The 282,615-nt window shown below is 46.5% G+C and overlaps 10 protein-coding genes, 2 non-coding genes and 2 pseudogenes across 27 annotated transcripts; 6 read left to right on the plus strand and 8 right to left on the minus strand.

Annotated features, from left to right (window-relative positions):
- Positions 1–15,818: 15,818 nt before the first annotated feature.
- On the minus strand, positions 15,819–16,089 carry LOC124965637 (non-histone chromosomal protein HMG-17-like; annotated as a pseudogene).
- A 23,759-nt stretch (positions 16,090–39,848) lies between these two features.
- LOC124968366 (U6 spliceosomal RNA) lies at positions 39,849–39,955 on the minus strand. Its single transcript, XR_007105690.1, has one exon. It is a non-coding gene; the product is annotated as a U6 spliceosomal RNA (small nuclear RNA).
- Positions 39,956–41,998: 2,043 nt separating this feature from the next.
- Srsf10 (serine and arginine rich splicing factor 10) lies at positions 41,999–53,679 on the plus strand. Of its 6 annotated transcripts, XM_047545372.1 has the most exons (7): positions 42,001–42,225; positions 43,633–43,737; positions 47,294–47,397; positions 48,579–48,741; positions 49,070–49,123; positions 49,255–49,356; positions 52,673–53,679. In XM_047545372.1, exons 1-7 carry the CDS (start codon positions 42,161–42,163, stop codon positions 52,731–52,733), a joined length of 654 nt encoding a protein of 217 aa, XP_047401328.1. In that variant the 5' UTR covers positions 42,001–42,160; the 3' UTR covers positions 52,734–53,679. The 6 variants fall into 6 exon arrangements, with proteins under 6 accessions (XP_047401292.1, XP_047401328.1, XP_047401320.1 ...); XM_047545336.1 differs by lacking the exon at positions 52,673–53,679 and having other exon boundaries at positions 41,999–42,225; positions 49,073–49,123; positions 49,255–49,712; XM_047545364.1 differs by lacking the exon at positions 49,255–49,356 and having other exon boundaries at positions 49,073–49,123.
- Positions 53,680–56,466: 2,787 nt separating this feature from the next.
- Pnrc2 (proline rich nuclear receptor coactivator 2) lies at positions 56,467–60,129 on the minus strand. Of its 2 annotated transcripts, none has more exons than XM_047545395.1 (3): positions 59,941–60,129; positions 58,903–59,104; positions 56,467–58,640 (listed from the first exon to the last, which is right to left on the minus strand). In XM_047545395.1, exon 3 carries the CDS (start codon positions 58,620–58,622, stop codon positions 58,203–58,205), a length of 420 nt encoding a protein of 139 aa, XP_047401351.1. In that variant the 5' UTR covers positions 58,623–58,640; positions 58,903–59,104; positions 59,941–60,129; the 3' UTR covers positions 56,467–58,202. The 2 variants fall into 2 exon arrangements, with proteins under 2 accessions (XP_047401351.1, XP_047401342.1); XM_047545386.1 differs by having other exon boundaries at positions 58,903–59,108.
- A 1,992-nt stretch (positions 60,130–62,121) lies between these two features.
- LOC124966080 (myosin regulatory light polypeptide 9-like) lies at positions 62,122–80,876 on the minus strand (annotated as a pseudogene).
- Cnr2 (cannabinoid receptor 2) lies at positions 78,239–100,418 on the plus strand. Of its 3 annotated transcripts, XR_007103831.1 has the most exons (3): positions 78,239–78,390; positions 98,011–99,669; positions 100,181–100,418. XR_007103831.1 is itself a non-coding variant. In XM_047515764.1 (2 exons), the coding sequence occupies exon 2, from the start codon at positions 98,038–98,040 to the stop codon at positions 99,115–99,117; it is 1,080 nt and encodes a 359-aa protein (XP_047371720.1). In that variant the 5' UTR covers positions 78,239–78,390; positions 98,011–98,037; the 3' UTR covers positions 99,118–100,418. The 3 variants fall into 3 exon arrangements, 2 of the variants coding, with proteins under 2 accessions (XP_047371720.1, XP_047371727.1); XM_047515764.1 differs by having other exon boundaries at positions 98,011–100,418; XM_047515771.1 differs by lacking the exon at positions 78,239–78,390 and adding an exon at positions 97,488–97,547 and having other exon boundaries at positions 98,011–100,418.
- A 2,701-nt stretch (positions 100,419–103,119) lies between these two features.
- Positions 103,120–103,192, plus strand: Trnaa-cgc (transfer RNA alanine (anticodon CGC)). Its single transcript has one exon. It is a non-coding gene; the product is annotated as a tRNA-Ala (tRNA).
- A 2,672-nt stretch (positions 103,193–105,864) lies between these two features.
- On the plus strand, positions 105,865–121,482 carry Fuca1 (alpha-L-fucosidase 1). The gene is made up of 8 exons (XM_047527998.1): positions 105,865–106,300; positions 108,090–108,224; positions 111,221–111,358; positions 113,595–113,700; positions 117,236–117,436; positions 118,943–119,130; positions 120,717–120,816; positions 121,239–121,482. Exons 1-8 carry the CDS (start codon positions 105,912–105,914, stop codon positions 121,377–121,379), a joined length of 1,398 nt encoding a protein of 465 aa, XP_047383954.1. The 5' UTR covers positions 105,865–105,911; the 3' UTR covers positions 121,380–121,482.
- Positions 121,483–139,891: 18,409 nt separating this feature from the next.
- Hmgcl (3-hydroxy-3-methylglutaryl-CoA lyase) lies at positions 139,892–156,514 on the plus strand. 3 transcript variants are annotated; one of them, XM_047519637.1, is made up of 9 exons: positions 139,892–140,032; positions 143,691–143,774; positions 144,553–144,660; positions 145,370–145,465; positions 147,199–147,347; positions 149,947–150,010; positions 151,305–151,493; positions 154,558–154,683; positions 155,927–156,514. In XM_047519637.1, exons 1-9 carry the CDS (start codon positions 139,973–139,975, stop codon positions 156,026–156,028), a joined length of 978 nt encoding a protein of 325 aa, XP_047375593.1. In that variant the 5' UTR covers positions 139,892–139,972; the 3' UTR covers positions 156,029–156,514. The 3 variants fall into 3 exon arrangements, with proteins under 3 accessions (XP_047375593.1, XP_047375606.1, XP_047375599.1); XM_047519650.1 differs by lacking the exon at positions 139,892–140,032 and adding an exon at positions 140,040–140,342; XM_047519643.1 differs by lacking the exon at positions 139,892–140,032 and adding an exon at positions 140,368–140,386.
- Positions 156,515–157,342: 828 nt separating this feature from the next.
- Positions 157,343–161,750, plus strand: Gale (UDP-galactose-4-epimerase). 3 transcript variants are annotated; one of them, XM_047553900.1, is made up of 11 exons: positions 157,343–157,446; positions 159,102–159,227; positions 159,326–159,441; positions 159,524–159,637; positions 159,881–160,057; positions 160,321–160,434; positions 160,523–160,589; positions 160,645–160,760; positions 160,867–160,944; positions 161,116–161,230; positions 161,341–161,750. In XM_047553900.1, the coding sequence occupies exons 2-11, from the start codon at positions 159,107–159,109 to the stop codon at positions 161,397–161,399; spliced, it is 1,077 nt and encodes a 358-aa protein (XP_047409856.1). In that variant the 5' UTR covers positions 157,343–157,446; positions 159,102–159,106; the 3' UTR covers positions 161,400–161,750. The 3 variants fall into 3 exon arrangements, with proteins under 3 accessions (XP_047409856.1, XP_047409862.1, XP_047409870.1); XM_047553906.1 differs by lacking the exon at positions 157,343–157,446 and adding an exon at positions 157,908–159,022; XM_047553914.1 differs by lacking the exon at positions 157,343–157,446 and having other exon boundaries at positions 157,933–159,227; positions 160,675–160,760.
- Positions 161,751–161,810: 60 nt separating this feature from the next.
- Lypla2 (lysophospholipase 2) lies at positions 161,811–166,115 on the minus strand. 2 transcript variants are annotated; one of them, XM_047553929.1, is made up of 10 exons: positions 166,008–166,115; positions 164,501–164,606; positions 164,213–164,244; positions 164,051–164,116; positions 163,508–163,555; positions 163,355–163,425; positions 163,157–163,230; positions 162,983–163,084; positions 162,711–162,884; positions 161,811–162,634 (listed from the first exon to the last, which is right to left on the minus strand). In XM_047553929.1, exons 2-10 carry the CDS (start codon positions 164,576–164,578, stop codon positions 162,584–162,586), a joined length of 696 nt encoding a protein of 231 aa, XP_047409885.1. In that variant the 5' UTR covers positions 164,579–164,606; positions 166,008–166,115; the 3' UTR covers positions 161,811–162,583. The 2 variants fall into 2 exon arrangements, with proteins under 2 accessions (XP_047409885.1, XP_047409890.1); XM_047553934.1 differs by lacking the exon at positions 166,008–166,115 and adding an exon at positions 165,678–165,855.
- Positions 166,116–168,247: 2,132 nt separating this feature from the next.
- On the minus strand, positions 168,248–177,781 carry Pithd1 (PITH domain containing 1). Its single transcript, XM_047553942.1, has 6 exons — positions 177,474–177,781; positions 176,743–176,786; positions 176,281–176,358; positions 170,472–170,576; positions 169,699–169,807; positions 168,248–169,167 (listed from the first exon to the last, which is right to left on the minus strand). Exons 1-6 carry the CDS (start codon positions 177,669–177,671, stop codon positions 169,066–169,068), a joined length of 636 nt encoding a protein of 211 aa, XP_047409898.1. The 5' UTR covers positions 177,672–177,781; the 3' UTR covers positions 168,248–169,065.
- An 11,460-nt stretch (positions 177,782–189,241) lies between these two features.
- Positions 189,242–215,889, minus strand: Eloa (elongin A). 3 transcript variants are annotated; one of them, XM_047542194.1, is made up of 14 exons: positions 215,692–215,839; positions 213,269–213,469; positions 211,592–211,693; positions 207,311–208,068; positions 201,520–201,576; positions 200,258–200,364; positions 197,615–198,809; positions 197,159–197,273; positions 195,805–195,960; positions 195,608–195,705; positions 193,955–194,135; positions 193,662–193,773; positions 193,029–193,201; positions 189,242–191,542 (listed from the first exon to the last, which is right to left on the minus strand). In XM_047542194.1, the coding sequence occupies exons 4-14, from the start codon at positions 207,383–207,385 to the stop codon at positions 191,481–191,483; spliced, it is 2,331 nt and encodes a 776-aa protein (XP_047398150.1). In that variant the 5' UTR covers positions 207,386–208,068; positions 211,592–211,693; positions 213,269–213,469; positions 215,692–215,839; the 3' UTR covers positions 189,242–191,480. The 3 variants fall into 3 exon arrangements, with proteins under 3 accessions (XP_047398150.1, XP_047398144.1, XP_047398157.1); XM_047542188.1 differs by lacking the exon at positions 213,269–213,469 and having other exon boundaries at positions 215,692–215,889; XM_047542201.1 differs by lacking the exons at positions 207,311–208,068; positions 211,592–211,693; positions 213,269–213,469; positions 215,692–215,839 and adding an exon at positions 201,871–201,937.
- Positions 215,890–243,466: 27,577 nt separating this feature from the next.
- Positions 243,467–246,888, minus strand: Rpl11 (ribosomal protein L11). The gene is made up of 5 exons (XM_047542215.1): positions 246,719–246,888; positions 245,657–245,763; positions 244,982–245,113; positions 243,963–244,073; positions 243,467–243,545 (listed from the first exon to the last, which is right to left on the minus strand). The coding sequence occupies exons 1-5, from the start codon at positions 246,840–246,842 to the stop codon at positions 243,516–243,518; spliced, it is 504 nt and encodes a 167-aa protein (XP_047398171.1). The 5' UTR covers positions 246,843–246,888; the 3' UTR covers positions 243,467–243,515.
- Between the last annotated feature and the right edge of the window lie 35,727 nt (positions 246,889–282,615).

Genomic DNA, 282,615 nt, shown 5'->3' on the forward strand with positions numbered 1-282,615 from the left:
CTCTTAATCTCTGAACCACATCCCCAGACCTTTCTTATATTATATTTAGAGACAGGGTCTCACTGAGTTCCTTAGGACCTCGCTAAGTTTCTGAGGTTGGCCTTGAACTCATGAACCTCCTGCCTCAGTCTCCAGAACTGCTGGAATTATACACTTCAGAGGAATGGCCTTCAGGTCCCGGAAGACACACTGTAGGAGATACACATCTCAGAGGGACAAAGGACAGATTCTCAGTTGGAAGCCCTCTTCGCACATGTTCTAAAGGAAGTCAGGGCCTCCTTTAGGTCCTGACTGGGACAAGCATTCAATTCTTTTGACAACCTTGAGCTTTTCCAGACAGGAACTCAAAAGGAGGCTGGCTCTTCCTAGGGATGCCCCCTTGGTTACAGGGAGCCATGCTAAGACCAAATGGTTAGTGCCAAGAGTTCTTGCAGTTCTTAGTACCATTCCCCAGGCCCCCGCCCTTGGGCTATTGAACTTGCCCTTGCTACCTGCCTGACCATGCCAACTCCTATTCTTGCCGTGAGCATCTCCAGCCCTGCCACTTCTGCATCTGACTGCTCATCCCTTCCGCTGCTGGCGGGCACGGGCTCGGCTTTCTTCATAGCTTGGGTTCTGGTGCTACAGCTCCACCAGCTTTCACCCCCAGTATCCCCCCCCCCCCCCAGTGCAACCGGGAGCCACCACCAGGGGGTCTGGGTTAACAGCACACCCTCTGCCCAGAGCCACAGCTCACATCCCACCCAAGACCCCAGTCAGAGTCCAGCTGGGCAAGTTCCTTCTTCCCCATTGTCCTCTCTCCCCCTGGAATCCAATCCTGCCTGAGCTGAGCTGAGTGGATCCATCTCCTGCCAAACAGGCCCAGCAAATTCGAACCCCAAGGGAGAGCCGCGATCACACCTTCCCTCTGTGAATGAGCGCCTCTGGTTTGCAGGTGTCCTGTATAAGTGTTGTTCCTGAGTCCTTCCGCGCATTGGAGGAGCAGCCGGGCGTCAGAAGCTAACTTCCTCCAGAAGTGACGGCGGATCCATCTGCAACAAAGGGTCCATTCTTAGCTTCCAGTTTCAAATAGACCTTTGACATTTATGGCAGTGGCCAAATTTGAGGGAAAAGGGGGCCGGGATTGAGTTTTAAAATCTAAAGCCTAAAAGATTCAGGACCTACAATTAAAGTCTCAGTGAATTCATCAGAATAAGTGTCGAAGTGAGAGCGGTGTTCGCAGCCTCAGACTTGAGGCAGCAAAGGGCAGGGAACTTGGGTGTAGGTCGCTGAGAAGGAGCCCTGCTCCTAGCCATTCCCTGGCCGTTCCAGAGAATAAGAATGACAAGAGAACCCTTAAAGGCTCACAGAGGGTCCAAGAGCAGAGGGGGCCAGATGTGTTGGAGCCCTGAAGCTCCAGCTGTACGCCCCTCAACGCGTGGGCCTCTTTCAAGGCCCTCGTTCATGGTGTGTGTGTGTGTGTGTGTGTATGTGTGTGTGTGTGTTGCTGAGGACCAAACCCAGGATTGGTGCCACTGAGGTACATCCCCAACTCTTTTTATTTTTTTGTTTTGAGACAGGGTCTCACTAAGTGGCTTAGGGCCTCACTAAATTGCAGAGGCTGACCTCAAATTTGCAATCCTCCTCCCTCAGCCTCCTGAATCCCACAATGCCCAGCAACAGTTTTATATTTTTTAGTCTTTGGAGAAATCCCCTAGAACTACATGTACTTTAGGATCTGTCCTTAAAGAGGCCCAGAACTGCAGAGGAGCCCAGGATGCTGCCCTGCCATGCAGAGAAGCCCAGGCTAGCCTGTGGAAAATAAGACCACATGGGGCAAAAACTCATCCTAGCTGAGGCTCCAGATGAGTAAGTCCCCACTGACTGCAGCTGTGTGTGTGTGTGATCCCAGACAAGATCAGCAGAAGAGCCACTCCACCCACCGTGCATGGCTGATGTACAGAATCCTGAGCAAATAAAGTGGTGGCTGTCGTAAGCCGCCACTGAGAGGGCTTCATTGTACAGAAGTGGGTAACTGATACAAAGAATTTGAACAAGTCACCTTATTCACTCAAAATAAGATTCACTGGGAAAGAGAAATGATGACAGCAGAACATCTCCCCTCCCCCCCCCCAGAAAAAATATTTTGCCATCAGGATTATTTTGAGTTAAAGGCATTTGACAAAAAACCGGCGCGGGCAGGGCGCTCTCTGACCCTTTTTCTTCCTGAAAGCAGATGCAGCACCCGTGTGAAAGTTGCCCCCACACAGCATTCCAGAAGGAAAGAAACATTCTTATCACCAGAAACAGGGAGCTGAGGTGGGAGGCAGCTCTACAGACCTCGTCCGGCCCACCCTCCTCTCGCTCTCCGGTCACACCGCAGCCCAAGCCCTTCTGTCTCCTCAGGGTTTTCGACCATTCCTCCTTGTTCAATTTAAAGAAATTTAAAGAAGACTACTTCTTTGAATCTTCATTTTCATGGACGGAGGATCTGAACCCTTTTCTCCTGTTAAATTGTCTTATGTCGATTTAATTTCCAGGCCTTGTTAGAGACCCTGAGAAGATAAAGTTTTCACTCCCTGACAGAAGCAAATAACAGAATCATTTCCGTAGCAGGAGTCTGATGTTTGCAAAGATGGGTACAGTTACGAATGCTTTGCATATGCAGAGAAAAATCCGGAAGGTCACACAAGAGACTGAAGAGGAAGTGGAAAGGGAGCCCTAAAGAGGGAGACGATGCTTTTTATGTGTTGAATGTTTACAGATGTGCATTACATTCGTAAAACAATTCAATTGGCACTTGGCTATGTACCAGGCACTGTGCTGAAGACTGGGATTGAAACTGAGCCAGGTCTTTTCACCAAGATGGCGCTGAAAGCAAGAAGGAAGCTCCTGGCACTCCCAAGGCCAAAGTGAAGGCCAAGGATTTGGCAGCCAAAAAGGCAGTGTTGGAAGTCCTCCCCAGCCACTGAAAAAGCTGCATGTCACCCCTCTTCTGGTGGCCACCCTTCTACTGTGGCTCTGGAGGCAGCCCAAGTACCCTCAGAAGAACAGCCCCAGGAGAAACAAGCTTGATCACCACGCCACCACCAAGATCCCCCTGGCTGCCGGGTGCGGTGACGCACACCTGTAATCCCAGCATCTTGGGAAGCTGAGGCAGGAGGATTACAAATTCAAAGCCGGCCTCAGCAATTTAGTGAGGCCCTAGGCACCTTAGCGAGACCCAATCTCAAAAAATAAAAAGAGCTAAGAATGTGACTCAGTGGATAAGTGCCCTGGGTTCAATCTGGGTTCAATCCCTGGTACCAAAAAAAAAAAAAAAAGATTCCCCTGACCTCCAAATCAGCCATAAGAAGACAGAAGACGAAACCACGTGTGTTCACTGTGGATGTCAAGGCCAACAAGCAGCAGATCAGACAGCCTGAGAAGCTGTATGACATTGAAGTGACCAAGGTCAACACCCATCGGCCGGATGAAGAGAAGACATATATTCACGTGGCTCCTGACCATGAAACTTTAGATGTCGCCAGCAGAACTGGGATCATCCAAACTGAGCCCAGCTGCCTAACTCTAAATATACTCTTCTTTAACCATTAAAGCAAAAATAATAATAATAATAATAATAGGCATTGTCCCTGTCCTCAGAAAGCTATGTATACAAAACAGGACACATTACAGATGGTTCTGAAAGTCACCTGAGCTGGGGACTAAGAAGGAGCAAACGGAAAAATCCAGAGGTAGGACATATGGGACAAGTTCATATAGGAGACTTAGAAATACATAGACACTAGTAATAAAATGGACCTGGGACCGGGGTGGAAGGGGCGGCACTGTCCCTAAGAGATGAGGGACTTGGCCTAACTTATCTGGGGCCACTTCCAGTTCTGAAGCCTAGGACTGTGGTTCACCTCCTCTCTCCCCGTCCTCGTGAAAATTATAAAACTACCACCATACCCAGAGGGAGCTCACCAGACAGACTAGATAAAACAGCACTCAGCGATGTCAATGCCACCCCCCCAACACACCACACCACAATAGGGAAGAGTAGGGATTGAACCCAAGAGTGCTGTACCACTGAGCTACACCATCAGCCTTTTTTGTCTTATTCTGAGACAGAGTGTTACTAAATTACCCATGCTGGCCTTGGACTTGAGGTCCTACTGTTCAGCCTCCCCGGAATCACAAGCTTGTGCCCCCACATGCAGCTTGGGGATTCTATAATATAAAGCTGCTCCCCCGCCCTTTACCCCACAGCCATTTCACCCCTTCCCATCTTACAACCTAGATCAGCAGTCTGGGAACATCCTAGCCAGTTATTGGTCCACTAGTCCACCTGCGAGCCCCCTTCTCAGCAATGGGTCTGATAGTTGTTAGCCCGCGAAATTCCACTACTTAGGAGAAGCTCCTGGCCATTCTTTCTTTCTCTCTCTTTCTCTCTCTCTCTCTCTCTCTCTCTATCTCTCTCTCCCTCTCCCAGCCCCGAGAGTGGACACTCTGGTCGTCCACCTAATAAAATCTCTGGTGTGCGTTCCCGTGTCCGGAGTGGCTTTCTGGGTGTGGTCGCTGGACCACGATGCAGACTGGGCACCCCAGAGCGCTTGCTCCCCTGGATTCAAGGGTCTGAGCTGCCTTGGGACCTGAACTGAACTGCATTTTTCTTACAGATTCTAATTTCTTTAGCAGACTTCTGCAGGCTCTGAGAGTTGTCAGGTTCAAAATGGAGTCACCTGTGTCAAACCCTAGCCAAATGGAGCTGGCAAAGGCCCTGAAGAGAGGTTCCCTTGCAGATGATTTGCCTGCTAACAGGCGCTATCACAAGACAGCTGGTCGTTGGTGTGGGGCACCTGCCTGTCACTGTCTCGCAATCCCTACCTAACAGTAGGTTTTAAGATTCAGAGTTTTACTTAGTGACTGACCACACTTACGTAGCTTCTCTCTTTCCCAGTAAAATTCCATGACCTTTATTCTCCTGGCGTACATTCCGCAGGCCATCCAGCTTACGCGTTTCCCAAATTGCAATTCTAGTTTCATGTTTTATTCCCAGATAAAAGTTCCTTTATTGAATATATTTTTCTTGGATGTTGACAAGGCACATATTTTCAGGGTCTTACCCCAGCACCCAGGGCCAGTCCCCAGAACCCCAAGAGTGAGATGAGAGAAGACACTGGAGTCCAGAAATGGAGTTCAAATCCAGATCTGGCTGTGTGACTTTGTGCAGATCAATTGTTCTGTGTGTGCGTGCGTGTGTGCGTGCATGTGTGTGCGTGTGCGTGCATGCATGTGTGTGCGTGTGTGTGTGTGTGCACGCGTGTTGCCAACACCCACCCCCAGCCTCCCCTCCGGGTACAGTCGCCCTTTCTCCTGAATAGCAACCTTTTCAGATGATTATCTATACAGAATCCAAAAAATACCTTTCTGTCTCCAATACTGAAGGAAGAACAGGAGCCTCAGCAAGCGCTCCTGAGGATTCAGTGAGCTGAGTGTATCAAATGAAGAGGAGCAGAAGGTGCCACTCGGAATGGCAAGCGCCACCTTCACACAGGATCACTCCCAGCTGCAGGCCACTGAGAGGTGGCAGAGGCAGAGGAGCCCTCTGCCCTCCCCTGTTGGCCTAGAGCAGGACCTAAACTTTCGCTGGCTCCTCCTTCCCCTCCACTTGAGGAGCAGAAGCCAACTGCTGACGTCACTCCAAACCCTCGTGGGCCCAGAGACAGCATCAGAGGAAATGTACACGACAAACTTAATACCCTCACCTTCCTCTGGCTCCCCAGAGGGGTCCCTTCCTACAGAATCCCTTCCTTTGGTTGCTTCTCTACACCGCATTTTTCTCTAAGGCCAGTCCTAACTGCCTCTCTGAGTTGCTCCTCTCCAGAGCTCGCTGGAGGTGCCCAAGGCACATGCTAATGAACTGGTTGGGTTTTCCCTTGTTAATCTGTCTTTTGTTATTCTAATTGCTGTGTTTCCTTCCTTTCTCCTGGACCAGAGTGGATATAGGAAAGTGAAGAATGGGACAGAGGAGCCAGCCGCCCTGGAAACCTGTTGATCATGGGAAACTGTTTTGAAAACTCGGTCCTTTCCCTGATGCCAATCCTATAACAATGACGGGCCTTTGAAACAAAGGGAAAGAAGTTTTATTGTTTTGCTAGCAAAGGAGAAACACAGGGGACTCCTATCCCAGAGGCTGTGATTCTCTCCATTGGGGGGAACACAGGGTTTTTAAAAGCTTATCCCTCCCACCACCTGACCGCCCCCCACCCCTGCCGAGATCAGGGAGGAGGAGAGGGAGAAGAGCAACAAACACTCCCATCCATTTTAGAGCATTAAGGTCTGTGTTCAAAACATGAGGGACCAGTTACAAAACCAGACTCAATGTTGAAATTTTGGGGTCTGTGACCCTGAGTCCCCTCCCTCCATTCCCCCAAAGTCTCCATGCCACACCATTGCCCTGAACATGACTTCCTATGGTCAGGTCCCCACCTGAGTCTCACCTCACCTGTTTCCTTAGTTGCCAGTAGGTGTGATACCACAGATTACCAGTGATGAGTTCTGCTTCCCCAGATGTTGAAGTTAGAACACTAGAGAAGCACGCCAAGGCAAGCAGATTAAGCAGGTTTTTGTTTAAAAGTAGTAATAATACAGACTTCTCCCGGGAGGGAGAAGGGGGCCATGGCTGAGGTTCCAGAATCCCAAGAAGTGAGCGCACCCTACATCCTTTATGGGTTAAGGTCTCCTTTGTTCTGTTCTCTCCCCCGCTTCTCTCTCCTTCCTGCCTACATGACTAGGCCCAGGAGTTGCCAGTGACATAGCAAAAAAGGTGAGCAGCAGATGGCAGGGGGAGGGCCAAAGTGATTCAGGCAGGTCAGGGGCCAGGGGCATTAATTAGCAGCTCCTTGCCTGTACTCCTTGACAAGGACAGGTAAATTTGGTAATCAATGGGCTCCGGAGATCCTTGACATTCCACTCTCCCAGGGGCGGTCTCCAACTTCCGGATGCAGATGGCTTTCATGGCCTCCATTTCCTTGATTTGACCCGATCCCCTATTTCTACACTGCCTGTCCCCAGTTCTGGCTTCAGGTGTTCCAGGTCTTTCCCAAACAGGCAGGCAAATACTCACTGGTAAAGGGTCCCACTCTCCTCTTTGCCTTGAAACTAGTAGTTCCCGTCCCTCAAAAGCCAATTGCAGCCGGGCACCCTGGTGTGCACCTGTAATCACAGCAATCCAGGAGCCTGAGGCAGGAGGATTGCAAATTCAAGACAAGCCTAAGCAATTTAGCCAGGCCCTGTCTCAAAATAAAAAATAAAAAGGGCTGGAGTTGTGGCTCAGTAGTAAAGCATCCCTGGATTCAATCTCTGGCACAAAAAAAAAAAAAAAAAAATTACAAAGTTGACCAAGTTAGGCTAAGTGCATGCGTGTACCACAATGCATTTCAATCATCTATATAAAACACTATAATGCATCAATTATAAATAAATAAATAGAGGACCAAGAGAGTAAAGAAAGGGGATGGAGGAGGGAGGAGAGGAGAGAAAGTGGTAATACTGGGGATTGAAATGGAGAAATGCATATGTTATATGCATTTGTGACTATGTCAAAATGAGCCCCACTATTATATATAACTATAATGCACTATAAAATTTTTTAAAGAAGAAAATAATTGCAACCAATGCCGCCTTTGAATATGCTGTTTGACAGTTTCTGATAAAACTAAGCGTATCATATGACCCAGCCATTCTATTCCTGGTATAACCCAAGAGAAAGGAAAAGCTATGTTTACGCAAGATTTACATACAAATGTACACAGTAGCTTTACTTCTATCCAAGGACAAAATTGCTACAGTTTAGTTTAAGGATCTTAAGGGACTATATTTTCAATTCTATATGCAGGTAACACCTCATTCCAGAAAACAGTGTTTAAGTGTTCCAAAAAGCTGCGCAGAGGATGTTGGTTTTGTAGACAGGCTGAAAAAAAGCAGAGACCAAGAACAAGAATCAGATTGGTCGCTTTAAAGTTGCTTTCTTTGTAAGGCAGGGACAGGGAGACAGAACTATAGAAAAATAACTTTTTAATTAACATCAGGTTACTTCAGGTTGCCTTTTGGTGTAAAGAGGAAGGCAGAGAGAATTTCATTATGGCACCAATTGAAACTGCCCTGTTTGGGAAATTTGGTTATTATCTCTCTAATCCTGATTTCTCAGAAGCTCAGACAAGCAGCTTGGTTTCAGTTTAGTGGAAGCTGGCCACAAGTGACTCCATTTTTATTTTTAGTCCAGTCTGCGGGGGCCTAGTCCCAACAATGACCTCCTGTCATTTTTATTTAACATTTGTAATAACCAAACCTGGAAATAGCCCAAATGCCCATCAATAAAAGAACAAGGAAAAACACTTTGTTTGCTCCACAGTAGATCCAGACACAAAAAGGAATGAACTAAAGCTGGGGATGTGGCTCAGTGGCAGAGCTCTTGCCTGACGTGCATGAGGCCCTGGGTTCAACCCCCAGCACCAAAAAGAAAAAAAAAGAATGAACTACTTATACAAGCAGCCACACAGATGACTCTCAAAAACATGCCAAGCAAAAGAAGCCGCCCAGAAGGGCACACGCTAGATGGTTCCATTTGCACGAACTTCTAGAAAAGCTGAAACTAATCTGTGGTGACAGATGGCAGATCAGGGGTTGCCTGGGAGTGGGGGAGGGGAATTAGCCCTAAACTGACAGGAATAATGGGGGGCGGGGGGGGGAATGGAAGAGTTACATACCTTGACAGTAGTGGTCATTGCCCACATTACACAGTGTCAAAGCTCATCAGACCTTGCACTTGAAGTGGGTATTTTATCATAGATATGTATCAATGAAGTTGAGATTTTTGAAAAAGATTGTTTTAACAGGCTCTCTAAAAAGCTCTGAATAGAACAACCAAAATATAATCATTGAAAGAAGTTCTCCCCCGCATCTAAGCAAAACCATCTCCAGTCTGAGGTGGGGAGGGCGGGCAGAAGCATGCAACCCAGAAATTTTCTCCCCCAGCCTGCAGTCTGTGCTAACGTAGAGACTGAGAGGCCCAGTGGGTTTCCTATCCTCCTTCCCTTCACCATGCCAGAGTCCACCCTCCGGCAGGCTGCGGCAGGCCAGAACTATTTCAGGCCCAAGGGCAACATCCTTGAAAAGTTATCTGGAAAGAGTGGGGAGATCACCATGGCAACCTGTCCCAGGCCCAGGCCTGGCAGCGTTCCAAGGCACACAAATAAAGCCACTGGAATGTGGTGCAGGGCTCAGGGTAAAGTGACTGGAAAAGCTGCCAAGTTTCCATGAAAACCAACAATGCGAGGCCTCAGCCCCTGCAAGGTGTAGTAGGGAAGCTTGGGTCCTCACAGCGCAGGCCCGGGAAATACAGCACATTCTTAGACAAGAAGCCCCTCCGGGGCCTGCACACGTGTGCACATGCGCACACACCCTGGCGGAAATCAGTGGCACCGTTTCTTCAAAACAAAGTTGGGGCTGGGGGTGTAGCTCGTGGTAAGGCAGTTGCTGAGAGAGAGAGAGAGAGAGAGAGAGAGAGAGAGAGAGAGAGGCTTGCTGAAATGACAGCATTTGCTTTAAAGTCGGTAACTCCAGTGCCCACCCGACAGTTCCTGGTGACCCCAGGCAAGTGTCTGAAGGAATTACCCACAAGGCCCACTCCCAGACGGCCACCACGTCTTGCTCCCTAGTTCCTCCTCCATTTGCTTTTTCTCCAGGCACTAAGGGCCACCTCACATGCTCTATATCTTTACTTTTACATCTTGCTTATTGCCTTGTTGCCTGTGGCTCTACCAGGGCTGTGATTTTTGTCTGTTTCACTCACGTTCCACTGTAGCACCTAGAACAGTGCCTGGCACATAGTAGCGGCTCAAGGACCATTGCAGAGTGAATGCATAGACTTCTCTGAACATCAACTTTCCCATCAGTAGAATGGGAATAGTTCCACCCCAAAAGCTCATTGTGAGGATCCAAGAAGATTCTGTGGGTCAAATGCCCAGTGCATAGCTAGGGCCCTAATGTCATTTTGGTTATAGCCTTAAACATGAGCAGACCCCTCATTATCTCCCTTTAGCACCTTGGTCCACATTCCTGAACGGGACTTGCCTGGAATCTTGCCTTCTACCTGGATAGAGGGTCTAACTGAGCCCTGAGCTCAAGTCCTACAAAACCACTGGAGATTAGAGACAATTGAGTTAGATAGTCAGTCCACAGAAAAACTTCCTGTCTCTAAATATTCCTTAGGACACTGAGTAAATGAATTTTTTCATTAATACTGTAAGGAAATCCCACGAAAACACGCCAGACACGGGAAATCACATAAGGGAATTTATTAAGCAAGCAGAGTGTCTCCCTGCAGGGTAAGAGAGAAAATGAGATGAAAAGAGAAAGGAAAAGAAAGGGCGCGCGCTAGAGAGAGTGGAAAGCCAGGAGGATAGAGAAAAGGGAGGAGGACAGACAGAAGAAAAGGAAAAGATGGCGGGGAAGCTATAGTAAACAGTTGAATTCCGCCGGGCTAACAGGGGACCAATATCAGAGGATACTTGCAAGCTGACTGATGAACCAATAGCTAGCCAGGATGTTCACAGATTGACAAGTGGTTGGGAGGCGGGGGGGGGGGGGGGGGGGGGGGGGGGGGGAATGGCTGCACCTGAGGGGCGGGGGAGCAGCTTTATACATTACAAATACAAAAGCAAGATCTTCAAACATATAAAGAAGAGCTGGGGGATGGGGTGGCACACACTTGTAACCCTAGCAACCTGGGAGGCTGAGGCAGGAGCATTGCAAGTTTAAGTCCAGCCTGAGCAACTTAGCAAAATCCTGTCTTGAAATAAAAATCAAAAGGGCCTGGGGTATAGCTCAGTACTGCAAAAAAAAAAAAAAAAAAAAAAAAGTAAAGAAGATTTGAACAGCAGGAAATGTTCAACCCATAAAAATAGAGCACTAGTACTTCTTGCATCCTTAACATGGCCAGGTGGTGTGGTGGGCACCTCATAGGTCCTATGTCATTCCATGCTATATCCACCTTCTAAGGAAGGCTTTTAAGAATGAAGAAAGTGCCGTGTGAGGTGGCACATGCCTGTGATCCCAGGAACTTGGGAAGTTGAGGCTGGAGGATCACAAGTTCAAAGTCAGCCTCAGCAACTTAGCAAAATAAAAAATAAAAAGAAGGGCTAAGGACGTGGCTCAGTGGTTAAGCGTCCCTGGTTTCAATTCCTGGTACAAAAAAAAAAAAAGAGTGAAGATGGGCTGGGGTTGTGGCTCAGTGGTGGAGCGCTTGCCTAGCATGTGTGAGACCCTGGGTTCGATCCTCAGCACCACATGTCAATAAATAAATGAGTAAAATAAAGGTCCATCAACACCTAAAAAAAAGTTCATAAAAAAAGAAAACTATTTAAAAAAAGAAAAAAAAGAGTGAAGAAATAGGCTGAGAGATTCAGAAACTGGCCTGAGGCCTCCCAGCATTGAGAGGGGAGCTTGGGTATATTCTACAGGCAACACTAAAAAATACAGAATCAACTGAAGGTAGGTATGTGGGATCTATGGAGAAAGGAGGAATTACTTCTTCCTGAAGTAAATCAGGAAAGCTACAGAAAGCTGGGCCTGCTGGGTGCTTTGGGGACCCGCTTCTGTTCCATTAACTCGCGCCTGCAGAGGTTATCCCTGGCTTTGGTCCCAACACATGGGAATGAACAGCACTTTCTACTCAGACGATTTTTCTGCACCGTCACATTTTCAACAGGGTGTTCCTATGAGATACTTTCATTTTATTTTTAGCCTTTTGCACGATCGCATCCCCTGAGTTTGGCATGTCCTGGCACCCGTCCTGAGGGGCGGGAGCCTCCGGCATCACCTTTAGGAAGAGATGATGAAAGTCTCCTGAGAATATGAACCCACAACACCCAAGTTTAGGGCTGCGCCGAGCAGCTGGGCGGAGTCAGCCTGAACCGGTGCTTATGTTCAGAGGCTTCCTTTGCACAGGGAGCCAGACCAGCCAAGAGTCAATGACATCACAGAGACCAGCCATGCTGCAGATCCAGGCCTTTCCCTTCCCCCAGATGGCCAGGTGTCCACACTCACTGCAGGCCAAACCTGACCTCTTGAAGTCTCACCTGCTGTGAAAGAACAAGAGGAACCCTGGGGGAGAAGTTAGAAAACGAATTTTGGCCTGGTGCTGCTACAGACTTCCTGAAAACCTTCGACAGGTTATGTCAGCCTCTCTTGGCCTCAGTTTCCTTATCTGGATTCAAAAACCAGGATTTCCAAGTCCTCAGTTATTGCCCTCAAAGAGAACAGCTCGGAGAGTTTTCCAACTATTTTCAATTTAAAAACAAACAAACAAACACATTTGTTTCTCTGATGAGTTCACAAAAGTTAATTTAATAGATTGTGGTCAGTTCCAATGGTACACTAGTGATCCCAGGTAGTCAATGTTTTTTGGTTTTGCTTTTGTTCTTGTTTTGGTGCTGGGAATTGAGATGTTTACCACTGAACTACATCCCACTGAACTACATTCCTGGCCCTTTTTATTTTTTCATTTTGAAACAAATTCTTGCTAAGTTGCTGAGGTTGGCCTTGAATTTGTGATTCTCCTGCCTCAGCCTCCCCAGTTGCTGGGATTTTAGGAGTGCATCATGTGCTTGGCCCCAGATATTCAAGAGATAAGAGGATCACAAGTTTGAGACCAGCCTGGGCAAGTTAGACCCTGTTTCAAAATAAAATTTTTAAAAGCAGCTTGAGAGGCTGAGGCAAGAGGATCACAAGTTCAAGATCATCCCAGCAATTTAGTGAGGTCTTAAGCAACTTAGCAAGTTGCTTGTCTCAAAATAAAATATAAAAAGGGATGTGGCTCAGTGGTAATGCATTTGCTTATCACGTGCAAAGCCCTGGGTTTAATCCCCAATGCTACAAAAAAAAGAAAAGAATAAATAAATAACTTGTGTGTGATAGCTAAAATCTTTCAAAATGTAAAACCAATGTAGAATGCTATAGTTTGGATCTTGAATGTGCCCCAAAGCCTCATGTGTTAAAGACTTGGTCCCCAAGGTGTTTCTACTAGCAGATGGTGGGGCCTAAAGTGTCCTTGGGTCACTGGGGACTTGCCCTTGAAGCACACTGTAGGACCAGTCCTCTTCCTTTTCTTGTTTTGTTTCCTGGCCATGAGGTGAGTGGTTTTGCTCCACCATGAGCTCCCACCATGATGTGCTGTCTGACACAGGCCCAAAGCAACAGCACTATGGATCATGTACTGGACCCTCCAAAACTGTGAGCCAAAATAAACCTTTCTTCTTTATAAGTCGATTATCTTGGGAATTTGTCATAGTGATGGAAAGCTGGCTAACACAGAGGAGAAGACAATAAAAGAAAGCAGTCCTCTATTTCCCTCAATCAATGAATTGAGTACCTGAAATGAGTGAGTCACGACCAGGCACTGACGTCACGTGCTCAGAAGACCCAGCCCTTCTTGTGGGCAGCTCAAAGACTAGTGAAGCAGACAGACGAGCAAGTGCACATCATAGTAAGTAGAATCAGTGCTCTGAGGGGGCAAGAACCAGGCTTCACAAAAGCATTCAGCAGGGACACTTATGTGAGGAGTTGAGGACAGCTTCTTGGGAGAAGGAACATCCAGTGGGAATTAAAGCCAGAGGTCAGTCAGTAGGAACAATGAGGCATTGCCATCACCAAGTAACAGAAAGGTCTGGGACAGGTCAAGGTCATGGGGCATACGAGGCCATGTGTACGGGGTAGGAGACTTCAGAACCCACCTTTAGAGTACTGAGAAGCCCCTGGAAGGTGTGTAAACGGGAGAAACTGGAGCCCAAGAAAGCTCATTCTGACTGCTGATGGAGAAGGAATGGAAAGGAAACAACCCAGGACGCTGGGAGACCATTCTGGAGGCTCCTGCAGGAACACAAGAGCCTGGTGACTAGGGAGAGAGCCAGTGGACTAGAGAGCATGCTACTCTCCTTGGGCTGCCGTAACCACATGCCACAAACCACGCACCTTAAACAACAGAAAGGTATTCTCTCCCTGTTCTGGAGGTCACATCCGAAGTCAAGGTGTCAATAGGGCCATGCTCCCTCAGGACTGTGGGCAGAACCCTTCCTCCCCTCTTGGTGGCTCCTCGTGGGAGCCATTATCCTTGGCGTTCCCTGACTTTCATCCACTTTCACTCCAGTGTTGCCTTCGGTCACATGGCTTTCTCCTGCGTCTTCACGTGGTCTGATAAAGACACCAGTCATACTGGATTTTGGATCCAGCCTACTCCAGTATTGCAGTCAGACCATTTGGGCTACTGTAACAAAATACCATAGAGACTAGATGGCTTATAAACAACAGGAGTTTTTTTTGTCTCAGGCTGCGAAGTTCAGGATCAAGGTATCAACAGATTTGGTGTCTGGGGAGGGTCCAGCTTCTTATAGTACCTCCTCACTGTGTCCTCAAGTGCAGAGGGCCTCTTTTAGAAGGTCACTCACCTATTGCTGAGGCCTTCACTCTCATGACCCAGTGACCTCCCGAAGTCCCTACCTCGTAAGCTCATCACCTTGTGGGGGATTTCCAACATATGAATTTGGGGGGCTATAAACATTCAGACAATACCAATGACCTCAACTAATTATATCAGCAACCCTACTTCCAAATAAAATTATATTGTGAAGTACTGGGGTTTAGGATTTCAACATAACAACCGGGGACCAAAATTCACCTCATAACAGAGAAAGAGTTAAGAGATAGAATTGAGAAGACTTGGAGATGGGTTATGTGGGGGGACGGGGAACAATTAAAGGTAAGAGGTCAACATTCCCAGAAACTCTGAGCTGATGTGTCACTTGGCCACCTCTGACTTCAAAGGAGGCTGAGACACATTATTTTTAGCTTCTTAGAGAAGACATTCCAATTTCTGAGTAGGTGGAGGTCAAACACACTGACCAGGAAACACTGGAAGAGAAGGAGATTTCAGGAGATGCATTTTGGTTTTGGTTTGTTTGTTTGTTTGTTTGTTTGTTTCCAAGCCAAACTGTATCCAGCTTTATTAAAGATATTTTTCATAAACAATCATGGTATTTCAGGCAGGACATGGGCAGACAATCGTTAATAGTATACGACAACTTTCAAACTCCCTTCTTCGATGGACTACCAAAATCAGAAAGCCACGATAAAACCCAATGAAATCTTCATTTGATGCTCCACATAGGGAAAGTTTAGAGTGAGGGTTGACATTTCACATTTAGCATGTTGTTTAACAACTTTTCACAAGTCGACCCTGACTTTCAGGAAATGAAATGAAAATGGCAAAAATTATTAATCTGAAGATCCACAATCTAGAAAAGGAACTGCTGCTCTTCTGAGGGACAATATCTCAATCATGTCACTGGGAAGTCCAGATTGCCAACACACTGGTAAAACCAATTGTTGGGAGACAGGTTCCCAACAGGTCTGAGTTTAGGGGAGTTAAGTCTATGCCGATGGCAGAGAGGGAGAGGAGGACATAAGATGAATTTGAGTTTTTCCATACCACAAGGCGTTTGTGCCAAGGTGGCTATGTGTGCCAACATCAGGGAATCCCTCCTCTTGGGAGCCAAGAGGAAGTCTCTCAAACTAGCAGGGGAAGGTGTTTTCCCCCACAGCAATCCAGCTTTGGAGACATTCTACTAGTGACGTATGCGCCTTCCCCTGAAAACAGTAATGAAGTGTTCTGTGTGCTAACAACATAGCTTAAAAAAAAAAAAAGGAAAACAAAATTCTGCATTTTTGTAAAACTTGATAAAAAAATAGTATTTCAAACTGTACAAAAGTACACAGTTATCAAAAATGCACACACTTTACTTGGCATCTCCAGCACCGTCAGCTTTCTGTGCCTGGCCTGTTTTGGCATCCCCATTCTCTGCAGGGTTATTCCCATCCTTGCCAGCGTCAGCTTTTCCCTTTTCCCTTTGGGTACCTTCTCTCCCTTCTTTGCAGGGGCCTTTTTAGGTTTGGGCTCTGGCTTTGGAGGAGCAGGTTTAGCAGACAGCCTTGCTGGCTTCTCTGTGGTTCGTCCTTCGCCTTGGCTTTATCTCCTTTAGCATCCCCTTCGACCTTTCTCTTGGGCATGGTGGCGACGGCCATGGGACGCAGGCGCTGGATGCGGGGACGCAGCAGCACGTGGCTTTGGTTGGTCCGGGGGTCGTTCTCGCCTCTTCTTCTTCACGCTGCTCCAGGAGATGCATTTTGGCTGTGCAGCAACTCAGGAATTTGTTCAGTTGCAAAAACCAGCGGCTCAAGATTCAAACAGATATGGACTGATTCATGCACCCCCAAAATTCAGGCATTGACGTTCTAACCCTCACTACCTTAGCATGTGACAGCAGGGTGGCAGGTGCCACCTCAAAATATGTCACTTTGGCCTCAGGATTATTTTGAGCGGAACATACTTCTTTTTTTTTTCCCCCTCCCGGGGATTCGAACGTGGGCCCTTGCACATGCTAGGCGAACACTCTCCAAAGTTAGTTATTTCTTCAGCTCTGAACATACTTCTTGAGAAACAGCAGATGCCACAGGGGAGCTCCCAACTCCCTTTTCTTCTTGAGAGCAGGAGATCAGATTCCCACAAATGCTTCTCTTTGTTCAGCTCAGTGCATAAGAACGTAGGTCTGGCCACTCCCCGGGTCTGCATTTCACATCCCCCCCCACCACTCCGTGTGCATGTCAAACCTGTATGCTTGTCTCCGGCTGAACTGTAGCAAGCTCCTCTTGTGGTCCTGCCCTTCGATTTACCTTTGTTCCAATGGCCCTCAAGGTTCAGGATATGCATGGTGAGAGGTGACATGAAGCAGAAGTTGGAATCATTATAATTAACCTAGCATGTGGGCACCGTAGGAGAGGTTGAATGTTATTATACACAACCCACGAGTCAGAGTGAGCGACAGAACACAGCTGAGTTATGTGTTGCAATCAGGCAACAAGGTTTGGGCAGAACCGTCTCCAAAAATTCCAAATAACCAATACCTGGTGGATGGGTAGTAGCTACCATGCCAAAACCCCAGGTTTCCCCCTCCAGGATTTTGACCCAGGGGGCAGGGACAAATTATTCAATTTCTCCTCGGGATATTATTGTTTGGATTATATCCCCTTCAAATGTATATGTTGTGCTCAAACCTCCAGTGACCTGGATATGAAATAAGGTCTTTTTTTTTTTTTTTTTTTTTTTGGTACCAGGGTGCTTAATCACTGAACCACATCCCCAACCCTTTTTTAGATTTTATTTAGAGACAGGGTCTTGCTGAGTGACGTAGGGCCTCACTATGTTGCTCAAGCCAGCTGCCTCAGCCTCCTGGGTCACTGGGACTTCAGGTGTGTGCCACGGCCCTCAGTTGGAAATGAGGGCTTCACAGAAATAATTTGGTTAAAATGAATTTGTTATTGTGGGGCCTCATTCAATATGACTAGTGTCCTTATAATAAGGGAAAGCTCGGACTCAGACACACACTCAGGGAGAATGTCACATGAAGACAATGGCAGAGATCTACAAGTGAGAGAATGCCAGAGATTGCCAGCAGGACACCAGAAGCTTAGAGTGAGTAATGGAACAGATTTTCTTTTACAGTCTTTGGAAGGAACCAACCCTCTGACATCTTAATCTTGGATTTCTAGCCTCTGGAACTGCCAGGCAATCAATTTCTGTTTAAGCCACTCAGTCTGTGTGATTTTGTTAAGCAACCATAGGAAACTAATGCAGATGGCACATGAAGCCATGGGATTGATGAGATTGCCTAGGAAGACCATGTTGATGCAGAGAGAAGGGAGGGAGGGAGGGAGAAGGCTGGTACCTGGGTCATGGATTGAAGGGAAATTGTCTCTTCCACAGTAGAAGAAATGAGGCAGACCTGGGTGTTGATTGTAGAGATTGGGTTTCTCAGAAGCCATCTCTTTGATGCACATTCCTGCACAGTGAGATATTAGAAGGTATCCCAGGAGCTGGGCGTGATGGTGCATGCCTGTAATCCCAGCAATTTGGGAGGCTGAGGCAGGAATATTCTAAGTCCCAGGCCAGCCTCAGCAACTTAGTAAGACCGTGTCTCAAAATAAAAAATAAAAAGGGCGGGGGTTGTGACTCAGTGGTTAAACACTTTTGGTTTCAATCTTCAGTACCAAAAAAAAAAAAAAAAAAAAAAACAGTATCCCAGGAAAAACCTACATTGAAGGGGGATGAAAGACCAGGAAGGGAGAGAGGTCAAGCAAGAACACAAGGACAGCCGAGCCGCCTGGAGGGTAACTGACCTGGGCTCCTCCTACAGGAGAGTCTCCTGCCTCAGTGTTACCCCAGCCCCAGGGAAAGGTTGCCAGGGATTTAAACCATCAGTAAAAGGGTAAGAGCTGCCCTTTGGATGAGAGAGGAGATGTCAATTGGAGCCACTCTGATTCTCTGAGTTAGGTGACCCAGGGACAGTTCACAGGCAGGGCCAGAGTCCTGGTGGGGAGTGAAAGCCCAGGGGAACCACGGGCCCCAAACTATGGAGGAAACCCAGGGGCCGCGGGCAGGGCTCTGATGGCCCCTACTACACAGATGCAGGTGAATGGGGGTTGGCAGGACACTAGGTTAACACATAAGAGGCCGTATGTCCCCTTCTATCCTATACAGGGGACATCTGAGGAGAACAAAGAAGGTTTAAAGTATGAAAGAGAAAGTAAGTCGATTGGAAGAACACAGAAAGATCCCCTGGCAACACTAAAGACCCAACGGAGAGACTGGCCTTGACCTTGTGACCACAAACACCAACAGCATCCAGGCAAAACAGAACGATGGAAGAAAAGATGATCAGCCCAGAAGCTGGGAAGGCCTTCCCTCTTTGCTGGGCAGGAAAGGAAGGCACTCCTGAGAAAGTGCAGAGAGACAGGCAGGAGCAGGCCGCTGGCGGTTCCCCAAGTCTGAAGCACCGGTGGGGAGGGAGCAAGTGGGCGGGGTCGAGATTGAGAAATGAGGGGGCTCGAGATGATGCAAGACCCAGGTGTGGTCATGACGTGGGTGCCTGTGGCAGAGCAGAGGTGAAGGTCAGGGAGTCGAGCAGATGAACGAACTAACTGGCTGCTTGTGAGTTGGGTCATCTGCACAGGTACTAGAGACTCACGGGAGGCTCAGAGCCAGGAGCTGGGCAGGTGCTTTGTCTCATTTAACCCTCCTTCTCTTCCTTCAGCTTACGTGGCACGTCCTCCCTGGACCTCCTCCCCAGTGCTGCCCCCTCTAATCTGGATCCCAGTCCACCTGTCAGTGTGGAATGATTTTCTCCACTTGCTTTTTAGTTGAATGAGTGTCAAATGCCAACAAACCACTTTCTGGGTGATCACTCTGATGATCCCATTTTACATCTAAGAAAATCTTAGCCCAGAGATGACATGATTTGCCCAAGATCATAGCTGGTAAGTGGCATAGCCAGGACTTGAACCCAGGAACACCTGACTCCAAAGCCCACGTCCTTAACGATGCCACCTCCCAAAAACCTTCAGTGACTAGAGGAGGGGTCAGGAAGTGGGGAGAGGGCAGGACAGAGAGGGGCACAGCTGGGGCACTTTAGTGGTGAAGAACCAAGGGGTCTATTTAGAAATGGCTCAGAAGTGTCGCCGAAAAAAACTCCGACCTCAGGCATTTGAGAAGTGGGCAACTAGTAGCATCCTCATGAGAGAGCTGTTGAGAAAACTCAGAGGAGGCCTGGGTGTCTGTCAGCTGGACAAGGAGGTAGAGGGAAGCTTCCACGAAAAGCTCGCATTGGAGGGATGTGCTTGGCCTGGGGTGAGGCTGCAGCAGGTGCAGTGGACGCTTCAGAGGAGCAAAGCAACAGGAAGAAGCAACAGGGAGCGAAATGCAGAGGAGGGTGTGGAAGAAGGTGGGTGGCAGGGGGCCTGCATTTGGGGGATTAAGGGGAGGATCTGAGGGTCACAGGGAAAGACAGATTCAACTGGCCACAAAGCTTCCACAGAATCCAGGAAGTATGCCGATGGGAAGGGGAGAGGTTCAGAACATTCTGGAAGAAGTCAGTCTTGTCCTAAGTTGGAGTGCTTTGGAAGATGCTTTCATCAAGGTAAACGGACCAGTGATCATCCTATCTAGTGACACCTCCGTTTACCAGTGACGAGTTCTGCTCCCTCTAATGTTGAAGTTTGAACACTAGAGAAGCACGCCAAGGTAAGCGTATTGAGCAGGTTTTATTTAAAAGTAGTAATAATACAGACTTCTCCCGGGAGGGAGAAGGGGGCCATGGCTGATGTTCTAGAATCCCAAGAAGTGAGCACACCCTACATCTTTTATAGGTTAAAGTTTCTTTTGTTCTCCAGTTCTCTCCCCCCTTACCTCTCCTTCCTGCCTACTCCACTAGGCCTGGTTTTGCAGGTGAGATGTAAAAAGTGAGAAGTGGATGGGGCACGGGGAGGGTCAAAGTGATTCAGGCAGGTAAGGGCCCAGGGAGAATTAATTAGCAGCTCCTTGCCTGTAGTCCTTGATAAGGGCAGGGAAATTTGCTAATCAATGAGCTTCTGAGATCCTTGACATTCCATTCTCCCAGGGGCAGCCTCCAACTTCCAAAGGCAGATGGCTTTCATGGCCTTCATTTCCTCGATTTGACCCGATTCCCTATTTCTACACTAACTGCCTGTCCCAAATTCTGGCTTCACTAGTCTCCAGGACTCTACTGGCAGTTGAATACAACAGAGGAAGCTGAGAAAAGCAAGTGGGTATGACCCAGCCCCCCAGGAACATGCCAGCCCTGGCCTGCAAGGATTGGTTTCTAGTGGAACCACCCAGCACAACAGGGGCAGGCCAGGAAGTCCCTGGACAGGAGAAATCACATTTATTCAGCTCAGAAACTGAGCTGAACATATCAGGTTCCTACTGCACATACTAGAAGTCACCTCACTAAAATATTTGTTGATGGAATAAATGAATAAGTGATAGACACGCTCTATATCATTTGTGATGGCATTTAGCACAGCCCTGTAGCAATGTGGAGTATTATAGAGTGATCAAATTCAAGATTAAATTTGCCTTAAGTCTGATCCATAGTCTCCCCCACGCCCCCCAAAAGTCCCTGAAATAAACCTATTTCTTACTACAGTGAAAACAGCTAAGAGATCACAAATATATTTACTGTTGGGAAGAAGTGAAGACTTTACATTATTGGAAAATATTCAAGATAAACTGACATTTTCAGTGAAAAACTTCTTTATTTGGTGTGTTAGGTTGGAACTCAGCCTGCAATTACTCCAGACTACATTCCCCAAGGGGCTCAGTGCAATACTAGACCTTCTGTTTAGCAGTGAAGCAAATGCTACAGAAGGTGAAGACATTATCATTAAGGAAAAGTATTAAGCAAAACCAGTAATAGCAGTAGTTTAAAAGTTGCCATCTGAATTATGCAGCTATTGTACATGTTAATTAAATTTAGTGATACGGTAAGATGCTTTGTAAGTAATGCTAAAAGAAAAATAAAGAAAAGTCAGATTTTAGAAATTGTATAAAAGTCTGTTCTAGTACTGGGGAATGCAGTTGATCAAATTATGTTATGTGCATATATGAATAGGGCATAATGAATCCCAAAATTATGTATAATTATAATGCACCAATAAAAATATTTTTAAGTATATTCTTTTTGGGGGGTTACTAGGGATTGAACTCAGGAATGTTTTCCCACTGAACTACATCCCCAGCCCTTTTTACTTTTTTATTATGAAACAGGGTCTCCCTAAGTTGTCGAGGGCCTCACTAAGTTGCTGAGGCTGGTCTCAAACCTGCAATCCTCCTGCCTGCCTCAACTTCCCAAATCATAAAGTGTATTCTTAAATTTTATAAACCATTTGCAATACCTCAATTCCGAAAACTCCAACAGAACACTGTTAAGAGAAATAAAAGAAGACTTAAATAAATGGAGATATACCATACTTATGGATATAAATAATATTGTTGGAGTTTTTTAGTTACCTTAAAACCACAAATACCCTTTCTCAGTAATTTATTGTTTCAAATGGTAGTTTACATTTTATTTTAACATCTGAAAAGTGTAAACATTTTACTGGACATTCTTGAATTTGATTTTAGATAGGCTCACAAAAAAGTCATTTTTGAGCCTGCAAAGAAGATAACAAGAGCCTCAACTATGAGGCTTTTATTGAGGTAATATCCAAGCAGTGAGCAAAACTCTTGGGCTCCCTTTACCTATAACAGTCTCAGCTAAAGCCTCTACCTCAGAGGTCAAATCAACATGTGAAATCACCTCCCAAGATAGCATTAATTGCCAGGCGAGGTGGTGCACACCTGGAACCCCAGCAGTTTGGGAGGCTGAGGCAGGAGGATGGCTTTGAGTTCAAAGTCAGCCTCAGCAATTTAGTGAGACCCTAAGCAGCTCAGCAAAACCTTGTCTCTAATAAAATAAAATGTTTTTCAAAATGGGCTGGGGATGTGGCTCAGTGATTAAGTGCCCCTGGGTTCAATTACCACTACTACTAATAATAATAAAAATAGCATTAATGGGTTGAGCCTGATGGCACATACCTGTAATCCCATCTACTCAGGAGGCTGAGACAGGAGGATCACAAGTTTGAGGTCAGCCTGGAAAACTTAACAAGGTCCTATCTCAAAATAAAAAATAAAAAGGACTGGGAATATAGTTCAGTGGTAAAGCATCCCTAGGTTCAGTCCCCAGTACACCCCTGCCCCCACCACACACACACACACACACACACACACACACACACATGCACACACACACGCGCACACACACACACACACACACACACACACACACAAAGAGCACCAAAGAGGAGCTGGGACTATTGCTCAGTGGCAAAATACTTGCCTAGCATGTGCAAGGCCCTGGGTTTGAGTGCCAGCGCCAAAAAGGAAAAAATGATGGGATTAATGAAATAATCTCTAGGGTAAAAAAATCTTCAATTTTCCCACATGTAAAATGAGATTAATTCCTATGTGCCTGGATAATAGGGCTGTATTACAGATAAGGCTAGAATTTAGATCACTGGCAAGTTAACTAACCTTAACGTGAAAAAATCACTAACAGTATTCATGCCCAGTATTTGGAGTCAGGCTGAAGAGGGGGATCTAGCAAGAGACTGCAAAGGGATGTCTAAGAAGATGGAAGGAAAACCTGGTAGTGTCCTAGAAGCCAAAGGAAGAAAGTCTGGTAGGTTCCAGACTAATCAGGATCAAGAAAAGAAAAAGTGTAGCTATTTCAGACAGAACAGATTAATAATGGAACTGGCAACAAGAGTTTTAGAAGGAAACAAAGAGGGGAGGCAAGATTATAGAAAAATTAGTAACTTCAGGAAATCAACCTGGGACAGAAGAGCAAAAATGTTTCCAAAAGCTCAGAAGCACAGTGTCCCTAGGGCTTCTGTTGGTCGTAGGAGCTCAGTTGTCTAAGCAAGAATCTAGGAACCTACTCTTCCAAGTCGCTGCTCCTGTCCCTGTGGCCCACCCAGATCCACTAGAGCTGATGCTGTACCGCCAAAGAGGACACCAAAACCCAGCTGCAGAAAGGGAGTCGATTCTCTTCTCCCTGCATTTTTTAGTTATGGCACCAATGACTTTGGTGTGAACCTTAACAAAAGTCAGCTAACAAGGCAAGCTAGAAAATATAATGTGTCTCTCTCTGATACACGTAGAGTGTGAAAGAGTAGCCGGGGCTGAGAGCAACTGGCGAATGAGTAGCACAATCCATCCCCTGGTTCCCCAGGCTCCGCTGTCGTCCTCTCTGTACATCCAGCCTTCCCACAACAACTATAGCAACTTCCTGCTTTCCTCCCTGAGGACAGGCAATAAGCCCTCCCACGAAGACCCATTCTCTTCCCCTAAAAAAGTGAGAAACAGAATCCATGCAGTGTTTATCTCTGGATGACTTAAATCCTCCTTAGCCCCATCTCAGTCCCATCCAGATAGTCCTTCACTCAGCATCTAAATTGGAGTCAGATACCAACACCGCCTCCATTTTATAATGTTCTGACTCATACACCTTCCATGTCTCCCCATTTTCTTCAGAGTAAAGATTAATCCCCACAGAGGGACATTTAGGTTTAGTCCCTAGCCTGAGGCACTATGGAAAGGTGGTGGACCCTTTAAGAGGTGGGGTCTAATTGAAAGTTAGGTCACTGGGGGCGTGCCCGTGAAGGGGATGTGGAACCCTAGCCCCTTCCTTCTCTTTTGGCTTCCCAGCCGCCATGAGGTGTCGGGGGTCCTTGCCACGATGTCCTTTGCTGCCACAGACCCAAAGGCAACTGGACCAAGGACATGGGTTGAAACATCTTAAACCATGAGCCCCAATGAACCTATCCTCTTTAAAAATTGACGGTCTCAGGCATTTTGTCACAGAAACAGAAAGCTGACTAACACAGCTCATTGGAGACTTAGGAACCTACTAAGCTAGACTGAATTTCTTTTCATAACTTCTCACTACTGAAATGACGTGGCTCCATATTTTGTTTCTCAAACACACCTCGTATATTTCTTCCTCTAAGCCCTTAGGTTTCGCCACTGTCTTCACCCCCAAGGCATTCCCCATCTCCTCCCTTTAACTTCCTCTGCTCCAAATCTCCATTGTCCAAGGCGTGACTCAGGTTAGATTCCTTCACCCAGCCCTCTCAACAAGACTGCCCTGAATTGGCTTCTTCCTGGTTCCCCACAGCACCCTGGGGCACGTCCTCTCCCACACATCCATCCACTGACCGTGGTCTGGCTGTGGAGGCTAGGGAAAATGAATTGGCAATACACAGTTGGCTATTAATTTGAAGCCCAAGGCACTTAATTCCCAGCCTCGGTTTCCTGTGACCTCCCATAATGCCCACGCAGGCTCTGCTTGATTCCGAATTATAATTTGAAGCAATATGTCAATTCACCATTGTGGACTTCAAAGGACTTCAGCAGGCCTCCAGAGACACTGTTCTCAGATTACTACCAAGCTAACAACCCAGCTAAACCACAGTTTGCCAGCTAATGTCAGGACAGAAGCAAACAAAATGCTTTCAAGGGTGTCGTTCAATAGGAATCATTCACCCTGAGAAAACTCGAGATGCTAAAGAGCAAAGACCCAGAACTAAACAAATTTCTATGTAGGCATCCTGGAATTGTTCCTGACAAAGATTAGAGGAAGCAAAATAGTTGTAAATCTTCCTTTTCTACAGAGGCTTTACGATGTGATTTACAGGGCTGGGGTGTAGCTCAGTAGTAGAGCACTTGCCTGGCATGTGAGAGGCTCTGGGTTTGACCCTGAGCAAAAAAAAAAAAAAAAAAAAGCAATTTGCAGTGCAGTGCTAACTCCTGCCAGCAATGAATATTGACTATTGTTCTTAAACTAAAAAGGAAATTAGCAAAGGGTCTATAAGCATGGGAGTTTTATTCCGTTATGAATGAATCATGTCACTTTCTCTCACTAGATCTTAGTTTCCCTATCTGAAAAATGAGAGGTTTGTACTAGATAGATAATCTCTAAGGGACCTTCTATCATAAAATCCAAAAGCATCTTTAATTTTTTTCTGCTTTCCCTATTAAAAACATCCAACTATTCACTGAAGACCATTTATTGCCTATCACATTAGGGGCCACCACATACGACTATAAGAGTTGTGCACTGAACAAATCCAGAGGGTCCCATTCACATCTCTGGTACCAAAAAAGGAAAAAAAGAAAAGAAAAGAACTACCTTCTACAAGATTTTAAAGCAAACTACAAGCCAGCAAAATGAATTTGCCATGAAAATAACTAGAATAGTTATCCTTACCATAAAAAGAAATCTTCAAAATCCTAAGAAAAACATTAACAGCCCAATGAAAAATGAGCAAAATAAGAAATAGAAATGGTTGATATGTACGAGAAAAGCCTTCATATTCATGAGCAATCATGTAAACAGATTTTTTTTGTTTTATTCTGTTCGTTTGTTTGGTACTGGGAATTGAACACAGGGGTGCTTTACCACTGAGCCACATCCCTAGCCCTTTTTATTTTTTATTTTGAGATGGAGTCTTGCTAAATTGCTTAGGGACTCGCTAAATGACTAAGGCTGGCTTTGAACTTTCGATCCTCCTGCTTCAGCCCCCCAAATTGCTGGGATGACAGGCGTGTGCCCCTGCATACACAGCAAGGTTACTTATAATAATGAAAGTCATAAACAGTCAAGCCTTGAACATTCAGTAACAGATTAACTTTTTTTCTATTTTTATAGCTTTTTTTAAATTGTGGTAAAAATACACACAACACACACTTTACCATTCGAGGCTTCCTAAAGCATGCTGCTAGGCGGCCGCCCTATTCACAGTACCACACAGCCGTCACCGCTGTCTGGCCAGAGCCTTCCTGTCACCCCAAAGGAACACTTGTGCCCAGGGAGCAGTTGCGCCCTGCTTTGCTCTCTCCCCAGCCCCTGGCGACCACTGACCCACTTCCTGTCTCTGTGGATTTTCCTATTCTGGCTGCTTCGTAGGAATGAGATCACACAACACGTGGCCCTGGGTGTCTGATTTTTCTTCCCCTAGGATGGCGTTTTCAAGTTTCGGTCCTGTTGTACACGTGTTGGTTCTTCACGTCCATTATGGATGAATGGTGTTTCGTGGTACGAGGACACCGTGATTTACTTAACCATCCACTAATTGATGGCCCTCTGGCAGGTTTTCACCTTTCGACCATTGTGCTTAGTGTTGTTATAAACATTACGTCCAAGTTTTTATTCAAACCCGTTTTCACCCCTCGGGGTACACACCCAGGCGTGGAAGGCCTCGTCATAGGGGAATTCTGTGCCTTACTTACTGAGGAGCTGCCCAACCGTCTTCAAAACCTGCTTGGCCCCTTCACACTCCCGTCACCCATGCAGGAGGTTCTACAGACTGTTATGACATACCCAGTGTGACGATTTGTGCCTGTAGTCCCTTCGCTTGGGAGGCTGAGGTCGGAGGGTCCTTGAGCCCAGGGGTTAGAGACCAGCCTGGACAACATAGCAAGATAAAAAAAAAAAAATGTTCTCACATACGTTCGCTGGGCCAGAATGTCGCATTATGAATCAACAAAGTCCCTACTGCTGAACTTGCTTTATGGAGAACTTGCATCCCCAGCACCACCAAAGAAGAGAAAGAAACTTACATTCAGCAGAGGGAGTCATGTAATGAACAACAAATAAAGAAGTATTCATCTTTTGATTTGTTTCCACCACTTCAAAGATGCAAAACCCGCTCTTAACATGAAAACCATAGGACAGCAGGCTGCCTTCAGACGGACCTGGCTGTGCTTCCCTGGCTCCTGGTGTAGACTCCCACTGAGCCAAGACTGATCCAGCTGCTACTGACCGATCCAGTACCTACCTTCGGGTACTGAAATCAAGGCTGAGCCCCCTACGATTCCTCATAACCGGTCACAGCTGGCCCTCGTCCGCAGGAAGAGGTGGAGTCATTGTTCTGTAATGGAGGCAGAATGTGTGTGAGCCAGGTGACCCCGATGGTCCCTCTTAGCCAATTGTAGAGCAAATGGATGAAGACTGAAACCCTGGCCTGAGGACAGAAGGCAAGCAGAACTTCTCTCTCAGGGTCTCCAGCAGGTTCTAAAAACCAAATTGACACTTTTTTTTTTTTTTTTTTTTTTTTACATAAACAGGCACCTGCGCAGTACAGATCTCTCCTGCCCTTGACCCCAGCTGGGTGAGAAGAATGCCCCTTTCCTCTGGGTGCAGGAAGCCATCTCTCATACCCGAGATTCCCCTCTGGCTTGAGGGGAGGTCAGAGAGCCCACCTGCACCTGCCCTTTTTCAAGTGCCTTTAGCTCAAAATGAACCTTACCTAAAAGAGACATTGGGGGTGCCATATTCTACCACCTCCAAGGGCATAGTGACCAGGGGCTCCCTCAACTACCAAGTAAGACATTAAGATCCACAGGAGTGACAGGAGGTAGTAAGGGTAATGGAGACAGGGACCAAGGGCAGCTGTGGGGACTGCAGTTCAGCCCACTGACTTCCCGCTTCCAGGGGAGACTCACGGGATCCATGGAGGGGCTGCTCCCAATCATAAAGAGGAGCGGATCTGAGCGGATCTCCAGGGGCATGGCGTGGACTCTGGGCAGCCGGCACTTAGGTCTCCCTTCAACAAGCGCCCGGCCAGGAGTGCCTAGTTAGCTAAGGGCACTGCTGCAGCATCTTCAGGGTCCACTGGCATATGAACTGGGGCTGTGCTCCTCCCAGGCAACCCCAGTCAAGCGGGTACTGGGCCTGGCATTCCTGCCCAGCCCAGGATCCTCACCGGCGAGCTGTGCTGGGGCTCCCTCGGAGCTGGTGAAACCTCCTCAGAGCTGTACCAAAGCATGAGGTACCTGCAGTCTTCCTTCTTCCCCTCCTTTCACTGGTTACATCTGGTCTAAGACCTGCCCTACTTTCTCCTGCTCCCTTTCCCCTTTTTATTTCAGGGGCATTAACCTCAGTAAATCTGCATTTCTTATTCCATCCTGGTAACTGCTTCCCAGAGGACTCACCATGTAACTTGGTAACTCCACTCCTAGATATTTACCCATGAGGAAGGAAGGCAGATATTCACAAAAAGACCGCATGGATGTATGCAGAAGCTTCATTCACAATGGCCCCAAATTGCAGGCAACCCAAATGTCCAGCAGTAGGTGATAAACAAGCCAGAGCAAAGCCATATGTTTTCAGTCAGGGTTCCCCCAGAGAAACACAACCAGCAGGATTTGTTTACCTATCTAGAGATAAACATAAAGAGATTTATTATAAAAACAGGTTCAGTGGGGCACACCTGTATTTGTGGAAACTTGGGAGGCTAAGGCAAGAGGATTATGAGTTAGAGACCAGCCTCAGCAACTTAATGAGACCCTTAGCAACTTAATCAGAAATAAAATATTAGGATTGATGATGTAGTTCAATGGTAAAGTGCTCCTGAGTTCAATCCCCAACACCAGAAGAAAAAAAGAGAAAGGAAGAGATTTATAATAAGAAATTGGCTCATGCACTTATGGAGACTGAGAATTCCCAAGATCTGAAGACAGACCCAGGGGAGTAATGGTGTTGTTCTAGTTTAAGGACAGAAGAAGATGCCCCAGCTCGAACAGTCAAGGCGGGCAGAGACCCCTTATCCAGCTCTTTTGTTCTATTCGGGTCTTGACTGATTGGAAGAGGGTGACTCTCCTCCACTCCGTCTACTGGTTCAAATGTTAATCTCCTCCAGAAACACCCTCAAAGACACAGAGAAGATATGTTTCACCCAATGTCTGGGAACCCAGGGCCAGCCACGTTGATGCATGTAATCATTCATGTCACTCTACAGTGGACAACCACTTGGCCACGGAATGAATTAAATGTATTACAGATATGTGCAAATCCATGGATGAATCTTAAGCACATGCTGAGCAAGACTCAAAGGAACGAAAACACTGTATGATGCCATGCATACGAAATCGGGAAAGATAAAAACACATAATAAATGGAAGCAGACTTGTGGTTCCTTAGGGCCACAGGTAGAAGGGAAATTGGGACAGAACACAAAGGAACTTCTGGGACAATAGAAATATCCCCCATTGCAGTTGGTTTGGTGGTCCTGTTTTGTAATCACAGTTGCTAGGGAGACTGAGGCTGGAGGATCACAAATTGGAGGCCAGTTTGTCCAACTTAGGACCGAAGGTATAACTCAGTGGTAGAGTGCCTGCCTAGCATGCTCGAGGTCCTAGGCTCAATCCCAGCACAGTAAAAATAAAAATAAAAAATCTTACTTTGAGAGATCCAAGATGGCGGACTAGAGGGAGGCTGCGTTCCTTGTCGCTCCGTAACTCCAGTTTCAAGCAAAGGGTATCTGTTTCTCGGTGAGGCAGTTTTTGCTGCTTATCGATCCCCTGGTGTTTACCCCATTTGTCTGCTGTGATCTGCCAGCATATCGACACCTTTTTTGAGAGCAGACTGCTCACTGTCAGGCATCTATCATCCGCCATTTACCTGCCTCTCACCTGTCCATCGCCTGCCTTACACCTATCCATCACCCAACGCACGAGGTTCACCTCCCGATCGTCCAACAACAGTCAGCAACCGCCAACCGCCGTTGATTGCCAACCGCCAGTGGAGCACCAGCTGCCTGCTGTTGCCTAGAAGTTCACTGTTACAGTACCTGCAGGTTTGGTTACACGTGGCTACCGCCATTTTGAGACAACAGCCAGACCCTGTAGGACCCCTGGCCAGACTGACTGAGCCCCGTCTCCAGGATCCCTCAGCCGGACCGATCACTCCCTGCCTCTGGGGCCCTCAAATCGACTGACTGCTCCCTGCCTCCAGGACCCCCAGACCAACTGACTGTTCCCTATCACCGGGACCCCAGACCAACTGATTGCACCCGGCCTCCAGGATCCTACAACTACACCAAACACACCAGACCTCCAGGACCCCTGCCTGACCAACTGCATCATGTTTCCAGGACCTCCAGCTGACCACGTCCACCCCTGAGCTGCAACTCCCCATTTGCCAACACATTTCGAAGCCAGAGCAGCCATCTTGGATAATCCTGGAAGCAGTAGCTCCAATCTTTGGGTGGGACAAATCCCATCCTGCGACGCCTGCTGGAGGCTTCAAGCTCGTTGTCAGGTATCTCTCATGCATCAGGCTACTGAACACTGGGAGGCTTCATTAGTATTTGACTGTTATATAGTAGATTTTATTTTTTCTCCTTTTTAAAAAATTTTAAGTTTTTATTTCTTTACTTTGCTTGCTTCCTTTTCCTTTTGTTTACCTGTTCCCTCAGAGTCTCTTTCTCCCTTTTTTGATCCGGATAGCAGCTGACTTCTCAACCCAGACTCTAAAAGCTAGAAGGGCCTGGACCAACATATTTCAAGCTCTGAAAGAACATGGTTGCCAACCAAGAATCCTATACCCAGCAAAACTAACCTTCAGATTTGAAGATGAAAAAAACCCTTCCATGATAAACAAAAGTTAAAAGAATTTACAAATAGAAAGCCTGCACTACAGAATGTTCTCAACAAAATATTGCATGAGGAGGAAATGAAAAACAACAATGTAGGTCAGCAAAGGGAGGAACTACCTTAGAGAAAAAACACTCAAAGGAGAAACCAAGCCAACTTAAAAACCAAAAATAAGCCAAATGGCTGGGAATACAAATCATATCTCAATAATAACCCTGAATGTTAATGGCCTAAACTCATCAATCAAAAGACATAGACTGGCAGAATGGATTAAAAAGAAAGACCCAACAATACGCTGCCTGCAAGAGACTCATCTCATAGAAAAAGACATCCACAGACTAAAGGTGAAAGGATGGTAAAAAACCTACCACACACATGGACTCAGTAAAAAAGCGGGGGTTCCCATCCTTATATCAGATAAAGTGGACTTCAAGCCAAAGTTAGTCAGAAGGGATAAAGAAGGACATTTCATACTGCTTGAGGGAACCATAAATCAGGAAGACAATGATAGTAAATATTTATGCCCCAAACAATGGTTCATCCCTGTACATCAAACAAATCCTTCTCAATTCCAAGAATCACATAGACCACAACACAATAATTCTGGGTGACTTTAACACACCGCTGTCAACACTAGATAGATCTTCCAAACAAAATCCAACCAAAGAAACCATAGAACTCAATAACACAATTAATAACCTAGACTTAATAGACATATATAGAATATTCCATCCATCAATGAGCGGATACACTTTCTTCTCAGCAGCACATGGAACCTTCTCAAAAATAGATCATGTGTTATGCCACAAAGCAGCCCTTAGGAAATGCAAAAAAATAGAGATACTGCCTTGTGTTCTATCAGATCATAATGGACTGAGAGTAGAAATCAATGACAAAATAAAAAAGGGAAATTACTCCAACACTTGGAGACTAAATAATATGCTATTGAATGAAACATGGATAATAAAAAACATCAGGGAGGAGATTAAAAAATTCTTAGAGGTCCATGAGAATGATGATACAACATATCAAAATCTCTGGGACACTATGAAAGTGGTACTAAGAGGAAAATTCATTGCATGGAGCACATTCCAGAAAAGAATGAAAAGTCAACAACTAAATGACCTAACATTACAGCTCAAAGTCCTAGAAAAAGAAGAACAGAATAACAGCAAAAGTAGTAGAAGACAGGAAATAATTAAAATCAGAGCTGAAATCAATGAAATTCAAACAAAAGAAACTATTCAAAAAATTGACAAAACAAAAAGTTGGTTCTTTGAGAAAGTAAACAAAATAGACAAACCCTTAGCCACACTAACAAAGAGAAAAAGAGAGAAGACTCAAATTACTAAAATACATGATGCAAAAGGAAATATCACGACAGACACCACTGAGATACAGAACATAATGAGAAGCTACTTTGAAAATCTGTATTCCAACAAAATAGAAACTACCGAACACATTGACAAATTTCTAGAGACATATGCTCCTCCCAAACTGAACCAGGAGGACATACACGATTTAAACAGATCAATATCAAGCAATGAAATAGAAGCCATTAAAAATCTACCATCCAAGAAAAGCCCAGGACCAGACGGATTCTCAGCTGAGTTCTACAAGACCTTCAAAGAAGAACTCATTCCAATACTTCTCAAAGTATTCCAGGAAATAGAAAAGGAGGGTCCCCTACCAAACTCATTCTATGAAGCTAATATCACCCTCATATCCAAACCAGGAAGAGACACATCAAGAAAAGAAAATTTTAGACCAATATCCTTGATGAATATAGATGGAAAGATCCTTAACAAAATATTGGCAAACCGTATCCAAAAACATATTAAGAAAATTGTGCACCATGATCAAGTGGGGTTCATCCCTGGAATGCAAGGATGGTTCAACATTCATAAATCAATAAACGTAATCCATCATGTCAATAGACTTAAGGATAAGAATCATGTGGTTATTTCAATTGACGCAGAAAAAGTGTTCGACAAAATACAACATCCCTTCATGCTCAAAACACTAGAAAAAATAGGGATTGTAGGAACACACTTGAACATTGTAAAGGCTACTTATGCTAAGCCCATGGCCAACATCATTCTTAATGGAGAAAAACTGAAACCATTCCCTTTAAAAACCGGAACAAGACAGGGATGTCCTCTTTCATCACTTCTATTCAACATTGTCCTCGAAACTCTAGCCAGAGCAATTAGGCAGACTAAAGAAATTAAAGGGATACGAATAGGAAAAGAGGAACTTTTTTTTTTTTTTTTTTTTTTTTGTGGTGCTGGGGATTGAACCCAGGGCCTTGTGCTTGCAAGGCAAGCACTTTACCAACTGAGCTATCTCCCCAGCCCCAGAAAAGAGGAACTTAAGCTGTCACTATTTGCAGATGACATGATTCTATATTTAGAGGATCCAAAAACCTCCTCCAGAAAACTTCTAGACCTTATCAATGAATTCAGCAAAATAGCAGGCTATAAAATCAACACGCATAAATCTAAAGCATTTTTATACGCAAGTGACGAAACAGCTGAAAGGGAAATGAGGAAAACAACTCCATTTGCAATAGCCTCAAAAAAAATAAAATACTTGGGCATCAATCTAACCAAAGAGGTAAAAGATCTCTACAATGAAAACTACAAAACATTGAAGAAAGAAATTAAGGAAGACCTTAGAAGATGGAAAGATCTCCCATGTTCTTGGATAGGCAGAATTAATATTGTCAAAATGGCCATACTACCAAAAGTGCTATACAGATTCAATGCAATTCCAATTAAAATCCCAATGACATACCTTACAGAAATAGAGCAAGCAGTCATGAAATTCATCTGGAAGAATAAGAAATCGCAATACCAGAACTTCAACTATACTACAAAGCAATAGTAACAAAAACAGCATGGTATTGGCACCAAAATAGACAGGTAGATCAATGGTACAGAATAGAGGACACGGACACAAACCCAAATAAATACAATTTTCTAATACTAGACAAAGGTCCCAAAAACATGCAATGGAGAAAAGATAGCCTCTTCAACAAATGGTGCTGGGAAAACTGGAAATCCATATGCAACAGAATGAAACTAAACCCCTATCTCTCACCCTGCACAAAAATCAACTCACAATGGATCAAGGACCTTGAAATCAGACCAGAGACCCTGCATCTTATAGAAGAAAAAGTAGGTCCAAATCTTCACCTTGTTGGCTTAGGATCAGACTTCCTTAACAGGACTCCCATAGCACAAGAAATAAAAGCAAGAATCAATAACTGGGATAGAGTCAAACTAAAAAGCTTTCTCTCAGCAAAGGAAACTATCAGCAATGCGAAGAGAGAGCCTACAGAGTGGAAGAATATCTTTGCCACTCACACTTCAGATAGAGCACTAATTTCCAGAATATATAAAGAACTCAAAAAACTCTACCCGAAGAATACAAATAACCCAATCAACAAATGGGCTAAGGATATGAACAAACACTTCACAGAAGAAGATCTACAAGCAATCAACAAACATATGAAAAAATGTTCACCATCTTTAGTAATAAGAGAAATGCAAATCAAAACTGCACTAAGATTCCATCTCACCTCAATTAGAATGGCGATTATCAAGAATACAAGCAACAATAGGTGTTGGAGAGGATGTGGGGAAAAAGGTACACTCACACATTGCTGGTGGGGCTGCAAATTAGTGCAGCCACTCTGGAAAGCAGTGTGGAGATTCCTTAGAAAACTTGGAATGGACCTACCATTTGACCCAGCTATCCCACTCCTTGGCCTATACCCAAAGGACTTAAAATCAGCATACTACAGAGATACAGCCACATCAATGTTCATAGCTGCTCAATTCACAATAGCCAGACTATGGAACCATCCTAGATGCCCTATGCCCATTCAACCTAGATGATGAATGGATAAAGAAACTGTGGTATATATATATATATATATATATATATATATATATGCAATGGAATATTACTCAGCTATAAAGAATAATAAAATTATGGCATTTGCAGGCAAATGGATGAAATTGAAGAATATCATGTTAAGTGAGATAAGCCAATCTCAAAAATCCAAAAGGTGAATGATCTCACTGATAAGCGGATGATGACAGGTAATGGGGGGTGGGAGGGGGGCAAGAATGGAGGAGGGAGGGACTGTATAGAGGGAAAAGAGAGGTGGGAGGGGTGGGGGGAAGGAAAAAAAATAATGGAATGAATCAAACATCATTACTCTATGTAAATGTATGAATATGTAAATGGTATGCTGTTACTCCATATACAAACAGAAACAACATGTATCCCATTTGTTTACAATAAAAATAAATTTTAAAAAAATCTCATTTTGATCATGATAGCTCTTACCCAGGTATAGAAATTTCAAAACTTATTGAAAGATATGCTTGAAATGTGTGCATGTTGTCATACGCAAACTATCGTTCGATAAACTTAATGTTAACATATATAATTTTAACTAAACTCATCACAAAATGTTGAAGGGCCTTTACAAATTTTCTTCAAAGAAGTTATAGTCTGCAGTCAATATTAATATGCAGTTCCAACAACTGGTGCCTATTTTCCCAGAACAAATTCTCCCATGCACTGGTGTATAGCTGGGGTGTGTCCCTCCCTTCTCTGGGATCCAATTTCTTTCCCTCTATAGGGGGGACTACTGAACTAGATCTGTGGCCACTTGGACTACAGGGGATCCCAAACGGGTAGGGGGTAGAGCCTCCCAGGCATGGCTTTATATATTCGGTTCCTGATAAGTATTTATATAAACCAGAAGTTTAATAGCTTAGAAAATGACTAAACAGGGTGACCTCCAAAGCTACTTTCTGCCACTTCTTGGGCAGTTTACTTGGTCTTTTATTGGACAATACAAGTTGTTACATGTTAGCCTAGATAAGAAGCCTCAAAAGAATAGTACCCGGCACCACAATGCACACGCCTGTGATCCCAATGGCTCCGGAGACTGAGGCAGGAGGATCCCGAGTTCAAAGCCAGCCTCAGCACAATTGAGGCTGCTAAGCAACTCAGGGAGACCATGTCTCTAAACAAAATACAAAATGGGGCTTGGAATGCAGCTCTGTGGTCCAGTGCCCCTGAGTTCAATCACAGTACCAAAAAAATAAAATTAAATTAAAAAACAGTGTACCTTGGTGATTCTGTAATTCCTTTTAGGACAGAAGTTCTCACACTCTTTACCAGCCCCCACCCATTCTCCAAGCGCTCCTTGGTTACCCATGGCTCTGTGATCCACTTTTTAGGAAGAGCAGGGAGACGTTTCAGGGCAAGTCAGAATCAAGCTTGGAAATCAGATTATCTGGCTCAAGCTGGACTCGAGCGCTTCAGAGCTGGCGTTCTTTCAGGGGGGCTGTGGCTGCATGCTTCTGTGCTCAAGGAAAGGACCCAGAAGAGACGGGGCACTGATGATGCAGGAGAAAGAGCAGCTTAAGGGGCACAGTGCCAGGGGGGCAGCTGGCCCTACATGGGGGCGGGCAGCCCCTCACTGCAAGAAAAGGACAGGCCCAGAAGAGGGGCTCCCGCCCTGGTGGTGCAGTTGGGAGCAGCAACATGAGCTGGGCTTTTCTTTCTGCTTTTTTTTTTTTTTTCCGGTGCTGGGGATTGAACCCAGGGCTTTAGTGCATGCCAGGTAAGCACTCTGCCAACTGGGCTATCTCCCCAGCCCCTTTCTGCTTTCTTGATGAACTTAGCTGAGCATGAAGAGGGTGCAGAGAGTGTTGGAGTCGGAGCACTTGAGTTTGACTTTGTCCTTACCTGCTCGTGCTGCCCGTGAAGGAGGACATCAGTGAAGCCTGAATGTTTGTGTGTTTATCTGTGTTTGTTTCCAACAGTCTCTGACTACCAGCCCAGGGGCACTTTGAAAGGAGCACATGCCTTTAAGTAAACCGACGACAATCCTTTCTACTTGGTGTCCAAATCCGTCCTCTGGGACTGGATTCTAATCACCACGCGCAGTTCAGCTGTTACAAACCTAGCCATATTAAAATTGGCATGAGCTGAGCACAGGGGCCTCCGCCTATAATCCCAGCAACTCAGGAAGCTGAGGCAGGAGGATTGCCGGCTTGAGGCCAGTCTCAGCTACTCACCAAGAACCTCGGCAACTTAGTGAGCGCCCGTCTCAAGATAAATAAAATATCAAAAGCACTGGGATGTACCTCCATGGAAGAGCATACCTGGGTTCAATTTCAAGTACTGGGAAAAATACAGCAAGTGAACATGAACTATATAAAACTAACTTAAAATAATGTGTTTACAAAAACATGCTCTTTGCTGGTTCAAACACACCTTGAAAACACAGGAACTCTCTTATCTTTTACCCCCTGAACCTTACATATTATCAGAAAGCTTTATAGTGTCTTGAAGACTTTTCTTCTTTACAATGGAGTTATCATTTCTACCTCATAGTAGTGAAGATAATGAGATAATGCAGATAAGGTGGTCAACACAGCATTTCATTAGTATTTAGTTATTTAATAGCAATTAGTATTAGTATTAAGTTAGTAATTAGTATTAGTATTTTTTAGTTAATTCTTATTTAATGTTATATTTTATCAACCATCATCACCATTTCTACAAGTCAGTTATATAAGCAAGCAATGAAATGTACCCTTTAAGTCTATCCAAAATATTCCTCCCTTCTTTCTTCCTCCTTATAAGCAGAACTCTGATTTTGTTGAGAGTGACAGTGGTTAACCTTCCTTGAGAATAAACTTGGTCTTGAGACTCAGTTCTGGCCAATTAAGGATAAGCAGGAATTGTTGGTGTTTGTTACATATAAGGGGTGAGTGGTAACTGAGCTACCATGTATCTTCTGCACTCTGTTTCTATTCTTTCTTTTTTCCTGGGATGTAGATGTGATACCTACAGCTCCAGCAGCTATCTTGTGACAATAAGGCCATCTGAATATAAAAGCCAGAACTGAGCACAATGAAGACAAAAGAGAAGTCGGGATGGAGACTGGACATTTATGATATACTAGAGCAACCATACTGATCATGAACTCTACTTCTGATCTTTCATTATTCAAAAATAAATAAATAAATCTCCTAATTTTTATTTATGCCTATTTTCCCATCTACAAAATAAAAATAATACCAATAACCTAGCTTATAAATTTGGTGTGCAGATTAAATGGGTTAATATATGTTACTTAAAAAAAAAAAAAAGAAAGGGGCTGGGGAGATAGCCCAGTTGGTAGAGTGCTTGCCTTGCAAGCACAAGGCCCTGGGTTCGATCCCCAGCACCCCCCAAAAAAGAAAAAAAAAAAGAAAAAACAACCTAGGTCGTGCAGCATCGTGCACACTTGTAATCCCAGCAACTCAGGAGGCTGAGGCAGGAGGATCTCAAGTTTGAGGCCAGCCTCTGCAACTTAGTGAGGTTCTAGGCAACTTAGGGAGAAAAATATATATGTATACATATTATATTTATATATTATATATATATTATGGTTGTTATTAATATAGAGGTCTGAGGATGTAGCTCAGTGGTAAAGCATCCCTGGGTTCAACCCCCAATACCAAATATATAAGTCCATAAGAATGGTCAGGCACAGTGGTATTTGTCTATAGTTTCAGTTACCTGGAAGGCTGAGGCAGTAGGACCACTTGAGTCAAACCCAGGCTGGACAGCATAGCAAGACACTCTCCTTATTTTTTGCGGTGCTGAGAATGGAAGCCAGGGCCTCATGCATGCTAGACAAGAGCCCTAGCAGTGGGCTGCAACCCCAGCCCTTAAGAGTCTCTGTCTCTTAAAATAATAATAGCTGAAAGCTATGAACAGGATGACCTCCAAGCCACAGCCTCCTACTGCACCCCTGAGGTCATCCCACTCTTTGCATAGAAGGGTACCTGGCATTGATGTTACCCACAGGATGGCTTCGGAGTTCTCCACCAGAAGAACCAGATTAAGGCCCAATTGCAGTGGGACACCTGCATTGGGATTTCCTGTTAGAGCAGAGACACAACACGGACCCTGAACGTGTCTAGACGACCCTGGACAAAGAAGGGCGCTGGTTTTTCTTGCTGTGGGAGGACTGCAGGGCTGGGCACGTTTGGGCACGTTTTCCAAGGTGTTTTCTGAGTGGGTCCTGGGCAAGCACCCAACCTGGAGAGAGAGGTGGTGGATCGGAGGTAGATGGTCCCTCCTGGCCCTGCGATAAGCACGTGGGGCGCTGCTAAGGGAACAGATGCTGGGGAGCGGGAGCAAACATGGTACCACCAGGAGTGAGGGGCCCCGGAATGTGCCCTGTTGGTGACTCCGCAGCGCCTCAATGGTGCACCTGGCTCCTGAGGCCCATGGGCCATCTGAGGAGAGTGAGGGGTAGCGAGGGCATTGCTCTTAGTAGCTGGCAGCGACGAGCTAAGGGCCTGGGGTGCACTTGCCCTTGGCGAGGGGCTGTCTCATTGACTGCTCAGTTAGCCAACAGGACAGAGACTATTATTATTCCAGGGCTTTCTGCTAGAAATTGAACTCGATTTATAACTGACACAGCAATGATGAACCCATTATGTCCCCTTGTCCCATTTAAGGAACACCTAAAAACTTAAACTGAGCACCACATATACCACTTATGGTTACTTTGAAGTAAATGTGGTTTTAGAGTTTTGTTGTTTTTGAGAAAAATAATAGGTGAAAATTAGTGAGAATAATATGAACAATATTGACAATCAAAATCATATTAATAATCATAATAATGGTTACTTAATATTTATATCAATGATCATTACATCATTAATATTAGTGATGACTAATTATATAATAAGCTGCAGGTTATGCTTTCCAATGTATTTTAATGCACAATTTAATTGAAATATTCACAGAATTTAAAACTTGGGACTTGAGGATTAAAAATTATATTTGTTAAAACTATTGAATGGCCAGGGGAGATATTTTTCTTCCCATCTTTTTATTGAAAACTATGGAACACTTCCAGAACGTGCACCTCATTCTTAGGTAGAAGCCATGCTAATCTTCTCTGTATCGTTTCAATTTTTGTATGTGTGCTGCTAAAGTGAGCACAGGAAGATACTTTTGATAAACATGGTTGGGGGGAAATGACAAAACTGTACGCGTAGTATGATTTGAATTTTAACATTTATGTAAGCGTACAGAAATACATCAAAGTTTTAATAGTAATTAACTGTGCAAATATGATCAGTGGTGATTTTTTTTTTCTTTAAATTTTTCATTCCCACTGGGCACAGTGGTGCACATCTGTAACGCCAGCAACACACGTGACCGAGACAGGATTACAAATTCAAAGCCAGCCTCAGCAACTTAGCCTAAGCCCTCAGCAATTTATTGAGACCCTGTCTAAAAAAATAAAAAGGGCTGGAGATGTAGTTCTGGGGTAAAGCACCCCTGGATTCAATTCCTAGTACAAAAAAAAAAAAATTTTTTTTAAATCCCCCAAATCTTAACAATAACCATATAATACTTATAACTAGGGAAAATGTTATTTTGAGATTTTTTTCACTAAGTTGCTTAGGGCCTCACTAAGTTGCTGAGGCTGGCTTTGAACTTGTGATCATCCTGCCTCAGCCTCCCGAGGCCCTGGGATAACAGGTGTGCACCACCTCGTCCAGCTCCAAGTCTGTTTTCTTGCCACTAAAAAATAAATAACTGAGAGTACAAGCTCTTCCTGGACAGCCCTGTTTGAGGAGTTAAAAACAAAACAAAGAAACGCTACCACATTACTGTTTCCTTCATATTCCAAATCTGCAACTACTTTAGTTGTTTACCTACTTATTTTCAATTACCCACTCCCTGGAGACACAAGTTGCATGCTGTTTATGACTGAATTTCTGGAGTCTAACATAACATCTGAAAATTAATAGCTAATCAATAAACATTTTAATAAATTATGTGCCCAAAGCTTCTGGGGAAACGTAAATGTAGAAACAATAGCTTTGCTACAGAGCGCTATCCTATCACCACCTGTGTCAGGTCAATTGCCTTGGATGCTGGTTGATGCAAAAATAATTCTTTTATGGCCTTTACCTAAAATAAAAAGACCATTTGGTTAAAACTTGATTCCCTGCTATCTGCTTGGCCATGGAGGACATGCCAGGGGTGTTCTAACAGGAGTAGGGAATGGTTCTCAGGAGTTCTCCAAAGTGAAAAGCAGACTAAATATCATTTGCCTTTTTCATGCTCATACTGTCCACAAATCCAGAATGGAGTTTTCCAGAGACTGCATATGATGTTTGAGGAATGGTAGTGGAATGTGTGCGTTACTATGTCTTAAAACATTCATTTTAAATTCAAAAAGAGTAATTACAGATATAGCACACATTAAAATGGGGTGTGTGTGCTGGGGTAGAGCTAAACAGTAGAACCCTTGCTTTGAGTTCAAGCCCCAGAACAAAAACAATCAACCACCAAAAAACATAAACAAAAAAGAAACCTCTCTGGGGTCTTCCAGGTGTGAAGGGGTAATGAGCCCAACAAGCTTGAGAACCACTACAGCACAGGAACTTGGCACACCCAGGAAGCCATTAGCAACAAATACAGTATACATGGTGAGAGATTAAAATGTCAGGTCTGGTCGGCCTTTCATCTGTAGGAAGCTGCGGGGATAGGTGTGGGCTGCGAGCCATCCGGCCCGGGGAGTATGCCCAAGCCTGCCCACAGCACTAGGGCAACAGGCCCGGCTCCCCGGAACGGCAGACGCCTCCTTAGTTTGCATACTCGGTGCAAGCCGTAAATTTCTCCTCTTGGTTGTCTGGGCTCCAATAAAAGCCTAGGCAACACAGGGCAGTCTCTCCGAATTATAATGCCAAAACCTCGGTCCATTTAGTATTAACTGTAAAATGTGGCCTAGGGGCCAAGACGTTTGCTTCCTGGGGGAGGGGGAGGAGGTGCAAGCCAGCAAAGGCGGGAAAAAGAAGCACTAAAGAAAGAAAGAGGCCTGGGAGGGGAGGGGAAGCGCCAGCGCGAAAAGCCAATGAATGAGACCGAGGCTGCGGCTCGTGCTCCAGCCCTCCACGTGCGCAGGCGCACGCCTGGTAATCTCGCGGGAAAGAACCGTTGCCCGGCCCGGCGTTGCGCCGAGGTAGAAGGGGGGAGTGGAGGCGGGAGTGAAGTCTCGCGAGAAGAGGGTGGTTGCCGTAGCGGAGTCCTCTGGCTGTGTGCGTGTGTGTCTGTGTCTGAGGAGCCGCCGCCGGAGTCGCGGACGGTTTGCCGAGCCCGTTACTGCCCCTGGCCGAGACTCGCGCCGCCGTCATGTCCCGCTACCTGCGCCCCCCCAACACGTCTCTGTTCGTCAGGAACGTGGCCGACGACACCAGGTAGGTTCAGGGCAGGTACTCGGGGCCTGCGCGAGGAGGCCGCGGGCGCACGCAGAGGACCGAGCGGCGGCGGGCCGGGGGAAGGGCGGGGTGAAGATGGCGGGTTCCGCGCCCGCCTTGGCGCCCGCACTAGGCCGCGCCGGAGCGAGGCGGCGCCCTGGCCGCCGGGCCGGGCCGGGTCGGGCCGGGCGGCCGCGGGGTGCGCGGGCCGCGTGGCGGCGCGGCCCCTCCCCCGCCGCGGCGAGCCTTCTGCCCGCGCCCTCGGCGGGGCCTGCCAGCCGCCCGCTGCCATTGAGCTCCTTCCCGGTTCGGCGGGGTGCACGCCCCCTCGCCCCGCAGCGGGGCGGGTGGCTTGGTTGGTTTTTAGTTAAAAAAGAAAAAAGATTGCAGTGCAATAACGGGGTTGAGGGGGAGGAGCGCGGAAGAGCATGTGCTGTCCTTGCCTTCGCAGCGGCTGTGTGCATATTCGTAGTGGTTAATCCGCAGGAGACGTTGGGAGGAAAGCGATGCTGAGATTTCAGAAATAAAAATCTTCCCGTTACATGGAGTAGTTTCCTTTTTCGCGGAGAATCTGGTGACCCTTTGGAAAGGGAGGTTGAGGAGGTCTCCACTTTGATAGCTAATTGAGATTGATTGAGATTGTACTTAAATAGGCTTTGTTTTCAGCAGTCGCCTTATTTGCTGCGAATTGCCTATAAGAATTTTTTGGAAGAGATCTTATCACATGACGATGCTTAAATATTTAACAAATAACCTGCAAACAAGCCTTTTTCGGTTGGCGTTGTGTGATTTACTTCCTTCTGTCTTATTATTGTAAGGAAAAAGCAATAATTCTAAGCATCTAAAAGAATCTCTCCTTTGTTGTTTTGACAATGTTTAAGGAGTTAATTCTATGTGAGGCTTTTTTTTCCCCGCCAGACTTTATTTACCGCTAATTAATTGTCTTAACTCACTACGATTTGGGGGCGATTTTGTTCTGTATTTTCCAGAGTGCTAGAGTTAATTTGATACTGTTAAAAATAACCCAGAGCAGTACTGCTCTACCTTTTATGAAAAATGAAGGCTGTAGATTTAAAAATTGTGATTGTTTCCTTACATGTCTTTTCTGTGTAAAGTAATAAATGGACTCAAACTGCATTTTAATCTTCCAAATTCTTGGATCCTGGCTTTCCTTTATCAAAAAGGTATTGCTACTACATTTTTTGTATTGACAATTGCCTCAATGTCAAAATTTAGAAAGCTTTTCTGTTTCAAGTCAGTTAGGGCAAGGATACAGCTGAGACCCTAGGGTTATAGTGTTACTAATCACCGCCCCTTCTGTTAAGATTATTGGCAAATAATTATTACTTATAAAACTCTTTTAAGGGAATGAACATAAAAATTTGAGTTCTTTTCATGATGTTTTAGGTCTGAAGATTTACGGCGTGAATTTGGTCGTTATGGTCCTATAGTCGATGTGTATGTTCCACTTGATTTCTACACTCGACGCCCAAGAGGATTTGCTTATGTTCAATATCCTTTCTTCAGATGCTGATTAGTGAGGGGTGTTGAAGTTTGAAATTCAAGTTTATGTAAGTGGTAACATCTAAAAAGTAGTTTATTTTTGTCCTCTAATGTCTTATGTCTCCAAATTTTTGAAAATTAATTCTGACTCACATTGCTCTTACTATTTTCTTAAAGTTAATCCAAAAATAGTTAAATATTTAAATTCCCATTCATGATGCTGAAACTCAAATCAGTGATTATAATATGTGATTTAAATTTGAATACACTCTGGTTTCTACCACCTTTAATGTAAGTCAAATTAAAAGTTAATATGTTCTTGTGCTTAGCAATTAAAGTTTAGTATTTTTGTTTGTTAATTTGAATCACTTGATCAAAAACAAATTGTATAAAAATGAGGTAAACTTCTTTAATATTGTCCCCTAATTTGCTGTCCTCTGTTGTTACCTCAGAATGTAAAGCTGTACAGTTATGGCGACCCCAAAGAGAAAGCATGAAAGAACCTTTAGAGTAGAATTCAACACTTAAGGCAAGTAGACAAGCCAAAGACCTCTTAAGGATCAGGCTTGAAGAGAAGGGAGAGTTTGGGAAAAGAAAAAATAAAGAAAAGCTGGAAGAAGGACAAGCCTAATGGGAGACAAAGCCTCGCTTTATCTACAAAGGGGGAAAAGGTTGTTTTTCAAAGTTAAAGATAAAGCCATCTGTCATATTTGGCCAAGCATCTCATGACAAGTCCTTCTGACAAGCACTTAAAGAGTTAAAGGTCAAGATGAAGTTGAATGATGGCCAAGATTAAAGGAGTCATACCTGATGTATCCTACAGAATAACTATTTTCCTTTTTGTTTTTTTTAATGTTTTATAAGCAGTTAATTTTCAAAGTTATTTTGGTTTGGTCTAGTGACAAAACCTGTAACTTGATTTGTGTGGGCCTTTGATGTTGTGATTGTGGTCTTGTATAAATGCACTCTTTTAGCTTATCAAGTTAAAGTATAACCAGATGTAACATTGTTAAGCTTAAATTCGGCATATTTTGGTTTTGGACCAGGTGGTCAGAGGCTCTTTGAAGTAGCATGAAGTTCTGGGCTCAAGCCACAGAGCCCTGCTTAAAAGGGAGACAAGTGCATGCACTGGGGGCTACTTAGAAACAGCTCTGGTGGTCATGTACTGTCAGATCCACTAGAAATACCATATAAATTTTTAAATGACTTCTGGGAACACACACAAATTCCTAACTTCTGGAGCTTAACTCTGAAGCTTTCTGGCCCTGCACTGCTTTAGCACATATGATCAGTTGGCCTTGAATGGGTTGCAGAAGAAGGCCTTCTCCCTAGTATGGATACCTAATCAGGATGTGTGGGAATTCTATCCTTGACCCAGAGTTTCAGGTGACCTTGCTTCTTCCCTTCAGTGAGATCATCTCCCTGCAAAAACAAAGATTTGGGCTGTGGACTTGAGGTCAGGAAGAATTCTTACTACTTAAATGTTCAGTAAGTTCCTCAGAACTTTCTAGTTAGTAGAGTCCAAGTAAGAATTAATAAGGAAAGGCCAAGCTGCTACTGCAGGACCAGCAATCAAAGACAGTTGTGGAACTTAGTTGCAAAACTTTTACAGAGAAGATATATATCTACATATGGCTTGGTAAATAAAGGTAGTGATGCATTCTGACTTATAATGTTGATCTGATTTTACCTAGTTTGGGATGGTGTGGAAGTCAAGAACAGAAATTTTGACTCATGGTGATATTCGAGCCTTTAGAAAAGGGTGGTTGGTTACACAAAGGAATCCAAAAGAGTGATAAAAAATACATGTTCAGTAGGTCTTGATTGTGGTGTTAAAATAGTTAAAAAAAAGAAATACATAACAGTAAGAAATACGTAACAGGCTTACCAGTTCCACTTTTGCAAAGACCCTGAAGTACAAATTTCTCCACAACTGGCATTAGAGTGATACTTGGCTGCCCCTCCTGCTGCTCTCTGGCCTGACTCTTCCCAGTTAGCCTTCTCTTCCTATCTGTAGCTTAACAGGAACGGTGTAGAACCTTACCATCCAGCCCATAATTTTTTTTTTTATAGCCCTTGATGAAAATCCTTTTTTAAGTTATTATATTCTCTGTTGGGGTGACAAAGTAGTATACCCATTAGTGAACTTATCTCCTCTTAATTAGTTTGGAGCCCAACTGCATCAACTTTCAGGGATGTTCATTTATAGTATTCAAGGTCCTGAATCCCTCCATCAGCATTTTCATTTTGAAATGCTGGGTTATTTAAGAATTGAACAAGAGCAAACCTCCTTCCATTTAACCTACACACAGTGGCCTTAGGAAAAGAGTTGGGGACCCACTGCAGTCCTTAATTCCTTTCATAACACAAGGAAGTCTAGTAAGACTGAGGCAGACCATTGCATTTGTAATTAAAGAACACTTACATCAGTCTTGAATGAGTCACTTCAGGGATGTTTTATAAATCAGCTCTCCTAATCTCGTGTTGTTCTGTTTTCAAATCTGAGAACTAAAAATGGCAAACTAGAATAGTGATTTATTTATTTATTTGTGTATTTTTAGTAGGATAGAATGAAAATTCATAGTTGGCTCCCTTTCCAAACCTTTTATATCAGACACTACCTTGAATGTATATTTGACTTCTGTTGGAATGATGATTTTAGAAAAGGAGCTACATTTGGACAGAATAACTAATAAACCCCAAGGTTCTCATAGTATTACTGCTGACTCGAGTGGGAAAGTCATAGCAACTTAGCTTCTCAAATCAAAAATGAATACCAAAAGATACTAGTTAATGCTGGTAAATGTTATCTTGAAATTCTCAAGTTGGAAACCAGTCCCAAAACTACTTTGCAGGAAGCTTTATATTTAGTATCATGGCTGGGGCTTTCCAGTCTCAGGATCCTTATGATGCTCTGTTTTTTTCTTGATAGTATGCTTTTTGTTGCATGGATGTAATATGCATTTGGTATAGTGATACTGTCTTAATACCCACAAGTGGCTAGCAGCCTATCTTTCTAGTGCGGTGCAAGGAAGACAAATATATGAAATAATAGTATTAGATATATCTGGGGAAAAATAGCAAATACATTTGGAGTTAATGCTTTCACCTTTTCTAAGGTAAGGCATATACTGCTTGCTTACACAAGAACTATTGGCCTTTTCCTTTTTTTCCATTTAAAACAAATGTATGAAAACAGTATTTGGGTTTTAAGAAATTTTTGGCACCCAGCATAGAATTGACTGGCTTGTTTTTCTTATCTTTCTTGTTTATAAAGTTAACTTTTTAAAACTTGGGGAAACTTTTTAATAGGATAACTTGATGATTTAGCTATAACAGATCTGATAACGTGTTCACGTGTTTTCTAAAACATTTGCCTTAGAAAATCACACGTACTTTTATGTTGTGAAGCGTTATGTTGGCTGAATCAACCCAAGTAACAAGTAGGATTTGGTTGATTTTTTTAGAATATTAGGACTTTGTGAATTGTTCCAGCCTTACCAACTGAACTTTGATTCATTATCAAAGTTTGCAAAATTTCCCAAGCCCCCTTAACATTTAGCACATTTGAGGATGTTCGTGATGCTGAAGATGCTTTACATAATTTGGACAGAAAATGGATTTGTGGACGTCAAATCGAAATACAGTTTGCACAGGGGGATCGAAAGAGTAAGTACCATTACACCTAGCATAAGTTTAAATCCATTTTAGAAAATTTTTCGAGATTGATTTTTGGAAGCGTTGTTGCAATATGTGTACTCTGTTCAGATCCCAGAAGATTGTTTTAAGAACATAGTATCTTGGGTACTTCGTATTTTACAACGTTTTGGGGTAGGTGTAGGTAGGGCATGGAGAATGCCTGAAATGTATTTCAACTCTTTTTAGAAAGTTGATCAATACTATCAGCTGTGACATGTTTCATATACTGGGAGTGGAATTGAAAGGGATATAAATTTATAACATTTTGGGTCTCTTGAGCCATTTTTCTTCCTCATAGAGATCTTCAGAGTGGGGTTGGTGTTGTTGCCTAGCATGAGTTAGGCACTGGATTTAATCCTCAGCATCACATAAAAATAAATAAAAGTATTTTTTTAAAGGAAACTTAAAAAAAAAAAAAAAACTTCAAAGTTTGTTATGTGGCTGCATGACTATGGAAGTGAACTGATATACCTGGAAGGGCTATCCAGATTAAACCTAGACTAGATCTTATTTTAGTACTCTTTTAATTATTATGCAAGGTGTACACCAGATTTTAGCTATATTTCAGTGAGGCAGGAGTATAGACTTTAGGGTAAAGTAGACCTCAGTTTGAATTATGGCTCAACCATTATTTTACCCTGGAAAAATACTGGAAAATAGAGATTAACATAACTGCTAAAGAGTAAGAGCACTTAGGTAGACATAGTTGTTAATTCTCTTGTTCTGGAACTGGATGATGGGTTCCTAGGTAGTCACTGTTTTTTATATATACATACACATTCATACTTAAAGTATCTGTAGAATTGAGTGAGATGAGTCGAGAACCAAAGGTGTAGTGTATATAAGGCATTAAGTCAAGGAAATTGTAGTTTTTACATAAAGCAGTCTTGTGGTACACATCTTTGAAGATAAATAAATACCCAAGATGAATATTTATAACCTTGACCCAACCCAAGAAAAAAGACTAAATCGTCTTCTAGATCTGCATCTTACCAAAACTAAAGGCATGTCTAAGACAGATTGTAAAACACATTATTCCTCTGCCTTGGTATTAGAGAAGGGAATGTGGGGATTTTTTTTTTCCTACAATTTAAGGATGTAAATACTAAATTTCAATGTTTCTGAATACTTGTGTTCTGTGTATATCCTAGCTCCAAATCAAATGAAAGCCAAGGAAGGGAGGAATGTGTACAGTTCTTCACGCTATGATGATTATGATAGATACAGACGTTCTAGAAGCCGAAGTTACGAAAGGAGGAGATCAAGAAGTCGGTCTTTTGATTACAACTATAGAAGATCTTATAGCCCTCGAAAGTAAGTTTGATGTACAGTGATCTGTTTTTAATAAAAATATATGTTCATGATCAGGAGTGGGGGCGTGGACTTGTAATCCCACCTACTGGGGAGGCTGAAGCAGTAAGGTTGCTTGAATACAGAAGTTCAAGGCCAACCTGGGCAACATAGTGAGATCCTGTCTCAAAAACAAAAAGGATGTGTTTGTTAGCATTGTATTTTTACCTTTTTGTATATATTATATGTGTTGAATACTTTGTTGAGACTAAAAGTAGTGTTTTGTTTGAAAAGTTTTAAGACCTATAAATAGACATTTGTCACTGTTTGCTTTTTCTGATATGCTTTTTAGCAGTAGACCGACTGGAAGACCACGGCGTAGCAGAAGCCATTCCGACAATGATAGGTAAATAACTTTGCTTTGAAACAAGACTCATGTTTTTCAATTCAGAGTGAACTTTTGCTCTAAAAATAACAAATTTGATTAATATAGAATCTAATTTTTACTCTAATTGTATCTCTCCTCTGTTTTGAAAGATTCAAACACCGAAATCGATCTTTTTCAAGATCTAAATCCAATTCAAGATCACGGTCCAAGTCCCAGCCCAAGAAAGAAATGAAGGCTAAATCACGTTCTAGGTCTGCATCTCACACCAAAACTAGAGGCACCTCTAAAACAGATTCCAAAACACATTATAAGTCTGGCTCAAGATATGAAAAGGAATCAAGGAAAAAAGAACCACCTAGATCCAAATCTCAGTCAAGATCACAGTCTAGGTCTAGGTCAAAATCTAGATCAAGGTCTTGGACTAGTCCTAAGTCCAGTGGCCACTGATAGTATAAACCATGATTATTTTTAGGCATGTATCATTCATTTACTCATAGTTTGGTATACTTAAATTATCAGGAATACAATGTTGCAATGATGCGTAAAAAACACTTGTTAGTTTTCCCTGTACCAGGCAATGGTTATAATTAAAATGATATGCTGTTGAGAAGCCACTCTTAAGAGTCCAGTTTGTTTAATGTTATGGGCAGCTACCAATTTGTGGTGTCTCTGTATATTTTTGTAAAGATTCTCATTTTTTATGCTTGAAGTATTTGGTGAAAAGATGTTGGTTGACCATAATTTGCAACATTGTCTTATTAAAAATAAACTTTCATATCCATATTTGGTAGAACTGTTAACCTAGAAATGTAGCTTGCTAATAAGATGGAATGATACAAAAGTGAAGTTGTAGCCACAGTACAACACTGACTGCTCAGACACATTAGGTTCAGGGTGGACCTTTCTGTCTTGTCAAGATGTCTAGGCCCGTGATAATAGTTTATTTATGATACAGTGTGGAATAGTTCTTTTGTTTACCCCACTGTCTTGGGGAATGATGCCAACTGGGTTAAGTAGCATTTTCAGGGAGATTAAGTTTTCGACTGAAACATGGAGCCTTCACTGTTTTTTTTTTGTTGGTTTTTTTTTTTTTTTTTTTTTTCCCTCCTGGTTTCTATGAAGGTTTGGAACATGAAAACATGAGAAAAGCTCCCCTTAAACTTCAAGCAGGTCAACAATGACAAATAAATTTTAAGGGGAAAAGAATGTTCTTAACGTAGTTATTCTATTAAGAAGCATTGTTGCTTAGTTTTCTTACTGCTGTTAGGAGCAAGTGAATTGTTTCAAAGTAGGTTTGTGTGTGTGTGTGTGTGTGTTTGTGCACAGTGTAAAAGAACTGAATTTTGATGCTTAAGCGCACTCGCCTTGTGCATTTGTATCAAAATTTGCCTACCTCTTTATGAGGCAGGCTTGCTCTTCACACCTCAGCTTGTTTAATGTGAGGCAAGTGGAAAGAGAACACTCCCATTCTAGGTGAATGATTCTGTGGTGCCATGAAATTTAAAATAATTTTGGAAAAAGGGATTGTCAGTTTTAAGCAAGAGCCACTTCTTGAGCTTTTGATTATCAATGTCATACCTGACTAAAAATGGGGAAATAATACCATTAACTATTTATAATTTCTAGTATTTCTCTGAATGATCGTTTGGGTGGGGGGCAAAAAAAAAGTGACTTGAAATGTCCAGTCTCATTTCAGAGTAAAAAGCTAGCATCTTTTAAAATCTCAGAGTGCTTGCTTGCTTGCAGATGTAAGAAGTATTATGGGGAAACGATTCCTTTAGAGGATTACTTTTTTCAACTTTGGTTTTAGAAATCTAGGCCTAGCCTGTAAAGAACAAAAAGATGGTTTTTAAATACTGTTTGTGGAATGTGTTTAAAGGATTGATTCTACAACCTTTGTATATTTGATAGTATTTCTAACTTTCATTTCTTTACTGTTTGCAGTTAATGTTCATGTTCTGCTATGCAATCATTTATATGCACGTTTCTTTAATTTTTTTAGATTTTCCTGGATGTATAGTTTAAACAACAAAAAGTCTATTTAAAACTGTAGCAGTAGTTTGCAGTTCTAGCAAAGAGGAAAGTTGTGGGGTTAAACTTTGTATTTTCTTTCTTATAGAAGCTTCTAAAAAGGTATTTTTATATGTTCTTTTTAACAAATATTGTGTACAACCTTTAAAAACATCAATGTTTGGATCAAAACAAGACCCAGCTTATTTTCTGCTTGCTGTAAATTAAGCAAACATGCTATAATAAAAACAAAATGAAGGAAATAATGATTAACTGGAATTATTATAGTATTGGATAATGATTCTAAAATAATGAAAACAGTCCTTTGTAGATTTAGAAATATTTTTAATCAGCATTGCACTAGGCATAACTTACTTTGGAAATTACAGAAGTCTACATCTTTTACATAGTATTTAAGAACTCCTTACGTATGTCATTCATGATTGCTCATTAAACCTCTTAGGTTAAATAGCTTAAGAGGTTATTTGATAGTGTTAAGATACATATTAAAATTAAATTTGGGCCTACTAATTTTAAATTTATACTTTCATTAATGGCTGAATCAATAACTCTCTCCCCCTTCCTAAACAAGATCCATCAGGCCTTATGCTTATGACATGATTTTTAATTTTTTTCATTGAATGGTGGTGAGCACTTATTAAGTGATAGCCACTGTGGGGGCGTAGTACAGGTGTTATGTGGATTGAATTCTGGCTACTTTTACATTTATAGCAGGTAACTCATTAAGTATTTACCATGTGCCAGACACTGTTCAAGAGGCTGTATGTTGATTCATTCACTCTCCACAAAACCCTATGAGAATAAAGATGCTTTTATTTTCTGTCACAGATTAGGAAACTGAGGCACAAAGATAAGGCAGTAAATGACTGGTCAAGATAAGATTTTTTTTTAAATTTTGTTTTAAACAGACTAATTTGAGAGAAGTCAGTTGAGGAAAGAGCCTAATGAAATTGTTCAGTCTGTTTAGAATTAAAAGGTCTAATCTTTTTTTTTTTTTCCTTAATTTATTTTTAGACAACACCATTTTCTTGAGAAGCTTATATTGTTTATCAAATAATGTACCTAACAGCTTCACAAGGATTATATACTACAGTTGAACTCATAATAGTTAGCATCCTACTGATGGGTAGTGAGGATCTTTATATACCATTAAGCTAATTTTGAACCACATTGTTGAGTTTCACAGTTACTGAGTTCCTACTATGTCTGGCACTGGGCTTAATATTGAATAGTCATATCAACACACAAGTGAGGGCTAATATTTCACCTGTTTTTACTTGAGACCCCTCTGAATTTTTTTTAAGCCAAGTAAGCAAGAAGAAAAGAGAGATAATGCTTCAGAGAGAGAGGAGAGGTGCTACATTAGAGTATGAGCTCTTAAGTTACAACCTAGGGGAGAGACCTGGGAACTACTGTACTATTCTCTTGAAAATTTGACCCAGTAAGCTGCTACATCCAGTTCAACTAACAAAATCCTGTATACCACAGAGAAGAATAAAGAAAACCAAACTGACAAACATCCTTCTTTTATTTAAGACCAAACTGCAGCTGGAATACCCAGTACAGTTCTGCTTACTACACTTCAAGAAAGATCTGAAAGCGGAAAAAGAACCAAAGAAGGGCAGTTCAAGCGACCAAAGGGTGGGTGGAAGGTGCTGCAGTATGAATACTGTACGAATATTTTGACTCTGGTCTGAAAAGATAAAAGAATTATCGAAAACTACATGGAATAATTGAAGTCCCTTCGAGTTTGAAAGTAAGCATTTTAGGACAAATAAAAGGAAATTCAACTTTGTACTTGTGGAAACTAATCCCTAAATATGAACAGGTTTATATTGATTCATGGGTAACAGGTCCATAATAAACTATTGGAAACTAGGATGTCTGAATATCAAGGAAGACAGCCATAGTCTCTTACAGTGCCTCTATTGGTCTGTCTCAAACTGAATTGGGTGGGAAAAGGTATGGTCCAATATAAACTTTTTCTTGGTTATCTCTTAAAAGTCAGTTCCATTTACGCCATTATTGGCACGTCTTGCCTTTGTTTATTCTGGTGCCAGTGTTTTCTGCTTGTTTGCTTTGTTGCCATCTGAGTTTATTTACTTGTATACCACATGCAGTTTACATCTTTAACCACTCTCTTTCCCAGGTAAATTCCAATTATACTTGACATCCAGCTGAGAGGGCCCATCTCTTCTCACCTCTTTTGTAGTATGTTCAGCAAATATTTATTGAGCCCCTATCATGGGCACAGCATTGTACTGGATAATTGGGGAGAAGAATAGATAATTCCTTTATTCAATAAATGTCTACTGAGCACAATCTAGTGAATTGTTATAATATGGCCTCATTGCTTTGAGGTGTATTGTAACAATATTTTACACCATTCATATCCCAGTGTAATTATAAAACTCAATATACTATCAAAGATAAGTAATTTTTTGGTTTCCTGCCTTTTACAAGTATTTGTTTGCATCCCATTAATACAAATAATGAAAAATGTTTTAATTTGTAATAAACTGATTTATTGTGCAGTGACTGTACTATACTAGTTATTAAATTGTTAATTCTGCCTCAATCACACACATAAGGAAATAATAATCCCCAAAATAAATATTTAACTTTGCATTAGATCTAAAGGAGACCCTGGGTGCTATAATTAGATTATTTGGAGGCAGACAGCTGTTACCCCAGCTGATTTAGTATGTTCTGTAATTGAGAAAATGTTCACCAAATTATACTTTTTAGTCATTTATGTGTACATCTTACAGGGGACATGTTCTGTGTATAGTGAATAAATAACGTTTATAGTGTCACAAACATGTTTTGGATTCCTTAGTTCCTTTTTAGGATATAAAGTTTATCATACATTGATTCCATCACATTTGATTTTAGTCGTATCTAAAATCTAAAAACGGGTTTAAGCCTTTAATTTATAAGAACTTTGAACATACAGTAGAATATACAAGCCTGAAGGGAGGTCTAAAATGAAGGTATTTTTATCCCTATTTTTAAAAAAATATTTTTTTATCCTGCCCAAGAACATAAGTTACAGGTACTAGGTTAGAGTCCATAAATTCTGACTTGATTGGTTTTTGTTGGAAAATGTTAACAGCTTTATTTTCAAGGAGATAAAAATTGACCTACTGGAATCTAGAGTTTGCTTCAAGCAAATATCACAGATTTGAGATTTCTTTTTTATATCTTTACATAATTTCATCATTAGCATTGAACATTGAATTGGTGGTTCTTAAGGGTTGGAGGGCCTGTGTGATCTTTCAGAACAGTACCTGTGTAGTTCCTGTGTGTTTTGCCCTCTACCTTCTTTTTCCACTTCTTTTGAATTGAGGTTAAAACGTTCCAGGTTACAGTAGAGTTTAGTTGCATAGCTGGTTGAGATTTTACTTTTAAAAAATTAGTGACTATATAACACTTTTACTAGTCTTTGGTTTTATTTTTTGTTGGAAAATATTTGACTTATAACAATAGTATTCAATAATTCTCTGAGTTTTGAGTGTGGTAAATCAAAAGGTCCATGTGGTTTGGGCAGCTGTTGAATTATAGTCCATTGTTATACCTTAAGTGGTTGTTCCCATACATATTGAAAACTATCTATGTTATTAAGCACTTAATTTGCCAAACCAAATGCTTTTCAGATACTCCTGATTAATCCTAAAAGCACTCCTGGAAAATGAGTACTATTCCCATTTTACAAATGAGAAAAAAGTTGTCATTTACAGAATACTTCCATGATACTTATTTTTTGCATATCCTGCTTCATTTCTCAAATCATCTTGCACTGTAATGGTAACTTTTCTAAATTAGATTGTTAGACTCCAGTATACAGGCTGGTGTGGCTCAGACTCATTGTATCCTGGCTTTCCAAGTTTCAGTCTCTTTAGATATTTTTCATTGTATTTTATTTTGACCATGGTCCTATTTACAAAGTCTCTGGATTATATTTTGAAATGGGAACGCTGTGACTTGAGCAATATTTGGGAATAAACCAATGACATCCTACTAAGAGGACCTTTGAGACTTTTAGGAATCCCAGGAGTGAATACTCATTTTAAATAGTGATGACTTAATAGGTGTGAAGTAAGCAACCTGTTTATCTTTCACTGTTGACATCTGTAAGACATTCTGCTAGTCACGGAAAAGGCACCTTCTGGGGTCTTTTCCTCTACCCGTTCTTCCAACCGAGTTGGTTATCTTTATGATGTTTGTGTATTTGTAAAGCAGTTTCACCCTTGTGTTAAAAGATGGAGATTTTTTTTCTTTTGGAATAAAAAGTAAGGCATGTAAATTCATTTCATTGATAACAGTAGTTTGTAAAGAAGTAAAAGGCCTTTGTATCTAGTTTTTTTTTGCAGATCACATTTCTTTGAATGCTGGAGAGTGAAATAATAAACTGGTCTAGGAGCCAACAAATCTTGTTTTTTTTAGATTTTGCTCTGCCTTACAGATACCAATACCCTGGTAGACTTTCCCCTGGTTTTAAGAGGTTTTGGAGATATATTCTCCTTGGTTTAAAGTAATTGCCTATGAGAAATCAACTAAAAAACACTGGGAAAAACTTGTGCTTTTGGGAGGGAGGGACTTCTTGGGATTTAAGGATAGGTTTGTGGGCCTGCATTCCATTGTAATATATACATACAGGTTCTATCTGCAAACTACTTTATCACATGGGCATTGATGTTTCATGTCTGCATGCTTTCTGAAGGTTATCCACAATTAGTATTTTCTAATTAGCACTAAGGTATGAAACATTCATATGGTCACTGATCTTTTGCATTATTGGGAGCCTTTGTTGCTCTAACCCTCCATCCCGGGCACTTTTACCAGTTTCAGTCCCAAGCTAGAAGTCTTAGTACATTAAATGGGTTAGGCTGAAAAATTGGTCAGGCTAGTAAAATTGTAGTGCATCAGAGAAGAACTTGGCAATCCTTGGCACTCCTATACACAGAAATTATGCTGAAACTGAAGGAGAAAAAAAAATGACTACCTTACCTACAAATTGTTTGCATGGAAAAATAGTCTTGTCTTTACTGGAATTACTCAACTAGTTTAAGCCACCCGATGGTTTGGAACCTGTCCATTAAGAAAGCAATTAAGTGTGTGGTTGCTGTGATGCTTTTTTCTTCAAAGGGTCCCTTTTACATTTATGCTTCAAACGCCAGGTACTTGCCAATTTGAGCTCTTTTGTCCCATTTTCTGTAAACTGAAATCATCGGTTTACTAGGCTTTCAAAACTTGTGTAGTTCTTGAAAGTACTGTTTTGGGGGGTTAAAATAGCAAAATGTTTTGCTGTTGGCACTGCTGGAAAAGAATGAGTTCCAAATAGCTATTTTAATGGCATAACATCAAACTAATCAAAATATCAAACAGTAAATTAGTCTCATCAAGCCACAGTCACATTTTAGTTAATTATGTATATTCAAAGATTAGGCAGTCAACAGTTTTTGAAATAAAAACAAGCCACTGGGGGGAAATTTTTTATTTAATTTCATGTTTCAAATTCATATCATGTACAATAAGTACTACATAAATTTTGCCTTTAGTATATTCAGTATTTGACTTGGGCAACGGTTCATCTAAATTCATTTAGTGAAATACAACTTAGCCTGGTTACATTTAAAATATCAAAAAAGGTGCCAAATTAGAAAGTAGGGCATTATCAGAATTTAATTGGCCCATGCACTTTTCTAACTTGCTATTAGGCTGTTATATTTAGCATTTTCCCTTAAGGATGGTAAAACATGCAAAGGGGGTGTTATGCAAGAGATTACATCTTTTGCATGTGGTCCCCGGGTTGTACTTAACTCATGAGCAAAAAAAGCAACAAACAAAAACAACCCACTGGCACCAAACACCATTTCCATTTGTATCATTGGTTATAAGAACTGGTGAAAGCCAAAATGAATCTTTGGGTTTATAGACTGGAGGGTGGAGGAATCCTGTACTGCTTTTTACATCTCCTAAAAATAGGAAATGTTCTAGCAGCTTAAACCTTTTTAGTTATAATACAAAACTTATTACACTAGGATTTACTTTGTAATATAGTTTACAACCAAATCAATTATTACACACACACACTGGCACTTTAGCATGAGGGCAAACTTTAAAAACAATTCTGGACCTTTAAAATTAGGCCATAGTATAAAAAAACAGTCCATGGTCTTACATTCAGCAAATTCATACTAAAATACTCTTGTAGGCTAAAGGCCAAGAAGACTTTACATATGCTACAAGTTTATTACATGTATTTACATGGCTCTTCTTTCCTAGGTACTTAGAACTTTCACATTATACAGTTCCCCACTTTAAGCTTTGCAGGGATATGAGGCCAGATCACTGTAAGACTAGCCTGTGCAGTGCTGTAATACAAAAATTGTACTTTGAAAGCTATTGAGTGCTCAATACTATTTCTATAAAAAATGGTTTTAGTCCATCTATTGGCAGACACCTATCCACTGCAATTAAGAATCAGGGCAACTTGTGCATACTGTGCCTCATTCTAATAAACCCCAAGCGCCCTTTTCACATTCATCACTGTGCAATTTAGTAAAATACAACTATTAAAAATTCACATTTTCTCTTGGCAGTGCATTAAGTTGTTGGCGTGTTAACAGTTTGGCGTTCTGGGACATTAAACTTTCAAATGTCCACCTATTTTTCGATCCTTGTCTCAGCTAGATGCTTAATCTGATTCACTACAAGTAAATCTACTTATCCATGAATTTTAAGTTTTACTATATTCCCCCAATAAAAATAGAAAAAGTTGATTCCTTTAAACCATTCCCCAAATATAAACTTGGTTTTCACTTAAAAGCTATTCAATTCAGAACACTATCAAAGTACAGTTATTTTAAGTTGCACTGATAACCTCCATTACATCACAGTGCACACAATATGTAAAAACAAATGAGATGAAGTTTGATTAATATTCTTACATTAATAAGCAGTTTCACACAAATTAACTCCCTAGTGAAATCTGTAATTTGAAGACCAATTGACAACTATTTGTAAACTTAACTAAATTTAAACATTAGTACTTTATCTTATTTTATACCTGTACTTTAAGTAAGGTTTTAAGTTGAAATGTCATTATTTCCTTGTCTGAAGGATTAAAGTTCACAGGAACCCAGTGGCTTGGTGGTTTGGGAAGAACACTTGGTGATGGTGGCTCACTAAATTTGGCTCCAGCATAGTTCTGATTAGCTTGAGACTTAAAAAGTAAGCTGGGACTTGATAAGCTAGCATTCCAATTTGGATTACTTGGAAAATTTTTGTTCTTCCCCCCATTTTGCATGGCCTGCCATGCAGCTGTGGATGAATTATAACCATGTCCTCTTTCTTTTTTCTTATGAACAATTTTCATCTGGGAATTCTGATCCTTGGTCTTCTGTCTATTAAGCTGCTGTTGGTTCTTACTACCATTTCTAGATTGAGGGGCTGGAATGTTATACCTCTCTCCTCCACCCATCTTCAGCTTCTTTGTCACCTGAAAGTGGAAAGAAATATTGAGTCAAAGTTCAGTACAAGTTCAAACACTAAGAAGTCTCTTTAAGTTCTTTTTAGCTCCAGAAATCTTGGGGAAGACTCAAAATCAAAGCAAGCCATTCCACTTCATTATATGAACAGCCTGAATTGCCTTTCCTAAGAAAAATGAGCCTACCCACAAATCAGAATGTAGACCTGTTTAAAAACAACTTAGGATGGGTTCACCATAAAATATATGCCCCATTATGATGTGAGCTTTATACCTTTCGGTCTGCTTTTCCGATTGCAGGATTTCCACTACCTGTCCTCTTCCTTGTTGCCAAGCCCAGGATAATAGGTGTTGCTTTCTGCCGGATCCTCTCCTTTGTCTCAATACAGAAGTTTTCATGGGCCAATCTGCTGGGTTCAGCCTAGAAGCTGAGGCCAACATCTGAGTCTCCTCAGCACACAAGTTTGAGAGAAGTCCTAGCTAGGAAAGTAAAGATTACTTCATTACTTCAATTAAAAAAAACAGGAGAAAGTAATCATTTAAATTCACTAAATTGTTTCAAGAATGGCTACTTCCTGAACGAAAAAATTTCTAGAAAATAAGCTCTCTGAAAATGGCTTTCTCTGACCTCATAGCTGCCATCATTTTAAGAACTCATCTCATGCCTGGGGGATTTTTACAAGTGTCTCTGCGATTCCACAACTTTGTTTTTATCTTCTTGCCAGAAAAGATCTTTGAGATTCGCTCACATTCTGTGACCAGAATGTTGAAGCAGGCAAGCGCGGGCCGCACCAGGAACGCTTACGGGAGGCGGCGGGGGCCGGGGCCGGCCGCCCGGGCGGCGAGCGCTTGCGGGCCTGCTGCGCGGCCGGGCTCCGTCCCTGCGCCACGGGAAGCCGCCGAGCTGGGCATGACGGCGCGCTGGCGCCGGGCCGCCGCTCCCTCGTCCACCTCGCCAGCACGGTGCCCGCTCTGGTTGCCACTCCCGAGCAAGTTTCCTCAAGCCATGACACGTTCACGCGCGCCCACCAGCAACGCCTCCCTGAGGCCACGCTGACCAGGGGTCCCTTCCGTGTGATGGTCGCGGATCCGAGTTACAAACGCCCCCTTCCTTCCGCAAGGGCGCCGGGGCTTGCCAGTTTTAACAACCTCAAGAAACCACAGTTCCGGACCGAGTCACTCCGGGCTGCGACCCGCTCGGCCCCGCGCAGGCGGCTGCCCTCGCGCCCGCCGGGCTCGCGGCTCGCCCCTCGCCGCGGTCCCCAACAATGGGGAGCGCGGCCGCCAACATGGCCGCGCCGCCGCCACTCACCGACTTCAAGCTCGGACTGCGGCGGCTCCCTCTCGACGTCGAAGCCTCCCTCCCTTTCCAGGGAGAGATGAGGCACGGATCGAACAAAGCTCACGAGCGCCGACGAGCTAGCTGCTGACCACCCCGCGTCTGCGACCCGACCTCCTTCTGCCTCTACCAACAAAATGGAGGCGGCGGCGAGCGCAGAAGCGGGGCCGGGGCTCCGCGGCCAATCAGCGCACGGCGGCGCGGGGCCCGGCCAATGAGGAGCGGGCCGCCGCCTGTTGCTGGGGCAGGCCGGGGGCGAGGGCGGGGAGGCTGTTGTGGCCAGGGTTTGAAATCCTCCGGGAGGAGCATGTCGGGAATAACTGCCGGGCCGCGGCGGCCGCCTCCGCGCGTGGGGCCTGGGCCGCTGGCCTCTGCAGGGCGCGGCGCTCCGCCGGCCCTGGCCTCCCTCCCCCAGGGTCGCCGGAGGGGGCGTGCGTCCCGAGCCCGGCCACCGCGTCGCGGAGCCGATTTCCGTAGGCGGGAGACGCTCGGAAAGCCGGTCCCCGCGGCCGGCGCCCGCCGCCCCTCCCTCCCGCGGTTCCTGCGCGTCCCGAACCCCCGGCGCCCGGCCGCGCAGTCGCCCCGCAGTCGCCCCGCAGTCGCGGCTCCTGCCGAGGCGTTGGCGACGCTCGGGTCCGCCGCGCGCTTCCTCGGCGTGTCCCCGCCGTCCCGACTCGCGTTAGAGCGAGTCCTCTTTCTGCCCCAGCAGGACCGGCCGTCAGGCGGGTCGTGCCAGGAGGCGCAGGGAAGGGCAGATGTACAAGCCACCCAGAGCGGATGTTTTAAAAGCGAACCCTTGATTTCTGTGAATAGGAAGGGTTCTGGGGTGAAGGCCCCAGGGTACGCTCATCGCTCTCTACTGAGTTTGCGTGCCCGGGTGGGCGTGAGAGTAGGCAGCTGGATAGAACGTAGGAATGGTTTTTCACGGAATTTAGGTTCGCTTTCTAAGTCTCGCCCCCACCTCCCAGGCCAAGCCAGACCCGGTGTTCTAGCCATGGATCTGAAGTTACTGCATCTCTAATGATGAAATTCGTTAATGTGATTTGGTAAAACAAGATACTTTTGAGCGGGGGAATTTCTGGTGTTAATCATATTCAAGTAAGATGTAAATGCGACTGCCATCTTAGGGAAGGTGGAATTGTTTCCCCCACACTCAGAAGCATGCTTAGACATCCGACCAGATAACCAGTTTATACTTAAATGAGTTCAAGACTTTGACATCTGCCAGTCGTGGCTCACACCTGTGATCTCAGTCACTCCAGATGCTGAAGTGGAATGCAAGTTCATATCCAGCCTCAACAATTGCAAGACCCTGTCTCGAAATTTAAAAAAAATAAATAACATTTTAAAAGGCCCATATGACATTTTTTTATGATTTATTTATTTTTTTAAATTTATTTTGTTTCATTGTAAACAAATGGGGTACAATTTGGTCGTACATGAAGTGGAGTCATACCATGTGTGTAATCATACATGTACATAGTATAATGATGTTTGTCTCATTCTGTTATTTTTCCTTCCCCCCATCCCCACCCCTCTATTCCCTCTATACAGTCCTTCCTTCCTCCATTCTTGCCCCCCTCCCACCCCCCATTATGTATCATCATCCACTTATCAGAGAGATTATTCGTCCTTTGGTTTTTTGAGATTGGCTTATTTCACTTAGCATGATATTCTTCAACTTCATCCATTTGCCTGCAAATGCCATAATTTTATTATTCTTTATGACTGAGTAATATTCCATTGTGTATATATACCACAGTTTCTTTATCCATTCATCAATTGAAGGGCATCTAGGTTGGTTCCACAATCTGGCTATTGTGAATTGGGCAGCTACGAACATTGATGTGGCTACATCGCTGTAGTATGCTGGTAACATTTTTAACATAGTAGTTTTTATATAGAGTGGCCAGTCTGTTTTGATCACTATCCATTGATCTGCTCATGCTATTTTTTAAAATTTTATCATAAAATTCAATCATGGTTCAGAAAAAATTGAGCAAATAACTTTCTCTGAAAAAAATATATTGACTCTGTCTAGACTGCAGTTATTGGGGGTGAGGGCAATGGTAACTTAAATTACCCTATTTTCTATTCTGAAAATGACAAAAAGTCCCATTTCCAGTCTGATTATAAAGATACATGAGCCTCAGAATGACTGAGAATAAATACAAAACAAGAAAGACAAAAGCTGTAAAGCTAAAGGGCATGCAATAGGCTCTTAAGAGAAAAATCTCAGAAATACCCAAGGTGGCAACAAGGAACATTTGGCTGGAATTTTAAGTTCTTTTCAGTCATCTTTGTCTTTTGCTCCGTGTTTAAGGATGCGCGTGAACTCCATGTAATTGAAATTCCCCTTTTTGTCAATAGGGGCTTCTCTGTACAGCTCACCCACTTCCTCACCTGTAAACCCATCGCCCTGGTGGTCAGCTGCTCTCTCAGCTAATCCTCCCGAATGGTTCCAGTAGCTTCTTCATCAAAGCAAGCAAAAGCATTTCTGATGACATCTTCGGGATCTGTGCCATTTAACTTCTCACCAGACATGGTGAGGACCATGGTGACATCGATGGGTCATGGAGCCTCGTTCACCATGGCATCCAGGTACTCATCCGTGGAGTCTCCCCAGTGAGGCAGGCATATCATGAAATCTTGTCAGTGAAACCGCCTCTGTTCTGGTCAGTCATGTTGAAGGCCTGTTGAACTCCCGAATCTGCGGTTGATCAAACGTGGCAAACACAGTGGATGTTGCACGCTGAGGACGCTTCTTGGTGGTCTTGGTCTTTGCCCTTTTGCTCCACGTGGTGTTGGTCAGATTCCTACACAGCCACGAGAATCAAGCACCTTTGAGAATCCCGCGCTGCCTCTATCACCACCCTCCAACCCGAGCCGCTGAAAACCGTGCTATTCTTTTTAAAAACAGTGACTCTGAATTGTAATACAGAATAAAACCTAAATATTTAGAAAATTACTCAGGTCTTTTGCCCTTCAGAATTAGTCTATCACCTCTTCATCTCAAGTATGAACACACGTGGAGCATTGGCATCTTGTAAACACATATCACACCCTTACGCTGCTTCCTGCCGTAGACCAGATTTTTTGTTTGCATCATTTCCTTTTCTTCTCACTCTTAGGTATGTGCTCTTTTGATCACTGTAACAGAAGAATAATCTGGGGCTCAGATGCCTTAAAACTGAAAGACTACAGAGCCCAGGTTCTGTGTTCCCTGTAGAGTCTGTGTCTGCCTCATTTCTGTGTCTTCCCAGCACCTAAAAGGTGTTTTGTGCCCAGCCCAGGAGAACTGACAGTTGCCTGGCCACCAGGGCCAGCTGGGCAGTATGAGGCCTCCATCCTGCCATCTGGCTGAACCAGGTTCTCTGCCACAAGGTCAAAGTCAGATGGCCCTCAGGAGAGCAGTGTTAAGGGTTTTTAACTTGTCCCACTTTCCCAGTACCTTCTCGATTTAGCTCCAGCTCATTCATTAATATTTACCAAGTACCCACAGCAGCTCAGAGCTGACAACGACACGACAGAAAAATAATACCCTCTTCAGGACATCCAATACAGCCTCTGTCTGTCCCCTGCTGCTTTCTAAAATCAGTTCCACCAACACAATCCAATTAGCGGTTCTCAGTTCAAATAAAATGTTGGTACATACAGCCTTGGGATATGGATCACCAATACTAGGAGCCAAATGCGGAATAAATATGCATGTTTAATACAAAACATTTATTTAGCAAAGATTTATCTCATGCTTCCTTTGTGCCAGGTCCTCTGCCAAGCCCTGGGGACACAGCAGAGAATGAGGCTCCACTGGGTCCTAAAGGAGATCAAAAACTGTTCCCTTTACTTCATTTATCAGCGAGGGAAGCTGGTGCCTGGGGAGATAGATTTCCTCCATTCTCCAAGACTCAAGGACAAGCAATGCGAATAGTAAACACAAAAAAATCAACCTGCTAACTTGGAGTTAGAATTAGCAGGTTGGAGTTAGAAGTCAACCTGCTAATGCTAAGGAGGGGATTCCTGCACTTGATAAAATTTTTCATAGGAGAATCTGTTGTGATTATGTGTCAGTGAAGTCAAAATCAGTGAAACTATCACATTAACATTGCCTAATCTATAAGTAGAAGTTGAACACAAAGGGGCTGGGGTTGTGGCTCCGTGACAGAGCACCTCGCACGGGTGAGGCACTGGGTTCAATCCTCAGCACCACATAAAAACAAAGATATTGCATCCCACCAAAAGAAGAGTCGGACACAAAGAAGTTGTTTCCGAAAGCCTCGCTTTGGAGGATGGGCAAGTCGCAGGCCGGGGCTCACTGTTATTTGAGACACTACAGTGCCAGGTTGGCCACAGCTTGCTGTCTAGCTTTCAGGCTAGGTCATTTCCCTGTGAGTGTGTCTATTTCAAACCAGAGGCTGGTGTCGTCCTTTTTCTTCCTCAAACTCATCTATGAATTCCGAGTGTCAACTGTGAATGACTGCAAGTCTGTCAGCTGATGGCTTATTTCAGTAAGAAGCAGCAAATTCTTGGAACCTGCCAGAGGATAAAATGGAACACCTGCCCCATGTTTGGACATGCTTCAGAACTTGGATTCTGTTGCCAAACTGGTATCAAAACACCCATCCGTCTCCACGTCATGAGTTCACTTCCTGGGGAAGCATCTATGGTTCCTCCTATAAGCTCACGCACTGGAGAAGTGGCAGATCTGTTGTCAGCCATGACAATCATCTCGGTCTAATTACTCCATGGGGCACAGGAAGTCTAACCTTCTGTGCCTCCTGTGACTCTGGTCTGGGAGTTCAACATTGAAGACCTTGAAAGGATTCTGACGCTCAAACACCATCCCAGAATACCAGAACTGTTGGGGATGTGCACATGGGTCTTTGAAGTCAGCCACTCCCAATCTTCTGTTCTAGTTGCAAACTACTGCTGTAAGCTTTCCCAGGAGTAATCTGGTGTAGCACTGCATGTCTGAAGGAGCCCCCCTTATGTAATTCTTGACAAGAAAGTGAGAAAAAAGCTCCTGAACATCCAGGCTTATTTAGACAATCCCTTGCCCCCTTTACTGGGAAACTGGTCACAGGGGAACTCTACCAGTGAGCTACATCCCCAGTTATTTTTATTTTGAAACAGGATGTCACTCAACTACCCAGGCTGGCCTCCAACTTGAGATCCTCCTGCCTCAGCCTCCTGAGTTGGTGGAGTAACCACCGTGCCTGGTTTAGATTTGCTTTTAAAAGTGTTAATCACACAGGTGAACTCCCAGGCTCTGCCATCCGGCTCCTTGCTTGTCTGTTGGTTCCAACTGCTCATTTTTTGACCCACTTCTGGATCTGAGCCTCTAGTCCCTCAGACCAGAAGCTGGGTGAGCCCAGAGTTGGGCAGTAAACTTGAGAAGAATGACCAAGAAAGACCGAGACTGGTAACTAGGTCGATAGAGGGAATCTGGAACATCCCAAGGGACAAAATGGAATAGAGGAGTCGTCGACTTACGTTTAAGACCGTGACAATGCCTGTCTCCCAGTGTTCATATCCTTGGCACGAAGAGGACACACGCAATCCCCAGGTCAGAAATAATGGGAGCAGGGCTGGTTATGTAGCTCCGTGGTAGAGCACTTGCCTAGCATACGTGAGATCCTGCGTTCCATCCCCAGCACCGAAAATTTAAAAAATAAAATTAGAAAGGAAGAAAAGTCAAAGTGGAAGACGCCAAAGAGAATCCAGTAAGACATGAAAACTCTCAAGCTCCCAATGTTTGCTCGCCGGCCATCTCTGAGTTCTTGGAAACACATTTGCTGCATCACTTTCTACTTAATATTGTAAGAGCCCCTTGTGTTTTTAACTTATTCTAAATCTACCCCTTCAGAATGCTTCCATATCCATTATTTCATTCCATCCGACCAAATAGGCGTGACTGCCATTCTACAGATGAAGAAACTGAGGCTCAGAGATTCTTGCAGCAGATTCTCAAGTTTGCAGCAGAGATCTTGTATTGTAAGCATTTTCATTAAAGTTTTGTCTTGTTACGTAATACTTTTAACTGTGAAAAGGCAGGTAAAAATAACAAAAAACTTAATGTCTCACCTACCAGACATAACCATGGTTCACTTTTTTTGTGGGGGCAGGGGAATGCTGGGGCTCCAACAAAGGGCCTCATGCATGCTGCTCATGAACTCTACCACTGAGATACACCCTCAGCCCCAATCTTGGTGCTTTGAAGTCATGTTCATTCAAACAGCCTTTTTTCTGTACTGAGAAGCAGGATCAGTAGTGTTGATGGACTCCAAAGCCTATTCAGAGTCCAGTCTTAAAGCTCTGGTTTCCTAGCATGTAACTGACTTTGGCAGGGTATTTAACTTCTCTGCTTCCATTGTCTTCTCTGTGAGAGGAATAAAAACAATACCTACCATTCAGTAACACTTAGTGTAAGGATGAACTAAATCAACATCACTGAAGTACTCACAAAGCCCTCGATTACTGAATGTTTTTGTTCTCTTTACAAAAATGATTATAAATGGTATGTGCTGTTTTCTTACCTGTCTTCATTCACTTTTGAAGCTGTGTATTGTGAACGTGTTTCCATGTATACATAAGTACATGGTTATTCCAGAACTTTCTGTTGTGATCATCTCTCATTCATTTTATTATCCTCCACTATTCCCAATTTTTTGCATATTCCACATGCTAAAGTGAAATATCCGTATAGATAAATCTTCATTTCTTTAACTAAATTTCCTTTGAACAAATTCCCAAGAGTGAAATTACTAGGTACAAGGTAAGTATAGGAGATAGGATTTTGATACATATTACCAAATATGTCTTCTTCAACATATCCACGCAGGACCCCACCATCTGGGTACAAATAAGGTCCCAGTTTCCAGCTTTGAGGATGCTGCTCCCCTCCTTGTTATTCACAGCTGCTTCTCTGACACTGGATCTGTAAGAGAAGCTGGTGAATACATCAGCCAGGCGTGGTGCCGCACACCTATAATCCCAGCCATTTGGGAGGCTGGGGTGGAAAATCCCAAATTCAAGGTCACCCTGGGCAACGTAGACCCTGTCTCAAAATAAAATTGTAAAAGGGCTGCAGCACAGTGCTTGTGCAAGGCCCTGGGTTCAGTCAAGCCTGGCATCACCCCGACACACACTCACAAGACCATGTTATATGTGGTCCTTTTATAAAATACGCCTGTGGGACAGCTCTTTCTTCGGGGTAACATGGAGCTAATAAGGGCTACTTATTTATCACAGTTGACAGCTTTCATAGCTGTCAATTTGGCAGTTAATGAGCCACAAACATCTGGAATTTTCCACTGACTCAGACAGGCCAGTATTTGTCCTCTGGCTCATTGCTTGGATTTGGGAAGAGGCTGTAAATCAAGCTTCCATGGCCCAAGAGCCTGTATTTTGCCATAGCAGAAACAAAACAAAACATATTGACATAGTTTTTATAGCTGATTAAAACCGCTTGGCCCAGTTGACAGCATGGTGTGCCTTCCACTCTGGAGAACGGCAGGCAGCAAGGGAGTATCCATTACCAACAACTTCTTAGACACTGCGAGCAGAAGGACATTCTGATCTCTGATTCCAGTTCACTGGGGGTGGATTTTTTCAATATCTCTTTACCTTTGACTGGCAGCTCTTTATTTTGTCATAACTGTTGCTTATATAATTCATAAGTACAGTCTTCCACATATTACAAAGTCTGGCTCGCTAGATAATAACAGTAAGTACTGAGCACTGTACTAGGGGCAAGACTAAGCCACTGTGTGCATCTTACCTCATTTTCCCCAATCCTACTAAGGTCAGCGCTATTATTGTCCCCATTTAACAGATGACAAAACTGAGGTTCAGAGTGGTAGGTTCAGTGATTTACCCAATGTTATGGTGTCTCCCAAAACCTCATATGTGAGACAATGCAAGAACATTCAGAGGTGAAATGATTGGTTTATGAGAGCCTTAATCCAATCAGTGAATTAATCCACTGATGGAGATTAACCAAGTAGTAACAGAAGGCAGGTAGGGTTTGTCTGGAGGAGGTGGCTCCCTGGGGACTCCTTTGGCGTATGTATTCCGTCCTTGTTTAGGGAGCTGGTTCTCTCTCTCTCTGCTTCCTGGTTGTCACATGAGTCACCTCCCTCTGCCACACTCTTCTGCCCTGATGTTCTACCTCATCTCAAGCCCCAAGGGATGGTGTTGGTTGTATGGGCAGAGACTTCTGAAACCATGAGCCCCAAAATAAACTTTTCTTCCTCCAATTGTTCTTGGCAAGTCTTTCAGTCACAGTGGTAAAAAAACTAACTAAAACACCCAAATTCACCTACACAGAACTTAAACCTGGGTCAATCTAAGACCAAAATATTTTTTTTTTCTTTTGCCGCTTGCTTTCTTGTTTTCTTTCTTTCTTCCTTCCTTTCTTTCTTTCTTTCTTTTCCTTCCTCCCTTCCTTTCCTTCCTTCCTTCTTTTTCTTTCCTTCTCTCTTTCTCTCTTTTCCCCTTGCTCTTTCATTCTCTTTTTCCCCCTTGCTTCATGGTCTCACTGTGTTGCCCAGGTGGCCTGGAAGCCTAGGTTCAAAGGATCCTCCCGCCTTAGTCTCCTGAGTGCTGGGACCATAGACACCTGCCACTGTGCCCTACTCTGATACCCAAGCTTTTGTGTCCACCATCCTGCTGCCTTAGCATAGTCTTCAGAGTCCCTGTGGCTAGGAAGTGCTCAGAATGAGCGAGCCACCTCTCTGGGTCCAGGTTCTCATCAGCCCAGTGCACATATGTCATTGCCAATCAGAAAGGAAATAAAGACCAGTCACCCTGGTGCATGCGTCAGCCACTTGGGAGGTTGAGGCAGGAAGATCACAAGTTCAAGGCCGGACTGGGCAACTTAGTGAGACCCCGTCTCAAAATAAAATTTAAAAAGTTAAATTAAAAAGACTGGGAATAGGGGCTGGGGAGATAGCTTAGTTGCTAGAGTGCTTGCCTTGCAAGCACAAGGCCCTGGGTTCGATCCCCAGCACCCAAAAAAAAAAAAAAAAAAGAATGTAAAAAAGACTGGGAATATAGCTCAGTGGTGAAATAGTTCCTGGGTTCAATTCCCTGTACCTCCAAAAAAAAAGAGAGAGTAAAGGTAAGGAAGCCTATACCTCTGGTCTGCATGTCCATCTTTAGCTAGTACCACACTGTTTTGATTATTGTGGTTTATAATAAGTTTTGAAATCAAGAAATATGGGACCTCCAACTTCAGTCTTCGTTTTCAAGATCATTTTGGCAGTTTGGGGTCCCTGACATGTCATCATTTTTGCTAGACTCTATTTGCTAGAAGCTAGTCATTAGGTCCACCCCATTCTCAGAAGGAGATTTCACAAAGGATGTGAATTCCAGGAGACAGGGGCCATTGAGAGACATTACAGGAGCTTCCTACCACAGAGCTAACATCTACCCATGATTTAATATCCTAAATCATATATATACACACTCACATAACCCTCATGAATCTGGAACGATTATTACACCTAGTTTGTCATAGAGGGAACTGAAACCTAAAGAGATCCAACTGTTTACCTGTGGCCCCACATCTGCAAAATGATAGTGCTGGAACTGAAACCCAGTCTGCCCAGCTCCAAAGCTGTATTTTCGCCAGGCACAGTGAGGTACTTGCAGCCTCAGATACTTGGAAGGCTGAGGCAGGAGGATTACTGGAGCCCAGGAGTTGGAGGCCCAGCTGGGCAGCTTAGGGAAACCTTGTCTCCAAAACACAAAACAAAACCAAAAACTATGCTTCTGAACCATGGCACACATGACTGCTGCTTCAATATGTCAGATGAATGTGAAATATTATCCATCATAATTTAGAGCTTTGCTATGCATTTTGCAAAAGTCTCAGTTTCCTCCTCTTTGGTAGAATGAGCGCCTTCAGCTGCACTTAGCATTAGTCCAACAACTGGAGAAATCCTTCTATTTCGGTTCAATGTCAACTTCTGGAAGTTTACTACTCGCTGTGGAAAAGGGAAGACAAAGCCACCCACATAAGCACGTTGAAGAATTCCCCTTCTGGCCACGCTGGAAACTATTTATGTTCTCTGGGTTTCCATAAGGAGGGCCTTAGTCTGAAGGAAGATTTTGGACCTAATTTCTTGGGCATCTGCTGACTAACTTCAAAATCTCACTCAAACTTCCCCAGAGTTTCTGGGTCAGGTCACACAAGAGAACTTTGTGAAAACAAGTTTCCACAGAGTTTTGGTTTCAAATAACTCCCCCTCAGCTCCTCCTCAGTCAGAATCTGACACTTGGAAATGGGCGGCCTCCTTCCCACCCTGAGGAATGTGTCAGGGAGGGTCCCTCGGAGCCTTAAAGTCTCTTTGCTTCTCTTTCTTCCCCTTCTTTGGTGACCACATCTGCAAACTCTCAAGAAAGAAAATGTTGGGTTGGATTTAAAGCCCCAAGTAGAAAGCTTGCATTAGAAGTGTTTCAGGAATGTTGGGGAATTTTAAAATGTGTTTTTCAAGGCGTTCTTGTTTTTATTATGCTTTTATGAGCAGATATAATTGCCTTAGTTCTTCAACTTAAAGGAGGAATCTAGTCCATTCAAATGTTTTCCCTGAGCTCCAGTTCAGTCCTTGGTGCTGGGTTAGACGTTAGCTAGGTTCAGGGATGAATTAAGACATGGAGCTTTGCCAGTGGGATCCAGAAAAAGGAACAATTAGATGTGCTATAAAGTAGAACAGGCCAAGTGCTATACAGGAGTTATAAGTAACTACCAAAATGTTTCCTCACCCCTGCACACGGCCCTGCTTTCCGGTACAGAGTCCATTCCCAGACTTGCACAATCTATCTTTGGAGTTTTGCCCACGGGAGCTGGTGTTAAGGGCAAGACAGCCTTGTTTTGAATCCCAGCTCCCTCACGCAGAGGATGCATCACCGAACATCTCCGGGGCCGCTTCCTCAGCATACAATGTATGGACCTCGATTGACTAGTTCTGTCTGCCACGGACAGGTAACTAAAGTGTCAGCATGCAGGCCTGACGCCCAGTCCCGTGACCCTGCTCTTCTCACAGGGGAGGATGCTGGGAGGCAAGCACCATGAGGACCAGGATTTTGGAAATAGTTCAATCAACTTTCTTCTCCTGGAAATTCAAGATAAGCCTATCCGCAGCTCCTCTAGCCAACTCTGGGTCAGGAGTGCCCAGTCACTTGGACGCTTGGGCATCTGTGCAGAGTGGAACCTGCAGCTGCTGAGCCCCGTTGCTGGGTCACTGCTGACCCAGCCAGCCCAGTGGCAGGAAGCGCCTCGCTCTGACCCATTTCCTTTAGCACTGTGTGGGGACCTGGATTCTGGTCTCCCAGGGGCTTCCTTCTGCCACTCCCTTCCCTTTGGACCTACTTTGGTCCCCAGCCCTAAGTCTCTCTGTCCTCCCTCCACTTCCCTGAGTTCTTGCAGGGGTCAGTGAGGGGGATTTATCAGGAAAAGCCACCCCTCACAATGTCCAGGGGCTTGTCACCCCTTGGAGGCTGCCTTTTCCCGACCCTGTTCTCTGTGTCTTGCTCATGGCACCAATGCCCCTGAGCCTCTGAACACGGCTTACACATTTTTGTCTCCCCGAGCACCCCTTCTAGATCTGTGAGAGGAAAATAAATACCCGCTTGCTGGATGACAGCTCTGGCCCGGGGAGGAGTGAAAACTGATCGATTGAAAAGCGGGTGTGTGGAGGGAAGACTTCCTGGAGGAGGAAGCACCGGAGCCGGGCATGGAAGAAGTCAAGGCCAAGCAGATGAGCAGAGGGCAGAGAGCACCACAGCTGGGGGAACCAAAGGCGGGGAGGGGGACACGCAGGCAGACTAGAACCCCAGACTAGAGAGGAGGCCCTCCAACAGCGCTTTCCAATTCCAGTGTGATCCACGGGCGAACGATAAAGATGGCCTGTAATCCCATCGACTCAGGAGAGCCAGGCAGCGGGATCACAGGTTTAACGCCAACCTGGTCAACGTAGCGAGACCCTGTTCAAGATAATTTAAAAAAAGGGCTGGGGGTGTAACTCAGTGGTAGAGCACCCCTGGGTTCAATCCCCAGCAGGAAAGGAAGGAAGAAGGGAAGGGGGTAAGGGAGGGAAGGAAGGAGGGAGGGAGGGAGGGAGGGAAAAAGAAGAAAGAATGAAAATAGCAAAGAAAATAGAGCCTAAGCCTCATGGTAAGGCTATTGCAGTTTCATGAAATTGATGTTGCAATTTTGCAGACAGTGTGTATATATATATATATATATATATATATATATATATATATATATATAATATAATCCAGTATATATATAATCCAGTATATATATATATACTGGATTATAATTAAAATGAATCTTCGTATGAATTTTTTTATTTAATTTTAATTTTTTCCCCCGTGACGAAAATTTTCTTAACTCCCTGTGGGATCCAGCCTGTTCATTCCACAGACTGGGGACTGGGACTCAGGCAGAGTTAAGAGAGGCTGAACTCTAGGGCAGGGATCACTTGGGTCTCTCCCAGGACTCTCTCCATTCCCTCCCTCCTTTCTGCACTAAGGGAACAGATAGGAGTGAGCTCTTAAAGACTAGGACTTTTATTATTTTTACTATTTAAGGACACTCAGCATCTATTCATTCAACAAAGACTTTCTGAGGTCCAACCAAAGGTTGGTTATTTGTGCCACGTACTGGGTGGGATGAAATTTTCAACAGTAGTATGGGACTTACTACCTGCCATTAGTTTTCCTTTGGTTTAATTATTAAATTTTTGTTCAGATTGGGGATGTTAAGGAAAAATTATTCTCACTTTTTTTTTTTTTTTTTTTTTTTTTGCAGTGCTGGGGATTGAACCCAGGGCCTTGCAGTTGCAAGGCAAGCACTCTACCGACTGAGCTGTATCCCCAGCCCCTTGCTTTTCTTTTTTCTTTCTTTCTTTCTTTTTTTTTAAATGGTAAGGAAGGGCTGGGAACATAGCCCAGTGGTAGGGCACTTGCCTAGCATGTGCAAGGTCTTGGTTTGCTCCTCAGTATTACAAGAAGAAAAAAAGAGATAAGACTTTGTTGAAGACTGTTATAGTAGCAGAGAGACATTGGGCTTAACTCTGAATACTTCAAGGACCAGTGGGGATTCACAGTCAAGGAGCAGAGTGGGGGGATCAGTAGATGGACATCACTAAGAGGAGACATCAAGGATTGGGGACTCTTGCTAAAGGCAGGCCAAGGATTTCTACATCAATGGTGGGGCTTGAGGAGCATGGTCATATAACATGGTGGGGGAACTGATATGGAAAGTTCAATCCTGGTGCAGATCCAAGAAGGAGGACAAGGTTTTGAGAAAAAAGAAAAGGAAGTTTTTATTGATTTGCTAACAAAGGAGAAGGCAGCGGACTCACATCTCAGAGACCATGATTCTGTCAGGGGCAACAGTAGGTTTTTAAAAGGGGACACAAAGGCTAAAAGTTCCAAGTGTTCCTATCAGGACTCATAATTGATATCCAGATGGTAGCTCGAGAGATGGCCGTTTCTTAGATCTGCTGGTACCAGCTCCCAAGTCGGAATTTCTTCATTCCTGAGTTAGTGAGCCAAAGGACAGATAACTCCGCCCAGGACAGAAAGATTGTTAATCTTTTTCTCCAGAGTTAAGAGAGGGGGAGCAGGAAAAGAAGAAAGAAAAAAAAAAAAAAAAAAAAAGGCCAGTTTTAAAATAAGCCCCTAAGTGGTCAAGCAGCCATGTTTATATTCAAAGCAGGAAGTGGACTCTTGTTCCAGGATGATTTTAAAGGATTCTTTGCTAAGATGGGGCTGGGCAGACCAAAGACAAGACAGAGCCAAAGTCAACACCTAGTTGAAAAGACAAGGAACCTAACTAAAGTCTGGCCAAAGAGAGAATCTTGGTCAGTGATAGAATCTGTATTTATCTTGTGTTTACATTAGTCCCTGTTATTTATCTGGTGCTTTCTTTCTTTTTTCTTTTCTTTTTTTTTTTTGACATTTAATTGCTAGGTGGTATAAGTATTAGGAAAACTGAGGCTTAGACATTAAGTAACCCAGCCAAGGTCACACAGCTGTGCAGTGGCAGAACTGGGAAGAGGCCCAGGTCCATCTGGCCCAGACCGTGTGGACGCTCAGAGCCAGAATCTATTTTGAAAATCCAAATCCAGTCTTCTGCTACCAGAGACATCCGCCATGGTCCCTTTGGGGGCAGGAGGCTCTGTCCTGCTGTCTGAGCCCTGGGGCGAGAGTCCAGGCTCAGAGCCCTGCCTGCTCTCAGGCCAGCCCAGCGTCTGCTCCTGGAGCTGACACACTGGGCTGGCAGGGTGGCATCCACCCACGCGTCTGGCTGGGGCAGGTTTCAGATCCTGGAAGCCCAAAGTCCGGCTCACACTCCGGTTCCTTCACTCAGCCCTGTCTGATCTCTGCCACCATCTCTCCTCTCCCCGGCCCTGAACACCTGGGCCCTGAGCTCGCTCGCGGCCACCAAGAGAGACACATCTAAAGTCGCCAAGGCTACCACCCGATGTGGACCGACATCAGGAGGCAGTTTGGGTTTCTTCCTTACATTATATTGAGATTTCCAAATGTTTGCATTCTTACTTCCTTAGGGGGACCCCTTCAGTCTGGGGCTCACGACCCTGGTGATCTGCCAGGTCCTGCTCCGCGAGCTGATTGTCCTCCTACTCCCAACACGGCTGACCCCATTCTGGGAATCCCTAGGTTGAAAAGTATCCTTGACTTTAATCGTGTCCTTGCAGGGCTGGCTGGGGCTCAGTGGTAGGGTGCTTGCCCAGCATGGTCAACATCCTGGGTTTGATCCCCAGCATGGCAAAATAAACAAGTAAATAAGTGTGTCCTTAAGAAGTATGCTGTAGCCAGGTGTGGTGGCACACCTGTAATCCCAGGGACTCAGGAGGCTGAGGCAGGAGGGCAAGGGTGGCAAGTTCAAGGCCAGCCTCCACAACTTAGTGAGATCCTGTCTCAAAAAATAAAAAGGGCTGGGGATGTGGTTCAATGGTAAAGTACCCCTAGATTTAATCCCTAGTACCAAAAAGAAGAAAAAAAGAAAAAAAAAAAAAAAAAGCACGGTGGGCATTCTCTGAACTCATTACAGCTCTTGGAAAAGTGCCATTTTTAACAACTTTATTATATTCCAACAAATAGATGTACCACACTTACTAAATAATTCCTCTCTTATTGGACATTTAGATTGTTTCTTGGTTCTCACTATCATAAATAATACCACTATGAACCTCTTTGTTCATACGACGACTTTTTAAATGTAGATTTCTACACATCAATTACTGATTCAAAACAATGGACGTGTTTAAAACGATTCATGAGAGTGTCAAAAACTTGACACACATTTTTTTCACATGATACCTACCTTACTCTTTGAAGCTTCCTAGGCTCAGAGGGGTCAAGGTTGCACATGTCACACAGGGACAGGAACTGGCTAGAAATGGAATTTCAGGCCCACTTCAGGCCTTGTTCAGTCTGCTCTGCAGGTGATTTTGATCATGTGAAACTTAGAACCTTTGACAGTCTTCAAGTTCCTCTTTTTTGGTGGGGGAGTCCCAGGGATTGGACTCAGGGGCACTCCACCACTGAGCCACATCCCCAGCCTGTTTTGTATTTTATTTATAGACAGGGTCTCACTGAGTTGCTTAGGGCCTTGTTAAGTTGCTGAGTGAGGCTGGCTTTGAACTCTCGATCCTCCTGCCTCAGCCTCCCAAGCTGCTGGGGTTACAGGTGTGCACCAACTGGCCCAGCTAATTAGTTTTTTTTAAAGTGATAACAGTATAACAGGGATTTGTTTTGTTTTGGTCCTCGAGGTTGAACCCAGAGCCTAATGTATGCTGATCACCTGTCCTACCACTGATTCACGTCCCAGCCTTTTTATATTTTATTTAGAAGCGGGGTCTCACTAAATTGCTTAGGCCTTGCTAAATGGCTGAGGCAGGCCTCGGATTTGTGATCCTCCTGCCTCAGCCTCCCAAGTCACTGGGATTACTGGGCTACACCACTCTGCTGGCCTATATTCCAGGGTACTAAGGGCACAACAGAGCAAGTTATCTCCAAGGCTTGCAGACGCATGTTGTTTTTATTTTCCCCAAATAATTCAGGGACCAACATCCACATTGGACCCCAAAGCAGTCAGATGGTCCAGACATGGTAGAGGCTGCTTCCTGTAGACTGGTAGGAATCGTGGCCCTCCCAGGGACATTCCTCACTCAGCCCAGTAGCAGCCACACTCTGGGCCCCCGCACAGTACAGACACATCCAGTAGATGGCAGTGTCCCCCAGCACAAGGGCCAGTGAGGCTGGTTTTCTGAGCAGAGGAATCCATTACTGGACCCTCACTTGCAAATGCACCAGAGAAAAAGAACAGACGCTTCCTGGGTGGGCCCATGAGCCCTGCCAGGGCACCCCGGGGACTTGGAGATCCTGCCCCTTACCAGCCATACTGTCTAGTGCCGTCCAAGGTGGGTCTCAGGACCTGCAGCATGGACCTCACCTGGGAGCTGGTTAGGGATCCAGATCCTTCGGTCTCACCCCAGAACTAATCAGAATCTCTGGGGGCCGGGGCCAGCCCTCTGTATTCTAACTGGTTAATCAATCTCTGGTTGATTCAGTTGCTTATGGAAGTTTGAGAAGCACTTCTTATCTTCAACTTCCTCGTTCTAGGAACGGGGAAACCGAGACCAGACAGAAGAAATGACTGTCACATGAGAACTCGGTTTCCCGGTGTTCTTCCTTTCTTCCTTCGTTCATTTCTTTGCTCCTCCACGCACCCCGGCTGCCAGCACACACTCCGGCTGCCATGGAGAGTCGGCACGCGGGTTCCGCCACACTATTCTTCACACGCCTCCTCAAAGCTGGGGTCTAGGAATCAGGGTCCTGGAGGCTGCGAGACCTGCTGGAGCTCATCCAGCTCACTCTAGTGTCCAGTTCTGCAGCTTCTACAGAAGTCAGACGGAGGCTGCAGGAGGTCCCCAGTCTGTGTCTCCCCTGGGCTTCTTTGTTCTTTGTTGGCACCCCAGGGTTCTCTGTCCCAATTCCTTGCACTTGGTAGAGGCACAAGAGCTGAGGCTATCATGATGCATTCCCACAAGGTTTTATCAAATTAAAAGTGCCCCCAGCACCGGGTTTGCACCAAAAGGACCAAGGCTAGGTCCAGACCAGGAATTCTCGAACTTGGCATGGTAACATCTTGCGCTAGGTTAAGTCCTGACTGCATCAGGACTAAACTGCCCACAGAAGGATATTTAGCAGCATTTTTGGTCTCTGCCCACTAGAGAGCAGCAGAACCCCCCTACCAGGGTAAAACAACCAAAGAAGTCTCTGAGCATGGCTAAATGTCCACTCTGCCTAGAGTTTCCAAGTAACTTTTTTAATTTCAGATAAACAAAGAATAACTTCCTTTTGGGTTTTTGTTGTTTGGTTTTGGTACCAGGGATTGAATCCAGGGTACCACTTACCCACTGAGCCACATCCCCAGCCGTTTTTATTTTTTATTTTGAGACAGGGTCTTGCTAAGAGGCTTAGGGTCTTGCTACATTGTTGAGGCTGTCGTTAAACTTGTGATCCTCCTGCCTCAGCCTCCTGAGCCACTGGGATTATAGGCGTGCCCCACGAAGCCAGGTGAAAATGTTTTGTCGTTGTTGTTTGATCGCATAGCATTTTGCTTTTGTTTTTTGGCGCTGGGAAGTGAACCCAGGGCCTCATACATACTAAGCACATGCTATCCCACTGAGTGACACTTTCCAACCCCTCACACAGCATTTTTAAAAGATTTGACTTTGTATTCTACTTTCTAAACTTAAACTTGAAACATTTGGCAGTTGGGTCTGCACCGCCAAGTGGAGGAGAGCTGAGGTGCCTGCCCTCTTAGGCACCAATAGTCCCCTCTGCCCCATGGTCCCCCCTACTCCCTCTTGTCCCGTACCCATCTCCCATTTATGGTCTCTGCCTGGCCTCTGTAGGCATTCACACTTCTAAGCTCTGACCTCATACTGAGGACGCCTGGAGTGGAAGGAATGTCCTTTTGGGGAATCTAGGTAAGGCTGGCACATTATCCCCATTTTGCAGATGAAGAAACTAAACTTCAGGCCAGCTAAGTGTTGTGACATCCAGGCCAGATCGGAACCCAAGTCCCTTGACTCCACAGCGTGGGCACAGGCCCCACCCTGCCCAGAGTTCTGTGAAAAAAAATTCAGCTATAGGGGCAAGAGCACTGTGGCACCAGGGACCCAGAGGGGAAGTGGTAACCAGGACGGAAGGACCTCTTCACATCCACTCATCTGTGAGAAAGTGCAAAAGCAAGAAAAACCTGGCTGGGGGCAGCAGCTCAACAGGACCTCTGAGCAGGACCAGGACTTTGGAGTGGGCAAAAACCAGCGGGGACAGACCCCACAAGCTCCCAGGGTCCAGCCTCCAGCAAACGTGAGTCACATTTTTAGTTGATTTATTTAGACATCTTCCTCATTCCAAAAAACCTGTGTTCTTGCCTTACCCCCTCCCTCCAGAGTCAGAAGCTGGGTGGGCCTGTCTGGGGCAGGGGGTGAGGTCACATCAGGACACCTGCAGGCTTGTGGGTCCTCCTTAGACAGAACCAAGAGTCAGAACAGGCTTTTGTCTCACCACCACCATGAAAACCAGACCTTCACATATGGCTTTGTGGTGTGCTGGGCCTGCCTCTGAGGACCTTTCGTGGTTGAATTCATTCAATCCTCACGACTGTCTACAGCGAGCCCCGTTGCCACTGCCCGCTTGGCAGAACAGGGCTGCGACTTACCTCGAGTCACACTGGCATCAGACAAGAGTGTCAGTGCATGCCTGTGATCCCAGCTGCTCTGGAGGCTGAGGCAGGAGAAGCTTCAGTTTGAGCAACTTGGGCAACTTTGCAAGATGCTGTCTCAAAATGGGAAATAAAAGAGGCAGGGGATGTGGCTCAGTGGTAGAGCCCCTGGGCTATTAAAAATTGAAAATTAAAAAATGGTACTGATGAGCATGCCCTGGGACCAGGGCCATGACTGAATCCTGACTCTGCCACCAGTAGCTCTATGGCCTGAGGCTACTCTCCCACTCAGTTTCCTCTCCTGTGAAATAGGGGACTGAGAACATTGCTCCCAGGCATAGTTAAGTGATGTTGGCAGCAGGTGGGTACCTGCGCTGGGCTCAGTATGGCTCTGGTGGAGATTTTGCTGTGGATTAGAGATGAGGATAAGATGAGGCCAACTTTCCCTAGAATGGGTGGCAGGGAGATACCTGGAGGGCATGAAGCCCAGGGCTGAGGCAGAGGAGGGGCTGAGGAGGGGTTCAGGGAGCCTAGGGAGAGGGTCCTGGTTCCAGCTCGGTAACCACTTTGTGGCTCAAGGGAGGTAGCCCCCTCACCTGCCCCGAGCTGCAGCTTTGTTCTTGGCCAGTGAGCCGTCCTTTCCCCTTTGGCCAGTCCAAGTGGGCAAAATGGCAGCCGGCCTCCGCTGAGCAGAGCCTCCAGTACCGGTCTTTCCTCTTCCCTCCTTTTATACTCTTGCTGTGTGTCCTCAATGTACATAAAACCTTTTATTTATTCCAATGGAATCTCACTCAGTAGGATTCTGAGCCTACATCCTACTGGGCTAGTGGGAAACAGCCTCAGTGCCCACGGAGCCTCTCTCCTCCTAGCTGCAAACGCAGGCCCTTGGCAGATATCCATTGCCCTCGTAGGCTCGATCCCCTCTAGTCGGGCTGTGCCTACTTCTCTGGCTTGCCAGGGGTCCCACATGAGACTACTGGGCTTTGTGCTTGACCATGGGGCTGGGCCACCCAGCAGCTTCTCCTGGAAGTTGAGGGAGCAGAACCTGGTTTCCAACACTCAAGGGGCCCATGGCCTGTGGTCCCTCCCCAGTCTAGGGGCAATTTCTGCTTTCTCTTTGGCCACTCTTCTCTCCCTACCCACCTGGCACACAGCTTGGCCCTCCCACTGACTCGGCTTCTCACGAAGGACAGGAAGAAGGGTTATTTTCAAATAGTTTCTGCTTTTACCTCAACACCTACAAAAATGCCCCAGACAAGAGCGACAAAGGGCACTCACTGAAGCAAAAGTGACAGGCCTGTCTCATCCGTAAGGGAAACCAGGCTCGGCAGCAGTGGAGACTTGGCCAGCGTCACGTGGCCAGAGAGGAGAGGAGCCAGTGTGAGTGGAGACCAGCTCCCAGAGCCCAGCTTCTGCTGTCAACTGCGGGGCCACTCCGAGACCCCAGACCCCCTCCCCAGTTAAGTCAGGTGCCCTGGGGTCAGTCACAGCACGTTCCCACCGAGACTCCCATCCTGAAAGGAAGTTGTGAGGGGAGGGCTCGCTTTCTTCTTCAGTCGCCACCTGCCGCTGGGGCTCACTGACACTTCTCCGCACCCCGTCCCCGCCCCCACTTGCAAGGCGAGAAGCTCACACGGGCTTCAGCCTCAAGGGGCACCAGCTGGTGGGTCGATCTGAATCCAGAGCCAGGCAAGTGGGCGTGGAGAGCACCTCCCAGGTGCTGAGGTGCAATTCACTGTCATTGTCTTTACTGTCACTTCAGATGCCACAGCACCAACATCCTAAGACCCTGAGCTGGTGGCAGGAGGGGAGCCGAGCATAGGACTGGGACTGGTTCCCCCTCCCAGTGCTGGATAATCCCATCCAGCAGTCACTTCGCACTGCCTGCTCCATGGCAGGCCCGAGGCTTGGCCGTCGGCCTGGGAGAGTCCCCACTTCCACAATGTGCTCAGGGGTGTCGAGGGCATTATCTTCTTTCATCCTCTCCCCGGTCCTACAGGGCATTTCTTTCTGTCCCAGAGTAAAAAGGGGAGTCAAGGTCTAGCCAGAGTGACTTCTTTGCCAAGACCAAAAAGCAGGAGGACACAGTGGGAACCAGGCACAGCATGGCCCTTAGCCTCACCTCCGCCATGGGGCTAATGCAAGAGTCACCCACCAAGATCAGGGACCCAGCGTCTCTCAGCAGAGCCCAGAAAAGGGCAAAAACACTTCCTCTTCCCTCCATATCCTGGGGAGTGTGGGTGCACCCTGTCCCCACCCCATGCAGTGAGGACCTCAAATGCCAAAGAGAGAAAACCACAGACAGGGGCAAATCCATGGGGTGGATGGGAGCAGGAGGGGTCCCCAGGGTGCTGGAGCCAGGGAGGGAAGGCTGCGGGGACCCCACGCAAACAGGGAGGAGTGACTCCATGTGCAGTGTCCTGGGAGCTTGTGGCTTCTCCTCGCCCCTCCTCTCCTTCCCACCTTGCCCCCACTGCCAGGGGAGGCCACCAGAGACAGCCCCCACCCAAACTGCTGCTCCCTGTTCTTGGTGGCTCCCCTGTCTCCCTCGGGGTTGTGGCCACCCATAGTTCCTCTTTGAGAGCCACAGCTGCACTTAAAGTGTTGCCTCTGGCAAAATTCATTGACTGTCCTCTGCGTCTCTCTGTGTGGATGGGTTTGGGTCCTGGGCAACCTAATAGAGCTGGAGGCCAGGCAAGGAGGCCTGGGGGCAGTGGATCAGACCCTTGCTGAGAACCAGGAATGTTTCGGGAAAACTAGTGTATGAGAAATGGCCAACAAAGCGGGAAGGAGCCAGAAGACTGAAGAAAGAGGGGGACAGACCCAGGACTGTACAGAGCACAGTTCGTTAAGGGTTTGTGGAAGCCTTTCTTGGGCGTCAGCAAGGCAAACATCAACTAAGAAACAGTCGAGGTGTCAGTGACCAGCACAAAATGCTGATTGTCTTAACAACTTTGTTTGTCCTAGAGGGTTTGGGATGGGCGCCAAGCTCACCTGGCAGGCAAAAATGGTAATTACAGTCAAGATGGCAGTAGTCATGTCAAGATGGATCCCTACAAGGGAGGTGCAGGAAGCTGTATCACCAACTTCTCCAGTCCTCCCTCTCATGGGGTCATTCTTAATACCCACGTCACAGATGGGGCCACCAAGACTCAGAAACAACAGGTAATGACAGACCTCAGTGGAGCCCAAATCTCTTTTCTACCAGCTTTCCTCACCAGGCAGAGAGATGCCCCGGAAGATTTATATCATTCAAAGCCCATGGTACCTGTCTCTAGTGCCTAAAAAATTAGTAAATCATTATTTTAATATTTAAAAGGTTTGGGGCAGGTTGGGGGTGTAGCTCAGTGATAGAGGGCTTGCTTAGCATGTGAGAGGACCTGTGTTCCATCCCTACCATCAAAAGAAAAAAAAATTTTTTTGTCAAGGTGAGAGCTTTCTAGAATAAATGAAAGAGACAAGCTATAGTTAGAGATGACCAAACAAACCATTATCATTATGAGTCACAACTAGACTACTACTGATTTGTGCCCTGGAGTGGCTTTGGTTCATGTTTGACCTTACATGGTTTTTATTCTTAGTTGTTTAGTTTACACCCTTGATGAGTCAATGATTAAAAGCAGGAAGCACAGGAAGTATAGGAACTATGTTGCTGAAAATTCCAGGAAGTCAGAAGGAAGATGGCGATTCCTTTGTAAATTTGTCTCAAGATCCTTACGTTGTTGGGGCTGGGGTTGTGGCTCAGAGGTAGAGCCAACACCTAGCGCATGTGAGGCACTGGGTTCGATCCTCAGCACCACATAAAAATAAATAAATAAAAATAAAGGTGTCCACCTACAACTAAAATATTATATATATAATATAAAATATATTATATATATAATATATAAACTTCCATAATATATAATATATAAACTTCCATAAAATAATGGAAGTTGCATTTACCTGACTTTTTTTGTTACATAGCATATCAGGGAAATTCTAATGCTTCATGAAATGTTAAGGATTGATCAATACCTGCAAGGCACATTAGGGACCTGAGGCCTACTTTATCTCTCTTTGTAACAAACAAAAAATTATTTTTCAAAAGGTACAAATTAATTTTTTTTCAGCAACAGAAGCAAAAAAAAAAAAAAAAAAAAAAATTCAAACCCTCAGGTAGTGAAAGAGCCCTCCCCCCTTGTCACAATTCCGTCCACTTCAGTGCACACTTAGTTCCCAATAAAATATCACCTTACAATTTGTTGAGCAGCCCTGACACAAGAGTGTCAAGAGTTTAAACTAAACGTAACACACATGCAACTTGTAAAATGCAGAGAGGCCAAAATCTGGCTTCATATAGCATGCATATCAGTTTAAGGTTTAAAACAAATGCTAAGGAAAGTTTTTAAATGATGCACTTATCAAAAATAATCTATTTGACTTAAAGTCACTTCCTTTCTTGTGGACCATAGAAAATGATGAAACGGCTCGAGAAGTTCCCAGTGGGGCTTGTAAAATTATCTACTGCTTATGAAACAAGTTTCTGAGTTGAGAAGTTGGAGATGGTCAAGTCCAACCCCCCCCCCCATTCTATTTTATTTTACTGTTTAAATCTTGATGTGATCATTAAGAAACCAGACAAGAAAAAACGCATTCCTAGACACGAAACATCACAACATAGCACTTAATGACTCTTAATTACTAAGTGACAGCCAGGGACTGTGCTCTGCACTTTCTATTTCTGCATTTCTGTTCCATTTAATCCTCACGCCAGCCCTGGGCAGAGGTACTTTCATTATGCCCATTTTACAGATAAGGACCCTGAGGTTCAAGAAGGCAAAGCCATTGGCCCAACAGAGCACAGCAGTAATAAGGAGCAGAATTAGAATTCACAACTGTGCGTCAGGCTGCCTCTTAAACCTCTTGTCTACTTATTTCTTTCTTATTCTCAGTTGGTGGTTAGTTATAAACCATAGACCTGGAGGAGGAACAGGAAATAACAGGAGCAGCAACAGGAAATTGAGATCCACGTATTTCAGAAAAACTAGATCCCAGTGTAGAGAATCACTCCGCCAAGGCTGAAGGGACTGTGAGGCAGAGGAAAGAAGCGGACAGTGCAGGATGGCAGCAGTGCAGTTTATTGGGGACATACGGACGACGTGTGCCTTGGGTGCCAACAAGATAGGATCCCTGCATCCCCAGGCAGGAGGAGGAGGTGTATATGCTAAGCCTGACCAAGGTGGGCCACGGCCGCTGGAATAGACCTGGCCTTTCTCAAAGTTATCAGCAAGTTCAATGTCAGTTAAAAAACAGAGCGGGTTGTGAATGGCTAGCACAAAACACTTAGTTGACTATCTTTTGTTTTGGTTTTGGTGGATTTGTGTGTGTGTGTGTGTGTGTGTGTGTGTGTGTGTGTGTGTTTTAATGGTGCTAGGGTTGTGTTCTACCACTGAGCTACCTCCCCATCCAACAGCTAACTAGCTTAACAACTTTGTTTGTACTATAGGGTTTGGAATGTGAGCCAGGGTCACCTGACAGACAAAATGGCATTTCAGACAAGATGGCTGTAGTCAAGTCAAGCTGGAGCCCTACACCAGGCCACCTTGCAGGGTAGGGATACAGCTGGGTCTGATCCCAGATCCCAGGCCAGAGATCATAACTTGCTTCTTCTTCATGGTCCCAAGAACTAAAATCCAAACAGATCCACAAGTGCACATGAATTAATTCTGTGACAAAGGGGCAGGTGGAACAGGCAGGAGGCTCAACTCCCCAGGTGCCTTGCCCAGCTTCCCAAGGCCTGGGCACCCACTCTAGTTTAACTCACCCATCCACCTCTGTCCAGCTGTCCCTGGAGGGTCCTCACAGCCCTTTTGTCACCACCCCCAGATCTTAGCCACTCCTAGCCCAGTGAATCAGCCCTCTGCTGGAGTCCCATTCCACTAGGTAGAGAAGGGAGGTGGTGGCGGCACCCTCCCTGAGCTGATGCGCAAAGTGCAGAGACCGGTGCCTGGCATGTGCAGGGTGAGCACTCGCTCAGCTGCTACTACTGCCACCGCCACCAGGCTGCTTCAGGGGTGAGCCTCCCTCCAGGGCTCTGCACATGCTTCCCCACTTTCCGCTTCTGTGGGGAGAGTCGCCTGATTTGCAACCTCCCCAGCAACCCTACAAACGGCAGAATCGTGACTGAGGTGGGGATCTGGCCAAGCCAGGAAGAGGCAGAGCCACCTGGAGGGAACCACAGGCCATTAAGAAAGGCCGCACATGGTGGGTGGGCCCTGTCCTCCTCGTGCCTGTCACCTGAAGCCTTCTCTGTCCTCCTGCACTAACCTTTCTCGGTTTGGAAGTTTCCTTTCCTACAGAGAGTGCTTCAGGGCCAGAAGGGTCCCACCCCAGGTGATTTTCACAAGGTTCCCCCAATGCCTGCCCCCCTTCCCAGCAGCTAAGATTTTACCAGTAAAACCAGGTGCGCTGGCACACACCTGTAGTCCCAGCTATTTGGGGACCTGAGGCTGGAGGATCCCAAGTTCAAGACCAGCTTGGTAGCAAGACCCTCAAAATAAAAATAAAGAAGGACTGGGGATGTGGCTCAGTGGTAGAGCAACCCTGAATTCAACCCCAGTACCAAAAAATAAATTATATACATATATATATATATATATATATATATATATATGCATTGTGTGTGTGTGTGTGTGTGTGTGTGTGTATGCATCGTGTATACACAGATCACTGAGTTTCAAATAATTTTCTGTAGCAGGCTTTCTTTGAAAAAGGGCTATGGGAGCTAGGCACGGTGACTTGAAAGGCTAGGCAAAAGGATCAAAAGTTTGAGGCCAGCCTCAACAATTTAGCGAGGCCTTAAGCAACTTAGTGAGATTCTGTCTCAAAAATAAAAATATAAAAAGGGTGGGGATAAAAAGAATAGCAAAAAAAAAAAAAAAAAAAAAAAAAAAAGGGTGGAGGCTAGGGATGTAACTTGGTGGTAAAGCACCCTTAGGTTAAATCCCCACTCCCCTCCCCCACCAAAAAAAGAAACAAAGAAAAAAGGTAGGGCCATTTTGGTCCACATTATAGATGAAGAGCTGGGGACGGGCACTCAGTGGAGTCCCTGGTTGTGGTGCGGGGCGCCCTGGAGGGGCGTGACGGAGGGCTACAGATGGCACGTCCTCTTGAGACCCAAACCCTGGGGTCCCGAGAAGCAGCCGTGGGAACCTGGTGCTATCGATATTTTCAGAGGCCCTGCAGTTGCCCTGGAGAAGGTGGCAGGAGCCCGCTGAGCAACCAGGAGGCCAGGCAGGGTGGTGAGTACCGGCTGGGCTCTGCCCCGGGACCCGGCTGGACAGTTCAGTCCACCTCTTCCTGGCTCCTGTCCTTGTCTGTGACAGAGACGACGGTCCCGGCCACTGGGCGCGTTCACCGAGTCTGCGCAGGGAGACGCGGGCGTTAGAGCGGCCGCCTGGGCTCGGGTGGGTCCGCGGCTGCCCTGCGAGCGGCGCAGCCGGGCGCGCCCTTCTTGCCCACGTTCATTTCGTCCGCCATCTCTCACGGCAAGCGGGTCGGTCGTGTCCACTCAAAAATCTTAGAGGCACGGCTCCGGGAGGACCCTCTTGAGCCAGAGCACTGTCAGCCGACGGGCTCAGGAGGCTGGGCAGCTGCGCCCAAGGCGCACAGCGAGCAGACGCCAGGAGCCCCTGCTCTGTTGACACGCGTGCTAATGCCCTGGTGTCCTCGGGTGGCACTGAAGCCCTGGTTACCTAAAGTCGCCCAAGGAGGAATGGAGGAAGCGGAGAGGCCAGTGTGGCCCAGAGGCCCTGGCAGGCAGAGCGTCAGGGGTCTGAACCCCAACTCTGCCACACAAGCGAGTGACCTGGGTAAATCCATCCTGGCCCCATCCTCAGGTTCCTCGCTGCGAGAGAGGGAAAATGAGAGTGTCTTCCTCTGAGGGCGACTAGGGGACTAAAGGAGACAGCCCACTTCTCTGTGGCGGGAGCATTTAAAATCTGCTCTCCAGGGGTGGGGTTGTGGCTCAGTGGTAGAGCACTTGCCTGGCACATGCGAGGCACTGGGTTTGATCCCCAGCCCTCATAAAAATAAAAAGATAAAATAAAGGTGTTGTGTCCATCTGCAACTAAAAAAAATTTTTTTAAACTACTCTTTAAGCATTTTTTTTTTTCTGGTGCTGGAAACTGAACCCAGGCCTGGATTGTGCTAAGCCTGCACTCAGACACGACCCAGTCCCAAAGAGGATAATTTTGATATATGTATCATAACATCACATGGTACTCCTTAGAGATAATAATCATTTATCAGTTACAAGTCAAATAAAAAAAAAGATTTTAAAGAATAGATAATATGGATTTGAACAAAAAAGAGAGAAAGACAATGAGTGTAACAAGAGTCTTTCGTGGTGCCTGCCACAGGGGTAGCACTCAGACGCAGTGGGGGCTTCATTTCTTTATATACTTCCACCACAACCAGAGTTGAACGCAGAAGCAGATGTGTGAATCCAGCTGCGTTCTCCTAAGCCAGGCAAGAAAGGGATTCAGATGTATTTTCTAATAGTATAGTTTTCAAAAACTATGTTATTTCTATTAACAAGTAATGGCTTGTTAAAGGTTTTTTTAAGTTACCCATTTTATTTTATAATACTGATAGATGTAACCCACATCAAAAGCCCTGTAGCGCCCGGGGGAACTTTTAAGATGGTGAAGGGAGCTGAGGCCACAGTGTGGTTTCCAGGCTGTTCTACACCCCGGTTCTCAGCCAGCTCCTCTGCTGTGGCTAACCACACCACTTCCAGGCTGGCAAGACCTTCTGAGAGCTCACCAAAAAGCCACTCCTAGAGGCACGCCCGAAATTCCAGCCACCCAAAAGGCTGAGGCAGAAGGATGGCAAGTTTGAGGCCAGTCTCAGCAACTTAGCAAGACCCTATTTCAAAATGAAAAGTAAAAAAGCACTAGAGAAGTTGCTCAGTGGTAGAGCACCCTTGGGTTCCGTCCCCAGTACTGGAAGGAAAGAATAATCCCACCCTGGTGAGAAGGGACTACTACCCCGCGGTCAGCTGTCAGTTCCTTGCAGGAATAGAAGTGGAATCCAGATGTGTCCTTGATCCAGGGCTCCTGCCCTGAGGACAGGCTGGTGGCTGCTGACTCTGCCCCAGCTGCTTACAGTCAGCCAGGCTTGTCTGCAAAACCCTCAGCCCCACAAATCCTGAATAGAAAGAGGATACTCCTCCTCTGCCTTCTCATCCCAGCCTTCCAGGCTGCCTCTCACCTCCCTCTTTGACCTTCTCCTACCAGCCCAGGAGCACAACAGAGATGACCTTGTCACTGTCATTCATTATCAACTAGCAAAGAACTTGAGCCCCAGAGGAGAAAGCTGTAACAAGTACGCCTTCTATAGAAGATGGATATAGGCCGTCAGTAACAAAGGGCTCACCGTGCCAGCCTCTGTGGCAAGCGTGGCACTGTCTCAATCAATCCTCATGCCTCACCACCAGTGAGACAAGTACTGTCTGCTGTTCCCATTTTACAGATGAGAAAACTGAGGGAAAGTGGTGAAAAAAGTGAGCGACTTTACCCAAGGGCACAAAGTTAGTAGTATTTGTCTGAGGCACGATTCCAAGGCCCAATGGCCAAGGCAGCTCCTCCAGGTGAGAAGGTCAGGACTCTACCAGGTTGATGGGGACAGAACTAAAGTCTAGGGAGGCATGAGGGAGCAAAATTGGTCAGAAGAAGAAAGAGTCAAAGAAAGAGAAAAGGGATGTGATCTTCCCCTGGGAGTAAGGACAGTAGACGCCTGTGTCCCCTGTCTGGGCCCTCCGACTGCCACTTGCTGTGGGTGTCTGGGTAAGTGACCTACCCCCTCTGAACCCCTTTGCTTGGGGAATGCTGCCTGTCTCCCTGGACAGCTGGGGTGTAAATGATCCAGTCTGATATGAACGTGGGCTCCATTCGGCTGTTCTCTGAAGAGGAAGTCACAGAAGCACGAGACAGCTGAAAGAGGAAGATGGTTGAAAAGACTCAACCAAACCAACCTGTGGGCAGATCTTGAGCTAGTCAGTGAATTTACCAGCATCTGTTTGGAGGTGGGGAGGGGAGAATAGCAAAACCGCAGGCAGGGATCCCGGGGCTTCGGAGGAATGAAGCCCAGTGACGCCAGGGAACTTCTTGGTATCTCCAGGCCCAATTTCCCCATTTATACAGAATGGAAAAGAATAACGATACCCAGCTTGCAGGGCTGTTTGGAGGCTTGCATGAGGTGGTACACAGACAGAGCCGGTTCAATGCCAGCTGCTCATCACCAGGATTCTCCTGTCTTCCAATGGCAGGGCTAGAACAAGACAGAGAAGTGGCTTCTCCACAGAGCTACCTGGCTCCAGAGCCCAGACTCCAACTCTGAGCCCCCGATTCCTACTGTGGGACCCTTTCCTCTTCACCACATCAGACATTCTCCTCAGTTCAACCAGATACCCCAGCTACTGCGTAATTTGTTTTAATAATTATTTAATCTGCACAGCAAGAATGCAGGTGAAGCTAGACTCAGGGGCACAGGCTTGAGGTAGGAGGATGGCGAGTTCGAGAGGAGGCTCTAGGAGAAACCCTACCCACAGAACTTTGAGCAGATCAATGCTAGAAGCTTACTAAACTCATAGCACCGTGCCTGGTTTACAGCAGGTGCCTATTGGAAAGCAGGAAGTACTCAGTAGACTTAGTTCACAGGAGTCTTATATGAGTCTGGGCTCAAGTCACTCTGGAATGAGGCAGATGGAAAGGCCCCACTTACTCTGGACTGACGCCCTGTCACCATCGAGGCCAAACCTTCAACATTTAAGACCTATTTGACCTGCAAGAATAGCCCATTAGTAACAGATCAGTGTGACCTTCCGGACCTGCCACCCAGAAAGCCTTGAAGTCTGTCCTGGGGCTTCCTTCCACTTTTTATTTTTATTTTTGTAGTGCTAGGGACTGAACCCGGGGCCTGAAGCATGCCAGGCAAGCACTCTACCACTGAGCCAACCCCTGGCCCCCACACTTCATCTCCTAGTCCCCACCATTCTTGGTAATCCTTGATTACAACTATAATACATTTTTCAGGAGTTTTGGGCTATGGGCTGTGGTCACTTGCCCACATTTCATCCATTTTTATATCTGTTTTTAAAAACCACTTACCTCCTCCAGCTACGGATGTGACTCAGTGGTGGAGCACTTGCCTGACATGCATGTAGGCTCTGGTTTTGACTCAGGAGGCTGAGGAAGGAGGATCGAGAATTTTGAGGCCAGCCTCAGTAACTTAGTGAGGCCCTGTCTCAAAGTAAGATAAAAAGGCTGAGGATGTAGCTCAGTGTTAGTGTGCTTGCCTGGCATGCCTGAGGCCCTGGTGGGTTCCCCGTACAGTGAAACGAAAACAAACAAACAAACAAAAACGTCTCTCTGAAGAATCCTGCTTTTCTCCTACCAGGCACCGGTCCATTTATTCATTTGACAAATCAATTTAAAAGTATTTAAGTGCTTACTTTTGCCAATCTTCCCCTGGGCTCAGGTGTTGGAAATCCCAGAAGGAGTTTGTTAAAGGAACTGATTAGGAAAAACAGCCCGGTGGCAGTTCTTCAGCTCTCAAGAGTTTCTGTATTTTGCTTTGCATTAATAAACTCCTGGGACTTACGTCACTGGAGAGACTTCAACTTCCTTCTCCCCACGATGCTTTCCCACCTCCCCTGCTGAATGCACCTGAGGAGTGACTGTCCATCAGCCTGGACAGCTGCTGACCTTCAAGCTCACATCCAGCTTTAGTGCTCTGCTGTGTTCCCGCGTCTCTCAGCAAGTGTGGTTCCCAGGCCAGCAGCACTGTTGAGAGGGCCCACGAGGCTGCAGGTGAACGGGCAGGACTCCTGAGCACCGTCTGCCATGGGTATGGGGTCCAGGAGTGGTAGCTCAGGGGCCCTCTAATTGCTTCACCTGGCTGGGCTGTTCTGTGGCCACACGGGTCGCTTTGCTTAGCTCTGGTGCCTCTTCAAAAGGCCTCTACCAAGCCAGGCATGGTAGCATGCGCCTGTAATCCTACTGGCTCGGGAGGCTGAGACAGGAGGATCTCAAGTTCAAAGCCAACCTCTGTAATTTAGTGAGGCCCTAAGCAACTCGGCAAGACCCTGTCTCAAAATAAAAAATAAAAAGGGCTGGGGATGTGGCTCAGTGGTTAAACACCCCTAGGTTCATTCCCCAGCACCAAGAGAAGAAAAAAAGGCCTCTACCAAGAATCAAATGTGACCCTGACATTGTGCTAGGCAACATCTTTTTTGGAGCAAGGGGGATGAGAAATACAAAGAAAACTTCACTTCCAGACCCAAATCGGAAGTTCAAGATCAGAAGCTCATTGTCCAGAAAGCAAGGTGCAGAATGGACACAAATAACACAAGGTGGACAGTGATCCATGTGGTCAGACGCCACAAGTTTCAGCCAACTGCAGGAGAAACCAGAGAGGGCTTCTTGGAGAAGGCAGAGGTGGCTGGGGGTTTTTGTTGTGTTTTCATGGTGGTAGGGAACAAAACCAGGGCCTTGTGCATGCCAGCCACTGAACCATATCCACAACCCAAGGAGGTAGTGGTTTTAGATAGCGATATAAAAATGGATGAAATGTGGGCGAATGACCACAGCCCACAGCTGCAAACTCCAGAAAAATGTATTGCAATCATAATCAAGGACTACCAAGAACGGTGGGGACTAGGAGATGAAGTGTGGGGGCCAGGGGTTGGCTCAGTGGTAGAGTGCTTGCCTGGCATGCTTCAGGCCCTGGGTTCAGTCCCTAGCACTACAAAAATAAAAATAAAAAGTGGAAGGAGGCCCCAGGACAGACTTCAAGGCTTTCTGGGTGGCAGGTCCGGAAGGTCACACTGATCTGTTACTAATGGGCTATTCTTGCAGGTCAAATAGGTCTTAAATGTTGAAGGTTTGGCCTCGATGGTGACAGGGCGTCAGTCCAGAGTAAGTGGGGCCTTTCCATCTGCCTCATTCCAGAGTGACTTGAGCCCAGACTGGTATAAGACTCCTGTGAACTAAGTCTACTGAGTACTTCCTGCTTTCCAATAGGCACCTGCTGTAAACCAGGCACGGTGCTATGAGTTTAGTAAGCTTCTAGCATTAATCTGCTCAAAGTTCTGTGGGTAGGATTTCTCCTGGTTTACAGATTATGAAAAAGGGGCTCAGAGAAATGCAGTAACCTGCCCGAGGTCACACAGCCCATTCGTTACAGAACTGGATTTGAATGCAGGGACGTCTTGTTTCAAGACACTGGGATCCAACATGCTGAATCTCCTGGTGAAGACCCTAGGAACCACCCCCAGGAACCCACCTGCTTTGAAAATGAGAAAAGAAGGGCTCAGAGTGTAGAAGGGACCTGCCAAAGTCGCTTGGTGGCACGGCAGGAGTCAGTATCCGGGATGAGGAGGCTGGGTTCCATCCCCAGCACCAAAACAAAACCAGAACCCAAACCACACCCCCTCCAAGGCGGGGGGCTGGAATCTCAGCTTCCCACGCAGGAGGTAGTTCCAGGAGTAGCAGGGCGACTGCGGCTGCCGCCTCCTTTCACTTCACGTTTTCACTTCAGGTCAGAAAAAACCCCAGGCACACCTTCTCCTGAGCAGTCCCAGGTTCCCTTCCCCAGCCCTCAACGCTGGCTCTGCCAGGTCTGGGCTGCAGCCCCCAGACGCCACACCACGCCCAGCCCGGTCGCGCTCCCTGGGGAAGGAGCACATGTGGTTTCCGGCCTTTGACTTTTGGTTCGTGGAGAAAGCACTCGGTTGGTCAGCTGGCTCTCTTTCAGTCTGACATCTGTACAGCATTAGCTCTCAAGACGTTTTTGCATACATCAGTGGCCCTATCTACCAGGTGTCTGTGTCTCAGGAGAGCGGGGAGCTGAAGTTCCAAACCCAGGTTCTTATGTTCTGATGAAAGAAAATCTAAAGTCAAACCCGAAAAGTCAAGCAAGAAAATTTTAGAGTGAGTCAGGTAAGGCTCTAGCAAAGGATCCCCTCAAGAGTGACAGTGGGTGGTCTCCTGCAGAGCACAGCAACGGACACAGTTCTGCTGCCGGAATTACTACGGAACTGGGGTCCACCTGCTTTGGTCTTACCAAGCAGGTGTTCAACTCCTTCGCGTCGGACAATGGAGTTTTTGACCCTGGTTGGTCCTCTCCTGAGCTGTCATGGTGGCCATCCTATTCAGGGGAGCTTCATCTACTAGTCTTGTCAATCCTATTTTTTTTTTTTTTGTACCAGGGATTGAACCCAGGGAACTTTACCGCTGAGCCACATCCCCAGCCCTTTCTTTTATTTAGAGACAGTCTCACTGAGTTGCTCAGGGCCTGCTGAATTGCTGAGGCTGGCTTTGAACTTGAATCTACCTGCCTCAACCTCCCAAACCTCTGGGATTACAGGCGTGTGCCATTGCGCCGGCCCCACCCCATGTTAGTGTGGGTATCCGGGTCCCTTAGCGTGCCTGAGCTACTAAAGAAATTTCTCTTCTGAAATCCATTAAGAAACCAATGGACGTAAGTCCTAACTGTGCCGTGACCTCAGTACACCCTGCCAGGAATCAACCCCATTGATCTTTCCCTCTTTACGTATTTCTTAACCGACTCCCTTTGTTTCCACCTGTTTGTTCTCAGGATGAGTACACCTGTTGTTGTTCTACGAGCTACTTGATTGTTCATGGAAGGCAATTCATGTGACCTGCTGTTCTTGGTCCCCTGTCACGGCCCATTACTAGCAAGTCCACTGCTACCTAACAAGTTCATCTTGAAATTGCCCTGACCACTGATAAAAAGTATGAATAAATAAATAAATAAATAAATGCACCGGTGGGTCTCACATACACTTGGAGGGATCAGTACCCCCTCAGAGACCACCCTGGCCCGGGGTTAAAAAGCGATGTTGGAAATCATGGAAATCCTCAACCCTTTGGTCTTCCTAAGGAGGAAGGGGCAGGTACCGCTACTGCCATTACCCAGAGAGTCGCAGGGATTTCCACAAGCGTGGCAGAGGTGGGGCTGGCACCATCACCCATTCAGCAGGTGCTGGGCTTTCAGACCCTGTCCTCGCCTAGAAGCCAGCTCTTGTGACTCCAAAGGACCGAGGACAGGGAGCTGGCTTTCCTGTTGCTCTGGGCGTCCTGCTGCTGCTAGATGCTGCCTTGTGAGCCCTCCATCCGAATGCCTGCCTTTCCTGCCCCTTCCCACTCTGGACAGCAACCCAGATGGTCAGCCACACTGGGGCTGAGCCAGACACAGATGCCAGCCGCGCCGCCACCCCCAGCGTCCCTCTTCCAGGCTGGGCTCTGGGGGCAATAAGCCACTCCCTGACCGGAGGGGGCAGTTTTTCAAGAGAAACAAGAAAAGAGAGTCCCTGCTGGGGGGCTCATGAGGGTACAGGGGGCATCGCACTTCTTTCCGCAGAGGTGGAAGCTTCGCGAGGTGGCAGCACAGGGACATGGAGCTGAGGAAGCTTACACAGCTTGGGCACTGCTTGTCACTCATCGTAGCCAGGTTGAGAGCTCAGCTAGCATTGCTTTCTGACCTTGACGATGCTCTGCCAAGGGCGTCTGTCCCAGGGAAATGCCTCCCTGGGTAGGGCCATCTCTATGCCTGTGGCACAAGAGTCAGGAGATGTGAGTCCAGTTCTAGCTTTGCCACTAATTTGCTGGGTGGCCTTGGGCAAATCACATCCCCACCCTTACTCTGTTGGCTCCATGGTGAGATAATGGCATTGGGCGAGTTTTCAGTCTGTTCCTTGGAGTCTGATGGTCCCACAGATGAACCTGAGCTTACAGGAGGAGGACATGGTGGCCTCTTTTATGACTAGGGGTGCTGTCAATTGTCAGAAGGTTTGCTCCCCTAAAAGTCTGAAAAACTACCGAATAATAAAACTTTTTTTTTTTTTTTTTTAATTTTTCAGTGCGGAGGACGGAACCGAGGACCTGTGCATGCTGGGCGAGGGCTCTGCCACTGAGTTACATCCCCAGCCCCAACCTCTTTAAAAAAAATTATTAGTACATTATAGTGATACATAATAGTAGGGTTCATTTTGAAGTCCTAATAAATGCAGGTGACATAGTTTGCCCCACCCAATCATGAATCTTCTGTCATAGGTATCTAGATGAAATTCGATTATGGCTGGAAAAATATTTTGTATGGAATTTGTATGGGGTCAGCCAGGAGTTCAGATACATAGAAAAAACTTTAATTGGGGGGGTTTATTTCAGGAGAGGGGAGACAGCACATGCAAAGAGAGAGAGAGAGAGAGTATCAGAATGCTCCCCAAGGAAGGGGCCAGCTTTTTATTGAGTTCAGGGGATGGGCTAGGTCTGGTAATTTCCTACTGGTCATGAGTATGGTATTTTTTTTTTTTTTCAGGAATTTCTTCCTTGTAGAAGATACAAATCAGTTATTATTTAGTTTGTTCTTATTTTGTGTACCAGGGATTGAACCCAGGGGCACTTAATCACTGAGCCTCATCCCCAGCCCTTTTTATATTTTGTTTTGAGACAGGGCCTCATTAAGTTGCTGAGGCTTATTTTGGACTTGCAATCCTTCTGCTTCGGCCTCCTGAGCTGCTGGGAGTATAGGTGTGCACCACTGCAGCTGGCATTTAGTTTATTTTCCAGATATTATGGCACCAGTATTCTAGCGTTTCTGGTGCACCTTCCTTGTGATAAGATTGTGGAAGAATGTGGGCAAGAAAGAGAAGAAAAGGAAAAACTGCATGCTGATTTTAAGGAATGATAGGTTAGAGGTTGTGTTAGTTAGTTTTCTGTTGCTGTGACAAAATACCTGAGAAAATCAACAAAAGGAGGAAAGTTTTACTTTGCATAAATCTTCAGAGATTTTAACCCATGGTTGCTTGGCTCTATTGTTTCTGGGCCTTTGGTAAGACAGACAATCATGACAGAGAGCGTGTGGGGAGCAAGCCACTCACTTCATAGTGGTCACAAGAGAGAGGAAGAGGCTGGGGACAAGATATCCCCTTCCAGGGCACACCTCCAACTAGGTACCATCTCCTACGGTCTCCACCACCTCCTAACAGTTCATTCGATCATGAACCCATCATGATCCTTTGTGGAACATTCCAGATCCAAACTATAACAGGGGCTTAAGGTCCTGATATTTTTCTGTTTTCTTAATAGATGATGGGTCAGGAGCTAAAGACTTGGCTGTTTTGTCCTACGTACCTGTGGTGGCCCTAATCATATACACTGGAGGTATAGAGTAAGGTTGGGAGTTGTGCATATGACCACAGGCTTGGCAAAGTCTTCACTGGGCAGGAGATGAGCCCAGTGGAAGGTCAAGAAGGAAGGTGAGCCGGGAGAAGAATCCTGGGCAAAGACCTGGAGGCCAGAAAGCAGGACTACTGGGGAACTGGAGGTGCGCCTCCACCTGGCTGGCAGGAGTCCCGGATGTCAGTAGATTTTTCCAGTAACTACACAGGCTGGGGATAGCTCAGTGGTAGAGCAAGTGCCTGCATGTACAAGGCCCTGGGCTCAATCCCTAGAAGTTCAAGGCCAGCCTAAGCAACTTAGCAAGACTATCTCATAATTAAAATAATAATCATAATAATAAAAGGCTAGGAATGTAGCACAGTGATAGAGCACCCCTGGATTCAATCCCCAGTATCACAAATTAAAAAGAAAAAAGGGGTGGTGGGGAGAAAGAAAAAGCAGCAGCAGCCAGGGAGCTGGGGCTGTCGTTCAGTGGTGGAGCCCTAGCCTAGCACGAGTGACACAATGGGTTTGATTCTCAGCACCACATATAAATAAATGAATAAAATAAAGGCATGCTGGGGGTCATGCCCCAGGCCTGGCTCGTGCTAAGCAGGCATTCTACCACTGAGCTACCTTGCCAGCCCTCACTTCCAGAAATTTTATTTCATTCTTTTTCAAATCTACCCACAATGATATGCACCTGTAGTCCAGCTACAGGGAGACTGAGGCAGGAGGGGCTCGAGCTCAGAAGTTCAAGGCCAGGAAGGCAACTAGGCAAGACCTCATCTCAGAAAAATAGGCTGGGCGTGGTGCACACCTGTAATCCCCGTTATGCAGGAGGCGAGGACCACAGTGGAGTCAGCCTGGGCAATTTAATGAATCCCTGTCCCAAAACAAAAAATGGAGAGGGTTGGGGACGTAGCTTAGAGCACTTGCCTAGCGTGTGTGAGGTCCTGGGTTCAAGCCCCAGTACCACAATAAATAAATAAAATAAAAATATCTACCCAGACAGTCTCTTATTCTGAGCTCATGCTTTCAATTATTGCTTAATTATACCAAACATATTCTTATAAGTATTACCCAAGAATTATACTTAATAAAGTTCTCAGAAGTGTGATTCTGTTATTTGACATTCCTGCTAACTCCTGCTTTCGATTCCTTACACACTGTGAACTTTTATATGGTGAGCTCAGATTCCACGGGCCTTTTTCTGTGGGAATCTTGTGTAAGCTGTAGAAGGCTATCCCTCCAGAAAAATATTTAGCTTGCATTTTAATGATATCTATCATGTCACAGGCAATATTTACATGTCCTGAGTTTTTTCTTCAATGTCTCAAACTTTTATATTAAAAAAATGATTCATTAACATTCATATTTAACTGAACTTTGTGTGTGTGTGTGTGCGTGTGTGTGTGTGTGTAAGGGATTGAATCCAGGGGTGCCTTACAACTGAGCTGGATCCCCAGCCCTTATTTATTTTTTACTTTGACACAGGGTCTCACTAACTTGCTGAGGCTGACCTCAAACTCGCGATCCTCCTGCCTCAGCTTCCCAAGTAGCTGAGATTATAGGTATGTGTCCCCGCAACCAGCTTAACTAGGTTTCTATATTCTATCTAATATAAAATATTTTATCTTCTATAGCTTATTTTCCCACCACTTGGGATGAAGACCAAGTCTTATTTCCCTTCCCCAAATTGTTGAAACCCCTGTCCACCATCTCCAGATTCCATTTCTTTTGTCTTTTGCTTTCTTCTTGGTCGATGACTCTGGGGGATCCCCCTTGTTTTCAAAAGGAAGTGTTATGATTAGTGTTTTGAAAAATGAATGGCAAAAAACAGTACAGGTTATTTCTGCTTGTTGCATTCCCGTGGACCTGGCTGGCTGTCCGCTTAAATGGAGAAAACACAAAATGTAGAGCAACAACGCACACTGATTTCTCGACAGGTGGTGTATGTGCACAGGTCAAGTGACTATTGCCATTTATCGGAGGATTGCACTGATCACCAAGTTCTCTCTTTTCCTTGTACTGCAGCAAAGCCCTCCGGACCAGCCCAGACTCATGGAGGTGTGCCTGGAGCGAGCAGTCAACGGCTCAAAGCAGGGCTTGAATTCCAACCCCATGGAGGCTTACATGGTCCTCAACCATCCTCAGCAGGCAGCAGTCACGGTGCTGTGCACCCTGCTGGGCCTGCTGAGTGCCCTGGAGAACTTGACTGTGCTTTATCTGATCCTGTCTTCCCACCGGCTCCGCAGGAGGCCCTCTTACCTGTTTATTGGCAGCTTGTCCATAGCTGACCTCCTGGCCAGTGTGATCTTTGCCTGCAACTTTGTCAGTTTCCATGTCTTCCACAACATGGATTCAGAGGTCATCTTCCTGCTGAAGATTGGCAGTGTGACCCTGACCTTCACAGCCTCGGTGGGCAGCCTGCTGCTGACCGCCATTGACCGCTACCTCTGTCTGCGCTACCCACCCACATACAAAGCTCTCCTCACCCGGGGGAGGGCCCTGGCGACCCTGGGCCTCATGTGGGTCTTGTCAGCCCTGATCTCCTACCTGCCGCTCATGGGATGGACCTGCTGTCCCAGTCCCTGCTCTCAGCTGTTCCCATTGATTCCTGACAACTATCTGCTGGGGTGGCTCCTGTACGTTGCCCTTCTCTTCTCTGGCATTGTCTACACGTACGGGCACGTCCTCTGGAAGGCCTATCAGCATGTAGCCAGCTTGACTGAGCACCAGGACAGACAGGGGCCAGGAATGATCCGCATGAGGCTGGACGTGAGGTTGGCCAAGACCCTGGGGCTGCTGCTGGCTGTGTTGTTCATGTGCTGGTTCCCCGTACTGGCCCTCCTGGTCTACAGCCTGGCTGCCACGTTGAGTGACCAGGTCAAGAAGGCCTTTGCCTTCTGCTCTTTGTTGTGCCTGCTCAACTCCATGGTCAACCCTGTCATCTACGCCCTGAGGAGCAGAGAGATCCGCTCCTCTGCCCAGCATAGCCTGAACCGCTGGAAGAGCTACCTGAGGGACCTTGGGCCTGAGGGAAGGGAAGAAGTCCCAAAGTCCTCGGTCACCGAGACAGAGGCTGATGCGAAAATCACCTCGGGACCAGAGGTCAGAGGTCCAGTCTGCTCGGGTCACTGAGGAGGCCTCGTCCCGATTTTAACTCAAGTCAGAAATCCTCTTGCTCCCTAGACGAGAGCGGTTCTGGCCCTCTCGACTTCGTAAACGAGCCCCAGAACTTGGACGCTGAGCCCTTTGTGCTGAGGTGTGCTGCCACTGTCTCTGGGGGCGGCCTGGCCGTGTCCACCTGCACAAGGCTGGGGCCTTTGACAAGCAACAAAGCGAAACAAGGACACAGGGCCTGGGACAGGCCAGGAAAACCTTCCCAGCCAGTGGCTTAGTGCCTGCATCCCGAGACCCAGGAGGGAGCATCAGGCTGGCGATGAGGGACTCAGAGGAACTGTGAGGAGCAGGGGGACTGTGCTCCCGGGGCCTGGGGTATCAGATGGGACGGCCAGGGCTCGTGGCTAACTGACGGTCAGAGCCTCCTCGCTTCTGGAACCATGAAATGCCCCTCAGTCAGGTCCCCCTTTCCTGCTGAGGCTCAGGAACTGTGAGTCGATGAGGATCAAGGGGGTTGACCCACTTCCCAGAGACAAATGACAAGACTTCAGTTCAGGGCACCTTGTCGGGGTAAGGACCCTCCTGATGCCCTGACAATCCCTCTTAGGTCCCCGGGTGATGAGAGGTGCTAGACACACGGACTCTTCCAAAAGCCATATTGACCCTGTGACATCCAGTTGGTGCTACAGGGAGCAAGCAGTGTTCCAGACGAACCCAGCTCTAGGAAGAAGGAAGCTAGTCACAGACTCTAGTCCCCAGAGCATTCTCAGTCCCCTCAGTCCGGCCCCTTTGCCTCCACCACACACCTAGAATGCAGAGCGAGTGGAGGGAGGGAAATTCCCTACTCTGTGCCGGGCAGGGGGCAGACATTCCAGTCCCTTAACCCCCGCAAGAACAGGCCCACGCTTAGGAAGATCTGCACGGACCTAGGCTCCACGAATCAGTGGGGCTGGCTTCCCAGCAGGAGGCCAGGGAAGTTGCTGTCGGCGGGAAGGATCGCAGAGGAATTCAGACACAGTCCTTTGGGACCACAGATGCAATAAAAGGAACCATATTGACTACCCATGTTTTCATTCAATAGTCGCGGGACAACGTGTTCCCCAAAGAAAGCCAGCGAACTATCGAAAGGAGACACAGTGCACGACACCGGCAAGGTGATGGGGTAGGTGTTGATGGAGGTGACCTCAAGTAGGCTAGACCTACTGCGTGTTCAGGTCATACCACGGCTATGTGCCAGCCCTGTGCCTGGGCTTTGGCATGCCTTATTTCACTTAGTTTGCATGATAACCTGACCAACAGGACCTTGCAGCCTCAGAAAGGCTGGGACTGGGGCTCAGTGGAGCAGCACTTGCCTAGCCTGTGTGAGGCAGTTGGTTGGATTCTCAGCACCGCATGTGAATAAATAAAATAAAAGTCCCTCGACAACTTAAAAACAAAAACAAAAACAAAACAAAACAAAAAAACAGCAGTCACTTGCCTGGGGTCACATTGCTAATAAATGTAGTTCCAGGACCTCCTCCTCCCCTCCCTGCAGATACCAACCACCTGGGATGCCCACATCCCTTACATAAAAGGAGTATCTGCCTATAACCTGCACGCATCCTCCGGCACGTGCTTTGTGCGTGTGTATGGGGCCGTGCGAGGGATTGGACCTAGGGGCACTTTACCACTGAGCCACATCCCCAGCCCTTTTTATCTTTTTTATTTTGAAATAGGGTCTCACTAAATCACTAAAGATCTTGCTTAGTTTCTGAGGCTGGCCTAGAACTTTCAATCCTCCTGTCTTAGTCTCCCACATCACTGGGATTACAAGCATGTGCCACCACATCCGGCCAGATAAAATTTTAAAAATTTAAATTTTTTTTTTTTTTTTTTTTTTTTTTTTTAATCTGTGGTTTGTTGAATTCATACATACGGAACCAGTGGTTAAGGACAGCTGACTTCCCAGAGCTGGGGTTTCCAATCTGGTTCTGTTTGACTCCAAAGCCTACCTTCTTAAACATTATCTTCTCGGCTTAGTTCAGTCTGATTTGTCTTGGTTAGTGCTCGTCAGGCGTGATGATGGTTTTTGGTAACTTGAGATCATTGCCACTCTAACTGGGCATTGCTTCTTAACATGTTTCATTTTATACCCCTGTATTCATTTCCTTTAACAAATGTCCATAAATTGGGTGTCTTGAAAAAACAGAAATTTACCCCCTCCCAATTCTGGAAGCCAGAAGTCCAAAATCAGTAGGGTCCTAATTCCTTCAAAATTTCAAGGGGAGGCTTTTTCCTTGCCTCTTCCAACTTCTGGTGGCCCCTCATGTCTGAACTGTGGCAACATAACTCCAGTCTCTACTTCCATCTCCATGTGGCCTTGCCCCTCTTGTCTCTTGGTATCTACTTTTAGGAACATTGATCATTGGATTTAGACCTCTCATCTATCATGATTTCATCTTAATAAGTTACACCTATGAGGCCCTATTTCTAAATAACGTCACATTTGCAGGCTCCAGGTGAATGTGAAGTTCTGGGGAATGCTATTTGTTCAACCCGGGACAGCCTCCAAGGACAAAGTCCACCCCTGTGGGCTGTGTTAGATGACATCACTAGCTTGTCTTCTCCAGATCTGAGCTCTATTTGCCTCCGTGTTCCCAGTGTTCAAGGAGGAGAGTCAGAGGGTCTTAAGGGACCTCGTCAACAACTGCAGAACTGAATTGTCTCTGAAGAGCTCCAACATGCATTTTGAAAAATCAAGATTTTTATTTGTACTCATATTATAACAAAGAAATGCCATAATTTTTTTTTCTGGTGCCAGAGATGGAGCCAATGACCTTGCCCGTGCTAGACAAGTGCTGCACCACTGAGCTACGTCCCCAGCAAATGCCACGAATTTTTAAAGTGACTTTGCATGTTCACTATTGCGACTATTGTGGCATATTTCTCTTTTTCATTGGTGGCTTTAAAAAAATTTTTTTTAGGTGTCGATGGACCTTTATTTTATTCATTTATTTATATGTGGTGCCGAGACTCGAACCTAGGGCCTCACACGTGCTAGGCGAGCTCTCTGCCACTGAGCCACAACCCCAGCCCCCCACTGGTGGCTTTTCCTCCTTGTTTTAGCAAAGAAAATGCCCAAGTGCGTGACAGAAATTGGTACTCAGTTTTTATTGAATGAATACAATTAAGTTTTAAGAATCAACTAAGTGCACTTCCACACCGTCTTCTTCTCTCCTTTTACTAAGTAGAGGAGGAGAGCTCATTGGGGGAGAGGAAGATAGGAAAGAGGGCCCTGGAGATCACTGAGAATTGTTCTCTTTGTTTAGAGGAAGAAACAGGACCAAACGAGGGGACAAGTCTTGCCCAAGGAGACCAGCATGGTGCCCAGTGCAAGAAGCCTCGGTTTTCTGTCACGCAGTTCTGTCCACTCCAGCGCAATGCCTCTCATCTGTCCCTGTGGGTTGGTGTTTGGTTATGTGGATAAGGACAAACAAAGGTCATGGCACCCCAATTTAGCCCCCCAAGATAAGTTCTGTACATTAAAGACCAGGGCACACTCTGATCATTAGATGTGGGCAGGTGGGTGGTTTCTTTTCTTTTCTTTTCTTTCTTTCTTTTTTTAAGGTATCTGTGCTTACTCTTTGGAACAATGTTTCAGCATAGCCTTGCAGAGGAAGTAACACAGAAAATGAAGAAAACACTACTTTGTATTTCTGTTATCACTCCCCAATAAGGAAGTGCTTGGTTCTGTCAACACCAGCTCTGGCCCCTCCTCCGTAGGTGGACAGAGGCACAGATTCCACATCCATGGAGATCTGCATCCTGGTCCCACTCTTGATCCAAATGAGCTGCGTGATCTTCCCCTCTCTGGACCTCAGTTTCCCCGTCTGTAAAATGGGAAGAGGGTGGAAAGGATGATGCCGGAGATCTATAAAGTCTATTATGGCCAACTGGCATTCTGCTATTCTCCGACTGACTGTGATAGGGACTGACAGACGTGAGTGATGGGAACATGAGGTTAAAGGAATAACTTGGACTGGGGATGTAGCTCAGTTGGCAGAGTGCTTGCCTCGCATGCACAAGGCCCTGGGTTCAATCCCCAGCACCACCAAAAAAAAAAAGGACTAAATCTATGAAATGAGCCCACTCTGCTCACCCCACATGCTTTCTCTTCTAAAAAGCAATTTACCTACAGACTGGCCTGGCTTAAGTTCACAGGAAATGTTACAGTCCTCAGCAAATACCTCTTTTTATTTTTTCTTAAATTTTGATTTTTAAAAAATATTTTTAGTTGTAAATGGACGCGATACCTTTATTTTTTATTTATTTATTTTTACTTGGTGCCGAGGATTGAACCCAGAGCCTCACATGTGCGAGGCAAGAGCTCTACCATTATTTGCTGGGGTTCCAGCAAATAATCTCTTATCCGCAGGAGACATGCAGGCCTGAAGTGAGAATGTGACCTACACTGCCTGAAGACGGGGGCTGCGTTTGTGACCCTTACACAGACCAGATCCCAGAACTCAGGGAGATGAGGATGATCCCTCCAAACCCTAAAATCTATAAGAACATGTTCCAACTAGAACCGGTCAGCATGGACCGCAGGGACCTAGAATGGTCACGGCAGTGGAGACTTGAAAGTCTCAAGTCATCCTGCTGGCAGTCAAAAGTCAAGAGGCAGGCCTCAGGGTGACTCTCTAGAAACTTCCCCCTGGGGCCCCAATAAAACTGGAGGGCAGGAGGGGAACACCGTCCCTCTCCTCTCCGAGAGGACCCACTCTCTCCCTTGAGAGTGTCCCCTTTCCCGGGTCCTATCCTTTCTCGTAGACTCATGCCTGTTACTCTGAGCAACAGGTCTGAAATCTTTCTGACCTGTTCACAGGAATTGGGGTCCAAGGAGGGCCTCCGTGCTGCCTCAGTTTCGTGCAAGGTCCCAGCCCTGTACCAATTGTGGGGCAGTATTTACCACATGGGATCAGGGACATCTGACTTCCACGTGGGTCATGTGACTTCTGACTGGCATACTTTCCACCTGACTGAGCATGTATAACATGCACCAACAGTCAAGGGCTCTGGTGACCTCCCTGCCAGGCAAGGGTCATACATATCCTCCCAGGCTCACCGTCTCTTGGCACTCAATTTTCTAAACCTGGTTTTCTAAAAATGTCACTGAGGGCAGCCTGTGCATGGGTCACGTTTGTTGTTTTGCTTTTGCAATGGTGGGGACGGACCCCAGGGTTTCAGGCAGGCTAGAAGAGAACTCTACCACTGTGCCACACCCCAGCTGTGTTCTCATAGTTAGATGCTAACCTCTCTGAAATGCCTCCGGATTCCCAAAGCAAGCTCAATTAAACAGCAAAATGATCACAGCTGCTCTTTCTTCCTCAGTGCCCATGTTCTCCCTCCTCAGCCCTGGTAAAGGTGTCACGAGCAAGCTGTGGCATTAACATAGACCAAACACATCTGTGTCTGTCCACAGTGTCAGAATTGTGGCAGTTCACTGAATACTTGTGGGTCACCTGGTAGTCTTAACCCAGACAAACACAAGTTCTTTTATTCCAGTCTTAATTTCTAATATCTGTAACACTCAAGTCACATATCACACTGTACATGTGTGTGTGTGCGTGTGTGTGTTACGGAAAGGCTAAGAAAGGGTTAAAGCAACCACAGGGGTTCAGGAAGTTGAACTGAGAGCAAAGACAGCAGACACAAAAGCATGTAGTCACTGCTTGTTGTCAGATAAGATTAAGAACGAGCAGAAGAACTTTTCAGGGTGCAGAGCTGTCAAAGCACAGGAACTTGTCCTAGGCAAAGGTCCAGGGTGAAGGCAGTTTCAGAGTGTCAGCTTGGAGTGTCAGCTTGAGGCTGTGTCTGGTCATCGTAGGGAGGAGAAACTGCATTCTACTAAAGCCCAAAGACACAGATTTGGTTTTTTATTGCTGTGGTGATTTGTGATTTTCCTGGAGATGGGGTCAGGATGCTCCTCCTTTTATGGGCCTTGAGTGAGGGGATTGCTGCATTCAGTGGTCTGGTTGTTTCAATAGGAGTGTGATATGCCCAAGCGTCCATGTGCTTCTGATTAATTCTAGTCCCCAGGTAGTTATTTTCTTTAGCACACTTACTTTACTTACCAGTTGGTGCCCTGTGGTTGTGCTGGGCTGATGGTGGTTGTCTACTTGTACAAACAAGGTGTAGAGTCATTCCACCTCAGCACTTAGGAGTAGTTTATGGCAAACTACTGCTTTCCAAAATGGAGTGACTCAGGTTTAGGCACAGCCTGAAAACTGCTGTTCTATACTTCATGGAGTGACTCTGAACAGGGCAGAGCCTGCTGCTCACATAATGCTTCTTCCTATCATCCCTCTCCGTCTTTATTTCTGCCAGGGCTGTTTCAACACCCTCCAATCTGGTATGTTCTCCTCAGGGTTTCTCACAAAAGAACAGCTCAGGAGCCCCCTGTGGCTCCCATTTGCCCACTAAATAAAACTCATGATTCGACTTCGCCGACCCCTGCCAGATCACCGCAGCAAAGTGAATTACTCCCAGTTTTCTCCTGAGCTTTCCCAAACTCCATGGTTTACCCTCGCAGTTAAACCCTAGGGAGACAGCGGTCATTCATCAGCGGAGCGAGATCAACACCGCCTTGCGTCCTTTTCCCTTGGGCCGCCAGAGGGCGCTCGAGGAAAGGGCGCTCCGCGGAGGAAGCGGCTCAACAGCCCGTCGGGCTGACCCGCCCCTTTTCCTGTGCGAGCCAATCGTTAGTCAGAGGGGCGGAGCCGCTCGCCGGCCGGGGCGCGTTGAGCTGGGGCGGTGCTGGTGTCGAGGCAGCGATGCGGGAGGTGGCTGGGAAGTGGCGGCCTCTGGTCGCCGTCCTGCTGTTACTGCTGCCGCCGCTACTGCTCGGAGTGGCGAAGTCGGCGCGCTGGGCTGGGCATCGCTACACGCCCGACTGGCGGAGCCTGGACTCCCGGCCGCTGCCGGCCTGGTTCGACGAGGCCAAGTTCGGGGTGTTCGTGCACTGGGGCGTGTTCTCGGTGCCCGCCTGGGGCAGCGAGTGGTTCTGGTGGCACTGGCAGGGCGAGGGGCTGCCCCAGTACCGGCGCTTCATGAGCGAGAACTACCCGCCCGGCTTCAGCTACGCCGACTTCGGGCCGGAGTTCACGGCGCGGTTCTTCGAGCCGGATAAGTGGGCCGACCTCTTCCAGGCCGCGGGGGCCAAGTGAGTGCCGGGCTGGGCCGCCCGCCCAGGGCCTGTCTGACCTCAGGTGCCTCTGGGCCCTGTGTTTCGGATGCAGAATCGAACGTGGCACACTTGATCCTAAGGAGAAGGTGCTTCTGGTGGGGGACTTGAAAATAAAGATTTCGGGCCGGATGGTCTGGAGAGGTCTACACCTGAAAGGGCGGTACCTAATGCCCTGTCCCCATCCGCACGGCAACCGGGGTTCTCAATCAGTGGCCTGGAGCCAGGTCCTAGTTCAGTTGTGAACTTCGGCCTCCCTCCAGCCTCCTTGGATGCTGAGAGAAGAAAACTGCACCGGTTACTTTACTGTCTCTAAGGTGGAAAGAGGGAAGGGAGTCAGTCCCGCCACGGGCCCTCGCAGGCGTGTAGTGTATTTGGGATGCAGCAAGGATTCTCCCTCGTCAGCTCTTCTCGGTGAACTTGCTCTTAGGAAGTGCTCCAGAATACTGTGAATTGTGTTGAAAACGGTTGGAGCTTGCGGCGGGTTGGTTCAGGGAACTGAAAGTTTGGAGTGGCCCGATATGGGAAAGGGGCGCGGGACCCATTCCTTTGTTGAAGGCAGGGCCATCCTGAAGAAGTAAGCCTTGAGGGCCCTGCGTGGCCCCCGTGCTAAGTCAGGAAGTAGTTGCTGCTCTGGGCTGCTGGGAGAGGGAAGTGGGTTGGAGAGAGTAGGTGGAGGCTTGGCGGGGGGGTCAGTCTTCCATTTTCACTCGTCTTCCATGTTTCAGTTTCTCTGGGCCTTTTTTAGTTTTCTTTTACTAAAGGGAAATTACTTTACATTAAATTGGCATTTAATGCTTCCCACTAAATGAATGGGAATAAAAGGTTTGAATAAGCACAGCAAGTGTAATCTGTCTTCTGGTAGTGTTAGCCATCCATAATTTACAACAATAAAATTAAAATCTGGAGACAGCCTCTTTCCAGACCCCTCAGGATAAGGTGAGTAGCTCAGAGACAGAAGAAGGGACCTAATGTCCTAGACTGCAAATCCTATAACTGCAGGGTAAAGACATTTCCACTGCATCAGGGGTCAGCAAACTGGCCAGAGGAAATGGTCTTTGCCTGTTTTTGTTAAGGCCGAGAAAGTGAGAATGGCTTTTACATTTGCAAAGGACTCTAATAAAAGAAGAAAAGAATGTGTATAGAGGACTGTGTCACAAGCATAAAATAAAATACTATCTGGCCCCCAAAGTCTAGGAGTTCCTCCTGCCAGCCAGTGATAGAATCATCATGGGATAGCATTATCTATTTTTCTGCCATAAAAGTAAATGAAATACTGAGCCTCTTGGTTATTTCAATACTTGCCCTTTTCCCCCAGCCCTTTGGGTCTTTGTCACCTCTGTACATGAGGGAAGTTCTACAGGCTTACCAAAACAAAAGGCTTACATTTCTATCATCTACCATTCCAATAGAGACCTTTCTCCTTTAGGATGAAGGGTTAAACCAAGCTAACTGTTCATACCCAGGAGGGTCGAAGAACCTGAGAGCTGAGGTTCACTTCTTTCCTCCTACCCACTCCTCCACTCCCTCTGGGTCTCCTTGGCTGAAGCAGATGCTGATTTGCTTGCTGTGCTTCATTCCTGGAATAATACCCAAGGGTGTTGTGACTGAAGCAACATCTGGGGTATCACCAATTAGTCACCCATCCCAGTACATTTCCTATGGTCAAGTTCTCCTGACCAATTTAAAAGCCACAGGCAGGCTGGGCAAGTTCATGCTTGTGACTCGCTGGCCAATTCCTTTGCTCATTTGTTTTTAACCTTCACAGGTATGTGGTCTTCACGACAAAACATCATGAAGGCTTCACAAACTGGCCAAGTCCTGTGTCTTGGAACTGGAACTCTAAGGACGTGGGCCCCCATCGTGATTTGGTTGGTGAGTTGGGAGCAGCTGTCCGGAATAGGTGTGTGTCTACGGACGGCTACCCTGTTCATCTCATCTCTTCTCTTTCAGAGTTCTGTACCTTCTCTGCTCGAGTGTTTTCTAAGTTTGCTTTTAGCAAGGAGCCTGAAGAACTTCCAGCCTTTGAATTACCAGTGTTTAAGGCTTAACAATTTTCATATGGCCAAACGTGACACCTTCAGAGAAGTTCATGGACACTTCTGGTTGGCTAAAGCATACCCAGCAGAGACCACAAAGCTCTGTCTGCATCCTACAGAGGATCCCTCCTGGGAAGGCTTTCAATGCAGGGCCTTTTCCAATGCCTGGTGGAGACCAGGGACTGGGCCTCTTGCCTCTGTCCTCCTTAGCCATCAGCACGAGCTTTACACAGGAAGGGTTTGGATGATGGTAGACTAAGCTGGGTACTGAAAAGGTTAGCTAAAGCAGCAAACGGAACAAAAGGAGGGGCACACAGTTGATTGTAATTAATGTTCCCTAATGTTTTTCACTTAATAGGAAGTGGTTTCTCAAGATCAAAGAGGTAGGGAGTGGCAGAGGTGGAATTTGTTTTCTTGTTTTGGGTGCTGGGTGTTGAACCCAGGGCCTCCTGCATGCTAAGCATGCAGTCTACCACTGAGCTACACCCCCAGCCCCAGAATAGAAATTGGAACCCAGATATTTGCTCTTTGGATCCAACAACTCTGTAAGGAGGAAAGGTGGGTTTTGTGCTGGGTTTGGCCTCAGCTGCGCTATGATTCAGTAAATGTGGTGTCCTATTCGAGGGATAGGCTGGCTACCAAGTGTGTAGCATAGTCTGATGGAACACATTTGTGCCTACTCATTTATGCACCGTCTAGGATGCTCTCTGTGTACAATGGGAGAGTTGAGCTGAACACCACATGGCTTGCAAAGCCTAAAATACTACCTGGACTTCAAGAGCGAGTTTGCCAACTCCCGTCACCTGCTCAGTATTCAGTTGCCATCAGTCCTTATGTCAGTGTTGATTAGATCTTAGATACTGATTTGTTATGGACTTTGGAAACCAGGATTTTTATCTTCCATGTGCTATTTAGTCTTGAGTCATATGATGACATGCCAACTTCAGTTCTTTCTCACCTGTACATTATAGTATTTTCTTCTCACTTGCAGCATGATGTTTTTGTAACATTATTCTTTTTTTTTTTTCATGGTACTGGGGATTAGATCCAGGGTACTGAGCTACCTTCTGGTCTTCTTTATTTTTTGAGTCAAGGTCTTGCTATACATAGGGTCTTGCTAAGTTGCTGAGGCTGGCCTTGAACTTGGGATCCTCCTGCCTCAGCCTCCCAAGTCCCTCCTACATGACAGGCCTATTCTTTTTTTTTTTTTTTTTTTTAATTGACCCATAATGTGCTTCTTTATAGGTTTCAGTGTGATAATTTGATGCATGTGTACAGTGTGTAACAATCACATCAGGGTAATTAGTACTCCATCTCTTTAAATGTTTATCATTTCTTTGTGTTGGAAACCTCACACTCCTCTCTTCTAGTAATTTATAAAATATGAAATGAACTGTTGTGAACTGCAGGTGCCCTCCTGTGCTGTGGAACACCAGAACTTCCTCCTCCTGGCTAGCTGTATTTTGGTACCTGTTACCCAGCCCCCTCTCTTCCTCCCACCCCCATCCTTCCTCACATTAGTGTCCTCTATTCTCCTCTCTTCTATGATGCTCACTATTCATGAACCTGGGGGGTGAAGCTCAGTAGTAGAGCACTTGCCTAGGCTGTGTGAGTCTCTGGGTTCCATCCCAGTACTGGGAAAAAAAAAAAAAAAATCTTCCTTATATGTGAAAACAGATTGTTCTAACCACATTTCATTTTTGGTATGTTTCGAACTATTAGTAAATCTTAGATAAATAGAATGATAAACCTATAGTCATACATTTCAACTGTTTAGAAAATGTTGCAAATGATTATTTCAGAGTGATAGTATTTGGGGCATTTTATTCTTTATGCTTTTCTCTATTTTCTAATTTCTCTACAATACAGATTTTTATGATTAATGATGAAAACTTTTTGAAAAATTGAACCCAGGGTTGCTTAATCACTAAGCCACATCCCCAGCCCTCTTTTTTGTATTTTTTATTTTGGGATAGGGTCTCACTGAATTGCTTAGGGTCTTGCCAAGTTCCTGAGGCTGGCTTTGAACTTACAGTCCTCCTGTCTCAGCCTCCTGAGCTGCTGGGATTACAGGTGTGTGCCACTGTTCCTGGCTTGAAAACATTATTATAATTTTTTAAACAGGACTAGATGTTACTGAAATAATTGTCCTAAAAAATAGTTTAGATGACTTTTTGGGTGTGTGGTGCTGGGGATTGAACCCAGGACATGGGACTTTCTAAGCTAGTACTTTATCACTGAGCTACACCCCCTGCCTTAAGTGACATTTTGGTGTTAAGGTATCTGTGTATAAAAGTAGTTATGTTTATTATCAAAACACAGTGCATGGGGCTGGGGTTGTAGCTCAGTGATGGAGCGCTTGCCTAGCACATGTGAGGCACTGGATTCGATCCTCAGCACCACGTTAAGTAAGTAAGTAAATAAATAAATAAATAAAACAAAGGTATTGTGTTCATCTACAAAAAGAGATTTAAAAAAAAAGCGCATGAGCTCCTGGGTTTGATCCTTAGCACCACCAAACACACACACACGTGCACACACACATACACACACACAGAATAACACAATACTTTTGCTTGAGTAGATGAGGAGAAATAACTTAAGGGCTGGGGATGTAGCTCACTGCTAGAGCACTTGCCTAGCCTCTGCGAGGCCCTGGGTTTGATCCCAGCAGCACAATAAATAAAAAGAGAGCGGGAGGGAAAGGGAAGGAAGAATTGAACAAATGGATTTGGGTCCCACTCTCCTGTATGAGAGTGAACTTCACTGAGATGTAAAAAAGTGCTGGAACTGAATTTTCTTCAAGCAAATGATGTGTCCTTTGCTTAACGACAGTCGCCACCCTGCTTTTCTGTTTCAGGAACTTGCGCTACGGCCTCTACCACTCACTCTTAGAGTGGTTCCATCCACTTTACCAACTGGATAAGAAAAATGGCTTCAAAACTCAGAATTTTGTCAATGTGAAAACAATGCCAGAGCTCTACCACCTTGTTAACACGTAAGAACCAGAAACGTTGGTGGCTTTATTACTTTTAGCAATGAAATCAGAGCTTCTTGTAGGCTGCTGTTGCGGGGGGCACTGTGGCTACTCAGAGGAACTGAGGCAGGAGGATTGCAAGTTAGAGGTGAGCCTCAGTAAGTTAGTGAGGCCTTGCTTCAAAGTAAAAAAAAAAAAAAAAGGCTGAAACCCTTAGTTTCACTTAGTTTTAGAGCTCTCCAAGGTTCAATCCCAGGACTGCAAAAATTTTTAAAAAGGAGGAGTAGGGGTATGGGCAGGTTTGAAGAAAATCTAGAGGACGGCAAATCATAAAAGTGGTGGTTGTGGTTGTATTAAGGCAAAATAATTTTTCTTCTACTTTTTGAAACTTCTGTAATGTGGTAATATTATAAATTGAAACCGTCTCCCCAATCCAAGGTGAGAGTAAATCAGAACTTCCCTTCCCTACTTGCTTTCTGTTTTCACTACATCAGGACCTTGGAGAGGGGTGGATGGTCTAACACATTGGCATTATTGTCACTTAGAAACCTTCAACAGATCACTCATCTGGGCCTACAATTCTTAGTAAGGTAGGGATGTAATTCCTTCTGTGTAGGACTTAGAGTTACGCATAGAAGGTCTCCATCATGGTGCCTGGTACAGAGAAAAGTGTTGTTATGAAGATCATCATTCTTTGTACAGGGTGTGGTGATGTATGCCTGTGATCCCAGCAATTTGGGAAGGGTAGGCAGGAGGACCGCAAGTTCAAGACCAGTTTCAGCAACTTATCGAGACCCTGTCTCATAAAAAATAAAAAGGGCTGGGAGTATAACTCAGTGGTTAAATGGTTCAATCCCCAGTATCCAAAAAAGAAGAGAAAAGAATAGAAAAAGGGCTGGGGGTGTAGCTCAGTGGTGGAGTGTCCCTGATTTCAATCCCTAGTGCCATGAATAAACAAAAATTAAAAAGCTGGGGCTATAGCTCATTGTAGAGTGCTTGCCTAGTATGTGCAAGGCCTTGGCTTCAGTCCACAGTACTGCGAGAGAGAGAGAGAGAGAGAGAGAGAGAGAGAGAGAGAGAGAGAGAGAGAGAGAGCGAGCGCACAAGAGCAAAGGAGGGAGGTGGGAGGGAGGAGGGAGGGAAGAGAGGCCCCTTCCACTTCAGAATTTGCCACCGGTCTTCACCATGTTTATCCAAGTCTGCCCTCATTGCTCCTGGAGGCCTGTACCAGGTGGTAGACCTTGAACTCGAGGGACAGCCATCTCCGGCTGGACTCTCATTTCAGGACAATAGCAACAAGACAATGTCCTGCATCTGCTTCTATCCGGAGGACTTCCCTTAGGAAACAGTATCATTGTCAGAGACCCGCAGAAGACCTGTCCCGAGACAGAGCTGGACGTTGCTAGGTCTGAATCCCAGTTCTTTTTTCTTACTGTTTGTATGGCTTTGAATTAACTATGCAATTTTTCTAGAACTCAGATGCTTTATGCATGAAATGGAGCTAAAACACCACAAAGTCATGAGAACCAATAGAGGCAGTGAGTAGAAACTGCCTAGTGCAACTTTTTTTTGGTACTGGGGATTGAACTCGGGGATACTATCACTGAGCTACAGTCCATTGCATTTTTCATTTTGAGACAGGGTCTCACGAAGGTGCCGAGGTTGGCCTCAGACTTTCAATCCTCCTGCCTTGGCCTCCAGAGTTGCTGGGATTACAGGCCTGGCCACCTCACCCCTCTCTCAATTCACCTTAAAAGCAGAACCCTAGTCCTGTACCTTCTGCAGCACCACTGTCCCCCACCCCTGGTACCAGGGATTTGAACCCAGGGATACTCAACCACTGAGCCACATCCCCACCCCTTTTTGTATTTTATTTAGAGACTGGGTCTTGCTGAGTTGCTTAGGGCCTCACTAAGTTGCAGAGGCTGGCTTTGAACTCACAGTCCTGCCTCAGCCTCCCGAGAGGCTGGGATTATAGGCATGTGCCACCATGCCCAGCTGGAGCACCACTCTTAATTGGTTTTAGTTACTGGAAGGAAACATCTCCTTTTTCCAGAAAAAGTTTAGGAGGACATATACCAAAGAGCTCTTGGTCTTAAGCAGTGGTTATGGTGACAAAGTGACGTGTTGTCCGTGTCCCTGTAGTTCCCACCTGCTCCCCACTGCAGCACTCACATGATACTTTCAGACATTCCACAGACTTCACGCTTCGCATGCATTCAGAAAGTGACCTCTTCCCTGGTCCCCTGTCTTCCAGCTACAAGCCGGATCTCATCTGGTCCGATGGCGAGTGGGAGTCTCCCGATACTTACTGGAACTCCACGGGTTTTCTCTCTTGGCTCTACAATGACAGCCCCATCAAGGTAGGTGATCATAGGACTTGTTTATCTGTTAGGATAAAAGAAAACACGAGGAGCCAAGACCTGGAGTAGTCACAGAGCAGCAACTGCTGTGGACGGTGACACTGGCAGGGCTGAGAGGCCCAGCAGACGCAGAGCCCTCCTCCCTGAGAGCAAGTGCCCTCTTCTCCTTTCATTCTTTATTTTGATGATGTAGGTTTAAGTGGTGGTAAAATAGAAATAGTATATAGAGTTCCCAGACTACTCCAGAGAAAAATTAATTTATTGAACAAATAGTATGAATGAGAACACCCCAAAATTAATATGTAAAACAAAATTAAGTGATAAGGATAAAATGTGAATATCTGTGGTCTCACCCACCGTACATCAGTCATATAGTTTAACTCTCAAGGAGCAGGGTCATTTCCCTTATATTCAAATTTTGGGGTGTATACTGCCTACCCTGACTCGCTCCTCTTAATTAACACTATTAGCCAGTGCATGTTGGCTGCCCTTTTATGATTTATACTGCAGTACTTTTACAAAGTAGCAGAAATCTCAATCTTGATTATAGAAAAATTCAAATATTTCACATTCTAGATTTGTTGTAGATTTTTTTAAAAAGTCTAAATGTAAAATCAGTTTGGGGGCAGGGAATGTGGCTCAGGGGTTTCCCTAGCATATTTGAGGCTCTGGATTCGATCCCTAGAAACTACCACCTTGCCCCCCACCCTACACACACACACACACACACACACACACACACACACACACAAAAAACCAGCTTAGGGACTTTGTAGCTCAGTAGTTAAGTGAGTGCTTAGGATATACAAGGTCCTGGATTCAATCTCCAGCACCAAAAAAAAAAAAGATTGAACTGAAATACCTCTCAGGATCTTGTTGGGTAGCTATTACTAAACTTAGAATATGGGAAGAAAGGAAAAGAGGAAAGAGACCCTGTGTGATGGACAGAGAGAGATTACAAGCGACTTTCAGGGATTTGTTGAGTATGGAGGGATTCCCAGGGGTGCAGTTTACCCCTAAAAAATTAACTGATATAATGTCATAATTATCCACATATCTGTCTCATGCAAGTCTCTGCTTACTCTTTAAGGACAGCAACTGTATTTTAGTCACCTCAGATACCCCAGAACCTGCCACAGTTTGAGCCTTATACTAGATGCTCTGTAAATAGTTAATGAACGTGTGGCTGCCAAACCAAGATTGGGGATGGTTAAAACCCCACTTTTCTTTTCTCTTCTTTCTTTCTTTTCTTTTTTTTTTTTTTTTTTTTTTTTTTTTTTTCTTCTTCTTTCCATGGTCCTGGGGATGGAACCCAGGGGCACTCTACCACTGAGCTATATCACCAGCCCTTTTTATTTTTGTTTTCTTTCTAAGTTGCCTAGGCTAACCTTGAACTTGGGACCCTCCTGCCTCCGCCTCCCCAGTAGCTGGGATTACAGGTGTGCACCTCCATGCCCAGCCAACACTCCATTTTTCTCTGAAGTGGCTTTTACATACCCATTCAAAGTGTACACCCAAGAAGTCAGGTCATTTGCTATGTGGGGTTACAGTCAAGTGTCTGCAGGTAAGGAGCACACAAAAAAGGAAAAAGATTAAGCAAAGATGCAGGATTGGAAAAGAAGAAATATCACTTCACTGCCATTGAGCCAGGCACAGTGGCACACACCTGTAATTCCAGTGGCTTGGGAGGATCGAAAGTTCAAGGCCAGCCTCAGCAATTTAGCGAGGCTCTAAGCAAGTTAGCAAGACCCTGTCTCAAAATTTTAAAAGAAGGGCTGGAGATGTGGCTCAGTGGTTATGCACCCTGGGTTTAATCCCTGATACCAATCATATCAAGGCTGTGGGGGTACAGCTCAGTGGTAGAGTGTCTGCCTAACATGCACAAGGTCCTGGATTTGATCCCCAACAGTGCTGGAAAAAAAAAAGTGCAGTTAGCCAGGGAGACAGTCTTTTTGGCTTCTCTTAAAACAACAATTCCATAGCAAGTAGAACCTTTGGTGTGGACGTGTCTCTACCTATTTACACACCAACTTTGCAGAATTGTAAGATTGTGGTAGATGCTCCCTGCTTCCCCAAGGATCTATTAGGAGCCAGCTCTATGGTATGTGGTATGCTGAGCCCTGGAGTTTCAGAACTGATGGTTTCTGCTCTCAAGGAACCTCAGTCTGAAGAGAGAGAGAGGGTGCACTGAAGGGTAATCAGAAAGACAATAGAGGTATGTCCCAAGTCTTCACAATCATGGGCTGCCAAGTTAGACTGTGGGTATGAAGAAGTTCAAGGCTGTGTCTGTCCTTGAAGGGCTGAGCATCCAGGGAGGGCTAAGAGGGAGACAGGAACGAGGGGTTCCTGAGCAACCATTCTGTACCAGGGGCAGGCTGCTCTCACTTTTATCCCTTTGGAAACCCCAGGAGGCAGGTGATTTTCCTTTGGTTGGTTTGTAGTTGGTTGAGTTTTGTTGTTTGTTCATTTGTTTTTACAGATAACTAGACTTAATAAGGTAAAATCACCCACTTCAGTTCCTCTGACTCATAGGTGGTGGAGCCAGCTGTGAATCCAAAGCCTCTGGTGAACTGGGATAGATCTTGAGCCAATCCTTTCAGGGTTTTTTTTTGTTTTGTTTTGTTTTGTTTTATTTAGTTGTAGGTGGATACAATGCCTTGATTTTATTTTTATGTGGTGCTGAGGATCAAACCCAGGGCCTCGAACGTGCTAGGCAAGTGCTCTACCACTGAGCCACAACCCCAGCCCCACCCTTTCAGTTTTTGTTTTTGTTTTTTTCCTTGACCCTCTCATTTCTGATGATGCCCAGACATCAATAATTGAGTCAGGGCATTAATCAAACTAGCTACAAATAATGAACATCCTCTTTTGCTTTGGCACTCAACTAGCTTCATAGGAAGAATGTCCATAGTAACATGAGTGGCCCTAAAACAGGCAAGAAAGCAGAATTTTGTTTTTATTGCATGTCCTTCTACCAATTATGAGCTGATAGTGTTATTAAAATACAATACTATATATTAAACACTCACAGTAAGCTACTTGTGTAATGATTTCTCTTAGATCAGCTAAACCTTGAAAGAGGAAAATGAATACTTGCTGGCTTTAGGGTTGATGATAGCAGGTGACCTGGCTGGACTCGGATGCCTGATCCCAGGCTTGGAAGCTGCCTGGCACAGGACCTCAGACGAGCCCTCCTCTCCATTCCTCCTCAGTAGAAGTGGATTCCCGGCTCAGCCATCCTGTGTCTCTGGACAGGGGTCTCGTCCTCAATCCCCAGTGACACTGGGGCTGTCCTCTGCACTGCAGGGTGTTTAACAGCATCCAGGGCCTCTGCCCACTAGAAGGCAGTAGCACCACCCAGTTGGGACAGCCAAGAGTGTCTCTGGCTTTCCCAGATGCCCCACAGGACATGCCCTTATTTGAGACCCTGCTTTAGGTTAGCTGTTCCTGCTTCCAGACAGACTCTCCCATCACACTGCCTCCCACAGACGGCTGGGTGGTGTTCCTTGCCGTGACCCGGCCCTTCCTCCCTCAGGCTAAGGTGGTGGTCAATGATCGGTGGGGTAAGAACTCTTCCTGCCACCACGGCGGGTACTACAACTGTCAGGACAAGTTCAGGCCGCAGCACCTGCTGGGCCACAAGTGGGAGATGTGCACCAGCATCGACAAGACTTCCTGGGGCTATCGCCGCGACATGACCATGGCCGACATCACCAGCGAATCTGAGATCATTTGGGTAAGAGCCCTCCAAGTGTTTCTTTTTTCTTATTTGCTCTAATTGGTTATAATGTTAGCTATTTTTTAACTATTTACCTCAAACCAGCCTTCTGACCAAGCGTGACGGAAGCACCTGAATGGAAGTGCAGGCTGATAAAACCCTCTAGAACTACTGCACCCCCGAAAAGAAACGTGTCCTAAGGAAGTAATCCCAAATTCCAAATAAAGTTTTACATAGAGATGTTCTCCCAGGATTATTTTTAATTAGACATATGGGTGGTTTCAGTTTCTTAAGCCATAAAGAGATGATTAAGTAAATTTGAGAATTTTTTTAAACCAGTAAAATGTTGATGAACATAAAAGGGGTTAATGCTGAATTTCTGAGTGAAAAAATATCATGTATTATTGCAGTTGTACAGAATTAACTGCATGGGAGCTGGGTGCAGTGGCTCATTCCTATAATCCCAGATATTCAGGAGGCTAAGGCAGGAGGTTTGCAAGTTTGAGGCCAACATGGGCAACTTAGTGAGACCCTGTCTCAAAATTTAAAAAAAGGGTGGATTGTCCTTGGACTCAATCCCTAGTACCACAATCAATCAATCAACCAATCAATAAAAATAAGATGAAGCCACTTGTGGTGATGTACACCTGTAATCCCAGTGATTTAGGAGGCTGAGGCAGAAGGACTGCAAATTTAAGGCCAGCCTCAGCAACTTAGTGAGGCCCTGTCTCAAAAAGCGCTAGGGATGTGACTCTGTGGTTAAGCACCCTTAGGTTCGATTCCCAATACTAAAAAAAATTTTTTAAAGTTTAAAAATAAAAGTAAGATTAATTGCATAGGAAAAAGACTGAAAGAAGACATTAGAGGTTAGTGGTGTGGTGTCTTTGGAGTGCTGTAATGGATTCTCCTTTTTAAAATACTGTGCATCGAACCTTAGTCTTTCTGTTGCTTGACTGGCACTTGCTTGAGGTCACAGGGAACACACACACACAGACCCCACCCCAGATCCTCACACAATGCCCCCCTCTGCAGTGGTTTTCCCCGAGGGGCAGCCTGTGGCCCATCGCATGGTGACTGTCCCGGAGTCTTCCCGTCTCTCCTAGCCCAGTCTCCACAGCTGCCATGCGGAATCTCTCCTCTCCGATCCCCGTGTTCCTGTCAGTCAGTCCGTCTGCCTTCCCTTACTCCTGAGGATCCAGCCTCTGCGGAGCACTCTTCTCTTCTGCACCCCCTTCTCGGGCTTCTAGTCCGACCCTTCCCGCTGAGTCCAGCCCGGTGAGAAGTGCCTCTCGCAGGAAGAGCCCGAGACCGCGCCCTGGAATTCAAGTTAATGTGTTTCTCCATCTCGTTTTCTCACAGGAGCCTGTCCTGCTTTTATTACACAAAATATGTGTTATCTGTAAACGTTAAGGGATATTCACAGAGCAGGAAGAGCCTGCCCTGGTTCCGCCTCTCTTAATAGGTGCGTGTGCTGAGCCGGGAGCGGGCCTGCATTCATGGCTTGCTTTCCATCGTTTCCTTTAGGAGCTGGTTCAGACAATAAGTTTGGGAGGCAACTATCTTCTCAACATCGGACCAACTAAAGATGGACTGATCCCTCCCATCTTCCAAGAAAGGCTTCATAGTATTGGCAGGTGGCTGAATGTCAACGGGGAGGCCATCTATGCCTCCAAACCATGGCGGGTACAATTCGAAAATAACTCGTCTGTGTGGTGAGTCTCCTCTTGGGATGTGTGCAGGAACAAGGCTGTGCCTGAGCCAATGGGCACGTCTTCAGGTCCGCAGTGTGGCCTGCCAGGCTGGAAGCTGTCTTGAGGAAACCCAACAGCTGTTCGACCGGACAGTCTGTGACCCCACTGGGTCATGTTTTAGAACAGCAGAATGACTGGCAGGGAGGGAGGCTGTGGTCTGGTGGAGAGGGAAGGAGCTGCAGCGCATTGGTCCGTGTCCTTGTGATTCTTGCCCTGTGTGTTAGCTGGCTTTTCGTTGCTGCAAGCAAAATCCCTGACATTAACAACTTAGAGAAGGAAGTTTAGTTTGGCTCAGTTTCAGAGTTTCAGCCCATGATCAGCCAATGCCTTTGCTCTAGGCCTGAGGTGAGGTAGAGCATCATGGTGGAGGGCGCAGTGGAGGGGACTTCTCAGCTCCTGGCAGCCAGGATGCAGAGAAAGTGAAGCACCAGGGTCAAAACATAAACCCAAAGACCTGCCCCAGTGACCTATAGTTAACGCCAGGTCGTTCATTCAAATTACTAATCCAGCAAACGGAGTAATCCACTGATCAGGTCGCTTTCGTACTCATCATCCCATCTCTGAACATTCTTGCATTAACACAGGAGGTTTGGGGACACCACATGTCTAGATCATAGGACCCTGCCTCCCAAAATAGTACTAGCTGATGCTCGAATAGCACCTGCAGCGCACAGGGCTCCATTCTAAATTCTTTCCATTCGTACTTGAACTTCTAGGTCTAGTTATTTGATCTTCAACCTTGTTTTTTCCAACAGCAAAAGAGAGTGATGATACTTATCTTCAGAGAGTCATTTGAAGACTAGTTGGGTATGGTGGTGCACACCTGTAATCCCAGAGATTCTGGAGGCTGAGGCAGGAGAATTGAAAGTTTGAGGCCAGCCTCAGCAATTTAGCAAGGCCCTAAGCAACTTAGCAAGAAACTGTCTCAAAAGAAAAAATAAAAAGGACTGGGGATATGGCTTCAGGGGTAAAACACCCCTGTGTTCAGTCCCTAGTACAAAAAAAAATGTGTTTTGAAGACTAAGTGAGCTAATATGTATAAAGCACCCAGAAGTGTTAGGAAAACAACTGCAGGTGTCACACTGAAGAGCCAAAGGCATTAGTCTTCAGACCAGGGGAAACACACTGTTCCTTGTGTGGGGGTGACTTTTTCCATTTAGTGATTTCCACCCGCTTCCCTAAACACTGTGAAATCTCAGGACAGGTTCATCTTCATTGCATATCTTGCCCTTGCTCTAATCTCTTTCTCATGAATTTGGAGTTGGAAAAAAAAAATATTTGACAATAAATAGTTTCAGTGTAAAATACTAGTGTAAGAGATTAATAAAAATAAAACTTAATCCAGCAGAGGGGAAAATAGATATCAAAGAGTCTTACAGACTGCTTCCTTCCTGCAGCCCTTAGTTGGTATTGCACTCTTAGTGCCTCCTGGAAGAAAGGACAGAGTCACAGTCTTGGATTTGGTAGGCAGTTGAGAGCAGAATCATAAGATCATCTGTGGCGTAACAATCCAGGTGTCTTTGACAATGACCTTTCTTTTTTCCCAGGTATACCTCACAGGAATTAGCGGTTTATGCCATTTTTTTACGTTGGCCAGAAAATGGAATCCTAAACCTTGTATCCCCCGTAACCACATCGGCTACGAAAGTAAGGAGCCCCACTCAATCCTTTCTTTTTTGGGGGTGGATAGGGGTACCAGGGATTGAACTCGGGGGTACCCGACCACTGAGCAACACCTCCAGCCCTATTTTGTATTTTATTTAGAGACAGGGTCTCACTGAGTTGCTTAGCTGAGGCTGGCTTTGAACTCGCCACCCTCCTGCCTCAGCTTCCCGAGCTGCTGGGATTACAGGCGCCTGACCCACTCAGACCTTTCTAAGATCCATCTTTTTCCGTGGGAATTGGCAGGCCTTCTCTCCATCCTCCTTTATTCTTGGGGTTCCTCCCATACTTCCGCCTGCCATACTCTTCCTGCTCTGACCCACCACGGTGTTTCCTAACACATTTAGGCCATGATTTGTCCTCCCTGGTGCGTTACTAGGGTTTTCCATTCCCTTTGCTTTCTGCAGATAACGATGCTAGGAATACAGGGAGATCTGAAATGGGTCGAACGTCAGGAAGAAGGTCTCCTCATCTCTCTGCCCCTGTTGCTGCCCTCTGCTCTCCCAGTGGGGTCTGCTTGGACTATAAAGCTGAGAGGAGTGGAGTGATCGTAGGAGTTCATGTGATGTAGGGACTCCGCCTGCTGGTTGCTTTGATTTTCTTCTTATAGTACCGTCATTACAATAAAGTAATTTCTTCCCCACCCAGAGATGGCTTTTCCAACACGTTCTGATCAAGGGGACTGGTTACATTACACTGGTGATTGATGGATCAGAGATCCATTGCTAACATATTTCTCTCTGGTCAGCAAAAGAAGGGAGTGGACAGTTAAACCACGTTCACCCATTCCTATATTTGGGGATCATCTACAATGGAAATTTCCTTCGTTCTGGGGTTGACCTTCTACTTACTCAGTACTTTTCATAAAGAATAAGCTAAGCCTGGCTGCCTGTGGGAGGAGGCAGACAGGGCTTAGCAAGTTCAACCACCTGCTCTTTGTTGAGCATCAGATGTCACCACACTGTTCCCCAAAAGGACAGGAGAGCCTGGAGGGGGGAAGGAAAGACTCCCCAGGCCGCTGGTGATCAACTCTTCTGAGCAGACCAAGGGCTCTGGAATGGAGTATGTCTACAGTGGTACCATTAAGACTTAGAATGTGATTCTGCCCTGCTTTTAAAAATATGATCAAATAAATTTATAAGTCAAATCACTTTTACCAAAAAGCATGTTGTAGATTTCTTTCCCTTGTTTCAATTTGGACTGCTTATAGCTTTATGATCAGTTTCTGGTTTGTTTGTTTGTTTGTTTTAAAGAAAGAAAGGAAGGAAAAGCTTGTCGGGCCTCCTAAATTCAGAACAAAGAATGTAAGCCTGTGGTTTTGCATCCTGCTGCTAACTTTGGGTACCATTCTTCTGAGTGATTACCAGTTAAGCGTCTTGTATTGTTATTTATCTAGTCAATCTTTCTATTCTTTTTACTTTTTGGTACCACAGATTGAATCCAGGGGTGCTTATGCACTGAATCACCTCCCCAGTTCCACCACCACCACCACCCCCACCCCCACCACCACCACCACCACCCCACCCCCGCTTTTTGAGACAGAGTCTTACTAAGTAGCTTAGGTCCTTGCTAAGTTACTGAGGCTGGCTTTGGACTTGCAATCCTCCTGCCTCAGCCTCCTGAGCCACTGGGATTACAGGCATGCGCCACTGTGCCCAGCTTCTATTCTTTTTTTATTTGACAAATATATTTAGAAATCTTTACCCAACACTTAAAGAATGTTTTGCTCAAGAACTTATGGAACATTTAAGAATCTCAAATACCAGACAGGTGTGTGGTGCACACCTGTAATCCCAGTGACTTGAGAGGCTGAGGCAGGAGGATCTCGAGTTCAAAGCCAGCCCAGCAAAAGCAAGGCGCTAAGCAACTCAGTGAGACTCTGTCTCTAAGTAAAATACAAAACAGGGCTGGGGATGTGGCTTGGTGGTCAATCACCCTGAATTCAATCCCCAGTACCAAAAAAAAAGAATCTCAAATACCAAATAAGCAGTATCAAATGAACCATATAGTGATTTTACAACATGCTTAAGGTACAATAATAAGAACTTGGGGAAGAAAACCACCTAAGGAAAAAGTTTAATTTTCCTTTAATGTTTAATGTTGAAAACAAGGCTGAGACATAACAAGCAGTGTAATGTCAGCACAAAGAAATCAGGAAGAACACACAAAGGGGGCAGAAGGGAATTAAAAAACAAAACTAAAGAAGTGCGACACAGTGATGATGAACAGGACTCAAGGTTATTCTTGAAAAATAACGAAATAAAAAAGGGTATACAAGTAAACAATTTTAGGAATGAAAAGTACAAGATTAGAAAGAATAATAGCGCTGGGGTTGTGGCTCAATGGTAGAGCACTCGCCTAGCATGTGAGGCACTGGGTTCGATTCTCAGCACCACATAAAAATAAAAATAAAGGTCCATCGACAACTAAAAAATTATTTTTTTAAAAATAATATGGGGGCTGAGGAGATAGCTCAGTTGGTAGAGTGCTTGCCTTGCAAGCACAAGGCCCTGGGTTCGATCCCCAGCACCCAAAAAATAAATAAATAAATAAAAATAAAAATAATATGAATGATACTATAAGAAAATTTAAAATATACAATGAACACATTTCTATTAAATATCACCAAGCAAAATGCCTAAAGGAAAAGTAGGAAACTTGAAACGTCTTTAACAACAGACTCAAAAAGAAGAAGGGGTGAAAGAAGACTCTTGTCACAACAAAACACCAGACCCAGGAGGTTTCACCGTTTAGCCACAGGAAACCCGCAAGGAAGTTGGAAGTTGTACAGCTTTTCAGACTAGAGGAAGAGGAAACAACTCTCATAGTACAATAATTTGGATACCACAATTAAAAGGAGAGTAAGTAAGTAAGCCCTATCCATTCATGAACAGATACGCAAAAAATTCTAGGCAAAATATTGGCAATCCAAGCAATATTCATGAGAACATGAATCAGGGCTGGGAGTGTAGCTCGGGTCCACCACCTGCCTGGTGAGTGGGAGAACCCCGGTTTGATCCCCAGCACCACACACATACAAATGGCATTACAACTGGCTACTTCAGGAATTCAAGGTTACCGTTACATTTCGTGAATTCTGAAAATTCAAAATGTTGGTGATTTTTTAAAAAAGTGAAACATGACTAGAAATGGGCACATACTAATAATTCACAGTGAACATACTTAAGGGCAAGGTATTTAGAATATCTTGGGATTCTATGGGAATGTGGTGGGGAGTCTGCTAGTCCATATTTGGGAGGAGGTCCTAATAGATGCAGTAAAACAAGTAAAAGGAAATGGGGCATGAGGAGCAAGGACGAGAGCAAGCTGCCCTTGTTCTCAGATGATAACAGTCCACAGTTAACATACAAACAGCATACAAACGCTTGTTAGAATTAATAAGATACTTTCACCAATCCTTGAAGCAGTAAAAAGCGATTGCACTTCTACAATCCAGGAATTAGGAAACAGTGAAAAAATCCTATTTGCCATAACAACAAAAGACATCAAAACCCTAAAACAAAATTAGCAAGTGACTCCCAACCGTGCCACCTCCAACAGCCCCCAGTTTCTAACCACCCACGGGGGAGCAGATGCAGATGGAGACATGGGACAGAGATATGCGCGGGCCAGGGTTCCCCAAGGGACTGCACAGAATGTCTCCCTCCACCTCACTGAGTGACTCCACAGTAGATGTAACTCCCCACGAAATCGTGTCACAGGATGTGTCCCCAGCTCCTACATCTTCCAGCAGATAGCAAATGTCCGGAGTGCTTTGGGGGCATGAGTCCAGCACGGTTCCTGCAGGACAGTAGCTCTAGCTCCTGGGAGATTTCACTGCAAAGCCTGGCCCAACTCCCAAGGACTTTGATGTTGCATCTAGGGTCTTAAGTAAATCCTCGCCGGTTGGCATTGCTTCAGGGTAGTGGCTGTGAACATGGGTGGCTTTCAGTTCCTTCAAACAATGATTTCCAAAATGCATCTCCCAGGATATCGAGGGGTATATTTGTTCTGTTGGGTGTTGCTCGAGAAAGGCTTCTATAAACAGATCTAACTCCTTCCAAAATTGAGTCCCAAACTGTTTCCCAAGTTGGGAAGACTTCAGATTGCAGTCTCTAGTCTGGAGCAAATCCGTGCAGTAGGGTCTCCATTTCAGAATGGTTAAGTCGGAGACAGTGGGTCCAACTCCTTTCAAAATCCAGGTCCCAGCTGTGTTTCTCCCTGCAGCCTCCCTGATCAAGTAGAATTGTTCCTGAAGGATGACAGGCCAGGATGGTTTGCTGCAAAGACAGTGTGGTTGGTTTGCTCTGAAGCTGTACACAGTGGAAGTTCGATGTGTGTGCCCCACTCCAGTTTTCCGGACTGTACCAGGTGTCACTAGCAAATCTGCATGTGGTAAATCCTCCCTGGAGAGGCTTTCTCAGTGGAGACAGTCAACTGAATGCCTTTTGCTCTCAATGTAAAAGTCTGAGGTCATTCAGTATTGAAATTACCAGAAGAGGCCAGGACAGTTTGTAGTAAAGAGTAGAATCGGAACCCCTAACGTCACTGAGGACTCCATTCCTCAGCTGCAGACCTGGGGGGCCACGTACTCCCATTTGCCATGAAATCCTACCTAATATGAACAATTATTTCTGCAGGGTCCTGATCTTAGCAAGCTATTAAATGTTAATGGGCTGGAAATTTCCTAGGTGTGGCTCTCAGAACTAGGTGTCCTGCCACAGTGGCTTCCTGGGGACACTGGATGCAGTGAAGGAGACTGTCCAAGCCCCAGGCTCGACTCAGACTTGCTTGGGCCAACCGCAAGCAGGCAGGCATGCTGGGCCATGGAAGCTCAGGGACTCTCCTGGTGGTTATTTTGGGACTTTCCCTCCCTTTAGGTAAACATGTTTCTTATCTTTCTTTAAAAACAATTTGTGAGATGCAATTAACATTTTTCAACTCACCTATTTAAAATGTACAATTCAGTGGTCTTCAGTTTATTCCCAGATTGTCTATCACAATAATAATAAGACAATTTCATTCTTTTTGTTTGTTTTTTGGTTCAGGGAGTTGAACTCAGGGGCACTCGACCATTGAATCACTTCTTCAGCCCTATTTTGTATTTTACTTAGAGACAAGGTCTCACTGAGTTGCTTAGTTCCTCTCCATTGCTGAGACTGGCTTTGAACTCGCAATCCTCCTGCCTCAGCCTCCAGAGCCCAGTGGGATTAAAGGTGAGCACCACCATACCTGGTGACAATTTCATTCTTAAAAGAAACTCCATATCTATTAGCAGTCACCACCTCTCTTCCCCAACACCCTTCCAGCCCCAGGCAAACACATCTGCTCTCTGTGCCTATAACTTGCCTATTCTAGGCACCTCATATAAATGGAATCCTACAATATATAGTCTCTTGTGTCTGGCTTCTTTCACCCAGCATATCTTTTAAGGTTCATCCATGTTGTAGCATTTATATTACTTTATTTCTCCTTATGAATGAATAATAATCCATTGTATGGACTTACCACATTTATCAATCACTTGAAGAACATGTAGGTTGTTTCTACTTTTGAGCTAACTGGTATACCTATTGAAGAAATTACTGGTAACTCTAAGCTCTGTTTATCCTTGTTTATCCTTTTTTTTTTTTTTTTTTTTTTTTGGTACTGGGGATTGAACTCAGGGTCACTTCCCGACTGAGCTACATCCCCCAGCTCTTTTTATTATTTTGAGACAGGTTCTCTCTAAGTTGTTGAGACTGGCCTGGAACTTGGGACCCTCCTACCTCAGCCTCCCAAGTAGCTGGGATTACAAGTTTGCGCCACCATACCTAGATAATCTTTTTTTATTGTGATTAAATATATGTACCATAAGCCAGGGTAAAGTGACACACAACTGTAGTGCCAGTGATTCAGGAGGCTGAGGCAGGAGGATCAAAAGTTCAAGGCCAGAGAAGGCAACATGTGAGACCCTGTCTCAAAAATAAGGGATGAGGATGTAGCTTAGAGGTAAAGTGCTATCCAGCATGTGGCCCTGGTTTTAATCCCCGGTACAGTCTGTGCGTGCACACCCCCCCACACACACACACACCCACACACACACACACCCCACACACACACACCCACACCCCCCACACCCCCCCCCACACACCCCCCCACACACACACCCACACCCACACACACCCACACACACACACACCCACACACACACACATTTAATTTAAGCATAAAATTTGTCATTATGAACTTTTGTGTGTGCATTATGCTGGGGATTATACCCAGGGCCTCACATATGCCAGGTAAATATCAGCCTCAAAACATTAAAAAATCATGTGACATTCTTTGTATCTGGCTTCTTCACTTAGCAGGTTTTCAAAGTTACACGTATCAGTTCTCTTTTTTTTTTTTTTTGTGGTGCCGGGGTTGGAATCTGGGGCCTCGTGTATGCTGAGTGTTCACTCTGCCACTGAGCCACATCTCCAGCCCACAATTTTTTTCTTTGACCCGTGAATTAGGGATTTTCTTCATAATTTTCAAATACAGTGTTTTGGTATTTCTAAGTTAATTACATTATGGTTAATTAATAGGACATGTATGTCACAATTATTTAATATTGGTTTCATGGCCCAGAATATCATAAACTTTCATAAAAGTCCACACTGGCAAGGTTCCACTAATGTAAAAAGTCTGCTACTCACAGGTTTGTTTTTTTTTTTTTTTTTAACTCAGGGATTGAACCTAGGGGTACTCCTACACTGAGTCACCTCCACAGCCCTATTTTGTATTTTATTTAGAGACAGGGTCTCACTGAGTTGCTTAGCATCTCACTTTTGCTGAGGCTGGCTTGGAACTCGCCATCCTCCTGCCTCAGCCTCCCCAGCTGCTAGGATTACAGGTGTTGCTACCAAGCCTGGCTACCACTCACAAATTTTGCAGAGAAGAAGGTGTTGGATTTAAACATCAGTCCGAGTTGCAGAAGGGAGGTCAGGTCCTCTGCTGTTTGTGTTTTATGAGAAGAGGTCTCACTGTGTTGCTCAGGCTTACCTCAAATTCCTGGACCCAAGTGACCCTCCTGCCTCAGTCTCCCAAGCAGCTGTCACTACAGTGTAGCACAGCACCTGGGAGTCCTCTGCTTTTAAGGAAGTGCTATAAATAGAAATTTACTGTTGTGTGTTAGAAATGCAATTTGAGTACAAAAATCTTTCATGAAAACAACTGGTATTTGAATTATGGTTACCTTTATAGTTACAAGCACTTATTGCCTAAATCGAGGTGTTAATTCCTTAGCTGGCCCAACCTACTCCACACGTCAAAAAACAACTTAAAACAAAAAAAAAAGCCCTATGATAAAAACCTATCATCATAAAAGCTGAAGGTCTGAGGAAGTCACTTTCCCAGCACTTCACAAGTTGTATCTTGGTCGTAGCCTCGCAATCTCTTAGTAAAATGTCCTATAGTCTTTGTAGAGTTGAGAGATGGAAGAAGAAAGAGAGAAATAGTCTCAGCATACAGCAAACAAGCATGCTCTAGGGTGGATCTTAGGACTGAGCTTACCTCCCATACGTGAGCTCAGGAAATTAATTTTTTTAATGTCTCTTCAGCCTTAATGTCTTCGTTTCTAAAATGCAGAGTAATATCTATCTTGCAGAGTTTGTAAAAAATAACTCATGCCAAGCTATGTAATACAACTGACATAGAACGTGCTTAGCATGTCATAGCTGCTAGTATTAATATTGTTTTGAGCTTTAAATTGAGAGCAGGTTACAGTGCAAATTAGAAATTATCTTGCTTAAAATACGATTTCAACTGAGGATGACAGTGAGCAGATTCTCATACAGCGGCTTAGTAACCCTCTCAGTAACGCTTAGTGCTAGTCACAGGTCTGCTATTATTACTGAACCAGGTCCATTTCGCTCACTGTACAATATGCCAATTGCTGATACAATGAGTTTTGCAAAAGAAAACTTCTTCAAAAAGCAGTTGAATGTAGAGGAACAGTTCCAGTTTTTAAATCCACCTCCTGAGCATAGGGTTTGGGGATGCTTATGGAATAAAGAAGTAGGATTGTAACTAAACGAAAGACTAAATAAACCCTCTAGCTTTGCTCGCTTTTAGTGGACTTAAAAAAATTCACTAATTTGAAGGTCATACAGCTGAGTAATATGTTATTAGTCTCCCACAGGCTCTGCTATAGTTGAAACTGACGTGTGGGCCCCAATAATGGTTGCCTAGGTTACTTTTCAGACATTTGAAGTTTTGTTTGTCTGTTTGTTGCAGTACTGGGGATTGAACTGAACCCAAGGCCTCAAGCATGCAAGGAGGAGATGGCATCAGTGGTCGGTGCCTGAAATCACACTTCATGGCCCTTCTCAGGGTGCTCATTCAGAAAATGGAGGTTAGCATGAGCTGAGGGTGGAGTTTGGGGCCTCCTGACATTAAAAGGTCACCCACTGGACACTTGTGCAGGCCCAAGTGAAGAGTCAGCAGTTTGAACGAAAGTAGACTTCAAGTCCCTGATAAGTAACCCAGGAAAGCGTTACCATCATGAGCCACAGGGCAGAGTATCGTCCACAGCAGAGCCAGAGGGAGACAAATGCATGCTCAGCTATGTAACCTCCAAAATCAGTGATTATTTTAAAGCTTACTAAAAACAAGTAATTGAAGCAAGTGAAGCTAGTTAGTTATTTAGATTTCCCTTGGTTTCAGAATTGGGGACAACACAGCAAACAACCAGTTAGAGTCTCTCCTCTTTCCTTTAGGCATTTGCCTTAGAAATGAGTGTGTAAGTTATTTACTTTGGTAGAACTTGCCAACAAGTGGTTTTAGGGAGCAGATGGGGAACAGAATGGTAGGGGCTAGAAAACTGGAAAAGGTGTGATTTGCCTAAGTCATTTGGGGGGGTATAGGTATACTTGTGTTTGTAAATTATGGCAAAATATACATATCATAAAATTCACCATTTTAACCCCCTTGAGTGCACAGTTCAATTGCATTATGCATATTCACATTGGTATGTGACCATCCCCATGATCCATCATTGGAACCCTTGCATCAGCCCAAACTAAAACAATAAGCCTACTAAACAAAGCTCCCCACTTCCCCTGCCCTAGCTCCTGGTACCTGCATCCTACTTGCTTTCTCTGTGAATGTGCCTATTCTAGGTGATGCGGTGTATTAGTCAGGGTTCTCCAGAGAAACAGAACCAATAGGAGATCCACCAACAGGTAGAACTGGCCCACCAATTATGGAAGCCAAGAAGTCTCACAGTCTTTTTTTCTTATTTGTTCTAATTAGTTATAGATGACAGTAGAATGCATCTTGACACATCATAAATAAATGGAGCACAACTTCTCACTCTTCTGGTTGTACGTCACATAGAGTTACACTGGACATGTAATCATATATGCACATAGGGTGATAATGTCCAATTCATTCTATTGTCCTTCCTATCCCCATACTCCCTCCCCTCCCTTCAGCCCCCTCTGCATAATCCAAAGTTCCTTCATTCTTCCCTATCCCCCACCAACTATGGGTCAGCATCCGAATATCAGAGAAAACATTCAGCCTTTGGTTTTTTGGAATTGGCTTATTTCACTTAGCACAATATTCTCCAGCTCCATCCATTTACCTGCAAATGCCATAATTTCTTCCTTTTTTAAGACTGAGTGATATTCCATTGTGTACATGTAGCACATTTTCTTTATCCATTCATCTGTCAAAGGGCATTTAGGTTGGTTCCATAGTTTTGCTATCGTGAATTGAGCTGTTGTAAACATTGACGTGGCTGCATCACTGTAGTATGCTGATTTTCCATCCTTTGAGATAAACTGAGGAGTGGGGTAGCTGGTCAAATGGTGATTCCATTCCAAGTTTTCTGAGGAATCTCCATTCTACTTTCCATAGTGGTTGCACCAATTTGCATTCCCACCAGCAATGTGAAAGTGTACCTTTTCCCCATATCCTCGCCAACATCTATTGTTGCTTGTATTCTTTTTTTTTTTAATTATATGTGTATATTTAGTTGTCAATGGATCTTTTATTTATTTATTTATACGTGGTGCTGAGTATCGAACCCAAGGTCTCACACATGCCAGGCAAGCACTATACCGCTGAGCCACAACTCCACCCCTTGTATTCTTGATAATTGCCATTCTGACGGGAGTGAGATGAAATCTTAGTGTTGATTTGCATTTCTCTAATTGCTAGAGATGTTGAACATTTTTTCCAGGTTTGCTGACCAACTGTATTTCTTCTTCTGTGAAGTGTCTGTTCAGTTCCTTAGCCCATTTATTGATTGGATTATTTGGTTTTTTTGGTATTAAGTTTTTTGAGTTCTTTGTTTATCTTGGAGATTAGTGCTCTATCTGAGGTGCCTGTGGTAAAGATTTTCTCCCATTCTGTAGACTCTTTCTTCATGTTATTGTTTCCTTTGCTGAGAAGAAACTTTTTAGTTTGAGTCCCTCCCATTTATTGATTCTTAATTTTACTTCTTGTGCTTTAGGAGTCTTGTTAAGGAAGTCAGTGCCTAAGGCGACATGATGAAGATTTGGGCCAACTTTTTCTTCCATTAGATGCAGATTCTCTGTTCTAGTGCCTAAGTCCTTGATCCACTTTGAACTGAGTTTTGTGCAGAGGTTTAGCTGCATTTTACAACATATGGATTTCCAGGTTTCCCAGCACCATTTGTTGAAAAGGCTGTCTTTTCTCTGATGTATGTTTTTGGCAACTGTGTCTAATATGAGATAACTGTATTTATGTGGCTTTTTCTCTGTGTCTTCTATTCTGTACCATTGGTCTGCATGTCTATTTTGGTGCCAATACCATGCCCTTTTTTACTACTATGACTCTGTAGTATAGTTTAAGTTTGATGCCTCCTGCTAAGAATAACTTTGGTTATTCTGGGTCTTATTTTTCCAAATGAATTTCGTGATTGCTTTTTCTCTTTCTATAAAGAATGATGGGGCTGGGGAGATAGCTCAGTTGGTAGAGTGCTTGCCTTGTAAGCACAAGGCCCTGGGTTCAATCCCCAGCACCCCAAAAAAAAAAAAAAAAAAAAAAAGAGGCTGAGGCAGGAGGATCACAAATTCGAAGTCAGCCTCAGTAACTTAGCAAGGCCCTAAGCAACTCAGCAAGATCCTGTCTCTAATAAAATATAAAGAAGAATTGGGGACATGATTTGGTGGTTAAGTGCCCCTGGGTTCAATTTCTGGTACCAAAAATAAGAAAAAAAAATAATGTCATTGGGATTTTAATAGGAATTGCATTAAATCTGTATAATGTTTTTGGTAGTGTGGTCATTTTGACAATGGTAATTCTGCCTACTCAAGGGTATGGGAGATCTTTCCATCTTTTATTTTGTGTGTGTGTGTGTGTGTGTGGTGCTGGGGATTGAACCCAGAGCCTTGTGCATGTGAGGCAAGCACTCTACCAACTGAGCTCTCTCCACAGCCCCGATCTTTCCATCTTCTAAGGTCTTCAATTTCTTTTTTTAGTGTTCTGTAGTTTTCATTGTAGAGATCCTTCACCTCTTTTGTTAGGTTGATTCCCCAATTTTTTTTTCTTAAGGCTATTGTGAATGGGTAGTTTTCCTAATTTTTCTTTCAGTGGATTCATCACTGATGTACAGGAACACATTTGATTTATGGATGTTCACTTTATATCCTGCTACTTTGCTGAATTCATTTATGAGTTCTAAAAGTTTTCTGGTGGAATTTTTTGGATCTTCTAAATATAAGATCATTTTGTTGGCAAATAGTGATAGTTTGAGTTCTTTTCCTATTCGTATCCCTTCAGTTTCTTTGGTCTGTCTGATTGCTCTGGCTAGAGTTTCAAGGATGATGTTGAAAAGAAGTGGCAAAAGAGGGCATCCCTGTTTTGTTCCAGTACTTAAAGGGAACATTTTTAATTTTTCTCCATTTAGAGTGATGTGGGCCATGTGCTTAGCATAGATAGCTTTTACAATGTTGAGATATGTTCCTACTATTCCTACTTTTTCTAGTGTTTTGAACACAAAGAGGTGCTGTCTTTTGTCAAATGCTTTCTCCGTGTCTATTGAGATAATCATATGATTCTTATCTTTAAGTCTATTAATGTGATGTCTTACATTTATTGATTTCTGTATGTTGAACCAATCCTACATTCCAGGGATGAACCCCAGTTGATTGTGGTGCGCTATCTTTTTAATATGTTTCTGTATGCGATTTGCCCAAATTTTATTGAGAATTTTTGCATCTATGCTCATAAGGGATATTGGTCTGAATTTTTCTTTCTTTGATGTGTCTTTTTCTGGTTTCGGTATTAGGGTTATTATACAAGCTTCATAGAATGAGTTTGGAAGGGTTCCATCCTGTTCTATTTCATGGAATACTTTGACGAATATTGGTGTTAATTCTTTTTTGAAAGTCTTTTGGGACTCAGCTGAGACTCCGTCTGGTCCTTGGCTTTTCTTGATTGGTAGGCTTTTGATGGCATTTTCTATTTCATTGCTTGAAATTGGTCTGCTTAAATTGTGTATGTCCTCCTGATTAAGTTTGGGTAGGTCAGATCTCTAGAAATTTGTTGATGTCTTCAAGATTTCCTATTTTATTGGAGTATAAATTTTCAAAATAGTTTCTAATTATCTTCTGTATTTCAGTAGTATCAGTCTATTTCCTTTTTCATCCTGAACTTTGGTAATTTGAGTTTTCTCTCTTTGTTAGCGAGGCTAAGTGTTTATCAATTTTATTTATTTTTAAAAAGAACCAACTTTTTGTTCTGTCAATTTTTGAATTGTTTCTTTTGTTTCAATTTCATTGATTTCAGCTCTGACTTTCAATTATTTCATGTCTTCTACTGCTTTTTTTGTTCTTTTTCTAGATTTTTAAGATGTAATGTTAGGTCATTTATTCATTGACTTTCTATTAGTTTAATGAAAGAGCCCAATGCAATGTACTTTCCGCTTAGCACTGCCTTCATAGTGTCCCAGAGATTTTGATATGTTTTATCACTATTCTCATTTTCCTCTAAGAATTTTTTATTTCAAACCTTATTTCTTCTGCTACCCTTTCATCATTCAATAGCATATTATTTAGTCTCCAAGTGTCAGAGTGACTTTTATTTTTTATCTTGTGGTGTATTTCTAATTTTATTCCATGATGATCTGATAGAATGCAGGGTATTATCTCTATTTTTTGTATTTGCTAAGAGTTGCTTCATGGCATAAGATATGGTCTATTTTAGAAAAGGATCGTGTACTGCCACGTAGAAAATATATTTGCTCGTTGATGGATGAAATATTCTGTGACTATTAAGTCTAAATTATTGATTATATTATTTAGTTCTATAGTTTCTTTGTTTAGTTTTTGTTTGGAGGATCTATCCAGTAGTGAGAAAGGTGTGTTAAATTCATCCAGTATTATTGTGTTGTGGTCTATTTAATTATTAAAACTGAGAAGGGTTTGTTTCATGTATGTAGATGCTTCTTTGTTTGGGGCATAAATATTTATAATTGTTGTCTTGTTGATATATAATTCCCTTAAGCAGTATGATATGTCCTTTTTTGTCCCTTCTGATTAATCTTGGCTTGAAGTCCACTTTATCTGATATGAAGATAGAAACCCTCAGTTGTTTACACAATCCATGTGAGTGATATGTTTTATTCCCATCCTTTCATCTTCAGTCTGTGGATGTCTGCCTATGAGATGAGTCTCTTGGAGAGAGCGTATTGTTAGGTATTGTTTTTTAATCCAGTCTGCCAGGCTATGTCTTCTGATTGATGAGTTTAGGCCATTAATGTTCAAGGTTATTATTGAGATATGATTTGTATTCCCAGTCATTTTGGTTTATTTCTGGTTTTTAATTTGAATTTATTTCTCTTTTGGCTGACTATTCCTTTAGTGTAGTTCCTCCCTTTGCTGGTTTTCACTTTTTTTTTTTCATTTCATCTTCATGGAATATTTTGTTGAGAATGTTCTGTAGTACAAGATTTCTAGTTGTGAATTATTTTAACTTGTATTCATCATGGAATGTTTTTATATCATCTTCCAATCTGAAGCTTAATTATTGGTTGGCATCAGAGCTTGGTTTATATTATTCCAGGATCTCCTAGCTTTGAGGGCCTGGGTTGAGAAATCAGCTGAGATTCAAATTGATTTTCCCCTATATGTAATCAGATATTTTTCTCTCACAGCCTTTAAAATTCTATACTTATTCTGTATGTTAGGTAGTTTCATTATAATGTGACTTGGTGTGGGTCTGTTATAATTTCGTACATTTGGGGTTGGATAAGCCTCTTGTATTTGATTTTCCATTTCATTCTTTAGGTATGGTAAATTTTCTGATATTATTTCATTGAAAAGATTGTGCATTCCTTTGGTTTGTATCTCCATGCCTTCTTCAATCCTGATAAATCTTAAATTTGGTCTTTTCATGTTATCCCATAGTTCTTGGAAGTTCTGCTCATGGTTTCTTAACATCTCTGCATGGTCAACTTTATTTTTAAGATTATATATTTTGTCTTCATTGCCTGAGACTCTGTCTTCTAAGTGGTCTAGTCTGTTGGTGATGCTTTCCATTTAATTTTTTATTTGGTTTATTGATTCAAGTCTTCCATCAGCAAACTGGAGAACCAAAACAGCTGGCATGTGCTTCTAGTCCATTCAGGAAGGCCCAAGAAACCCAGATCAAGCTGAGAAAATTCTTCCTTTCTCCACTTTTCTGTTTGATATAGGTACTCAATGGATTAGAGGACACCCTCCGTTATGGTATACACATGAGGTGTCCTCCAAAAGCTCCTGTGTTAATGCAGGAATGTTCAGAGGTGAAGTGATTGGATTGTGAAAGCTGTAACATAATTAGTCCATCCTAGTTTAAATGGACTGGGTGGCAACTGTAGGCAGGTGGAACATGACTGCAATAGATGGGTCACTGCGGTGTGCCCTACCAGGGTTCATGTTCTCAGTAGCCCCTTTCCTTTCCTCTCTCTGCTTCCTGGCTGTCATGAATGGAGGAGCTTTCCTCTGCCAAGTCCTTCCACCATGATGTTCTGCCTCACCTTGAGCCCAGGGCAATGGACTCAGTTGACCATGGACTAAATCTCTGAAACCATGAGTCAAAATAAACCTGTCTTCATCTAAAGGTTTTGGGTACTTTTGTCACAGCAGTATAAAGCTGACTAACATAGAAAATGGTACCAGGAGTGGAGTCATATTGTGACTACTCTGACCATATGGTTCAGAAGCCCTTGGAGCTAATGTGTGGGAAGAATTTAGGAATGTTTAGAGATTCAGGTTGGAAAAATTTTAAGATGTTGTAAACAGAGCTTAATGGGAGATTCTGGTGGGAGCTCAGAAGAACAGAATGATTATAGGCATTGCAGACTGCTCATGAGGTTTCAGAAGAAAATGAGGACTCCATTGGATACTGGACCAGAGGTCATTTGTTTTATACTCTGGTAAAGAACTTGGCTATATTTTGCTCATGTCCTGAGATTTAAGATTTAAATTTAAAAGTGATGGCCTGATAAATCCGACAGAGAAAATTTCAAGGCAGCAGAGCATCCAGTCAGTGGCATGAATATTGCAGTCAGTATTTAGACAGATTTATTGTAAGAATTGAAAGCAGAAGACAGGGCTAAAGGATTTTTAAAACTTGCAGTCTGACCAGAAAAGTGCATGTAAAACTAGGGCCATGACAGTTGTGCTTCCCGGGCTGGTCAGTTGTGGGGTGAGAAGCAGGCAGGGCTAGTGAAGGGGTTTCTTCTCCCAGAGGGATGTGAGAAACAAAGGACTAGGTATGTCTTCCCTTATCAGAAAAGTGATCAGCACCACAAAAGCCCCAGGGGCCATTGGTCCCTACAGTCAAGCAGTGTTAGTGGACAGGACCATTTATATCTCTGGACAGACAGGCATGGACCTTCTAGTGGATAACTTGTGCCAGGAGAGGTAGCAACAGAAAGTAAACAAGCTCTTACAAAGCTGCAGACTGTGACTTCACTAATGTGGGCAAAGCAACTCTTGCTGGCTGACATGAATGACTTCAACACGTCAATGAAATCTACAAACAATGTTTCAAGAGTAATTTTCCTGCTCCAGCTGCTTACCATCCTGCTGCTTTACCCAAAGAAACAGTTGATCAGCCTGAACTTCAGTGTATGATTGTATGAGCTGAAGATCCTATAATAGTGCTGCCTATGAGAGTCAAATGAGCTGATGTACATGAAAGTGGGAAGCGTGGGAAGCATGGTAAGCTGGCCTGTTGAAGGTTCTTGGTGAATATTTCATCTTCCTTTCCTGCTTTGAAAAGCTTAATTTTAAAAATACTGATAAGCAGATGATGATATATAATGGGGGTGGGGGGTAGGGAGTGAGAGAAGAATGGAGGAACTTTAGATTATGTAGAAGGAAATGAGAGGGAGGGGGGTATGAAAAAATCGTGGAATGAGAAAGACATCATTACCCTGTGTACATGTATGATTACACAAATGAATCTATACTGTGTACAACCATAGAAACGAAATGATGTACCCCATTTGAGTACAATGAATCAAAATGTAGTCTGTAAAAAATAAATAAATAAATAAATAATTGATTTATTTTTTTTTTTTTTTTTTTTTTTTTTTTTTTTTTGCGGTGCTGGGGATTGAACTCAGGGCCTTGTGCATGCAAGGCAAGCACTCTTCCAACTGAGCTATCTCCCCAGCCCTAATAATTGATTTTTTAAAAAAAAGGAAGTCGTGCTTATTGAAGAGTTTGTATCCCTACAGAGATACTAAGTACTTTGCACATAGACAAGGTCACTTGAGCACATCGCAGGAATTTGCAAGCCTACACCGACTGCAAGCTCCAAGGTACAAAGAGGAAATTCCTTTGAAAAGAGATTATGGATGTTCCCTGTTTGTAAAGGCAGGGCTAAGAAGTTGTTTCAATGTGCTCAGTCCCCAGGCACTCAGAGGCCACCGCAGCCATGACCTCAGGGATCTCAGCTGCTGCTGGAACTGACATGATACAACTTGGCATCATCCACATAGTGCTGGTGTTAGGCAGGAGTTCAGGAACACCAAGATGGCAGAGACAGGGTATAAAAAAGAAGCCACTGGAAGACAAAACAGGCAGATGAGTCCTCTCCCTGTTTATAACAAATCCCATTATCCTTACAGCTCCTGCCACTGAGGACTTATTACCATGACAACTTCCACCACAGGCTCTAATTTTAAAATGACCAATGAGGGTAAAGTGGACAGTATTCTAATTAGGTTTTCTAAAGTAACCAATGAGAGGAGAGATGGAAAATATTCTAATCAGTTATCAAAAGGTAACCAGTGGGAGCAAACGAAGAAAAGTCTTCAATCAGGTCCATAAAGGGAAAAGAATGCCCCACAGCTCACTATATAAGGCCCTAATTTCCAGACATTGGGGCCGTGAGCATCTCTCTCTTGCTTAACCTACTCCACTCTACCTAATGGAGTGCTACCTTCTCCTTCAATAAATCTGTACTTTGCTGTGGAGAGCGGTGACAGAGGATGGGAGAGCAGTGACTGAGACTGGGGGTCTCTGATGACCTCATGGCTGTGGCAAGCCCGGTGCCTGGGAATGTTTCTGCACAAGGGCACAGGATGCTTAGCTGCTGTGGCAATGCCCTGCATGAAGAGAATCTGTGCAGAATACTAAAGCTAGAGGACACATCAGCACATCATTTGCTTCCACCCAGTAGCCACAGTGACTATTTACAAAATGCAAATTTAGTTCCTTCTCCCTGCTTTAAACCTCAAAAGCATTCCCAATGGGATAGCTGCCATTAAGGTGTCCTCCAAAGCCCTGTGATATGATTCCGCCAACCTTTCCAATCTGAGCAGAAAGACCCTTTCTATTCACTCCCTACTCTTCAGTCATTCTGACCTTCTTTTCATCTATCTCTGTTTTTTTTTTTTTTTTTTTTTCTTTTTCTTTTTTTTTTTTTTGACTGAGACAGGGTCTCACTGAGTTACTGAATCTTGCCTTGAACTTTCAGTCCTCTCAGCTTCCTGAGTGTCTGGTATTAGAGGGGCGTGCCTCCGCATCTGACTTCTTTTCATCTTTCTAAAAGATGTTTTCCAAACACTTGTTTGCAGTCCACGGTAAAAAATTTATTTTACAATGCCAACTGCTGACATAAGTTTTGCAAAGCAGTACTTAGATTTACTGTTTTTATACAATGTACTCTGATATATTTCCCCCTCCCCCTCCCCCCTCCCCCTCCCTTTCTCTCCTTCTTCTTCTCCTTCCCCTTCTCCCCAGACTGGCCTCAGACTTATGATTCTCTTGCCTCAGCCTCTCAAGTTGCTGGGATTACAGGCATGACTCACTGCTCCTGGCTCTATACTATTTCTTTATAAAAATCGGTACCCAGCTAGGCACAGTGGTGCACATCTGTAATCCCAGCATCTGGGGTGGCTGAGGCAGGAGGATCACAAGTTCAAAACCAGCCTCAGCAACAGTGTGGCACTAAGCAACTCAGCGAGACCGTCTTTAAATAAACTACAAAATAAGGCTGGGGATGTGGCTCAGTATTGGAGTGTCCCTGAGTTCAACACTCCCCCCCCAAAAAAAAGTAGGTACCCCGTAAATTGATCTTATGACCGATTAATGGGGCACAACGAGCAGATTGAAAACAGGGTTCTAACCATTCAATTTCTTTGCCTCAGGGCCATTGCATAGGCGATTCCTCCCGTCTAGAAAGCTTTTCCTGTATCCTCTTCGCTTGAATGGATCTTACTCATTCTTGCAGTATCCATCAAAGGGTCTGTCTCTTTTTGGAGTTGACTCTTGCATTTGAATCCTGACGATTCAAAGACATTAATGCACGCAAAGAACTCGTAACAGTGTGTGGCACATCGTAATACTGTTGCTCCTCACCTTCAAAGTTAGGATTATACAACCACCTGTGCGAGCCTTATCTCCCCACGCCTCCCAGACTCTAAATCAACGAAGCCAGAGCCCTGATTAAATTTCGTTCCTCTCTAGTTCCTAGAGCCTCGCTCGGCCTGGCGTGGATATGAACAGCTGGTCAGCCGGAAAACCAACGAGGAGCCTGGAGGTGGGGCCGCCGCACGTCACTCCCGAGGCTCCGCCCAAGGGCCACGCCCACCCGGCGGCCGGAGGTCACGTGGGACCCAGCTGGGCGGCTCGGGGGAAGCGGAACCAGGATGGCTACCGTGAGGAAGGCGCTGCCGCGGCGACTGGTGGGCTTGGCGTCCCTCCGGGCTGTAAGTGCCCCGGCCGCGGGGAGCCGCCGGCACCGTGCCGCTCGGGGTCGGGGGCTTGGCCCGTGGCGGCTGCTCTCCGAGGGGCGAAGCGGGACAGCCCCTCCGGCCAGGATCGGGGGGCGGTGGAGCCTCGGACCGCCCGAGTCACCCAGATCCGAGGGTTGCGGGGAAACCGAGGCCCGGAGCAGCACAGCCGCTCGCTCGGCCGTGGAGACCCGCGAGACCGGCCTGCGCCCCGTCCACAGCCCTCGCCGGTGACCCTGGCTCCTTCCTCCCTCGCATCGAGCTTCAGACCTCTCCGTCTCTTCTGGTGAAAAACACGAACACCCTCCAGTCTCGGGTGGGACAAGCAAGGTCACCCTCCCCCACGCCCCTGCATCTCCCGCGCTGGTGGCTTTGAGGGACGCGTAGGGAGCTCTGGGGCCGTGCTTCCCTTGGAACCGTCCTTTGGGCCTGCTGGGTCCTGTGTTTGCGCTCTCCCACGCCCAGCGAGGAGGTAGCCAGTGGTTCTGCCACTTGCGAGGCTGAGTGGGACAGTTCTTTACTCATTCCAAGCCTCCGTTTTCTCATCTGTAACATGACAGACGTCAGGATTGTTTTGGAGATTAGAGAAAATGTAGGCAAAGCGTTCGACGTGGTTCTGGCTCTCCACATGCCTTCAGTGGTAGTATTTCACCTTAGTTTAGAAAGAGTTCTATCAACAGTGGCGGAAAGTACACTCATGGCAGTGGGTCCCTCTCAGAAAACCACTTTCATGTCTTTAACTAGGTCACCCATCTCCACTAGGTGCTCATGGGTAAAAGGAAAAGGGCGTTCCAAATTGGGAGTTAAGAAAAGTAATTAGATGTCGGAAACAATGAGCTTTGAGACAAAAGCAAGAACCTGGTGTAATAGATCTAGGTTCAGGTAGTGCAATTTTGGTAATGTCTCTGAGGCTGTTTCTTCCTCGCTGGAGTTAAGCTACTGATAGTCCCTGTCGTGAGATCCTAATGCCCGTAGCTTGGCCCTGGGTGTTTGATAGTGAGTTTAGATACACCATAGCTCAGGTTGCTGTGGCACAGTACATGTGGTTAGAGGGGATAGCCTCAGCAGGGCTCTACACTCAGCACGAACTGGGTGTTTAACCAGAAGAGTAGACTGATCAGAAGCCTGGTAGCGGCCACTGTGGCTTAGGAGTTCAGAGCATGCGCACAGCCAGGTTCATATACTGTTCAGTGACCAGCTAGCCTTGCGACCTAGGGAAAGTTACTTAATCACTTTGGACCTTGAATTTCTCACAGCAAAATGGAGATAAGACAGACCTTGGATTGTTGACAGATGATGTCAGTTAATGCATTAAAAGGGCCGTTCACAGTGGTGCACACCTGTAATCCCAGCAGCTCAGGAGGCTGAGGCAGGAGGATCCAGAGTTCAAAACCAGCCTCATCAACTTAGCAAGACCCTGTCTCTAAATAAAATACAAAAAGGAGAGGGGCTGGAGACTGTTGTGACTCGGTGATTAGGTGTGTCCCTGGGTTCAATCCCTTGTAAAACAAACAAAAAAACACACACACATTAAGAAAGGCTCTTTTGGTGCCTGGCAAATATTTTTTTTTTGTTTGTTTGTTTTTTTTTTTTTTTTTTTGCGGTACTGGGGATTGAACCCAGGCCCTTGTGCTTACAAGGCAAGCACGCTACCTACTGAGCTATATCCCCAGCCTGCAAATATTGTTTAATAAATGTAAATCGTTCTTATATGAAGAGCTGTTATGGGAAAGGAAGTGAAATTGTGTTTATTCAGTTTCATAAAAGAAACTTGGAAGCAGGTTTATATTCTTGCAGTAATATTTGTGTATTGAACCTCCATGATATCCCCATGTCTTGGAAATCTAGCAGCAATAAAGCGAAGTCCCTGCCTCAGGAAACTTCAGTTCCAGTGGAACAGTAATATGCCAATAGAAGCTGAGCATCTTGTTGGAGGGAGATTCAAGGTGCTGGGACCTTGCAACTTAACGTATTGATTTCCTGCAATTCGGTGGTTTCTCACCTTAGTCTTTAGGAAGCTTTGGCTAAAAACCAAGGTCAGTTGGTTGTCAAGTTCCAGCTGGCTCACAGCAGGGTGTATTTCCTTCTTTAAGGGTCTCAGGTGTTTGGGATCTCTGCAGACTACCTCTCCTCTTACCCCACCGCAGTACATTTCCTAGGTTAAATCTGGTAAAATGCAGTTAACTTGAAGAATTGTATTGAAGAGGAAAGAGGAGAAGCCCGTGTTACTTGGGGCAGATTTTATATAGGAAAGACTCAAGACTTTTAACGCCCCCCCTTTTTTGTACTAGGGATTGAACCCAGGGGCACTCTACCACTGAGCCACATCCCCAGCGCCCCCCAACTTTTGAGGAAGAGTCTCACTAAGTTGTCCGGCCTGGCCTCAAACTTGCAATCTTCTTGCTTCAGTCTCCTGAGTAGCTGGGATTACAAGTGTGCGCCACCACCCCAGTATAAAAACTTTTAAAATATCCTCCTCAGCTGCAGAGGGTGGCATCTCCTTTTGGATCCCTTCTTTCCCTTGTCATGACCCAGTCTGGGATTGTTGCAGAACAGAGCCTACCTGCATATCCCTCCTCCATCACCCAAGGGTCCAGAACAAACTATTCCTCCCCATGTGGTAATGGCCCTCCTCTGGCATAGCCAAGCCCTTCGTGTGTTGATTTCTTGTTTCCATCATTTGAATGTGTACCTGCCTTGTACTGGGCACAATGCCAAACAGTCAGGATGAAGTTGAGGTATGGGCAGACGAGGTCCCTCACCAAGCTTATATTCTGGAGGAAACATCATATTTGCAGTACTTTGAAGGAAACAGGGTCCTGAAATAGGAACTTGAAGTTGAAGGGACTGGCAGCCTTGCAAAGCCTGGTCAGAGGAGGCCTCTGCGGCAGCGATGAGGGAGATGTGAGAATCCCGGCACAGGGCAGCCTGTGTGCAAGAGAAGGCCAGCGGCCTGGAGCGTAGTGACGCCGCCGGGCAGAAGGTGGGAGAATGGATAGTAGGGACAGTGATGAGTTCACCAAGGTCAGCAGGAGCCAAAATCATACAGAGCTTATCTGCCATGAAAAGTAGGGGGAGGGGAGGGCCAGGTTCCACTTAAGCAGCGGGGTCCATGGGATGCCCTCTAACAGGATAGCGAGGACTGGGACAGCCGTCAGGAGAAACTGTAGAAATCTGTTTTGGGGACTGCTGAGAGAACTGTCAGCTGGGCAGCTGGAAACCGGGTTGGAGTTAGGGAAGGGCCTGTCCTGGGAGCTCGAGTCTCTTGCTTATTCCTGTCCTAAAGTGAAATATTTGCCAGGCATGGTGGCACTCACCTGTAATCGAATCGCAAGTTCAAAGCCAGCCTCAGCAGCTTAGCGAGGCCCTAAGTAACTCAGTGAGACCCTGCCTCTAATATAATACAAATAAGGGCTGGAGATGTGGCTCGGTAGTTAAGCACCCCTTGGTTCAGGCCCTGGTGCTAAAAAAAAAAAAAGTGAAATATTCTTTTTGTTCTCAATTCTAAAACAGACCAAATGTGAATTAAACAGCGAGACATACAGATTCTGATCTCAGTATTAGTCAAGAAGGAGCCACGGTGAAATGTGACAATCTCTTCCTTTCTCTTTCTGTTTCCCCTTTTAAACCAAAGGTCAGCACCTCAGCTATGGGCACTTTGCCAAAGCGGGTGAAAATTGTGGAAGTGGGTCCCCGAGACGGCCTACAAAATGAAAAGGTAAAGGTGGAAACCAACTCAAAAAAGTGTTTTCAAGTGTCTGCTTTGAGTATTGTGTATGGTAGGAAGGCTGGGTCACATGGACTTCTCATAAAATGAGCTATTATGAAGTTGCTACTGTAAGAGCATAATAAGTGACTCCAGGGTGTAAAATTGTGTGTGTGTGTGTGTGTGTGTGTGTGTGTGTACATATATGTGTATACAGTATATTTTTATGGAAGAACAAGTTTACATATGTGTGGGAGCGTTTACCTAGAGAAGAATGTAACCTGTCAACACAGTAAACAGAAGACACATGTGACCCTTGAGTGACTAGATGTGCAGGGAGAGGGAGAGAGGAAGAGGTGACTCCCATGCCAGTTGGGAGCTGGAAAGGGAGGGTGTGCTGCTTGGGCGCCCTGTCCCACAGGTCCCAGAGGGTTAGTCATCTGCCCTCTTAGGGTGTGGCACCTTGCTCCCAGCTTGTTTATGACGGGGTCATAACTGAACACACATTTAGTTAAGGAAAATCTGCATGACAGGAAAATACTGTTTCCATGTAAATACTAACTCCTTTTTAGGGGAGAAGCTGTCTCCACCACAGGACGCTCTGTGGAACTTGGACAGGCCTTGGGCCACCTCTTGATGAGGCCTATACATGCATCCGCGTTAGCATTTGGAGGTCGAGATGGTGATGTGCCTGCTGGATCAAAAGCTTCAAACGAGCGGGCATCGTGTGACCAGGCCATTTCCTTAGCAGCTCTGCTCACCCGTCTTCTGCTGTCTCTCTCTGATCTAGAATATCGTTCCTACTCCACTGAAAATCAAGCTGATAGACATGCTTTCCGAAGCAGGACTTCCTGTTGTAGAAGCCACCAGTTTTGTGTCTCCCAAGTGGGTTCCCCAGGTGAGCCCAGCCCCCAGGGAGAGGCCTTTCCAGGCCACATGTGGGACGTTTCCCATCTGCTCTTGAAATGAGTGAAAAGTGGGAGCATAGAGTTCAAGTTCCTGCTTTGAAAGGTCTCAGGAGATTGCCAGCACTGTGGGCCGCAGAAGGTCACGGCCTGGAAGCCTGGCTCAGATTCAGTCTTGGCTCTGCCCTGACCTGCTGGTCACCTCTCTAGGGCTTTCTCTCGTCCAGGTTAGAGATGGTCTCTCAGGTCTCTTCTGACTCTGAAAGTCTAGAACCTTCATGCCTGCCCATGATTTCTGTGTTTGTAAAAGGGGAAGAGTGACGATTCCAGTTTCACAGAGACAGGGAAGTTGCTGAGAAAGACCCTGTTGCCAAGCGAGTGCCAGGTAATGCAGAGAGCAGAGCCCAGTGCCTGGTGCAGACGGTGTTCTCCATATGTGGCAGGTGACTCTGCTACTGCTGGTCCTGTTTGTGTGAAGCAGACAATATTGGCCATTGGAAGAAACTGGGGATGTCACACAAACCTAGGCACCTCCTGTCCCCTCAGCCATCAAACAGATGGTAAAAGCATTGAGGAGATAGCTCTGCAGAAGACTCATGTTCCACAAGTTCTAGAGAAGAGATCGTTGTGCTGAAAGGTTTTTTCTAACCTTTGAGCTCTCTGCCTGCTTGGTGATGACTTAAGGTCTCCTTTGGCCCCTAGATGGCTGACCACACTGAAGTCTTAAAGGGCATTCAGAAGTTTCCTGGCATCAACTATCCAGTTCTGACCCCAAACCTGAAAGGCTTCGAGGCAGCGGTAAGAGGATGGTTTGGTGGGGGGGATCCTGGAATGAGATTGATGGCGTTACTCCCTGTCTTGACTCTTTGCCTCAGTCCCCCATCCTGGGAAGTCCACCAGGACAGCTCATCTCCAGTGGTGATGAGCGCCTTCAGCCCCCGCCCCCGGCAGTCCCGGCCCTGCCACTCACCTCGCTGTGATCTCAGCAAGTCGCCCAGCCTCTCTGAGACTCAGCTCTGCCCATAACCCGGGATAGTGATAGCACCTAGGTTGTGCCAGTTTCAGAAGACAGAGAGCTCATTGCAGAGCAAGAGCTCGACATAAGACAGGCGCTTAGTACACGTTAGCTCTTCTTATTACCCTTTTAGGGAAAGGTAAGCAAGTTCTCCAGGAGAGTTTCAGCAGTAGTTGCTACATCTGCCAGCTAGCTTGTCATTTTACACAGCAGCATTTCTGCATTTAGACAGAAACCTTTCAAGAGTGATGTTTAGGAGCCAGGGGCAGTGGCGCATGCTTGCAATCCAGTGGCTCAGGAGGCTGAGGCAGGAGCATTGCAAGTTTGAGGCCAGCCTCAGCAATTTAGTGAGGTCCTAAGATACTTAGTGAGACCCTGTCTCAAAATTTAAAAAAAAAGGGGGGCTGGGGATGTGGCTCAGTGGTAAAGCACCCCTTGGTTCAATCTGCAAACAAAAAAATAAAAAGAGTGACTTTCAGGGTGGTGATGGCAGCAGTGGTGATTTCCCTGGGGATGTCAAAGTTGGGTTTTTGTGTGTGCGTGTCCCCTTCCCTGCAGTGCTAGAAACTGAACCCAGGGCCTTACTGTGCTGCACTGCCAGCCTGCTCTTCTTAATTGAGATACAATTCACTGTTTCCATTTTCTAGGACTCCTCTGAGAAGCAAATGCAAAATGAGTAACTTAAAACAACAGAAATTTATTTATTCTCTCAAATTCTGGAAGCTAGAAGTCCAAAACCAAGGTGTCAGCAGGACTGGCTTCTTCTGACATAATCTATTCCAGGCTTTTCTCCTGGTCCGGGTGATGCCAGCGATCCTTGGCATTGCTTGGCTTGCGGATCCGTGTGACTCCAGTGTCTGCCTCCGTCCTCAGCGTGGTCTTCTCATCTGTGTCTTCACACGCATTTTCTTTTAAGCATACCAGTCAGCTGGGCGCGGTGGCACACACCTATGATCCCAGTGACTTGGGAGACTGAGGCAGGAGGATCATAAGTTTGAGGCCATTCTCAGAAACTTAGTGAGGCCCTGTCTCAAAAATGAATAAATAAATAAAAAGGGGTGAGGGTATGGTTCAGTGGTAAAGCATCCCTGGGTTCAGTCCCCAGCACCAAAAGAAAAGGACAAAAATGCCCGTCCCATTGGATCAGAGGCGCACCACACTCTAGGAAGCCCTCGTCTTACCTGATTACAGCTGCAGTGACTGTTTCCAAATAAGGTCACATTCTGAGGTACTGGGAGTTAGGACTTCAACACCTCTCTCTCTCTCTCTCTCTCTCTCTCTCTCTCTTTTTTTTTTTTTTTTTTTTTTTTTTTTTGCAGTACTGGGGATCGAACCCAGGGCCTCACACATGCTAGGCAATCGTTCTACCACTGAGCCACAACCCCAGCCCCCAACGTATCTTTTTGAGGGGACACAGTTCGCCCTACACAGTCACATACCGTAAGATCAGATCTTGCCACTCTGTCAGTGTTCCTTGAAGAGGAAAATGCTGAAGGACTTGCCTGGATTTTGGCAGGTGGCTGCAGGTGCCAAGGAAGTGAGCGTCTTCGGCGCAGCCTCCGAGCTCTTCACCAGGAAGAACATCAACTGCTCCCTAGACGAGAGCTTCCAGCGCATGGACGTGGTTTTGAAGGCAGCTCAGGCCACCAATATCCCTGTACGGGGGTAAGTGAGCCATGTGGCCATCTTTTCTCCCTGCCACTCTGGAGTGAGGCTAGGCTCTGACTCCAGCCATCCCCCACCACAGACTCCTGGTCCTGGGTGGGGTAGCCCAAGCGCCACACCAAAGCATCTTTTCCCAAATGAATTTGGTCCAAAGAATCCTGGCAAGTACTTCTCCCAAATTGAAATTTAGGTCAGTTCAGTAGAGGAATCCAGCAGGTGAGGGCAGTAAGTGGGGTTTGCAGGGGTCAGCAAGGCCCTGGCTTCTCTGCCGGCTCTTCCCGCAAGGCCTCTGAATTGCCCAGGCTGCATGCCTAATAGCTGGAGGCCAGCCACTGTATGTGTGAGTCTCCTGAAACTAAGCAATCACCCGGCAAGGAGGGGCCACGTCCACCTTGTAGATGACAGAGGCAAGGATGGGTAGTCTGCTGTAAGGTCACACAGCAGGCCACACTGCAGCCAGAGTGAGCTCTCAGAAGTACACTTCTGGTCACATGACTTCTGATGAAAAACTTTTCCTGCCAGTCGCTGTGGTGCACACCCATAATCCCAGCAGCTCAGGAGGCTGAGGAAGGAAGATCACAAGTTCAAAACCAGCCTCAGCAATTTAGCAAAACCCAAAGCTGGGGGGAGACCCTGTCTCAAAAAAAAGGCGTGGCTGGGTATATGGCTTAGTGGTTAAGCACCCCTGGCTTCAATCCCTGGTGAATGAATGAATGAATGAATGAATAAACTAACGAACAAAGGATCCTTTCAGTGACTGACTGAGTTCCAGAGCCTCACACGTGCTAGGCAAGTACTCTACCATTGAGCTTCATCCCCAGCCCTTTTTGTTTTATTTGAGATGGGGGCTTGCTAAATTGCCCAGGCTGGCCTTGAACTTGGTATCCTCCCGCCTCAGCCACCCGCAGCTCCTGTGGCGGGGATTACAGGCATGCGCCTGACTGAGTTCAGACTTTTTAATGTGGTTTACAGGACCCTGCCTCATTCCATCCCTGCCACTCTTATCGTTCACTGCTCCTTTCTGACCCGAGCCTTCTGTGTGCCATCTCCATTCCACCTGGAACTCTTCCCATCCACACCCCCTCGTGCCTCCCGGCCTTTGCATAGACGCAGAACACTCCTTCCCCTGCTTCTCGGAGTAGTCTTCTATTCAGGTCCTCTGGATGCCAGCTCTCTGAGAAGCTTTTCCTGTCCCTCACTGGGCGTCAGTGGCCGTCCTCCAGGTCCCACAGTACCCTGGATGTCCTCAACCTAGTGTTTAGCCGCTTGTCAAGTCCTCTCCTGCCTCCATCCCATGGACTGTGCTCTCCACCCGGGCATGCCACGTCTCCCTCAGTCCCTGGCCTGCCCTGCCCTCACAGCTCAGGCCTGACACACGGATGGCACTCAGTAACCATCAGGCAGATGGATGGCAAGGAAGCAGGGCCTCAGCCATATCTGCCTAACTCCCAGGCCTATGCTCTTAGTAGCTTTCGGAACATTTCCTTGCTCATCAGTGTTTGGAGAAGTGGGAGAATCAAAATGGAAGAGTGAAAGATCTTCGAGCCTGAAACGATCAATCCAGCAAACATTTATAGAGCCTCTTACTATCCAGAATACTGTGCTCCGCTCTAAAGGTCTCAAAGGCACCGCAGCTCTGACAGGGTGGGTGGGAGTACAGAGTCCACGTCCAAAACCGAGCTCCTCAGCACAGCCTGCAAGGCCGCCATCGGCCCTCTGCCCCGTCTCCGGCCTTGTCTCCACCCTCTTCGCCCCTCGCATTCTGTGCCTCAGCTGTTCTGTCTGCAGCATGCAGGGCTCCTGTCTCTGGAGTGTTCTCCCGCAGACCCTTCCCTTCCCTCGGCTCCAGCTTCATAGCCTTAGAGGTCCTCCTGGCCACGCTGCCCTCTGGCCTCCTCTAGCGGCTCCTGTTGCACTTCCTGTTTCCTTCATAGCACGGAACTGTGTGAGGCTCTCTGGCCAGCCACTTATCCCATCGCCTTTTATCGGCTGTCTCCTGACCTGAAACAAGGTCCAGGAGGGGGAAGACCTTGTGGGTCTTGCTCACTGCTCTGTGCCCAGCATGTAGCACATAGTAGTTCCCTTCGCAAAACTCGGTAGAGTAAGTGAATGAATGAGCACTGGCCTCACTGGAGCAGCTACTGAGGCCAGCCTGCCTGGTCTGACTCACGTCCAGCTCCTGCTGTGACCTTTAGTTTATCCAGTCCTGGTCCCTGCTGAGCACTGGCCCAGCTCCTGTGGCACATGCTTTTCTGCCCCTCCGAAACAGTGAGGCGCTGCTCACTGCCCTCTGGCTCCTCCGCCTTCTCCCACGTGGGCCCTCAGCCACTTCTGCGCCTGGGAGGCCCCTGCAAGCCCTCCTGGACCGTGGGCTTCACAGCCCTCCCGCAGCCACTCTCTACTGCCCCCTCCTGGCACCAGGCCGGGCGACTTCCCTCCATTCCACTCTGGAGCAGCCTTCCATCCAGGCACCTGGCCTCCTGCCCAGCTCCAGGTTCTAACTGTTGGCCAGGGATGAGAGTTACACAGCCATCCTGCCGCCGCCTGCTGGCTGAAGAGCTCAGGGCCACTGATGTCCTTCCTCCCTGTCTTCCCACAGGTACGTCTCCTGTGTGCTTGGATGTCCCTATGAAGGGAAGATCCCCCCGGCTAAAGTAGCTGAGGTGCGTGTGGCAGGACGGGGGTTTCGTGAGGGTTGCCCGCCTCACCTGTCCCCGAGCACATAGGTGCCCCTCGCTACCCTTGGCTGCTAGGTCCCTGCCTTTGGTCCTTCACCCAGCTGCTGAATTCAGCCCTGCCGTGAGCAAAGCCCGTTCCTGCTGCCTGGAGGCGCCCTCCTGGCTGCACCCCCGCCCCATCCTGAAAGCCTCTGATTCAGGCTCCAGTTCAGCCAGTGGACAGGTGATCATTGAGGGGACAACCCCAGGGGGGCCTCACAGGAGTCCCTAGTTTCCTCGTAGTAGGCGAGAGGCCACACCCTGACGTCCTCAGAACAGTAACCACGTCACCACAGAGGAGCACCTGGGTGGGAACTGAATTTGAGCAACCCAAGAGCTTAGTCATTTTAGCCACAAAATTCCTCTGCAGGTTTGTTACTTTCCCACTTTACAGTGGAGGAAACAGACTAAATAACTTGCCACCCAGGTTGCAAATGGTGACACCGGGTCTCAAACCCTACTTATTTTGTCTCCCTACAAAGTCCCCTGTTCCTGCCCAGTGCCACATGGCATCCAGCTCAGAGGGTAACAGTAGCAACTGCTCATGGATAGGGACTGCCATGCCCCCTACTCTAGCCTCCCGTCGCCACCGGCCCTCACCATAGCCCCACGGAGGGCCATCACCTTTGGAGCTGAGAGAAGTAAAGCCCTGGCCGAGGCACACAGCTCACGAGCAGGGAATGGGGACGCTCATCTGGCATCCCGGACCCCGAAGGCCTGCCCCCGTGGCACCCCACCCTCTGGCCACAGCTCTTTGCCTCCCTGAATGCACCAGGTGCAGGGAGCAGGGAGGTGGCACCATGCCTTTACCTGGCAGACCACTGGCGAGCGTCACCTGTCCCTCGCGTCCTTCCTCACCCTGTCCTGCTGTGGCAGCATCTCAAGAGAGACAGGTGGCATCCGGCTTTGCAGCCTCTCTAGGGGTTTGCCTGTGGGCCTCTCAGATAGTCGTGCATCTTCTTGAAGATCGTAGCTAGCATCTCCGAGCCGTGACTCTGCGGATCGTACTGCCTCAGTTTTCCTGATTCCAGCGTCCGGGTCTGACAAGGCGCCCACCCAAGTGGGAGGAACGTGGAGGGCTCCCTGCTCCCGGAGCCTCTGTTCCTGAAGTTGTCAGCAGCATAGGACCCAGTGCCTCAGACACAGGTGTTCTGTCTGCACGGAGGATCCCTGACCCTGAGCCTCAGGACCCCTGACTGCTCGGACTTGGGATCCTCCACATGCCGGCTTGCTTCCCCAGGTCGCCAAGAAGTTGTACTCAATGGGCTGCTATGAGATCTCCCTGGGGGACACCATCGGAGTGGGCACCCCAGGGATCATGAAGGACATGCTGTCTGCTGTCATGCACGAGGTACCTGTGTCTGCCCTGGCTGTCCACTGCCATGACACCTATGGCCAAGCCCTGGCCAACACCTTGATGGCCCTGCAGGTAATCAAAGGCATGTACCCCTTTTCCCAGAGAGCAGGGAGGACTGCTTGGCTTCATGTATTCTTTCAGCGAACACCCACTGATGCCAGTGTGCAAGGTCCAGCCTGGACAGAGTGTGGTGCCCCTGCCCTGAGAGTGCCCACGTCTGTATTGAGGAGACCGTCGAGGGAGTTAGGACATGAAGCTACTGCGTTAGGACAGATGCCAGAAGGGAGCACAGGGTCAGGAAGCCTAGGCCCCCGTCCCAGCGGAGGAAGTCAGATTTGGCAGAGACCCAAGAAGCCTTGAAGAACATGAAGAACTGAGCAACTGGGAAAGGGAAGGGGAACAGCAGCCAGGCAGATCTGCAGAGAAAGACTAAGGTGGGGTTCAGGGAGGCCTCCCCTGTCCCCGTGGCAGCACATGATACTGAAGTAGAGGAGCTGGTAAAGGGACAGGCAGAGGCTGCTCGGAGGGAGTGGGGAGCCTTCGGGGCTATTCCCCAAAATCCATACTGGCGGGGCTGGGTTGTGGCTCAATGGTAGACACTTGCCTAGCCTGTGTGAGGCCCGAGTTAGATTCTCAGCACCGCATATAAATAAAGGTCCATCAACAAACAACTAAAAAATATTAAAAGAAAAAAAAAAAAAAAAAAAGCCATACTGGCCTCAGGCTTAGCTTCCCTTGAAGCTTGCTTTTGGTGAGCTGGCCAGGCAGGGCCTCGCGGCAGGCAGCCCCTAGGGGGAACATTCTCGCGTCTGACACAGGCCGCCCTGCTGCGGCACTGCTCTAGCCTGCCGTGGCTGGGCTGGAGAAGGCCGTCCCCACCACCTACTGTCCTGCTCTCTGGTTACCTGCTGGAGCTTCATGTCTCCAAGCCAGATGATTCTCTTACTTTCTGGGCCTGTTTCCCCAGAATCATGGTTGTTAAGGTTGAGTCTTTGGCCCTGGGGTCCCCTCCCTTTCCCAGCTTGCTGTGACCTCCTGTCCTGGGCCCTTGGGCTCTTCTGAAGCCCTGAGTTGCCTGGCCCTGCAGGTGGGGGAAGATGGCTTCCTGTCTGTGCCCTGACAGGCCAGTAAAAGGGATTTCTGAGGCAAAACTTCATCCTGACTGTGCTAAGGATAGTCTTGCTTTTCTGGCCTTCCGTTTCTTGGTCCCCCATATCCTCAGAGTCGCCTTTTGCAGATTTCTTAGGGAATCAGCTGAGCGTGATTACTGATAGTAGCTTCCTCCACTTTCCTCTTCCGTCCACTACTTCAGAAATCTGTGTGGTGCCTTCTGCACTCTGGCTGCTCTGTGAAGTGCGACTGGACAGTAGGAACAGGACTTGCCCGTCTCTGCCTCCTCAGCACTCACGTGGTGGGGACGGAGGGGAAAGATGAGACGTGCAAACAGATTGGAAAGCTTATTCAGCTGCTAACACCGAACACCGTGTGCAGGCAGACCCTCCTCACGGCATCGGGAATTCAGCCCATGAAGTTGATAGTCCCATGAGACGAGACAGAGAATGAATAGCCAAATAAATATAGAGTTGGCCAGGTGACCGTGAACGCCATGGAGAAAAACACAGCAGGTCATGGGAGCACCAGGTCTTTACAGAGGGGCCCCCTCACCAAGGCAGCTTTGAGAGAACTGAGGGGCATCAGGGAGTGAGCCCGGCCATGTAAATACCGAGGGGTCGGGGGTCCCAGCCTAGGAACAGTAGGTTAGAGACCCCAGGGGATGCTCTTGCTGTCCAGGAACATGAAGGAGGCACAGGGGATCGGCGTGACAGTGGGGAGAAGGTAGACATGAGGCAGAGGAAGGCCCGGTGAGTGGGCCTTGTAGGACATGGGCCCTTTCTGACAGCTGAGTAGCCAAGGCAGAAGGGATGTGAGCCGAGGGGTCCCTCTGGCTGCCCTGGCTGCTGGGTGGGGAACTGACTGTAGAGAGTGGTAGAACCAGAAGACGCCAGTTGGGAACCACAGAAATCTAGGTGAAAGCTAGTGGCAAGGAGCAGGCGGTAGGCGGTGGCGAGGTGACCCAGTGGAGCTATTGAGAGGCCACTGGCTGTGTAAACCCCTGGCCTGGGTGTAAACGTTTGGAGTCTTCGGCACAGAGGCAAAGCGACCTGAGGACCATGCAGTGAGGGCTCCGGCCTTTAGATGGCAGGGAGATGAGGAAGAGCCAGCAAAAATGGGACCAAGGCCCCAGGAGAGGTCAGAGGTTGGAGGAAACCAGGGCACGTGGAGCCCTGGAAGCCATGTAAGAAAGTGGTCAAGAATGAAGAGGAGGGAGACTTGACCTTTGGATCCTGCTACCTGAAGGTCTCCAGTGACCTAGCCTGGAGCTGCTTCCTCGGAAGAACTGACGGTGGGGTGGGGGCACAAAACCCATTTGGAACGGGTTCGAGTGGAGTGACCAGAGATGAGCAGGGACAGCTCTGCTGAGGCATTTTGCTTCGAGGGGAGCCAAAGAAATAGGCTGGGTTCCCAAAGGGGGCCGTAAAAGGCAGATGAGGGCCAGCTGCTTGTGCAAGAACGGCTGCGGAGGGAGGACAAGTTGCGGGAGCCCGAGGGAAGGCTGCTTGGGCTGGCCTGAGCGGGCTGGCCGCCGAGGGTGGCCGTCCCTGCACCGCGGGGCAGTGTCTCTTCTGATGGCAGGTCTCCCTGTGACTAAGGAAGCAGCTGAGCGGGAGGCGCGAGGAGGGGAAGAAAGGGAGCTGTTTGTTACCCAGCAGAGAGGGAAGCCTGTGTGGGAAAGCCTGGTAAACGGCCGGGTCTGAAGTCCCCACGGCGGGAAGGGGTAGGTTAGGGACCTGGAGGGGCCTCTCTGAGGAGGTGGCTCTTAGGCTGAGACCTAAAGGGTAAGAAGGTCAACAGGGAAAGGGAGGACAACGACTCCTGGAAGGGAAACAGGAAGGACAGACTCACATTGTCCCAAGAACTGAATGAAGCCTTTCAGAGGGGTTTTCACTCAACACAATCTGAAGCCAAAGGACAGAATGACTTGAGTCTCAGGCAGTGACCCTGAGAGGCTTGCCAGGGCCAGCTCTGTGGGCTCTGGTGCCCAGTGTGGGCCATGTTTCCCCATCCTTGTTCCCAGATGGGAGTGAATGTCGTGGACTCTTCCGTGGCAGGACTTGGAGGCTGTCCCTATGCACAGGGGGCATCAGGGAACTTGGCCACTGAGGACCTGGTCTACATGCTAACCGGCTTGGGCATTCACACGGTAAGTCCCCTGCCCCCTAGTGGCAACAGCCGTGAACTGACCCGGCACTGCCTGAACCCCAGGTCAGAAGCCAATGGGGCTTTTGTGGGGCTGAGGGCGGAGGGGCCCCGGGTTATGGGTGTTTGGTGAACAAGGCCACAAGCAGGGGCACAAGAAGGCTAGGGGCTCAGAATGTCCTCCACTGTTCAGCTGAGTCCCCAGGGAATAGGGAGAGCGCCCTGAAGCAGGCAGGATCATGACCTGGGAGGAATCAGCCTCTGGGCTTCTGTCTAGTTGTCTGAAAAACGAGGGCAGTAGAATTAGCCCCCAGGGCTCTGCCAGGCTGTGAGGGCCATTGGTGTTGACTGGGAGCCCTAGAGCCTCTGCTTTGAAATCTCATGGAATTTAAAAAACCAGTTCTGCCCGTCACAGGCTGTGTCATTACAGCAAATTATTTCATCTCTCTGAACCTGAGAAATGGGCTGTTGTAAGGATTAAGAAAATGTGTGGAGCATGCACGCCTGTAATCCCAGAAGCTCGGGAGGCCGAGGCAGGAGGATTGCAAGTTCAAAGCCAGCCTCAGCAACTTAGTGAGGCCCTAAGCAACTTAGTGAGACCCCATCTCTAAATAAAATATAAAACGGGCTGGGATGTGGCTCGGTGGTTAGGCACCCCTGGGTTCAGTCCCCAGTACCAATAAAAGGAAAATGCTCTGCGGGGGCGGAGCTTGCTCAGCATGTGTGAGCCTGCATCTACCCCAGTACTGGCGCCCCCAAGACCAAGTAGAAGGCCTGCACGCAGCTGAGCTCACAGTACACATGAGCAAATGACAGCTACTGTGGCAGGCACAGTGGCCCACGCCTGTGATCCCAGTCACTCTGGGACCGAGGCAGGAGGATCGCAAGTTTAAAAAAAATAAATAAAACAAAAACAACTATTGTTACCAACCGGTCTCTGCCAGCCTGGTCCCGTTGGCTGGCCCTCTGCCCCTCTGCCTCACAGCCCTTACTTCAATATGCTAGGCAAGGCCCTGTGCCGGGCCCTGGAGATGGAGACAGCAAAGCTGATGGGGTCCCTTTCCTGGTGGTGACACCAAAAGCCGTTGTGCGGGACAGTCACAGGGGTGACCCCAGATGGCACCCCACATCAGGAAGGAGCCTGTTTGCCATCCCCTGTGCCCTCGAAGCTTGCAGTCTTAAGTCTGCCTCCCTGGGTACTGAGGCTCTGCCGTGACTCACTGCATCCTCTGATTTGTTTCTCAAAGGGTGTGAACCTTCAGAAGCTCCTGGAAGCTGGAGACTTTATCTGTCAAGTCCTGAACAGAAAAACCAGCTCCAAAGTGGCACAAGCTAGCTGTAAACTCTGAACCCCCGGGGACTGCGGGGAAGCAGGCGCAGACATGGATGATTCCTGGGCGGGCGGGAATGGACAAGAAAATGAAAGACAGGAGAGGGCCTCACACCAGCTCCGCACACAGGTCTGCCAGCCCGCCCTGCCGGACCTGAGTAGGAGCCAGTGGCCTTGGGGAAGGAACAGCTCCCTTCAGTGTGGACCCAGTGGCCCAGGAGTCAAGAGCCTGAGGTCACATGGAACCTACTGAGATGATCCTTAAGTCTCATTCTGGGTGCACTTGCCAGCTGGCCAGTCATGGGGCTCCATCCTACCACAGCCTTGGGGCGTTGCTCTCTGCCTTCTTAGGGCAAGGGGTGGGGAGTTCTCCTCAAAGCTAGCAGAGAGGTGAGGTTGAGCTACTGTGGGGGCCATCTGCTGACTCCATCGTCCCTGGAAAGTCTTCACTCTGAACATGATTTTTGAAACAAGCTTATGTAATTAAAGGTTTAATTTTCCAATATTCGTTTGTGCCGCTCTGTGTATTGGAGTGGAGGAATTAATCTCTCCACACAGCACACCCTGCGGGGAATGCAGACTTTATTATCTCAGGATTTCCTTCATTGCCCCACCTGAGCCCCCTGTGGCTGGAAACCGGGCTTTGGGCCCCGCAGGGGCTGTTTTCTGAGGCTGTGTCTTTGTGCCCCGGGCTGCTGTGCAAGCTCCCCTGAAGGCAGCAGGCCACTTGCTCCTGGGCCTGGCCAGGCTGCTGAAGGCCCGAGGCAGTCTGGGAGCACCGGCCTCGGGCTCTGCGGGCAGGCCCAGGGACTTCGCGGGGGTGGGGACAGCTGCGCACGTGTGCTTTTATTGCTTCTTTGTTCGAGTTTCCTCGTATGTCACGTCTTTATGCACATCAACCCCCTTTTAAACACAAACAACCATGTCTAAGCCGCCACCACGGGAGGCAGGTGCGGGCACACCGCTGGGGCGGTGGGTACCGCGACTCCTGCTGCAGCTCCAGGGTTCTCCCGCTCCTCGGGTGGTTTCCAAATCCGAACTGGACGTCCCGCAGCCACAGCCTGGGCGGCTCTGGAGCCGGGCGTTTCATGCAAGACTCGAGAGGATCCGGGAAGGGTGGGAACCCGCGGTCTGGAGCGGGACTCGGGGCGCTGCTGCCAAGGCGTGGGGCGGGCGCGGGTCCCACGCCATAGCCGTGTGGCGGCGTGGTGCCGCCCACTTCCGCCCTCCGTAGAAATGCGCCGAGCGGTTGCTCAAAGTTGCACAGGCTTTATGTCCTCCCCGAGTCTCCGTAGAGGCGTAACGCAAGTGACACGTTTCCTTGGGGGCGTGAACAGGGCGGGATCAGGGTGAGCTGTCAGCTCTTAAAGGCACCGCCGCGCGGGGCGCGGGAGGTGGCGCCGCTGGAGCCAGCGCGGGGCGCGGGAACTCCTGCAGGTTTGCGGGGCGGCTTTAAAGGGCCGGGCGGGCTCAGGAGGGCCGGTGGTCGGCAGGGAGCAAGGGAGTGCGTTCCATGGTGGCTTGGTCCGCGTCCTGGGCAGTCTCCCCGGGCGGGCGGGCCCGCCCCTTCTCGCGTTTCCCGCGGCGGTGGCCTCGGGTTCATTCATTCCCGACCCGGGACTCCTTCCTAACTGGGCCCCTTCCGAGCCACGGCCCCGAAGTTCAGCCCGAGACTCCGCTGCCCCGGAGCGCTCGCGGCCCAGCGCCCCCTCCCCTCCGTTACACAGACTGGAAGAACTGAGGAAGCGACCGCTGGCCGAGGTCATCCCGCGGGTCGCGGGCGAGACCGGCCGGCGGCCTTCCTGCCCCCGGCCTCCGCATGACCACCTGCCGGGGCCCGCACTGGGCGCGCGGCTGGGCGCGGGGGCAGAGTCCAGAGGGGCCTGGGCGGGCTGCGGGGAGAGGGGTCGGGCTGCGAGCCTGGAGGTCCGGATTCCAGCCTGGCCGTCACTGCCGTGGGACACGGGCGCACCAAGGGCCCGCCCCGACCGTAGGACGGGTCTCTGCAAGGTGCCGGCCCGGACACCTGCCTCCTCGAGAGTCAGGAAAACAACGCAGACGTGCCTGGTACCGAGCCTGGCACGCCGCGGGCGCGCGGTCAAGCGGGCGGGAGCCGGAGGAGCCCCGAGGGGTTCCAGGCAGACTGGACGGCGGCCGCGGGCCAGGTCTCCGGAATGAAAGGCCCTAGTGTCTGGGCCTCCTCCGCCCCTCCCCCTCTGCCGCAGTCTGTTCAGGGCGGGGAGGCACACCTGGCAGTGGGGACTGGGCCAAGTCCACGTCTGCACTGGCCCACCCAGGGCTGCCTAAAGTTGGGCGGGACTGCAGCTCCAATCCAGGAGTGACCAGCCTGGCCCTGGCAGGGCTGAGGCTCAGCCAGCCTGGCTCTGCCCTGGGGTGGGGCTGGTGGGGTGGCGCGCACTCCAGGACTGCCGGTGCTGCGGCCCAAACTGGGCTTAGTCTTCTGGTAAAGGGTCCCACCCTTAGGTCACCTGATGTATTTCCTGCTTCCTCCCAGCTGACCCTTGAAAGGAGAGGGAAGGGGCTGCCTAGAGCAGGGGTACTAGTCACAGAGCCCAGGAGTCAGTTGACACTTAGGTGTGGCAGAGGCACAGGAGGCCTGAGTCTGAATGGACAGAGCACCTGCCTGGGATCCTGGAGTTCCGATCCTGCTGCCATGTTCCCTTCTGCCCAGGACTTTCCTGTCCCCAGACACTGAAGAGGGTTGTGTGGACCCTCAGAGTCCTGAATCAATTAGACCTAGAGAACATGGTAGCTTTGAGCCTGTCTTCCTCCTGTACCATGGGGCGGGCTTTAAAATCTCCTCACTGGATCCTCTCTACCACATGCTGTGAGTACAGCTATAAACTCTGTCCCCTGGAGATGGAAACTGCTACCAAGAGGGGATAGGTGGTCTTAAAAGCCCAAGGTCAGAGAGTGACAGTACCCAGACTTGAGCCAGGGCTGACTCCAGAGCCACCCTCCTAACGAGGGCACACAGCTGCCTACCTCTAAGGTTAGTTGGAGGCCAGCTCCTGTTAAAGGGTGCCCTGAGCAAGCACTTCAGCCACTGCTGAGCCTGTGTCCTGGGCCAGGTGCGATGGCAGAGAAGGTGCTGGTGACCGGCGGCGCTGGCTACATCGGCAGCCACACGGTGCTGGAGCTGCTGGAGGCGGGCTACTGCCCAGTGGTCATCGACAACTTCCATAATGCCATCCGTGGTGAGCGGGGCAGGGCTGAGATTTCTGGAGGGAGGGGGAAGGAAAATCCCGGGTTCAGACCCATCTCCCTATCCTGACGGCTCTGCGCACCCTGCCAGGAGGGGGCTCCATGCCCGAAAGCCTCCGGCGGGTACAGGAGTTGACAGGCCACTCTGTGGAGTTCGAGGAGATGGACATCTTGGATCAGGCAGCCCTGCAGCACCTCTTCAAGAGGGTGGGTGCCGGTGGGCAGGCAGGCAGCAGCATTGCCAAGGGTCGGCCCCCAGCCGCCTCTGACCCTGGCTCTGCTCCCGCAGCACAACTTTAAGGCCGTCATCCACTTTGCGGGGCTCAAGGCTGTGGGCGAGTCGGTGCAGAAGCCTCTGGACTATTACCGAGTTAATCTGACGGGGACCATCCAGCTTCTGGAGGTATGGGGTCTAGGGTGGAGAGAGACCCTGGGAGAGCCCCAGGCCAGGCCCAATGCCAGAGCTGTGCGGAAGGGCCCCTGTGGGAGTCCAGCCCAGGCTGTGTCATCTTGAACGTGTCTTTCTGCACCTCCCCTCTTCGCACCTCCACGCCTTCCCCTCTGAAAATGAGGGTGCCCATAACCTCCCGAAGGAAGGCGACAGACGTGTGAGGCAGGGGCCACTGACACCTCCCTCCACGGCCAGATCATGAGGGCCCACGGGGTGAAGAACCTGGTGTTCAGCAGCTCAGCCACGGTGTATGGGAACCCCCAGTACCTGCCTCTGGACGAGGCCCACCCCACAGGTGGCTGTACCAACCCCTACGGCAAGTCCAAGTTCTTCATTGAGGAGATGATTCGGGACCTGTGCCGGGCAGACAAGGTGAGGACCCCTCGCCCCAGGCCCAGCTCTGCTCATTGACTGACTTCTCCCTTGAGCCTGAGGATGGGGTCCTGAGCACCCCCCATCCTGAGGAGGAAGCTGAGGCTCGGAAGCAGCAGTGACTGGCTCAAGGTCACAGCACTGGTGGGTGGGCCCCCTTCTCTGTCCATCTCCGGAGAACACAGAGGACAGGCTTAGGAGCAAGGTGGAGGGCTCTGGATTCAGCTGGGACATGCCCCCCTCATCTGACTTGTGTCCCACAGGCCTGGAATGCGGTGCTGCTGCGGTACTTCAACCCCACGGGTGCCCACGCCTCTGGCTGCATTGGCGAGGACCCCCAGGGCATTCCTAACAACCTCATGCCTTATGTCTCCCAGGTAAGGGCAGGTAGCAGGGACAGGAGTGGCCTAGGGGTACAACAGCTGGTGCCAGACTGGAAAGAGCTGACCTAACCTCTGGCCATAGGTGGCAATTGGGCGACGGGAGGCTCTGAACGTCTTTGGCAATGACTATGACACAGAGGATGGCACAGGTGAGCTGGGACCAGGGGGACTTGGGAGTGGGAGCCCAGAAGGAGACCCACGTAGGACGAACTCCCCCACCCAACACCTCTGCAGGCGTCCGGGATTACATCCACGTCGTGGACTTGGCCAAGGGCCACATTGCTGCCCTGAGGAAGCTGAAGGAGCAGTGTGGCTGCCGGGTAGGGAGAGAAGCGAAGCCAGGGAGGGAAGGCCAGGGAGTCCTAGGCAGATGGGCCAGAGGGGTGGAGAGTCCAGCCACTGCCACAAGCCGCGTCCTCCTGGCAGGTCTACAATCTGGGCACAGGCACTGGCTACTCAGTGCTGCAGATGGTGCAAGCCATGGAGAAGGCCTCAGGGAAGAAGGTAGGCCCCACTCTGCCCGTCAGCCACAGAAGGGCCGCGGCCTTCCCGCACTGTGCCCTTCTTAGCCTGCCTTGCACCCTGCGCTAGGTACCTCTAAGTGGCACTGTCCAGCAGAGGGTGGGCAAGGCCCGGGTCAGCTCGGCTAAGCGGGGCCTGCCTCCTCTCTTGCAGATCCCGTACAAGGTGGTGGCACGACGGGAAGGCGATGTGGCTGCCTGTTATGCCAACCCCAGCTTGGCCCATGAGGAGCTGGGCTGGACGGCGGCCTTGGGGCTGGACAGGATGTGTGAGTGCTGCCCGACCCAGAAGAAAAGGGGCTACAGGAGAGAGCCAGGCCTGGCCGCCCTCCTGTACTGCCTCCAGGGCAAGTTCTGATCATCACCCTGTCTGTCCCAGGTGAAGATCTGTGGCGCTGGCAGAAGCAAAATCCTTCAGGCTTTGGCGCACAGGCCTGAGGACCCTCCTCTACCGTGGACCAGAGAAGGAAAAGAGAAGCAACTACCTGCTCTCCAGCCTCTGGCAGGACCCCGGCGCCCCAGAGCTCGGGGGCCAAGCCAAGGCTGCCCCTACCTCAAACCCAAGCTGGGCCCACCCAGCCCACCAGGCAGGAGGCCAAGGGCTCCACTGACCAGGAGCTGGGTCTCTACTGCTTCTCTCCTGCAGGGTCCAGGAGCTCATCAGGACCACCTCGAGCCGGCGAGGAGGCAGGGCTCGGGGACCACACCCCCTCCTCGCGGGCACTGACTTAGACTGCTTTGAGGGAGCTTTCCAAAGTACTTAAAATAAAAATGTTTTCTTATACTGGGGCAACTTCTCGCAGATGGTCACTCTGCACCCCTCGAATCGAATCAGGCAGGACCAAGAGCTGAGGAAGCAATTTAATTTTATTGGAATCCAGGGCACAACAAGAAAAACACCCAAAACCACATGGAGACAGAAGACAAGACACGACTCCTCCCCACCACCTCCCTGGCCCTAAAGTGGGGACACAGTGAGGGTGAGAGCCAGGGGAGACCTTGAGCCTCAGTCCAGCCCTGCGGGCTCCAGGCCTGCGAGGGAGGAGGGTAACAGGAGGCAGGGCCCAGCCCCCGTGTCGGGGGATGGCTGGGGAGGCCCCCGAAGCCTCCACCTCCTCACCGACACTCCTGCCAGGGGCAGGCAGCACAGCAGCAAGGGACCCGGGCCACGGACACATTCATGATTGAGAAGCAGCTGCAGTGAGGCGGGAGAGACACGGGATTATCCGGGCAGAATTGTTGGGGTGGGGCCTGCGAGGGCCCCACGGGCCAAACCCTGAGGTCACAGGAGGGGGCCCAAAGCGGGGCTAGTGATGAGGTCCTGAGTGAGTGGGTCAGCAGCTGGGCCCTTTCTCCTGCTGCCTACTTCCCTCCAACACTGCTGCTGGGGGGCCGCCTTCAGGGAGGTGGGGTAAGGAGGCAGCCCACCCTACTGCAGACAGCCAAGCGGCCAAGGCCAGGAAGGCCTGGCCAGGCCTCAGTCGCCTGCCCCAGAGGCCTGTGGGATGAGGACAGGGCAGGAGGGAGGGAACGGGCTCGACCGGCTCAGATCCAAGATGGTGCCACGCTTGCTTGCTGGGTCCCCTGTTAGCTGGGGGACTGTGCTGGGAGCCAAACTCTGATTAGACTGGAGGCAGCAGCTTCTCAAGAAATTCCTTCACGGCAGCCATCTCCTGGGGGTGAGGGGGGATTGAGGCTCCCGCTGGAGGGAGGAGGGAGCGAGGTGGGAGTGGGAAGCCCCCCACTGACCTGAGGACAGGAGCTGTGCATGACTCCTGGGTATGTCTTGAATTGGACCCTGGCAGGTGTGACAACCGACCGGAGCTTCTCAGCTGTCAGGGCCCCAAACCGTACGGGGACCATGGGGTCTAGTTCCCCATGGCACTGGAGGATGGCCAGGTCCTTGGCACTGCCGTTGGCTGCCTGTGGGCCAGACCGAGCTCAGGGCAAACCAGCATGCGGCACCATGCCCAAGCCTCAAGGACACCCCGAGGCAGGAGAGGGTCTGTGGGAACACTGACCTGGGGGAAGTTCCGGTGCAGAGGCAGCCAGCAGCTCAATGCCACGATGCCAGCCAGTGGGTGGGGGCAGGTGAGGGCCGTGTACAGGGACAGGGCCCCGCCCTGGGGGGAAGAGAGAATGAGTCATGAAGGCACAGCTCACCCACCCAGCCCCTACCCTCTCTGCCCACTCACCTGTGAAAAGCCCCCCAGGACGATCCGATTGGCGGGAATCCCGTTCTTCATCTCATGCTCAATCAAGGCCTTGACTGGGGGGAGGGGCGTGATTGGCTGGGGGAAGCTGCTGGGAGGACCCCAAGGGAGGCAGGCAGGTACCGTCCAGCACTTTCTGGGGACAGGGAAGCGGGTGCTGAGAAGGGGCTGGGGCCTTACTGTTCTCTGCAGCCTTCTTGATGCCAGCCTCATCCTCTGGAGCATCTGGACTCAGCCCCATCAGGTCAAACCTAGGGGAGCAGAGGAGTGGGCAGCTGTGCTGGCCAGCCCCCCACAGTTCCCTGGTTCCTGTGCCCCAAGTCCCACACTCACCAGGAGGGCATCACCATCTTCATGTTGAGTGTCACAGGGATCCTAGGCCTGAGAAGGAGAACCAGAAAGGTGTCATGCTCAGGGGGGTAAGGAAGCCACAGCAGAGGACCCGGGAGGGGGACAGAGCAGCCCCTGGGGGCCCCTCCCAGCAGGCAGGGCCTGTGTTTAAGGTGTTGCCAGGCAACCTGCCACGTGGGGCTGGAGGCTGTGGTTGGGGCATCAGCAGTAGCGATGGAGCAGCAGAGCCCAGCGCTCGGTGTTCCCGGGGCTCCAGCTCGGTGGGTGAGTACTTGGGGCAGGGGCATGGGAGGCCCTGGTTCTAGGAGGTCCAGGAGGTCCTAGGGCTGGGGGCTGGTGCTAGATCCATTCCCGGGGGCTCCCCAAGAGCTAAAGCTAACAAGGCGCTGCTGCCTGCTCTGAGCCCCAACCCCAGGACACAAACGACAGCTGCGAACAGGCCTGGGACCACAGGGTCATGCCCACCCTGCATGATCCCCCTACAGGACCATCCCGCTCACTCTCCCTTGCTGGGGTGACACTCACGCATGGGGACAGATGTATTTGACGTGAGGGAGCCGGATGGTGGAGAGGGCGTCAGCCCAGCTGTGCCTGTAGGAGGGAAGGGAGAGGAGGCTCCGATGCAGGGGGGCCTCCAGCCTGCCGCCCGCCCACCTCCGCAAGGAATGCCCCCACCAGCTCACTCACCCTGTGTCTCCAAGTCCATGTAAAAAAATAACCTAGAAAATCAGAGATGGGACCATGAGGAGGGCCCCTTCCAGGTCCCCCAGCGTGGGCCCACCCCTCCCACAGGCAAGGACGGGGGAAACAGGTGGCAGCCAACAGGCTATTAACCCTGAGCCTCCTGGCTTCAGCCCACTCCCTTCCCAGCACTGCCACCTCCATGTTTCCCACACCCCCTCCAGCCAGCTCCCCAGCTGTCCCCACTAGGTCTGGCAGATGGGGGGATGCTGCCAAGGGTGAAGGGCCCCTTACCGCAGCCGTTTCCCGCTCAGCTCCAGACACAGTAGCAGCGTCGGTGAGCAGGGGCACAGACATGGTGTTACCACACATACACCGCAGGGCTCCCTGCAGGCTGGGCCTGAACACATGAGGGGCGCAGTCAAGAGCGAGCTGGCCGGGGGCAGCCTTCTGACTCAAGGGGTGCCACCCATGCCACAGCCCCCGCACAGCCCCAGGTTCTGTGCTGGACAGAGAGAAAAGGCAGGCAAGAAGTCCCAGGGCAAGAGGGTAGGAAGTTCCAGGGCTGAAAAGCACAGGCAGTCTCCCCAGTGGCCCAGAACTCTGTCCCTGGTTCTGACCCAACTCCAGAGCCTGAGCTTGCTGGAGATGAGCAGGGGCAGTGCACAGGGGCTGGAGGTGGAGGAGAAGGGAGGCAGGGCAAGCCCTGCTGACCACCCCCCAAGTTCCTCAGTGCTCTCTCCTCTCTCGCCTCCAGTCGCCCCTTCTCTAGGGTCCCTGGGTCCCCTCCTCCCCAACACCATCCCTACTGGGAAATGAAGGGGAGAAAAATGCCAGAGAAATATGCTCCTAGCCCCTGCCCTCCTCCCATCTTCTCCCTCCTCCCTCCCAGCCCCCCAGCCAGCTTCACAGCAGTTTCTGGCTCATCATTCCCAGAGCCCCAGGAGTTGCCCATGTCCTCTGAAAGCATAAGGACTCCTGAGTGCCACCCACCCTCAACTGGTCCTCCACACCCGGCTGAGTGGGGCTACCTGCTGCTGCTGCTGCTGCCACTGACTCCAAATGGGGCCCCAGCTGAACAGGTTCTGGGACTCCCAAACACACAAAAGAATGTCAGGCTGGCTGGCCCCTCCCCGTCCTTAGCATCCTCCAAACTCCGGAAGCTTCCGCTACCTACCTCCAAATGCCTCCCTTTTACAGGGCGCCCAGCACTCCCCACTGGCTCCCACCTCCAGCTGACCCCCGACTGCCCTCCCCACAGCAGGAAGATCACAGGGGATCTTGCACCTCTGACCCCAGGGCCCCTCTTCCCACCCGGGAATGCACCTCCGCCCTAAGCTAGGCTTCCCCATCTTCTTCGCTCTGGGGACTCCCTCCTCCCGCCCCGGTTCCCCCTATCCGAAGGGTGTCTTCCCCCTTGACCTGGGTCTCCCTCCAACCCCAGTTAGACCCGGGGTCTCCCACTACCCACCATGGGAACTTCTGTTCTGCCAAGGGTCGCCGCCTCCCCACGGTGACGTTTTCTACCTGGACCCAGGACTCTCACCTGCCCACAAAGGGGCTTTCTACCTCTGACCCTGGGAAGCTCCTGCCCCTCAGCGGCACCGCCACTTCCGACCGCGAAGTCCTCTCGGCGCGCCGGGCAGCCCCTCGCCCGGCCGCGGGGCACTCCCAAAGTCCCCAGGACTGGACAGCGCCCGGCGCCGCGCCCCCGCCCCCAGCGCTCGGGCCGCGCCTCCTCCCGCGCCCGGCCACCCCGCCCGCCGCGCCCCGTGCCCCGGCCCCGGCCCCGGCCCGGCACCTCTCTCCCGGGGCGTGCGAGACCGCTCGGGCGATTCTCCCCTTTCTCCCGCACAGACACTCTTCCCCCTCGGCCGCCCCCGCCGGAACTTCCGTTCGGGTCCCGGGAACCCAGCCATCGCGCTGCCGGAAGTGGCCTGGCCGGCGGTACGGAACCCGGAAGCGGGGCCGGCTCCCGGCTCGGGGCTGCCATGTTGCCCCGCGTCCCGCCCGCGGCCCCGGAGGACGCCCTGCCACCGGCGCCTCGCACTTCGCCGGCGTGAAGCCGGCCGCCTGCCCACCTGCACGCGGCGCACTCCTGCGCCCTGGGCGCCCGGCCCCGTTGTGGGCTTTCGATAGTTTTGTGTGTGTTAGGGACACAACGTGGTGAGACGCACTTGTGGGCTGTTACTACAGCGGAGCTCACGAGCTCCCCGTCGCCTCGCGGAGCGGGCTCCCGCCGGGCGAGCGCGCCCTCACCCTCACTCAGCAGCCAGCCTGCCTACAGCATGCTTCCGCCCGCCGGCCTCGCGTCCTGCTTGAGGTCTGACGACCTGTGCTTCCTCACCTCTTCTCCCGGGATGGCCGAAAAGGCCTGAGGTCACTAGTCCTCCGGTCTTATCTTACACCTTGAGATTACTCTAAGTCTGCCTTTCTTGACCTGCTTCCTGAACTATAAAATGGTGTTAATAACCACCCTGCCTACTTCACAGGCTCAAATGAGGTCGTGTGAACATGCTTTATACACTGTGAAGTCCCGGTGCGAGGCCTTAATCACTCTAAAAAGTACCCTGAGAAAATATGCAGGCCATATCAGGATAGCTGGAAAGGCATCAAGCAATGTTATCTTAGCACCGTCCTGGACAAGCAATGCCATGCAGGGTGCATGTCACCATCAAATGAACCAGGAACAAAAGGGCTTCATTTGGTCACCAGTGAGTCGCCTTTACGCTAATAAAGTGGAAATAGATATCAGGGAAAAAAGCCCGGGGGGCAAGCTGGGGCGAAGGATCATGCCCCCATGCCCCCAGCGTGGAAACCTGCAAGTTGGGTCACACTTGTCCCTCGGCAGCTGAGGACTCATTCTCCCAGCTTAACCTGCACTATTTTTCTGTTTTCTTTTAACTGAAACAAAACAGTACAAACTGGAAGTTCAAAAAGCACCTTTCTCCAAGCCAAGAGGCAGTTTGGTTTTGAGTACTCAGGTCATGGAGTTGGAACCTAAAACACAAAACTTCTGGGCAGGAAAACTGGGGGAACCACAGTAAACCAAAGACCCAGGACTGGATGTCACAAGAGAACACAAAAATGAGAGAAAATATGGCTTCCCCCGCAAGAGAATCTCTGCTGGGTCTACTTACGAAAAACGAAATTCTTCCTGCATCTTCAATCGCCCAAAGCCATGGCATTTTCAGCAAATTCTTCAGAGTGAAGTTTAAACTTAAAAGCCCATCCCAGGGGCTACCTGTGATTTGTGCTTTAGTTAGTGGAACCCTGAAGGGCTAGCGTGCTCTGAGATTTCTAACTTTCCATTGCCCGTTAGTCCAAATTAAAACATAGCCCTTCTTTTAATCCTCAAAATGATTCAACTGAAAGAAAGAGGTTGTGGCTGAGGAGTGGGTAGGACTCTTGGTGCACCAAGAACTGCACTTGGATCATAGTTGATTTCAGGCTGCATTTCAGAATCTCCAGGATGGACAAGGCTTGGGATGGCAGACTCCAGAGGACAGGCTGAAGAAAGTAGCTAGATCCTCCTGACAACAGCACAGGCCAATGCTTCCTCTCAAGAGAATCAGATTCAACGCTAGTTCCCCTTATCAACTGCTCCTGCTTTCTACAGGCAAGAGTATACTGACAGCCTCAAATCCCCTTTTCAAATACTTAAATGACTTCAGATGTTAAGTGCAAAGTCTCTGGTTCCTTTCCTTATCCTTATTTTTCTGATGTGCTCCAGGATCTGTCCTCCTTTTCCCCCTCCTCCCTTGTTTTTGTAAATGTCACTCTACAGGTTATTTCCCTTCATGAGAAATGGAATATCGTCTTTAACTCCACCTTTCTCTTTACAAATGTGGGTACTGGAGGGCTTTTACCGTATCATACAGAATTAAGCTCAACTTTTCCAGGAGAAACCGATTTAGTCTTAATTGTGGCACTATGATCTCCCTGATCAAAATAAAAATTTCAGAGTTCAATACAGTTTCCAGTAAAATTAAAAATTCATCAGTACTACCTAAAATTCAAAAGAAAATACAAACGTTATGTCTGGCAAGGATTTATTAGGAAGCTTATTAGTCACAGTGAATAAACGCCATGAACAGAAGAACTCGAGATCTCCAAATTCTGGCATTGGGCTTACAACACAAGTTAGAAGCTAATAAAACATTAAGGAGGTTCCAAGGGGAATCTTAACTAAGTCTCAATCTTACCCCCAGTAGGTTACCCATAAACATAAATGATTCCCGTGCTCTCCCCAGATTGCTTAGCTAGGCAGTGGGAAAGACCTTCCCCACAAGCTATCACACATCATCAGGAGACTCCTGCCTTCAAAGGTATAACCACGGGACACTGTGCGTGACAGACAACTCTAAGCTGGGCAACTTGACAAGAATGCTGAGTAACAGGGAGAAGGAACAAGCAGGGACAAGTGTTTCTAGTTGGAGACCCCCGATAGCTCATACAAACAAAATCCTGAAGTTTCAGGTTTCCTGAAACTCAGGAAGTTTCCATTTAAAAAAACAAACAAACAAATCACATAAAAATCCTGCCACAAAGCAACAAGACACTTGGGATCCCATGGCCACATCAATGGGAAAAGCAAGCATTATCCATGACAGCCAGATGCCACCCAACCTAAGATCCAACTTCTGCAGTGCCCTAGAGAACCACGATTGTCCCTCAGCACCCACACAACCCTCCCAGTGGTGTGGTATCTTCCATAGGCCGGGTTTCTGCAGCAAACCCCAAAGAGAAAACTCAGCAGAGGCTGTGGCAACCAACTCTCACTGGGGCCTCATCTCTGTCCTTCCCAATAGGTGGTACGTCTTCACTGACAGCGCATCTGTGGGAGCCTGGGCCAACCCTTAGGAAATGAAGTGTGTCTGTGGGGTAACCTGATGGACCCGGTGATCTGCCGGGTTGGCTGATGCTTCATAATTGCAGATGGTCACCTCATGTCGGCGAAGCTGCAAGAAAATGGAATGCTGGGTCAGTGGGCCATTAAGGAATTGAAGTCTGCAGTCAGTCTCCTTTCTAGCACATGTCTCAAAGCTCCTCTCCTCTTTTTTATCTTGAGAAATCTGCAACGATCATTATTAAGGATTCACTTGCAACTGAGATCCATTCCCTACTCTGTAATGGGGGCATTGGGAGAATAGGAGCTTGTCTATTTTATTTATTATCTTATCTCTGGTGCTTAGAACAAGAAAGATTATCAAGAATGCTTTTTGTTTTTATCTGGTGTGGGAATGGAACCAAGGGCCTCGAGCATGCTAAGCATGCGCTGGCTGAGCTACATTTCCAGCCCCCTGCTGAAACTGCTGAAGGAAAATATTTGAAAGTGAAAAACTGTGAATTAAAATAATTTCAATTTTTAAAATACTGTAGTCAGTCAAATGGGAAGAGTTTATAATGAACAAACCAAGAAAAATTGCCTCATTTGCTCTTTCCCCTCCCTTAAAGCCCCCACTCTGATGTTTTTATCAACCCCCTCTTACCTCAGTCCATTCTCCTCTCAGGCCAATATAAAAGACCTTTGTGGTATCTGCTCCAAAATTTTTTGAAATATGAATCGAGAGATGATAGACATTTGAAAAACGGGAAATTCTAGAGGATGAAAAAGAGAAAGACGAGAAGACACAGGTTACTGTCCAGTGAGCATCTCACAACCAGGACACAACAGTTCAGCTCCAAAGTGTGGTAAAACCCAGGCAAATGTCAGCGATCACTCTTGGGTTCTTCCTTCTCATTTTTCTCCTTTGGACAAGCAATTCATTCAATGAATATTTCCTGAGCCATGTGCCAGATCCTGTCCAAGGCAGTAGAGACACAAAGATAAACAAACACGGCTCCTCCCCTCCAGGAAAAGGAACGATAAATCCTGTATAACTGAGCAGGGGTTCTGAAGTATGCTTCGTGTTGATCTAATCCATAGGGGAAAGAAAACTAAGAGAGCCTGCTAAAAGCCCACTATGCAAAGAAACTGAAAAATGTTTCCTAAGACTATCTTAGGAGCTCATACAGATCAGCCAATGGCTTATAAGTTAACAAGTCTGTGGTTTACACTGATTTTCTGCCAAAAATTGACCAAGCCAAGGATCAAGATGCTTCCTCCACTTTTTTAACTCATTTCTTATGCTAACAGGGCAAGAGAGTGGCCAAAGATAAATGGCGAGCTCTGTACACACTTCTGCATATGAGGATATGCTCACTGCAAATGAGGATGTGCTGCTATTCCTCAGCAGCTGTGGAAGACAGGTCCCATGCTTACTTTGTAGCATATTCTAATTCTCCTGTAAGATCCCGGTTCAGGCTAAAGGTCTGATCTGGCTCTCTTTCTGTATCATCAAATGACATCTGTGGAATGTTCTTGTACCTAGGAAAGGATAGAGGGGAAAAAAACATGAAGAAATGTACATTATCACATTTTTCAGTTTTAAAAAGCTTCCCACTGACTGCTCAACTGGCTTCACTTCTTCCATCTAAAGATCAAAATTTGCAGTGAAATTTTGGAAATGGCATTTTACTGGCATTTAGGCATAAATATCCTTAAACCAACAAGAAACAGTAGTGACACCAGTAGTCCCAGTTATTCAGGAGGCTGAGGCAGGAGGATTCATGAGAGCCTAGGGGTTCAGGGACAGCCTAGGCAAGATAGTGAGATACCTGTCTCTTTAAAAAAGGAAAGAGAAAGGTGAGGGAAGAAAAGAGCTGAGAACTGCAACATGATCCAGTGGCATCTTTGAGTGGGCTAAGATCACATGAGAAGCGATACACAAAGAGGTGGCTCAAACTAGGTCACATGCAGCAAATGCATGGAGAAAATAAGCCAGTCAGCACATTCATACCAAGCTGAGGATGTGGAATAAAACAGCCTACTCATGGGAAAAAAGACACACTTTGGCATAAGCATATTAAACAGTTAAGAGATAAGATCAGGTAACCCAACACTCAAGCATTTTTTGTTTCCAAAAATTACCCCATATACTCAATCATCTTGCAGTTCTAAAAATAATACAATTTAGGGATTTCCGATTCGAAAGAGCACAAATGCATGCAAACTTGCAAAAGTTTTTGGCAAGTCAAGGTATCACTGCTAATAAAGAAAATATTTTTCAAAGCAAAATCTAAGTAACAGCAGTATCTATAATCCACACATTCTGCAGGCCTAAGTCACATATACCAACCAACACCAGGGTGTTTTTATTAACACACCTACAAAGGAGGGGCCTAGATTTTAGCGGCAGCAAAATGCATATAATTTTAAAAAGCAAATGTTTGCTTCAAAGTGTTTCTAAGGATGATGCACAGCAGAATAATAATAATAATGAACATTTATGAGCAGCATTATGAGAGGAACTGTAGCTCTGCAGTTAAAAGCAGTGTCTCAGGCTGGGGGTGTAGCTCAGAGGTAGAGTGCTTGCCTAGCATACCAGAGGCCTGGTTAATCTCCAGCACTGGAAGCAAAAAGAAAGAAGGTATCTTAACCTATAGAACTGCAGAAAATATTTGTGAACTATTCATCTGACAAGGGATTAATGGCAAGAATACATATGGAACAACCCAATAGCAAAGATACAATAATCCAATTTTTAAAAAGGCAATTGAGCTGGGTTTGGTAGTACATGCCTGAAATCCTAGGTACTTGAGAGGCTGAGGCAGAAGGATCAAAACTGAGGCCAGTCTGGGCAACTCAGTGAGATGCTATTTCAAAATAAAGAATAAAGGCTGGGAATGTAGCTCAGTGGTAGAGCAACACCCCCCCCCGCCCCCCCGTTCAATCCCAAGTACTGAAAAAAAAGCGGGGGTGGGCAAAAGGTCTGAATAGAGTTTCTCAAAAGAAGATAAAGGGCCAACAAATACACGAAAAAATGCTCAGAATTACTACTTACCAGGAAAATGGAAATCAAAACCACGAGATAACAACTCACTTCCATTAGGATGGCTATTATCAAAAATCCAGAAAAGGGGCTGGGGAGATAGCTCAGTCGGTAGAGTGCTTGCCTTGTAAGCACAAGGCCCTGGGTTCGATCCCTAGCACCCAAAAAAAAAAAAAAAAGAAAAGAAAAAAAGAAAAAAATCCAGAAAAAAAAAGGCTGATAAGGAGGCAAAGAAAGGGGAACTCCTGCACACTGCTTGTATTACGGAAAACAGCATGAACAGCCTTCTGGACACAGAACCACCACAAGATCCAGCGATTCCATTACGGGGCTTATAACAAAAGGAGCAGAATCAGTATGTGAATAAGACGGCCCCACGCCTACATTCACTGCAGCAACACTCACAATAGCCAAGGTAAGGCAGCAACCTAGGTGTCCACCCGCAGGTGAATGGATGAAGAAAATGTGTGTGTGTACCACGATGGAATCTTAATCAGCCATCAAAAGAATGAAATGCTATCATTTGTGGCAATGTGGATGAGCCCAGAGACCACTTAGTGAATTACAGCAATGAAAGGCAAAGACTGCATGTTCTCACTTAAGATATGGAAGCTAAGAAGTTGACCTCATGGAAGTGGAGAGCAGAATGGTTAGACTGGGAAGAGTGAAAGAGGGAGGGATGAAGGTAGGATGGCTAATCAGTACAGGGATACAGTCAGACAGGAGGAATACCGCTAACATTCTTTGTCTGTTTTGGTACCAGGGATTGAGCTTAGGAGCACTGTCCCACTGAGCCATATCCCCAGTCTTTTCTATTTTTTTATTTTGAGACAAGGTTTCACTAATTTGCTGAGGCTGGCCTCGAACTTGCAATCCTCTTGCCTCAGCCTCCTGAGTCGCAGGGATTACAAGCGTGTACCATTGTGCACGCTTCTAATGTTCTTAATAACACAGCAGGATAGCTGTAGTTGATGACAATTAGTTGTATATTTAAAATAGCTAGCAGAGAATATTTAGGGTTGGGGGGACTGGCAGGGTAAGGTTGCTGGAGATTGAACCTAGGGCTTCATGCACACTAGACAAGTGCTCTACTACTGAACTACATTTCCAGTCCTAGTGAGAACTTTGAATGTTCCCAACACAAAGAAAATGACAAATGTTGAAGGTGATGGTTCTACCAATCACCCAGAACATCACAGTTTACATATATGAAATATCATACTGTACTCCATAAATATGTACAATTATTTTGTGTCAATTAAAATAATAATAAAAATTAAAAAGAAATAAATAGCAGTATCTGTGGAGCTAGACTTCTAGGTCTAAAGCTGGCTGTCACTTACCAGCTGTGTAATTTTGGACAAGTGATTTAACCTCTGTGTCTCGGTTTCCTCATCTGTAAAATTGGGATAGTGACAGTACATAGTCCAAACAGTAGATACGAAGGTTAAATGGGATCAATTCTAAGAGTTGCATATATTAAAACTTAAAATTCTACTATGAAGAATTACATACACAAAAGCAGACAGAATATAATGAATTCCAAAACTTACTACTCATCACTATAATGAACAACAAATTTATGCCAATTTTGCCTATCACTCCTACTTTGCTTTTGTTTCATACTTCAATGCAATCCTAGATATACCATTTCACCCATACAACCCATAAATACTTTAGTATTTCCAAAAAAGACTTCTTAAAACAAAGATATTCAGGGCTGGGGCTGTAGCTCAGTGGCAGAGCGGTTGCCTAACATGTGTGAGGCATTGGGTTCAACCCTTAGTACTGCATAGAAAAATAAACAAAGTAAGGGCATTCTGTCCATCTACAACTATAATTTTTTTTTTTAAAAGTACTCTTTCACAGTAATTAGCAATATTAATAATTAACCACAGCTAACAATTCTTTTTCTTTCTTTTCTTTCTTTTGTGGTGCTCAGGGTCAAACCTGGGACCTTGAGCACCTTGGCAAGCACTCAACTACTGAACTACATACCCCCTGCAACAATAATTCTTTAATGTCATCTAACATCTATACTTGGTATTCATATACCTCTGATTTAAGATTCTCAATTTAGCTGGGCATGGTGGCAAACCCCTATAATCCCAGCAACTCAGGAGTCTAAGGCAGGAAGATCTCAAGTTTGAGGCCAATCTCTGCAACTTAACAGGACCCCATCTCAAAATTAAAAAAAAAAAAGGACTAGGACTATATAACTGAGTGGTAAGATGTGTCTGGGTTCAATTCCTGATTACCCGCCCCCCGCAAAAAAAAATTCTTTTTTTTTTTTTTTTTTTTTTTTTTTTCTTTTTTTGTGGTGCTGGGGATCGAACTCAGGGACTTGTGCTTGCAAAGCAAGCACACTACCGACTGAGCTATCTCCCTGGCCCAAAAAAATTCTTAATTTAACTCTTTTGGATGTGTCAATGACATGTCATAGTTGGACAGGAATCATTTTGTTTCTTTATAAAGTCTACATAAAATAATGGTACATTTACAATGATATCTTAGATTCAGAAAAATGTTATATATGTGGTATGCTTAGAACTATTAAATACTTGTACCTGCTCACCCAAAACTGGGCCTGTACTATGTTCCAGACCTATTCTAAGCTCTTTACATGTTGGATCTCCACAACCTCTTGAGGTTATACTATTATTGTTCCTATTTTACATGAGAAAATAGAGGCATAGAGAAGATAAGTAATGTCCCAGTCCTGCAGCAGCTAGGAAGTATGCAGCCAGAATTTGAACCCAGTTTACCTCAGAGTCCACTCTTAACCCAAAGCAACAGGGATGTCTGAAGTCAGCCCATCTCCCCAGTAACTGAGTCTCCAAAAGCATCAGTTCAAACATACTATTTTCTCAAAATGACTGCATATGCGAATCTGCTTTGAAATTTGTGGTTTAATATTCAAAAAATGGTAGCAAGTTATTGAATCTCTCTAAAGTCCATATAAACTGATCAATTTTTCATATTAAAAAAAATTTCTTTTATTTTTCTTACAGTGCTGGAGATCAAACTTGAGGCCTCAGGCATGCTAGGCAGTTATCACTCGGCTACATCCCTAGTCTGGATGAAAAAAAAAAAAATTGGTGGGGAGATGGTACAGGGGATTGAACTCAGGGGCATTCTAATACTAAGCTACATCCCCAGCCCTTTTTATTTTTTATTTTGAGCCAGGGTCTCACTAAGTTGCTGAGGCTGTTCTGGGACTTACGTTCCTCCTGCCTCAGCCTTCTGAGTTACTGGAATTACAGGCATGCACCATCATGTCCAGCTGGATGATTTTTTTCTTTTTAATGTAAAGTTCTTCTGTTATTTGTTCCTCAGAACTCAGAAAAAAAGTTTTTCTATTCTAAACTACACTTGAATAAAGTAAATCGTCTAAAAGTGAGTACTAGCTGGGTGCGGAGGTGCATACCTATAGTCCCAGCATTACAGAGACTGAGACAAGATTGTGAATTCAAAGTCAACTTCAGCAACTTAGTGAGGCCCTAAGCAACTCAATGAAACCCTGTCTCTTAAAAAAATACCAAAACAGGGTCAGGGGTATGGTTCAGTAGTTAAATGCCGCTGAGTTCAAAACCCAGTTCCAAAAAAAAAAAAAAAAAAAGGAGTACTAACTCTGGGGGCAACAGATCTAGAGTCATAAGAGATACACAGAACTTGGCTATCTAAAGGCACACAAACTCAGAGCAATCCCATGTCAACATAACATCTGCAAAGAAGACAACTGCATGAAATACCAAGGAACATCTTGAAACTCATCCCAAGAGTGGAGTCCATAAAGATCATTTGAGATCTACAGCTGGGTTACCAAGAAAACTGCAAAGTCATCAACAACTGGCATTTATAGAATGCTCTCTGAATGAATGATGCCACAGGAAGCACTGTGAAAAAGAGACAAGCTGTTGGCCCTAAAGATGTTTAATCTAAAAACGTCACTGGGCTGGGGATGTAGCTCATTGGTAGAGTGCTCACCTAGCATGTGTGAGACCTTGGATTCAATCCCAAGCACCACAAAAAATGAAGAAATAAAAAATAAAGAGATAAGTGTATTCCCACATAAATAACGAGCCCAACATATTTTAAAAGGGAAAATATCAAATCTGATAAAGAAAAATTATATTACTTGGAATAAAGTGTTACCAAAGAAAGACAATAGAACTATGAGCTTTGTGACCGGTCACTTACAGTCTCATCTCAGAGGGGTGTGAGTCATCATCCTCTCCCATTATAATGATGCCTTTGAGCTTGACATTGCCCGTAAATCTGCCAGAATGCAAAAGAGAAGGTTGTCAACCTGGGATTGTATCCCTGCTTAGCTGTGACCCCTGGGCAAGACCCTTCCCCTTTCTGAGCTTCAGTGCACTCATCTGTCTTACTTGTACTTGATTACTTCTAAGATCAGGTCTACCTCTGGCATTCTGCAATTCTAAGAAGTTCACATCTACTTTTCAGTTACTGTTCAATAAATACTGCTTCCAGTCTGCATCAAAAGAGCTATGATGCTCTCCTCCTCAAACCCACCACAGTAACTTATCCCATTTCTACAAACAAATGTGGGTTCTTGACCCAAGCAACGAATGAATCCATCTGAGAAGAGAACTGGGTACAGCCTATTTAGCCTGAGGCAGGCACCAAGGAGATACTTACGGAATATTAAACAGAAGCTCTTCATCTGCATCACTTTCAACAAACTGGAGGGAATGGGGAGGAGGGAGGAGAAAGCAACAAATATTTGCTGAGAGCCTATGACTTCAGGCATCTCCCACCCTGTTCTACAAACTGGGTTGCAATGCAAACAGTCAGCCTTCCTCAGTTTTCCAGTACTTTGAATTTGAAGCTACTTTGTCTTATCCACAGAGTTCTGACAAAGACCGTCCAATTAGAGGCTGCCTGACCCCAGTCTCCTGAATTACAAATTGAAAGATCGGTGCTTATGTGCATTTTTCTGGAAAGGGTCCATAGCTTTCAAACGGTTCAGCTCTCAAGGGGGCCTGCGCTCTAGATGGGAAACACCCACGGTCTCCCTTTCCCGTCTTCACCAGGTGACATGATCACGCAGCCATTGGGACCAATGGTCACACGGAAGGGGAAACGCCCTCACGGCCATCCTCCTCGATAACCCGGACAGCCTTGGCCCAGAGCGTCAGGCTGTGTAGAGCCAAAGCGCCCGCTTTCACTCTGGGCCTCAGTTTCCCTATCTGCGAAGTGGGGATGACGACCCTGTTCGCCTCCCAAAAGGCAAGCGGGAGATCGGCACCGGAACGCGCCTGGCGACCCGGCTGTCGCTATTTTTAGCATCAGGAGTGAGGCTGACGGCGCAGCTCGGTAGCCCGAGGCCCCGCGGTCCCGCCCCGCCCGCCCCGGCGCGGGCAGCCCACCTTGGAGCGGTCGGTCCGCTCCTCCCACGGCTTGAAGACGCCGCGGCCGCTGCCCTCGCGGCTCTCGTTGAGGCACTGCAGCCGCTCCAGGTCGATGCGCAGGTACAGGCCGTAGGCCAGGCCGCGCTGCTCCGGCGGCTCCTCCCGTTCGGCGGCGCAGCGACAGCCGCCTCCGCCGTGGCTGTGGCCGTGCGACATGGCGACGCCGCCACCCGCGCGTCCCCTCGGCCCCGCTGCCGCTCGCGCAGGGATCGCTCCGCGGCGCTACGACCGCCAAGCGCCGGGTCTGACGCGTCGTAAAAGGCGCCCCTGAGCGGCGCATGCGCCTGTAGCGGAAGGGGCGTGGCTCTGATGGGCGTGGCTCGGGCGGACTTCGGTGGGCGCCTTCCTATGAGCACCCGCTTCTGCGCTGTGGAAACTCAGGGGCAGAGATGCTGTTGATGTTACCAGCGGACTGTGGTCCGGGATGCGAACCCTGCTCCCCCGAGGTTGAAGTCCGCGCTTTCTTCCGAAGCCACCACTATTCTTTGGAGCTGGTGGAGGGAGGCGCGCGCAGTGATAAGGCCCTGCGCTCTGTAGAACACGGCGTTATCACCGCCTCACATGCGTGGAGAGCTCACAGAGCCATTTTCCTGGCCACCTTCCTGCCTTTTCTTTTTCTTCTTCGTGTGTGTGTGTGTTTGGTACCAGGGAATGAACTCAGGGACACTTGACCACCGAGCCACATCCCCGGCCCCATTTTGTATTTTATTTAGGGTCTCACCGAGTTGCTTAGCGCCTCGTTGTTGCTGAGGCTGGCTTTGAACCTGAGATCCTCCTGCCTCAGCCTCCCGAGCCACTGGGAGTATAGGCGTGGGCTACCACCCACCGCAATTATTTTAGTACTGGGGATTGAACCCAGGGGCACTTTGCCACTGAGTTACATTCCCAGCCCTTTTTATTTTTTATTTTGAGATTTAAGTTATTTAGGGCCTTGCTAAATTGCTGAGGCTGGCCTCAAACTTGCAATCCTCCTGCCTCAGACCCCGGAGTCACTGGGGTTATAGCCTGGGCCACCATGCCCTGTGCTGGATGACCTTAAAATTGCCTCCTCTATGTGATATTTCAGAACAGTTCTTTTATTTTTTTATTACTTTTTGACAGTTATAAATATTTTTAATTTTTTTTTCACACATGTACATAGGGTAATAATGCAGGTCCTTCCCATCCCCACCTGCCCTACCCCTCCCCTCATTGCCCTCTGTACAATCCAGAGTTCCTACATTCTTCCCCACTATGGATCAGCATTTGCTTATCAGAGAAAACATTCGGCCTTTGGTTTTTTGGAATTGGCTTATTTCACTTAGCATGATAGTCTCTAGTTCCATCCATTTGCCTGCAAATGCCATAATTTCATTCTTCATTAAGACTGAATAATATTCCATTGTGTAAATGTACCACATTTTCTTTATCCATTCATCTGTTGAAGGGCATCTAGGTTGGTTCCATAGTTTTGCTCTGGTGAATTGAGCTGCTGTAAACCTTGATGTGGCTGCATCACTGTAGTATGCTGGTTTTAAGTCCTTTGGGTATATGACAAGGAGTAGGATAGCTGGGTTAAATGGTGGTTCTGTTCCAAGTGTTCTTAGGAATCTCCATACTGCTTTCCAAAGTGGTTGCACCAATCTGAAGTCCCACCAGCAATGTTTGAGTGTACCTTTCCCCCCACATCCTCACCAACACTTATTGTTGCTTGTATTCTTGATAATTGCCATTCTGATGGGAGTGAGATGAAACCTTAGAGTAGTTTTGATTTGCATTTCTCTAATTGCTAGAGATGTTGAACATTTTTTCCATGTTTGTTGATCAATTGTATTTCTTCTCTGAAGTGTCTGTTCAGTTCCTTAGCCCTTTATTGATTGGGTTATTTGTTTTTTTGGTGTTAAGTGTTTTGAGTTCTTTATCCTGGAGATTAGTGCTCTATCTGAAGTGCATGTGGTAAAGATTTTCTCCACTCTGTAAGGTCTCTCTTCAAATTATTGTTTCCTTTGCTGAAAAGAAGTTTGTTTGTTTGTTTGGTTTGCGGTGCTGGGGATTGAACCCAGTGTCTTGTGCTTGCAAGGCAAGCACTCTACCAACTGAGCTATATCCCCAGTTCCTGAAAAGAAGATTTTTAGTTTGAAGCCATCTGATTATTGAGTCTTAATTTTACTTCTCACGCTTTAGGATTCTTGTTAAGGAAGTCAGGTCCTAAGTCAACATGATGAAGATTTGGGCCTACTTTTTTTTCTACTAGGCGAAGAGTCTCTGTTCTAGTGCCTAAGTCTTTGATCCACTTTGAGTTGACTTTTGTGCAGGGTGAGAGATGGAGGTTTAATTTCATTTTGTTGCATGTGGCTTCCCATTTTTCCCAGCACCCTTGTTGAAGAGGCTATCTTTTCTCAATGTATGTTTTTGACACCTTTATCTAGTATGAGATAACTGTATTTATGTGGGTTTGTCTCTGTGTCAGAACAACTCTTTTAAATGACTGGTTTAAAAGATTGTGACCAAATTTTTTAAATTTTATATTTTTATTATTATTATTATTATTGTACTGGGAATTGAAACCAGGGGTTCTTTACCACTGAGCTAAATCCCCAGCCCTTCATAGTTTGATATGGAGTCTCACTAAGTTGCTATCCTCACTAAGTTGCTGAGGCTGGCCTCTAACTGGCCTTCCTCCTGCTTCATCCTCCAAAGTCTGGAATCACTAGGATTACAAGTGTGTGCCACTGTGTTGGGTGTGACCAACGTTTAAAAGAATAAAATACAATACAAAAACAAAAACTCCGATCGTATCTTAAATTTAGTCTCAATTGATGAACCTTTTGTTTCTGTTGGAGTATGTATACTCAGGTGCAGTGGAAAGTGTTCTTCATATTGTTGGTTGAGGTCAAAAAGAACTGAAATGAACACTCAGGAGGCTGAGGCAGGAGGATCTGAAGTAGAATGAAAAGTTGGAGGCCAAGTCAGGCACTGTGGCCCATGCCTATAATCTCTGCCACTCAGGAGGCCAAGGCAGGAGGATGGCAAGTTCTAAACCAGCCTCAGCAATTTAGTGAGGCCTTAAGCAACTATGCAAGACCATGTCTCAAAATTTTTAAAAATAATTTTAAAAAATTAAAAGGGCTAGGGGTGGAACTCAGTGGTAAAGAGAACCCCTGGGTTCAATCCCCAGTAACAAAAAAAAAAAAAAAAAAAAAAGAAAGAAAGAAAGAAAATTCAAGGCTATCTTAGACATCTTAGCAAGACCCTATCTCAAAAATAATATTTTTTTTTTTGGGTGCTGGGGATCGAACCCAGGGCCTTGTGCTTGCAAGGCAAGCACTCTACCAACTGAGCTATCTCTCCAGCCCCCTAAAAATTTTTTTTAAAAACTTAAAAAGTGCTGGGATGTAGCTGAGTGGTGTAGCAACCTGGGTTCAGTCCCCACTTCTGTGAATATATAAATAAATAAATTATTTTTTAAAAAGAATCAAAAAGATTTTGTTTTCAGGATAGAATGCTCTTGAACTCCATAATGGAAAGAAGGAAAAACAGGATGCCCAGGAAGTTCTGGGATACTCTGAACAAACCCGCCCCCTTCACAGCAGGCTCAGTGTGCCAAAGCGAGACTGGTAAGCTACAAATGAAAATATTCCTTTGTTCATGTTTTCCTACTTCAATTATTTGTGAAGTAGAGTTGTTCTGCTTCAAAATAGCTCTGGGTCATAAAAAATTATTCCTATTTTCACATTACAATCTCAGGCAAGGGCCCAGACTGTGATAAGCACTTAGTAAGTGTTCATTTAATTGAATGATACATCAGTAGTCTTTCTTTGGAAAAACTGAGTCTCACTGAAGCACCAGTCAGCTAATTCTAACAATTCATCCTAAAGTTTCACAGCTTTAAACAACAAATATTTATTATTTCTCTGTGGGTAGTTCTTTCCTGGGCCAGTTTGGCATGGGCTGGAAGTTTGGAATGGCCTTACATGCCTGGTTGATATCAGCTGTTATGTGGGATGGTGAGGTCATGTGTCTCTAGCAGACTACCTGAGCTCAGTTACAAGGTGACGGTCATCGATTTCCCAGGAGCAAGAGAGAGCAAGACCCAGTTGCACAATTAACCTGTAATGTCCCATGAGGCTAGCTTTGAATTTGCAATCCTCCTGCCTCAGCCTCCCAAGCTGCTGGGATCACAGGTTCGTGCCCCTGAGCTTGACTAAACTTCACCTACTGATTAGAGAAATGACAAAACATGATATACTTGTGTTGTTGGGTTTTTTTGTTTTTTTTTTTTTTGCGGAGCTGGGGATTGAACCCAGGCCTTGTGCTTGCAAGGCAAGCACTCTACCAACTGAGCTATATCCCCAGCCTTGTGTTAGTTTTCTTTTGTTATGTAACAAATTACTTCTAAGCTTAATGGCTTTAAACAACAATTGACATTTGTAATCTCACAGTTTCTGGGAGTCAGGACTTTGGGAGTAACTTAGCTGGGTGGTCCTGGCTGGGATCCCTCATGGAGTCTCTGGCGTCCTCCGGAAGGCTGACTGGGGCTGAAGGATCGGCTTCGAAGATGGTTACGGCACGTGGCGGAAGGGGTCCTGGGTTCCTTGCCACCTGGACCTCACTGTGGAGCTGTTTGACTATCTTCCACTGTGACCACAGCTGGCTTTCAGCAGAGCAAGTGAGCCAGGACAGAGCCAGGTGGAAACCGCACGCGCTGTGACCTAGCTTTGGAGGACACAGACTAGCCAGTCTGCACTCTCCCCGGCTCCACAGGTCAGCCAGGCACAAGTAATGCACAAGACCGTAAATACCAGGAGTTGGAGACCAACAGAGGCCACCACCGGGGCTGGCCGCCACACCGCCACACCTGCTAGGCGGCAGGGAAAGCGTCTTCATTCCACTCATCTTTAGTTGGTCATTTGACTGCAGGTGACTTCTTTCACAATGTCGAAGCAATTGCTGTTTCTTGTAGCCCTGAGAGCATCTCTGGGGTGGCGCTCAATGGTAGAGCTCTGGCCTAACATGTGAGAAGCACTAGGTTCGATTCTCAGCACCACATACCAATAACAAATCAAAGGCTCATTGACAACTAAAAAAATATTAAAGAAAGCATCTTTGTGTGCAGCCCCTCCTTTTCTGGAAGTTTTGAGGAACTTCTCTGAGCTCCCTGGTATTTCGAAGGATGACGACGCGTGCCTCATTGTGGCTCTTTGTTGCTGGGCTGGATACCTGATCTAGGGTACCAAGTGTGAGTGTGCAGGTTAGGACGTCTGCGTGTGTGCACACGGCTCCTCGCCAGGCAACAGACTAGGGATACGAACAGAAAGGGGCCTTCCACTTCCTTCTACTGCACAGATTTAATTTTAACTTTTTTGAGTCAGGGTCTAAGTTGCCCAGGCTGGCCTTGAACTTGCAATTCTTCTGCCTTAACCTCCCAAGTCTCTGGGATTACACCAGTGTGCCTGGCTTAGGTCCAGCAATTTAAATGTAGCTTTCCAGGTCATTGTGAAGGTTTATTAATCAAAGTAGCAGAATAGACTACTTATTTAAGAGTTCATTCGCTTCCCTGGAACTTGCTAAATCTGCTTCCTTCTGAACTCTCGCCTCAGGGTCACAAAGTTGTAACTTCTGTAGGCCTCAGATTTGTCTCCTATAAAATGGGGATCATAGGAGTACCTACTTTGTAGCATTTTATTATGACAGTAACATAACACATGGGAGAATGTCTGATCCCCAGGAAAAGGTTATTACTCTCCCAGTGACTCGCCATTGCCAAGAGCAGGACTTTCAGCTCAGCACTCCTGACTGACTGAGGAGCCAGCCAGGGGTGCAGGTGGCTTAGCTGTGATTGAGAGGCTGTCCCCTGTCTTGCACCCATATCTCATAGGAACGTCTGGGGACAAATGGAATTCTCACTGATTTTAGGTCTTGGCTGGAGCACATAGGAGAACCTCCCAAGGGTCGTCCTTCTCCATTTGAGGCCCCATCTATGAACGTTTTCCTAGCTCCAGGACTGCTGACTTTGCGTTCATCTTCTCTCTTTTTGTCTCCGTTATGCTGGGAGAAAGGGACCCTTAACCGTGTTGCCTTTGAATGCTTCTTTCTGGCAAGCCGAGGGTGTCTAGCAATAACAGCCAGCCACGTGTGGCACTGGTGATATTGTTAAGGGCTTGATTTGTATTAGCTTTTAATCTTCATAATTGCAAGTGTCCTACTATTTTCCTCATTTTATAGATGAGAAAATTGGGGCACAGAGAGGCTAAGTAACTGACCCAGGGCCACACAGACAGTAGTGGAACTAAGATTTGAACCCAGACCATCATCCTCCAGGGACTATGTTTTTTGAGTAGTTTTGTTTTCCTGCAGTGCTGGGGACAGAACCCAGGGCCCCACATATGCTAGGCCCGCGCTCTACCACTGAGCTACATCCCCAGCCTGGGGTCCATGGTCTTACCCACTCTGAACCTTTTCTAAATATCAGTACCATGCGGGAGTTACCGTGTGCCATGCTGAGACTGCAGAGAGGAGGCTCCTGGACGCCACACCGCACTTCCCGCCGCTTGACCTGGGACGCCTCATTTTCCTCGGGGCTTCAGTGGTAGCAACACCTTTTACCAGATGCTTCTCCTCCTGCTCCTCCGGGGCAGCGCGTCCTCAGCTCCTCCCACGTGCCAGGCACTGCTCGAAGCATTTTACACATCCTGATCCTCCACATCAGACGATGGCTCCTTAAGGGCGAGTCCTGGTTTTGGGAGAAAGAAACTGAGGCAGAGAGGTTGAGGGACCAGGGGTGCGGCTCAGGAGCAGAGCGCCTGCCCAGCATGACAAGGCCCTGGGCTCCATCCACAGTACAAGCGGAAACAAAAAGATGGAAGTGGGGTGTAGGAGGGCAGGGAAAGGGGTTAAGTGGCTTGCTCCAGGGCACCCCACTGGGAAGCATGGACTTAACAGTCTGTATCCTTAGCTGCCCTGCCCCCTGGCCTTGTGGATCACCTGGACCCAGGCTGCTGTGAGCACCTTTGGAGTCTGCAGTATTATTAGCAGATATTTCCAGTTCTTTCTGGCCCATGGACATGTTGTAGTATATTTCTTGCCCCCTTGAGTTTAGGTATGGCCAACAAAATGTGATGGAAAGATGATGTCCCTTCTGGACATGGCCTATGGGCAGGGGCGATATTCTCCACTTGCCTGGAAAATCTTAAAAGCATGGGGATGGCCTTTCCCTTAGTCTGGGCTCCCGCCCAGGATGGTGTAAAGCAGATGCCCACCAGCCCCACAGGCATGTGGAGGGAGACCTTCCTTATTTCAAGCCACTGGGACTTGGGGGTGGTCATTGCGACGGACCGGAGCCCAGGGTTCTCAGGCTCGGCACCGTACATTTTGGGCTTCTTGTTGTGAGGGCTGTCCTGTGCCTTGTGGAGTGTTGATGGCATCCCTGGTCCCTACCCGGTAGATGCACCCTGCACCCCCATACCAGGGACAACCAAAAACGTCTCCAGATACTGCTACGTGGCTTCCTGGGGGCGAAAGCATACCTAGTTGACAGCTGCCCTGTCCTGTTCTGACAGTCTGGTTGTCCTGCTGGTCCTAAATGAACCCTATTTGACCGAGATTTCTCTCTAAGGCCCCATCAGGCAGGGATGTGCCTCTCCTGGAGCTGGAGGGAACCAAACGTCACACAGTCCCGTGAAGACCAGTCTTCACACTGTGAGTCCCCAGAGGTCCTGGGCGTGGGTTTTGGGTTTGTTTTAATGGGCTGTTAGGTTCTGTCACATCATTATTCATAAACAAGACTGGTCTGTAATTTTATTTTTTGGTGTGACCTTTACCAGTTTCAATGTCACTGTTTTACTGGCTTCCCTAGCACTTTCTCCTTTTCCTTTGCTTTGGAATGGTGGGTAGCACTGGGATCACTCGATCCTGGAAGGTTGAAAGAATTCCCCCTCGAAAAGTAAAACAAAACAAGCGAAAATTAAAATGGTGCATGCCTGTCATCCCAGAGACTTGGGAGGATGAGGCAGGAGGATTGTGAGTTCAAAGCAGCCTCAGCAAGGTAGTAAGGTCCTAAAGCAACTCAGGGAGACCCTGTCTCTAAATAAAATACCAAAAAGGGCTGGGGATGTGGCTCAGTGGTTAAGCACCGCTGGGTTCAATCCCTAGTATCAGTCAATCAGTCAATCAAAACAATAACAAAAAATTTAAAACAATAAAAATAAAGGATTCCCCTTGGAGACTATCTTGGGCTAGAACCTGCTTTCTTCTCCTCCCCCAACTCTCTTTTTTTTTTTTTTTTTGGTATTGGGGGGTTGAACCCAGGGGTGCTCTACCACTGAGCTATATCCCCAGCCCTTTTTATTTATTTATTTTTTGATCAATTAATCAATCTTTTATTCAATCTATTATCTCATTGTTTTTATTATAATACTATTAATTTTAGTCTTGCATACAATTCAAGGAAATTTCCTTAGTCCTTTATGTTATGACATGACTTTGTATTCCATGATGAGTAATAAATCAAGGAATGCAATTAGTTTAATAGGAAAAGTAAAATAAAAAATGTTATTAGCTTATAGAAGGAGGTCACCATCATAAATAAAATTCTGTACTTAATTTAAACATTCCTAATATTTTGATCACAATTCACTTTGAAAAAATAAGATACTTTTAACTTACTAAAGAGAATCAGACTGGAAAATGAAATATCCAATTTTGTTTTTTTTATTGTAAACAAATGGGATACGTTGTTTGTTTGTACATGGAGCCAAGGCATACCATTTGTGTAATCACAAATTTCACAGGGTAATGTTGTTTGATTCATTCTGTTATTTTTCTTCCTTTCTCCCCACCCCTCCCACCCCTTTTCCCTCTATACAGTCCTTCCTTCCTCCATTCTTGCCCCCCTCCTTAACCCTAACCCTAAACTTAACCCTACCTTTTTATTTTTTGAGACAGGGTCTTGCTAAGTTGCCCAGGCTGGCCTCGAACTTAAGATCCTCCTGCCTAGGGCTCCCTGGTAGCTGGGATCACAGGCGTGTACCACCAAACTCAGCAGGCCAGGAGCTTTCTTTTGAGGGAGGGTCTAATTAGTCTGTTTAGACTTGCCAATTCTACAGGGCCAACCTTTTTTTTTTTTGTACTGGGGATTGAACTCAGGGATGCTTAACCACTGAGCCACATTCCAGCCCTTTCTATTTTTATTTTGAGACAGGGTCTTACTAAGTTGCTTAGGACCTCACTCTGTTGCTGAGGCTGGCTTTGAACTTGTGATTCTCCTGCCTCAGGCTCCTGAGGCACCACCATGCCCAGCTCATTTTTGGTAAGTTGTATTTTTCTAGAAAATTGTCTGTTTCATATAGATTTTTCTGACCTATTGTGTTCTGATAGAAAACCCTGTGGCATGGGCCACTGGGAAGCTCGATATAAATTGACACAGAGGTTTAGCTGTTTGCTTTTTCTTTAAAACTCAGTGTGGCAACACTGGGCTCTGCCTGGCACCTGGCAGACTGGGTCTGTGTACACAGTCACCATTTTCCTTGTGTGCCCACCACTACCCATGGTCACATCAAACCCCTAAGAAGAAATTAGGCAGAGTGTGCTTCTTGGAGATTGTTGGGGACCACAGTATAAGAGACCTGAGAAAGTAAGATAGGCGTCCAAAACCAGAAAACTTGAACTGATTCTGCCTGGGGCAGGAGGGGCTAGGATCTCTCCTTGTCAGGAAGGACTCACTGACCTCAAATGAGTTCTTAGCTTGTGACCATAAAGATTCCATTTCCATCAGTAGAAAATAACTCTTTTCCTTTATCCCCCACTTAAGATTATTCAGCTCCTCTTCATTCATGGAGGCCTTACAAGAATTCCTCTGGATGTCACTGTTGCCATGTTACAGATGAGAAAACCAAGGTCAGAATGGAATGGTGGGCGATGGAATCAGGGTTTGAGCCTGCGTCTGACTCACTCCCTAGGTTTGCGTGGTTCCCACTGCGCTTTGGCCCCAAGCAGACTGCTTATCAGGCTCACTGAGGAGACCAAATACAGAACATATTTCCAGATCTTACCTCAGAGCCAGTCAACCAAATTTCTGCAGTGGCGCCCAGAAAATTCTATTTTAACCAATTATCTGTGCAATTCTTTAATGACTCCCTTCCCTCCCAGATGAAAGCTTCAGGAGGGTAAGGACTGTCTTACTCAGCAACACAGAGGCCACCCAAGTGTGTGACTACATGTGCCAGCTTCCTATCACTGACCCAAGGAGCAAGAGCTACTCAACTCTTTGTGGTAAATTCTCTGGAGCAGATCTCAAATTTCTAAGAACAAGAGAAGGAAAAACAAAAAGTGAAAAGAAAAAAATACATTAAACTTCTAAGAACAATGTTTTTTATTCAAGAGTCTGCTGTGTTGCCCAGGCTGGCCTTGAGTTCCTGGGCTCAAGGGATCCTCCTGCACCGCAGGTGGGCTCTGGCCGGTCTCAAACTTCCGTGTGCATCTTAAGAAGGGCTCAGTGTCTCAGTTTGGGCTGCTATAATAAATTACCACGTGCTAGGTGGCATAACAACAAATGTTCATCTCTCACCGTTCCAGAGGCTGAAGTCCAAGATCCAGGCACTACAGATCCTGCACCTGTTGAGGGTTCTTTTCTTGTGGCCTCACATGGGGCAGAGCAGGTGACCGAAAGCTCGCTTTTCTCATAGGGAGAATCCTGTTCATGAAGCCTCTGCCCTGATGACCTAATCACCCCCAAAGGCCCACACCTTCCCGTACTGTCACACTGGGCTTAGGATTTCAGCGTAAGAATTGAGGCTGTATACACGACTGACTGGTGTCTGGCACTGAGTAGGTGCATCATCAGGAAGGTCTAGTGGGCTCTCCCGGCTTGTGCTGCAGTGCCAGGTTTACATGCCACTCTGTATCCCAGGGTCTAACACAGGTCCTGGCTGAGCCAACGTTCAATAGATGAGTAAGGGGCAAAGGACCAATTTACAGATCCAGGGATGGCAAACCATCAGATATCATGTTCCGTAATTAACTTCAACATGTAGCCATCAAGTACCAGAATCAATGAAGAACTGGGATATAACAAGTTGGGACCATATGCCAAGAATGCCCTTTTTAGGACAGGAGGGATTATGAAACCGTGTTGCTATGAGTTTTAGTGTAAGGTCCCCCCGCTGGACGCAGGCAGGGCGTGAGGCCTCGGCTCTCACCCAGTCTGCTGACAGGCCCTTCTGCATGAATGCCCCCACTCTGCGCCAGGATTGAACCCACGCCACTCTCCCAGACACCCCAGCCCTTTCCTATTCTTATTCTGAAACGGGATCTAGGTGCTGAGGAGCTTGCACCCTCCTGCCTCAGCCTCACCAGTAACCCGGAAGACAGGCGTGCGCCACCACAGCCGGCTCATGGAGACGCCAAGGGAAGACTGAAAGCTGGATCGGCACACCCCATGCAGTCAAGAGAACTGGGTTTGGGATCCTTTTTGCCACCCAGAGCTCTGCAGCGCGGCTGCTGTTCCGCCTCAGTTGCAGGTCCTAACCGGGCAGCTCAGCTCAGCTGCAGCTTCCCAGTGCAACAAGGGTTGGCGCCTGTCCCCAGCAAGCGCTTCTCACTCCTCAAACTCCCTCCCTGGTCCTGCTGTGCTACCACCAGAAACCCACCGTCCCCTGAAGCTCTGCCCCTGGGTGAAGGTCCCTGCCTCAGCCCAGGGAGCAGACGTCTCGACTTCTGTTCCCTGACACCAAGAGCAAAAACGCAGTAGGTGAAGCTTTTTTTGTTTTTTATTTAGACATGGGATTTTCCTTTTCGTATAACTTATCTAATTAAAATATTCATCTTGGTAGTTACCACAAAAAAGTAACATAGAAAATTGTATTTACATTTTGGGACCAAAATACAAATAAAGAGCAGGACTACGCCTTGCTCCTTCCCCACCCACCTCCAAGAAAGAAAAAGCCCCGGAGACCCTGCTTATCACACCAGGGATCACAAAGGACGAATCTGTAATCTGGTGATTCATGTGTAGTGTAGAACAGAAAAAAATTGCACACATTTTCACAAATGAGACTGAAGGTTCAACATCATTTTGCGTCTGCTCTGCAGCCATTTCAGTTAAGCTGGGTGAGGGGGTCATCTAGAAATTCAGTGTGTCCTCTTCTCACCAAGTCACATCCCTGATGCAGACACTCAGAGGGGGACGGAGAAAGACCTGGCTCTATGCAAACAAGGTTCATCTGAAACTTTATGTGCCAGAAGTGGATACAACGTTGGAATGAACAAATGTGTGTCCTTTCCTGCCCAAAGATTCCTAATGAGAGGAATTCATACTCAACTGAAATATGACATATGAAAAACCAGTTCAATGACAAAGACTCGGAGATCAGTAAGAGACAGATTCAGGTGGTGCACACTAAGAGGAAGCTATCTAGGGAACAGGTGCCTGGCACTTGGTTTCAGGTAAAAGACTCTAATATTAGATTTGGGATCCGGGCTACAGAATGCTTCATGCAATTCAGAAATACAGCAGATCAAACACAGCAATGCACACCGGAGAACCGCAGGGCCTTTGCTGAGCAGATTTCCTGCACTGCCCGGGAATCTCCGAAGGCAGCCCAACCGGGGCTCTCAGAGAGCCTGCGGGAGGGATGAGGTCAGGCCGCAGCAGGCGGCTGCCACACTAGCCACCTCTCCCCGCCGTTTGCCTTCAGGTTTCTTGAATGTGCACATCTTAAAATTCACAGCATCTACCTCCACCTGGGTCAGAACAAGCCGCTCCTACTCGCCGTGTTCCTCAACAGTCAGCAAGGAGCCGGACTCTGTCCTCCTCGAGGGACAGGCAAAGCCTCCCTTCCTAAACATGATGGATGCCCCCAGGCTCCCCACTCCCCAGGTGGCCCCTCTCCAGGCGTGGCCAGGAGGTAGCTCGCCCAGACACAGCAAACTGTTGTGCTCTTGCAGTCACATGATCTTACTTTCAAAGAAAAAGGAAAAACAGAAGCAACTTCCAACAGAGCATTACAACTTTGAAAACCATTCGCTTCTAGAAGCAATTCACAGGGAACAGAAGATTAAAGTGCTGGCTTTTAAAACTCCCAAGTCCTATTCGAGGCTAAAAGAGCCCTGGCACGTCCGGGTTTCATCCCTAAGCTGCTGGGGAGAGGAAAGGCAGGAAGAGGGAAAGAACCACCCACAATTTGAATTAGAAACTGGAAATGTTAAATTGCTGAGCCTGTGCAAACTTCTCCCAAGGTTCTGTGTCCTCTGGTGAGCCTGAAAAGCAAAAACGACACAAAGGACTCGCGAGGAGGACAGGTGAGGACTCTGGACTTCACCAACAGCCTCCCTTCATAAACACTACCGAGTGGCTTGGAAAGGTGCCGAGCTGCACAGGACTCCAGGCAACACTGAGGAGATCTCGGGAGAAGGAGCCCCAGGCACTGCTGTCCCCACAAGGCTCCCTCGGCGACATGCTGGGCCCTCCCTTCTGGCCCTCAGAGTGCAGCGAGCACCACACAGCTCTGAGGAAGCCCAGCTCCCTCTAGACCACAGTGCGCTCGGCAGAGCTGACCTGGGACAGGGAATGGCTTCATCTAACTTCAACAAAGGACCTGGAAAAGGAAAAGCTAAGTGTGGCAGAGGACAAAAACGAAAACAAAAAACCCTGGGGGGTGATATAAATACAATCTGGGGGCAATATTTATTAATTAAAACTATGTCTTATAGTTTACAAAGATGCTAATTAACAACAAAAGTATAATTGACCTTAAAATCCTCAGTGAGTCTGAGGCTTCACATCGTCTTCAGAGTTCTGAAGTGCACTCCAGGCGGGCGCGGGGCTGTGGGCACAGGCGGGTGTGCAGGGCAGCACCTGCGACCGTGTGGATTCTGAGGCCAAGAGGCTCCACAAAGCAAGCTTCTGGGCTCCTCTGGAAGTCCCACCCCCAGCCCCCACCGTCCCTGTATTTTTGCCCCCAAATTCCATCTCCAAAGCAAGTGCTTGGTTTATCGTCGGGAGAATCTGTTCTTGAAAGCTTTAATCGTCTTGGCCATCATGGGCGCAATTTCTGTAAAGAGAAGCGAGGCAGCAGTTTTAGGCGGGCAGCGGCTTAGGTCACAGCCCAGGGGCCGACAGCCAAAGCTGCTGAGCACCAGCAGAGAAGCGGACAGAGGAGAAGCTCTTTGCCAACGCTGTCCTGAAAGTCACAGCACATAGCAGACACTTGCTGAGGCCCTCGAAGGTGCATAACGTCACCGTCCCTAACCACAGTGCCAAGGGTATGCGGTGACTGGCATACCTGGAACTCAATCCCTGTCAACTCTGAAGGCCATGTCGTGTTCAACTCTGCCTCACAAACATCCAAACCAGGAAGCACCACCCACCCTCCACTCTGTCCAGCGCAGCAACAGGTCTAAGGTGAGCTGTGCGAGGCCACCCGCCTCCTCACTTAACCCGAGTGTGGCTGACACTTGGGTCACACTCCCAGCAATGACTACTAGCAGTGCCTTTCTCAAGGTAGACCCCCTGAGGATACTGAGGGTAGCCTATGGTAATAAATAAAGACCAGATACTAAAAATATTTCCAAGCTATGATTATAACCTCAGTAAATTATAAAACCTCAGTAAGATTACAGGATTACATCTGTAATCCCAGCAACTTGGGAGGCTGAGGCAGGAGGATCGCCAGCCTCAGCAACTGAGGGAGGCCCTAAGGACTTAGCAAGACCCTGTCTCAAAACAAATGGGCTGGGGATGTGGCTCAAGTAGTTAAGCAACTATGAGTTCAATCTCCAGTACCAAAAAAATTTTTTAAATAAAATCTAAGATGGACTTACCATTAAGCTATTAATAATTATGAACCCTGTATTATTGCCAAGAGAAACAGGTATGTATGTAGGTGATGAAAGCAGTGTCAAAATGAATGTTCACTATAATCATTCTTTTTTTTTTTTTTTTTGGTACCAAGGATTGAACTTGGGGGCACTTAACCACTGAGGTACATCCCTAGCCCTTTTTTATATTTTATTTAGAGACAGGGTCTCACTGAGTTTCTTAGGGCTTCACTAAATTGCTGAGGTTGGCTTTGAATTCGTAATCCTCCTGCCTCAGCCTCCTGGGATTACAGGCATGCGCTCCCGCACCTGACACTATGATAATTTTAAAAAGATGCATATGCCCAGCCAGGCGTGGTGGCTCACACCTGTAATCCAGCAGCTCAGGAGACTGAGGCAAGAGGATTGCAAGTTCAAAGCCAGCCTCAGCAAAAGCGAAGCACTAAGCAACTCAGTGAGACCCTTTCTCTAAATAAATACAAAATAGGGTTGGGGATGTGGCTCAGTGACCCCGATTTCAATCCCCAGTACTCAAAAAGAAAAAAAAAAAAAAAAAGATGCATGTGTCCTATGGACACCGCAGGGGAAAGGAGGGGCTGACCTTCAGTCTAGCATCCTGGAATGCTACATCCAGCACACAAACTCAATACCATGGCAGTGACATTCAAGGAGCTTCCAGAACTAGATTTTAGCATCTAAGCAGGGACCCAGAACACTTACTCTTCACAGCAGGCTTCCTAGGATCATAGGAGACGGTGCTACTGACCACTGGCACCAAGTGGGCGCTGCTGGTGCTGGGGCCGTCGTAGGCTGGCTCCTCAGAGCTGGGGTTAAAGCTGTTGCTGCTGGCAGGAAGGTGGCCGCTTCCTGTGGTATACGGGGCTGGCTTAACCCTGCGTCACAGAACAGAGCCGGTCAGTCATGAGCAGGAAGCACGTGCCTCTGCACAAGCAGCCTAAAGCTGCCTGCCACGGGACAACACGTGTTGTGGCTGCGAGCAGGGACACAGCACCCTGGGTGCTGGCACTGCCCACAGACACCATAGCAGCTACAGAGCAAGTGGACATCTGAGCTCGCCTTCTGTTCAGGTGCTTTTTTGGTTTAAATGGGAAAGGGGGAAAGTGTAAGGTAGTGCTTCCCACAGGCCAGGCCCCTGGGCAGCAGGAACCGCCATCCGCTCACGCTGCAGTCCAGCACAGAGCTCAGGAGGCGAGGGCTGTGCTCGCCAAGGCCTCCTCAGAACTCTCGCTGCAAAGTGAGTCACTTGCGGCCCTGCAGCTCCCTCTGAGGGCGGAAAGCTCCCGGGGCTCTCCTCCCTGAGCAGGTAAAGATGGAGCACAGCAGAGATCTTACTTGACTTTCTCAGGGACAGCTGCTCCTCCAGTTCCAAACTTCTCTTGCCTCCGTCGGACGTCACGAGGTGGTTTGGCCACAGAGTTGACGAAGGCCATCTTTGCTCGCCGGCCTGTGGAGGAATATGGAGATTAATATCTGCTTCCTGAGCAGTGGCACCACTGTTGTTACGCCACCCCGTCCACCTGCAAAGACAGGAGGCATCGAGGGACCAGCCCGACACCACCAGGCCCCCGACTTCGCTGCTGACCAGGGCACCACCTGCCAGCTCTTGCAGGCTCCCCTTCCCTTACCTTTGGGCTTATTGGCATGTGCAAATTGGATGTTCTTCGTTAGCACTCGTAGCCGCTGCTCTCGGGCGTCCTGAAGCCGCAGGTACATCTCTCGCCAGGACTCATACTCTTCTGGTCTTTCTTCTTTAAAGTCTCGGTGACAATGAACTTTCCATAATTGATCTGTGTCTTCAATTAATACCTGCGTTCAGGTGAGGATATCACTTATATAAAAGCATTCTTATGTATCTCTTTTCCATTTAGCAGTGACCAGTTTCCTCACAATTTTTTGGTTTGTATAAATAATAGTATTATATTAAAATGCCAAAATTCTAGGAAAAAAACCGAATCACTAAATTAAAAAAAAAAAAGTTAAGTGTGATGCACTAGTTAGTTGTAAGAGAAGATAACACAAAAATTAAGATCGTTCTTTTCCTTTAAGAAATGAGCAAAGGGTAGAGCTGGGTGAAGTTCAATCAGCTTCTTTCCTCGACCCACACTGAACTCTCATGACAAGGGGTCCACCGAAGAGGGACGCCGTGCTGTGCGCTCTCAGAACTCGAGACACAGACTCTGCCATCAGATGAGGGTCTGCATTACAGTACAATTCCGCCATCTGTGCTCTTTCATGCATCCCTCACACCTGAGTGTCAACACCAAGCACATGGCATCCGGGATCCCAGTGCTCCGCTGCCAGAATCCTCCCTTTAGGACTAGGCAAGCTCAAGGGAGGCACCAGAAGTTTTTTCTTGCTCCCCTTGAATCCCACCCTGATTCTAGCCCAAAAGGTCCACTTAAGATGGTAGGAGCAGGTAACAGAAATATGCTTGCTTAATTGCTGGTGGAGTTGCAAATTGGTGCAGCCACTCTGGAAAGCAGTACAGAGATTCCTCAGAAAACCTGGACCCACCATTTGACCCAGCTATCCCACTCCTCAGTTTATACCCAAAGGACTTAAAATCAGCATACTACGGTAAAGCAACCACATCAATGTTCAAAGCAGCTCAATTCACAACAGCTAGACTGTGGAACCAATCTAGACGCCCTTCAATTGATGAATGGATAAAGAAACTGTGGTATGTATACACAATGGAATATTACTCAGTCATAAAGAATAGTAAAATTATGGCATTTGCTGGTAAATGGATGAAGCTGGAAAATATCATGCTAAGTGAAATGGGTCAAGCCCAAAAAACCAAAGGTCAAATGTTTTCTCTGATAAGTGGATGATGATACATAATGAGGCAGGGTGGTAGGGTGTCGGGGAAGAGAAGAATGAAGGAACTTAGGATGGTGTAGAGGAAAATAGGGCAGGAGAGAGTGGGGGAAGGAAAGATAGTAGAATGAAACAGACAGTATTACCCTATGTATATGTATGATTACATAAATGGTGTGACTCTACATTGTGTACAACCATAGAAATGAAAAGCTGTACCCTATTCTGTACAATGAATCAAAACGCAGTCTGGAAAAAAAAAAAAAAAAAAAAAAAAAAAAAAAAAGAAAAAGAAAAAGAAATATGCCTGTTTAAAGGCCCAGAGGCAAACCAAACATACCCAGGACAGGGATCCAACCACTGGTCTGCCCTCAGCCATGGCAGATCCACAGGGACAAAGCTATTTCTGGAGAGACAAGCAGAAAACTGTTCTCTTCCCACCCAAAAAGGATACTCACGTGATTGTATTCCTCTATGCGATACAGCTGGTCAGGTGTACACCTCTCCAAAACGGGTTCAAGAATAGAATAGGGGACTCTTCCCACTTCAAAGATGGCTGCAGAGAAATCAAAGGTAAGAGTGTTGAATATCAGCCAAGCTACCCAGTGATAAGGTCTCACTGCAACAATGTGCTCAAGAGAAGCATGTGACTTACAATCGATATTGTTTTTAAGTACACGGATGCACTGCTGGTACAAGGTCATCATTTTGGGGAGATAGGCACACTTGGAACCGGAATACACCTGCATCTTGGAATTCATTCTGCGTCCAGTGAATCCAGCTTCTTCTTCTTCCTGGGGTGAAGAGAATGCTACAGGGCGAGAAAAACCAGAATGGAAATCACAAAAGGTCCTAAGTCATAGGTCCTCAGTCTTCCCCTTCCCTTTCTCAAGGACAACCAATGACAATTCTTATGGATTCTTCCAGAGACTCATTACCACTGAGCCACATCCCCAGTCCTTTATATTTTGAGACAGCCTCTTAAGTTGCTGAGGCTGGCCTTGAACTTGTGATCCTCCAGCCTCAGCCTCCCAAGTCACTGGGACTGCAGGCATGCACTACTGTGCCTAGCTCCATCCCTTCTTTCATTTAGCACACTTTAGAAATCATTCCCCCAGCACCGCAAAAAAAAAAAAAAAAAAAAAAAAAAAAAAAAAAAATCATTCCATGATGGTACACGAAAACTTTCTGTGTTTTTACAGTGGCCTATGGTGTGAACAGGCCATGATATATCTGTTTCTTTTAAGTCTCCTGCTAATGGACACTTAATGTGGCTTCTTATTCTTTTGCTACCAAACTAGACATTTGTTTTTTTAAGCTAAAAATCATATATATATGATATACAGAATAAAAGGCTGCTAGTAATAGCAGTAGCAAAGATTTACCAAAAACTTTGTATGTGAAAAACCTGGAGCTAAAAGCTTAATTGGCATTATCACTTTTGGGGTGTGGGGCGTACTGGATTGAACCCAGGGGTGCTCTACCACTGAACTACATCCCTAGCTCCTTTTTATTTTTTGTTTTGGAACAGGGTCTTGCCAAGTTCCTGAAGCTGGCCTTGAACCTGTGATCTGCCTGCCTGAGTCACTGAGATTACACGTGTATGCCACTGTATCTGGTGGCATTACCGTTTTCGAATTCACTTAACAACCCTACCATTATTACTTCTACTTACAGAATGTAAAAACAAGTTCCAAAGAAATTAAGATATTACCCAAGATCATCCTACTTAGAGAAACCAGTGTTGGGATTCAACCCAAGCCATCAAACTCCAGAGTACATTCTTAGGAAATGTACTCAAGGGCTGGGGAGATAGCTTAGCTGGTAGAGTGCTTGCCTTGCAAGCACAAGGCCCTGAGTTCGATCCCCAGTACCAAAAAAAAAAAAAAAAAAAAAAAAAAAAAAGGAAATGTACTCAAAATCTGATGTTATGACAACTCTTATGGTGACAGATCATGAATGCATTTTTACATCTTTTTCCCAATTAAAAAAAAGATATTAAAAATTACCTTTTCGCTTTGGCTGGAAGGAGGGCATCAACTCAAGGGAAGGAAGTGGACGGTAATTGGCCTGGATGGTGGGTAAGGGGAGGTCTGGCAATACTGGCAGTGCATCGGTGGAGACCTGCAGGAGAGAAACAATGAATGGAGGGCCACTTCTGCAAGCACATCTTTCATTTCCACAGTCAATTCCCAGCAGGTTGGGCTGAAGGGAGGCGTACAGGCATGAACACCACCACCGAAGCAGGAAGTGCATACAGAGGGGCCCATCACACTGGGACACCTCCAGTCTTTTCTTGGGAATTAGCCATCCTGACAGCAAATGAGGCCCAGAGGAAATCTGTGCAGACAGAAATGCAAGAGGCCACCTGCAAACAAGCCAAGTAGAGCAGTGGCACCTGGGCCCTACGCACCCTGCAGGGCCAAGCATCCTAAACCCGCAGCCACTGCGGCACCGAGGCTTACCTTTCTCAGCCTGGCCGAGTCGCCTCCAGCCAGCTGCAGCTTCTCTGACCTGCTCTCATTTGCCTTGGGTAATTTCTGAACTGAGTCCAAGTTTTTACTAGTGCTCTTAGAATCACTTTTTTTAAGTCCTTTGTCTCCAAGTACTGTGCCTGGAGTTTTCACGACCTTCTTCTTTTTCTTCCGGGGCTGGTCATAGCTGAGGTACGATTCAAACGACATGGTGGGCTGCTCAAACTCATCCTCCGCATCTGCCTCCTCCACCTTAGGGAGCGAGCCCAGTGACTTCCGATCCAAATGAGAGGTCTTTGCTTTCCCCTCTTGGGCCTTTAGGTTGTTGGAAACCTTCTCTTTCGTTCTGGGCAACAGGCCTCCCACCCCTTTTCCCGCGTCTAAGCTGTCCACACTTTGCTTGCTTCTGTCTGATTTGGTTTTTGCAGAGTCCTTGTGCTTTGGCTTTTTAAGGTGGTTGTCTGAAGCAACCTCTGAGGAGGGTGAGAACTTCCTTTTGAGGCTGCTGCCTTCTCTTTCCTTCTCTTTCTTGGCAGTACTAGAAGGTGGTCTCTCCTTGGCACTGTCCCCTAGGAGTGGCCTTCGGGTCTCCTCTTTTGGGAGGGACTTGTGTGGCTTCTCTCTGCCCACAGCAGAGGCCTTGTCATCACTCTTGGCATCTGCGGGGCGTTTTTCCTTGTGGCAAGATCTATGTTCCTTGTTTTGGTTCACGATCCCTTTTCCCTGGGATCCACCCAGGTGTCCTTCTTGACTAACTCCCAGTCTGTCCTGCAAGGCATTACTGTGGCCTTTTCCAGGCTTCTGGTGTGGAACGATGGACTCATGGTCCTCCTCTGGTGACCTGTAATGGTCTGTGTACATCTGATGAGGACTCGCACAGGATGGTGGGGACTGGACGTGGCCATAGTCAGAAGATTCAGGGTCTGAAGAGTATGTAGGTGATGCCCTGTGACACCTCTTCCTCTCATCTCTCCTCTCATGGCTGTGAGACACTTTGTGAGGTCGCTCACACTCTGAGAGTTTTCTGTGTTTCTTCTGCCTGTGGTCGGGACTGTACGAGCGGCTGCCCGAGGCCTTCCAGTTTTCTTGGTAGTCCCCCTCCATCTCCTCCTCCCGCTGAAGAGCATCCCGAGGGCGCTTTCGGGAATTGCTTTTCTCAAAGTCCTGTTCATCAGCCTCATTGTTTCTAAAATAAAAGAAAAAGCAGATATAAATCTCAGTGTAATCCTTGTTCAGACAACAAAGTCACAGGCCCTGAACTCACAAGAGATGAAGAAGATGCACAGAAACAACATGGTCACAGGAAGAAGACATGGGGGTACGTGTGAAGATCCTCGACCAAGTTCAAACACTGGGAAACCCCAAATATTCAATAAACGGGATTGACAAGAACACAGGAAAGATCAAATATCTGGTAGACATGAAAATGCTTAAAGATTATTTTCAACACGGGGACAGTTTTTAACCTGTTACATAAAAAGGAGGCTAAAAATGCCTTTTAAGAAGAGGTTAGCCAGGAGTGGTGATGCACACCTGTAATCCCAAAGACGGGGGAAGCTGAGGCAGGAAGGACATAAGTTCAAGGCCAGCCTCAGCAATTTAGTGAGGCCCTTTGTCAAAAAATAAGGCCACATCAACGTTTATAGCAGCTCAGTTCACAATAGCTAGATTGTGGAACCAACCTAGATGCCCTTCAACAGAGGAATGGATAAAGAAACTGTGGTATATATACAAAATGGAATATTATTCAGTCATAAAGAATAATAATATTATGGCATTTGCAAGTAAATGGATGGAACTGGAGAACATCATGCTAAGTGAAATAAGCCAATCCCAAAAAACCAAAGGTCAAATGTTTTCCCTGATAAGTGGAGAATGATAATATAATGGGGGTGGGGGGTGGGGAGTGAGAGAAGAATGGAGCAACTTTGTATTATGTAGAGGGAAATGAGAGGGAGGGGGTATGAAAAATGGTGGAATGAGACTGACATTATTACTCTATGTACATGTATGATTACATGAATGGTATGAATCTACACTGTGTACAACCATGGTAACGAAATGATGTACCCCATTTGTGTACAATGAATCAAAATGTAGTCTGTAAAAAATTAAAAAAATAATAATAATAATAATAATAATAAGGACAAGGGATGTAGCTCAGCAGTAGAACATATGCTTAGCACGCACAATGCCTTGGATTCAAGCTTCAGAACAACAGTAAAAAAGTTTAGAAAGAAACATACCAAAATGTTAATGCTTATCTTTAACCATTATAATTCTGATTCTTATCTCTATTTTTAAATACTTTCTAAGCGTCTACAATGATCATGTATTATTTTTAGAATTGAGGCAAAATGGGTATCTATCTATTTGCTTATGGTCCTGGGGGTTGAACCCAGGAGTACTTTAACAATGAGCTACATCCCAGCCCCCTTTATTATTTATGAGTCTCAGTAAGTTGCTGAGGCTGGCCTAGAATTTGCAATCCTCCTGCCTCGGCCTCCTGAATAGCTAGGATTACAGGCACACACCACCATGGCTGGCCAAAACATATATTTTAAATAAGAAGATGGAAAAGAAATAAAAATGAATACCATGAATTTGAATAAACTTAAAGAGAAATGTTCTCACCGTTCCACAGGAACCAGCTTCTTCCACTGGGCCACTAGGTCCCTGGCAAAGCTTCCAACTTGCTCATGTTTTCGAAAGCTATTTACTGTTTTCCCGACCCCAGTCTCCTACAAATTTAACAAAATGATTGACAGAGGGTTAGGGAACTAAGCTCACATTTTTCCTAAAGAAATAAGGCCTCCTGCTTTGAGAAACTCAACAAGCAATTTTTCCTCCCTAAAGCATACCCTGGCAAGTCTCAATACTAAATTACTTTGTTGCCTATGTTCAAATTTCTTGATGTCACAAGGTAACAGAGCATACAAATTCAGAGAAACATTTCCTTAAAACCCTTCTATAACTTTAACAAGAATGATTATAGCAGGTGTTAGACTCTGAGCTAATAGTATCTGAAGCAGTCTTTACAGTAACTTTGACCTCTAATCCTGGGGATTGAATCCAGGGAGCTTTACCACTGAACTACATCCTCAGCCCTTTTTGTTTGTGAGACAGGGTCATGCCAAGTTGCGTAGGCCAGCCTAGAACTTGTGATCCTCCTACCTTAACTTCTAGAGTTGCTGAGATCTCAGTCATGTGCCACCATACCTGTCCAGCTATCACCTTGAGGCAGGAAGCAGCTTTATTTTACAGAGGCACAGCATAAAGTCACAGAACTTGGATCTGAATCCAGGACCAGTAGATGCCAAAGCCAAATTTCTTTTCGTTCATTTTAATTTTGATATACAAGTAACATAATAGGGCTGGGAGTGTAGCTCAATAGTAGAGTGCTCACCCAGCATGAGCAACACTCTGGATTCCTTCCTCAGCACTGGGGGGAACACAGATTTCACCATTTTAAAGTATATTATTCAGTGTTTTCCAGAACACTCCTAATATTATGCAACCATTAGCACTATCTAATAGTAGAACATTTCCATTACCCTGAAAAGAAGCCCTGTTCCTCCCAATTCCCCCAGCCCCTGGTAAGCACTCATTTACTTTCTATGGATTTGCCTATTCTGACATTTCACACGAACAGAATCATACAGTATATAGGCTTTTGTGTCTGGTTTCTTTTATTTTCAAAGCCCATCCTCTAAATCTTCCTCTGCACTCTCTCCAGTGGGAAGGGGATGGGATATAGTTACATAACAAAGTTGAGACTGGTGATGTAGCTCAGTGGTAGAGTGCTTGCCTGGCACATGTGAGGCTCTGAGTTTGATCCCAGCACAAAAAAAAAAAAAAAAAAAAAAAAAGAAAAAAGAAAGATTCACAATTCTTACCGCAAGAATGTCTACTGTAATAGGCAAGGTGGAGAGTTTCTTCATATACTTCAATAGCTGCAGAGTGAATGAATAAAGCAAATGGTTAATTTCTGTAGTCATAATCATATTCACTGGAACAAACAGAAACATCTCATGGTTAAATGCTTACTCAGTGCTACATACTTTACAGTAAGATAGGCATGGTTATTATCTGTGTTACAAGTGTGAGAAGAGGCTCAGAAAAGTTATGATATAGACTGGGGGTGCAGCTCAGTGTAGAGCCCTTGCCTGACATGTAAAAAACCCAAGTTCATCCCCAGGACCACAAAAAATTAATAAGTAAATAAAAAGAAAAGTTATGCTACTTGCCCCAGGTGTAAGCAAGGCAGGATTCAGTCTGATCTGTGGCTTTAGATTCTGTGCTTTCAACTGCTATCTATACCAAAGGGAAGTAAGACAGAAGATAATCAAAACCTACTGACTGATAAGTCACCAACAGGTGTCATTCTGCCTCAATTCTGACAGAGAAGGTGCCAACGTCAGGGAAATCACTCATGGATCTGGCACATTAGAAAGCAAGAAGGGACCTCTACAAGAAAAGAGAAGAGTTTTCAGAAGGACTACAGTGCTGACCAGAAGTGGGCAGAAGCCAAGAGCAATTATGAACTACAAGAATAGGAGTATTACTGTCAATGATGAACACAAAATGCCAGGGTAGATTAGCAAAGATCTGGGTTTGGTCACATTTCCTTTCTAAAGTCCCTAAAACTAGGTCAAAATTGGTAGGCAGAGCTATTAAGACAGAGTTCTGGAGTCAGAGACAGGATTCAGTTTGAATGTCACCTCTTTGCCAGGTGATCTTGTGCAAGTCAGTAATTTCTGAACCTCGGTTACTTCATTTGTAGAACAAGAAATGGATCCTGTCTCTGGATTCAACTGACACAAACCATGTGCAGCATTCAGTCAGTGTCTTCAACACTACAGAAGTTTAAAACATGCTCATTATTAATCCTCTCATTAATCAGCTGACAGCTCTTTAAATGTTCTACCCTTGGTTCTTAACCAGGTATTGCTCAGCCAATTCCTACTTGCTCTATTTCTTTCAAAAATCATGATTGGGGCTGGGGTTGTGACTCAGTGGTAAAACACTTGCCTAGCAAGTGTGAGGCACTGGATTGGATCCTCAGCACTACATATAAATAAATAAAATAAAGGTATTGTGTCTACAACTTAAAAAAAATTAAAAAACAATCATGATTGGCTAAGCCAATCTGGAAACATTTGTGTATACATAAACAACTTACCATACAAGGAATGCTGCAAAGTACAAGCAGTGCAAAATAGTGCTACCTTTACCTATATTAGATAACAAGGTATGTTCTTTCTTCAGGCGCAGCCCAGGTTATGCCTAGTAAGCCATGTTGCTAATAGGCGGGGTAACAAGTCATTCTACTTCCACAATTACTTAACATGGTCACTAGGTAGAGCAATTGGATCATAGGTGATAATCCTGTTTGGGAACAAATAGGAGGCCCAGTAGTGTATCTAGGGAGCATGAAATAGTTGAGTAAAAATTATCCTCCACTTCAAATTCCACTTCTACTACCATCCAACTCAGAAAAAGTTCTACTGTGCATTTCTTGACACCCAAGCTAAGCATACAAAGATTAATGCCAAATCCTTTTTTACTTTATTTATTTAGTTTTGTGGTGGTGGTACTAGGGATTTAATCCTGGCATACCCCATTACTGAGCTAAAGCCCCTAGCCTTTTTAAATTTTTATTTTGACAGGGCATCCCTAAGTTGCCAAGGTTGGTCTCAAACTTGCAATTCTGTCTCAACCTTCTGAGTCACTGGTATTACACATGTACATCACTGTGCCTAGTGCCAATTCATTTTCTTTTCTTTTTTTGACAGAAAGGTACTGAGGATTGAACCCAGAGGTGCTTTACCACTGAGTCTTATCCCCAGCCTCCCCCTACACTTTTTTTTTTTGGGGGGGGGGGTACCAGGGATTGAACCCAGAGGTACTTAAACACTGAGTCACATCCCCAGTCCTTCTTAATATTTTATTTACAGACAGGTCTCACTAACTTGCTTAGGGTCTCACTAACTTGCTGAGATTGGCTTTGAACTCATGATCCTCCTGCCTCAGCCTCCCAAGTTGCTCCAGTCCTTTTTATTTTGAGATAGGGTCTCGATAAGTTGCTTAGGGCCTTGCTAAATTGCTGAGGCTGGTCTCAAACTTACAAACCTCCTATAACAGCCTCCTGAGTCAGTGATTACAGGCCTGCATCACTGCACTTGGCCTAACTCCTTTTCTTAAAGGCATATTTAGAATCACTGAAAAGGTTAAAACAGGCAGTTCTCCCTGTTTTAAAGTGTCCAGAAGGGATAGGTGGGGAACACTCACATATCATCCACTGTTCGTCAGTGACTATGCTAAGTTCTTCCACAAATACCTCATTTGATTTTCACTGTAAAGTGGATATTATTCTCCCTATTTTACAGATATTGAAACTGAGACCAGCGAGGCTCATTAGTTTCCCTAACAAGCTGAGAAGCATCCAACATGATGAACACTGCTTAGGAACGGTGTGATGGCACAGTCCTAACTCCTATGCCCACCTCTTAGAATACTTGAAACAAGGCAGAAGAGCTTTTTTCCTCCTCAATACTATGCTGCTTGGCAGTTTAGAGTTCACCCGGTAAAGGAGGTCACCAACAGGGCAGAGTCCCAGGACCTCTAAAAAGCCAACATAGAAGGATGGGGCCGGAAGTCATTGAGGGTGTGTTATCTCAAAGCCTAGCTCTAACTGGAAAAGCAAATGCTCCATTTCTGCTTCACTTTGGGTTAGGAGTGACGAAAGCACACAATACTGAAACCCTCACGATTTAAAAACTTATCTAGCCCATCGTAAAAGTAAAAACTGCACAACCTCACTATTCTCAGTAAATTCCAAGAAAAAAACTGAAGAAATAACAAGACAAAAGCATTCTGTGTAACCTCAGGGAGGTGGAAACTTGCTGTTGTCAAAACAAGGTATGGTCTGTACAGCCTGCAAGAACTGATAACAATTAAAAATTATCAAACATTTGCACAGTGCATGCTTAGGAATCTCAGCTGTCCCCTGCACACTGCTTCAACCCCAAAAGCAGAAAAATGTCTCAAAGCTGACCCCCTAGTTCCCCACCTGCTATCAATCTGTGTTCCTGGTAACACAGGACCAGTAACTTTATCACTCATGGAAATAATTTCCAATTCAATAGTAGAAAGAGAAACCAAGTGTCCCTGGTCTGCCTGATACCTCCTCTCCCAAGTAAGCCTAGATCATAGATGAACTTAAAATGAAAACAGTTACACTTAACACCAATGCTTAGTACCAGAAGATTCACGAGCACAGGTGTGGAATCCACCCTTTGGCTAATAATGGCTTGAAAGCAAGATGTAATTGCAAGTCCAATATTGCTCTATAGTCATCCTGAAATTTCAAGACCAACCTGTGGGAGCTTGTTGGGTTAACAGAGGGTTGAGAGGAAGAAGGCCAGTGTGCCAGCTTGCAATTTTCCCCCTGCAGTTAGCTCATTTCTGAATGCCAACTTTGCAAATGCCCTTTGCAAAAACGATCTTCCAGCATTTCTCATCTTCAGAAAGCTCACTTCACAACATAAAGCCAAAAATTCAGGGTGGCTTTTTTATGTTTGTTCATTTTTTTCCCCAGGGTCGAGGACAGAACCAACAGCCTCACACATGGTGTGTAAGTGCTCTACTACCGAGTTACACCCCTCAAGCCAAGTGTGATTTTTGTTTCTAGGAAAGGAAAGCCCAAGGGTGCTTCAAAACAAACGAGCAAGAAATACAAATAGTTCAAGTAAACATACTTGATACAGAAAAGCTTATTCCAAATTTAAATTCCAGTGGAAAAATGACCATAATACATAGAGAATTTTTAAAATCTGATAAAAATAAAGACAGCCAGGCGTGATGGCACACGCCTGTAATCCCAGCGGCTCAGAAGGCTGAGGCAGGAGGATCACAAATTCAAAGCCAGCCTCAGCAACTTAGTGAGGTCCTCAGCAATTAATGAGACCCTATCTCCAAATAAAAAATAAAAAGGGCTGAAGATGCTACTCAGTGGTTAAGCACTATGGGTTCAATCCCAGGTACCAAAATAAATAAATACCAAAGGTGGGGGGTGGGGGGATTTACATAATATAGCCTTAAAGTTTTAAAAAGTCAGTCCAAATCTTACAGTGTTCAGGAAAATGAACTAGTACTCAGAAATAATGACCATTTATTAGATATCTGCAAAAGGTTATTGTAAAACAAAACTTGTAAAAATGCCCGGCTGCTAGGTACTAAAGCACAGATACAAAATAAAACACAATACAACTGAAAACATTTAGGTTTTCATAGCTTTGTAACTAGCTGGAAAAGTGGACCTCTGAGCTGGCTATGACTGAGGAGAGTTAAAGAATGGCCTGATGGTGAGAGGCTGTGTGAAGAGGGAAAAGCTCCTCAGGACAGGCTAGGTAATAGTAAGGGAAAGAGAAGGGGGCCCTGCAAGAAAAATCCTGAAAAACAGCGATTAACATCTACTGAGCATTTTCCTCCAGCTGCTACTTGAGTCTTTTAGTTTAATTCTAAGAAAATGTGGGAGAGAAGAGGCTCAGTGAAGAACTCGCCCGATGTCCATAGCTGGCAAATGGATCAGAACCCGAATTTCGGCGGCATTTTATCTTCACTACCTCCCTCCTTTATTTCCTCTTCCACCAGGACTGGGCTTAGAGACACTTCTTGGCTAGAAGGCTGGCAGAGAAGGTGAAACCCCTAAGCGATTTGTTTTATTTTACTTTTGGAACTGGAGATTTAATTCAGGGCGTTTTACTACTGAACTATTTCCCCAATCGGCCCTTTTGTTTTTATTTATTTATTTATTTATTTATTTATTTATTATTTTTTGAGACAGGGTCTTGCTAAGTTGCTGAGGCTGGCCTCGAACTTAGGATCCTTCCTCCTCAGTCTCCCGAGTCACTGGAATTACAGACGTGCGCCGCCGCAACTATGTATTTCAATGAAAACAATTCTAACACCCACCAGACACTCCTGGAGACATCCGAGACGCTGAGTAACAAAGTCAAGAAGGGAGAAGGATGGATTTAACTTAACAGTCTCTAAAAGAAGCAACCAAACTAGTTAAGTACAATTAAAAATGGATGCCCACCTCTGCAGCAGTGAGAAGCGGTGGCTCTTACCTTTCCGTAAGGCCAGAGGGTAGCTAACCACAACTTACAGCCGCACCCCCTTCAATTACGACCTAAGTTTCTGGAGTACAGCTAGATGACAGGAGGCTTTATTCGGTGGCTCTGAAAGGGACTCACCGAGAGGCAGAAGGTCCGCGCTCTGCTACCAAACGTCCCGCAGAGGACGGGACCGCACACCGAGCCTCCCCCCGCCGCGTCCCGCCGGTGCCTCCTCGGGCCCCCGGACACGCGGAGCGCAGAGCGGGCTCGCGGTGCGGGCGCTCGACTCCGCCGCCAGCGCCCCCGGCAGGAAACAGCTGGCCCGGGACCGGGGAGCGGCTCGGAGCCCGCGGGGCACGCGGCGCCCGGTCCGGAGAGCGCAGGTCGGTCGGCCGAGGCCCGACCTGCGGGGCCACCGCGCGCCGGGCGCTGCAGCCCGCGGGCCTGGCTCTGGGTCCGAGCCCCGCGGCGCCGGCCGGTGGGGAATCGGCCGCGCCCGGCCCGCGACCGTTACGGGCCCGCGCCGCGCCCAACGCCCGCCCGCTCCGCGCAGCCCGCCGCTCACCTTCTTGGGGTCCGGGTTCGCGGCCAGGCGCGCCTGCAGCTTCTCCACAACTTGGAGCGCCGACTCCGCCGCCATCGCTGTCACTGGCGCGGCCTCCTCGCCGGAACTGGGTTCGCGTTGCGTCCTCGGGCCGAGCTCCGCCCTCCGTGCAGCCCCGGCGGAGACGGAAGCGCGACTGGCCCCTTCCGGGCCTCGGCCGGGGGAGGGGGCGCGGGGCGCGGGGCTGGGCGGTCGCAGGCCCCGCCCCCAGCCCGGGCCCCGACCCCCGCCCGCCCCGCGGCCGCTCGGAGCGCGCGTCGCGGCCGCCGACCTCGCGCGTCTGCTCCTGGGGGAGCCGAGCCCAAGCCCCAGAGACCGCCCCAGACTATCGTCCAAAAGGAGTGGGCCGCGAGCCGCACCCTCACCAGCCTGGCCGGGGGCCCGGTCGCTGCCCGGCGCTGGGAATCGGGGTGTAACCGCGGCGACCACCCGGGTTAAGCACGCCGTGCCAGTACCTTGACTTCAGCCTCCTTATAACTCATGGAAACGAGTTATCCCTGTTTTACAGATGAGGAAACGGAGGCCCAGGAAAATGGAAAAAACTTGCAAGAGTTCACATAATAGTTAATGAAAACGGAATTTGATTTTAAAAAGTGTAGGTCCACCGTAGTCCACACCTCTGAAGAGGTCAAGGAATTGAGGGCCAGAGGGATATGTCCAGTCAAAACATCTTAGCTCCTTCAGGCAATAATGGCCTGTCCCCCTTCCCTCAACAGTGTCTGAAAGGCAGCAAATAAATACTTCTTGAATGAATGAATGAATGGCTGTTTCCTCTTATGACCCCACCCATCAGCAGTAGATCCTGAATCAGAACAGCCCAAGACACCTCCCTCCCTCACACCAACCCTCATCCAAGAAGTACTAAATTCTATTACTTGGTGAAAGTAATTTTATTACTACTCAAAAGAGGAACTAAACAGTTGAAACTAACATAAAATACCAGCATCAATTAAATCTCGTTTGATTAGGTCAGATTACATTAGATTCTAACAAAATCTCCAGGAGCAAATTGACAATGTAAACAGGCTGATCTTTCCCCCAAAGCAAGGAAGCCCAGACACATCCAACTCTGGAAGAAAACAAAATATAAACTGTTTCTTCAAATGAGCACTCATTCACTCTAGCTAGGGACGCCCCCCTGCCATGTCCCCACACCTCTATTCGGTACCCCACCACAAGGTCCCTCAGCAACTGACCCTTTTCAGGGAAATTGAAGTTTATTTGTCTTGTCCCTGGGCTGTTTATCAAGTACAATGAACAACCTGGGACCTCTGCTGCCTACCATGATCCAGCTACATCATGGGCCTTGGATGAAAAGCCCAGGAAAAGGGCTGGTGTGCAGCACTGCCTGTAGAGCACCTGCTTGCCTGGCCTGGATGAGGTCCTGGGTTCATCCCCAGCACCATGGGGGCAAAAAAAAAAAAAAAAGGTCCACATAAAATGACCATTTGCTTTGGGCCCTAAACTCTGTATCTAGGGGTGTAATAGAAAAGGCAATTAACCAAGTGTGAGACCTGGATCATAATCCCAGACCTGGAGTCTCTTCTGCACAGCAAATGCTTTTTTTTTTTTTTAATATTTTTTTAGATGTTAATAGACCTTCATTTTTACCCCTTTATCTTTATCTGGTGCTGAAAATCAAACCCAGTGCCTCACACATGCTAGGCAAGCACTCTACCACTGAGTCACAACCCCAGCCCCAAGCAAATGCTTTTTACACTTTAAATTGCTTCCATTTTGAAAATGTAGCACTGGGGTAATGGAATACAGGCTGCTTCTTAAAGCAGAATCGCTGACTAACTGACCTGGTGCATACTTGGAACACATGGAACGTTCTGCAAATGTTACGCAGGGAGATCTCAACAACTAAAATGAAAAGAAACCACGCAGGCTGTTGACGGCTTCTGGAGAGGGTTACCACCTCTTGTCCTTTACGGTCCATCTACAAAGTACTCTTACATTTGAATATATGTTCTCTGATGAGCAGTTAATTATATATGTGTTACTGTCTGATTTAAAAACAAAGTTTTTAAAGGAGCATGGTGACACATTTCTATAGTCCAGCAACTCAGGAGGTTGAGGCAGGAGGATCACAAGTCTGAGGCCAGCCTGGGTAAATCATTGAGACCCTGTCTCAAAGTAAAAAAAAAAAAAAAAGGTTGGGAATTAGGCCAGTGGTAGAATGCCCCTGGGCTCAATCCCCAGCACTGAGGAAATTTTTGGTGGGGAGGGGAGAACCAGCCAAAAGTGGTAGTGTGTTTGTTTACTGGGGGTTACCATTGTAATTCTTGATTTACACAGGGGTGTTCAACACAGAAACGAATTTCCTAAGATCAGGGGGGCAGTTTTGTCCATCTCAAATCAGCAATACTTAGCACACAGATGGCATTCAATGAAAGTTTGTTGAAAACTAATTATCAAACTTAAGTCTAGCTCGGATTTTCATCTGAAAACCTGAGAGGGGTTCTCTAGCCTCTTACCACCACCATTAGAGTTTCTCTGGGAGAATAACTAACAGACCTTTCTTATTCCGCCGCCAGGATGCGTTTAAGGCTAGAGCTGGGGAGAATGATGGACAGGGGAGCTCTCATCTTCTGCTTTGTACGATTTTTGAGTTTTTGCAATAAGCGAAGTTTACTTTCATAATGAAAGTAACTTAAAGGTATTTTAATTTTGGAAAAAAGTGACCCCAGGCTGGCTCATGTTAGGGAAATTGAAACACTGGAAGACAAATAATAAGTAAATAATGATGAAACAAACATCTTGTCCTCAACAGCAGAAAGAAGACCCTCTTCTAGAGTTTCAAGTGACATTCTTTGGGCTGGACAGACCCTGGACTAAGTGAGGGTCACTGGCTTGGTCCCCACCCTGCTGCCCTGGGCTCTGCCATTCATCTTAGCACGCAGGCAGCATCTGAGGTCTCAGGTGGTGGGTGTAGGGAACACAGGCTGCAGTTCGGTGACAACCTGAGTTCCAATCCCCCTCTCACATGTTAACTGTATGGCTCCCAATTATGTTGCCTACACTCACTGAAACTTTCCTCCTCCTTTCTATACTTCTTGTGAGACCCATCATCATGTTAAGTAAGTGAAATATAGTAGTATTTTTGAAAAAGCAGGAACTGTTAAGAAAATGCATCGCCTAGTCAAGAGAATGCTGGGATCTGCCGTAAAACGGGTGAAAACTCTATCTGGGCAAATTTGTTCTGCAAGCTGTGGCTGCTGTTCTCCCAACAGGCTCAGGTTTCTGAATTCACTACATTCATCTTTGTTTCACATCCTTCAAACACGTCCAGCTGGTTATTTACTCAAGGATGGCACCTTCCTAAAGGACGTGTTTCACACTCCGCTAGAATCACTCCTCAAATACAGTAATGGGAATGGCCTGCTCCAGGAGTGGTGCCCAAGTCAAAATCCACACGGTCACAGAATGCCCGGAAGTGGGATTAAACTCTCCACTAGCAGCTTAAGGATATCAAACCTAGATACCCTCTGAGGCTATGTAAAGAGAAGAGATTTCAGCATTCTCTAGAGCCCTCGGTGAGCAGGTCACAGAGAATCTATATTTTCCAGAAAAACAGCTACCAAGAGAATAAAAAAGTAGGGGGTGGAGCTCTGAGGCACAGCACATGTTTAGCATGCAGGAGGCCCTGGGTTCAATCCCCAGCACAAAAATAAGTAAATTTTTAAAAAATCAAATAGTAACATATAATTTGATACTTTAAAACTTTACCAATGCATACAAATTGTATCCAGGTAGTAACCTACATGTCTTCCCTTAGCTCCTCTTGTTTATTTTTGTTATAGCACTTAACACAATTTGAAATTACCTAATTAGTGGTTCGTGTGTTTATAGTCTCTTCCTACTATGGAAGCTCCAGGAGCAACACTGTGCCTGGGACCTAGTAGGTACTCAATAAATGCTGAGTTGAATGAAAACTACCTCCCAACACCGTACAGATTTCAATGAAACTGGAAGCACCTGGCAATGTGTATCAACCAGTGACGTTACCTCAGTCCATCGTCACTGCCTGTTTCCTGGATGAGGGAATCGATGCTTAGAAAATTTAAGTGACACCATGCCCTCAGCCCCAGACCTGGAAGTGTGGGTGTGGTCTTTGCTGGAATGAAGTCGTCAGAAAGCGTGTGAGCTAAAGGCAGACAGCCCAGAACTGATGGGGATGGAAAGGAAGGGAAAGCGGAGGAGGGCAACAGGGAGGAGAGGAAGGAGTGGCTGACTCACGTGCTGCGCTGGTTTTGTCCTTCACGATGGCAGAGGCTGTGGCTTTGTGTTTGGCTGTTGTAAGATTACACATTCTCAAAGTGGTCTACGACTCCCACCTCTCTTCAAGAAAACAAAACAAAAAGATTAAAGAGGGAAGGAGGACAGCATCAGAGCACAGCACCACAGAATGGGGTGAGAGCAGCTGCCATTTGCTGGGTGTCTTCTCGGAGGTCCAACTCTGTGCTTCCTTTGAGACACCTCACCTCCCTGCCTTCCAGTGACCTCCTGAGCAATTTTAAAGATGAAGAATCCAAGACTTTGAAAGGCTAAGGAACGGTAGAGTAGCAGAACGGGGGAGGGAGGAGGGGAGGGGCGGGAAGGAAAAGGGGAAATGAGGATTGAGATAGAATAAATCGAAACCCAGGCATATATGATTTTTTTTAATCAAAATGAACCCAACTATTATAACTATAATGCTTTAATTTCTAAAAAAAATGCTCCCTAAAAATTAAAAAAAAAAAAAAAAAAAAAAAGGCTAAGGAACTAGCTCCAATTTGGTAATGGATGAACCCAAAACATGAACAAGGTCTGCTCGGCGCCAGGGCCCGCAGTGGCCTATGCTCCAGGCTTGAAGGCCTGGGCGCTGGTCACCCTCCTCTGTCCCTACCTCGCTGCATGACTGGGAGGCCTGCTTCCTCATCTGGTCAAGCTATGACGACAGCACCAGTGAAGACGCAATGCCACCAGTGCTCAGTGTCTAAAACGCGCCGGGCCTTGTCCTGAGCAACTTGCATTAACTCTCAACTCTACCTTAAAAACCACTTTGTAATATAGCTACGTCATCTCCGTTTCACAGAGGAGGACGGTGTCACTGAGGATTTGCTACCTCCCCAAGGTCGAGGAGCTTGTAAGCAGCACAGCCAGGATTCAGAGTCAGGTTTGTATGGCACCCAACTCAAGTTCTTTGGCCCTGAGCTGCCCTGCTTCCTGTTGTCCGAGAAGCCACCTGGAAAGATACCATCCAACGCTTCATTTGTTCATCCAGCGTTGGCGCGCGTGACTGGTGTGCAATGAAGGCTGTGTAAGATGAATTTGGTGAGTAGGAGCACATTATGTAGGGCTTCGGAGACCATGGTAAAGAAATTTGCACTTTATTCTGGTTTTATGAATTCTTGGTAGGTAAGTGACAAAACCTATACTTATTTTAATACAGTAGACAGCACATGAAAGGTTTTTGACTGTCCCCTTGTTACTCTGTCACCTTTATGGTCTCCTTTTTCACCATTTTCTCCCCTAAGTGCTGTGCTTCCTCAGGGCTTGGTCCTAGATCTTTGTTTTTATAACTACACACTCTCTTTGGGCACTTGCATCTGATTTCATGGTTTCTACCATCAATAGGCTGGTGATTCCCAAATCTATAGGGCTAGTCCCATGTTTTAAATTGCCTGGATGGAGTTCAAAATCTGTCTGGATGGACATTTTCTCCTGGCGCCCCGTGTGCCTGTGACTCAGCAAGGGATGGAATTCGTTATCTTCTCCATCAACCTATTCTCCTCTGGGGACGTCGGGGCTCTCGAGGGTATAAGGGCATAGCTCAGTGGTACAGTGGTGGAGCACTTGCTCAACATGAGGGAGGCCCTGGGTTCAGTCACACACACACACACAAAGTAGCTGAGTGAGTGAATGAACACCTACAAAGAAGAGAGGCCCAGCTGCCTGGAGGGCACGAGGGGCTCTCAGAGAGGGACCACATGACAGATCTTGCATGAGGGGATTCGCCAGGTGAGAACAGCATGGAAGAAGACTCCAGGTGAGGCAATGGCAGGTCTAAAGGGATCTGAGGTCTGCCGGCGTGAGTGCTGGCGGACACGGACAGACACACTGCTGGAGCGGGTGCTGCAGGGAATACAGAAGACATCATGGAGACAAGCAGCACTCACGGTGGGCCCCCCACACTTTGTCAAAATGGCCCCAACTGATAAATTTTCACACTTCCTCCCAGGGGATACTGATTAAAGTAGTTGTGGGGCTGGAATATTCTACCTTGAAGACAAAAAAGAGACTACCTGAACACAGACGCCAAACCAGCCATACGGAACAACCGCATTCAAAACAGCATGACCTCTTACAGCCCTCAAGGAACTTACTCTCTAGAGAAGTCCCTGTGACCACAAAGCAGAGATTTTCACCACAAAGACAGACGGGCCTGAGCTGGGCTCGGTGGAGCACGCCTATAATTCCAGTGGCTCGGGAGGCTGAGGCAGGAGGATCACAAGTTCAAAGCCAGCCTCAGTAACTTAGTGAGGCCCTGAGCAACTCAACAAGACCCTATCCCTAAATAATATATATATATATAATATATATATATATATATATTTTTTTTTTTTTTTTAAAAAAGGGGGGCTGGGGGTGTGGCTCAATGGTTAAGTGCCTCTGGTACCAAAAACAAAAACAAAGAAAGACCAGCCTAAAGGCAGAAAGCCACAGGAAGGCCATTCCAGGGAGCAGAGCTGCCTGAAACAGACTGACTGACTCAGAGACAAACACAGTTTAGATCCCTCCCCAGATAAAAGCCCCTCTGACCTAGGGTAACAGAAGGCCAGCTATGGTAACAACACAAAATCAAAGGGCAGCCTAGCACTGTTTGCAGAGGTGGGGCCTTCAATATTTGCTCACTTAAAGGACAGCCTCACGAGGTGGGTATTATTGCCCCTAAATAGAGGAAGAAACAGGCTTGGTCAGGGTATGGGAATCAGTGGGCTGGAGCCCAGCTTTCTGGCTATGGAAACGTCGTCTCCCACTTTACCATAAAGGGCATCACAAGGCAACTGACCCATGAAAAAGGGAGGCCCTCTGCGTCCTGGGGGAACTCACGGCTCAGCCTCCTGCTGGATCATGTCTATGCATCTGCTTATCAGAGTTTCAAAGTAGCCCTCTCTCAAGTTCCAATGCCCTAAAAGAATCATTGTTTCCTTAACGCCACTAGTTCCCCTTTCTACTTCCTGGTTTTAAAGGGGCAGAATAATAAAAAAACCTCTCAGTTTGTTTTTTCATCAAAGTGGGGAGCCGTGATCATGGAAAAAGGTGATAGCTAAATCAATAATACTTGTGCCAAGAACTGCAGAATAAAGAAGAAATCTCACGCTCTTGAAACAGGACTTGATTTATTCAAGCTTTTTTTTCTCCTGGTGCTGAAGATTCAACACAAGGCCTCACACATGCTAGGCAGGTGCTCTACCACTGAGCTATCCTCCAGTCCTATTCAAACATTTATTGAGACTCTACTTGGTGGCAATACTGAGTTTGATATTGGGTCTTCTGATATGTGCAAACTAACAATGGGTTCAATCTAGCAGGTGTGTTGTCATTCAAAAGAAAAATTCTGGCCTGGCACAGTGACACACACTTGTAATCCCAGCAACTTGGGAGACTGAGGAAGGAAGATCACAAGTTTGAGGCCAGCCTCAGCAATTATTATTATTATTACTTTTTTTTTTTTTTTTTTGGTACTGCATATTTAACCCAAGGGAGTTTTACCACTGAGATACATCCCTAGCTCTTTCTATTTTTTATTTTGACACAGGGTCTCTAAATTGCTCAGGGCCTCACTAAATTTCTGAAGCTGCTCTTAAACTTGCAACCCTCCTGCCTCAGCCTCCCAAGTCTGAGATTACAGGCATTCATACCAGCATGCCCAGTAGCCTCAGCAACTTACTGAGACCCTGTCTTAAAAAACAAAAACAAAACAAAACAAAAAAACACACCAAAAACAGAGCTGGGGAAGTAATTTGGTGGAAAAGCACCCCTGGATCCAATCCTCAGTACTTAAAAAAAAAAAAAAAAAAAAGAATTCTATTAGGGAAACCCTTAAATTTATTGGAATACAGAGGACAATCTAAACCAGAAATAGGGCTGGGTTGGGGGTGTGGCTCAGTGGTAGAGCACTTGCCTAGCATGTGCAAAGCTCTAGGTTCTATTCCCAGCACCCCAAAATTGACTTGAAACAGAAATATTATTACTGAAGAAGAAACTTATATAGACACATAAAAAGATATTCAATCTCAGCAGTAATCAGGGCAAGGCACATTAAAACCACAATGAAACACTCTTTTACTCACCAGATTGATTCAGAGGCTGACAAGAACACATGCCAGCAGAGCTGAGGTTGCAGAACAAGAAGCATGCTCAGGTGCTGGAGGAGTGACAGGTACAACAGGCGCCCAGTAAATATTTTGCTAAAGTAAGTCAGAAAGGCTGGGAGAAGAGGGAGCCACCCGCAGCCTGTGGCTGAACTGGGGCCGCTGGCATGTTCTATTTGCCTTCACAGTGTTTACCAAATTGAACTGATTGCTAAGTGTTAAATCAGGAGATTTATTTCACAACTTCTCTTTGAAAAATGGTCCTTTCTGGCAGCTCTCAGCCCAGCCCACAAGGTTCAACACGTGGCCAGAGCTGGGCAGCAACTGTCCCTGCTGCTCCCTTGCCTCCTGCACTAGGGCTGGCGCACCTAGAAGCACACAGCGTGCCCTTCCAGGACTGAGAATTTAATGGATCCACATTCCCAGGAATTAAATCCAGAGATCGGTATTACCAGCTTTGCCTTGGGGCCAGGGACAATTTCTTCAGGGAGACATTGACATCCTATTATCCCAAGTCCTTAAAACCCTACAGGGTTGATGCTATAGTCAACTTTGGTTTTTTCCTACAGTATTAGGGCTGGAACCCAGGGGCACTCTACTACTGAGCTACATCCCTAACCCTTTTTATCTTCTTTGAAACAGGGTCTTGTCAAGTTGCTGAGGCTGGCATTGAACTTGCAATCCCCCTGCCTTAGGCTCAGTAGCTAAGATCATAGGTGTGCACCACTGTGCCTTGCTGTAAATCAACATTTTTCACACGAGGAAACCAAGGTTCAAAGAAGTTAAGAAATTTGCCCATAGGTGGCACAGCTGAAATGTGAGCTCAGGCATCTGGTTTAGCTGTATAGATTAACTACTTTCACATGCTAAGCAAATACCTGGATCCCCACTGCAGCCCTGTGAGATAGAAATGACTGCCATTCATTCCCACCTTCCTTGAGAGAGCTGAGGCTCAGAAGTGGATGAGTATGAAGGTTGGCAGTAGATCTGGGGTTGGGACCCAGTGATCTCATTGCCTAGGTTGAATCTCAGACACTGCCCCCTCTGCCCTGGAGCTTCTGCAGTGTCCCCACCTAACCAACTCACCTTTCCCTCTTCATGCTCACTGCTGCTAACACTCCAGTGCCTTTCAAGGCAGAAACATTTTCCGTGTTTGCTTTTAATACCCAAATGGGATTCCACATGCCCTGCAATGTGCTGTCCCCTCTCTTAACAATGTGCTGTGGTGCACTTCCCAGAACCACTGTGGACAGACTGGAATTTATTTCACTTATCACTTAGTATGTGGGTTTATCTCCAGGTTTTCCTTAAAGAAAACTGGTGCACTGCCAAGGATGGCGGCACACGTCTGTAATCCCAGCAGCTCCACTCAGGAAGCCGAGGCAAAGGGATGGCAAGTGCAAGGTCTGCCTCCACAGCTTAGTGAGACTGTCTCAAAACAATTAATTAATTAATAATAATGATGTGAAAGGCCAGCTTGGTGGTAGTGTCCCTGGGTTCAATCCCCAGTACAGGGGAAAAAAAAAAAATGCATCAAACATTCTCAATCACCTAAATTTGAGCACTTGAACATTTATTTCTGCAGAATAATTCCAAGTAGAATCCTGGGGTCAAGTTCATGCATTATGTGATACTATCTAACTGCCCTCCAGAAAGGCTCTACAATGCACAGTTCCACCAGCACTGTATGAAAGTGTTTTCCACACCCTCACCTGCACTGGATGTATTTTCCATTGCTTTCTCAAGGGGCTGAGGTGGCCGTTGATGACAGGTGGTTGCAGCACCTGCTTTGTTACTGTTATAATCAATTCGGTTTCACTAATTGATTGCAACTATAAAGGGAACAAAACAAAATAGTCTATGTCTAGGAAACACACCAAGATGATGGCAATGATTCAATCGATGTGGTATGATACAAGTGGTTAAATTTTTTTTCAATTTTTCCCTTTTTTTTTTTTTTTTCTGGTGCTGAGAATTAAACCTGGGGCCTCAACTCTTGCTCGGCAAGTGCTCTCCTGAGTGACACCCCCAGCTCTCCTCATGTTCTTAAATGCGTGTTGCTTTCATAACTGTGGGGGAAATGTCCTCCCTATCCCTGCCTCCTTCCCTATTTATTTATTTTAAAAACGGGTCTAGGGTGTCAGTCTTTGGGGCAGCATGGAGGAGACTGTTCCCATGGCCACAGGCCCTGCCCACACAGTGTAGAATGGACAGTGACGGTGGTGAAGAAATGAAAGTAGCTGGGATTAATTACTAAGGGCCTGAGGCAAGGAGGGGGCTGGGGAAACTCTGTGTCTGAAGCATCAGCAGCCAACAGAGCTCAGCTGTTGCTGGGACCCACGGGAGGAACCCACCCAAAGCCCTCCCCCATTCCAGGAGGGCGCCATTACTACCAGGCTGCTCAAGTGGGAAGTCAAGGGCCCCGACCTGGACTGACACCTCCAGACTCAGGATCCTGTTGACCGTACCTTCCTAATCCTCTCGGAAGCCGAGATCTTGTTTCTCCCTTAGTTGGGACTCTCGATCTCTTGACTGGACTGCTGCAATCGCCTGTGATCAATGGCCACCTCAGGCCCTACCGTACTCACCTGCCACAGAGCTCTCAATTCAGAATGATTCCAACATGCAGATCTGGGTAGGCCCCTTCGATGGTCCCTGGGGCCTGCAGCCCTGGCTGGGAATCACCTGTGAGCTTTTAACCCTCTCTGAACACCAGGTCCCACACTCTGAGATTCAGACTCAAGATGTTTTTAGTTTTTAAAGCTCCCCAGATGATTCTAATGTGTAGCCAGGGTTGAGACCCCTGGTCCCTCAGACAGGGTGCAGTTTTCCCTAGTGGGTCTCCCAGGGCCCCCAGATCATTCTTTCAGCAAATAATAACTAAGCACCCGCTGTGTGCTGGGCTTCTCCCAGGCCCTCAGGCTATGGCGAATCCTATTAGGTTCCTCATGAAGCTGAGGTCTACCGGGGTCAACCCAGCCCTTTGTGTTTTAAGCCTCACTTCTGCCTCCTTTCACCTCCTTCTCTGTTCCAGTCACCATGACAGATTTGGGATTCCCCAAACTTGCCCTGCTGTGACCTCAGGATCTATCTCTTCACCCAAAATTCCAGCCCTCAGCTTCCTGTCCTAGTTAAGACAGCCTGAGAACCACTTCCTCTGAAAGCCCCCACCTAACCTCGCCACCCTCCATCGGCCCAGGTGATCTCTGCAGCCAGCCCTGGTACCTAGTCCCTATTGCCTCTGTCTGTCACAGCACCTTTCATTGTTCAGTGCCCTCACCAGCTCACAGGCAGACTATGACTAAGCCATCTCTGACGCTCCAGTGGAGGCACTGAACAACTCTTGGGTGAAGCCATAAATGAACACACTTGAGCAGCCCGCAAGGAGGTATGTGCGCTAGGCATCTGCACAGATGAGGGGAGGCCAGCTTCCCGTCGGAGGCTCAAGGAGAGGCATCTAAACTGCGTGAGTGCCTACTTCCCCTTGACGAGTGGCCTCTGTGGAGAAAATGACAGGGGTCTGGGTCCTATTTGAAAACTCGTTTGTATGTGGCTTTGCAGGGCAGATGTCAAGAGTGCAGGTGGAGGCCTACATACCATATATATCCGAATACCTAAGACTTACAAATTAAACCAAAAACCACCGAATATGTTTTTTTTTTTTTTTCCTATTCTACCCTATCCTATTCTTTTACCTTGACAAACATACCTTCCTAACAACCTGAAAACTAATTTGAATTCTCAGAATTCTTGGGAATGTGGTGGCACAAGAACTGGCCCCTGACCCTCCAACTTCTCTTTCCACTGACAACAGGCAGAACAAGTCCCCTCCAGTGTCCATACCCTAGTCCTGAGAACCTATGAGTATATTATCTTTTTTTTTCTTTTCACTAAATGTCTTCAAGCTACCACTTTTTGTAGTTGCCATTGACTCCCTCCACCAAAAAAAATCTCAGCGCGAGTCATCTCCCAAAACGCCTGTCCTCTGAAGTCCCACTAAAAAGGAGGAAGTACTGACGTGAGGGTTACTTAAATTCCCAGGCTCCAGCTCCCTAGGAAAAGAGTATATTATCTTAACCTGGCAAGGGGGATTAAAATTCCTAGTCATCTGACCCACAAAACAGGAGATTATCCTGGATTATGGGATGGGCGCAATGTAATCACAAAGGTCCTTACAAGAGAAAGAGGGAGCAGAGGTCAGCCAGGGAGAATGTCAATACTTTTGGTCATAGCCCACCAATACCATTTGGATTTTTTTTTTTTTTTGGTATTGGGTATTGAATCCAGAAATGCTTTACCACTAAGCCAATTCCCAGCCCTTTTTAATTTTTATTTTGAAATAATGTCTCACTAAATTACCTACATCGGTCCCAAACTTGCAATCCTCCTGCCTCAGGCTTCTAAGTCCCAGGTATTACAGATGTGTGCCACCACACCCAGATCCATTTTGGACTTCTGATCTCCAAAGATGAAATCATAAATTTGTGGTAATTCTTTTTTTTTTAAGATTTTTTTTAAATTTTTGATTCATTGTACACAAATGGGTTACTATTGCTTTTCTGGTTGTACAAAGTAGTCATATCATTTGTGTAATCATACATGTACACAGGGTAATGATGTTTGTCTCATTCTATTATCTTTCCTTCCCCCGCCCCTCCCCAGCCCTCATTTCCCTCTACACAATTCGTCCTTCTTCCATTCTTCCCTTACCTCCTCCCCCCGCCAGCAATTAGGAAACTAGTTCACTGCCCTAGTCACTACCCTGCAGCTTGTAAGTGCAAAGTCACACTCACAAAAGCCTTCCCCTTGGACCTAGAAGCACACACACCAGTGTTCCTGAGAGAAGGGACCTGGGAAGAGGCTCTGGAAATGAGCAGGGAATTCTGGGATTGTGGCATTTGCAGCCTGGTCTAGCAGGGGTATGGGCTTGGGGCTGGCTAGCACCATTCTAGACCACCATTCTAGCCTCCTCACCTGCTCACTTGGGTCAAATGGCTTCATCTCCCTGAGCCTCAGCTGTAAAATCAACCACTGGGTTATTTTTGAGAACCCTGCTTGTGCCAAAAGTTATGCTTAGTGACAGAGATTTGAAAATGCCAGTCCTTGTCCTTAAGGGACTCAGTTCCTTGTAATTCTGACCTCATAGGGCTTCTATGCAAGAAGGGAATAACAGGTAAAGCAGTTGACACACGGTATGCCCAGGATAAATTTTAATTTCCTAGAGCTGGGTTGTAACTCAGTGGCACAGCGCTTGCCTAGCACACATGAGGCACTGGGTTCAATCCTCAGAGCCACATAAAAATAAATAAATAAAGGTATTGTGTCCATCTGCAACTAAAAAAAATTAAATTTTTAATTTAATTCCATTTCTTCTTCATTTCAACTAGGTAAATGGACTGGCAAGTTACAAAAATCCCAGGCAAGGTGTGTATCTCAGTGGTAGAACGCTTGCCGAGCACATACAAGGCTTTGGGCTTAATACCCAGCAACACAAAGAAATAAAGATCCCTTGCTCAAACTCTTTGGTGAATTCCATTTGCTCCAGGAGAAGCCTATGGCCCTTTGGCAAGACTTTGCTTTGCTGTGGTCCTTCTGTCTGGAATGTTCTGTCCTTCATAACATACCCACTTTTAAGGCCTTGGGTTGAAATGCCATTCTCTGAAAGTCTTCTTCTCAGTCTTAGAATCTCAGTAACCAGAGCTAGCTCACCTATCCTCTCACCCAACACAGGTAGGGTTCTCTGTAGCAACTTACTACAAAGGCTTGATATGACTATTTGTATTCCTATTTTTGGTTAAACATAAAATCAATTATTTTGGACAATTTTAAAATTTCATGTTCTTGAAAAGACAAAGTCCCAGCTGGGAGGGGTGGCACAAGCTTATAACCCCAGCAGCTCAGGAGGCTGAGGCAGGAGATTGGGAGTTCAAAGCCAGCCTCAGCAACTCAGCAAGGGCCCTCAGCAACTCAGCGAGATCCTGTCTCTAAATAAATACAAAAAGTGCTGGGGATGTGGCTCAGTGGTTAAGTACCCCCTGGGTTCAATCCCTGTACCAAAAATAAAATACAATAAAGACAAAGCTCCAAGTTATTATTTTTTATATCATGGCAACAGGTACATAACATAAAATTACCATTTTCATCATTTGTAGGTGTGTAGTTCAGAGCATTAATTACACCCACACTACTGTGCTACCAACCACCACCCTTTCTCCAGAACTCCACCATCACACCTTACAACTCTGCACCTCTCCACAGAACTCCCTAACGCTTCTCACGTGATGCCTGGCCAGAGCGGTTTTTACTTCCTGTTCTGATTACTCTAGGTACCTCATACAAGTGGTGCTTTGTGACTGGCTTATTTAATGTCTTCAAGGTTCATCCATGAGGTAGCACCTACCAGGGTTTCATTCATTTTAAAAACTAGTATTTCATTGTATGTATATACCAAATTTTGTTTATCCATTCATCTTTCCATGGACATTTGGGTTTCCCTATTTGGCTATTATGAATAAAGCTGCTATGAACATTGGGGTGCAAGTACCTGTTCTTAAGTACTTTGGTGTATGCACCCACCCAGCAGTGGAATCCATGCTGGGTCAAGTGGTTATTCCGTTATGCTTACTATGTGTTACTCTTCAGTGTCAGGTTGACACGTTCCTTCCTGCTTCCTCCACGGCAGTCTTTAGCACCATGTGGGTAGGAACTCTGTCTTACTGCTGGGCCCAGCACAGGTCTGGCACTTTGATTAATGTTTGTTAAAGAGATGGATGAGTGGTAATTTGGCTGGCTGTGTGAACGGTGGAAGCCTGAGGCAGATGTAAAGAGAAGGCAAGTGATAGCAGTTCCTGATGGGGATTATCCCTCTCAGAGGTCCCAAACAGACTCCCCGCAGGGTCTCTGGTTTTCTCCAGTTTTGTTTCTGTTTTGTGTTGTTTTGTATATTGGGATTGAACCAGGGGGTGCTCTACCACTGAGCTACAATCCCCAGCCCTTTCTGAGATAGGGTCTCATTAAATTGCAGAGGTTAGTCTCGATCTTCAGATCCTCCAGCCTCACCCTCTCATGTAGCTGGGATTATAGGTGTTGTTTTAAAATTTTCTAACTTTCTTGCCTGGGGCTCACCCTCCCTATAGTCTCACACCAGAAGCCATTAGGTAGAATCACAGGAAACTGAGCCCAAGTATATATGCTTCAAGGTTCCTTTTGAGGCAACAGAACACTTTTAGTTCGAGGAATAGTGTTAGAATTTAAGCTCCCTCACTTCTTGATGATGACCCTGAATTTCTTTCCTTGTCTATAAAATGGGAATATTGTATAATGCATAACCAACCATAAAGATTAACCCAAATATGTGAAGGGCCCAGAACAAAGGAGATCTGTCAATAAATGTTAGTTCTCTCTCACCTCTTCCTCTTAGCTTTCTCTGGGTCCCCCCAAGTCCCTATGTGCCTCAGCTGGTAGGCATGACAATCTGTTATTTTGATCACCATGAGAGCAATTCTAAAACAGACCAGGACTGGGGAGGTGGCTCAGTGGTAGATCACTTGCCTACCACCAGTGAGATGATGGATTTGATCCTCAGCACCACAAAAATGAACGAAACAAAGACCAAAGGAACTTGTTCTAGAGCTCAGGAATTCGCCGCACATACACTCTCTCCACGGAAGTTTAGTTCACAATTAGGGTCTGCAGCGATCCTTTACTATTCCCAGATGAAAAATGTCAGCCACATTGACAATCATGACCACAATGACGATGGGAACAACTCCCAAGCACAGTATTAGAGTGTGCCCAGCACTGCACACATGGCAAGCCCCCAGGTCTGTGGCGAGTACGTTCCAAGACCTCTTGCCTGAAACCAAGGTTAGTACTGAACCCTATACACACACACACACACTTTCTTTTTTCTACAATACATATCAATAAGGTTATAGATTAGGCATAGTAAGAGATTATAACAATAACTAATACAATAGAACAAAACAATATACTGTAATAAAATTTTTGTGAGTGTTGTCTTGATCTCAAATATCTTATTGTACTGTACTTACCTTTGTCCTATGATGATATAGGAGGATACAATGCCTACATGTTCAGATGAAATGAGGTGAATAATACAGGCACTGTGACTTAGGTTACTAAATTAACACAAGCAATACCACAACAACTGATCTGGTAATTCAGACAGCTATTGTGTGACAGACAGGAGGGCAACGTATACGGTGCGGATAAGCAGGACAAGGATGATTCATGTCCTAGGTAGGCTGTAACAGGACAGTATGAGATTCCATCATGCCACTTAGAAAGGCATGCTATTTAAAATTTATGAGAATGTGTGTGTGTGGTGTTGGGGACAGAATTAAGAGTGTGCTAGACTACCACTCTACCACTGAGCTAAATCCCTAGTCCTAAAATTTGTGAATTGTTCATTTCTGAACTTTTTTACTTAATATTTTCAGACAGAAATTGAGAATAACTGAAACCAACAAAAGTAAAACTGCAGAGAAGAGGGACCACTGTATGTTAACTCTTTGGCACCTGGCAGGACAGAATGCTTCAAGATATAGCTGAGGTTATGTGACTTGTATGTGGGAGTAGGGTATAATGCGCACTATGGAGCTTTGGGTTCAAATTCCAACTGTCACTCACGGGTGCTGATGTAAGGTAAGATAGAGTAAATGAGACTCAGGTTATCTGTTTAAAAAAAGAAATAATTAGGGGCTATGGCTGTGGCTCAGTGGTAGAGTACTTGCCTAGCACATGTGAAGCACGGATTCAATCCTCAGCACCACGTAAAAATAAATAAAGTTATTATGTCCCTGTACAACTAAAAGTATTTTTAAAAAGAAATAATTACTTGAAGCATGTGATTTTTAGACACTTGTCCTTCAGAGTATGATATTTTGTCTTCTTTGAGAAAGAGGAAGGAAAAACTGAATACAGAGGGCAATGGGTCAGCATCAGGTTCTAGTCAAAGTAAGCTGGGATGACCAGCAGCATCAGCATCTCCTCCAGCTTTAGATCCACTGAATCAGAAGTCCAGGGAGGCCCAGGAATCTTTTAATAAGCTCTCCAGGAGATAAGCCTGCTAAAGTTAGAGAAGCACTTTGCTACACACAATGTATAAACTGATTCATTCTGTTCCCTAGTAACTGCCAAGTTTTTATCTATTTTCCCCAGTTATCCAACTGCTTATGTGACATCTCCATTCAGATGACTAACAGGCAACTGGGGATATAGCTCAGTGACAGAACACTTGCCTAGCATGTACCAAACCAAGGGTCTGATTTCTAGTACTACAATAAAATAAAGTTAAGATGTTTAAAAGGTATCTAGAATGCAGTGTGTCCAAAAACTGTTATTTGGGGGGATTAAACCCAGGAGTACTTTACCACTGAGCTACACTCCCAGTCCTTTCTATTTTTGAGACAGGGTCTTCCTAAGTTGCACAGGCTGGCCTCAAATTTGCAATCCTCCTGCCTCCACCTCCCAAGTTGCTGCTGTTAATATTTCCCCCACCCCTCTGGTATCAGGGATTGAACCTAGAGGCGCTTAATCACTAAGCAACATCCCCAGTACCCCCCCCCCCTTTTTTAAATTTGAAACAGGGTCTTACTAAGTTGCTGAGGTTGGCCTCAAATTTGAGAGCCTCCTGCCTCAGCCTTCTGAGTCACTGGGATTACAGGTGTGTGCCACCATGGCAGTCACTGCTGTTTTTTTAATTTTTATTTTTTGGTACCAGGGATTGAACCCAGGAGCACTTAACCACTGAGCCACATCCCCAGCCTTTTTTATATTTTATTTAGAGACAGGGCTTCACTAAATTGCTAAGAAACAATTTTTATTTAAGGGCTTCACTAAATTGCTAAGGCTGGCTTTGAACTTGCAATCCTCCTGCTTTGGCCTCCCAAACTGCTGGGATTACAGGTATGTGCCATCGCGCCTAGCTCACTGCTGTTAATTTTGATCGCTTGGGTAAGGTGATGTTACAGGAGTATTTCTGGGCCTTCTCAAGCAAAAAAAAGATAGGAAATATAAGACTCATGCATACACACACATTTCTCTGTACTGAGTTCCGAATATCTCCAATCCAACACCTGGGTTCATTCTAGCATTTGCCTTTTACATACTTGTAGCTCTTTTTCTCACTTATTTTCCAACACTGAGAAACCCTGGTTTTCATCTACAACATATTTACTTATTGTTCAAACCTAGAAGAGAGAGGTTTCAGGATTGCCAACTGAGACTTCTCCTCTCTCCTCCCCTCTCCCCATGATAAATTTACAAGTCAAGTAGAACATTTGTGTAGGTTTCTTCTTTAGCTGTCCAGAATCCAATTGAACACTATTTTCTGAAGTTAGTAAGGTCAGCTCCTTTGTTCTACCTCAGTAGTAGAGTAGCAACATCATACGTTCCCTAACAATGATGCACTAAAGGCACATCACCTCTGTGGGATCCTGCTTCAGAACACGTCACCTCAATCCAACCCCGAGAAAACATCAGGTAAACCCAAAATGAGAGAAATTCTAAAATTAACTGATTAGGCAAGGTCATGGCTGACACATAATCTTGGCGACTACAGAGCCTGAGAATGAGAATTCAAGTTCAAGACCAGCCTCAGCAACTTAGAGAGACCCTGTCTCAAAAAATAAAAAGGAGTGGGGATGTAGCTCAGCAGTAAAGCACCCCAGGTTCAATTCTCAGTACCTAAATAAATAAATAAACCTACTAAGTGCTTTTCAAAAGTGTCAGTGTCATGAAAAACAAAACCAAAGAAGGTTCACAGATTGGATGAGACTAAGGAGAAATAATGAAATGCAATGTGGGATCTGGGTTGGATCCTGGAAGGGAAAACAAACAACAACAGAAAAGCTGCTGAAGTCCAAATAAAGCCCATAATACGGAACCAACTTTAACTTTGTAGTTTTGATGGCTGCATTATGGTTACATGCATTATGGCTTCCCTGTTTTACCTGCACTTATTGTGTGTATGATTTCTATTTTTCTCAGTTTTTCTGTAAGTCTAAAATTATTTCAAAAGATAATGAAAGAGAGGTAGGGAGGTAGAATTCATGAAATGCCACAGTGAGAAAAAAAGCACCATCAGACTCTCAGCTCCTTCTCCAAGCCTCCAGTGCTTTCCATCACGCCTGAAGCCTGACCATCACCACAGCCTTCAAGGGCCACATGGTCTGTCCTGCACCTCTCCTGTCTTTCTTTCCCTTCTCCCACTTCCTTACTTACTCCAGCCCCACAGGCCTCCTTGCTGTTTCTCAAAGGAGCCAAGTCCTTTCGCAAATCAAGGCCTTTCTCTCGTGTTTTTTTTTTTTTTTTTTTTTTTTTTTTTTTTTTGCGGTGCTGGGGATTTGAACCCAGGGCCTTGTGCTTGCAAGGCAAGCACTCTACCAACTATCCCCAGCCCTCTCATTTATTTTCCAACACTGAGAAACCCTGTCTAGAATGGACTTCCCCTTGAATTCACAAGCCCACCTCCCTTACTTCCTTCAGGTCTGCTCAAATGTGATCTCCCCAGAGGTCTCCCCAAACCACCCTTATTAACACTCTTCATACCAGTTAATCAATGCTTGATAAGGTGTTTTTGTTTGTTTACTAAATATAAGTTCCATGAGAGTAAGTATACCAGAGCTTATCTAGTGTTTGAATTACAACAGCCGTCAATAAATAGATGGAGTTGGGTGTGCAGATGGAGTGGGCGTGGTAGCACATGCTCAATCTCAGCGGCTTGGAAGGCTGAGATAGGAGAATCTCAAGTTCAAAGTAAGCCTCAGCAACAGCAAGGCACTAAGCAACTCCGTGAGACCCTGTCTCTAAATAAAATACAAAATAGGACTGGGAGTGTGTCTCAGTGGTTGAATGCCCCTAAGTTCAATCCCTGATACCAAAAAAGAAGAAAAAAAATAGATAGATAGATAGATAGATGATAGATGATAAGAAGGCTGTTTAGAAATTGTTTATGTATTAGAGCCAATGATTGTTATGGACCTATTAAAATAGCTCCTCTTATCTGTGGCTTGTCATCCAAGATCAACCACAATTCAAGAATATTAAATGGAAAATTCCAGAAATAAAAAAATTCATAAATTCTGAGTAGTGTGATTAAATCGCACATCATCCCACCTAGTGTGTGAATCATCCTTTGTCCAACACCATCTGAGCTGTACACACTACCCACCTGTTAACCACTTAGTAGCCATCTTGGTATCCCATCAACTGCCACAGTATTGAGGGCTTGTATTCAAGTAACCCTTATTTTACATAATAATGGTCCCAAAGTGCATGAATAGCACACTGACAATTCAACTATGCCAAAGAGAAGCCATAAAGTGTTTTCTTTTTCCTTTTTCCAGTACTAGGAATGGAACCCAGGGGTGCTCTACCACTGAGCTATATCCCCAGCCCTTTTTATTTTTTAATTTTGAGACAGGGTCTTGCTAAGTTGCCCCAGCTGGCTTTTAACTTGCAATCCTCCTGCTTTTGCCTCCTAAGTCACTGGAACTGTAGACGTGTGCCATCGTGCCCAGCATAAAGTGCTTTTTTAAGTGAAAAGGTAAAGGTTCTCAATTTAATAAGAAAGAAATCATATGCTGAGGTTCCCAAAATCTAAGTTATTATTGTTAATCTGTCAGTATGCCTAACTTACAAACTTAAACTTTATCACAGTTATGTGTTGTATTGGGGAAAAAAAACAGTAAATATAGGGTTCAGTATTAACCATGGTTTCAGGCATCTACGAGGGGGTCTTGGAACATATCTCCCTCAGGTAAGGGGGGACGACTGTGTATGGTAGACACTAGAGATACAATCTCTGTTCTCAATTATCCTGTGCAACAGTTTGTTTTATTTTGCAAAGAAGGCAACTGAAGCTCAAAGAGGTTAATGCACAAGCGCGAGTTTATCAGTACACGGCAGGTCTGAATTTCAGCTCTAACAGATTGTTATGCTGCAGTGGGAATGAGTTCATGTAAAACCCACCAATCTGAACAATTACATGATTCTAGCCTGGATGAATGAGATGTCTGTACAAAAGACTGAGGATAGTCCAGACATCTTATTACTTTATACCCACTGGTCCTCCTTGGGCCTTATTTCATGTATAAATTTCTTTTAGACATACACCTCCAAACTCACACAGTCCTCCAGATACACTCTGATCAGTGGTAGATACCTGCAAGGCTGGACGAGGATACTAGACTAACACATCTCAAGCCAAGATCCGTGTTGTGTAATTGTGTTTTAGAACCCACACTAGGTAACTTTATTTGTTGTTACCATCTTTGAATATGTAAAGCATAGACTCAAAAATCACACACAACAGTTTATCAGTCCTACTGAGAATACTTGCTATTCTAGAGAGAAAGGAGACTTTTAATAATTCCCCAGGGGAACTAGGGTTGTGGCTCAATAGTAGAGCACTTGCCTTGCAGGTGTGAGGCACTGGGTTTGATCCTCAGCACCACATAAAAATAAATAAATAAAGTTATTGTGCCCATCTACAACTAAAAAATATATGCTAAAAAAAAAAAAGAATTCCCCAGGACCGGGCACAATGATACACACGTATAATCCCAGCGGCTTGGGAGGCTGAGGCAGGAGGATTGGGAGTTCAAAGTCAGCCTCAGCAACTCAGTGAGACCCTGTCTCTAAATAAAATATATAAAAAAGGGCTGGGGATGTAGCTCAGTGGTTAAGTGCCACTGGGTTCAATTCCCAGTACCAAAAACAAAAAACAAAAGAAAAAAAAAAAAAAAAAAAGAATTCCCCAGGGCTGGGGCTGTAGCTCAGTGGCATAGCGCTTGCCTAGCACGTGTGAGGCACTGGTTTGATCCTCAGCACCACATAAAAATACACAAACAGCACAGTGGCACATGCCTGTAATCACAGCGACCCAGGAGCTGAGGCAGGAGGATATCGAGTTCAGAGCCAGCCTTAGCAACGGTGAGGCACTAAGCAATTCAGTGAGACCCTGTCTCTTAAAAAAAAAAAAACACAAAACAGGACTGGGGATGTGGCTCAGTGGTTGAGTGCCCCTGAGTGCAATCCCTGGTAACCCCCCCAAATATAAATAAATAAATAAACAAATAAAGTCATTCTGTCCATCTAAAACTATTAAAAAAAAAAAAAATTCCCTAAGCCAAGTGCAGTGGTACAGTTGCTGTCCCAGCACTTGGGAGGCCGAGGTGGGAGGATGGCTTGGGTTCAGGGGTCTGAGGCTAGCCTGGGTAACACAGCAAGACCCCATCTCAAACAATAACAAAAACCCAAATATATGACTTTATATAGTTCCTTCTGTAATATGAAGGATAACTGGAAAAAAGACCTTCAGATACCCGCAGATTGTATCAGTGCTGGCCCATCTGCACCGCATCTTTCACTACCTAAAATAAGGGTCGCCTGAACACAAGCACCGCAATGCTGAGACAGTCGACAACCAGCTGAGCAACTCTTGAGAACAGTACTTCAGAGTTATTAAATCTCCACCTTTTGCCTGACCTTTTATTTCTCAGTTGATACGTAACTTTTAAACCGAATGAAAACGATGAAAGTGAAAACAGTGCTCTGCCTCTGGTGAAAACAGTGCTCTGCCTCTGGAGAGGTGGCCTCACATCATGGATCAGTTCTGCTGGATCAAGCCTCCATTTTATCTCCAGCTGGTCTCAGTCTCAGACACCATTTTATTTAGACCACATCATTTCTGTTCATATTTACTGATTTAGATACTGGGGATTGAACCCAGGAGCACTTAACCACTGAGCTATATCCCCAGCCCTTTTTGTTTCAGACAGGATTTTGCTAAGTTGCTGGAACTGGCCTTGAACTTGTGATCCTCCTGCCTTAGCCTTCTAAGTTTCTGTTCACCTTTATCACATCACCCTTACTAACAGCTGACTCTCGTAAAAGCTACCTCTTAGAGTATCTCAGCAAAATTTTAAGTTAAAATTTGCTATGGACTTTCATGGTTGCTGGAAAAACCCAATAATGAATAGCAGCTAGCATTCCATGGTCTCTTCTTGCTATTCCTCTTCCAATGCCTCAATTCAGAACATATCATCGCTCCTCAGGAGTATGGCAAAATGTCCCTGCTTCTTCTGCTCTGCCCAGGCTTCTAGTTCCCTGTCTTCAAGTTCCCTGTCTTCAAGGTATAGAATAGTCTAATTATGACTGTCCATGTCCTAGTCATATGCTAGGTATCTCACCTTCATTATTATTAATTTTTGGGGGGGTGAGGTACCAGGGATTGAACTCAGGGGCACTTGACCACTGAGACACACCCCTAGTCCTATTTTCTATTTTATTTAAAGACAGGGTCTCAGTGAGTTGCTTAGCACCTTGCTGTTGCTGAGGCTTTGAACTTGTAATCCTCCTGCTCAGCCTCCTGCGCTGCTGGGATTACAGGCACGCACCCACCGCACCCAGCACCATCATTATTTTTACTCCCAATAATAACCAAGTCAAGTAGGAATATTTGCCAAAGAAACTAAATTCAGAAAAACTAAGCCTTACCATGATCACATGGTAATTAACAGCCAAAACTGGGATTTCATCCCAGATCTCTGAGGCTCTCAAGCCTGTGCCCACATTATAGTGGACTGGCTCTTCAGACCAGGTTCAGGCTCTGTAGGTCAGTGTTCTAGGCCCTTCATAAACCTAATCAAATCAGACACATTTCCTGTCGTGTCCCCTCTCTTAATTCGAGACACGCCAAAACACTTAACATCCTTCTTTTTGCATTCATATCTTAGTGATCACTATGGCCTTAGCTGAAATAACTTCCCCCGAACCTTCTTCTTTGCCCTGTTCACTCAGACATTGAGATTTAAACCAAACGAGCATTTTATCATCTCCCCCACTCTGCCCATTCACAGAGTACTCAGAGAACACTCTCAGCAAAACTGCCTGGTGTACCTCAAAGTGTAGGGTGGGTACTAGTGGCTCCACCAATGATTTTAGATGGGCACACGGACACAGTATCAACCGACACTGATTCACAAAGTGAGCAAGTTATTTCAATTCTTTTGGTCTCTGATTGTGAGGAGGAAGGCCTGGTGCAGTGCTGGTTTATTAAGATGGTAGCTAAGGGCTGGAGATGCAGCCCAGTGGTACGGCACCTGCCCCAGAGCCTAAGTGGATTCAAACCATGCTATGCTACTTAACAGCTGACTGGCATCCTCATGCCTTGGTCTCTTCACCTGTACTTCACGGTAAAGTACCAACAGGATTGTGCAAAGATCCACTAAGTTATTAATATGTGACCTTGTACATGGTAACTGCTCAGGGACAGAGAGCTATTGCAGTTCCTTTTAGCACCTCTAACCATTACTTGAATAGAGCAAGCCTCAGGCCCAAAGCTCTTTAGCATACAATGGAATCTAACCCGCTAGTGAGACTGATGCTTCATTTATAGAATATAAAGAGATAAATTTATTGAGCCCATGTAAAGTAAACATTAGGTAATAACACAGGTAACTGGATATGGCAATAAAATACAAATACCAAGAGCAGTAGTAGAATGAATGAAGATAGGGAGGCAAATGGGGATTTATCCAATCATCCTCCTCCACTAAACTGCAGTTTCACAAGGGTAGGGACATCTTCCATTGCTTCATCCCTCAGATCTGACCTCACTGCCAAGCACACAATCAAAATTTGTTGAATGAATGAGTTTGGCAAACACTCTACTACACAGTCAGTGGGAGATATTCCTGAGGCATTATGGAGGATAGATGCCTTCCGAGTTCATGAACTTAAATTCACAAGAGATGTATATGGTCTAGTTCAGTGGCTCTCAAAGATCTATTCCTGGATCAGCATCACCTGGGAACTTGTTAGAAATTCAAATTTCCAGATATCACCCTGGATTTAATGAATCTGCAATTCTGGGGGTGGGTCGCAACAATCTAGTTTTTACAAGCCTTACAGGAGATCCTAATGCACTCTTCAGTTGGAACATCACTGATCTAGTGGAACAAAGATGCAGAGCAGGGCTGGACAACAGTCAAGGCAGAATCCAGAGAGCAAGGGCAGAGGAGAGAGCGCTACACACAGAGCAGCTCTTTGTACCCCATCAGACCAGCAGGTGGAGACACTAACAGGAAGGGCCAAGAGGACTGTTTTGACAGAATGGTTGTTAGTTTCTGTGGAGATATCAAGCAGCAGGCCAGGAAACCAGGATCTCTAGGTCAGGCATGGTGCTACCACAACCAGCTCTTGACCTTGAGCACAGCCCTTCACCTCTCAGTCAGTTTTCTGCCTCAGGCGGCTTCACTGAGAGAGTGCTGCCCTTTGGTAGTGTCCCCCATACTTGAGGTAGGGCTACCCCAGATGACATTTCTCCTGTGCTTTCTTACTTCACTGGGGAAATACAGGCATTCCAAAGAGAGCTTCTGCAGATCTCCACGCCATGTCTCCACACCCACCCTCAGCCTCCAACTCCTTACCCCAGCTGTGCTTCTACCGGAATCTCGTCCCTCCGTGTGCTAGAAGCCAAGCCCTTAGACCTAATTGCTAAGCAAGTTTTCCCCTCCCACATCAATTTTTCTCTACTGAATTGTTCTAACCAACATGAAGGTTTTTCTCCTACCTTGCTCCCGTTGGCAGCGAAGTTCCTCCTCGGAGGTGTCTACACCAGCCATCTCCTTACTCTCCTCCCCTTCTCTCAAGCCCACTCTGCCCAGGCCTTCCTGCCCCCTGCCCGTGCAGTGCTGCTCCAGTGAAGGTCACTAGTGACCTCCATGAGGTGAAACCTGGTGGCGGTCTGCACTCGCCTCAGCCCCTGCCGCCCTCCTCCTCCACACGCATCTTACTTCCAGGACACCACCCTCTTGGTTCTTCTCCTAAATTTACTGAGACCTCCTTCTGAAGTCTCCTTTTTCCAAACCTGTTACTATTGAAGTACTCCACTGTTCAGTCCCAGGTCCTCCTCTTTTTGTTCATTTCACTCCCTTATGATTTTACCAGTCTCCAGACTAAACAGCTCTTTGCTGAAGACCACCAAACATGTATCTGAAGCAAGGACTCCATCTTCTACTCATCTTCCCTCAGATGATAAACAGACGTCTTAAACCTGTGCAAAACAGAATTCCTAGTTTCCTGTCAAATCTGCTCCACAGAGCCAGGTGCAGTGGCATGTGCTTGTGATCTCAGCTACTCGAGAGGCTGAGGCAAAAGCATTGCAGGTTCAAGGCCAGCTTCAGCAACTTAGCAAGACCCTGTCTCAAATTTTTTACGACTGGGGATGTAGCTCAGTGGTAGAGCGCCCGTGTTCAATCCCCAGTACCATGAACCAACAAAAACTGCTCTGCACAGTCTTTCCCCTTTAGTTAATGCAACTCCATCCTTGCTGCGTAGGTCAGAAATTGATCACTCATGGCTTCTCTCTTAATCCCCATCTATTACTATTACTTGATCATCACTTTATTATTTATTTTTGGTACCGGGGACTGAACCCCAGGATGCTTTACACTGAGACACAACCCTGGCCCTTTTTGAAATTTTGAGACAGGGTCTCACTAAGTTGCTTAGGGACTTGCTAAGTTGCCAAGGCTGGCCTTGAACTTGTGATCCTCCTGTCTATGCTTCCCCACCTGCTGGGATTACAGGTGTGTACCACCATGCCTGGTGTATTTGACCATTTCTTTTCTCTTTTGGTACCAGGGATTGAACCCAGGGGCACTTAACCATGAGCCACATTCCCGGCCCTTTTTTATCTTATTTTGAAACTGTCTTGCTAAGTTGTTTAGGGCCTCCCGAGTTGCTGAGACTGGCTTTGAACTTGAGAGCCTCCTGCCTCAGCCTCCCAAGTCCCTGGGATTATAGGAATGTGCCACTGTGCCCAGCTATTTAACCATTTCTTACCACCTCCAATGCTGCACCATGTTAGAGCCACCAACTGCCTGAATCACAATTCTTTCTTTCTTTTTTTTTTTTTTGCAGTGCTGGGGATCGAACTCAGGGCTTTGTGCATGTGAGGCAAGAACCCTACCCACTGAGCTGTATCCCCAGCCCTGAATCACAATTTTTTCTAACAGGCCTTCCTGTTTCCACCCACGCCTCTCATATTTGCTTATCGCAGCAGTCAATTATAGATTTAGTGCAAGTCAGTTCACATGCCTCTTCTCATAACTCCAAGGAGTGACTCATTCCACTTAGAGTCAGTCTTTGTTAATGGCCTACAAAGCCCCACACATTGCTCCCTACTCACCTCTCTGGCCTCATCTCCTCTTCCCTGCTCACTCTGCCTATCATAATGGGTTCTGCATTCCATTTCCTCTGCCCCAGGACCTTTGCTCTAGCTGTTACCTCTGGAAAGCTCTTCCTCATGGATCCATTTGGTCACCTCTTACCTCCTTCGAATCTCACTTCTCAAGACCCATCCCTCTTGCCCACCCTACTTTTCTTCTCTCCACAGTACACAGCATATCACATCCTCTATAATTTATGTTCATTGTCCATATTCCTCCACTTAAGTGTAATAAGCTCCATGAAGCTTTGTCTGTTGTATCTTTTTTTTTTAGTTGCAGATGGACACAATACCTTTGACTTATTTTTATGTGGTGCTAAAGATCAATACCAGTGCCTCACACGTGCTAGGCAAGTTTTACCACTGAACTACAACCCCAGCTCCTATCTGTTGTATCTTAAACCCCTTCAACAGTGCCTGGCACATAGTAGGTACTAAATTTCTAAAACAACAACAACAAAAAAAAAACAGAAGTCAGGTGGGACTGGATGTGTAGCTCAGTAGTAGAGTGCTTGCCTAGAATGTGTAAGGACCTGGGTTGGGTTTGTTCCCCAGCACTGCACTTAAAAAAAAAAAAAAAAAAAAAAAAAAAAAAAAAAAGCTGGGGTGTGGTGGAACATACCTGTGACCCCAGCAACTCAGGAGGCTGAGAAAGGATAAAGTTCAAGGTCAGCCTGGGCAATTAAAAAAGATTCATCTCAAAAAATAAAGGAATCAGATGTAGCTCAGTGGTGGTGAAGCTTTGAGAATCATGTAAATAGTATTTCAGAAGCTATCTGATGATGATCAACAAATTCAGAAATGCTGCCCTCCACACAACAGAGGCAGAGGTAGACAAATCCTCTGCCATCCTAGAAGGCCTTCACAGGTAAGGGCCACACCCCAAACCTGGCTGTGTGCAAACCACTCAAATAAGGAGCTGTTAACAAACTCCTATGTTCCATGTTCAACTCTCGGGTTAGGTCCTGGAATCTAGGTGTTTTAAACAAATGTCTCAGGTGATTTTCCTGTAGTCAGTCCAGTACCGTTCAAACATTACTACGTCAATACTGTAGTTCAGGTGGGCTGGCTTCCTCTACTTCCGAAGTTCTGCCTGTGACTGAAATTTGATTCACCACACCGCACAGCAGCATTTTCCAAACCGTGGATTAAAAACTATTTAATGGGTCAGATAAGCTTTGGGGAAGAGGAGAATAGACTACAAAGAGAGAATGTGTTGTCTGGAGTAAGGGTGTTGTTTCACGACACTGCTTTCACAGTCGAGTATGTGTGTATGTAGGAAGTGGTGATATATACTTAAAAAAAAAAAAAAAAAACTTATGGGCTGTGCTTAAACTTTGAAAGCCACTGCTGTACAGACAACACCGAGCTGAAACCTCCAGGGTGGCAGGAATGTGAATTCCTGAGCCCCACACATCAAGGCTCTGAAAGAGTTCAAGAATCTGTGTTGGAACGGGTGACTGGCCCTCAGATCACACTCCAGATCAACTACCGTGTTCTGTAACCCAAGCCTGTTGACAGGACCCAATGCATCCAGTGCTCTTCCGTGTGGCAGGAGGGAGATGGAGTGGTCATGGGGTGCAAGTCTTGTTTTTCAGTGGTGGGTATGAAGGGATGATTTGAAAAAGCACCGTTAATATCACTGCACTGCTATATGGAGTCTCCAGAGTCACTGGGATTACAATTACAGGCATGTGCCTCTGTGCCCAGCTGTTATTTTAAATAAAATTAAATAAGAGCCATCAGCTGGGTAATGGGGTATAAGCTTATAACCCCAGTGGTTTGGGAGGCTGAAGCAGGAGGATCATGAATTCAAAGTCAGTCTGAGAAACTTATTGAGGCCCAAGCAACTCAGTGAGATCCTGTCTCAAAATTAAATATAAAAAGGGCTGGGGAAGTGGCTCAGTGGTTAAGCACCCCTGGGTTCAATCCCTGATACATACACACATACACACACACACACACACAAAATAGCACCAGATTTATTTCCACCTGAAGAGTAGGCAAAGTCAGACATGGTGGCACATGCCTGTGATCTCAGCAATTTGTGAGGCTAAGGTAGGACAATTACAAATTCACGGTCAGCTTGGAAACTTGGTGAGACCCTGCCTTAAGATGATAAAATAAAAAGGGTTGGGATGTAGCTCAGTGACAGAGAGCTCCTGGGTTCAACCCCCCAGCACCCGTTCCCCCAAAAAAAGTACAAGCAAAGGAGGAATATGTACTTATTTTTGTCCACTTAATTGCAGGGACTCTGCTTCAATGCCATGCTTCAAGGTAGGTACGCACTCAAATGCTGAATGAATATAAGAGCATATTAATCTGAGATGAAAACAGGAAATATGTACCTAGTGCCTCTGTTAAATTGTTGTCATTCCCAAAGTCCCTTTCTTCATACCATTTTAGGGATTTCTGGAAAGAGAAGCCTGGTAATTCCTGCCTCTCCCTTACCTTTCTTCCCCAGGAAGCTCAAGTAATGGAACAGAACTCCTTACTTTTAAGCCCACCACGATACATTCAACTGAATCATAATACTTTAAAACAGCTCCTACTATTCATCAAATTATTACATGTACAGAGTCCTAAACTTATGATAGCTCCACTTAGGAATTTTTTTTTTACTTTCCCATGGTATGAAAGCGATCTGCATTCAGTAGAAACCATTCTTTGGGCTTAGCAGAACATACACCACTGTAAACTGAGGAGCATCTTTTTTTTTTCTCCTATTATTAGGTATTGAACCCACAGCCTCATGTATGCTAGGGAACACTCTATCACTGAGCTACATTCTCAGCCCTTTCTATATTTTATTCATCCCAGGGACTAAACCCAGAGGTACTTAACCACTGAGCCATATCCCCACCCCTTATTTTCTGAGACAAGGTATCACCAAGTTGCTTAGTGCCTCACCAAGTTGTGAGGCTGGCTTTGAACTCGGCAATACTCTTGCTTCAGCCTCCTGAGTCACTGGGATTTAAGACAAATGTCTTGTTTAATTGCTAAGGTTGTCTTCAAATTTGTGATCCTGCTGCCCCAGCCTCCCAAGTAGCTGGGATTACAGGTGTGCACCACCACACCTGGCTGTACTATCTTTTTTTCTGGTACCAGAGGTTGAACCCAAGGACACTTTACCACTGCGCCACCTTTTTTATATTCTATTTACAGACAGGATTTCACTGAGAGTTGCTTAGAGCCTTGCTAAATTGCTGAGGCTGGCTTTGAACTTGTGATCCTCTTGCCTTGTCCTCCTGAGCTGCTGGGATTACAGGTGTGTGCCACTGGCACTATCTTTAATTTGTGAAAATAAGCCTGTAAGGTAGGTTTGAGTCTATTGTACACAAGCCCCATGGCTCAGAGAGATTGGCTGACTTACCCAAGGTCTTGCCCAGGTAGTCAGTAGCAGTGTTGCTGTCTGTGTCCAATCTGATCAACATACTGATCACAAGGGCTGGACACCATGAACATAGTGAGATTGTCACTCTGAGTGAGGTTACAGAGTATCTGCTATGACGTATATGCTTGTCCCCCATATTTTTGATTTTGGGTGAATGAGCCCAGGTGTGGCAATGAACCCAGGGATGCTGTACCACTGAGCTACATCCCCAGCCCTTTTTTTATTTTTAATTTTGAGAAAGGGTCTCACTAGGTTGCCCAGGCTGGCCTTGAACTGTGATTTTCCTGCCTCAGCCTCCTCCTGGGAATACAGGGATGTGCCACTGTGCCTAGCTTGCCATCTGATTAACGAACTTTTCCCCTTTAATTGTAATTCAGGGGCTATTTGGATATTGTCCCTACAGACTCAATTGTTGACAAGACTAACTCCATTTCTGATTCCTTGTCTGTCCTCCTTAGGGATGTGGGAAACACAGTCTAGACGGATCAACAGTATATTATGAGTTGGTCCACTTAATTTTGGGAAAAGCTGACAAGTGTATTTCAAGAGGCAGATGTGTGATTTAGCCTGATTCTTAAATTAGAAACCTGCACAAAAATTCAGCAGGACTGAAATCTATCTGAATTCGAAGTCGTTTCCATTACTACCAGTTGGGCAATTCATTTTCTTCACTATGCCTCCAAGTCCTCCTCTTTATTACATTTACCTTACAGAGTTATGAATACCCAAGGTAATACACTCATATCAAGAAAGAATCCCAAGAGCCATCAGTTAAATCAAGATTTTAAAGCAAACCGTATTCCAGAGACAGTCACCATGATACTCAGGGTTAAAAGTCATGTTATCAAAGAAATATATTCAGAATAACTGATGTCACGAATGCCTTTGCCTTTCAAGTTCTCTTTAGGCTCCAGGTAACTACTAACATATTTTTCACATAAAATCACATCAGTAGCAATAAATACAATTACATAACATCCTAAAATCAGGATATGTGAAGGTCCTCAGCTGGTACAAACTCAACTTTCTTTTTGTGGGGTAATACCAGGCAAGTAGCCTGCCATTCACCCACATATCCCCAAGCCTCTGCCAACTCACTTTTGTTTAATGACCTGTAAACCATCTGTACTTGTTTCTCAACTTTTCTGCATCTGCACTTCATAGAGTCAAATTCAGTCCTCCTGATGCCCCTGAGTACCTCTGACAACCACACTGCAGTTTCCATAACAAGCTGCCTTTAAGTGGTTCTTGTACCCTCAGGCACCAGCTTGGTCCCCAGTGGCTGGAAGCTTAAATTATTTGTGGGTAGTTTCTGGGCCCTGACCTGGAGCTCACATGCACTTTAACCCTTTAGGACTCAGGTGCTTTTGGCAGCCTCCTCATTGTGATCTTCACCAACTGGTTACCCAGAGACCTTCAGCATTTGCTTTTGAGTTTATCAGGTTAGTGGTTAAACTGCAGGAAAAGGCAAAAGGAACAGGATCCACTTGAGAGGTCCAGAGAGGCTGCAATCTGTCACAGTATTCACCTATGATCATCACTGCTAGCAAAGAGCCAGAATAAAAATCAGAACAAGTATTAACCTTTGTCCTGCTTGGCATTCTTTCCACTATGCCACACCATCTAACAGCTGAGATACTTGCAAGGACCATAGAGGTACTTATTGGGCAGAGGGACAAGAAAGTGAGATAAGACAGCCTCTACTGGGACAGGTCTATGAAACTGATGTCTCAGACATTTAGTGCCGGCCGTAGAGAAGGCAACATGTCCTACACATTCCTAAAGTGGAGTATTACGTAGCCACTATAATATGAAAACACTCGTTAAATGGAAAAACTCCAAATGACTGTAGCTCTAGTTTTCTTTCGATCATATTTACAGAAGAAAAAGCCACAAAGAATGAAGCAAATCCCAGCTACGTGGTAGGCTGAGACAGAATTTCAAGTTCAAGGTCAGGCTATGCAACCTAGCAAGAATGTTCAAAATGAAAAATAGGACTGGAATGCAGCTCAGTGGCAAAGTACCAATCCATGGTACCACACAAAACAAAACAAAACAAAACAAAAAAGGGCACAAAGCCTATATAAAGTAACATTACCTGTTTGCTTTCCATTGGGGAATGACAACCTACTGTCCTTAGTATGGTGATAATTCATATATAACGAGTATATGAAGACAATCCTTGTAGATTGATTTTCAACAGCTCAAAACAGTAACTTGCATCCAGAGACACTTCTGTGGGGCTCTACTACTGAGTTTCATCCCAGACTTTTTCTTGCTAAATTGCCTAGGCCAGCCTTGAATTTGTGATCATCCTGTCTCAGTTTGCTGGGATTACAGGCATGTGCCACCAAACCTGGCTAACACCTTTAAGTTTTAATCATGTTTTTAAAAATTTTGTGATACTGGAGATCAAACCCAGGGCCTATGCTTCATGCATGCTATCTAGGCAAGAACTCTACAACTGAGCTACATCCCTAGATCAAGTTTTATTTTAACTTTTTTTGGTACCCAGAATGTAGAGACAGGGTTTCACTAAGTTGTTTAGGGCCTTGCTCAGTTGCTGAGGCTGGCTTTGAATTCAGAATCATCCTGCCTCAGCCTCCCAAGCCTCTGGGATTACAGGTGTGTGCCACCAAACCTGACACATTTATGTATCAGTGGCCATCCTTTATCCACCTCCATAGCACTTTACCTATTCAGTGGGATTATCCCTGTGGCAGAACTTCTGATACCTCCGACATGCAGGCACATACCAGTCAATGTCATAAGAACCCCAGTCCTATAAATGGCACGATAACTTTGGGCCTACTATTGGGATAGATGAAATGCCCACCATCTTATTCCAGTGACAACCACAATTTAACACTGAGGCACAGGATTACCTAACAACGTCAAAATCTCAAAGGTTAATAGCTAAAGAAACAGGGGGGTGGGGGGGGGGACTACAACCCAGAACGTCATAAAACTCAATTTATTAAAGAGATCTCTGAGGATATCATACCCTTCCCCTTTTTGTTCTGATATTAGGATGTGGGCAGAGCTTTTACACTTTGGAGTACATGCATATGAAGCACCTGCAGATCTTGCTAAAATGCAGATTAATTCAGTAAGTCCGAGGTAGGGCCCAAGAGTTTTACCAACTCCCAAGTGATCCTATCTATTCACCTGCTAAAAGCTTAACCCCAAACAACAATGCTTTAGACCCCAAAGGGATACCTGTTTGAAAGTCAAGCTTCTAAACCAGAAGAGGAACAACTGTTTTGCCACTGGCTGCTCTACATGAGTAAGGCACATGTCCCACTTGTTCTTGTTCCTGGATGCTTCATGACTCACCCAAAATCTCACCACTAAAGCTGGGACTAAAATTCAGTTCCATTTCTTAATTCCAAAAGTGTTAGTGCCACTGGGCCAGAAGCCCAGGTAGTCTCACATTTTTAACATGGGCAGTTAACTGAACACAGAATACAGCAAGACCAAATGAACTTCAGACAGGTCTATATCGTTAAAATTAAATAGTAATACGAACATCAAAAAATGCAGAATAAAGGCAAACAGTAGTTAGCACGAGAGGATGGTTGTAGCAACAGGAGTGTGCACATTCTATTTCTGCAGTGCTTTAGTTGAGATCAGAATACATGTTCCACCTCTGTGAAACTCACGCCCACTTCCCAATGCACTTGGCCATCCAATCCATCGTATTTATTCCAGTTGTAGCCATTATGTAATTCTGAAGTTAACAAAACCAGTCAGGTTCCCCCTTATAAAAAAGAAGGTGAATCACAAGAATCATTCACGTTTACTCCATCTTCACTGCATTTATGAGATGGTGGCTCTGGTCCTACAGCAGAAATGAATGTACAACTGCAAGTGAAATAAAAAGAATGTGGTAGCATATTCTGAGTCTTCCTTTTAACCAACTGAATCCATCTTACTAGATAAATTTATTGTCAGGAAGACAAAACAAGTCATATCTTTATTAAAAAATTAGGCCCACCAAATACCCTCCAGGCTTAAAAACCTATGAAGGCATGAACTATAAAACTATTTTACAGCAATGAAAAGGTGAGCCAAGAAGGAAATATAATTCAGTCACAAATGACTAAATCATCAAACAGAATTAGAACGTACTCAAAATTTAAGCCCAAAACCAAGAATGATGACTTCATTCAGTACTGCCTAATGGTCAGAGAAATGGTAGCTTCTGATTACTGCTCCAAGTCATATGATAAATCACTTCAAGCAATAAGTAAATATTCCACTTACACACCAAGGGAGATAAACTTTTAAGAGTTACGTTTTTCATTTACCAAAACACAAAAACTAAGCCAGGCACAGTGGCACACACTTGTAATCCCAGCAGCTCAGGCGGCCAAGGCAGGTGGATTGCAAGTTCAAAGCCAGCTTCAGCAACTCAGCAAGGCCCTGTCTCAAAAACAAACAAAAAGGACTGGGGTTGTGCCTCAGTGGTTAAGCACTCCTGGGTTAAATCCCCAGTACCCCCCCCAAAAATTAACGCTTTACTAATCTAAGTGTTCTTTCAGTATTAAACTGACACTTTAAAGAATATTGCCTCCAAGATAGACAAGAAACTGAGGCAGATTCCTAACTCACTAAAGACAGGTCTGGGAATCAAATCCAGACTGCTCTTATTTACTTACATTGCTTCTCAAGAACGCTACAGATTCTCATTTTAAAGGTGACCCACGTCTGAAGTTGAGTCAACATTTAATCTTGAGGTCAAACCAAAGCCTGTGATCTATCCCCTACACACCAAATCCCTGAACACAGGGGAGCTCCCAGGACCAGTGGAGTGAGTATTGCACCCTGCCTTTAATCAAGACCCTAAATTCAACACTACCCGTAACCATACTCTCTTCTCTAAAACCAGTTTACATGGGACTACTGCACCACAGCATTATCTACAAGGGTATGGTAACCATAGGCAACACTTGGACTTGGATCTGCCAAGAAACACTGGCATCCAAACAGAGGACAACAGGGTTGTTACCAGCTATTCCCATCGAAGCTTTAAGTGGCTTGAGGTCCAAGAAGTTGAATATGGCCAGGCTCCTTTCACAGAACACACAACAGTTATGTACATTTCACTGAAAATGTTTTATTGGCCTTTTGGATAGAAACGGGAATTTATTTGCCAGGAAGGATGATCCCATCATACTGAAAGAGAAGAGATTTTTATTTTTTTCAGAAAAGGAGGCAATAGCAATGATTGTAGCAAAGGCTAACATCAGAGAATTCAAAACTAAAAACTAATACATGAACTTGTGAATCCCACATTGTTGCTGGATTAAATGGGAAGCCAACTAATAACAGCTGCTACACTGTACTCATTGCACTATACCTGAGAAAAGGGGGTTCCTTTTAAAGCCATATTCCTCCCCTTCCAGCTACCCACACTCACAGCTCTGGGTGTTCTTTTAAACCACCAACCCCGGAAACCCACATTTGCCAGCTGCCCAAATACTCTCTTTAAAGAAACTACCCACCAAATAGTGCCATATTTTGCACCCCCAATCCCAACTCCATCCACCAACACCACACACCACCACTTTGCTTGAGATCCATCAGCTTTACCTTCTGCTGGAACCAGCGCATGGCCTCCTCTTTGCTGATTCTGTGTTTGGCCCCAATGCAGCCTGTCCTGCGCTTCTTGTCTGCGATGCTGAAACCTGGCCTACCCAGCACCTGTCCCAGGAATAACCAACAGTCACCTACCCAGCTCAGTGTCAAGAGCAGACAAACAAGACTCACACATTGCAGACGGATCATCTGGCAACCCTGTGGGTTTCTAGAGCAAGACCCAGGATGATCTGTGTCTGACAGAAGTCATTAGTATCCCAAACAACCTAATGCCATAAAATAGGCTTGCTGCAGAGGCTGGAACTTTCAGCACATTTCTCCTTCCCTACCGAACTTCCAAAGGTGCTGAGGAATCTCCAGTACTGGTCCCTAACCTCCAAAGCACTTTTCTTTAAAAATAAATAAGTTAAAATGCTTCCCAAAGGTGTGCTGCCCCAATCTTTCACAAGTACCCAATTCTCATTACTTTTGGGTTACCTATGAGGGTGCCTCCACCATTCAGGTTCCATACTAGTCAAGCTTTCTGCTTCCGGGTATTTTATGTTTGAACCAAAATCATTGCAGTAACAAAAATGGCCACTACTACATTAAAATCCCCAAGCATACAGTTTCATCACCCAAACCTGGTTCAATGTCATCTGGGTGGAAGCCACATCTCTCCAGGATCCATGGGAAGTAGCTGAGAGCAGCCTCAGTGCAGCCAACTCCCAGGCCCAACGCAGCACCAGTATCTCTCAGAAAATTTCCAATTTGCTGGTTGTATAGGTTTCCTTTATCCCCCTTTAGGCCATGTTGGCAACTGATCTCAGACTGAAAGATTCACAAGTCTGTTCTGGCTGTACTTCTACCCTTGCCATACATGTGGCTCATCTTCCCAAGGGGGAAGACACAGGCAGACAATACTGAGAGCTTTAACCCAACATCTGAACATCAAGCTGGCACAAAATAAAAATGAGTAGCCAACTCCCCTCTCCTCACACAACAGGAGTGGGAAAAAGATTAAATATTCATACCACATAGAAGTCCAGACCGTAGATACCAATGCTTGGATCATATTTGATGCCCAGATCGATGTGTTCCTGGATCCCAAAACCAAAGTTGCCAGTATCCGAAAAGTTATTTTTCCTTAATTCATACTCCCGCACCTGAGGGAAAAAATGCAGCAAACTCACGTTACTTTTAACTACCCCCAAAATAACTAGCTCAACCTGTAACACTCAGCACCCAAAACAAAACTACAATTTAACTTTGTAAGCAACACAATCTCGAATTTCCCCACTACACCAAATCACACATCCTACCTATGGATTTCATAGAAACTTCCCGACTTCTAAGGAGCAGAGAAAAACTCAGCAGAAGCATCAAAATGATTCCCAGACTCTTGGGCATCTATCTCTCTCTAATTCCCCACCCCCCTCACTACTTCAGGGCTGAGGACCAAACTCAGGTCCTTGCATGTGACAAGCAAATGCTCTGCCACTGAGCTAATTCCCACCCCACACTGGCATCTTCTCAACCACCAAAGAAAATAGTTTAATCCTGCTGAGTATAGACAGTCTTATAGAAGCTAAAATGTATATGTGCAGGACACTAAAGAATAGCACATTAAATGCTAACCAAGACCACTGCAATTATCTACATGTTAAATAGGTGCTGATCAAAATGCCCTGAGAGAGGACTAGCCTCACCTTTAGACCTTTCTCCAGAATTTCTTCTGCCTTGGCCCCACGAACTGTGCAGTGAACAGCAATCTTTTCATTTCTCCTGATGCCAAAGGATCTGACGGTGTATCTAGCTGCAGGTAGGGGTAACAAGGAGTTAGGTGTTGTCACACTGCACTCATCTCTTCCCCAGAATGCCATCTCCATACCCAAGAGAGGCACCAAATATCTATCCACATTCTAAGTGCTGGTGGTCTATCAATTTCACCTATAACGCAGAAAACAAATTTTCCAACTTCCAAGTAATCCAGTCACACCTCTCCAATTAAGAACTCAAAACCATAATGTCTCCAAAAGGTCAAGTTCATAACCACAACAATGTTGATGAGGTACTAGTACCAAGACAATCATTATACTCCTAAGAAAACAAAACACTATTGATAACAGTCAATATTTACTAAAAGCTTATTGCATTGTTATCCTCATTTTAACAATGAGGTTCTGAGAAGTAAATTAACTTCCCCCAAATCACAGCAGGTAATAAGATACAGGATCTGAACCCACAGATTCAACATCTTCCACTATCCTTCAAGCAATGGAGCATACACTAACTCATTTTATCCTTCGAATTTTATGAAAAAGCAACTACTATAATCCCCTTTATGCAAATAAGTACACAGAGGCTCAATGAACCAAACTCACACAGTAAGAAATGGTGAAGCCATAATTAGAATCCAGGAATCTTCAGTATACAGACCCCAGTTACCACCTCACCTGCTAATCAGACCTAATGCTCTTTCCTATGGTCCTCTTTTTCAAGGAGGATATGAGGTAGAGTAGGACTATGGTCCTATCCTACTTCATTTCTTCTGTACTTGGGTCAGTGTTAGTTGAAGGTTTGCTCACAGAAAGGTGGTATGCCTCACCACAACCAACCTCCACAGGGAGGATGCTTCTTTCAGTAGTTCATTAACACTAAATTTAAAAATATGTCAAAGGTAACATTCTAAAGAGGCCAGACAGCAGTACTATTAATAAACCACCAGGTGAACCAAACCCCCAGGCCCCTCTCTGCCTGCCACTACTCACCTTTGGAAAACACAGGAGTCTGGCCTGTGAGCTGCTCCAACACCTTCGCGGCCCGGGTCAGTCTGTCTCCACTCTCCCCCACACAGATGTTGAGGCAGAGCTTGCGGATGCGAAGTTCCCGCATGGGGTTCTCCTTTTCGCCTTGATCCTGCTGCCAACAGGGTAGCACCGCAGTCAACACACTCACAGCCCGATCACAGCCGAGACCCTAGCTTTTACTACTTCCCACTTGGGCGCCCTATACTTTTGGCCTCATTCTAAATCCTAAAGAAAGCCCTACGGGTTTAAAAGGTGTCACTGTTTGCCTGGGAGACAGGAAGGAGGCCAGCTCGGGACCACGTCTCTTCCTGCACGCGCGGCGTGGGTGAACACTGAGGGGGAACCCCAAGGGGCTCAAAGCGTAGGGTCAAGGCGAAGAGCGTCCGCATGTGAGGCCGAATAATAAGAGAACAGACTTTAAATGCAGAGCAAACAGGAAACACGTGGTTATACGACTTCTCCATCGCATTCTGAAGTTGTCCGCGGGCTCGGGCCGAAGGCTAGCGCCTTTCTAATCAGAGAAACTGGCCGAGGTTCCCCAGCACCTGGCAAGTCTCACGTCCCCGGGGCTGGAAAGGACCTGGACCCCATGTCCTGAGACCGTCCCCTCGCTCCGCCTGCCCGTACTGCTGCCCACGGGTCGTGCCCCTGAGCTCTCGGGGCGGCTTCCCCGAGCCTGCTCCTAGGAGTACGGGAGATGACAGGGCCCAGCCCCGTGCCCTCAGCCCGTACGGCCCCGCCAGTTTCGGCTCGAGCAGCTCTAGGGGCTCCGTCTTCCTCGGACCACGGGCGACATCGGGGCCACGGGCTCGACCGTCCGTGGATGGGGACGGATGAAAGCAAACCAAACCCAGAACTCGGCTACTCACCGCCATGATGGAGAACAGGAAGAGAAGGTGGAGCTTCCGGTCCAGGGCCTTATGGGTCAAGAGGCGGGCTCTTTTCCCTGGCTGACCAGAGAGACGAAGGAGAGGAAAAGAGGCCCGGCGCAGAGTCCTCCTTCCCCTAGTGGACGGTGTCTGCAATTGCAGGCGCCACTCGCGGAAGACAGACTTGGATGTCTGTTGAACCTAGACCACCATTGACGTCCTCCCTTCCTACAGTCTCAGACCTGATAGTTCTTGCATAATGACACTTCCAAAACTATATTATACCAACTGTGCAAATTATAAACCGCATTCAATCTGCAATAATGTAAACAAATAGAATTTATACAAATAGAACAGAGTGGTGGTTTAAGCCCCTGAACTGTAAAAACAAGCATATGTGGACCTGTTTTGACCAGCTAATGGCAATGTGACCTTGGGCGAGTTACTAATTCGAACTCTCAGCCTCAGCTTTCCTCATGTGTAAAATGAGTATGGTATATCTCACAAGATTATAAACATTCTATGAGGTAGTGTTGGAAAGTTCATGGTAAGCCCCCAAATAAGTTGTTACTTATTCTTATTACTGGACCTTAATTATGTAAAAGAATGTCCTTTAGTTTGAGAAATACACATCCAGTATTTGGGGTAAAGGGGTCATGGCCTCAGCTTATTCTCAAATTGTTCAGAATAAAACATTTATTTAGACATTTAGGATAAAGCGAATGTAAATTTACGATCTGGGAAGTCTGAGTGAAAGATATACAGGGCTTTTTGCAACTCTTCTCTAATTCTGAAATTGTCAAGTAAAAATAAACCTGGGAAGATATAAAACAGAGCTCATCTTCCAAACCTCAGGCTCATCCCCTGCCCCTGCAACTTCTCTTCAGAGTTCCCTGTGATAGCTCTTACTTGCTCAAGTACCCAGACACCAAGTTAATGAGAGTAACTATTCATACCCAATTCATACCTAGCAGGTACCAGCTCACTCAACCTCAGCATCTCTGTGGAAGCAGATGCTGTTGCTCTCTCACTTCACAGATGGGCAAACGGGCAGACAGAAGCTTCATGACTTCCACAGGCAGTATGTGAGTTAGGCAGTCTGGCACCAGAGTCCAGTCCTGTTCTAAGGGCTGATAGCCAGGCTAGGGTCAAGACTGTCTTCCAGTTCCCCCTCTATGCCTTGTTCTGGTGACCCCAGCTTTCTGGTTTGGGCACCTAGACTCCCAATACTCAAAGTTTCACCTTGCTTGCAACAGAGGCAGGAGGACCAAAAGTTCAGGACCAGCCCAGGCAACTTAACAAGGCAGAGGCAAAAAAAGACTTGCTATGCTGTAAACCTCATCAGCAAAAAGGAAACTGCAATAGCAAGCCAGGGGTCAGGGCTCATGCCTATAAACACCAGTTACTCTGGAAGTTGAGGCAGGAGGATCACAAGTTCAAGGTCCACCTGGGAAACATAGCAAGACTCTGTCTCAAAATAAGAAATAGCTGAGATGTAGCTCAGTGGTAGAGAGCTCCTGGGTTCAATCCCCAGTACAACAACAACAAAAGCTGCATTAGAGTCAGGCGTGGTGGTGCACGCCTATAATCCCAGCGGCTCCAGCGGCTGAGGCAGGAGGATTGCAAGTTTAGCAACTTAGTGAGGTGCTAATATAAGCAATTCAGTGAGACCCCATCTCTAATAAAAAATAAAAAAGGGCAGGGGATGTGACTCAGTGGTTAAGGGTCCTTGGGTTCAGTCCCTAATTAAAAAAAAAAAAAAAATCTCCCAACAATTCACAGTAGAGTGAGCTGAGGAGATTGCTCAATTGATAGAGAGTTCTTGCCTCACATGCACAAGACCCTGGGTTCAGTCCCCAGCACCACAAAACAATTCACAGTAGAACTCATCATATCCATGTTATGGGTGAGAAAAGTGAGGCAGAGAAGTTGAAGGTCACTTAGCTACAGAGGTTGAAGATCTAGAAGTCTCACACCAGCACTCATGGTCTTAGCTGTCTGACTGTCCTGCGGCCATCAGTCAGGGTCACAGGGTAAGCTTTCCTTTTGGTGCCCCACCACCCTGCCAAAGGAATGCTCCCAGCCTCTAAGCAATCAGAACTTTCCCAGGCCCACCTCCTGGATCTCATTTACATTTGGCTGGGAAGTCACCAGATGCTTTTCCTCAGTGTTCTTTATTTTATTTTATTTTATTTTTGTATCAGGGATTGAACCCAGGGGTGCCTAACCACTGAGCAACATCCTTAACCATTTTTATTTTTTTATTTTGAGACAGGATCTCACTAAGTTGCTTAGGGCCTTGCTAAATTGCTGAGGTTGGCCTTGAATTTGCGATCCTCCTTCCTCAGCCTCCTGACACCATGGGATTTCAGGTATGCACCATCATGCCTGGGTCCCCAGCGAGTTTTTTTTCCCCTTTGTACCAGGGATTGAACTCAGGGGCACTTAACCACTGAGCTACACACACACACACACACACACACACACACAATTTAGAGATAGGGTCTCACTGAGTTAATTAGGGCCTCCCTAAATTGCCGAGGCTGGGTTTGGACGTACAATCCTCTTGCCTCAGCTTCCTGAGCTGCTGGGATCACAGGCCTGCACCACCACAGCCAACTCCCCCAATGTTCTTTTTTATTTTTTTAATATTTTTATCGATGGGCCTTTATTTATTTATTTATTTATATGTGTTGCTGAGAATGGAACCCAGTGCCTCACACATGCTCGGCAAGCGCTCTGCCACCGAGCCACAACCCCAGCCTTCCAATGTTCTAAATGCACCCCTACCTCCAAGTTGTAGAGGGAAAGGATTTAGTACTTGGCTTGAGTCTAGAATCTGAATGACCCTTAGATACTGTTCTATCTGCTCATTACACAGATGGGGAAACTGAGGTCCAGAGAAGGGAAGGGAATAAACATACAGCTAAGGAAGCATCAGGAGGAAGATGGAAAATAAGACCCAAAATACTCTCTGGGCATGTGGTGCACACCTATAATCCCACTAACTTGGGAGGCTGAGGCAGGAGGATCGCCAGTCTGAGGCCAGCCTCAGCAACTTAATGAGACCCTCAGCAATTTAGAAAGATCCTGTCTCAAAATAAAAAATAAAAAGAGCCAGACATGGTGGTTCAGTGATAAAGTACCCCTGGGTTAAATCCCTGGTACCAAATTTAAAAAAATAAAATAGATTAAATAAATAGAAAGGTCAAGAGAGATAGCTCAGTAGCAAAGCACTACTGAATTCAGTCCCCAGTACCAAAATCAAAAAGAAAAAACACACCCAATACTCATACTTAAGACTGTTTGTTTTCTGTTTTTGTTTTCAGTAGTGGGAATTGAACCCAGGACCTTGCACATGCTAAGCAAGCACGCTACCACTGAGCCACATACCCAGCCCAACAGGAACATTTTTAAAGACTAAAGCATGCGTTTCCCAATGGAGGTGCCCTAAAGAATATGCTTCAGGATCTATGAACTGTTCCCAAAGAAGCTGACTTATAAGCAGGGTGGCATGGTGGAATACAAGATCTTTCAGGGGAATGATTTTCAGTATAATAGTGCTCACATGCAAACCTTTTAAGCAGACGTATTTCCTCTGACCGATGCTCATCTTTGCCTTCAAAGATGTATCAGTTAATGAGATACAGGACAGAACTGGTACGGAAAGAAGCAAGGTGGTCAATGTTGAGGGCCGAGTGGAGGCCAGACCATCACAGCAGCAGAGCTGATTGACACAAGGGCTTAGATCAGTTAGAATCCTGAGAAAGTTTCTCCTTTTCAGACACAAGTCCTCAAGGAAATCTTGAGGCCTCCAAAGCTCAGGCACCTTTCAGCATCAAGGGAAATGCCAGCCCCTGTCTCAGCACTGCAGATTAAAACCTGGCCATGGGACACCCGTAGCAAGTTTCCAGTAAGCAGTTGCTCTCAGTCCTTGCTGGGCTGATCAGATGTGGGAGGATGCATAACTGTTGCAGGGAAAAGTGTTGGGGAGGGGATCAGAGATGTCCTTGGAGGACGGGAGAAGAGGGATAGCCCGTAGTCCAGAGCCATGCAACACACAGGCTACCTGCATGCAGCACACCTGGCTTCGTGGACTCAAAAACCAGTGGCCCAACGAAGAAAGCTATTGTTTCTAAGAATACACTCTCAAGAGGAGCAGGGGTAGAAGGCTTTGAAAACTTTAATAAACATTTTTATATATAAATAGTTCAAACTTGTAAGAAAAAGAATATTTCCTCTTTTTCAGAAGGAATAATTCAGGGTCAGAAGTGGATTACCCAAGGCACAATGACTGACAAATGACCAAGTCAGAAGTGGACAATGAGACCCACTCTGCAGACGCAGACCCCCAGCCTCTTCCAACTGTGCTGTGTGAGGGTGAGACTAGGTCCTCCCGTTGGCATGATGCACCTGGCAACTCACTTATTTCTATGCCTGCTCACAGACCCACGTAAGCCTGTGAGGTCAGCATCATCCCCAGCTAGGCATGGTGGGGCATGCCTGTAAACCCAGCTACTTAGGGAGACAGAGGCAGGAGGTTCACAAGTTCAAGACCAGCCTGGGCAACTGAGCAAGACCATGTCTTAAAATAAAAATTTGAAAAGGGGGTAGGGATGTAGCTCAGAGGTAGGGTGCTTGCCAAGCATGTGTGAGACCCTGGGTTCAATCCCTAATACTGGGGGGGAAGAAAGATGGAGAAAACTGAGGTCTTCGATATCACAAGTACTTCTTGAGAGCCAAGTCTAAACCCCAGCTCTAATAGGTAGCCCATTGGCTATAGACTAACATGCTGTGTTCTTCTAGCATTTAGAATATAGTAGGTTTTGATAACTGTGCAGAGAGACATGGAATAAAGCCTCTTCTGTGATAACACTCAGGCAATGGGGAAACAGGCACTAGAGCTTCAAGTTCTGCTCTGGTGTCATCTTAGAAGAGTCTCCCTTGACTACCTCCACATAAAGTAACTCACCCTTGCTGTGTCCATTCACCTTTAATTACATAAAATCCATAAGAGGCACTGATTTGGATTGAGCTCCTGCACCAAACCAAATCTCTACAATGAGCATTTCTGGCAGATGTGAAGCATAAGCTGCAATCCCATGACTTAAAGGTGGGTTTCAAAGTTACGACCCTTACAGGATTAAAACAGAGAAGACTTCTTTATCATGCCGGCAAAACAAGGTTGTTTGGAGGTTTGTCTGTTATCTCCTTCTGTCTCTTCTCATTTCGTGGAAGGTGAGATCTACAACTTCAGTGACCCACCCTCTTTTTATTCTCTTTCTCCTTTCTTCAGGTCTTTTCTATGTAGAAAGTCTCCCCTCTCTGCTCAGATCATCAGAACACTCACTCTGCTTTCTAGAATGAGATGTTGCCCTGATGAAGATCTTTAAACGAAATGTGTTTAATTTTGTCTTTTAACACTTCTCTACAATTTTCTTCTCAGCGCTGTTCACCATCTGCCTCCCTAGTAGACTGACGGCTCCAATAGCTAACTAATTTCTCATTCTCCGTTGCACCCTCAGCACCAAGGACAGTGCCTGGTGCCCCGGCTCATTTACTATCCAAACGTGCTGTTAGTGTCTGTCCTAGACTTTCTCTGGGGCAACCGGGCAGTATGTGTTAGAAGACTCCAAAACAGCACCTCCCCTGTTTCATTAGGAGTTTATTCTGATTAAATCGTCAAGGATACCTGCAGACTTTATCTACAAGAATGCCATGGCAATTATTTTTCTATTTTAATTTTGGTACTCAGGATTGAACCCAGGCATTCTTTAATACCCAGCTATAACCCCATCCCACCCATTTTTTGAGACAGGAACTCACTAAGGGTCCCAGGTTGGCCTCTAACTTGCAATCCTTCTGGCTCCACCTCCCAGTTATGGGAATGTTAGGTGTGCCTGGCTAAAATACCTTCACGGGCTCATGTATACGCAAAGGGCTTAGTCTGGTGTGTGGCACATGGTAATTTCTTAATTCATTAAGCACAATTTCCACCGAATAATGGATTTGGCTAACCAGACTACTGTACCTTCATGAGCTGCAATACAAAACACCCACTAACTCTTCAACTATGGCAAGGAAAGTTTTTGTTGCTATTATTGTATGTTTGTTTGTTTTTAAGAAAAAGTTTTTAAATGTGTTGCAGCACATTTTGTACAGTTTGAGTCTGATTGTGAATACCCACCAAAAACTGCATGCACACTAGATTATTTATAAGTCATTGGTATGAAGCAGTGTGTGTTTCACATCTGCATAAAATGCTCATTGCAGAGATGCTTCACATTATTTTTATAATCAGAAAAGGATAGCAGTGTCCCTGTGGAAGGAAAGGCTAAGAATCCCCAGTAACAGAAAGGGTAGGCTTTAAGAAAATGTAATAAGTGGAGCCCTGGAAAAGTCCAACACCTTTCAGGATTGTAGAACTGAGGCTGCTGGAAAGAACGGTCGCTTGTATAAGTTACCATATTGGTTTAGGGTGTGTTCTGCTCCTCTCCAGCTGACACACACTGGGCATTTCCTCATTTCAGCTATAATTAGAGTGTCATGCTAGGCCCTGAGGACATAGCAGAGGACAAGAAAGACCAGAGACCATGTAGCTTCTTCAAGAAAACTAATTAGGTCATGAAAGACAGAACTAGTGCCAAGGTGTCCTCACCTTTGTTATGATAGGAACTCGCATAAATCCATCATAGTTACTACATACCTTAGAAAGGCAGCTCTCGAAGATCAAAATTATTTTCATAACAGTACTAAGACACTACTTTTCCTCTCATCCTTTCATGGGTGAACACTCACCTAAGGGCTTTGAAACCTGTGAAATGGCAATGGCACCTGATTGATGTAGGAGTAGATAGAAGAGATCTGCAAAAAATGTATAGCAATGCCACTCTTCTCACTAATATTTTCTTATTTGGGGAAATGGTTATTTTTCAAACGTTAAAAAGTGATTTGGGGGCTGGAGTTGTGGCTCAGCAGTAGAGTGCTTGCCTAGCATGTGTGAGGCACTGGGTTCAATCCTTAGCACTGCATATAAATAAATTAAATGTCATTGACAACTAAAATATATATTTTTTTAAAAAGTGATTGTTTTTTGTACTGGGGATGGAACCCAGGAGCACTTTACCACTGAGCTACATCCCCAGTCCTTTCTATTTTTCATTTTGAGACAGTTGCTTAGGGTCTCATTAATTTGCTGAGGCTGGCCTTGAACTTGTGATCCTCCTGCTTCAGCCTTCCAAGTTGCTGGGATTACAAGTGTGCACCAACACACCTGGAAAAAAGTGATATCTATGTTAATATGTAAGGACTTTCTTACTGTTATTGTAAAATAAATTTTAAAAATATTAAAAACAGCTTTAATTTTGAATGTAGTAAATATAAATAGCTCTAGGGTTGGGAATATAAATCAGTGGTAGAGCACTTCCCTAGCACTCCTGAGGCCCTGAATTCAATCTCCAGTACTGGAAAAAATATGTATATATGTGTGTTTATGCACATATATATATGCATATATATACATATATACACACGTACATGTGTACATACATACACGTATACACACATACACGTATATACACATGCACGTGCACGCATGCACACACACACACAGACACACACACACACACAGAGTGAGAGAGAGTCCTAAGACCAGAACATTTGAGAATCGCCACATCAGATGGTTCATTTCTCCATTAACCATCTTGGTTATGTTTCTACCATATTGGCTATGGGCCCATCAGGCCTCAGAATTTAAAGCTTTCCTGAACAGGTCCTGCCACCTAAGCAACCCCAGAGCAACTCAGACTGCAGCTCTGAATGGCAAGTTTAGGAAAAGCAGGATCTCTGCAGCCGGTGACACTGGTGACGCCTATCGCTGTCTCTTTTCAGTCCCCTCGTTTCTCCTCTGCCGCGGCTGGCTCTGCAGACCTCTGCAGCTTGTTGAGATGCTTCCACTGCCTCCTAGGTGTCTTATCCTCTTCCCGATTCTCCTTTCTCATTCTTCTGTATGGACTCATTTTCTTCCACCCATCCCAGGGACCTGTCCCTCACCTTTTGACAGCATGTACCTAACCCTACTATGGCCTAGTCTCCAACCTGGGCTTCTGTCTTGAACTTTAGACTTCACCACTCAGGTGGACCCTCAGCATCAGCATAGAAGAGCCCAGGGATGCCTCAAATTTCACACGTCTAGAACAGACTCATTTGGACCCCCTCCTGCTCTTCCTCTGATGTTCTCCAGACACCCAATTTCCCAAGCCAGACTTGGAAGTTCACCCTAAATCTTTTCCTTGTGTACCCCCTTCCCTGAAGCTAATTCCTGTGGATTCCTCACCTCCACAGCCTTGGACTCTGTCCATTATTCTCTATTCCCACTGCTGCTTGAGTCTGGGCCACATCCTTGCTCACCTGGTCAGCTGCAAGAAGCTTCTAACTGGCTTCCCAGCCCAGCACTGGGCCCCTGTTCTCTTCTCCCTTTGCTGCAGCCACAGGGCTCTTAATAAACTTGTCTGACCCATAATTCCCGTGCTTGAAATCCTCCAGGGGCTGCAGGAAGGGTGGCCAAGCTCCTTAGCAGGGCATTTGACACCTCCCTCCCCTGTCCCAGCAGACAGTCACTCTCCATCTCAGGAGTTTTGCACCTGCTGTTCTGACCAAGGTTCAAAGGAGGCCCCTTCCACCTGGAAGGTTTCGGGCTCACTTGTCCACCATCCCCGCCTTGGGCTCCTACAGCGCCCACACTGTTGCTGAGCTTGTCCTGGGACATGAGAGTGTGTGATCACAAATGCGGGGAGGGGGTTAAGCCCTGTTTTGTTCACCATTGCATCCCCAGGGAGCACCCCAAGACCCATGATAGTCAAATCAATCCTTTCTCCCCTTTTGGTCCCAAATGTTCACAGTTTTCCCTCCTCCTGAGACTGTGGCATGTGTCACACTAGAATTCAAATCTTGGCGCTGCCTTCTTTATGCACCCTCAGGCAAGCTATTTAATCCTCAAGTTGCATGCCACCTGCCTGTCATGACTGAGAAGGAGTGCTTCCGTCAGCCCAGCAGATGCTCCTTGGGAATGTGCTGTGCCCCCCGCCACCACGTGGCACCCCTCCCAGGGGATCCGAGGCTGGAAGTGGCCCTGCACGGGAGAGACACTCAAACAGAGCAGCCCCATCTCTGCCACCTCCTTCCGAGTCCTATCCACGGTCCTCTGGTCGATGTTCCTGCATTTGTAGACTTGAGGTGCTCAGTCTTGGCGCACTTACCTGAGTCCACGTGTCTGATGACCACAGTGTTAGTGTGGTTCTTCTCTCTACCCGTGGCGGGGGCTGCTACGAGAGAGGAGGACAGGCTCAGGATGTGAATCAACCACACCCTGCCCCCAGCTTGTCTTCTTTGCGACTGGGCCAGCTCGGCAGTGGAGGGAGAGGAGAACAGTTGGCAGGAAAGCAGACGGAGGGGCTCCCTGGGAGGACGTTCTAGTCTCTCCCTGGGTTTCTAGGAAGACAAGTTCACCTCCAGAGCCAGCAGTCGCCAAGCACCGGGAGGCAGACCCTGCTTGCCCAGGCCCACCCTCTTACACCGCTGACGCCCCAGGCCCGCCTCTCGCATTGCCACGTCCCATTGGCTCCCGCTGGTGGGGGGCGGACCCAGGGGGGTGGGCTCTCAGCCTTCAGGTGCACTACGGGCAGGTGGCTCCAGCTTTGAGATGTAGATTAGTACCCGGCTCCCACCGTCGCTACTTGGGTACTTGAAAGTGGCTCAGAAGTGCGAGGCACACCTTGGGACGGGAGGTGAAAGCTGGAACCGGGGTCAGGAAGAGGTCCCTTACTGTTCCGGAGCTTTTGCTAGGGACGCTCAGGGGAGGGTGTACGCAAGAGAGTGGCGGAGGAGGCGGGAGGAGGGAGCTCTAGCTTTTTCCCTGTCACCCCCTCCGTCGTTCCGGGCATCGCCAACCACATGCATTCGTCCTCGTCCCGCGGCCAGCAGAGCCTGACCAGTGCAAACCCTGTTGGGCCAAAAGAGCGTCTACGAACCCCCTTCAGGTCCAACTGTATGCTCTAGTTTCTCGATGCTGCTATTAACGGGGAAACTGAGGTTCAGGAGCAGGACCACCCGTTCCAAAGTAGCAGAACTAGGAATGGAACTCAAGGTGACCCTCGGAGCCTTCGAGCCCAGGTCTGCCTCTCAGTGACTTAATGTCAATGTAACAGTGTCCACTCCACCTTTTGGATAGAGCTCTGAGGCTTATTTTTAAAAGAGACGCATTTGCCTTGTCCTCTTGTCCCTCTCCCCCTCCCTAACCCGGGGGCAGGGGACAAGATTACCCGAGCTGCCTGTGCTCTACAGGAAGGAGATATCTGTCAGAGGATCAAGGAAGTGAATACCTTCCAAATTAACGAGTGAATGTTAACACACCATCCGGCTGCCCTGGTCCCCTGTCCGGGCACACCTGGAATCCTGTAAAAGCCCCCTGCTCCTCTTGATGGGCAGAATCACAGCCTCTGGGACAGGAGTCCCCTGTGCTTCTTTACTTATCAAAGCAATAAAACTTCCTTTTCCTTTTTCTCAAAACCGTGTCCTCTAATTGAATTGGCATCGGAGACAAGGACGGAGCTTTCGGTTACATGAACAGTGAAGGAAAGCATGTGACCCGAGACCAGCACTGGCTTGTGGAATCAATATTTAGGGTGACATGTGGAGGAAGGGAGGCGTGAGATGAACCGGAGGGGTCTCTTTTCCCTCCACAGGTTTGCCCCCCAAAAGTCAGAGTCACTGCATTGGAGCCTGAGGGTATTCTCTGGAGGTTCTGGAACAACCCACACATCAGTTCTGAGGACCACACTATGCCTGAAACTAGCCAGTGAAAGAGGGCAGAAAGTATAGGCTTCCGAGGCCAGTCCATCTGACTGGTTAGAATCTTGGCTCTGCCCTTTCCTTCAGTGGCCCCATATCCCCTGTGAGCTTGGGTTTCTACTCTGCTCTCAGGACTGCCCGGTCAGGGAGATAAGGCATCCCACCCGTTCAAAATCTTGGTGGTGCAGACGATAGGTCCTTCACGTACTTCAAAGTTTGAACACGTGGGGGCGCTCTTGCAACAAAAGAGAAAAAGTTCTTACCACCGGGGAAATCGGGGGTCGGAGGATTGGACTGATCTTTTTTTTTTTTTTACCTCTTCCAGTCCTTCCCCTTGGAATGTAGGTGATGCTAGAGAAATGATGTGCGAGTGGGTGGTTGGAGCTAATTTCACCTGCACTGTTTTGTTCTTCACAAAGTGTTGCGCATCTGCAGCGCTCTCCGAATTTCTTGCCCATAACTCCCACAAGTCCATAAAAGGTAAAGGGAGGCTCTTGTGATACCCGTCGATGAGCTTTCAGTGTAGGCTTTGCGCATTTGTGGAGTGCTGGAAAGGAAAATGGTTTGGAAATCCAAAGCTCAGGCGCTGAGTCCCAGTTTCACCACTTCCTGGCTGTGTGATCTTGGGCGGGTTCATCCCTTGGAGCCTCATAATCTCAGCACCGAGAAAAGGATGATAACTGCCCTCAAAGAATTTTTGTGAAGGTCAGATGAAAATGGCCCTGTAAGTTATAAAGTGCTGTGGGAATATCTATAGTTGTTATGATACTGGCCTGTGGAAATGTCTAAGTGTCTATTAATGTTTTTCGAAGATGCTGATTATTTGCTGACCCACTTCCCTAACAGGTCAGAAAATTTTTCCCCCATATTGGGGATTAAGCCTAGGTGTGCTATGCCACTGAGATACATCTCTAGCCCTTTTTAATTTTATTTTGAGTCAGGGTCTTGCAATTGCCCAGGCTGGCTCTGAACTTGCAATCCTCCTTTCCTCAGCCCCCTGAATACCTAGGATTACAGGTGTGTGCCACTGCACCTGGCTGGCGTCTGGGCTTCTTAAAACACTAGGATGAGCTTTTTGCCAAGGATAAATCTGGAGGTGACCTAATGTCCGGGAAGTCCTGTGTGCCAGCCCATCATGGTGTCAGAAATCCTGCCACCCACAGTTTGCTAATTTGGATTCCTCTTATCAAACATTGCAAACTTCTCTCTTTTTCCTTCCCTCCTTCCAAAGGGCTCTTCCACTGGCTTGCTGATACCTTGAATTCCACTGTTGGGCACTGATCAGGTCTAAGACTTTATCACCCAGCAAAATCCTTTTAGGTCTAAGAAAAGTGCTCTGGTCTGCAGCTCTAGCCACCAGGGCCTCTCAGCCCCAGCCCCACCTGGGACGCCCTCCCCCAGGTGCAGCCTGGAGACTCTCCAGCAGCCAGATAGGGCAGTCCCTGGGCCCGCCTCTCTCAGGGTCGCTGTCCTGCATGCTTGGGGTCCAGTATCAAAAAAAATCATTGTTTCATGTGCTGTGTGCAGCTTCCTTAGCTGTTCAGTTTGGAGAGTATGTCTGATCCCTGTTACTCCCTCTTGGGCTAGAAGCAGAAATGTTACAGATTTTTTAGTGGACTATTTTAAAGTTTGTTTTTTTTTTTTAAGAACTTAGTCCATTTGTGCTGTTATGACAAAATACCATAAACTGTGTGGCTCATGTGAATTATACATCTCTCTATCTCCAGCCCTTCCCTGCACCCCCACAGGACAGAATCTTTATTGCTGAACATAAAATGCCCACCAGGGGGCCCTGGCTGGTGGCCTCTTCCCTGGCAGGGGTCCTGGGAAGAGGAAACTTCTTTCTCTTTCTTTTTCTCTTTCTTTTTCTTTCTTCCTTTCTTTTTCTCTTTCTTTCCTTCTCGTTCTCTTTTTTTCTTTCTTTCTCTTTCTCCTTTTCCTTTCTTTCTTTTTCTTTCTCTCTCTTTTTCTTTCTCAGTACTAGGGATCAAACCTAGGGCCTTGTGTATGCTCAGAAAGCACTCTACCATTGAACCACATCCCCAGCCCTTTTATTTTTTTAAGATAGTATCTTGCTAAATTGTTGAGGCTGGCCTGGAACTTGTAATCCTCCTTCCTCAGCCTCCTGAGTAGCTGGGATTACAGGGGTGTGCCACCTGGCCTAAACTGGGTGGCTTATAAATGACAGGGATTTACTTCTGACAGTTCTGGAGGCCAGAAAGCCCAAAGTCAAGGCAATGTCAGCGTTGGAGTCTAGTGAGGGTGTGGCTTCTCGCAGATGGCACCTCTTCCCCGTGTCCTCAGTGGTAGAGGGTCCTCGTTTATAAGGGTGCTCTTCCCATTCATGAGGGCTCCACTTCTGTGTTCCAGTGATCTCCCAAAGGCCCCATCCCTAAGGACACCACCCTGAAAGGTCTAGAAAGCAGACTGACATTCACTGGGCGTTGGGGTGGGCCATCTTCAATGCATGAATATTCCCACCCACAGAGAGCCCTGCCGGGTGGAGATGCTGCGTGCCAGAAGACTTGTTAGAGTCATCCAGGGCAGGGGTGCAAACTCAGTGCCACCATGGGCGGGCAGGCTGGGCAGGTCAATCAGTGGTATCAAGCTGGGCATGGTAATGCACACCTGTAACCCCAGCAGCTCCCAAGGCTGAGGCAGGAGGATCCTATATTCAAAGCCAGCCTCAGAAACTTGGTGAGGCCGTAACCAACTGAGCCAGACCCTGTATCTAAATAATTTTTTTTTTTTAAATAAAGGGCTAGGGATGGGGCTCAGGGGTTAAGTGCCCCTAGGTTCAATTCCCAGGTACCAAAAAAGAAGGAAACTCATCTTTGTCTTCTAGCTACACAGACACCTGTTGAAAATTAGACATGTAGAGTCTTGATTTCACGAAGTTATTTCTTGAAACATCCTTCCCTCTGGCTTGTGCGTCCTTCTTATTTTGATAGATAATGGGGTACGGAGAAATGTTTCTTCACTGTGAAGACAAACTATGTGAACAGGATGAGACGCAGAATAAAAGGCCACTGAACCGTCACTGTGAGGCACAACTGTAGTCCCAGCTACTTGGAGGCTGAGGCAGGAGGATGGTTGGTTTGAGCCCAGGAATTGGAGGCCAGCTGGGCCTCATCTAAAAAGAAAGAAAGAAAAATGTGACTGACAGGTTCAGTACTCAGGCCTGATTCTTTAATGGGTGTTTCAAATTTTGTAAAAGCAATATTTTAGGCTCCACCCAGACCACCTGCTCATTGAACTTAGCCCATGGCTCCCAGTTTTTGACCTCTATTTGGGTCATCTGCTTCTGCCAGTTGGAGCCAAGACTTTGCCCAGGTGGAGGTGGGAGCAGGGAGAAGGGGGAGGGGAAGGAGAGGCCCCACCTGACATCCACCAGGTTCACCATGAAGCTGGTCAAGGTCATGGTGAGGAAGAACACGAGAGAGGTGAAGGAGCCACAGCCTTGCAGGTCACAGCCGAACCTGGCATGGAGGGGCGCCGCACTCCTGGGGGAGATGATGGACAAACGGACAGTGGGCGGCCTTGTCCACCCCTCCTCATCTCCGTCAGTACCCTCCTGCTCCCACCCCACCCGGCCTCCGTCTCCCTCTATCGCTCCTGCCCACTTCTCATGGGAAGAATGAGGACTTCACAGACCGGACAGGGAGGCTCTTACCCCGTCTGTGGCACTGTTGAGGACAATGACCTTGGCAAGTTGCCTGGTCTTCCTCTGCCTCAGTTTACTCATTAAGAAAATGGGCATCGTCACAGCCCCACCTGTGCCTCTGGAGAGGCAGCAAAGACGACAAAGGGAAACTGCTCAGAGCAGGTGGAGTGCAGGAGGTGTGTGCTCTATCCCCTCCTCGCCCTGTCTGCCCTGTTTCATCCCTGGCTCAACTCAGGTCCCTCTTCTCCCCACCCCATTTCTCCCTTCTGTCCTCCTCAGCTTCTCTGCTCCCCAAATCTCCCTCCTCCTCCACCTGGCCTGACTCCTCTCCTGCTTCCAGGGCCTTAGCGCCCACCCTCAGCCGCAGTGGAAGAGAGCTTCCTCATGGATGTCAGGCACAGCAGGTGACAGCAGCCCCTGAGGGCAGCCCGGCAGAGCCCAGTGTGCGGAGGGCAGTGGGGGGGGGCAGGCTGAGGAAGAGCCCAGAGCCCAGGGGGGCAGCTTGGAAGACGGCTTTGGCGCTAGGGAGAGCAGAGCATGAACCCCACCTCCATCCTTTAATAGCTGGGTCATTTGGAACAGGTCACTTGCCCTCTCTGAGCCTCATACATAATGGAGATACTACTCCTAGCTCACACGTATTAAGCACCTACCATGCACCAGGCACTGTGCTAAGCCCTTCATGTGCATGATCCCACTGGTCCCTCAGAAACAACCTGTGAGGTAGGTGGTGATGTTAGTGCCATTTAACAGATAAACTGAAGCACGGAGAATTGATTTGCCCAAATACACACAGATTATAGGGGGCGGAGTCAGGATGGCAACTAGGCAGTTTGAGATTACTCCAGATATCTATTTCACCAGGTGGTTGGCAGATTAGATAATGTAATCCACACCTCTCCGTTATTTTCACCAATTTATAGGCAAAAAGGAGAGAACTTAGAATAATTTTGTCTTATATTCCATAATAACCTTCAAAACCAAATGCTTCTCCAAAGCAATGATTTCTTGCTATATCCCTACATGTTCTTGCATAAACTCCAGTTCTTTACTTGCAATCCTCCCACCTCAGCCTCCTGAGTCGCTAAAATTACAGGTGAGCATCACCCCTCTTCACTCTAATTTCTTTTTGAAAAGAAATGAAGATTTCAAGATCTAGGACTTTCCTGTTCAATAGGGCATCCACTAACCACAGGTGGCTTGTGAATTTTAAATTTAATTAAATTAAAAATTCAGTTCCAGCTGGACCCAGTGATGCATGCTTGAAACCCCCATGGCTCCGGAGGCTGAGGCAGGAGGATCTCAAGTTGAAAGCCAGCCTCAGCAAAAGCAAGGCGCTGAGCAAATCAGTGAGATCCTATCTCTAAATAAAATACAAATCAGGCCTGGGGATGTGGCTCAGTTTTTGAGTATCCCTGGGTTCAATCTCCAGGACCAAAAAAAAAAAAAAAATCAGTTCCATGACCCCAAGCTACATCCCAAGTGCTCAAAAGTCACTGTGCCAGTGACCGCCACATTGCACCACACAGATGTAGGTCATTACCATCATCATAGGTGTTCTGTTGGACGTTGCTGCTCTTAGAGAAATCCAGTCTAAGTGGCTGAAAACTGCAGCCTGGACCAGGTTGCCAGACCTCAGCTGTGACTCCAGCCCTGCCCCTGATTGGCTGGGCAGCCTTGGACAAAGCACGGACCTCTGGACCTCATTCCTCCCTGAATCATGGGCAAGGGTAATACACAGCCTCCTCCAAGCGCAGGCCTTCTGGGCTCAACTCCACGGGCTCTGAATTCAACGTCTAGTTCCCTCCACCCCAGTCCCTCTGGGAACTGAAGCTTCTCAGCTGTCTCGTTCCGTCCCTGCCTGCAACAAGGGTATTCGATGAACTCATTTGCCCTCAGCTGTGGCTTGGGATGGATTTCTTAAGCGACAATATCTGATGGATCTGCCCAGTCTGAGTCACTTCAAAAGCTCCCTAGTCAGAGCCTAGTCTGGGGACTTAGGGTCTGTAAGTCTCTGCAGGTCGCTGAGACTTTAAGTGGGAGAAGCAGGAGCTGTTGATGACTGTGTCCAGCCACGTGGACCAGAGTGTCTGCTGGGAGACGGGGGAGAGGGAAGGAGGGAGCAGGAGAGAAGCACCGTGCACAGAGTTACTGGGGGAAGCAGAGGAGTCCACACTTCAGGTTCTTGGAATCTGTGAAAGACATCCTGAGTCTTTGTAAGAAATTCTCCCCACCCCACCCCTTTTTTTCCTTATTCAACTCCAGTTTAGTTGCTTCTTGCCGCCAAAGGTGTCTAACTAATGTAGATCATTTACTTCTGTGATGCCGGGGATGGAGCCCAGGGCCTGGCACATGCTGCACAGCACTGAGCTCCACCCGCAGCCACTCACACAGGTCAGAGCAAAAGCGTTGGGTAGGGGCCGTGGCTCAGTGGTAGAGCACTCGCCTAGCACGCGTGACGCCCTGGGCTCGATCCTCAGTACCACATACAAATAAAATAAAGGCATTGTGTCCACCTACAACTGAAACAACAATATTTAAAAACACCAAAGGTGTAGCTCTACTATTTTCCTGAAAGGTCAAGAATGTTTTCCACTGGGGAAAAATAATAGCAGTGAAAGCTAAAAAGGACACACACGCGCACACGTGAGTACCAAGAACCGGAGGGGAAACAGTCCTCAGTTACTCCTTTAACAAGTGATTCTTGAGCACCACCTGGTGCCAGAACGTCACCTTGTCCAATCTTTACAAGGATCCTTGAAAGACAGGTTATGTGCCCCCCCTCCCCCCTCCCCGTTGTGGAGGAGAAGGAATCGAGGCAGAAGAGATCAAAGGACTTGTGCAAGGACACGCAGCTGGTTAGCGGCAGGGACAACATGAGTCAGGCTTCGGGAGGTGACAATACACTGGGTCTTGCTGGCATCCGAGTAGCTCGTGATGGAGGAGATTTCTTGGGTGGGGACCCACTTGGCCCAGACAGTGCAGCAAGCCAGAAAGATCACGCCCTGTCACGAGGGTGTGACTCGGTTATTCCAGCTACAAAAGAAGAGTCTGAAGTGGGAAGGGTAAATTGGCAAAGAAAATCCTCCAAAATAAAAAGCCCTTGGAATCTCTCACATTCCTTGTTTTCTGTCTTCTCAATATTCCTGCTATAAAAAGGCTTTCTGGGTTAATTTTAATCACCCCTCTCCTAGCCTGGAGGGGAGTGGGAAGGGCAACATGCAAATTGGTTCTGGAGGGAAGTTTACTTTGCAGTCGCTCACCTTAATACACGAAGATCCCTTTCAAGTCAATAAGAGGCCCTGCCAAGGGCTGGGGGTGTAGCTCAGTTGGTAGAGTGCTTTCCTGTCAAGCACAAGGCCCTGGGTTCAATCCCTAGCACCACACACACACACACACACACACACACACACACAAAGAGAGAGGCCCTGCCAATACACAAATAAGCAATACCAATATGCCAAAAGAGACTATTTAACATTTCTAGGAATCAAAGTAAAGCAACCATTCCGTTTGTTAAACTTTTAGGTTTTCCAGCAATAGGAAAATTATAAAACCATCGCCGATGATGATGTAGTAAAGTGGGTGCTCTTATACTTTGTTGGAGGGAGTTTTGTCTCTCTGTAGGGCGTTTTGAAATATGAACCCAATGTCTTAAAAATGTGAATCATTTTGATTCTAGGTTTTATCAAAACAAATGTATCACAGGGATATCGTGTGTGTATGTATGTGTGTGTGTGTGTGTGTGTGTGTGGTGGGGGGCACTGGGCATTTAACTCAGGGATGCTCTACCACTGAGCTATATCCCCAGTCTTTTTTTTTTTTTTTTTTTAACCAGGGTTTGAACAAAGGACCGCTTAACCACTGAGCAACACAGTCCTTTTGTTTCTTGTGTTGTTTTTTATTTTAAGACCGGGTCTCGCTAAGTTGCAAGGCGCCAGGACATCCACCACCGGCACCAGGAGGCAGAGGGGAGATCAGCAGCCCTGTGTCCAGTACTCGCTCCCAGGTGAAGGCGCCTGTGAGGCAGCCGCAGGGACTCCGGGTGACAGGGAGGCTGTAGAAGGTGCCAAAAAGGCGACGCGTGTCTGCGCTCCAGCTCGGCACAGGCACCTGCGACGTGGGGGGCAGGGGAGCCTCCAGGCAGGGGCGCCCGCCCAAGCGCGTTCCACCCTCTCCAGGACAGCGCGCGGCGGCTGCTGTTCTCCCGCTTTTCAGATGAGAAAACTGAGGCGCGGAGAACGGCTGCGACTTCTGTGAGTCACACTGCTGGGATTGAAGGCAAGCCGCTCGTCCGCTCAGGCCTTGGTCACCCTGCCCGCCTGGCACGTGCGGCGTTTGCGGGTGGACGGAGCGAACCTCTCCTCCGGACTCGGGTCGGGCGCCCTCTAGGGGAGCCGTCGGTGGAGTGAGCTGTCTGGTCGCCCGCGGCTGGGGCGAGGCTCCCCAGACACGCACCGCCTCCGCGCCTTCGCCCCGCCGTCCCCTCTGCCTGCAGCGGCCTCGCTCCTGGGCCCTCCACGGTCCTGCTTCGTGCCTGGTGGGCGTACACATGCACTCCTCCCAACTGCCCTTCTGGGGGGCACAACGGCCTACCCATTCCAACAGGGAAGACTCACACTTGCAGAGGGGAAGCTAGTGCCTGAGGTCACCCGCCTGGCAGCTCCGCGCGGGTGGGCTTCCAGCCCAGGTCTCGGAGTCCAGAGTGTCCGACTTTTCACCAAATCTAACTTTGTAACTTAATAATCACCAACCTTGTGAAGCAGGACTGGAGACACTGTTTCCCCTTTTACAGATGAGGAAAGAGAGACTCAGAGGGGGCAATTAGAATAGTAAAGTGGTTGTTGGGCTTTGCTTTCAAATCCCTGTGTGAGCTGCGTGACCTCAGGTAAGTCACTTCACCTCTCTGAGCTTTAGTCTCCCATCTGTGAATTAGAGAGAATGATAGAATTCACCTTGGGGTTTTTGCAATGATTAAATGAGATGACTCTTATAAGCTAAGTGATATTGCACATGGAAAAATGACAGGTGTTCTGTACCGGAGAGGGACAGGCGCAGGGAGGAGCCGAGGGCTCCAGCCGGCTGTGCATGGGTGGGCAGGGAGGTCAGGAGCTTCGCCCTGACCTTGTCTCCCTGGCCCACAAGCTCTCTCCTCCACCGTGCCTGTCTCTAAGCCAGCCACGCCTCTGGATCAGGGCCCGGGGTGGAGAGGGACTGTCAAGGAACTTTCTATTTCCATTAGCCCTGTTCCCAGGGAGGCAGAGGGTGGCAGATTGACAGAGGCTGTCTGTTGGCAGCACCTGGTCAGGCTCCTGGTGGGGTGGCCTGCCCAACTGCCCCAGGCTGGGTTGCCCGGCTTGCTTGGTTTCCTGGGAGGCCCAGGCAGGAGTGTCTGGGAGGGGGCAGGGTAGGCAGAGAGATCAGTCATCTGCTTGGGGACTGGGGAGGGAGGAGGGACGCCTTGCCTGCCTTCTCCGTCTCTGGCCTCCTTCCTGCCTGCCCCTTGGGGCTGGTCTCTGTGCCCACCTCCAAACAGGAAGTCAGAGAACCAGACTCCTGGCTGTGGGAGAGAGAGCAGGGTCAGCTGAGGCCTCTGCCTGGTCAGCCAAGGCCTGCTGCGGTGCTTCCCCTGGCAGCTGGCCTGCTGTCCAGGGCACCATAGCTGCAAGGAACGGGAGAAGCAGGAGGGGTGGAGGAGCAGGGAGCGGCTGCAGGGGGGTGGGGAGGGGCATCTAGGGCACCTTCTGGCTCCCCAGAATCTACCCCCAGGCCCCGTCTCCCCAACAGCCCTAAGGAACCAGAGAAGCACCTCGGGCCCTGCGTGGCTCTGCCTGGTGCACACTGCTCCAAACAACTCTAGGGGGCGCCGGTACATAGGTGACCACGCCCGTCCTGGCGGCCCATGACAGCCCTGCTTGGGCCCCTTCCCTTCACCCCCTCCCTCTCAAACTGGCCTCCCCAGCCCTGGGCCCTGGCCTGTGCCTCATCCACTTATTCTTCAATTCACCAGCAAGCACAGGAGCCAAGCATGAGGTTTTGTGTTAATATTCTTCTTCCTTCTGGGCACCGAGGATTTGCCTGGGAAGGGTCTAACCCCAGAGCTCCATCCAGCTCTTTTTACATTCTATTTTGAGACAGGGTCTCATTAAGTTTCTGAAGCTGGCCTCGGACTTTAGATCCTCCTGCCTCAGTCTCTGGAGTTGCTGGGATCACAGGTGTGTGCAAGCTTTGTGTTAAATTCTGGGGTCCAGACAGGCACCTGGGCCTCGGCAGTCTGGGGGGAGGATGGAAAGATGGATGTTTGGCAGACACATTAGAAGCTGGCCTGACTAAACTCCCTCCAGGGTGACCACCACTCTCTGTTCTCCAGAAGAAGCCACAGCCTGGAGCCCAGGCAATGCTGAATGGTCCAGGCCTGTGGGTCCCTTGCCTCTGCCCCAGGGTACCTGGCTTGAGCTAGCGTTCTGGACCTACCTACCACTAGCTGTAACTGGGTCAGACACAGGGCCTCCCATGAGTAAAGAAATACTTAACCACTTACACACAGGATGAGTTCTTGACAGGAGAAGCGCTGCAAGTGTGCAGCATGGGGATCTTACCCCGCTTTAACAATCCCAGAGGACTTCCCGGGGGAAGTGACTTTTAAGTTGAGATGGAAGAATGATTAGAGATCGACCCAAGAGACTGGGGGTATAGCTCAGTTGGTAGAGTGCTTGCCTAGCATGCATGAGCCTGGGGTTCAACCCCCAGCACCACGGGAAGAAAGAAATCCACTCAAACTGCTGGACCACTCGCTCAGTCAGACAACTCATGCCACAAAGCTGTCCCCAAGATGTGGCACTCTCAGACACTCTTCCTCCCTGTCGCATGCAGGACACACATCCATACTCTTTGCTTCGCTTGCAGGCCTGAGGTCTCCCCAAGAGCCCTCTGCTCCTCTCTGCTTCTATCAACCGCTGTCACAATTCCTGGGTTAGAGTCTAGTTCCAAGTTTCCGGGCTGTGTGACCCTGGGCACACTGCTCAAGGTCTCTGATGTGGCTCCTGCACTGTAGATGAGGGTCATGATCTCCCACCTCTCAGGGTCACAGAGGAGGTGAAGGTGAGGATCCCCTACGCCCCCTCTCAGTTCCTGGCCTGGAGGTGGGAGCGCTGCGGCTCCTTGCCCTGGCCCCACCCTTATGTCCGCTCCTTCTCCAGTCCATGGTCTGCCATCCCTGCCTGGGTCTCCTTTCTCCTCTCCTCTCCCTCCTTCCTGGGCCCAAGACCCAGAATACCTGAGGGGTCAGGAAAAGGGAAGGGGCAGGCATCCCCAAAAAGGAACGTCACCTAGGGGGATTTCCAGCTGAGCCTTGAGAACCCCAGCCTGACCCCATGCAGACCCCGAAGGGACCTCTGAAGTCAAAAGCCCACCCCAGGAATGCACCAGCATAAGCCAAGGCCTCCCAGCGCCCTGGGAGGAAACACTGGAAGCCGGGCGGGAACCGCGTCTCCATCCCAGCCCGAGCTCCACATTTTGGCCAGCAGGTGGCACCAGCGAAGCGCCAGTGTGTGGGTTCCCAGCCGGCCCCACTCCACTGCAGGCCTCGCGGAGACCAGACGTTTGCTCAAAGAGGCAAGACAGGCTACTCTGTCACTCACAAAACCAGACTTTGGAGCAGATAGAACTGAGTTCCACTCTTGGAAAAGGGTCAGGAGTGGGAAGTACAGATTGGGTGGGACCTCCAATTCCACCCTCTTAATGACTCTTGCTGGGAAACCTGCTTAACTGCTCTGAACCTCTGTTTCCCTGTCTATAGAATAAGGATGGCGTCTCTCCTCCCGAAGAGGTGATCTAGGATGCAGAGGGTCAGCTCCGGGCTGTGACTGGAGCAACTGGCCTGAGAGCCAGGCTGGGTCTCCTCCGCTGGGCCCACCAGCCCCACCCCAGCCTGCTGTTACTCATGTCCAGTCAGGGCCCTGGTTTCTCTTGTGCCTTCTGTCCTCTGTCTGGAATATTTTCCCCTTCCTGATTCATGACTTCCTAGAAAAATTGAGACTTACTTCTTTCCCTGGGGATTGAACCCAGGGGCACTCTACCACCAAGATACATCCCCAGCCCTTTGTATTTTTTTTTATTTTTTAGAAAGAGTCTCGCTGGGCTCATTGGTCCATGTCTGCAATGCTAAGCAACTCAGTGAGACTCTGTCTCTAAATAAAACACAAAATAGGGCTGGGGATGTGGCTCAGTGGTCGAGTGCCCCTTAGTTCAATCCTGGTACCAAAGAGAGAGAGAGAGAGAGAGAGAGAGAGAGAGAGAGAGAGAGAGAGAGAGAGAGACTCGCTAAGATGCCCAGGCTGGCCTTGAACTCATGAGCTTCCTGCCTCAGCCTCCCAAGTCACTGGGATTACAGGTGTGGACCACCATGCCCACCTCCCTAATTGTATTTTTTAAACCTTAATGAGGCATGATTTATAGATCATAAAATTCACTCATTTTATGCACGAGTCAATGATTTTTGGTAAGTTTATCAAACTCTGCTCAAAATCCTGAATTTCAAATTCAACTCCTCTCCCAAATCCCAGACGACCACTGGCCTTGGATGACCCTCTGTCCCTCAGCTCTTCCACCTCCGCACATCCCCAGTTGGCCTTCTCCAGTCCCCTCTCCCCTCCCCTCCAGGTGGCAGGCACAAGCCCAGCCTTTTCCCCTCAGCTCTCAGCCCTTCCCTCAGGCCCGGATCCACAGCAGGTGCTCGGTAAAGTTTGCTGAAATGAGTGAAGAGCAGGCTCATCCAGTCACATAGGTCAGGTGCTCGTCCCTCGCGACCCACCGGCCAGCCACCTTGGACTCTGCCTGGAGTCCAGCCCTTCCCAGGCCCTGGTGCCAGCCCATCCTCCCCACCAGCCATGGCCCGGCCTCCTCCCTGGGCTCCCTGCGGCCTCGGTCTCCCCACCTCTGGGTTCTCTCCTCTCTGATCCGTCCCAGAGTGACTTTTCAGAATGCACAGGTGAGCTCATCCACCTCTCCTGCGATCGGGCTCCCCACTCTGCTGCAACGGGGTCCAGGCCCCCAAAGCTGACAGGAGAAGCGCTTAGGCTTTGGTCCCTGCCCTTCTGTCTGGACCTGTCCCTCTCCATCGCCTCTCCAGCTTTTCCAGGTCCTAAACCAACGAGCAGTTTGGCCTGTGTGGAGAGAAGGCAGGCCTGGGTCAGCCTGGCTGGGGTTCACATCCCTGCAGCAGCGCCTGACTGAGCGTTTTCTCATCTGCAAAACGGGAGTGGTCATGGAGCCGACCTCGTCGAGTTGCAGTGACCGTTGAACGAGGAGTGATTGGAAGCACGGAGGAAGCGCTCAGAGTCCCCGCACACCAGTCCACTGGTTCAGCTGGCAGGATGCCTTCCCCTTCCTCTCACCAAGGGCCTGCCGCCCACTTCACTAAGCCCAGGGGCACCCACTCCAAGCAGGAGCCTCCCAGGCTCCCCAGCTCCCCAGTCAGCCTGAACCAGACTTCCTCCCTCACAGAGCTTGTCCTCCAGGACCCCTGCTGGCTGCTCCCGCAGGGCCAGTGCGACACCCTACCTTGCATGCTGCTCTCAAGTCTCCCCTTCTCCCTATCCCGCGGCCTCCTCCTTACGCCATCTGCCCTCAGGCCAGGCCTGCCTTCATTCTGTCCCCTCTACCAACTGGCTTCCAGCCACACTGACTCCAGGAGCAGCTGCCCCTCCACCACAGGGCCTTTGCATATGCTATTCCTGGCACCTGGGCCCTCCTTCCTCGCACTGTCACTCCTCACTAAACTCTTTCAGAGCATGGCCTCTTCAGAGATGCACCTCTGACCCTCCCACCAGCACTAAATCTCACAGTGATACATTTTACGGTACGCCGTACTTCCTTTTCTGAACCCTTATCGCACTTTCTAATTATACGTTCAAGAGGCTATTTGATGAATATCTGCCTCCCACTTCCTCTGAAAAGCTTCCTGAGAGCAGAAGCTGTGGATGCCTGTTCCTTGGGTCCCTGGGGGCCTGACGCGAACCAGTGGAACCGCCAAGCAGAGTTTGGCTGTTTCCTTACGTATCCTTCTCACCCTTCTGCTCCCTTGCCAGGTCCCCAGGGAAAAGGCCACCATCCTGGTCTGTGTTCCCAGACTGACCTCGACCCTGCTTTGGTCTGGAACTTCACAGGGGATCGACAAAGGTGGCATAGATGAACCATCACTTCTTTTCCCTGGTCTTCCTAGGAGCTGACGTTTTAACTATTCTTAAAGAAACTGACGTGTTGTGATAAAGTCATCATCATCGTCATCTTCACCATCCATGGTGGACATTGGAGCGATCTGTCACTACCCAATTATTCCTCCAGGGGAGCAGGTTCTTTTTTTTTTTTTTTTTTTTTTAAATTTTTATTTTTACAGACTGTATTTTGATTCATTATACACAAATGGGGTGTGATTTTCATTTCTATGGTTGTACACAATGTAGATTCACACCATTTGTGTAATCATACATATACATAGGGTAATACTGTCTGTCTCAGTTTACTATCTTTCCTTCCCCCACCCCTTCCCACCCCATTTTCCTCTACACCATCCAAAGTTCCTCCATTCTTCTCTCCCCTCAACCCCCGCTTGTTATGTATTGTCATTTACTTATCAGAGAAAACATTCGGCCTTTGGTTTTTTGGACTTGGCCTATTCACTTAGCATATTTTCCAATTCCATCCATTTACCAGCAAAGGGCATAATTTTATTCTTCTGTATGACCAAGTAATATTCCATTGTGTGTATATATACCACAGTTTTTTTTTATCTATTCATCAATTGAAGGGCATCCTGGTTGGTTCCACAATCTAGCTATTGTGAATTGAGCTACTATGAACATTGATGTGACTGCATCACTGTAGTATGCTGATTTTAAGTCCTTTGGTTATAAACCAAGGAGTGGGATAGCTGGGTCAAATGGTGGGTCCATTCCAAGTTTTCTGAGGAATCTCCATACTGCTTTCCAGAGTGGCTGCATCAATTTGCAACTCCACCAGCAATGTATGAGTGTGCCTTCTTCCCTACATCCACACCAACACTTACTATTGCTTGTGTTCTTGAAAGTAGTCATTCTAATTGGAGTTAGATGAAATCTTAGGGTGGTTTTAATTTGCATTTCTCTAATTACTAGGGTTGATGAGCACTTTTTCATATATGTGTTGATCACCTGTATATCTTCTTCTGTGAAGTATCTGCCCAGTTCCTTAGCCCATTTATTGATTGGGTTCTTTGTATTTTTGGTGTAAAGTTTTTTAAGTTCTTTATAAATTTTGGAGATGAGTGCTCTATCTGAAGTGTGTGTAGAAAAGATTTTCTTACACTCTGTAGGCTCTCTTTTCACATTATTGATTGCTGCCTTTGCTGAGAGAAAGCTTTTTAGTTTGAATCTATTCCATTTATTGATTCTTGCTTTTATTTCTTGTGCTATGGGGGTCTTGTTAAGGAAGTTTGGTCCTAAGTCAACTTGTTCTTCTATTTGGTGAAGGGTCTCAGGTCTACTTCCTAGATCTTTGATTCATTTCAAGTTGAGTTTTGTACAGGGTGAGAATTAGGGGTTTAATTTCATTTTACTGCATATGGATTTCCAGTTTTGCCAGCACCATTTGTTGAAGAGGCTCTCTTTTCTCCATTGTAAGTTTTGGGCACCTTTGTCTAGTGTGAGGTTACTGTACTTATGTGGGTATGTCTCAGTCTTCTATCCTGCACCATTGGTCTACCTGTCTATCTTGGTGCCAATGCCATGCCGTTTTTGTTACTGTTGCTCTGTAGTAGAGTTTAAGATCTGGTATTGTGATACCTCCTGTATCACTCTTCCTGCCCAGGATTGCTTTGGCCATTCTGGGTCTTTTGTTCTTCCAGATGAATTTCATGATTGCTTTCGGGGAGCACGTGCTTTGACCTCAAACCACAGGCCTTGGTGATTCACTTTCCTGGGGTCCTCAGGTCACCACTGTCTTGCTGATACAGAAGGAGAATCCAGGTTTGCCACAGGCTCAAGCCCAGGCCTTCTGTGTTCCAGCTCCGTGACTACCCTCCCTACAGCTCTCAGACTTTCGGTTCCAGGTGGGCAGAACGCACACATGGCTGCCCCCTGGTATCCAGGACCCAGCAGTGCCTGGCGGGGAGCCAGAGGACTGGTAATTTTGGTGGAATAAATGACTGAGCAAAGCAGAACCTCCTGGAAAGACTTTTCAGGAGGCAGCCTTAGCTGCAGGGGCCATAACCCAGGACACCTTCTTCCCCCTTCAATGGACCACCCAAACATGCGCTCTCTGGTCAGGGCTCTGTCTCAGCTGGGAGCCCACTCAAGGAAGACAAATGTGCTAGGCAAGAGGGCAAAGAGTCACATATAGCACCTCCTGAGAACTGAGAACTGGCCTCTACAGTTTGCAAAGCCCTTGAATTCACTGCCTCTTAATAGGATCTGAAAGAAAGTCTGTATGAACGCAGGCAGAATTAATATAAACAAAAAAAACAAAAAGAAGAAGAAGAAGAAGAAAAGAAAAGAAAAGAAAGAAAGAAAGAAAGAAAGAAAAAGTTTCTCTCCCCACCACCCCAGTATTCAACCTGGTGGCACTGGACCTCTGAGCTACATCTCCACCTCTTTAAGATTTATTTTGAGACAGGGTCTTGCTAAGTTGCTGAGGCTGGCCTCAAACTTTCGATCCTCCTGCCTCAGCCTCCTGAGTCGCTGGGATTACAGATGTGCACCCCTGTGCCAGAAGCATTTTCCTTCTTTGCAAAGCAGATATGTGTGTTCTTTGTAATGACTTTAGAATTGTGTGGTCCGGTGCACTACTAACTAGCTGCATGCAGCTGTTTACACTTAAATTGAAATTAAATAAAATTAAAAATTCAATTTTCTAGTTTCACAACCACATTGAAAAAATGCTCAGTTACATGTGGCTAGTGGCTACCATATTGGTCAGTGCAGATAGAGAACATTTCCATCACTGCAGAACATTCTACTGGACAAAACTGATTTATAACATACAAATAAACAAGAGGAAGGGGAAAACACCTGTAATTCCATTTCCCAAAGAAAACTCCTGCTAACATTTTGGTGTGGATCTTTCCAGTTTTTTCTATGGGTGGGCATTATATATTGTTTTTTTCAAACATGGATTAATACTGTATGAACTGTTCTACAGCCTGTTTTTTCCCTTATTGAAGTTATACATATATATATATATATAAAATACACATACGCACACCCCTCTTTTTGGGGGAGGGGGTGTTAGGAATGCCTCACACATGTTAACACACTGAGTCAAATTCCCAACCCCTGTGATTTTGTTTTCTATGGCACCTTTTTAAACAGTAAGATAGTATTTGTATGACGACCATCCTTTACCCGGCTCTCTGTTTACAGGTATTTAGGTTGTCCTCTAATTTTTTTAAAACTATCAGGACAACTATTCCTTTTTTTTTTTTTTTTTTGGTACCAGAGATTGAACCAGGGGTGCTTTATCACTGAGCCCCACCCCCAGCCTTTTTATATTTCATTTTGAGACAGGGTCTCACTGAGTTGCTAGGTTGCTAGCAACTCACTAGATTGCGGAGGCTGGCTTTGAACTTGCGATCCTCCTACCTCCGCCTCCTGAGCTGCCGGGGTTACAGGCCTACGCCACGGTGCCAGGCATCCCCCATGTTTCAAACATGTTGGAGCCTTTTTTCTAGAATCTTCCTAGGCCTAAACACATCCAAATACGTGTATATGAGAATGGCACACATGCCACGTGTTGGTCTGTAATCTGTGGGCTTTTTGAGCTTTTCATTGAATGATATATTCCAAATATCTTCTCAAGGGTCACTAACTAGTCTTCCACACCATCATGTTTATGATCTCTTGGGATGTGTGGTATGATCTGCCATAATTTTTACAACCGATTCTGTATGGCTGGACATTATTGTTATTTCCAATTTTTCACTATTAGGGGAAAAAAAACATCTAATAAACATCCCTGCATTGGGTGATAACCTCCTGTGGGCAAGTTCCTGGACTGGAATTCAAGAGCCAAAGGACATACTTCACAGAGCTCCTCCTACTCACAAGTCCATGATAATGTGTGACAATCTCTCATCACCCACATCCTCACTAATCTATCTATCTATCTATCTATCTATCTATCTATCTATCTATCTATCTATGTGGTACCGGGATTAAGCTCAGGGGTACTTAACCCCTGAGCCCCATCTCCGGCCCTTATTAAATATTTCATTAAGAGACAGGGTCTCACTAAGTTGCTTATGGTCTCGATAAGTTGCTGAGGCTGGCTTTGAACTTGTGATCCTCCTGCCTCTGTAACAGGTTGACATATTTGACTCCATGGAAATGTTATAGGTCAGGCTACATGGTCAATGACTAAACAGACTCCATTTTTCCTTGAGACTCCATGTTATGTAGGAAAAACTTCTCCCATGGGAATGCCCTCCTCTGTGCCCATCAACAGTTGCTTGGCCTGACTTGTTTGGCAACATAAAATGACAAAATAACAATTCTTGTATAATAAAAAATTGTTCTCTTTTTGATTCCTAGTTTCCTAAATAATGTACCACGTTAATGGTGATGTCAACAGTGATTGTTTAGATGTTGGTGACCATTCTTTAGTTTGTACCTAAGTAAGATCATTTTGACCCACTTCCCCCTCTGCTAATGAGTTCAGATCCCATGATGTTAGTTTGTAATTTTGAATCATAGTAACAGACACTTATGATTGATGTACTGATTTATGATATAAAAACCCCTGCAACCCTATGGTTGGGGCTGTTCTCCCAATAGCCCTTTTTGGGACATTGTGTGAGACAGTCAGCTGGCCGGCTTAATAAAGACCCTCAAATTTGGACTTCTCAGATGATCGGTCTGTTCTTAAGTTGCGCCCCATAACACCTCAGCCTCCTGAACTGCTGGATTATAAGCATGTGCCACTGGGCCCAGTTCTTGATATTTTTAATCTTAGGGTAATTGTATTTTGAGATTACTTATTTTCCTCTATGCCTTTCTCATATGATGTACGGTTTTGTAAAATTATTTTTTTAATTGTACATGGACACAATACTCCCATTTTATTAATTTGTTTGTATGTGGTGCTCAGGATCGAGCCCAGTGCCTCACATGAGTAAGGCAAGCGCTCCACCACTGAGCCATGACCCCAGCCCTGACGTATCATTATGATGGTTCCTTTTTAAATTTCGGGGGGCGGGGCATAACTAGGCAGCAGAGAGCATACTTAGAATGCATCAGGCCTTGGATTCCATCCTTAGCACCAAAAATATAAATTAAAAATTAAAATAATAAATGGATGAATGAATAAATCAATTCCGGGCCCTTGCACAGTCATCGATATGTGGTAGAGGCTCAGTAAGTGACACCTAGTGTATGGCTGCTTCCTGCAGACAGAGCTCAATGCAGGCAGGCATGCAGAGGCAGAGACAACTGGAAATTCATCTTCCCAGGGGTTTAGTTGGCACATAATGAAATAGCCATAAACTATTTGTTGTCTGAGCAAATCCGTGAAAATCTTTCAGGAGGATGCCACGGTGGGGGGGGGGGGGTCCCAAAAAGCAGCTTCTCAGTGATTCTGACCCCTTCCTTCATTCGGCATGTTTCTCCAGCACCTCCTAGGAGCCAGGCGAGCCAGGCGCTATGCTGGATAATAGAGCAGAGGAGGGAACAGTCTCCGCCCCTGGGGAAGACATATGATAAACAAAGGAGCAAGAAGGTGCCCAGTACGACCCTTCCCTTCACTGCTGAGGGGCGCTAGGAGAAAAAGAAAAACAGGAGAGAGGACGAGAAGGCGGGAGAAGTGAGGGAGAAAGGGGAAGGGCCAGGGAAAGCTCTAGTGCTGAGCAGGCGGGAGCCCTACAGGACTGGCTGGGCATGTGACTCTGGTGCTGGGCCTGCCTAGCGCGTGTGAGACCTTGGGTTTGATCCTGAGCATGGCAGAGAATGAGAGAGAGAGAGAGAGAGGGAGAGAGAGAGAGAGAGGGAGAGAGAGAGAGAGGGAGAGAGAGAGAGAGGGAGAGAGAGAGAGAGAGAGAGAGAGAGAGGGAGAGAGAGAGAGCCCTGTGGATGACTAAATGGCAGGAGTCAAGAGCCATCTTCTCCAAGCAGAGGAAAGAACCCGAGGCACAATGTGTTGGGCTGCTCCAAGGACAGCGGAGAGCCAGCGTGGCTGAGGCCAGGGAGGGCATGGCAGCAGGAGGGAAGGGAGCGAGGGGTGCTCACAGCTCATGCGAGACCTTCTAGGCCACAGAAAGATGGTAAGATTTGTTTCTGAGTGAACAGAGAGTCGTTGGCGGGTTTGAACAGAGGAAAGAAGTGACTTGATTCATGATTTTAAAAGATCACGCTGGGTTGGGGCTGGGGCTCAGTGGCAGAGCGCTTGCCTCGCACCGGTGAGGCACTGGGTTGGATCCTCAGCACCACATAAAAATAAATGAATAAAGAAAGATATTGTGTCCATCTACAACTAAAAAAAAAAAAAGATCATGCTGGCCCCTGTATGTAGAATAAACATGGGGGAGGGCGGTGAGGGTGGCAGCAGGGAGCCCCACTGGGAGATTTTCACACAAACCCCGAGCAAGACACAACAGTGGCCCTGTCACATTCATAGGTAGTAGCCTTACAGAGGGTGTGGGTCAGAGTGTGGCCATCTTTGGAAGATGGAGGTATTGGAGATGGATCAGATGGGGGTACAGGACAGAAGAGACCGGATGACCCAAGCTGTGGACCACTCTATGGCAAAGACAGAGGTATGGAGGTGATTTTGTGTGTGTGTTGGGGACTTTTTTGAGCAGGAAAGACCCAGGGAAGATGAGAGTTGGGGGGTAAAAACCGAGTTCAGTTGTGCACACATCAAGTGTGGGTTTCCTGTTGGACCTCTGAGTGGAGAGGCTGGGGTCTGGGGCTGAGCTACGGGCCCACAGGACCTCTAGTGGTCAGGGGAGGATGCATTCACAGCCTCGGGACTGGAGAACACCTGCGAAGGAGCTGGAGAAGAGGAGGGATCGCCAGCCCAGGATGCTGGCAGGGGTCCCGCGAGGGGAGAGCAGAGCCGCAAGACAGGGAGCCCGGGAAGCGAGGGAGGGCGTGTACTAGGGGGGAGGGCACCCGCGACGCTGAGGGCTGAGCAGGCCCTCGGATTTGCCTGCGGGATGTCACCCATGATGAAGCTGATGACAGCAACTTCAGAGGAGCGGTGCGTGCGAAAGCCAGAGAGAGGAAGTGGCCGAGAGAAAAAGAGGAACCAAGACAGTCGATCCAGAAAACGCTCGGGAAAGTTTGGAAAGAAACGAGGCGGTGTGTGCGTGAGCTGGGGAGGATCGCAACGCGACCGTGTGCGACGCGAACGGGCCAGCGAGGACCACCGCGGCTGCGGGGAGGCCGAGGAACCGCTGGACCACCGGCTGCACCCGGCGGGAGCAGACCCCGCGGTGCCCACGTGGAGGGCGTGGTCTTGGGAGCGCACGAGCACGCGCGCCAGGCATCCACCAACCGGGTGCGCTTACAGGTACTGGTGTGGGCAGGTGAGTGGAGAGGGGCGGAGCCTGGGGAAGTTCAGACCGCTTCTGTTTTCCCAGAGAAACCGAAACCGGAAGCAAGGTCATCCATCAGCTGACCGCAAGCACAGAGGTCCTTTCTCTGGTGTTGTAATTGTAAGACCCCCGCCGACCACCAATGAAATGTTGGCTTGTATTTAGGGCCACGCTGCACAAAAACATTTGAACAGCAGGGTCATACTCGCCATAGTGACAGCTACACCCTGCGGTGTGTGCAGGAATTTGGACCCTTTGGAGGACCAGGGCAGGTCACATGCTCATCAAGGAGTGGATGCTCGAGGGACTGATGGACATGCGACTCCATGGCAGTGACTCCGGGTATACCCTGCCCTCTCCCCTTCCTCTACGTGTGTGTCAAATGTGTGTCTGTTAAGTGCACTGTGGTGGGAACTCTACTGCAAAGGCCACAGCTAGTACCTCTGGCCTCCTGATTCCACCCAGAGATTGTCTCTCATCATTTGTCAAAAAGGAGCATCAAAATTGCTGGATGAGGGCAGGGCACAGTGAGGCCGGCCTGTAATCCCAGAGACTTGAGAGTCCAGGCGGGAGAATCTCAAATTCAAGGCCAGCATTGGCAATTTAGGAGACCCTGGGTTGAAGTTAAAAATAGGGCCGGGAGTAGTGGCACACACCGTAATCCCAGTGACTGGGGAGACTGAAGCAGGAGGATCACAAGTTCAAGGTCAGCTTCAGAAATTTAAGAATGCTGCAATGCTTTCTCAAAATGAAAAATAAAAAGGGTTGGGGGTGTGACTTATTGGTAAAGATCCCCTTGGTTAAATCCCTATTACCAAGGGGAAAAGAACAAAAGGAAGGAAGAGCAGGCCTAGAGAATTCTAGAACAGGCTGGGTAAGCCCTCATCCAATTATCTGCTCCAACACTGTAATTTTATAGACACCTAAAACGTGGTTCAGTGACTCACCTATCCCACAGGAGACTGTCCATCACCCCATCCATGTGATCACCATCTGCCTGGCAGCCAGCGAATACCGACCACTGCCTGCTGCCAAGCTGTGTCCCATCTCATGCTCTCTGCCACTCTCAAGGAGCTGCTCAATATTTTCACTTTACAGGTGGGAAAACATCCTGGAGACCCTCCTCTCACCCCTCTAGTAAAATCTTGAACGTAAAGCTGGGCGTGGCAGCTCCTTCCTACCATCCTAGCAACTCAGGAAGCTGAATCAGGGGGATCAAAGTTGGAGGCCAGCCTCAGTGACTTGGTGAGACTCTCAGCAACTTAGCAAGATCCTGTCTGAAAATAAAATAAAAAGGGCTCGGGGTGCAACTCACTAGCAGAGCACTTGCCCAGCATGTGTGAGGACCTGGCTCTATCCTCAATACTGCAAAAAAAAGAAAAAAAAAAAAAAAAAAAAAACTTGAGTACTCACTGGGTTGCTAACCCTCAGCTATAAGGCAGAAGGGGGCTCCCCTCAAAACCCAAAAGCAGTAAATGTAAGACCAATAAAGGGAAGTTTTGTTTCACAGAAAGGGGGTACTGGCTAAAAATACCAATGGCTTCAAGAAGTATTTAGATGAATTCATAGATAGTCAATCACACAGCAGTCAGAATGGTCATTTAAAGATAAATCACACCACTTTGCTGTACAAAACTGCTGTCTCAGAATAAAATGCAGACCCTTGACCCTGGACTTCCCTGGCCTTCTCTCCAGCCTTCTCCTCCTTGCTCACTTGGCTCTGGTCATACTGGCCTCCCTGCAATCCTCTAAAAGACCAAGCTCTTCCTACCACTGGGTCTTTGCCTGTGTCCTTTAATCTGCGAGACCATGCTTCTGTCTGCTCTTTTCCTGGGTGGCTCTTTCTTATTCTCTGCACCTAAACCTAAATGTCATTTTCTTCAGGGGGGATTTTTCCTGCATGAACACCCAGCTGAGTCAGCATCTGGTCACTCCGTTCCATCACCTTGTGCTTTTCTTCCTTGTCCTTATCACAGGCCACATTGGGGGAGGGGTAACTGAGGGCACTTGACCCTAAGTCATATCCTGAGTCCTCATAGTTTTTATTTTGAGATAGGGTCTCACTAAGTTGCTGAGGCTCAAACTTGCAGTCCTCCTGCCTCAGCCTCCCAAGCCTCTGGGATTCCGGGCATGCCCTACCATGCCAAGCACAAGTCATAATCTTTTATTTATTTCTTTTCTTGTTTTGTGTTTGTGTCCTTCCACTGGACAGTGAATTCTGTGAGGTCAGAGTCCTTATCTGTCTTCATCCCCATGTCCCCAGGACAGGGCACTCCAGGTACAGTGCCTGGCGCGTGCTTGTTATTTATTCAACACAGATTGTGTGCTGAATCCTGTCCTAGGCTCTCTAACCTGGATTAACTCGTTCATTCTTTGAGCCTCAAGACTGTAAAGAAGGTACTGGTGTTATCATTCTTATTTTATAGATAAAGAAACAAAGACACAGATTGGATAAAAATCTATGCAAGCTCATGAGTGGTAGAGAAGAGATTAACATCTAGGCAGAAGGCTGGGGAAGTAACTCAGTGCTAAAGCACTTACCTTATATGTGCAAGGCTGGGGCTCGATCCACAGCTCCGCAAAATAATAGTACTTTTTTATGACTAAGGTAGGGGGCTCCAGGGTCTATGCTCTTAAACACAGCTTTCTATTCCTCTCCAGGATCTATTAAGAAAGTCATCAGTAGACATTTAAGGAATGAATGAATGAAAGGCAGAGGATTGGTACAAAGGACCTGGAATCAGATAGATGTGGGCTTGGGGCCTATGAACTTGAATCTCAGATCCTAACTCTGTTAAAAAATAAAAGCAATAACCTTCCCTGAGAATGCCTCAAAGCAATAAGAAAAAGAAGAAAAAAACTAAACAACTTAATAAAAAAAGTGTACGAAAAGTTTGAACAGGTTAGTCAGAGAACA

Source organism: Sciurus carolinensis, chromosome 1, assembly GCF_902686445.1.
Source record: "Sciurus carolinensis chromosome 1, mSciCar1.2, whole genome shotgun sequence".
Lineage (NCBI taxonomy): Eukaryota > Metazoa > Chordata > Mammalia > Rodentia > Sciuridae > Sciurus > Sciurus carolinensis.

What these genes read in the sequence shown, in the direction of transcription:
- Srsf10 (XM_047545328.1), top strand. Translation starts at nt 42,161, where the DNA reads ATGTCCCGCTACCTGCGCCCCCCCAACACGTCTCTGTTCGTCAGGAAC. An exon ending in AACGTGGCCGACGACACCAG is followed by an intron (nt 42,226 to 43,632) that starts GTAGGTTCAGGG and finishes ATGATGTTTTAG; the next exon opens with GTCTGAAGATTTACGGCGTG. An exon ending in AGAGGATTTGCTTATGTTCA is followed by an intron (nt 43,738 to 47,293) that starts ATATCCTTTCTT and finishes AACATTTAGCAC; the next exon opens with ATTTGAGGATGTTCGTGATG.
- Pnrc2 (XM_047545395.1), bottom strand. Translation starts at nt 58,622, where the DNA reads ATGGGTGGAGGAGAGAGGTATAACATTCCAGCCCCTCAATCTAGAAAT.
- Cnr2 (XM_047515764.1), top strand. Translation starts at nt 98,038, where the DNA reads ATGGAGGTGTGCCTGGAGCGAGCAGTCAACGGCTCAAAGCAGGGCTTG.
- Fuca1 (XM_047527998.1), top strand. Translation starts at nt 105,912, where the DNA reads ATGCGGGAGGTGGCTGGGAAGTGGCGGCCTCTGGTCGCCGTCCTGCTG. An exon ending in CTCTACCACCTTGTTAACAC is followed by an intron (nt 111,359 to 113,594) that starts GTAAGAACCAGA and finishes CCTGTCTTCCAG; the next exon opens with CTACAAGCCGGATCTCATCT. An exon ending in GAAAATAACTCGTCTGTGTG is followed by an intron (nt 119,131 to 120,716) that starts GTGAGTCTCCTC and finishes CTTTTTTCCCAG; the next exon opens with GTATACCTCACAGGAATTAG.
- Hmgcl (XM_047519637.1), top strand. Translation starts at nt 139,973, where the DNA reads ATGGCTACCGTGAGGAAGGCGCTGCCGCGGCGACTGGTGGGCTTGGCG. An exon ending in CTCCCAAGTGGGTTCCCCAG is followed by an intron (nt 144,661 to 145,369) that starts GTGAGCCCAGCC and finishes TTTGGCCCCTAG; the next exon opens with ATGGCTGACCACACTGAAGT. An exon ending in ACCAATATCCCTGTACGGGG is followed by an intron (nt 147,348 to 149,946) that starts GTAAGTGAGCCA and finishes GTCTTCCCACAG; the next exon opens with GTACGTCTCCTGTGTGCTTG.
- Gale (XM_047553900.1), top strand. Translation starts at nt 159,107, where the DNA reads ATGGCAGAGAAGGTGCTGGTGACCGGCGGCGCTGGCTACATCGGCAGC. An exon ending in TGCAGCACCTCTTCAAGAGG is followed by an intron (nt 159,442 to 159,523) that starts GTGGGTGCCGGT and finishes CTGCTCCCGCAG; the next exon opens with CACAACTTTAAGGCCGTCAT. An exon ending in AGAAGGCCTCAGGGAAGAAG is followed by an intron (nt 160,945 to 161,115) that starts GTAGGCCCCACT and finishes CCTCTCTTGCAG; the next exon opens with ATCCCGTACAAGGTGGTGGC.
- Lypla2 (XM_047553929.1), bottom strand. Translation starts at nt 164,578, where the DNA reads ATGTGTGGTAACACCATGTCTGTGCCCCTGCTCACCGACGCTGCTACT. An exon ending in AAATACATCTGTCCCCATGC is followed by an intron (nt 163,556 to 164,050) that starts GTGAGTGTCACC and finishes TCTCCTTCTCAG; the next exon opens with GCCTAGGATCCCTGTGACAC. An exon ending in TCCTGGGGGGCTTTTCACAG is followed by an intron (nt 163,085 to 163,156) that starts GTGAGTGGGCAG and finishes TCTTCCCCCCAG; the next exon opens with GGCGGGGCCCTGTCCCTGTA.
- Pithd1 (XM_047553942.1), bottom strand. Translation starts at nt 177,671, where the DNA reads ATGTCGCACGGCCACAGCCACGGCGGAGGCGGCTGTCGCTGCGCCGCC. An exon ending in GAATTAGAATATGCTACAAA is followed by an intron (nt 169,808 to 170,471) that starts GTAAGCATGGGA and finishes TTCATCCTCTAG; the next exon opens with AATTTCCCGTTTTTCAAATG. An exon ending in TGAGAGGAGAATGGACTGAG is followed by an intron (nt 169,168 to 169,698) that starts GTAAGAGGGGGT and finishes ATTTTCTTGCAG; the next exon opens with CTTCGCCGACATGAGGTGAC.
- Eloa (XM_047542188.1), bottom strand. Translation starts at nt 207,385, where the DNA reads ATGGCGGCGGAGTCGGCGCTCCAAGTTGTGGAGAAGCTGCAGGCGCGC. An exon ending in ACTCGGCCAGGCTGAGAAAG is followed by an intron (nt 197,274 to 197,614) that starts GTAAGCCTCGGT and finishes TCTCTCCTGCAG; the next exon opens with GTCTCCACCGATGCACTGCC. An exon ending in ACTTAAAAACAATATCGATT is followed by an intron (nt 195,706 to 195,804) that starts GTAAGTCACATG and finishes ATTTCTCTGCAG; the next exon opens with CCATCTTTGAAGTGGGAAGA.
- Rpl11 (XM_047542215.1), bottom strand. Translation starts at nt 246,842, where the DNA reads ATGCGGGAACTTCGCATCCGCAAGCTCTGCCTCAACATCTGTGTGGGG. An exon ending in ACGGTCTGGACTTCTATGTG is followed by an intron (nt 244,074 to 244,981) that starts GTATGAATATTT and finishes TTCCTGGGACAG; the next exon opens with GTGCTGGGTAGGCCAGGTTT. An exon ending in TGCGCTGGTTCCAGCAGAAG is followed by an intron (nt 243,546 to 243,962) that starts GTAAAGCTGATG and finishes CTTCTCTTTCAG; the next exon opens with TATGATGGGATCATCCTTCC.